Source organism: Pseudophryne corroboree, chromosome 6 (assembly GCF_028390025.1).
Source record: "Pseudophryne corroboree isolate aPseCor3 chromosome 6, aPseCor3.hap2, whole genome shotgun sequence".
In the NCBI taxonomy this organism is placed as follows: domain Eukaryota; kingdom Metazoa; phylum Chordata; class Amphibia; order Anura; family Myobatrachidae; genus Pseudophryne; species Pseudophryne corroboree.
In genome coordinates, this window is record NC_086449.1 from 728,977,641 (window position 1) to 729,254,560 (window position 276,920).

The 276,920-nt window shown below is 46.1% G+C and overlaps 1 protein-coding gene across 2 annotated transcripts; it reads right to left on the reverse strand.

Annotated features, from left to right (window-relative positions):
- Positions 1-8,203: 8,203 nt before the first annotated feature.
- On the reverse strand, positions 8,204-209,789 carry LOC134935625 (carbohydrate sulfotransferase 1-like). 2 transcript variants are annotated; one of them, XM_063930562.1, is made up of 3 exons: positions 209,740-209,789; positions 17,566-17,736; positions 8,204-9,780 (listed from the first exon to the last, which is right to left on the reverse strand). In XM_063930562.1, the coding sequence occupies exons 2-3, from the start codon at positions 17,708-17,710 to the stop codon at positions 8,693-8,695; spliced, it is 1,233 nt and encodes a 410-aa protein (XP_063786632.1). In that variant the 5' UTR covers positions 17,711-17,736; positions 209,740-209,789; the 3' UTR covers positions 8,204-8,692. The 2 variants fall into 2 exon arrangements, with proteins under 2 accessions (XP_063786632.1, XP_063786631.1); XM_063930561.1 differs by lacking the exon at positions 209,740-209,789 and adding an exon at positions 82,705-82,916.
- Positions 209,790-276,920: the final 67,131 nt, after the last annotated feature.

The window sequence follows — 276,920 nt, forward strand, 5'->3', positions numbered from 1 at the left end:
CCAGCACAGGATGGTCCTCAATTATATCACAGCAGTGACAAGCGGGTACTGTGTCACTTTGGCAACTCAGTATGGTGTGAAGTGCTGCACGTATATTACAAACAGCACTGATGACCCAACCGAGGTCATAGATCAAAAGATGGACGATATCTTACAGTTGAAGTGGGAGTTCCGAAGGAGACACAACCTTACCCTGACTGCTGTGAGTAATAAACTGACCGGCTGGGTCTCAAGGTTGAACCCACGAAATTGGTTCTCAGGTTTAGGAGAGTGGGCCCAAAATGTTATCATAAGTTTGGGAAAGTTTCTCCTTTGTATCCTGGGCGTTGTCATAATCATTGGCTTGATATTTAGGTGTGTTCGAATTTTAACGCGGCGCAAGCACAGTACAAAAGTGATGAGTTTAAGGAGCGGGGGCATTGTTACAGCAACTGATTTAATTTATGACCCATCAATAGAGACAATGTTGTGATAAGACGTGATTCCACGGTTCGTTTCTTTCACCCGTTTCTCCTTTGTTTTCCCTCAGCAAAAATACACCCACCCGGAAAAGACTTCAATCAACACCCAAGAATGATTACGCAAATGTTATGTGAATGTATTGTTGAGATGTTTCTTATCCTCATCTCTACAACCTTCAGGTAGTGACACACATAGTCGACAGGTGATATCCATATATTAGCATTTACATATGTTCCCCCTCCATGTATCATCAACTAAATGTGCACCCCATTTGTTGGAACAAGAAGCCGAAAAGAGCTCGGTAGTGTTTGTTGGCCCACTTACAGACCCTTAATACGGGATAAGAAGGATTTAATGTATACATCGCAATACCTCGAAGCTTATCTAGAACATATACGGCACGATGATACATGCCCCTCAGACATGGATTTCATACATACATGCTTTTACTATCCCACTAGGTCATACATTTCCCACCTACACCTCTCCTCCTACCATCCAATCATCTGTGGATATTGTATTGTATATTTTTTTCCAATCCTCTGTAGATATTGTATTGTATATTTTTCTATTTAATGTTTAGATAGTGGCAGTTATTGTTGACTGCCAAAGGGTGGACTGTCAAAGTCAAAAATATTGTAATGCATACACCATGTGCTAACCCCATACACATGCCCGCTGCGCGTGCACTTTTTCCGCCGTGCGTGCACATATCCGCAATTTGCGTATGATCGCTCCTGCGTTCCTGCGCGTGGTATGGGTAATTACGGCGGAGTTTGTGAGCGCATAGAGGGTTATTAGAACATTACATATTTAACCCAAATAGTGTACATTTTAGATATAGCTCTCTTGCACCACATCAGCGAGTATCAACAGTTTCAGGACTAAGGGATTCGCCTTTGCATGATAGGAAGGGTCAGACTAATGTTAGAAGGTGATGTCTAGTATCCAGCTGTAGGGTATTGTAAGGGTAACATTCCGGTATTGGTTAGAGAAAGATCGCATGTTCCAGCGTATAGTTATGTGCAGAGTAGAATATAGATATAAACTGTATTTACTGTATATTATGTATGCGGCGGGAATCCAGAGGATACCACCCCCAAGAGCAGTTGAGAAAGACATCGCCCACCTTTTCAAATCAACCTATGACCTCTCCTGTAATGTAAAGATGCACCTCTGTGTCCAATGGACAATGAGATTACAGTGACCATTGTATTATGTATGTAAGTTGTGTATAAAAAGCCCGTTGTTGCCTGGCCGGTCAGAAGACTCTAAACGCTTTCTCCCTGATAAGCGGAGGACTGGTCCAGGTTGCGCTTGCGAACATTCTCACGTATGTACATTTTCTGTAGCCATTATTCTGTTGTAGATTTATCTTGTTAGCCTGTAGTGTATAATTTGTACTGTTATCTCTTTTGAAATAACCCACTGTGGCCTTAGAACCCTGTGGTTCAACTACATATCGGTGTTGTGTCCTCATTTCCCTGCTAGGGTTTAAAGCGTATTTAACTGTATAATGTTTATAAGTATTGGTAAGGTCTACGCACTGCGGGTACTTTATACCATCAGCGCTACTTAAGGTTTAAGGTATTACATCATTGCAGTGCTTTGCTGCATAAAGGTTTAAAGTATAATCATATCACATTGTATTACTGATAAGGTTTAAAGGTTATCAATTGAGTGTGCGCGCGCTGTGTGTTCTTCGTACCCCCAGCGTGGCATTTGTACGCTAAGTCCGTACACCTTACGGGACTCTGTACGCAAATAGCGTACACAGTACGTAGCGTGTGTATTAAGTCTAGCGGCCGCAGCGGCCCATGGTAAAAGTGTGTTTAAAGGTATAGCTTTAATGGTTTAAGATAATATCGACATTATCAATCTCTGGAGGTGAGATCCAAGTGGAATGTTATGGGAGACATGGCTACACGATTAATATAATTATCTTTGCTCTGCTGCAGGCTTAATGTCCAAGTCACAGTTATCATGTATCTAGAGTCTGGACCACCCACTTCACTAGCTTACTCTTCTATGAGTTTAGGAGAACTTGACGAATTTCGGGAGAGAAGAGAAGTTTGGTATGTGCTGATACTGGCTTTTTTTGCTTTGCTGATCAGCTAATGACCCTACCTATCTGCATCCTATTAATTATCAATCAGGAAATATTTCTCTAACGTCCTAGTGGATGCTGGGGACTCCGTAAGGACCATGGGGAATAGCAGCTCCGCAGGAGACTGGGCACAGCTAAGAAAGAATTAGGACTACCTGGTGTGCACTGGCTCCTCCCACTATGACCCTCCTCCAGACTTCAGTTAGAATCCTGTGCCCAGCCGAGCTGGATGCACACTAGGGGCTCTCCTGAGCTCCTAGAAAGAAAGTATATGTTAGGTTTTTTATTTTACAATGAGATCTGCTGGCAACAGACTCACTGCAGCGAGGGACTAAGGGGAGAAGAAGCGAACCTACCTAACTGGTGGTAGCTTGGGCTTCTTAGGCTACTGGACACCATTAGCTCCAGAGGGATCGACCGCATGGAACCGGCCATTGGTGTTCGGTCCCGGAGCCGCGCCGCCGGCCCCCTTACAGAGCCAGAAGCAAGAAGAATCCGGAAAATCGGCGGCAGAAGACATCAGTCTTCACCAAGGTAGCGCACAGCACTGCAGCTGTGCGCCATTGCTCCTCATACACACTTCACACTCCGGTCACTGAGGGTGCAGGGCGCTGGGGGGGGGCACCCTGAGCAGTAATAAAAACACCTTGGCTGGCAAATATATCACAATATATAGCCCCAGAGGCTATATATGTGATAAATACCCCTGCCAGAATCCATAAAAAAGCGGGAGAAAAGTCAGCGAAAAAGGGGCGGAGCTATCTCCCTCAGCACACTGGCGTCATTTTCTCTTCACAGTGCAGCTGGAAGACAGCTCCCCAGGCTCTCCCCTGTAGTTTTCAGGCTCAAAGGGTTAAAAGGAGAGGGGGGGCACTAAATTTAGGCGCAATATTGTTTATACAAGCAGCTATTGGGGGAAAAATCACTCAGTTATAGTGTTAATCCCTGCATTATATAGCGCTCTGGTGTGTGCTGGCATACTCTCTCTCTGTCTCCCCAAAGGACTTTGTGGGGTCCTGTCCTCAGTCAGAGCATTCCCTGTGTGTGTGCTGTGTGTCGGTACGGCTGTGTCGACATGTGGGATGAGGAAGGTTACGTGGAGGTGGAGCAGAGGCCGATAAATGGGATGTCGTCCCCTGTGGGGCCGACACCAGAGTGGATGGATAGGTGGAAGGTATTAACCGACAATGTCAACTCCTTACAAAGCTGGATGACGTAAAACAGCTGTGGGACAGCCGGCTTCTCAGCCTGCGCCTGCCCAGGCGTCTCAAAGGCCATCAGGGGCTCAAAAAAGCGCCCGTTACCTCAGATGGCAGACACAGATGTCGACACGGAGTCTGACTCCAGTGTCGACGAGGTTGAGACATATACACAATCCACTAGGAACATCCGTTACATGATCTCGGCAATGAAAAATGTGTTACGCATTTCTGACATGAACCCAATTACCACATAAAAGGGGTTTTATTTTTGGGGAGAAAAAAGCAGCCAGCGTTTTGTTCCCCCATCAGATGAATGAATGAAGTGTGTAAAGTAGCGTGGGTTCCCCCAATAAGAAACTGGTAATTTCTAAAAAGTTACTGATGGCGTACCCTTTCCCGCCAGAGGATAGGTCACGTTGGGAGATATCCCTTAGGGTGGATAAGGCACTCACACGTTTGTCAAAAAAGGTGGCACTGCCGTCTTAGGATACGGCCACCTTGAAGGAGCCTGCTGATAAAAAGCAGGAGGCTATCCTGAAGTCTGTATATACACACTCAGGTTATATACTGAGACCTGCAATTGCCTCAGCATAAATAGTGCTGCTGCAGCGTGGTCTGATACCCTGTCAGATAATATTAATACTCTAAGACAGGGATAATAGTTTGCTAACATAGAGCATATTAAAGACGTCGTCTTAGATATAAAGGATGCACAGAGGGATATTTGCCGGCTGGCATCCAAAATTAATGCAATGTCCATTCTGCCAGGAGGGTATTAGAAACTCGGCAGTGGACAGGTGATGCTGCCTATAAAAGGCACATGGAGATTCTGCCTTATAAGGGTGAGAAATTGTTTGGGGATGGTCTCTGGGACCTCGTATCCACAGCAACAGCTGGGATAAAAAAATTTTACCTCAGGTTTCCTCACAGCCTAAGAAAGCACTGTATTTTCAGGTACAGTCCTTTCGGCTTCAGAAAAGCAAGCGGGTCAAAGGCGCTTCCTTTCTGCACAGAGACAAGGGAAGAAGGAAAAAGCTGCACCAGCAGCCAGTTCCCAGGATCAAAAATCTTCCCCCGCCTCCTCTGAGTCCACCGCATGACGTTGGGGCTCCACAGGTGGAGACAGGTGCGGCAGGGGCGCGTCTCGGGAACTTCAGGGACCAGTGGGCTTGCCCACTGGTGGATCCCTAGGTTCTGAAAATAGTATCACAGGGATACAGGCTGGAGTTCGAGGCGACTCCCCCTCGCCGTTACATCACATCAGCCTTGCCTGCTGCCCTCGGAGAAAGGTAGTACTGGCGGCAATTCACAAGCTGTACTTCCAGCAGGTGAAATCAAGGTACCCCTCCTTCAACAAGGCCGGGGTTACTATTCCAAAATGTTGTGGTACCGAAACCAGACGGTTCGGTGAGACCCATTCTAAAATTGAAAGCCTTGAACACTTATATACGAAGGTTCAAGTTCAAAATGGAATCGCTCAGGGCGATTATTGCAAGCCTGGAGAATTTCATGGTATCACTGGACATCAAGGATGCTTACCTGCATGTCCCTATTTACCCTCTTCACCAGGAGTACCTCAAAATTGTGGTACAGGATGGTCATTACCAATTCCAAACGTTGCCGTTGGTCTGTCCCCGGCACCGAGGTATTTACCAAGTTAATGGCCGAAATAATTATCCCGTATTTGGACGATCTCCTTATAAAGGCGAGGTCCAGGGAGCAGTTGTTCGGCGGAGTAGCACTATCTCGGGAAGTGCTACAACAGCACGGCTGGATTCTGAATATTCCAAAGTCGCAGCTGGTTCCTACGACGCGTCTACTGTTCCGGGGTATGGTTCTGGACACAGAACAGGATAAAAAGGGTTTCTCCCGGAGGAGAAGTCCAAGGAGTTGTCGTCTCTAGACAGAGACCTCCTAATACGTATACAGGTGTCGGTGCATCAATGCACGCGAGCCCTGGGAAGGATGGTAGCTTCTTACGAAGAAATTCCATTCGCCAGGTCCCATGCAAGGATTTTCCAGTGGGATCTGTTGGACAAGTGGTCCGGGTCGCATATTCAGATGCATCGGCGGATAACCCTGTCTCCAAGGGCCAGGGTGTCGCTGTTGTGGTGGCTGCAGAGTGCTCATCTTCTAGGGGGCCGCAGATTCGGCTTACAGGACTGGGTCCTGGTGACCACGGATGCCAGCCTTCGAGGCTGGGGGGCAGTCACACAGGGAAGAAACTTCCAAGGCTTTGGAAAAGTCAGGAGACTTCCCTACACATAAATATTCTGGAACTAAGGTCCATTTACAATGCCCTAAGTCAGGCTAGACCCTGCTTCAACACCGGCCGGTGCTGATCCAGTCAGACAACATCACGGCGGTCGCTCATGTAAACCGACAGGGCGGCACAAGAAGCAGGATGGCGATGGCAGACGCCACAAGGATTCTCCAATGGGCGGAAAATCATGTGTTAGCACTGTCAGCAGTGTTCATTCCCGGAGTGGACAACTGAGAAGCAGACTTTCTCAGAAGACACGACCTCCACCCGGGAGAGTGGGGACTTCATCCAGAAGTTTTCCAAATGATTGTACACCGTTGGGAAAGGCCACAGGTGGACATGATGGCGTCCCGCCTCAACAAAAATATTGCGCCAGGTCAAGGGACCCTCAGGCGATAGCTGTGGACGCTCTGGTAACACCGTGGGTGTACCAGTCGGTGTATGTGTTCCCTTCTCTGCCTCTCTTACCCAGGGTAATGAGAATAAAAAGCTAGAAAAGATGCAACAGTACAACATTATCACCGCATATGGCGAAAATATGTTGCGTGGTGTGAGGCCAGGAAGGCCCCAACGGAGGAATTCCAGCTAGGTCGATTTCTGCACTTCCTACAGTCAGGGGTGACTATGAGCCTAAAACTGGGTTCCATTAAGGTCCAGATTTCGGCTCTGTCGATTTTCTTCCAAAAAGAACTGGCTTCACTGCCTGAAGTTCAGACATTTGTCAAGGGTGTGCTGCATATTCAGCCTCCTTTTGTGCCTCCAGTGGCACCGTGGGACCTCAACGTGGTGTTGGGTTTCCTAAAGTCACATTGGTTTGAGCCACTCAAAACCGTGGATTTAAAATATCTCACGTGGAAAGTGGTCATGCTTTTGGCCTTGGCTTCGGCAAGGCGTGTGTCAGAATTGGCGGGCTTTGTCATGTAAAAGCCCCTATTTGATTTTCCATATGGATAGGGCAGAATTGAGCACTCGTCCCCAGTTTCTTCGTAAGGTGGTATCAGCTTTTCACTTGAACCAACCTATCGTGGTGCCTGCGGCTACTAGGGACTTGGAGGACTCCAAGTTACTGGACGTAGTCAGGGCCTTGAAAATTTATGTTTCCAGGACGGCTGGAGTCAGGAAGACTGACTCGCTATTTATCCTGTATGCACCAAACAAGATGGGTGCTCCTGCTTCAAAGCAGACTATTGCTCGCTGGATTTGTAGCTCAATTCAGCTTGCGCATTCTGTGGCTGGCCTGCCGCAGCCAAAATCTGTAAAAGCCCATTCCACGAGGAAAGTGAGCTCTTCTTGGGCGGCTGCCCGAGGGGTCTCGGCTTTACAACTTTGCCGAGCCGCTACTTGGTCAGGGGCAAACACGTTTGCAAAATTCTACAAATTTGATACCCTGGCTGAGGAGGACCTTGAGTTCTCTCATTCGGTGCTGCAGAGTCATCCGCACTCTCCCGCCCGTTTGGGAGCTTTGGTATAATCCCCATGGTCCTTACGGAGTCCCCAGCATCCACTAGGACGTTAGAGAAAATAAGATTTTACTCACCGGTAAATCTATTTCTCGTAGTCCGTAGTGGATGCTGGGCGCCCGTCCCAAGTGCGGACTGTCTGCAATACTTGTATATAGTTATTGTTAACTAAAAGGGTTATTGTTGAGCCATCTGTTGAGAGGCTCTGTTATGTTCATACTGTTAACTGGGTATAATATCACGAGTTATACGGTGTGATTGGTGTGGCTGGTATGAGTCTTACCCGGGATTCAAAATCCTTTCCTTATTGTGTCAGCTCTTCCGGGCACAGTATCCTTACTGAAGTCTGGAGGAGGGTCATAGTGGGAGGAGCCAGTGCACACCAGGTAGTCCTAATTCTTTCTTAGCTGTGCCCAGTCTCCTGCGGAGCCGCTATTCCCCATGGTCCTTACGGAGTCCCCAGCATCCACTACGGACTACGAGAAATAGATTTACCGGTGAGTAAAATCTTATTTTTTCCGATAAATAGTGCTGCATCAATTGTTCAATTGTATACCTCAGTTAACACAGCTAGGTTTTGTTTCTTTTGTTAAATAATTAATCCTTTTAAAACATGTTAAATTCCATCCACTGGTTTTATACAGCAAGCAACTTTAATTGAAGTCTTCAAAATAACCGTTAAGGCTGATTTTGCTAATGGATATCAAAGGATCACATATGTTATTGTAACAAAATAATAGTGTTAAGAAAATCTAAAATGCAATTTGATTGTCATTTTTTCCTAAGTGAAATATGTATTCACATTAATTTCCAGGACAATGAAAATCTGAACCTGAGTTACCCCACCCCACAGTTTCTGCAGCCTTGATTCATAGGCTCTATAACAATTTTTTTTATCAGGAAACGCATTTACACAGGAATGAGAAACTGAATTTAATTTAAAAAAAAAGAAAAGAAAAAGAAAATAAGAAATTTGTTATTTATACTGAAATGATTGAAACTTTTTGACTTGAAAAGAGCGGTGCAAGACGTAGAACCATCATTTTGAGAATTAATTTTCTTGAGACGCATTGGCTTTCTCATTTTACATCTTGTCACTTGCTGTTACAAGCCTGTTCAAACTTGCACTGTGATATTCCATTAATATCTCTTGGTTTTAAATTGTGACTGACACAAGGATTTTACTCTCCTTTCTTTCTTAAACAAACGGCAAAAATAGCCTTGGCTCAACAAGGCTCTGGGAGAGATTTTTCAGTTGCTGTATGGAGTCCACCACTTGATATCCAAGTTGGGATAAGGTTATATTGCATATTTCTTGAACCGCTTGGACAATATTGAAATGTAAATGCAATCTCCAACTTTCGGCAGTCTCGGATGAGTTTCTAATTGTTGTAAATTTGTTGAATTTAGTAGAAGAAGCTGCTTTTTTTGTATTCTCTTCGATCCACCTGGAGACTCTTTCTTTCCATTCTAGACCAACAAAACTGTATATTTCAGTAGCTTTCTTGACTGGATCCATGGCAATGTCTTCATATCGTACAAGCATATATTTACCTTTCAACCAAGTTGGCCTACTAAAACCAATCTCCACCGAATTACTGTAATCAATACATATGTTACTGATCAACTCAAGATTTACGTTGTGTGGCTTTTTGCCTATAGAGTTCCAAATTTTAAAGGGCCTATACTGGTCAACAAACGTGTTGATCCTTGATGTTAGCACTGCCCTGGGGTCCCTCACAAGGTGAATTATCCTAAGGTTAAGTCGAGGGTCCTCCACAAGAGTTCTCAAATGGTTGATCTCGGAAATTCGGATGATTTTTATGGCCAAATGTTTGTAGCGGCAGGCTAAGGAGGCTAAAGTTAAGTTTAGCGGTTTACACTTCTTTGTACACTGACTTTCTTCTATTCTCCCTGTTTGGTTACATACTGGTGGAGAGCATAAAGTGTTACTTGAACCACTTCGGAAAAATGAAGACGTAAGATGGTCTTTAGGTACTGGTTTGATATAATTTTCCAGGGAATAAAAATCACAGTCATACAGATTGTGTAGCAGATCTCTGTAGGCCCCAAGAAGAGATCTCCTGTCTATTGTTAGTTGATCATTTGAAGTGGTAAACATGTCCTGCACGTGGTAAAGAGGCTCAAATAGGTAGAAGATGTCAGTGTTTTGGTTAAATAATTGACCAAGGAATGAAGACCCACTTCTGGCTGTGGCAAATATCAGTATGTGCTTTCTGGCCTGTTGGCTGTTGACGTCTTCACACAAGGCTCTGGTAACATTATCTACAACAGAAAATATAGCATTGGAAAATACAAAGTTAGAACTGTGAAACATGAGAAAACATTTTTTATATAATGTACTATTTAAAAGCCTGTCAAAATAACAGACACAAGTGTCGGATTATAGGGAGTGGGGATGGGAGGGGGGACTCGCTACTCACACAGGAGCTGCCAGGATTCTGAAAGTCCTGTTGTTGGGAGCTGGGAGGACTAGGAACTTGAAAGTTGGACAGTAGCCTGCTTTTGTGTCATAGTCACCCACTAAGAAGAGATTTTTCAAAATTCCACCCACAAAGGGGTTAAAAGGGGTTAGATAATTCCACCCTCACAGAGGAGAGTTGAGACAGCCCACCCAGCCGGGGCTATAAAGAATGCATGGTGCCGGCGATACCAAGTCGCGGAGGGGGGAGGACACAATGCTCTATTCCTGGACTTCCTTGCAGTGGCAGTTGCAGAGCACTCCATTATTCAAACAAGGGAGCCACATCAACTGCCACACCTAAACACTGTCCAACATCTCTGAGTGTGGCTCCCCTATTTGAATAATGGACTGCTCTAAAACTGCCACTGACAAGGAAGTGCAGCCTTATGGTTCAGGAGATTTTGTGATGAGTTAGTGGTATTTGCCCTTTATAGATATAGATTTCAGATATAAGTACTTAACCAACCTATTTCCAGTCAAGAGAGGATAGTGTCTCAATTATCAGAGGTTAACCTGTCACTTGAACTAAACATTGCCGAACCTTTCAGAGAGCAATAAAAGGAAAGGATACAAAACAGCTCTCCCAGTCACCTTAAGCGTTGTGAGAAAATCGTTACCTTTTTACTTCAAAGGAGGAGACCTAAGGAGAGAGAGATGCTAAGCAAGGAGACCTAGGGCCCTTTGGAATAGAGTCAGCCTTTCCCTGCAAACCTTAAATATTTAGCATACAGCGGGCAGAGCTTGGACTGTCGTCCCAGCATTTACAGCACTGAGCAGGGCAGCATCAGAGACGGGACAGGGCAGAGAAGGAGGCGGATTATTCTCCTCAGTGCCAACCTTTTGACAGCATCAATCTGGGGAAGGCCCACACAGAGGTGCGGCCTGACAAAGATTGGCAGCAGCGGGCAGAGCATGTCCTGATGTAAGTCTAATTAGTTTACCAGGCAGTCCTTCAAAATGAAAGTTATACACACAGAAATATTTTAAACTCCGTAGCAAAGCATGGGTATTCAGCTGGTATGTATATATATATATATATATATATATATATACTGTAATTTATCAGCCAGTGTCAGGTGACGAGTGTACCTTTAAAAGCCATGGAGTTCATGGCAGATACACCTTAAACCAAGTAGGCATATTTGCAGTTATATTATATGTGTTACAGTTGCCAGGTTTTAATTTTTATGATTTTGTGATAGTGTAGGACCTGCATGAAGGTGGGGTACCTTGGAGAGCGGTGTGCAGGCTTCCGTGCATTGGCCAATTCACTAACTAAACCCCCATCATTTATTCATGTATTCCTAGATGTTGTGAGGATAAATGAGCTTATTTTGGTGAGTGCTGAACTTTCTGTTTCTATATTTTTGAGTAGGTGGCCATGGGCTACATGCACCCCACCCTATTAGTGGCGAGTGCGGACACTGCACCCCACTTCTGGGGTGGCGAGTGCTGTGGTTTTCTATTTGTTTGTATATATATATATATATATATATATATATATATATACTGTATATATACTGTATATCTGTAATGGCCAGGCTATAGTGATGCTGCACCGTATACACTAGTACTAGCACGTGTAAGCTCACCAGTCCCCGCACAGCTTCCGGCCAGTTTGGGAGTAGAGGATCTAATAGTCACCAGCAGCTGGCCGGAGGGTCTGTGTATGGCCAGTGCAGGGTGTGGGAGGAGCGAGAACAGGACCACGGCCCTCCGCCAACACAGTATACTGTATATAAAGCAGCTGGGCTGGTTATCTGCCTCCTCTTCACCCGCATCATCTGCACCCCAGCACCGACCCCTCCTCCTCCCGGTTACTGCACTGCTCACCCCACATTGGGTCTCACCCCTTCCTGCCGGACTGATTCACCTTCTCCCATAACCGTTAAGTGGCCACATGTGTTCCTGGTGTCTCTGCTCTGAGCGCTGTGGGACCGTCTGGTTGTCCCTGCATCCGCTTCCTGGTTACTGCTGCTACTTGTTGCCGTGTCCCAGGATGGCAAGTAACCTGGGGTTGCAGCATAGTATATGGAGGAGGGGGTGCAGAGTATGCGGGATATGGCGGGAGCAGTATATGAAGGAGAGTGGTACCCTGTTTATAAGGGCACTATATGGAGGGGTATGGGGGTGCTGTGTGCATATATATCTTTGTGTATCCCTAGACTGTAAGCTGCTTGGCGCAGGGCCCTCTTACCTCCTGTTCTCACAGCCCTCTTCTCCTGCACTTTCAGCTCTTTCCTACTCAGTGACTGTGTATACCTGCATGTCCTCCTGCTCGGGACTGTTCATCTCTCTTCCAACGGCTGCCTGCCCCCAGTAGTATGCCAGTTACTTCTTTGCTTCCTGTCATCTCAGCTGTATTGTGTACTGAGAACTGTGGTGCTAATTGTTACCTGTGCTCTGTTTTTATTTTTTTGTGATGTTAAGTTCGGTTTACCCTGTGTTGTTCTAATATGTGTTCATGTACGGCACTGTAAAATACTTGTGGCGCCTTATAAATAAATTATAATAATAATTAAAAAATAATAATAATAATAATAATAATAATAATAATAATATTAACCATAAGAAGAAGAAGAAGAAGAAGAAGAAGAATATAGGCGCAGTATTGGTGGGGGGTGCAGAATATGGAAGTGGATGGGGGTGCAGTGTATATAGGGGCAGTATATGGTGGGAGGTGCAGTGTACATAGGATGTGTGTGTGTGTGTGTGTGTGTGTGTGTGTGTGTGTCCCAAACTGAGCTCCGTCAGGCGCCCTCCAGTGGCCACCGGCAGCACCAGAGATTAAAAAAATCTGCATCTCTATCTCCACTGTCCCTATTTGTCCCTACCACTCCCCCCTCTCTCTCCCCCAGTCCCTATCTGCCCCTACCCCCTCTCTCTCTTCCCAGTCCCTGTCTGCCCCAACCTTCCAGCCCTCTCTGTATCTCCCTGAATCCCTATCTGCCCTTACTCCACTCTCCACCCTCCCCCTGTCCATATCTTCCCCTACTCCACTCTCTCTATCTCTCTCTCCAGCCCCCTCTCTCTGTATGTAGCACGTGTGAAACAATCATATCTGTATTATTAATATTAGCAGCAGCGGTTTAAGAGACATCTTCCGGCAGTATCACTTTCACTTTCAACTGTAAGTAATTTGGTCCATGTGGCAGCCTCTAGTGGCCGCCGGCATATATAACAGAGGTGAGAAGCAGTCTTACCTTTTATTTTATATGATGGGGATCAGGCAAAGCTTGATTTAACAATGTTGCTTTTGATATGTTAATATATGTGTCTGTTCTCATTATTTTTTATATATGCTTGATACTTTGTTTACTGTAACAATTACAATTTTGACTGAATTTTCAATATTTTTTCAAAAATATTGAAAAGATAAAAGATAAAACAAAAAACTTTATTTACACATTACCATATTGCACTGTAACGTTAGTAATTACATACACAACTGTATTATTGGGAGAGGAACAAAGGCTGCTATACTATTAAAGGCAAACACACTGTTGATTATGTTATCAGTGGGGAATGACACTGGTTGCTATACCATAATGGCATGCAATACCGATTACTATACTGTCAAGGGAAAGGGGGAAGTGCTGACTGCCTGTGTGTGTGTGTGTGTGTGTGTGTGTGTGTGTGTGTGTGTGTGGTGGTGGGGGGGGGGAGGGCACTGACTTCTATACTGTAAATGGGGGACAGTGGATGCTGTACTGCCAGGGAAATACAATGTGTATGATATAGTCAAGGATGCTATACTGTGTAGCAAAGGGAGCACTGTTTAGCTATACTGTGGGGATGGAATCCGGTCATGTGACCAGCACTCAGGATCCAGGCTGTCACCATGCCGACGCTGGGATCCCCTGAGCAATCACATTGCCAGCCCACAGAATGCCGACCCACAGGCACTATGGGAGCTAGATGTTGGGCATACCAGTAATTTCGTCTGTATACCCTGTTGCATTACAACTCTGCTCCGTCATTGGTGTACTTTACATGCAGCACATTTTTCCAATGTGCATAGTTAAAAGTATGCTGTCATGATTCTTGGTCTGAATTCACTATATCATCTGGGATTTGCTCTACCAAAAGCAGAGTCATGGGGTCTAACCTACTGATGGTTAGTTGATGGATACTCCTTAAAAAGAGGTTTGGGCTTTTCAGAGTTGGTTCATCCTAGTGTTATAGCTAAGACTAGACATCAAACTAGGTTTGGTCACAACTCTGGTATGCCAAAGCAAAAATTATAATGCAGAAGAGTGGGTAAGTCACAATCCGGTGTCAAAACCGATTGGACTGAACATTGCCACGGTTAATGCAGGAGGGAGAGTCAAGACAAGTCGGGTTATACACAGAGAGTATCGATGAATATCAATGGTCTGGAACACTTGAGACTAGCGATGTGTGCCTAATATTCTGGCATCCTCTCAGTGCCAGAAGCTGGAAATTTAAAGTTTCAGTGAGGGTCACTGTCTTATTTTGTTTGGCTCTGATACATTTACACTAGTCTCCACTTATGCTCCCAGTTATGGCCAGTGCTCCTTCTTTACTGTTCTACTCCACTACAGTGAGCAAGTTGCAAAGGGACATACCATCATAGATGGAAATTTTAGTCTCACTCTCAATCACTAATCTTAGCATCCTTCATTACAGTAAAATGTGTACGGTTCTTGACATCCCCCATCAGATAGACTCCCGCAATGACCTGCTCCATGCAGCTAGAGAGGCTACTATAGTGACTTTTTCCAGGACTGACCATGTGGGAGTGTTTATAACCCTTGATCTATTTTGTTCCCCTCATATCCCTCGCAGGTGGCACTTAGATAATTCCCTCTTTCTACATTCATCTGCCTTTTCCAAATCCAGAACTTTGGTTATAGAATGTTTTAGTGATTACTCTCCCCCTGATGTTCCTCCAAGTCTGATTTTGGATGCCCATAAAGCTACCATCAGAGGGAACTGATCAGCATGGCATCAGTGGCAAAAACAGCTGTAGTCCAAGAGATCCTTTCCCTAGAAAGCTGAATTTCTTCCCTCCTAGACCAATATAAAACATCTCCTCCTAAGCGTCTTCTCTCTTAAATGGAAACTCTCAAGTGTCAGCTCAACTTTATTATTTATCATAAGGTGGCTGATGTTCTTAAAAAATTACCACAATGCTTATATTTAATGAGGCCAACAAATCTAAGGCCAAAGATCAACAAATTCAAATTAAGAGAAAATGGATCCTTATTCTATTACCCCAAGAACATTTTTTTAAGAGTTTTGGAACTTCTACAGCTCCTTATACCACATATCTGGTTCCACCACACCATCTCATGTGAATACAACCACTTCCCTACGAATTTTGGAGTCTCAACTCCTCGTGTTAAATGCTGACATTATTCATGCAGCAATCCTTTCAGTCATCATATAACTCAAATTCCTATAAAAAGTTTTTTTGACAGTTCTTGCTCCTAACCTCAAACTTTTTGAATTTTCAGAAAACTTTTTTTTTTCTTTTTTCTTTTTACAATATCGTAGAGATCCGGAAAACTGAAGAGAGACCCTACACTGTTCAAGTTCCCACCAATATCTCAATTCAATGTCTACTTTTCAATAATAACCCATATAAAGTCTGATTTATTCTGAGTCTCCATCCACAAACATAAACTCCCTGCTGTTAAGGCATTTGACCGAATCTTGTGGCTGTTTGCTTTGAAGTTATTAGTTCGATCGACTTCTCTGGAAAGTTTGAAGATGGTATATTGGCCTTGTACCATTCACACTCCACAATGTTTTCCGTTAAGGGAATAGCTTTGTCCTGTTTGAGGATCACCAATGCCCATGAGAACACCTACCACTGAGAGACTTCAGGCATTAAAGAGGAATCCTCAGAGCACAAGGTGGCCCTACAGTATATGAGACAATGCCCTGTTGACTGCACCCTTCACGTTCCTCCCTAAAGTTTTTTGAAGAAATTGACTTTCATGGACAATACTTGGGCAATAAAAGTAATCCAATGGTGGCAAAGGTTTCCCTGGATCAGATATTTTCTTTTAATTACACCTACAAAACATAAAGTACCTCAGTGTATATGTAACCACAAGATATCACCAGCTTTTCCAGGCAAACTTTCCCTGCCTACTCACCCAAATCAAATCAGACTTTGACTCCTGGTCTAATCTTTTTATACCCTGGATACGCTGTATTAATGCGATACAGAGGAATATGCCTCCCCCATTCGTATACCTTTTCCAAACTCTCCCTATCCACATCCCTCCTCATGTCTTGAAATATATGCAACACTACAGCTTGCCATCATTTCCAAGGCAAAACCAACCAGTTTTGCCTTGTAAATAATGCCCCTTTATAAATACAGGCATTCTCACACAAACTCACGTACCTCTGGCTTCTCGCACCTTATTACATTTACCCCTTTGTCTGAGCAGGTAAACATCTTACATTTTGGGTTCTGCAGCAACCTTCTCAATTTAGAGGTCTTGATATCCCGGACATAAAATGTTACTATTTAGTTGAGCAACTCGCTCAGTGTATTTTTTTAGATGTACTAAAACTTGTCTGATGTAGGCTGAAGGCCTGAGATTGATATTTTTAAGACAAATAAAGGTTATACTAACAAAAAAAAAAAGAAAAAAAAAGAAAAAAGACCAAGTATTACTATCTGCTACAAAAGTTAAGGTTGTGAACACTTGTGGAAAGAAAAAAAAATAAATAAGGCACCCACTGAATGGCACTGTTTGGGTAGTGCACCAACACCCTAAAACACTGATATAATAGAAAAAGAACAACAGTGACAACGCTAAAATCTCCTAAAATTATGCAATATTAAGTATAAATGTTAAACACTATAAAACTCCAGTCCACAAATGTAAAAAAGTAAAACATGATTTATTAAACCTCAGATGAAGTACCTGTAATGATATACATAAAATGGTAACAGTGTGGCTGAATTAAAGATGTTTATGCATTGTGCGATTATCGACCACAATAAGTGGTTGACGATCAGGGACCGATTGGGAGCTGTTACGGGGAGTGGCGACAAAACCCAGGCGTGTTGTAGCCTGTGACTGCAATCCCATACACAGCTGCAATAGCACTCACTTCCTGCAGCCATGCTGCGCAACCACAGGGCTTCGCAGAAGTTCGATAATTGATGGATCTGCAAACACCCCAACATCTTTGTACGCAACCACTGGAATTCACAATGCCACCGGTGGGCATCTCAGTACAAATCCAGGTGGCTGCAGCAGTTGCATCTTTCCACACAGTATTTGCAGCTGCAGTGGCATTAGTGTCCAGCGCTGAATCAGGATCAGTATCTAGAACCTCCCCTGACTGACCACAATTGGTGCTCTGCTCCCTCACAGCGTACTGTCACGATACAGAGGTGCCATCTTAGATAGATAGATAGATAGATAACGCCAGATATTGCGTTTAATGACCGATAGTCATTATCGCAGTATCCAATTAGGGGCCATTTTCATCAGCCCAAAATTGGACCCGTGATCGCACAAAAACACATGAAGTGTTTCTTTAGTAACATTTTCCTTTCACTTAAGCAGGATAACATGGAAGTGATTTCTCACCTTTGATTTGTCCGCACCGATTCTCCACTGTCATGCTTGTACAAGAAGGTTTCAAGGTCATCCTGATAGACATAATGGCCGTGTACTGAATGCCCAGTGACGTACAGACTATCAGTACAAGCACTTTCCAGGAACACTCCATCATTTAGAATTTACATAGCTCCAGTACGCCTGTGCAAGACACATTCAAGAAGCTTTATGTTAGGGAAAAGTGTATAATAATAACAACAAGTGTAACATGGGGCTAAACTCAATCTTCAGCTGTATGACCTAATTTATAAAAAAAAAAAAACCACAATAGACCCTCCAATCACATAAGTTTATTCTGTAAATGATGTACAACACAAAACACAAGGGGCCGGATTCAAATGTGCTCTCTCCCCTCCCAGCCACTATCGCGGTATTCTAATGTTACTGCAGACGGGCGCAACAAGATAATTTCAGCTCGCTACCCCCGGAGATAGCGAGCTGAAATGCATGTAAAGAGACCCATTTGGGCAGCTTTTCACAACTGTGCCCATTAGTTTAGTTGGGTTTAGCTGCTTTGTGCGCCTAAACCCGACTGTACTGGGTGCGATAGTTGTGAAAACGGGGGACATTTGAATAGCGCCGCTCTCTCACCTGTCACTTTAGACAGGAGATAGGGGGGGCGTTAACATTTGAATCCGGCCCAAGGTGTCTCTAATAGGTGCAGTATGGTTTAAAATATACCTTTTATTTCATATCTTTGAAATTACATATCAAGTCCTGTCTGTGAAATATTAAAATATATAGAAAAGAAAGTCAGAAGGATAATTAATTAAATTATGTGCATTAAAATTATTTTCCAATGAACTGTGTGTCCCGATTCGTCCTCCTTGTGGTTATCTATTTAAAATAATTGTGTCGTACCAATTCTTTAATGTGGATATCAAATAAGGTTTTTTCGCCAAAAAATGAGCCACCCTCTCGGTGACACCCACTATCACCTAGTCCACACACACTACTAGTTCTAAATTGTGTGTTGAGTAGCCTATATATAAATGGGGGAAATCTCTGAATTCTAATTAACACACTGATTATTAAGAGACATAAATATATTATGCAGAAGGAAAAACTTCTGTAAATGTCAAGTTAAATTGTCTACAACCGCCTTACTTCTTTTCATTCCTCTCACTCACTGCTTGACCCATTCCAGTCTGGCTTCCATCCTCTCCACTCCACTGAAACTGCCCTCCCAAAAGTCTGCAATGACCTCCATGCTGCCAAATCTAAGGGCCACTACTCTCTGCTCATTCTTCTTGATCTCTCTGCTGCTTTTGACACTGTGGACCACCCTCTCCTTCTGCAAATCCTTCATGCCATTGGTCTGCCTGATACTGCCCTCTCTTGGCTGTCTTCCTACCTCTCTGTCGTTCATTCTCTGTCTCCTCTCTTGACTCCACCTCCCCCCCACTTCCACTAACTGTAGGTGTCTCCCAAGGTTCTGTTTTTGGTCCTCTCCTTTTCTCTCTCTATGGGGGTCATTCCGAGTTGATCGCACGGTAGCAGTTTTTTGCAGCCGTGCGATCAGATAGTCGCAGCCTATGGGGGAGTGTACTTTACCTTAGCAAGGGTGCGAAAGCTTTTGCATGGGAGCTGTGCACATACTGTTTGTGCAGTTTCTGAGTGGCTCGGAACTTAGTCACTGCGATCACTTCTGCCTGTCTGGTCCCGGAATTGACGTCAGACGCCCGCCCTGCAAACGCCACGACACGCCTGCGTTTGCCAGACCACTCTCAGAAAACGTCAGTTGCCTCCCAGATACGCCTTCCTGCTGTCAATCTTCTAGCGTTCACCGCTGCGAACGCTTCCATCGTAGCTGCCGTCGCTACCTGGTGACGACCGGTGCCGGGCAACGACGCGCCTGCGCATTGGCGGCCGCACACATGTGCAGTTTGGAATGCGAAAAAATGCAGCATGCGAACGGGTCGGAATGACGCCCAATACGTGCTCTTTAGGTGAACTCATTCATTCCTTTGACTTCCAAAATAATCTCTATGCTGATGTTACTCAAATATAACTTTCCTCCCTGGACCTCTCCCCTGTTCTCCTCACTCATATCTCCAACTGTCTCTCTGCTCTCTTCTCTGACCTTATCTCCCTTTATACTCCCTTTCTTGCTTACGGATTACTTTCTCCCACTCCTACCTTCAAGATTTTACACGTGCTGCTCCCATTCTCTGGAATTCCCTACCTCTCCCCCCTCAGACTTTCCACCTCTCTGCAAACTGTGTATTGGATCCCTCTCGGGATGTGGATAGATGCCCATAGGCTTCTATAAGGCAATACCACATATAGATGGTGTTACCTATTGAATACAAGCACTGGATAGTAATACTTTCCAGAGCTTGGTGCATATGAGAAATGCAGTGAAACCCTGAAAAGTGCAGTTTTTGGAGGTTTAACTGCATTTTATTTATTTATTTATTTATGCATTTTATTTTATTAGTACATCCCACTCTGTATGTCCTGCAGAATCATGATGATTTTAACTTTGTGACCTCCACTAGTCCTGAGTAGCATACCCCTGTATATTGATTTGAATCAGCATTTCAGTCTAGAGAATTCAAAATCTGGTTTCTTTAAGTCTGATGCACACCATAGGACTAAAGGTGGGTATACACTAGGCGATGTGCTTGGTGAGCAACATCGCTTAGTGTTCCCCCTCCCAGGCCAGGCCGCCCGACGGCGGGCATACACACGGTGTGATATCACTAATGATATCGCACAGTGACGTCATGCCGCAGCCGGCCAGAGCATGCAACTTTGGAAGAAGAGTCCAAATTGATCTGCATGCACGGCTAAGACCAAGAGCTGTTAACGACCCCTGGGGCCACGCATCACTAGGTGGCAGCGGCATACACACTGGGCGATATAGTAAACTATGTCGCTCAGGAGGGGGAAAATGAGCGATATTGGGGCAGATGTATTTAACCTGGAGAAGTGATAAAGCAGTGACAAGTGCAAGGTGATAATGCACCAGCCAATCAGCTCCTAACTGTCGATTTACATATTGGAGCTGATTGGCTGATGTGTTATCAGCTTGCACTTATCAATGCTTGATCGCCTCTCCTGGCTTAATACATCTGCCCCACAGTTCACTATATTGTTAAGTTTGTACCGACCATTAGACTTTCATTTCCTACCCTGGGCTCAATAAATTGCAACCAGGAACGTATTGCTGTTCATAAAAATTTCCTCACCTATTTTTGCAGCTACGCATGCACTAGTTTCATATAAATGTCTCCCATTCTGTTTCAAATGGTAGACGGCCCCTTTAAAACAAGCATTCCCCAGAATAATGTCTTTTTACCTATTCTGTGCACCCTCCATTAATCAGCAAGTACAATAGCAATTACCGTTTGTCAAATCAGAATAGAAGCACATCATTAAGGCTCACATAATTTTAATTAATAATCACGAAAATCTATTGTATTTGAATCATACCAGATGTCCTCAAGCAGGACATGTGTTATCATTGCTACAGCTATAAAATTGCTGAAGCCAGAACAGTGAAAGACTTTTGTTTGTAGAAAGCTGGCTGAGTGTCCTGGATATTATTACGAGCTACGATGAAAAGACTGCGCAGCCTAAAGAATAGGCGGCTCGGCTCGCCTGCCTTTCAGGAAAGTTCCTATTGTGCGTCTGCTGGTTCTGTAGTATAGTAACATATTCCATTTCTAAAATAAACTGTCAAGTTGCTGGTGATAAGATCTTTACAGGAACAATGTACTGATAGAATCCTGGCAAGGAGCGCAAAGGGTCTTTGTCTCTTGTCACTAGAAACCATAACAATAAAAGTGTTTTGAGTGTACGCTTCTCGAGGAACCAGAAGACCAAAAAAATGATTGACAGGATGTAACATTCTTTGGTATTTTATTGTGCTCTGTATCATTGTAATGAAATAAGTTCAATTACTGAGTTACAAAACTCTTCTGCATTGTCGGTTCAGGGAGAAAGCCGAGTTTAGTGTGTGCTGGGCTGTAAGACGTAAGCTGAAAGTTGTTTGAATACATTATGTCAAAGTCGAAAAATATCCTGATACATATGCCTTGTACTAACCCCTCATGCACATGCCCGCTGCACGTGCACACGCTCTGCCGTGCGTGCACATATCCGCAATTTGCGTAAGATCGCTCTGGCGATCACGCGCGGTGTATGCGCATTTATGGTAGAGTTTGTAAGCGTCTAGCGTGCGACTCGATCATAACATATTTTACCCATATAGTGTGTTTTATAGATAATATTCCCCTTAACAATGTCAGAAAGTATGTTTAGTTTAAACGGCTCTTGGACAGAGAAATTCCTCTTTGCATGATAGGAAGGGTCAGATAAAGGTTGAACGGTGGTGTCTAGTATCCAGCTGTAGAGTATTTTAATAGTAACATTTCGGTGTTGGTTAGGAAGAGAATGCTCGCTCCTGCGCATAGTTATGTACAAAAGTAGTTTATAGATATTTACTGTATTTGCTGTTCATTACCCATGCGGCGGGAATCCTAAGGATACCTCCCACCTGAGCAGTTGGAGAAAGGCACAGCCCACCTGTTCGAACCCACCTATGACCTTTTGTTATAATGCAGAGACACATTCCAGTGTCCAATGAACCATGAGATTATAGGCATCATTGTATTGTTACTGTATGTTGTGTATATAAAGACCACCATTGCCTGTCCAGTCACTCACTCTCTCTGCAAGGTTTTCACATTGAAGGCTGAGGGCTGGATTCAGGACGTGCTTGCGAATCATCCCCACGTGTGTAAGTTCTCTGTAGCCATTTTGTTATCCTCTGTGTTTGCCATTTGTTCTCATTGTGTACTCATTCTGTTTGCTTGTGTTTGCGATCGTTCGCTATTGTTCATATTATTCCTTGTTATTCTGTTTAGATTTTGATGTTAGTTCTGTAGTGTATAAGCTGTACAGTTTTTCCCCTTTTTACTCTAAAAGAATTATCCACGAGGGTGTTAGAGCCTAAGTGGTTTTTAAATCCAAACCAGGTCTTGTGTTTTCACTAGTTACTGTAAAAGGTTCTCTGAGCGTCTCAATCGCTCAAACAGCTTTACATATTATCAAGGTTAATAAGCATTACATCGTTATAGTATTTCATTGCCAAGGTTTAAAGTGTAAGCATACCCTTACGGTGTGTTGTTACTAAGGGTTACTGTGTAACATTCCGTGAGCGTACGTGTCGCTCGTGCGTCGTGCTCACGGCCTAGTGTCTGCTACGCAAACTGCGTACCCTTACTGTACTCAGTGCGCCAATAGCGTACTTAGTCCGTAATAGAATATAGCTTAATGTTTATAGGTAATAATTGACATTATCAATTACTTGTGCATTATTATTATTATTATTATTGTTATCATTATTACTAGCTGATGTGCCCGATTTCAACCGGGCAAAGGTTAGCAGGGCGGAACATTTTACCCTTTTTCACCCCTTAGGAGTCGAATTTGGAAAAATCCCTGCTTAGTGGTTGGCTGTAAATATCAGTCACAGTTTCCAGACCACCCAGAAGGTCACATGTTCCAGGTCAACCAGCAGGTGCATAGGGAAAGTTCATCAACTGTCACATTTTCCAGAGCACAATGGTGATGCATTGTAAATGCCAGGTGGACGTTTTGCCACATAACTCTGAAACTAAGTAACAATTATATTGCCAATATTTTTCTGCAAATCTATAGATGAATACCTTTAACTTGATATATAATGTGCCCTGCTCAGACAACGACATCATAGAAATATGTCACTTATGAAAGTCATCCTTCTGCTATTAATATATAGATTATTATATTAGGATGTTTAATCGGGATCAGTATAGTATCCCGCCTCATGGGATGCTGAAGGTCAGGATACCGACATCAGCAGCCCGAGCGGTGTAATGCCGGCAGGGGGGCAAGCGCAGCGAAGCCCCTTGCGGGTCCCCTCTATAGGTCTACACCCATAGAGGGGGAATCACCTACCTCGCTGGTATACCGGCGGTGGTGTGGTGCCTCAATCTTGATCTCGACGTTGGTATTGTGACAGCTGGGATACCGACGAGCGGTATGCTGACTGCATACCGCTTAATCATCTCTCTACTTGTACATTGGAATACACTGACGCTATATAAATAATAATTCATAATACGTTTACCATGATTTTGTTTTTTACCCCAGCAGCCATTAGGGATATGCAGTAGGGTTGGCCATCTACGACAGATATTAACTATTGATGATTTCTCCCTGATGGGTAATAGTTTTATAAGGTGTGGGCGAGTTCCGATGGCAACACCCCATTGCTCTTCAGTACTGTGCATGTGCGGCCCCAGTCCAGGCTCTTTTGCACATGCAAAGGCCTGAACCATTGAAGGTTTAACCATACATGATTTGACTTGATGGTTAAAGACCATCTATGGTTTACCGGTCGATTGCAATCGCTAAAGTGCAGTAACAGACTTTTAAAATGTGGTTGAGTGACACATAAGATAAATCTGTGATGACCATAGGCTCGCCACCTCTCAGGAATAAAACTGGGGACCATGGGCCTAATTCAGACCTGATCGCTGGTGTGCGTTTTCGCACAGCAGCCGATCAGCTATGAACTGCACATGCGCTGGAACCGCAGTGCACCAGCGCATGCCAGACAGCCGACGGCCATCTCAGCCCTGTGATCGCCTCTGCCTGATTGACAGGCAGAGGCGGTCGTTGGGCGGGAGGGGGCAACCCGGCTGGGCGGGAGGGGGCAGCCCGGCGGCGTTTGGCCGCCACTTTAGGGGCACAGTCCGGGCAATGCAGGCATGCCCGGACCATGCGGATGGTGGGCCACAGTGGCTGCGTGACGTCACACGCAGCCGCTGTGACCCAGACAGTGACAAGCAGCTCCCTGCCAGCGCGCAGGTGCTGCGCTGGTAGGGAGCTACTCATCAAGTACAAGAGCATCGCCGCTGTGCACTGCTTTGGTACTTGTGCAGCAGGGCAGAGACAGACATGCGGGGCCACTAGCCCTGTGCTGGGCGTCACCCCGCATGTCTGAGTAACTGATTGTAGCCGTGCAAAATTTTGTACGGCTACGACCAAGACTGAATTAGGCCCCATGAATGAGGCAGAAGCTGGACAGAGATAGTATGGACGATACATGTTTCCCGGTAAGGTGACAACCATACATACTTGCCTACTCTCCCGGAATGGCCGGGAGGCTCCCGAAAATCGGGTGACCCTTCCGGCCCCAGAAAGAGCAGGCAAGTCTCCCGGAACCAGGTGTCACCCTGCCCGTCCGCCCACTTACTGTGTAAAGTGGGCGGTCCGGGCAGTTGATGACGCGATTCTTGCTGAATCGCGTCATCATAGCCACGCCCCCTGCAGTGTAATGCCGGGGATCGCAGCATTACAGATGCGGGGGGCGTGGCTTAAAGGACGTGCCATGGTAACTCCACCCCCGTCCGCCCCTGATCCGCCCCTGTCCCGCCTCCGGTCCACCTCCTCCCCACGTCACAGCCTGCCCCTGCCCCCCTGCTGAGCCGACCTGGCTGCTCTCTCCCGCAGAGAGCAGCCAGAATGTCAGCAAGTATGCAACCATAGTAGGCTGCTGACTAGCAGAGCATGCTGGGAGTTGAAGGCCAATCCTAGTGACATTCCAGGTATAAACCAAGCACCTCTGCAAGGTCTTTCTCTTCCTCACTGACTTAACACTGCCATGTAATGGTCACAGTAAAATGTGCATGCATTTGCAGTTCTCCCATTTCTGGGCATAGGCATTACCTTGCCATGTAAATCAAAACTGTTTGTTACTTGCTAAATTGTGTTGAGCCACCATCCCTGTGAAGGGTGGTAGTCATGTGACCGCTGGTCGGCTGACCGACAGTCACATGACCTCCTCCGTGAGCCCGACGGCTCACTATCCCGATGGTCGGCATGCCGACCAACAGGGACTATTTCCACTCGTGGGTGTCCACGACACCCATAGAGTGGGAATAGAACCCGTGGCGACCGCAGGTCGCCACCGAGCCCGCAGCGTGGCGAGCGCAGCGAGCCCGCAAGGGGCTTGCTGCACTCGCCCCTCCCCGCCGGGATCCCGGCGTCAGTATGCTGCCGGGATCCCGGCGTCGGTAAGGTGACCGGCGGTCAGGAGACCGCCGGTCACCCGTACTACACCCCCTGTGAAGAGGACAGTAAGGGTACAAAATGGGTTAGTGTCAGACAAATTATTATTTCTGTGGTGTAAAACTTTTTTTAAAGTGAGAGAAGCTGGGAAAACTTTTCTGGACAAAATGCGCAAAAAATGTTTTTCTCAAATTCATAAATAGACCCCTTGGATGGTATGCCCTTATTGGCTGAGCTTGTTTTACTCATCTTTTATTTTTCTATCAATGAGCATTGTATTAATACTGTTCCAGAAATTTGTCCATGTACAATATGATTAAACTATTCTTTAGTCAGTCACCACTAGAGGGAGAGCTTGCATACAGAAATCCATTGGCTTAGTTTTTTGATTGTACCAGGTAAGCTAGTCTGTAAAAGAAAGCTCGTAGTCAGCAGGGAATGACAAGCCTACAGGCAGGTAGCCTCTGTGCTTACATTTTAACTGCTAGTACCCCCACTGAGGGATTATTTCTGTCACTATTAATGAGTGCATGTCTCTACTATGGCCAAAGGTGTTCCATAGATAAGACTTGAGGTCTCCTGACTTCTTACTAATACTGTACATAATTGTATGCACTATATCAGCAGTAAGCAGCATTTCTCTCATTGGGTACCAGATTCTCAACACTGCAAGCAAAAGAAAATTATGGAGTGCCATCATCATTACAACATATCCATTTATATACTGTATGTTGTATATTGTTTATTTTGTATCCCGGCGGACAGGATGCCAGCGGTCAGGTGACTGATGCCGGAATCCTGACACTGCTCAGAAGACGGGGGCGTCAGGACATCAACAGCCAACAACCCACTGGTAAGTATTTTGGTGGGTTTTAGGGTTAGGGTCGGGGCGATGGTTAGGGTTAGGCATTATAGAAGGGATAGAGTTAGGCACTAGGGGGGTGGTTAGCCGCAGCCGCCACCCCCCCAAATTTAGCCGTAGCCACCACCACCCTAGATTTAGCCCTAGCCGCCACCAAGGGATGGTTAGGGTGAGTGGATGGGGGGGCAGGGTTAGGGTAAAGCTATCAACATTCTACTATTTGGGATGCCAGGGTCGGTCATGTGATCACCAGGATCCCGTACGTTGGGTAAATGTATCACACCCATATATTTTTCCCATTTCCTCTACTCCAAAACCCCCCTCTCTCTCTCTCTCTATAATTTTTTATTGATTTGGTTATCTCATTTGGGTCGAAGTCAGGACTCTGACTGGACACCTCTAGAAGATGAATTTTCTTCTGTTGAAGCCATTCAGTTGTTGAATTAGTTTTGTGTTTTGGGTTGTTCTGTTGCATAGTCTTATGGTGGGTACTGTCTTTACTTAGTAGTATGCGGTGCTTTACCACATACTATTAAAATCAGCCTTTTTTGTGCCATATTATCTACAAAGCTAATTTTTGGTACTTCAGAGACATTGTGACCTGAACAAGTGGTTGTGGGATTCAAACAATTTCAGAGTGCTTATGTCAGTGCACCCTAGAAGAGAGCTAATGCACTCCATTTTCTGTAATGTCTTCTTGTTGCTAAAATGTGATTGACATCGTGCAGTATCATATCACAGACTGTAGATGGAGCTGCCATCCACAGAGTCTTATAGTTTTTATCTGAGCCTTGTAGTGGCTGTGAGTGGTACTCCGCCACATCAATTTCCTTTCAGCAAGCACGTTTCAGATATCTTTTAATTTAAGAAGAATTTCCACATTTTTGCAAGTTACAGTACCTGCACTCTAAGAAATTTATATATTCTCTTTTAACTACAAACTAATATGCACTCCCTTTGTTATTTCTCCTGTGTTCAAACATCCATTTGCAAATAAGGCTTTTGTTGTTATAATTACCTTGCTCCATCTAGATCTACAGCTATTATGGACAACTTGATTATATTATTTACATGCCTTCTTTCATTTACTTTACAAAATCCAATTACATTTTGGTTGCGGCAGGCACCAGATTTGCAGTCTGGACATCTTTTTTAGTAACCCCAGTGATTTGCTCAGTGTAAGATATTTGTTTCCTACTAGCTTTACGAATCATTTATCAAAATTATGTGCATGACAAAGGGGCTTCAGCGGGACTTGTGTCATCTGTAAACACCATTGAGGGCTTCATTACTACTACACAGCCATCTGTTTTCTTTCTAGGCTCGAAACAACAAACAAACTAAAAAAAAAAAAGGCAAAGAAAGAAAATGGTCAAATATATTTGTTCCTGAATAGACAGGTAAACTATTAACGAAGCTATTTATCTACTACAAGAACAATGAATTCATATAGTGTGTTATTAATTGTGCTGCTACTAATAAATGGGGATGATATTAAAATTTTTATGACTTAAGCGAAAACAGCTCCATCCGCTGCTGCGTCTAGATTCCCTTTGTGGAGAGGACCTTTCCCATAATGCACTGGGTCAACGTCACCAACTATTTGGAATAGTAACCTGTGACAAGCGAAGCGGAGCGAGACACCAGACCCGAAGCGCGGTGAGCGAATCGAGCCTGCGAGGGTACAATGCAGCATAAATAAAACTAAATACCCTGTGACAGAAGGAAATTGGAGAAAACATACACAAGTTGTAAGGGCAGAAGAGAACTTCCGCCCTCAACAATGTCACATCCGGGTCCTTTCCACGAAGGGAAAATAGACTCAGCCGTAACTGTGAGTGCTATAGACTCACCAAGTAAAAAGCAGAAATTAGTTTTGCAAACTCTATAACAGATACAGACTTATTAAATAAGAATCTATTTGCATTGTAGCTCTAATTGGGTAATGAGAGGGTCCCAGGAGAATTTAACTGTTGCTCCATTGCTAATTGCTTTTGAATTACAGAATAACCTGTTCCTTCTTTCCACTTTTATATGGTATGGTCATGATGTTTAATAACAAATTAATAGCATAGGGCAAGCCTTTCCAACCCGTGGCCCATCAGCTGTTCTGAAACTACAAGTCCCAGCATGCCCTGCCACAGTTTTGTTATTAGGGCATTCTAAAACCGTGGCATGGCAAGCTGGGATATGTAGTTTCACAACACACTGGAGAGCCACTGGTTGACCAGGCCTGGCACAGGGAAAGTAATCTTTGGGAGTTCAGGTTCTATAAAAGAAGGACAGCATCGTGTAGAGAATATACTGTAAATCAGGTTATAGATCATTCGCACATTTTAACGTAAGCTAAGTACACACTATGCAATAATCAGGCCATTCAGCCTATTATCAGCTGATCTGTCCCATAATCTCAGAGTGTGCAAACTGTACCCAGGGCCGATTATCGTTCTAACACCAGTCGGATTGGATGATTTGGTCTGGGCTGCTTTTTGCCATTTGTCAAAAATGATGAGCCAATATTGTGCAGAAAATGTAAAGTGTATGAATTTATGACCATCTGTCTGACATGTCTGCTGATGGTTCATTTACAAATATCACATCTTAGGACAGATAACAGTTCATATAGGAACAATTTATCACTAGTGTGTACACTCAGTGGGGGTAATTCAGAGTTCACCAAAGATAAGATGTGCTAATTTTAGCACAGCTACGATAAATTACTCTGACATGCGGGGGTATCGCCCAGCACAGGGCTAATCCACCCCGCATGTCAGGCCCCCCCCCCCCCCCAGGTACAAAAGCATCGCACGGTGGCGATGCTTTTGAACCTGGCGAGTAGCTCCCTGCCAGAGCAGCTCCACCGCGTTCTAGGTCGCCCCCCAACGGTCCAGACACGCCTCCGTTGTCTGCACCGCGCCCCGCCAACAGTGTTCTAATGCTGTTGGCACGCCCCCTCCCGCCCCGCGACTGCCTCTGCCTGTCAATCAGGCATAGGCGATCGCAGCCAGTGAGATGCTGATAACATCTCTCTGGGCTCCCAGGGTGTGCACGCGCAGTGCAGCTGCTGCGCGTGTGCACTCCACAAAGAAATTCAGACTACGATCGCTACCGCTGCAGCGATGCACTCTGAATTACCCCCAATGGGGGTAATTCAGACCTGATCGCTGGGCAGAGATTTTTGCAGCCCTGCGATCAGATAGTCGCCACCTACAGGGGGAGTGTATTTTCGTTGTGCAAGTGTGCGATCGCATGTGTAGCAGAGCTGCACAAACTGATTTTGTGCAGTCTCTGCGCAGCCCAGGGCTCACTCAGCTGCTGCAATCACATCAGCCTGTCCGGGACCGGATTTGACGTCAGACACCCGCCCTGCAAACGCTTGGTCCCGCCTGCGTTTTTCCGGACACTCCCTGCAAATGCTCAGTTACCACCCACAAATGCCCTCTTCCTGTCAATCTCTTTGCGATCGCCAGTGCAAACGGATCCTTCGTACAAACCCATCGCTGACCGGCGATGCCCTTTGTTGTTGTCTGATGCGTGTGCGCATTGCGGTGCATATGCATGCGCAGTACAGACCTGATCGCTTGCTGTGCGAAAACACACTGCAGCCATCAGGTCTGAATGACCCCCAATATCAGATGTTCTGGAGATGGTTTCTTTAATTGGAAAAGCATCTAGTCTGTATGATCATGAGTCATGTCTTTTTTGTATGTGTCCATAGCAATAGTCATGGAATTTGATTTTGAACAATATATTTACATGTGAGAATTGAGAGAATTTAGATTGGATGATTGGATGAGTTGCAAAATCTGACATAGAGACAATTGTTGTGTATTGTACAGTTCTTCAACGCAGTGAGTATGTTCTACCAAAGAAAACAGGAAAACATTTGCCTTTGTGGTGTGATCTTTTGGTATATGTTTGTTAAATGTAAGTTTATGTAATCAAATTTCCTTACACAGTCGATGGTATCTGAAGCATAAATTTGTATTCGGTTTGCAAACACATTTCGGTGAGGAGCTTTACTTTTATTTCAGCTGCAATACAATTACAATTGGTCTGAATCTATGTATCCCCAACGCACACTATAATGTAAGAAAAGACAAATTCATGCAACTACAGTACAGGGACCAAAGTAACCTTCTGCGCAGACTGGCAAACAATTCAAAGGACAAGCAAATTGTGAAAGATCTGATCACTCCACATTCACAATGTGAAACATTCGCTCCTCAGTGGGTCAGAATAATGTGGCAATCTTTAGATCTCGCTAAGTAAGACATTTTTGCAATATCCCACAAAGATTCATCAGGAATCACCTGGAACACATGGATTTTGGAAACTATTAGGCAGTGCCTGATTAATAAAATAATTGAGATGCAATTGCTCATAATCAGAATTTTATCAATGACCCAAAAGGCAGCAAAACACACATTCCTGTGATGTGGCAACTACCATGCTTGCTCTGTTAAGCTGGTCCCTCCTCCTTAGCTGGCGCCATATTCCTAGTGATATTTGGGAAGATGGCACATGTGCACTAGAGTGCAAAGACTCTGGCACAGAGCCTTTTCTTTCAGTGCGTAGCGCCATCTTTGTGAAAATGTCACCGGCCGTGGAGGAGGGACCCGCTTACCAGAGCAAGGTAAATATACACTGGAGGGGGGACAGCGAACCTGGGTCCCTTTAGCAAGCCCAGGCAACTACTACATGCACCCCCCCCCCCCCTTCCCCGCAGCACCACTGCTGCCATGTGCAGATCTTAGTCTGCAACATCGAAATTTGGGTGCCCTGGACCCCACAGCCTGAATGACAGACTGCAGCCCTTTGGAGGCGGGGCAGGAATTTTGTTGGAGAGTTTTTGTCTAAATGGGGCGTGTCAGTCCCGTTATGTAGGCATGCCGTGGCCAGGGTCATTTACTGGGCTCTGCAACATGATTATAACAGACATTCTGAGTAACCTGAGGATAAGGAGTACAAAGATGTCTGACGTTCACGCAGATATACGGCAATTTGCAAGGGCTGCATGGATAGCGCCAATCTCTGTATCAGGCCCATAGTCAGTACTTTACATTGGAATATAGGATCTACTCAAAGTCTATTCTTTTTATTTCCTGTGTACATCAATAAGACCATTAGCTGCATCATTTAAAACAAAAAAATGCCAATCAATAAACGGCAGAGCTTTTCTACTATGCAACATGTACTCGTTGTGACACACAGAACAGTAAAAGCTCGGGGCAGCTAGCCAGCAGCATGTTCTATCACTTAGAATATGGGAAGCGTCACAGGCTGTCACATCACTGTCTCAACACAGCACGGAGAAGAAAAAGCAAGACAACAGGGCCGTCACTGAAAATGACTTCAATAGGAATGAAACATACTGCACGCTTGGCTTTCACATGATCCTGAGGAGTGGCCAGCGAGCTGTGAGGGGTTTAGCAGGCATAGGGAAAAAGGACGAGCAGAGGAAAACTAGACGTGCTTCTCCTAGGGGAAATTAAAAATATATCATTAGTTCATTAATATGCTCATCAATTAATTATTAGCATAGCACCCAGCTGATATACCTGCTTTCTGTGAGTCTAGCTGGGAATTGCTCTGCGGTGCAAGAGCTGTTGTGACACCACGCAAACTTTATTCACAGACCTTTTCTATAAGTACATTGGGGGTGATTCTGAGTAAGCACAGAAGCAGGAGGATCCTTGTGTAAATCGGGTGCCTCCTGCCGGCTTCTGTGACCCTCTGCTGCTCTGCACGGGATCACTTGCAAAAACATTGGCCATCTGAGTAACACGAGGGTTACTCAGAATGGCCGCCTCACTCCCGCAGTTGAGGCCTAGAAAACGGAGGAGACGCTATTTTCAGGAACGTGCCCCAGCTCCGCCCCTAAATGGCTGCAGTCTGTCAATCAGGCTGCAGCTTAGGGGGTATGGCGTGCGACAACACAGCACCTACTCTGCACATGCACAGAATGGGTCATGCACATGTGAAGTCCCCGCATCATCAGAGTTGTATGCAGACCATTGAGTTTGTGTATAACTCTGAATCAGGCCCATCACATGTCCTTGAAAATATTGTTTATTGTTCCCGTGAGCAAATTTGGTCTGGAACAGGCCTGATGAGAGTGTTTCACAAGAAATGCAGTATTGGCATTCGTCAGTACTGGTGCCCCGCCCCCCCTCATCTGTAGCAACAACCCATATTTGCATTGCACCTCCACTTCCAGTGCTCTCCTTGGCAGTAACAATCAATAGTCAGATAGCAATGTTGACTAGTTTTGCCATCAATTGACGGACCAGCGATGATGTACATGCATTGTTAAGTCATCAATCGTGTTCCTGATGTTTCTGGGAGCCAGCAACAACAGGGCGCAAACCGGCACCAGATTTAACAAAGTTTTTGTTGCTAAAAAAAAAAAATGCTGCTGCGCAGGGGCCATGTAGCCTATTCTTCCTGGTGGTCCCTCCCAACATCATGGGATCGACATTCCTCTGACTGTGGGTAATGTATGTCCCAGTGCTGTGTGGCCAAAGTCCAGGGGTGGTGAGGGGGTGGGTGGTTGGTCTATGCACACAGCAGCCAGCAGTTTCACATCTTAGAATCTGTTGGTTGCACTTCTTTCATGTCAGAGAATAGCGCTCCATGGGTGGGCACCAATAGGGGCATTAAAAACACTTGTTGAGAGTAACATTATATCCATCATTCAGGGCCTAAGTCAGAGTCTTATATGCTTTATGCTAATGCCACCTGCAATTTCTACAAGACTTAGACAGCCTCTTGCAGCGGTTTGCATTGGTGCAAATCCGTCTTGGCGTGTCTTTAGATGCACCACTTAACCCGCCATCAAAACTTTCACCAGTCCTGTGGCAGGAGGGGTCTCACAGCGCCGTTAAAGGGGCGTTGACTCTGCATTGGGGGGCGCAGTCCGGACAACACATGCGTGTCAGGTCCATTTGCGTGGCGGGCCACGGCAGCTGCGTCACATCACATGCAGCCGCTTCGACCCAAAGCTAGGCTGCGTAGACAGAAGGCTACCCTAAACATACGAAAGCATCGCCGGCGTGAGATCCTTTTGCATGTTTGCGGGGGGGAGGGGGGGGTGGATCCTGCATGCAGGGCTGACTTGCCCTGTGCTGGGCGACCCCACGCATGTCAGGGTAATGGATTGAAGATGTGCATTTTTCGCACATCTACGATCCGTGCTCAGTTAGGCCCTATGTACTAATCTTTGGAGAGAGATGAAGTGAACAGAGATCAAGTACCAGCCAATCAGCTCCTAACTGCCATGGCTGTAGTTCTCCAAGGCTTAGTAAATAGACCCCTAGACCCTAAACTACCAACCAACCAGCTCCTAACTGTCATTTTTCAAACACAGCCCGTAACATGGCAGTTAGGAGCTGATTGACTGGTACTTTATCTCCATCCACTTTATCTTTCTCCAAAGCTTAGTAAATAGACCCTTCAGTGCTTTATTCACACCCTTACAATTTTAATAAAATATTTAAAACAAAGGCAGTCTCCAATGCGCCTGCTACTCATAAACAGGTGGATTATGTGTGATGCTACTGTACATCATACATGGCGCTGACGTTCTCACTTGTGCAAGCTATGCATGTTGAAGTCACACTATAAGGACCACAGTTAGCATACACATCACATACCCAGGTGGACCATGAAGTTGTTACACAAATGCTCTGCTGGTCAGAATTCACCCTCCAGTGTCTCATAGTGAAGGACTGGTCTCTAATCTCTAATTGTTCAGTTCATTCAACCAATAATTCTTGAATAACAGCTTCCAAAATTTGTATACATTTTATTAGTGCCCGCTAGTAAAATCATTATTTTGTTGAGCACTCAAGGCTGCGTTATACATACTATCCTCTGATGATAATATGCATACATTATACAACCATAAAATGTGTACTAAACACATCAAGCCAATACAGCTGCTTTCTGCTACCATACAGTACTCTGAACAACTTTTAATACGATTAGCTCTGTTTAAAGAGAAAAAAAATGACAGATATCTTGAAATAAGCCACTTTCATGTCTACAGCAGCTACGACTAAAGGGAAGGTTCACTTTGTACTATATGAAGTATCGGCTATAGGATTACGTAATCCAATTAGCTCTCAATACTTTAACTTTGATTGCATTACATTCATTACTCCGGAGAGTACAAGTGCTGGAAATAAAAAGAATCCTCCATCTGTGCTACTGAGTCATAAACAGAAAATGTCACTGTGCAGACCCCAAGTGGGAATTGTGGAGAGAGAGAGAGAGAGAGAGAGAGAGAGAGAGAGAGAGAGAGAGAGAGAGAGAGAGAGAGAGAGAGAGAGAGATGGGTTCAGAAATGTTGTATGCAATACATACAATATTCACTTGTGGCAACAGTGTTACCGTGTTCCGGCAAGAGGGTGCGTGACCTATAGAAATTTGGAATAAGCCTCTTTGATTTAGGAGTGTAGTCTTTTTGGCAGTGATAATTGCACAACATATTTTAGAGTTAATAGTTACCCACTAGGAAGTGGAGGTAGAGTTGATCACATCTGGTCAAAACTGTGGGTTTGATGTATCAAATAGGGAACACAGTGGAGAAGTGGACCTCTGGAGATGTTGCACCTAGAAAACCAATCAGCTTTGAGGTAGCATTGATGAAGTATATTCTATAAAATGATAGGTGGATGCTGATTGGTTGCTACGGGCAACTTCTCACTGGTACAATTCTCCTCCCTTTTCACTACCTGATACATCAGCTGCTGTGTTACGAGCACAGTAGGCATACCTCCTAACATTAGGGAGACTCGGGACTCCTGTGTGCGTGACTGAAAAGGGGGCGTGGCCTCAGCAAAAGCAGGCATGGCTTTGTGGGAATGACGCGATTGTGAGACACGTCTCCCATTTTCGTCATTGTGTGGGCATGCCTAGTTGCTATGCTTCCAGTGTCTATTCACAGAGCAGCGAGTTACAGAGGCCTCCTAACTGCTCCCCACATCGTGGGGAAAGTAATCCCCCAAAAATGGGACTGTCCCACGAAAATCAGGACAGTTAGGGGGTATGCAGTGGGGTTGCAGTTTGCTCTGCTACTCTCTTGTTTAGGGCCCGTGCACTGCTCTCATTTCCCCAGGAAAACCCCAATCCTATTCACGCTGCTCGCTCTCACCTCTTTAAAGGGAAGTGACCACCTATATAACTGCTTGTCCACACCCAATGACTAGGCCCGTGCCTTGGCTCCTTCTGGCAATGATTCTGACCTCCACCTGCTGTCACCAGGAAACGTGATCACAAGACATCAATGCTACTAAGGGGGTATTACAGGTATAATATAATAATATATTTCCCATTAGTCCATATTGACCAACCTTGTTAGAGACAAGGGCCAATATTTACAAAAAAATCGAGTTTGTCTGATTTGTGTTTTTTTTTCAAAGTCCCAATCCGGGAATTCACTAAGCACAAATCTCGGCAGTGTCTGGTCTATTCGTAATGGATTTAACGGCAAAGTTCTGAAATACGAATGAATAGACCATCGGTCAAACGCGGCTGTTATTTCATACAATACGGGTATTCACTATTCATTCGTATTTGGGTGTTAGTCTCTGAGTGCTCAAGTGCGGGTCTATTTTTTTGCGAATCGCTAAAAAAAGCAGCAAAAAAATAAACCTGCTTTTTCCAGTCGAGTTCGGATAACCATGCACGGATCAGTGAGATCTGTGCATGGTTATCTATGGGAAAGGGTGTGTTTAGTGTAAAAACAGAAAAAAAAATTGCGTGGGGTCCCCCCTCCTAAGCACAACCAGCCTCGGGCTCTTTGAGCCGGTCCTGGTTGACAAAATATGGGGGAAAAAATGACAGGGGTTCCCCCATATTTCATTAACCAGCACCGGGCTCTGCACCTGGTCCTGGATCAAAAAATACGGGGGACAAAAAGCGTAGGGGTCCCCCGTATTTCTTAAACCAGCACCGGGCTCCACTAGCCAGGTACATAATGCCACAGCCGGGGGACACTTTTATTGTGGTCCCGGCGGCCCTGGCATTACATACCCAACTAGTCACCCCTGGCCGGGGTACCCTGGAGGAGTGGGAACCCCTTAAATCAAGGGGTCCCCCCCCTCCAGCCACCAAAGGGCCAGGGGTGAAGCCCGAGGCTGTCCGCCCCATCCAAGGGCGGCGGATGGGGGCTGATAGCCTTGTGTAAAAAATTAGAATATTGTTTTTAGTAGCAGTACTATAAGTCCCAGCAAGCCTCCCCCGCAAGCTGGTACTTGAAGAACCACAAGTACCAGCATGCAGTGGAAAACCGGGCCCGCTGGTACCTGTAGTACTGCTACTAAAAAAATACCCAACAAAAAACAGGACACACACACCGTGACAGTATAAGTTTATTACATACATGCACACCTCCAAACATACATACTTACCTATGTTCACATGAGGCTCGGTCCTCTTCTCCATGTAGAATCCTCGGGGTACCTGTGAAAAAATTATACTCACATAATCCAGTGTTGCTTGTCTTCTTTGTATAATCCACGTACTTGGCAAAACAAAAAAACGGAAACCCGACCATGCACTGAAAGGGGTCCCATGTTTACACATGGGACTCCTTTCCCCGACTGCCAGGACCCCCCCTGACTCCTGTCAAAGAGGGTCACTTCAGCTAATCAGGGAGCGCCACGTCGTGGCACTCTCCTGATTGGCTGTGTGCTCCTGTAGTGTCTGTGAGGCTGCACACGGCAGAGATACAATGTAGCGCCTATGCGCTCCATTGTATCCAATGGTGGGAACTTTGCGGTCAGCGGTTGACCGAAAGTAACCTCACCGCTGACCGCAAAGTTCCCAGATTGAGACTAGAGATATGCAGTTCCGGTTTCCTGAAATACGAACACACTCAAACTTAGGGGTTCCGAGTCGAATCAAGTTCCAGTACAGAATCACTTTGGGTTCCAAGTGGAAGTGAGTCCTGGCTCAGGTCTGTTGACAGTTCGGAACTCATATTTAAAAACCGAGCTCGAGTTTTGGATTGCATGTAAACTTGTCCAAATTAAAGATGTGTGGGTTTGGATTTACTCTGTTCTAAACAAGAATTTAGCGCAAGTTCGTATTTATCCAGATTTTTCCAATTGGCTATCCAACCCACATAACAGATGGATAGCCAATAAGTTGCCTTTTTGAGATCCAACTAAAATCCGGGTAAATTAGAACACACACATATCTAGCCCAAATTACGTGATTTTAGCTGTTTTATCGATTTTTATTGATTTGTTTATTAATCAATGTTTGTTTATTGATTTTTATCAATTTTAAAAGAATCCAAAACCGAACCGAAAACCGAATCCGAACCATAACACCAAAGCCAGCAGAACAAAAACCAAAACACGGGGGCCGCGCACATCTCTAATTGGGACCGGATTTAGGTTGTGGGTGGAGCTTTCAACAATTGTGGGAGGAACATAATTTTTTACCATATTTGCCTTTTTAAATGTGGGAAGATATAGATCTATTGTGCCAGAGCTGGGGAGCATTTCACAAATAGGTCTGTAATGTACATGCACTGCATCCATAGGTGGGCAAATAAGAATACAGGTGCAATGTGCAGAGGTGTAGCGTGTAGCCACGGCGCCCGGGGCACATCCGTGCTATGGCGCCCCCCCAAGTGTACATGTGGAGTTAAACTAAAGGGGTGTCTTTCCATGGCTGCCTCCCCCCTGTATCTTTCCAAAGCTGCCTCCCCACTGTGTCTCCTCATGGCTGCCTCTCCCACCTGTGTCTCCCCATGGCTGCCTCTCCCCCTGTGTGTCCCCATTGCTTCCGCTCCCCCGTGTCTTTCCATGGCTGCTGACCCCCCTGTGTCTTGCCTCCGTATGTATGGCTGCTTGCACCCCCTTCCCGTGTCTCCCCATGGCTTCCTCCCCCCGTGTCTCTCCAGCAAATACACTTACCTCTCCTGTCCTCATCCTGAGCTCCTCGTCGCTGCGGCGGTGGGCGCCTCCTCCTGTTCTTCAGTCACAGCGCACGGACATCATGACATCGTGAGCTGTGCCCAAAAGAAAAAAAATCTTTATTGTACTGGTGACGTCGCCGCTGGTGAGAGCTGAGAGCATCCATTCCTCCTCCTCCCACAGCGCAGCAACAGAGTACTGATGCCACATGGCAGCGCAGTGTTAGCTGCTGGCGGGACTGCAGCACTCTTGCTAGAGGCAGGAGCCTGGAGCATGAGCTCCAACCGGCGCCACCCTCGCTACTCCTCTGGCAATGTGCATAATTAGGCTGTAACCTATAGCAACCAATAAGATACTATCTGACATATTTCAGGTACATTTAAGAAAACCAAGGATGTGTAGTACTCAAGGCAGCTGTAATGAACTCTGTGACTAAAGCAGTGGCGCTTTTGGGTAAACTGGTATGCAGAGTGGACTAGGGGAGCTTGAGATGCCAAACCACCACCGAAGGACTGTAACAATCACACTCAGTGATACAGAGACAGTTCTACTAATTTCTTGATATCACCTGTGCCTCCTTGACAGGCTTGAACCCAGGTACTATAATCCACGGGTGACAGAATTGCAGTGGTGCCAAGAGGCCTCTGCAATTCCTCCTGGTAGTTTCTTATTTTATGTAATTCTCTATTTCCTTGTTTTATATGTATGACCAGCTGTAGTACCCGGCATTGCCCAGACAAGTTCATGACCATACGCCATGAATGAAGTTAAAAGGGGATTTTGCATGCGGTGACGTTTAAAAGAATATTCTGAAGAACAAAAACAATAGTAGTGATGTACATCTTTTTGCTGTGAAGGTTTAAAGAAGTTGAAAGAGCTATGCCTATACTGGCGTGCGCCATCATTGCACGCTCGCGTGTGAATGGCCGCACAACTGTCAACACTACAGATGTTCTCATTATTTGCTCTACGTGGTGGGGTCTGAGCCACGCAAGTACATTGTAGTTGGTACGCCAGTGCCTCCAAGAATGAATGTGAAAAGCGAGCCTGGATGATAGAACAGTGGAAGTAATTTGCCAGTAGGCAGTGCTGAGGAGCGCAAAGTATCAGGACTGTTGGGGTAATTCAGACTTGATCGTAGATGTGCTAAATATAGCACAGCTACGATCACTTTCATAGACATGCGGGGGGACGCCCAGCACAGGGCTAGTCCGCCCCGCATGTCTGGCTCTGCCCCCCCCCCCCCCCCCCCCCGCACAGGCACAAGAGTATTGCACGCCGGCGATGTTTTTGTACCTTATGAGCAGCTCCCTACCAGCACAGCTCCTGGGAGCTGCCCATCGCTCTCCCGGACACAGCGGCTGCGTGTGTCACGCAGCCACCACGGCCTGCATTGCCCGGACCGCACCCCCAAATCGGCGGCCCAACGCCACCAGCCCGCCCCCTCCCGCCCAGCGAACGCCTCTGCCTGGCAATCAGGCAGAGACGATCGCTGGGCTGAGATGCCGATCGCATCTCTGGCATGCGCCGGTGCACTGTGGCACCTGCGCATGTGCAGTTCAGACGTGATCACCCACTGAGCGAAAACACACAGCAGCGATCAGGTCTGAATTAGCCCCTAAGTCAACAGTCTTTCTAAAATAAACCCCAACATCTCCTATGGATTTTCTTAAAGTGTGTAGCCACTTTCAAGTTATCTGAGGTCTTGTAGCTATTATGAATAGCTGTCTCGTACAGTATCTCAACAGTCCGTTATGGCTGCCGACTATCTATAATTAACAGCAATCAGTAGACATGACATGTTTATTGTATCCTACACATTGTGGCCGAAGACACGGATATACTATAAGCTATAAACATTGTGGATTTTACTATGTGCAGCTACTCCATTCCGAAGTTCTGGGGTAAGCAGTTTCAGACTTAATTACTGCTGTGCCGCACATAGCCTGAAACCTGTTAAATGTTTTGTATATATTTGTTTACTTTAGCTTATTATCTTACTGATGCTTTTACTTGACCTTATCTGATACAAACTGAATGCACTACAGATTTCCCTATTATGTGCTGTGCGTGTTGGGTTTCCGAGCAGGGCCGGCTCTACCATTAGGCAGCTGTAGGCGCTGCCTAGGGGCGCCAGCACCTGGAGGGCACAACTGAATTCATCTAGCAAAAACTGAAGCATGTCTCTGTATGCGGCCTACCAGTGGCGTAAGTTCGTCCCAGTTGCCCAGAGGCAAGATAAATATTGGTGCCCCCCCCCCCATATATTTAGATAAATATAAGTATGTATGTGTCCGTAAAAATTCAGAATTCTCCATACCACACACACGTGTGTGTGTACTGTTCTGAATTTTTTTAATACACTGTGGCCCTCATTCCGAGTTGTTCGCTCGCAAGCTGCTTTTAGCAGCTTTACACACGCTAAGCCACCGCCTACTGGGAGTGAATCTTAGCTTCTTAAAATTGCGAACGAAAGATTCTCAAAATTGCGATTACACACCTCTTAGCAGTTTCTGAGTAGCTCCAGACTTACTCGGCATCTGCGATCAGTTCAGTGCTTGTCTTTCCTGGTTTGACGTCACAAACACACCCAGCGCTCGCCCAGACACTCCTCCGTTTCTCCAGCCACTCCCGCGTTTTTCCCAGAAACTGTAGCGTTTTTTCCCACACGCCCATAAAACGGCCTGTTTCCGCCCAGAAACACCCACTTCCTGTCAATCACACTCCGATCGCCTGAACGAAGAAAAAGCCGTGAGTAAAATACCTAACTGTATAGCAAATTTACTTGGCGCAGTCGCAGTGCGAACATTGCGCATGCGCACTAAGCGGAAAATCGCTGCGATGCGAAGAAATTTACAGAGCGAACAACTCGGAATGACCACCTGTATATATACACTTCATTGTCTTTTATTTTAAATCACACATTTCTTAGCAGTCATACCCAGGATTAGAACCCATGACCTGTTACACTGACAGCAGAGACCTTACTGATGGAGCTATTTGCTCCTGTACAGTACACATGAGAATGTTAACTATATGAAGTTACGTGTAATTGTCAGAGAAGTAACTTTATAGTTAGAATTCTCATGCTTCCTATACAGGAACAAACCGTGCATCCAGTGTAATGGGTCATGGTTTCTAATCCTGGGTATGACACTTGTAAAATGTGTATCTACAGTATAATAAAGAGGGTGTGAAGGTGCAGGGGCCAGTGAGGAAGTTGGTCACTGAAGAGATAGTGGCAGATATCAATTAACTTAATTCAATGGTGTCACAGAATGGGAGAAGAGGTGCCCCCCTTCAGATCAGGAGCCCGGCGGCAGATGACTCCGTTGCCTCCCAGAGTTACGCCTCTGCGGCCTACTCCTTTTACACTGCGCTGGCTGCTGTTGCAGTTCTAATCAGGTGCAGCCACCGCCATCAGGCTGTACCACATAGTGCCTCAGTGTTTCCTCCATGCTGACACATGAAACATCAAGTCTTGTGAAGACACATAGGAGGCAGATGTAACTATGGCTCCCGAGGAGCGCCCCTACGGCCGCTCCTCATATCCCTGCTGCACCTCCTCTGCGGGACCACAGACAGTACAGATCTTACAGCCCGATAGGTGGTTTACAAACAGCATAATAGGGAAACACAGGCACTGGGGCACAATACAGTACAAATGGAGGGGGGGGGGGGGGGAGTCAGTAGTGAACTTACAGATGGAGGATAGAACATAATTAGGAGCATGCAAATATATTTATGTCTGTGTGTATATAAATTATATATGTATACACATACAACTAGAGGGATGTAGTTGGCATCCCTGCAGGCGGGATGGCGGCATTCAGAATACCGGCACCAGAATCCCGACACCTATCAGAATTCTGATACCAGAATCCTAACAGCTGGCATCCTGAATGTTAGTGTGCCAGGGAGGGTTAGGCTTAGGCTGTGGGAGAGAGGGTTAGGGTAAGGGGTAGGGTTGTCAGGATTATGGTGGTTGGGATGCTGCTGTCAGTATTCGGACCGCCGGTATCCCACACCCAACCCCAAATAAATATCCCAACCACCCATTTAGAGTATATAGATAAAAAAGTGAAATTGGCCTCAGTGTCCTATATGATTCCTAACGTGCCAGCTAGCGTGTATACATAAAGAATAGACGTCACTCAAGGACATTAAAGTATATTGGCCATCATTCTGAGTTGTTCGTTCGCTAGCTGCTTTTAGCAGCATTGCACACGCTAAGCCGCCGCCCTCTGGGAGTGTATCTTAGCTTAGCAGAAGTGCGAACGAAAGATTAGCAGAATTGCGAATAGAAATTTCTTAGCAGTTTCTGAGTAGCTCCAGACTTACTCCTACATTGCGATCAGTTCAGTCAGTTTCGTTCCTGGTTTGACGTCACAAACACACCCAGCGTTCGCCCAGACACTCCCCCGTTTCTCCAGACACTCCCCCGTTTTTCCCAGAAACGCCAGCGTTTTTTCGCACATTCCCAGAAAACGGCCAGTTTCCGCCCAGAAACACCCACTTCCTGTCAATCACAGTACGATCACCAGAACGATGAAAAATCCTCGTAATTCCGTGAGTAAAATACCTAACTTTTGTGTAAAATAACTAAGCGCATGCGCTCTGCGAACCTTGCACATGCGCAGTAAGCGACTAATCGCAATATAGAGAAAATCGGCAACGAGCGAACAACTCGGAATGACCCCCATTGTGAGCAAAGTCACAACATTTTGTGACGTTGTTTACAATATACATTATCACTTTAAAAATCCTTGAGTGTTGTCCCTTTTCTCTGTATATGTATAATGATGCAATTCATCCCAGCCCACCAGTGGCCCCCTGCATATCCCCTCTGAGAGGTGGTGGTGGTGGGGATTACAGGGTAGCGGGCACTAGGCTGAAGCTTTGCCAAGGGTGCAGAGAGATTTTGTACCGGCCCTGTTTCCGAGCCACGCATGCATGTTAGAGTTGGTACCTAACAATGGGAATGTGAGTGGGAGCTATGGGAAAACACACAGTTTATGTTCTAACCCAGCTTCTAAACTACTCTTATGCTAATTGTCAAGTCAATGAATTCAACAGTTTGACCATGATTGTGTAACAAATGTTTCATATTTGTATATTAGTAGGGATTACTTCTGAAAGGTGGAATATATTAGTATATATAAGCTACGAGCATGAACATACCATGACTGTTTTTAATTGCAGGTGTAATATTTTCTATCAATTGTTAAAATGTCTCACTTAAGTGAACAACTTCAGTGTCAATTAATACCTTTAATTGACTACAATGAAAAGCAGTAATTCTAAATGTCTGCATTCTGATTATGTCATTTATGGTGAACTAGAACAAAAAGCATAATGGAGAGGTTAAAACAGAAAATGTACAAAATAATGAGAGATGTATTATAAAAATAACTCAGTAATATTGAACACGGTTCATTTCCTCTAGAAGCCATTTTGAAATGGTGAATAAAATGATACCACTTAAGGTGTTACTATGACTTTAAATTCATGCCTCTACCAGAAGACAGCAAAACAAAACAGTAATTGCCGAATTGTCAGTTTCAAGATATGAATTAAAAGTATGGTACCTATACTGGCAGCCAGTCAATTCACTTTAATAATTTATTTTACACAACTCTTGGTATTGTTTAGCCTCACCGTATGATACAGCAGCTTGTCACTTCATTCTCCTTGTCTAGACATTAGATGAAATCTCATATTTTTTTCTTTCTGTGTTTCATTTAATTTGTTTCTAGAAAGTTGTGACATCTTTGCCCTTTCTATTGTACTGGAGCTCAGCCACATTTTATGTTAGTAACTTGTTTTTCAGTTTTTTACTTGTGGATTGCCCCCCCCCCCCCCACACTTTTTTCCCCTCACCTCCATATTATTCCATCCCTGACCTCTTCAAATTGTAAAATTGAGTTATCTCTTTGTTGTATTGTGCAAGTAATTTCATATAGTGTGTGTCCCCTATACAATATAGGAGTTACCTCATTTTTGGTTGCTGACATTATATACTTATCATCTTTTTTGGCATTTTTTTATGCTCAGTCTAACCTCAGTTATTCACTTTGATGTACCAGTTCTTTACAACCATTCATTCTTTTTATACTATCAAGTGTTATTTTTGGGCTGTCTGTGTAATGTGACTATATTGTATTTGCATACTTTTATATTCTTGTTTATAGTGCTCAAAAAAAAAACAACTAAAAAAAAAGTGCTGCGTTCCCCTGAGACGGAAATATCAAACATTTCTCTAAACTGTGATCTGAAAACCAGAACTTATGCGTAAAATTTTATTGAAACGGAAAATGTGTAAAAATATAATTTTTGTGGGGTTTATATGTATGAAAATTACCCGCATACAGTAGAGGTGCCGGAAATTGTAAGACATAGACTATGTGACTTCATATCATAAGGAAGTCTGATAATGTCTCAAGTTTATTGTTCTAAAATATAAAGGCAGCCTCATAAGTTTTTTTTACCGCCCTTTTCCTGAGCCTTCTTTATAAAATAAATTAAAATTGATTTGCATGAAATACATTACTGTGTATGTAATGTAACTTTCATGGTAGTGGAATACTGTTGGCAGAACTCACGCTACAGTAAAATCTTGATGGTAGACGTTGTTTTGTTCATATGTTTGTAAATCCAGTCATCAGGACACTGCTGTGCCTTTTATTCCATCACCAACTCCAGATACACTGCCCACTGGACCACCCACTTCCCAGCATCCCCCATGTCCTAGGGACCATCACTGAAGATTCAGGCTTACACATGTTAGTAAGGGAGTGTCTACAAATATTAAGCATTCCAATACACTAACATCACATCCTCTTTTCTTTAAAGATAAGCCCTATACGCTTCAATGCAACAATTAACAACGTCATATTAAGAACATCATCTAACACGTTTCAATGAGTCTCTCAGGTCTGCGTATTTCCCTTTTGGGTCTTTCATACACAGTCTGTGTTTCATCGACCATGTTGGTCCTTTCTAGAATCGTGGTTTGTTCACCATTATCAGGATCATCATACATGTCAGATGAAGGGTATTCTTCAGTCATGTTGTCTTCATTATGGTTAGGTTGAGATCTAAAATCCACCCGATTTCTTCTTACTTCCGTTCCACACTCTGTACGTATAGTATAAGATCTTGGTGCTATTTGTGCTTGCACAATACCTTTCTGCCCCCAAATACCTTTCTCGTGATCTCTGAGACGGACTTGATCACCCGATTTTAGATCAGATAAGCTTTTTGCTCGCCTGTCATGGAAAAGTTTCTGTTTCGCCTGTTGACGTTCCTTACTCAGTCTGACCAACGCTGAGTTATGTGTATTAAGCAGTTCATCATGTATCGGGAGATTTGCTCTAATCCTCCTTCCCATCAGCATCTGTGCAGGAGAAAGTCCATTCTGTAAAGGTGTACTGCGGTAGATTAAAAGACTTTTGTAGAAATCTTCTTTACCTTCTTGAGCTTTTTTCATGAGACTCTTTACAGTTTTTACTGAACTTTCCACCAACCCATTTGAGCGTGGATAGTGGGGACTTGACGTAGTATGGACAAATTCCCACTCATCAGCAAATTGTTTAAATTCAGCACTGGAAAACTGAGGACCATTGTCAGTGAACACTTCCATAGGAACACCATGCCTTGCAAAGATTGACTTCATGCAATTGATTACGGCTATACTAGTAGTTGTATGTAGTGTCTTCACCTCAGGGTAGTTAGAGTAATAAATCAGTCACGACAATGTACGTTTTCCCATTACAATCAAACAAATCTGCGCCAACTTTCTGATACAGTCTCTCTGGCACTACTTGAGGACTCAGTGGCTTGACTTGTTGTTTCAGTCTATACGTAAGACATAATTCACATGTAGCTGTAGTCTGTGCTATGTCTTGTTTCATTCTTGGCCAATACATAACTTCACGCGCTCTCCGCTTACATTTTTCTTCTCCTAAGTGGCCTTCATGTATCTTGCACAGCATAGTTTTTCTTAGTCGTGCAGGTATGACAAACCTATTGCCTTTGTAAATAATACCATCGGCAACCGTAAGGTCACTGCGGTACACCCAATAATCATGGATAGACAGCGGGCACGCATGTTTTTCTGCTGGCCAACCTTTCAGAATGATATCTTTCAACACTTTCATTGTGTCATCTGTCTCAGTTTCTTTCCTAATCTGTTCTTGTCTTGCAAGAGACACTGGTAGAGAAGCTACGATAAATTTAACATAGGCTTCTATCTCTTCATCCATCAGACTTTTGGAACCTTCACTTTTGTCCACAGCACGAGAAAGTGTATCAGCAATGTACATGTATTTGCCAGGACAGTACAGCAAGTGTACATCATATTTCTGTAGTCTGATAAGCATTCGTTGAATTCTCATGGGACAGTCATGTAATGACTTGTGGTCAGTTCCACTGTAAAACAATGGCTTGTGGTCAGTTTCCACTGTAAATGTTTGACCATACACAAACTGATGAAATCGCTCAGATGCATATGTGATCGCTAGAAGTTCTTTTTCTATCTGAGCATACCTTGTTTCAGCACTTGTCAGTGCTCTTGATGCACAGATTACTGGTTGCCATGTATCCTCATGTTCTTGTAACAGCACTGAGCCTAGGCCAAATTGCGAAGCATCTGCTGAAATTCTTATTCTTTTCGCAGGATCAAAGAATTTTAGCACTGGTTGCTCTGTAATGATCTGTTTCAAGTTTTACCAACTTTCTTCTTGTTCATGTGACCACATCCACTCGTTATCTTTGTCCAACAACCATCTAAGAGAGGCTGTTCGTTCAGAGAGTTGAGAAATAAACTTTCCTAAGTAAGTAATCATTCCTAGGAATCTTCTGACGTCGTCTTTGTTGTTAGGACGTTCCATGTTCACTATGGCTGATATTTTCCTTGGGTCTGGTTTTACACCTTGATCCGAGACTACGTCGCCCATAAAGGTAAGTGTATTCATGCCAAATTCACATTTGTCCTTGTTTAGCTTTAGATTCACTTTCTTGATAAGTTCCATTACTTGTCTCAATCTAGAATCGTGTTCTTCCTTTGTAGATCCCCAGACAATAATGTCATCCATCATTGTTTCAACACCTGGAATATGTTCAATAATCATGTGTATCTTTTTGTGATATACTTCTGGAGCAGACAATATTCCATATGGTAGTCGAAGAAATCTGTATCGACCTTCTGATGTATTAAATGTACAAAGCTTTGAGCTGGCCTCATCTAGCTTCATTTGCCAGAATCCTGAAGATGCGTCCAATTTACTGAACCATTTTGCTCCCCCAAATTGCGACATGATTACATCTCTGGTTGGTAGTTTGAAATGTTCTCATTTAATAGCTTTGTTTAAATCTCTGGGGTCTAGACATATTCTGAGTTGTCCATTTTTCTTTTCAACAATTACTAAGGAGCTTACCCATTCAGTAGGCTCATCAACTTTCTGTATCACACCCAAGGCTTCCATGCGATTTAACTCTTGTTTCAGTTTTTCTCTCAGTGCAAATGGCACTTTTCTATAGGGGTGTATCACTGAAGAAACTTGTGTGTCTATATCTATTTTATGCTCTCCAGGCAAACAACCTAGACCTTCAAACAAGTCTCTGTATTCTGTAAACATCGATTTGCAGTCATCTTCTACTTGTGATGTCACCATAAAAACTTTCTTTAGCAAGCTTAGTTTCTCACAGGAATTTAATCCTAGAATCGGTTGCACATATTTATCCACAATCAGTAGAGATGTTTTAAACTGTTGTCCCTTATATTTCAGTGTCACTAAGCATGTACCTTTCACAGGAATTTCCTCCCCAGTGTACCCTGTAACTTTCACTTTGGCTGGATGAATTTTAGGTTTTACTCTAAAAGTCTTATAGTCTTGAAACTATATTATATTCACCTGCGCGCCAGTATCAAGCTTAAAGGGAATGACAATCTCGTTCACAGTTAAAGGACAATCCATTCTTTCTTATCTGCACTGCAAAGTTCAATGCAATCCACAAAGAATTTCTCTATTTGTTTAACAGCATGCACATTGGTTGTTTCCCTTTTCATTTTACAGCATTTGGCAAAGTGATTAAGTCTACCACATTTCATGCAGGTTTTACCATAAGCAGGGCACATTTTAGGATTGTGAGCATTTCCACATCTACTACACATTTCCTTCTTAGACTGTGGCTTAGACTGCTTCATTCTTGAGAATGGAGGTTTGCTTGGCTCTGTGTTCTGCACTACATGGACAGCAGCATCAACTTCCTTGTGTAACTTTTTGGCTTGAAATCTAGTTATTTCTGCAGATCTGCACATAGTCACTGCCTTTTCTAGTGTTAGGTCTTGCTCTCTCAGCAATCTCTCTCTGAGTCCATTATAAGGTATTCCACAGACAATACGATCTCTAATCAGTGAATCCTTTAAATCACCAAACTCACAGGTTTTACAGAGTGATTGCAGCTCTGTAACATACTGATCAAATCCATCTACAGACTTCTGATCACATGTGAAAAACTTATATCTTTCATATGTCACATTTTTCCTTGGCACAAAGTAATCTTCAAACTTTTGCATTATAGAAGATAGCACCATATTCTGCCCCTCATCAAACTGAAAACTATTATAAATGGCCAGCACATCCTCTCCTATCACATGGAGGAAAATGGATGCCTTCGTTTTGTCAGCCTCTGTATCAGCTCCACATGCAGCAAGATATATATTAAACCTTTGCTTAAATCTTTTCCAGTTTTCAGACAAGTTACCAGACATCAGCATGCCGGTTGGAGGAGCTAGTTTATCCATGGTTACTCACTGTTTGAAGAGAGGAGCACACGGCAGGCTTTGCAGACACTGAGTATCACAGCCTTATAGACTGCTGCAAGATTCTTTCACACTCTGAGAGCACTAGCAGTCCAAGTTAAAATTCTTCTGACACCATGTTTTGTTCATATGTTTGTAAATCCAGTCATCAGGACACAGAGACATGTGAGTTCACTGCTGTGCCTTTTATTCCATCACCAACTCCAGACACACTGCCCACTGGACTACCCACTACCCAGCATCCCCCTGGTCCTAGGGACCATCACTGAAGATTCAGGCTTACACATGTTAGTAAGGGAGTGTCTACAAATATTAAGCATTCTAATGCACTAACATCACAGACGTCACACTTTCCTAGAATGTAAGTCATAAAGTAAGAACACAAAGGATATTATTAGAATTCCTATGTCCATCTAATGTGCTCTTACACATATAATAAGGCTGTTTTGGACAAGTGGCAAGCGCTTCCCCTAACATAAATGTTGGCCCATTTTGTGCCTTCTTAGGAGTTGTGGCAGCTTACATCAAGAGTCTACTTGGGAAGCACTCACCAAGATTCCTTCCCCTCTTTGATGCCCAATGTGTTGACCCTGGATCTCTGGTGTCACAAAGTGTAAATAACCTCTTCTGTGGTATCTGGAGAAAAACCTTTAAATCCTGAAGCTCTGGAAACTCACCCTTCTTGCAGCAAGGCCTCCTGACAGATGTTTCTGAAGATCTGGGCATACATAGTAGACCTCTATTCTTGAGGTCAGTAATGGATTTCCTGGCCTAATAATTCAAATTCACACCATTTATAAATTCAGCTCCCAAGATTTGATGCTAAGTGAATAGACCAGCTGTAATAATGGCTTTTAAGAGAATATATTTAGAGACTATAAAAATGGGTATACCTATAACTAAGTGTTATACTCATTCTTCGCACGGGAGTTTCTAATTTTCGCGGGTGTAAATATAAATGAGTATTAAAAATTTGGGAAATCTATAGAGATGTAAATTTGAGACGTCTTAATGTAAGTAAATATCAATACATGGTCCATGGCATTACTCGAGGAGAACCCGTAGCAGAGACGGTAGAAAGTGACAGGACCATTTTTGTAGTTTATTAAATTCTACCCACTGGAGATGCAATCCAAATTTTGATCCAATTGTCCATTTGGGCGTTATTGTTCACGCAACGCAAGCCACTCATCAGTAATGATGTCATTATATCAACCCCCTTTTTATCCCCTTAGGGGAGGTTTATAAAAATTCTAATTATGTAGTCTTCCCATTTCCCACCTATGTTACATTTCATCTTCCTAACATATCGGGAAGTAAGAGAATTAGTGATGAGTCAGTGAGTGAGGGCTTTCGCATTTATATATACAGGTTGAGTATCCCATATCCAAATATTCCGAAATACAGAATTTTTTGAGCGAGACTGAGATAGTGAAAGCTTTGTTTTCTGATGGCTCAATGTACACAAACTGTTTAATACACAAATTAAAAATATTGTATTAAATGACCTTCAGGCTGTGTGTTGTATAAGGTGTATGTGAAACATAAATGAATTGTGTGTATGTACACAAACTTTGTTTAATGCACAAAGTTATTAAACATATTGGCTACAATTACCATCAGGCTGTGTATATAAGGTGTATATGTAACATAAATGCATTCTGTGCTTAGACTTGGGTCCCATCGCCATGATATCTCACTATGGTATACAATTATTCCAAAATACGGAAATACCGATATCCAAAATACTTCTGGTCCCAAGCATTTTGGATAAGGGATAGTCAAACTGTATATAGATTGGTGCAAGGAGTGCTATGCACACTGGCCCTTTGGTTCAGGGGGGTCACACCAAACACATTGTACCTACAGACTATACTTACAGTACCTCTCCGCCAGCACCATTTCTATAGAGATCTGGGTATACACAGTAGAGACATCATTGGGAAAATCAGTGGTGCTGATTTGTGCATTGCGCTATAGACTCCAACACAGTCCACTCAGTGCATGTGCCAGCAATAGAGAGGGGGGTGCACGGAGACTATACACAGGGCCCCTTCTGTCTTAAACCACTACTGGCTAGAAGTGACTCCTGGGAGATTCTCCTTCCTTTTCCAAGACAAAACAGCAAAGGATCGGCTGCATCTGTTATGTTGAGCGTTTTATCTGTGGAGTAACTACACATACACCCGGTCAGCTACTCAGCTACTAAGGCAGTCAGAGCAGGATCTATGTCAGGTGCAAGGCATAACAGGTACATCTTTATCCATTGGTGTCAGTCGCTTACTGACTGAACTTAGACAACACTAGAAACTAATTATTTATTTGTTTTCCAACAAGGTAATAAATGACAAGCCCAGTCAGTGTCTGTATTGTGTACTTTGGGCTTTCTTTGTCTTTTATTTTAAATTGCTAAAAACTCTGATCTAAGTATGTCTGACAACATGGGCACCACAAGAGTTTTCGGTTGGGGGGGGGGGGGGGGGGGAAGTAAGATTTCATTTCATTTTTGTGGTGCTTTTTTCCCCCTATGGGGCAGCTGGACTTACCCACCACTCCACTTACAGAGATAGATATACTGTCACAGCAGAAAGTCCCAGAAAGTCCCTCTGGACCACCCAAATACAGTATATATCCCATGTCCCCTGAGAGCAGCTACACTGTCCTGTATTGATCCTGTCTCAATTTCAAGCAGGGTAGTAGCCAGCAGCTACCAGCAGCTCCAGGGATTGCCTAGCAGACAGGTTCTCAGCTGATTTCAGAGCTATCCAAGGACTTTGGTATTAACATTTGGTCCAATACGTCAATTTGGAAATGCTTGGAGTCAGATCACTGTGGCAGAAAAGCCATGTAGGGAGCAGCAATGCATTTCACCCCTGTCTGTGTCTGCTGAGCGATCCCTGGAGCAAAAATTGTAAAACCTTTTAATTGACTGCGATGAAGAGCTGGATGTGTAAGAGCAATATTGAGAAACCTTCAAGCTTAAAGGAAGTGTACAAGATCATTTCTGACAAAAATATAATTGGAGACCGGACTAATGTAACCTGAAACTGTTCTGCTACCGGGATTTTACAAGTCCAGCCAATTGGAGAGCCATGGGATACTTACATATAGGGGGTAATTCCAAGTTGATCGCAGCAGGAATTTTTTTTAGCAGTTGGGCAAAACCATATGCACTGCAGGGGAGGCAGATATAACATGTGCAGAGAGAGTTAGATTTGGGTGTGGTGTGTTCAATCTGCAATCTAATTTGCAGTGTAAAAATAAAGCAGCCAGTATTTACCCTGCACAGAAACAAAATAACCCACCCAAATCTAACTCTTTCCGCACATGTTATATCTGCACCCCCTGCAGTGCACATGGCTTTGCCCAATTGTTAACAAACTTGCTGCTGCGATCAACTCAGAATTACCCCCATAGTGCAGACTTTTGTGCAACATTGCATGATCATAAAGTATACTGTAGCTTTCTTACAGCTGTTCTAAACCAAAATGAAAGTGTACTATATGTATATAGACAGTGGCGTAAGTTTGTCTCAGTTGCCCGGAGGCAAGAAAAATATTGGTCCCCCCCCCCCTCATGTATGTAATTTGCTCCTGCATAGTAAGCCTGCAGATTCTAACTATATGAAGCTACTACAAAACCATTGCAACTAGGCAGATCTATGTAGGGGTCCAGCCACACACTACATAGATCTGCTCAGTCCCTCCCAATGCTGATTATTTCTGGGACAATTAATTTGCAAGTGTCATATCCAGGATTAGAACCCACAACCTATTACACTGGAAGCATGCCCCTTACTGATGGAGATATCTGCTCTTGCATAGGAAGTATGAGAATTCTAACTATATGAAGTTACTTGTAATTGTCTGAGAAATAACTTCATATAGTTAGAATTCTCATGCTTCCTTTATAGGAGCAAATAGCTTCATCAATAAGGTGTCAGCTTCTAGTATATCTATAAAAAAGAACGTGTGATTTGTAAGGTGTAGTGGCTAGTGGGGAAGTTGGCTGCGGAAGAGTTACCGGCTGTTGTCAATTAACTTAATTAATGTTGCTGAACACACAGAACAGGAGGAGAGGTGCCCCCCTTCAAAGCAGGAGCCCGGCGGCAGCTGAATCTGTTGCCTCCCAGAGTTCTGCCTCTGTATATAGAAAGCAACAACAATCCCAACAATAGCCGCTCACTACACAATATAACATGTAATACAAGTCCAATTTCAAGTCTTTTCAGATGCAGCTGCTGCAACTCCTGGTTAAGACTCCATGCCAGTTATGTTCTGAAAATAGATCACAAACTTACACACACCAAGAGGATGCCGATAGTGCAGTATTTTTTTTTTTAGAAAACTCTAATAATCAATAAAAATATATATATTCTGCATACATAATAACTTGTATAATTGCTTATCTAAAGTATCCTTAATGTTGGTGCCATACTGAAATTACTCCCATGCACCAATTCGAGGCCACCAGGCTACTGATTATGTAGTAAGGCCACTGATTATGTAGTAAATATATATTTAATGATGATAAAACAATAGATGATAAATTCTTACAATAACACTCCAGAGGACTGAAATAAAGACTCTGGGTCCCCATTGGTGACTGAATGTTTCAGTACAGTTTACTTACGTACTTTCATCAAGTCACGTGTGTGTGTGTGTGTGTGTGTGTGTGTGTGTATATATATATATTATATTGAGAACCCAGCACTCACCTTAGTAAGCTCACTCACCTCAATACATCAGTACATACATAACAGTCTAGGTGATAGAGTAGGACCTGCAGTGAGATGGGGTCCCTTGATGTTGGGCTGCAAGCTGAAATGCATTGTACAATTCATGAACTAAAACCACATTATTTATTTATGTACTGATGTATTGAGGTGAGTGAGCTTACTAAGGTGAGCGCTGGGCTCTCAATATAATATTGTTGAAGCAATAAGGTCACAGGTGCAGGTTTGCATCCCATTCCTGGGTATGGTGAGGCCTGTGGTTTCCTGTATATCTGTAGTTATCTATCTATCTATCTATCTATCTATCTATCTATCTATCTATCTATCTAATTCTGAAATTCCTGTTGAATTAGACTATATTACAAAATTCTTGACAGCTATGATAATGCTTTCAATCGGCTATTATAATAATTTCCGGAATTTTTAAGATAACAAAAAAAATAAAATATATGCAATATTGAAAAAGGTAGCAGTTCATGAAATGTAAAATAATATATATTGATTATTGCATTGTACTTTTATTTTATTCTTTTGCTAATCCATCTGGATAAATATGGCCTTAACAGGTAATATTGTGTCAGAAAGACACTCAAATCAGATTTATTTAGTCATTTAAATGTGAAAGAAAACCAAAGTAATATGTTCATTAACGCTTTCAATCGAGCGGCTTCTTCCTATTTTCCTCCAGAGACCATCTGCTGTGAAACATATAACTTGATTAAAAACTTGCTTGTTTCAAATTTACTGTAATTCACAGGTTCTCGGAGAAATAACTGGCTTGATGTGTATGGGAGTTAATTAAGAATACCATGGTATAGCCAGTTAATCTTCCACAATCCGTCCTATGGGTGTTCCAGGAGCTAAATACCTACAGAATTTATGACCGAGAGAGAAAGCTTAACCCATTGATCTGGGCATTGATTTACATTCACATATTGAGTCTAATTAACAATGGAATACAAATTCAAAGTCGTTTACTTTGTGTTGAGAACAATCCGTCTCTTATGCATTCATAAGACTTGCCTGACAAATGGAATCTTATCAGATGTCTCAGTAGTACTGTAGCTCTTGATATTTTCTCTTAAAGTAGTACTCCCAGAAGCACCCTCATATAAACAGAAAGTGACCACCATATAATACACCATATACAACAGAGACCATCACTGACCGCCGTATAATACTGATAGCATCAGTGACAATCATACAATACAGAAAGTGGACATTAACCACCTACTTACCTTCCTCCATCTAATAAAAAGCCCTTCACCTTAAACCCATTAACCTCTTACTCCCCATAAGTTATACCCTTTCCTCCCTATACCATAACATCAACATCATCTTATACAGTATGTTCCGCCTGTTGATTTAGGAAGCAGCAGCCAGGCTGTGCAGGTCCCACCAAGTCTGTTGTGAGGGAAAAGGAAGGGTTAATATTGCAGCCAACTGCTACCTGCTCTCCACTAATTGTAAAATACTGGATCCAGTCTCACTCAGCAAATCGGTTGTGGCTCCTCTACTGGATTCTCCCCTTTCCATTACACGGGACATGTGCCCTACCTGCACCCCTACATATGTTAAGATCTCTATGTAGGCTGCACTCTATAAGAGTGGATTCATGGACCTGCAGGGTCCTTAAAGGAACATTCAGATGACCTCTGATCTCAGATAAGTGCCTATTTTGAAACTGGTCAGCCTATTTAAAGCAGAAAAGAGCATAGATATGTGCCAGAGTATTAGGCTCACCAGCATTCTTGGTTTCCACTTCTTCTGTGTCCACTATCCCGCATCCAGTTTGTCTCCAGTGTGTTTCACCTAGCTTGTTTCTGCAGTCTCTCGTCTTCTGATAGGGCTCAGATTCTGTCCAATTGGTTTTTGATCTGCCTCCAGCGGCGTTTCTAGAGAGGAGGGGACCTGTGTGCAGACTCCGTGTGTGGGCCCCCTCCTCTCCTGTTGCCGTCACCGCTGCTGTCAGCGCTGAGACTCTGGCACAGTGCCAGAGTCTACAGCGCATGCGCAGGACTCCGAAAAATGGCCACCGCACCATTATTCCGGAGTCCTGTGCATGCGCTGTGGTCTCTGGCACTGTGCCAGAGTCTCTAGCGCTCAGTGCGCTAGCAGCGGCGGTGACGGCTACGGTAGAGGAGGGGGGCCCACACACAGTCACCGATGGATGCCGGAAAGGTAAGTATAGAAGAAATGGGTGCAGTGTGTGCGGTGTGGGCCCCCTCTGGACTCAGGGGCCCGTGTGCACTGCACACACTGCACCCATTATAGATACGTCAGTGCCTGCCTCATCTTCAGCCATTTCTTCTAGTGATCTTTTTGCCATATCTGCCGTTTGCTTGTGTTGCAGACACGGCTTGACAGACGATTTTTCTACCTTAGACCAGATTGCCATATCTGGGGTCACAACGGAAGGCTGCGACCTGAGGGCCTTCCAACATTAAAGCCCAAGGGCTAGATGCATCATCGCTTGGAGAGTGATAAAATAGACAGTGATAAAGTTCCAGACAACCAGCTCCTAACTGTCATTTTTCAAGCCTGTGACATGGCAGTTAGCAGCTGATTGGCTGGCACTTTTTCTCTCTCCATTTTAACATTCTCTAAGTGATGATGCATCTAGCCCCAAATCTCTTTGGGGTGGCCACTGGGGAAGACTGGAGGCTTATCAGACTTTGCGCCCCTGCTACTGCCAGCACCATTCCCGATTGGCATACAGTACGTAAATCAACTTAACAAGTTAGACAATTTTTCTGGGTAATTTTTAGCTCACTGTGATGCAAAATGGTGAATTATTTTACTTATATTAAGATACACTTGTCATCTGTAGAACTGTGTCTATGCTATAATTCCAGTGAATAAGGAGGACATGTACTAAGCAGTGATAAAAGTGGAGAAGTGAGCCAGTGGAGAAGTTGCCCATGGCAACCAATCAGCTGCTCTGTATATGTTTATAGTATGCAAATTATAAATGTTACGTCAATGCTGATTGGTTGCCATGGGCAACTTCTCCACTGGCTCACTTCTCCACTTTTATCACTGCTTAGTACATGTCCCCCTTAGTGCAATAAGGAAGGGTGGAGGAATATAATAATTTCACATACTACAAGCTTAAAGCAATATTCAATCCTGGGTGCCCTATATGTTCTAAGCTACAGATTGCCTTGTGTATAATGCAAACATAGGGGTCTATGTACTAAGCCTTGGAGAGAGATAAAGTGGATGGAGATAAAGTTTCACCCAATCAGCTCCCAACTGCTGTGTTTAAAAAATGACAGTTAGGAGCTGGTTGGCTGGTACTTTATCTCCGTCCACTTTAAATTAGAGATGAGCGGGTTCGGATTTAACACCAGAATTAATGCCAGTTCGGTTTTATCCGGATTTTTCTTATTAGCTATCCAAAACACATGACATCCGTGAGCCAATAAGGTGCCGTTTTGAGAACCGAGTAAATCCGAGTAAAACCGAACCCGCTCATCTCTACTTTAAATGTCTCCAAGGCTTAGTACATAGACACCATGGCCTGTAGATGTAATGACACACATATATACCAAAAGACAGTCCATAGTTTGTGGTGACAACTGAGGGACAGACTGACAGGAAAGGAACATATGGGGGAGAGGCAGCAAACCTACTAAAGAGGACAAATGTAGAAATTGCTGATAGCAACTATTCAACTTCAAACTACGATTAATCAAGTACATTTTATAAAATCATAGCTAGAGGCTGGTTGCTACGGGCAACTTCATCTATCCTCTTAGAAGGTTTGATACACCTCCATATTCTTTATTGGTGATGGACTGAGGCTTTGCATATTTTGGGGCAGATGTATTAAGACTGGAGACGTGATAAAGAAGTGATAAGTGGAAGGTGATAATGCACCAGCCAATCATTATGGGTTTGAAAAATGACATGAGCTGATTGGCTGGTGCATTATTACCTTCCACTTATCACTTCTCCAGGCTTAATACATCTGCTCCTTTGTCCCATATCTCCAATCAGAAATGTTGGTAAATATTCTTTAACCAAAAGATATAAAATACTTACTGGGGCTTGGTTATTAATACAATGCAACGATACACTGTACCTCAAAGCTACCAATCAGACTTCAAATTTATCAGTCATTTAGTTCCACTAATGAAGGTTAATATCTGATTGGCTGATACAATATAGTATATAATTTGGTTTTGCACCTTGCACCACCCATTAGTGGTCTTGTTGTAAACAACTGACCACTAACAAGAAAGCCGCAGCGAACATGTGTCAGTCACAACTCATTCTGGATTTTCCTTTCCACAGTCAACTCCATTACACGTGAGAGGCCAAGCATAAAATTACACGATATAGTCGAAGTAATCTCAAATAGTTATGACCAAAGCATAAAAATAGTTCAGCATGATTTAAGTCTGCTTATTGCCCATAAACTCGAGAGGTCAAATATATAAAATACTTGCGTCATTAATCTGAAAGCAGGGCTATTAAAGATACACGGGAGACTATTTACTACCATCTCATGGCTTTTAAACTGGGACGAAATCTATAGAAAACCTGTGTACAACATTAATCACACAGAGAAGTGCTACTGTGTCTAATGGGATTCATTATTTTTAATAGATATAGTTTTGTTTTCAGAATGGTTTTCTAACAACGAGACCATTCGTAATCTGAGGATCTGGGGGATTGTGTTTCACAGGATCTGAGCTAAATATATCAAACACAGGAACTGTTAGGACAACGATGTACAACAGAACTGGTGGTCTCCAGGGACATAATCCATGAATGTTCTTTTCTTGTTTGGCCCCCGACCTACCTGGTAACTCAACAGACTCTGTTATAGATCATTAATTGACTACAGCCATCCTGTATGCAGACACTGTGCACCATACAAGTCTACATTTCTTGTACCCATAGAAAAGTTGAACTTTATAATTTTTCTCCAGATTTAGGTGCTAAGTAACGCTTGGCATGAGACTATCAATGGTGCAATTAACATAGTAATCCTTAATAAGATGGAATCTATGCCAAGGTTCATATTCAAATATTTATTTTTTATATGTCATAACAGGATATTTAAATTAAAACTGAAACACTCATATAGTGCCACTTATGCTAAGCAAAGTAAAAACATCCTGTACTGATGAGGCCGCAGAAGTGTAAAACAGGCTGTCTGTTGTGGCTGGGAATCTTATATCAGTACCAGTCCATGCCATGCTCAGTAATGATGGGCTAGAACACAGACTCAAAGAGCTACTATGTAAATGTTCTTGCGAATAGGTGTGCTATATTTGCCTTGTGTTCCTAATAGTGATGAGCGGGTTCGGTTTCCGAGAAACCGAACCCCCCCGAGCTTTACCTTTTTTACACGGGTCCGAGCCATACTCGGATTCTCCAGTATGGCTCGGTTAACCCGAGCGCGCCCGAACGTCATCATCCCGCTGTCGGATTCTCGCGAGATTCGGATTCTATAAGCAGCCGCGCGTCGCCGCCATTTTCACACGTGCATTGGAGATGATAGGGAGAGGACGTGGCTGGCGTCCTCTCCATTTAGTAGAAGACAGTTGATTTGATTGCTTGTGCTTGTTTATGACTATAATTGTGGGGAGGATTGGGAAGCAGCTGTTAGGAGGAGTACAGTGCAGAGTTTAGTTTTTATCCGTTCTCTGCCTGAAAAAAACGCTCCATACCATATATCTGTGCTCAGTATGCTGCAAGATATATCTGTGCTGAGTGCTCACACTGCTTAATTGTGGGGACTGGGGAGCAGCTATAGCAGGAGTACAGTGCAGAGTTTTGCTGACAGTGACCACCAGTATACGTTTGTCTGCCTGAAAAACACTCCATATCTGTGCTCACAGTGTGCTGCTTTATTGTGGGGACTGGAGACCACCAGTATAATTAATATTATATAGGAGGAGTACAGTGCAGAGTGCACTGCTGTACCTACCTCTGTGTCGTCATCCATTAAGTATACTATCCATCTACATTCCTATACCTGTGGTGCATTTTAGTTTAGCAGTTTGCTGACAGTGTCCACCAGGTCCAGTATACTGTATATAGCAGTACGTAGGCCACTGCTGTACCTACCTCTGTGTCGTCACTCGTCATCCATTAAGTATACTATCCATCCATCTACATTGTATACCTGTGGTGCCTTTTTTTTAGACTAGTTTAGCAGTTTGCTGACAGTGTCCACCAGGTCCAGTATACTGTATATAGCAGACCGGTAGGCCATTGCTGTACCTACCTCTGTGTCGTCACTCGTCATCCATTACGTATACTATCCATCCATCTACATTGTATACCTGTGGTGCCTTTTTCTTATACTAGTTTAGCAGTTTGCTGACAGTGTCCACCAGGTCCAGTATACTGTATATAGCAGACCGGTAGGCCACTGCTGTACCTACCTCTGTGTCGTCACTCGTCATCCATTAAGTATACTATCCATCCATCTACATTGTATACCTGTGGTGCCTTTTTCTTAGACTAGTTTAGCAGTTTGCTGACAGTGTCCACCAGGTCCAGTATACTGTATATAGCAGTACGGTAGGCCACTGCTGTGTACCTACCTCTGTGTCGTCACTCGTCATCCATTAAGTATACTATCCATCCATCTACATTGTATACCTGTGGTGCCTTTTTTTAAGACTAGTTTAGCAGTTTGCTGACAGTGTCCACCAGGTCCAGTATACTGTATATAGCAGTACGGTAGGCCACTGCTGTGTACCTACCTCTGTGTCGTCACTCGTCATCCATTAAGTATACTATCCATCCATCCATCTACATTGTATACCTGTGGTGCCTTTTTCTTAGACTAGTTTAGCAGTTTGCTGACAGTGTCCACCAGGTCCAGTATACTGTATATAGCAGTACGGTAGGCCACTGCTGTGTACCTACCTCTGTGTCGTCACTCGTCATCCATTAAGTATACTATCCATCCATCTACATTGTATACCTGTGGTGCCTTTTTTTTAGACTAGTTTAGCAGTTTGCTAACAGTGTCCACCAGGTCCAGTATACTGTATATAGCAGTACGGTAGGCCACTGCTGTGTACCTACCTCTGTGTCGTCACTCGTCATCCATTAAGTATACTATCCATCCATCTACATTGTATACCTGTGGTGCCTTTTTCTTAGACTAGTTTAGCAGTTTGCTGACAGTGTCCACCAGGTCCAGTATACTGTATATAGCAGTACGGTAGGCTACTGCTATGTACCTACCTCTGTGTCGTCACTCGTCATCCATTAAGTATACTATCCATCCATCTACATTGTATACCTGTGGTGCCTTTTTCTTAGACTAGTTTAGCAGTTTGCTGACAGTGTCCACCAGGTCCAGTATACTGTATATAGCAGTACGTAGGCCACTGCTGTACCTACCTCTGTGTCGTCACTCGTCATCCATTAAGTATACTATCCATCCATCTACATTGTATACCTGTGGTGCCTTTTTCTTAGACTAGTTTAGCAGTTTGCTGACAGTGTCCACCAGGTCCAATATACTGTATATAGCAGTACGGTAGGCCACTGCTGTGTACCTACCTCTGTGTCGTCACTCGTCATCCATTAAGTATACTATCCATCCATCTACATTGTATACCTGTGGTGCCTTTTTTTTAGACTAGTTTAACAGTTTGCTGACAGTGTCCACCAGGTCCAGTATACTGTATATAGCAGTACGGTAGGCCACTGCTGTGTACCTACCTCTGTTTCATCACTCGTCATCCATTAAGTATACTATCCATCCATCTACATTGTATACTTGTGGTGCCTTTTTCTTAGACTAGTTTAGCAGTTTGCTGACAGTGTCCACCAGGTCCAGTATACTGTATATAGCAGTACGGTAGGCTACTGCTATGTACCTACCTCTGTGTCGTCACTCGTCATCCAGTAAGTATACTATCCATCCATCTACATTGTATACCTGTGGTGCCTTTTTTTTAGACTAGTTTAGCAGTTTGCTGACAGTGTCCACCAGGTCCAGTATACTGTATATAGCAGTACGGTAGGCCACTGCTGTGTACCTACCTCTGGGTCGTCACTCATCATCCATTAAGTATACTATCCATCCATCTACATTGTATACCTGTGGTGCCTTTTTTTTGACTAGTTTAGCAGTTTGCTGACAGTGTCCACCAGGTCCAGTATACTGTATATAGCAGTACGGTAGGCCACTGCTGTGTACCTACCTCTGTGTCGTCACTCGTCATCCATTAAGTATACTATCCATCCATCTACATTGTATACCTGTGGTGCCTTTTTCTTAGACTAGTTTAGCAGTTTGCTGACAGTATCCACCAGGTCCAGTATACTGTATATAGCAGTACGGTAGGCCACTGCTGTGTACCTACCTCTGTGTCGTCACTCGTCATCCATTAAGTATACTATCCATCCATCTACATTGTACACCTGTGGTGCCTTATAGTTGTGCACTGTAAATATAGTAGTAGGCCATTGCTATTGATACTGGCATATAATTCCACACATTAAAAATGGATAACAAAAATGTGGAGGTTAAAGGGAAAGATCAAGATCCACTTCCACCTCGTGCTGAAGCTGCTGCCACTAGTCATGGCCGAGACGATGAAATGCCATCAACGTCGTCTGCCAAAGCCGATGCCCAATGTCATAGTAGAGAGCATGTAAAATCCAAAACACAAAAGTTCAGTAAAATGACCCAAAAATCAAAATTAAAAGCGTCTGAGGAGAAGCGTAAACTTGCCAATATGCCATTTACGACACGGAGTGGCAAGGAACGGCTGAGGCCCTGGCCTATGTTCATGGCTAGTGGTTCAGCTTCAAATGAGGATGGAAGCACTCATCCTCTCGCTAGAAAAAAAAAAGACTTAAGCTGGCAAAAGCACAGCAAAGAACTGTGCGTTCTTCAAAATCACAAATCCCCAAGGAGAGTCCAATTGTGTCGGTTGCGATGCCTGACCTTCCCAACACTGGACGGGAAGAGCTTGCGCCTTCCACCATTTGCACGCCCCCTGCAAGTGCTGGAAGGAGCACCCGCAGTCCAGTTCCTGATAGTCAAATTGAAGATGTCACTGTTGAAGTACACCAGGATGAGGATATGGGTGTTGCTGGCGCTGGGGAGGAAATTGACAAGGAGGATTCTGATGGTGAGGTGGTTTGTTTAAGTCAGGCACCCGGGGAGACACCTGTTGTCCGTGGGAGGAATATGGCCATTGACATGCCTGGTCAAAATACTAAAAAATCAGCTCTTCGGTGTGGAATTATTTCAACACAAATGCGGACAACAGGTGTCAAGCCGTGTGTTGCCTTTGTCAAGCTGTAATAAGTAGGGGTAAGGACGTTAACCACCTCGGAACATCCTCCCTTATACGTCACCTGCAGTGCATTCATCATAAGTCAGTGACAAGTTCAAAAATTTTGGCTGACAGCGGAAGCAGTCCACTGACCACTAAATCCCTTCCTCTTGTAACCAAGCTCCTGCAAACCACACCACCAACTCCCTCAGTGTCAATTTCCTCCTTACCCAGGAAAGCCAGGAATAGTCCTGCAGGCCATGTCACTGTCAAGTCTGACGAGTCCTCTCCTGCCTGGGATTCCTCCGATGCATCCTTGAGTGTAACGCCTACTGCTGCTGGCGCTGCTGTTGTTGCTGCTGGGAGTCGATCGTCATCCCAGAAGGGAAGTCGGAAGACCACTTGTACTACTTCCAGTAAGCAATTGACTGTCCAACAGTCCTTTGCGAGGAAAATGAAATATCACGGCAGTCATCCTGCTGCAAAGCGGATAACTGAGGCCTTGGCAGCCTGGGCGGTGAGAAACGTGGTTCCAGTATCCATCGTTAATTCAGAGCCGACTAGAGACTTGATTGAGGTACTGTGTCCCCGGTACCAAATACCATCTAGGTTCCATTTCTCTAGGCAGGCGATACCGAAAATGTACACAGACCTCAGAAAAAGACTCACCAGTGTCCTAAAAAATGCAGTTGTACCCAATGTCCACTTAACCACGGACATGTGGACAAGTGGAGCAGGGCAGACTCAGGACTATATGACTGTGACAGCCCACTGGGTAGATGTATTGCCTCCCGCAGCAAGAACAGCAGCGGCGGCACCAGTAGCAGCATCTCGCAAACACCAACTCGTTCCTAGGCAGGCTACGCTTTGTATCACCGCTTTCCAGAATAGCCACACAGCTGAAAACCTCTTACGGCAACTGAGGAAGATCATCGCAGAATGGCTTACCCCAATTGGACTCTCCTGGGGATTTGTGACATCGGACAACGCCAGCAATATTGTGCGTGCATTACATCTGGACAAACTATAAATATAGGCAAAGGAGGGGGAATGCACCTGACTCAAGCGCAGTGGAGAATGATTTCAACGTTGTGCAAGGTTCTGCAACCCTTTGAACTTGCCACACGTGAAGTCAGTTCAGATACTGCCAGCCTGAGTCAGGTCATTCCCCTCATCAGGCTTTTGCAGAAGAAGCTGGAGACATTGAAGGAGGAGCTAAAACAGAGCGATTCCGCTAGGCATGTGGGACTTGTGGATGGAGCCCTTAATTCGCTTAACCAGGATTCACGGGTGGTCAATCTGTTGAAATCAGAGCACTACATTTTGGCCACCGTGCTCGATCCTAGATTTAAAACCTACGTTGTATCTCTCTTTCCGGCAGACACAAGTCTGCAGAGGTTCAAAGAACTGCTGGTGAGAAAATTGTCAAGTCAAGCGGAACGTGACCCGTCAACAGCTCCTCCTTCACATTTTCCCGCAACTGGGGGTGCGAGGAAAAGGCTAAGAATTCCGAGCCCACCCGCTGGCGGTGATGCAGGGCAGTCTGGAGCGAGTGCTGACATCTGGTCCGGACTGAAGGACCTGCCAACGATTACTGACATGTCGTCTACTGTCACTGCATATGATTCTCTCACCATTGAAAGAATGGTGGAGGATTATATGAGTGACCGCATCCAAGTAGGCACGTCAGACAGTCCGTACGTATACTGGCAGGAAAAAGAGGCAATTTGGAGGCCCTTGCAGAAACTGGCTTTATTCTACCTAAGTTGCCCTCCCTCCAGTGTGTACTCCGAAAGAGTGTTTAGTGCAGCCGCTCACCTTGTCAGCAATCGGCGTACGAGGTTACTTCCAGAAAATGTGGAGAAGATGATGTTCATTAAAATGAATTATAATCAATTCCTCCGTGGAGACATTCACCAGCAGCAATTGCCTCCAGAAAGTACACGGGGACCTGAGATGGTGGATTCCAGTGGGGACGAATTAATAATCTGTGAGGAGGGGGATGTACACAGTGAAAGGGGTGAGGAATCGGAGGATGATGATGAGGTGGACATCTTGCCTCTGTAGAGCCAGTTTTTAGTAAGGAGAGATTGATTGCTTCTTTTTTGGTGGGGGCCCAAACCAACCAGTCATTTCAGTCACAGTCGTGTGGCAGACCCTGTCGCTGAAATGATGGGTTCGTTAAAGTGTGCATGTCCTGTTTATACAACATAAGGGTGGGTGGGAGGGCCCAAGGACAATTCCATCTTGCACCTCTTTTTTCTTTCATTTTTCTTTGCATCATGTGCTGTTTGGGGACAATTTTTTTGAAGGGCCATCCTGCCTGACACTGCAGTGCCACTCCTAGATAGGCCAGGTGTTTGTGTCGGCCACTTGTGTCGCTTAGCTTAGTCACACAGCGACCTTGGTGCGCCTCTTTTTTTCTTTGCATCATGTGCTGTTTGGGGACAATTTTTTGGAAGGGCCATCCTGTCTTGATTGACACTGCAGTGCCACTCCTAGATGGGCCAGGTGTTTGTGTCGGCCACTTGTGTCGCTTAGCTTAGTCACACAGCCACCTTGGTGCGCCTCTTTTTTTCTTTGCATCATGTGCTGTTTGGGGAGTATTTTTTTGAAGGGCCATCCTGCCTGACACTGCAGTGCCACTCCTATATGGGCCAGGTGTTTGTGTCGGCCACTTGTGTCGCTTAGCTTAGTCACACAGCCACCTTGGTGCGCCTCTTTTTTTCTTTGCATCATGTGCTGTTTGGGGACAATTTTTTGGAAGGGCCATCCTGTCTTGATTGACACTGCAGTGCCACTCCTAGATGGGCCACGTGTTTGTGTCGGCCACTTGTGTCGCTTAGCTTAGTCACACAGCCACCTTGGTGCGCCTCTTTTTTTCTTTGCATCATGTGCTGTTTGGGGACAATTTTTTGGAAGGGCCATCCTGTCTTGATTGACACTGCAGTGCCACTCCTAGATGGGCCAGGTGTTTGTGTCGGCCACTTGTGTCGCTTAGCTTAGTCACACGGCCACCTTGGTGCGCCTCTTTTTTTCTTTGCATCATGTGCTGTTTGGGGACTATTTTTTGGAAGGGCCATCCTGTCTTGATTGACACTGCAGTGCCACTCCTAGATGGGCCAGGTGTTTGTGTCGGCCACTTGTGTCGCTTAGCTTAGTCACACAGCCACCTTGGTGCGCCTCTTTTTTTCTTTGCATCATGTGCTGTTTGGGGACTATTTTTTTAAGTGCCATCCTGTCTGACACTGCAGTGCCACTCCTAGATGGGCCAGGTGTTTGTGTCGGCCACTTGTGTCGCTTAGCTTAGTCACACAGCCACCTTGGTGCGCCTCTTTTTTTCTTTGCATCATGTGCTGTTTGGGGACTATTTTTTTGAAGTGCCATCCTGTCTGACACTGCAGTGCCACTCCTAGATGGGCCAGGTGTTTGTGTTGGCCACTTGTGTCGCTTAGCTTAGTCACACAGCCACCTTGGTGCGCCTCTTTTTTTCTTTGCATCATGTGCTGTTTGGGGACTATTTTTTTGAAGTGCCATCCTGTCTGACACTGCAGTGCCACTCCTAGATGGGCCAGGTGTTTGTGTCGGCCACTTGGGTCGCTTAGCTTAGTCACACAGCGACCTTGGAGCGCCTCTTTTTTTCTTTGCATCATGTGCTGTTTGGGGAGTATTTTTTGGAAGGGCCATCCTGTCTTGATTGACACTGCAGTGCCACTCCTAGATGGGCCAGGTGTTTGTGTCGGCCACTTGTGTCGCTTAGCTTAGCCATCCAGCGACCTTGGGGCAAATTTTAGGACTAAAAATAATATTGTGAGGTGTGAGGTGTTCAGAATAGACTGGAAATGAGTGGAAATTATGGTTATTGAGGTTAATAATACTATGGGATCAAAATGACCCCCAAATTCTATGATTTAAGCTGTTTTTGAGGGTTTTTTGAAAAAAACACCCGAATCCAAAACACACCCGAATTCGACAAAAAATTTTCGGTAAGGTTTTGCCAAAACGCGTCCGAATCCAAAACACGGGCGCGGAACCGAACCCAAAACCAAAACACAAAACCCGAAAAATTTCCGGTGCACATCACTAGTTCCTAACCCTTTCCATTGGTTCAGTGAAACTAAAGGTGCATACACACTGGACGTATTTGCCCAGTGTGTAATGCAGAGTGATGGTGTGAATATTGCTGGGTGGAAAATTGCACAGTGCATACACACTGAGCGATTTTCACCCGACCCAGCAATGTTCACGGGGGTGAACCACTTTCCACAGTAGGAGACTGTGGAAAGTGGTTCACTCGGCCGGTAAAACAGGTCGACGGACAGCGGCGGGCAGTGATGATGCGGGAGCGCACATCAGCGATCACCACTCATCGCCCAGCCATACACACTAGGAGATTTTGAGCTCAAAGTAGCTCAAAACTCCAAAAGTGAGCTACTTTGAGCTCCAAATTACCTAGTGTGTGTATGGGCCTTAAGAAATTAATATAATACTGTATGAGTGTACTCTCTGTTCTTCATGATTTGACAACACAAGTTTAGTTTTAGTGTGATGAGAACTCATCTCTGCCCTAGAACCCTATGCAATGGAGTCTTTCCAGACAAGTTCATTTTTCAAAGATGGCTCAGCTTCAATGAAACAGTGGTTTATTAGGGACATTATAGTCAAACATGACTTAATGGGAAAACAATATGTGCCTTGTAGTGATCCTCTTAGAGTCTATGCAATGCTTTATTTAACGCTTAATGAATGGAAAATCCAGGCTAATTTTATTATAATCATATCAAATACGCATATAGGGCCTTATTCAGAGATGGACGCAGCCGCTGCATTCGCACGCAGTGGCCGCATCTATCTGAGTGCGCGCACTGGCATTAGTCCCCCATACTCTTTAATTGCACTGTTCATTTTACAGACAGTGACAATATCTTTGCTTCTAATTAGGGTACAATGTATCTTTAAAGTGTAACTAAAATAAAATGTATTCATACTGTACACATGAAAGTAATGAAAACTTTTCTTTTACTAACATATGTAAAGTACAAAAGTTCTACAGAACTTTTGTTGATGGAGTTGACGTGGTCATACCTACAAATAGTCCTGGTTCTTGGACCCTAAAGGGAATGTTGACCATCAGAAAGTAGGTGTAATAAGGCTAAGTTGGTGTAGTTTGGGTGAATCATTGGTGGAACTTATCTGGTCTCAATTCTGCTTTTTAAAACGTAAGGATCCATGCATGATCTATCTCAATTTGAATGCTACTGTCCTACTTATATGGAGAGAAAATCCAGTTCCATCAAGGATGTAGCTACCATAGGTGCAGGCAGTGCAGCTGCTATGGGGCCCACCTTCCTTTCAGAGTTACATGTGTTATATACATTTTTCACCATTGGGTGGTACATAGGGGTCCTTTCAAACTTTTTCCTTGAGGCCTGCAATATATCTAGGTATGCCTCTGGACCTGCTCATTGTAGTGTGGTATACAATGAACTGGAGGGCATTTTAATGTTATATAATATGAACCAGGGCACTGTAATTTGGCATAATATGAACGGGGAGCACTATATATCATAATGTGAATTGAGGGTACTGTGCGGCATAATGTGTACTGGCAGCTCTGAAATATGACATAGGGTGAACTTAAGCACTAATACGATTCGGGCACTAATATGGGGCATAACATTAAATAAGGCTCTACTATGGATCAGAAAATTAACTAGGGCACTATTATAGGGCATAAAATAAACAACTGGGGCAGAGAAGTGTCTCTCTAGAAGCATTGGGATGAGGGCCCCTTCAAAATGTTGCTATGGGGCCCACAAAGTTCTGGCTACGTCCCTGAGTTCCATCATAGTGGAAATCAGAAGGTGAACTTTGCATACCATTAACCGAATAAGACATGACCAAATCTCTACTAAGAATGGTGAAGAAATCAGTTTGGAGTGGAAATGTAGGAATTATCATACTCAAGAAAAGTATCTTCTCACCAAACCTTAACATAATTTCAATAATCTCTCTGCAAACTAACATTTTTCTTTTTCTGTTCTTTAAAACTAGGCTCACAAGTTTCTCTGCTACGTTCGTAGCAAAAAACATACATGCTCCACCCAAACCGTCCCATCAGCCAGAGCAAACTCCTGTTCCCCCCACAAACATCCCAATCATGCTTTGCAGACTAATGTAGCAGACTGTGCAGACTAATGTAGACATACCTTTGTATCTAAATACTTGGTCTGATGGCCACACAAGCACAGTAGACGAGTGTGATTCAAACCCAGAAGTAAATTAATAGTGTTAGATATCATTTTACGCTTTACCCTTTACCAGGATGGGCTCTGACCGATGCCTATGTCCCAGCATGAACCCTTCATAAAAATACTCCAAATCGCCACTATACCTGTATGCTGCAATAGGAATGGTAATTCTCAGGGACCACACTGCAAGCAATAATAAATACATGACCACCATCCTCTGTGATATTTTAACTTGTATTCTGGAAACCCCTATTTGGCACTTTGAAAGGTTTGTGGGGAGGCACTGAAAACCATCATATTGGGGGGCAAGGGAAGGGGCCCCCACAAGAATTTATCTTGCTCTTGAGCACAGTCAGTGTTGGACTGGCCCACTGGGGGACTGGTGAAATTCCTGGTGGGCCCCGATGCACCATACTGCACTAAGTCCTCACTTATTCTGAGTGGCCCCTGTTTGGGGCTGTAGGGGGAGTTAGACATGTGGGGTGGGATGTAATGATGTCCGAATTCGGCGGCTATGCAGGATGCTGGCCAAACTCTGACTTTTTATTTAAAGGGGCGATCATGTAGAAGGCATGGTTTAGTCTTGTACATGATTGCCCCTTTAAAAAAAAGTCACAGTTCGGCCGACATAGCGCATGGCCGATGACTATTGAGTTCATTACATCCCGCCCGAGACCAGTCACAAAAGAACAGAATTCCTTTCTTGGTCCGACCCTGCCGTCCTGTTTTCCGACTCCCTTCTGTTCTCCAACCCTCTCCCCCCCCCCCTTCTCTCATCCCTGCTTTTAGTTCCAATGTAGTATTTATATACTGTATATAAATGTGACACAGTATAACTAAAAGTCAGGCAGTAACCCAACAACAACCTCCAATTATAGGAATTACCCTGTTCTTCATACTTTGCATAACTAGCATCACCGTCAGTTGGTTTTATTTTACAATTGTGACCCACAGTAAAATCACACTTGCGAAGTGACATTTACTATAAACTTTACAATATATCACTTTATGTTTTAAGTGTTGTTTATAGTTGATCTATCCCCATCACCAATATAAATATTGCTTAAGTCACGTACATTACAGGTTATTACTGAATTTGGAAAGAGCGACTTATGTTAGGGTTTACTCCTTCTGAGGAGATGCAGTTTCTCTCACAGAACAGGAATGGCGGTGGCTTCCTAGCCCCTCAGGATCTGCTGCAGATAAAAGATGGCTGCCTGTCTGTGTCACTGTCACTCTTCCTGTCAGTACTTGTAGATCTCTTCTGACATGCAGTCCCCTTTCTCTCATTGACATTTCACTCATTGGGGCATATTTACCAACAACAGCATATAAAATGTAGTCGTGCTAGAAAACAGGTAGGTGTAGGTTTCACCAGCAGTTGTCTGAAACAATTCTTATGATACATAGTGGGGGCACTCTTAAATAAAGCTTAGTTTTTAATATAAAATTTGCTACCAACATCATCTTTAGATGGCGTTAACTACCAGGGCCAAGCTAAGAAGATAACATTTAATTATTATTGATACAGTAACACTTTAAAACAACAAAACATTTCTGAAAACAGGAAAGAAGGTATAATATATTGTTTGTGTACCACTTCATTTCATTTGATTTTAAGTCAAAGCTTAAATTTAAGGATGTTTAATTGACCACCTTCATTTCCTACCACTCTTATCTACCATTATCTTCACCACCACCTCTTTCCACATACCCCTCTCTCTCTCATTTCCCATTCTCTTTTCATATTGGACTGTCTCTCTCCCACCCTCTTTTTCTACCATTCACTTTCTCTTTCTGGGGCATATGTACTAAGCCTAGCTGAGTGATAATGTGGACAGAGATAAAGTACCAACCAATCAGCTCCTGTCATTTTTCAAACAGAGCCTGTAACATGGCAGCTAGGAGCTGATTGGCTGGTACTTTATCTCCCTCGACTTAATTACTCTCCAAGGGGTCTATTCATGAGTGAAAAGAGTGGAGAAGTTGCCCACGGCAACCAATCAGTGTTGAGTTAACATTTATAAAGTGCATTCTATAAAATTATACGTAGCAGCTGATGGGTTGCCATGGGCAACTTCTCCACGGGCTCACTTTTCCACACTTTTCACTGCTTCATGAATAGACCCCCAAGGCTTAGAACAACTCCCACTAGAGTATCCCTATTTATTTATTTTTAGCTCGCTCTCTTTTTCCATTAGTAGGTTTTCTAGTCTACTACATATTATTAATGTTGGTTTTTATTATTATTATTATTATTATTCTTCTTTGTGCCATTATACAACACATGACAGTCTATCGTGGCAACGTGTATGTGAATATCCTCTGTTATACAGGTACAGTAGCTATAAAATTAAAGGAAGTCCCTGGTTAAATGAGGCAAAGAATTTTAAAAGCTTTAACACTAATGTGGTTCCTGAGTTAATTAAGTAATTAACATGTAATCATATTTTATGTCTAAATTGCTGGGAAGCCGCAGCTGCCTAATACTGTATATGCCTGCTACATTGGGGATTTTGTGGAGTAATTGCTGGAGTAAGATTGATTTTAGCTACAGCGATGAAGACTTCTCAGTGTAGTGATGTCTCATGAGGAACAGTAGCTGCATTGGTCCTGACATGGAATCTGAGGGAGAGATGAAAGCAATTAGGGACAGAGAGGCCAAAAAATTCTGGAGTGGGACCAGCGAAAGCATTTGCTTCCACAATTAACAAGATGTCATCTAATAGAGCTTCGTCAGATGTTTCTAGTGAAGTTGTAGGTCTCTTAAGAGATAAGATTGCGTGCCCTGCGCCCTGGGAGTTGGACTTACTGAGAGGCAGACAGCAAGAGTCACCCAACCTTGTAGGAATATCAGTAGTAATAGATGATCATGCTCAAGCCCTATTGTAGATGTATGTGAATAATGAAAGATGTATTTGGGTGTATTAAAGCATTACTCTTAGCTTCAGGGTACACATGTATGTTGTGAAAATCCTGTACATACACATACATATGCTGAAATAGATAAACCAGAAGACAAGCATTATCTACGTTTGCAGCAATAGCAGATGGATAGTAAATGGAGACAAATAAAATACAGAATATTGCAGTACAATTAGTGGCATTTGGATACAGTTGAATAAATAGTTAACGCACAACAGTGGGATATTGATGCAATACAATAGGAATGGTGTTCAGTATTGATTAGGGCAACCTTATAGTCTATAGAGGTCATGTCAGGCAAGTGGTGTGACAGCCACTGTTAGAGGTTTTCACACCACTTGCCTCAGTGTGATCTTCTCCTACTATGGTGGCTTAACACCATTTGGTGGTTCATGTTGACAAATAGATTGGAGCCTATTTATGTCAAAACCATGGACCCCAAATTCAGTAGCTCTCTACATGATCTACTGACATTGCTGCTTGTGTTAACCAAAGGACATGGTCTGCTGGAAAACGGACATGATGTCATCAGAAAATGGGTGCAGACAGCACCTGGTTTGGCCAGGCCAGAGGGGTGGAGTTCCACAAATAACCTATTGGGAATGTTTTCTCATATCATGTTTCTAGGTCAGAAATACTATAATCTATCTTAGATATATGTCACATACACCTCATGGATCTTACTTTTAGAGGCTGAATGGGAGCAATCGATGGCTAGGGCCCAGTGACATCACTGAGCCATGAGGCACAGATTTTCGACAATTACTTTCTTTGAGGCACCTATTGTTTCCAACAAGGAACATAGCACTTACTGAGACAGGAGGGGGTTGTTGAGATAAAAGTTGCAGCTTAGATGCAAGGAGAAATACCTTACAAGTCGTAAAAATATCATCATTTGGGGCTTATTCAGACACGGTCATGGCTGCATCTTTTGGTGCAGTTGACTCTTATGCTAATGTTGCGGCTTATGTTTGTAATACAGAGACGTCCGCTCGCAGCGCCTTGATACGGCGCACATTTCCGTCTCAGTGCGTCTTTAGACTCATTAATGGTCCACCATCAGACACACAATCATTACACCAGCCCAATAGCAGGTGCAGCTTCACTGTCTGGCCACAGTGAATGGTTGTGCGTCTTTGGATGCAGCTGCTTATAGTAACATGCCCGTATCTGCTCAGCCACCCACCTTACCTCCCGGGAATGCCACTGAATCTCACAGACCGAGCCCCCAGTTCTTAAATTTACAGTATCTTACAACCATAATCATTTACTAAAGGTGTATAACTTATACTGTATATACTTATGTACGTTTAACTGAGGATAAGATTTGCAGGCTTAAAAAACAAAGGTCTACTGTGGCCGGAGAGACTAGCCAGCCACACGTGTAATGGCGTCTGCGGCACTGAAGGGGTAAACCCTCGTGCCCAGCGCCATGTTGCGGACTGTTTAAAAGTTTGTTGAATCATGTGTTTTACTTTTAACATGTCATATGTAGTGCTCTGTGCACCATTGCAGGAAGGCATGTTTAACTGTATCTATTTTATATTCAAGACAGGCTTGGTGTATATTTAAAGGAAAAATGCAGTTACTATAGATGTCTGAATACGCATCTCTTATCCTCTGGAAATAGGAAGTGGCATGCTAATGGCCCTGTTCTATCAGAGAGGTGTGAAGGACAATACCTTTTGATGTGTAAGTTCCTTAGAGAGAGATGCTAATCATTGGGTTTATGGGCTTGGATTTGATATACGATCCCTGAATGGAAGATAAAGGAAGGAAGACTGTTTGTTTGTATTGTAGCCATTCCTGTTGTAATCTTAAACACTGGGATTGCCTGGAGATGTGAATGACCAGAAACATCTGTATTTTGAAGATATGTGATAAATTTATCAATAGTGAATGTTAATCTGATACCAAACGTTGTCTGGGTGACAGGAAGGAGGATATTGTTTTATTGCACTTATATCCTTGTAAAATGTAATTTATTGGTATTTTGTAAAATAACCTGATTGGTTGGAGAAGACAGGGAGGGCTTACCCCCCTGTGGTACTGTGTGGAAAACTGACATAAAAAGGAGACCTGCGTGCCTCCAGAGTTGTAATTGTAACATCTTCTTCTGCTGAAAACATCTTGATTGTATGCTGTTGCCCCTAGCAATAGGGAGGAGCCTTTTTAAAGGTTATTTGAGCAATAAACACCTTTGCCTCAAGAAGACTGCTTCATCTTGTGACCTACAGGGTTAGGCCAAACCTAGCCCCGTTCTCCGGCTGTCCAGGGAAGCACCTGACGTCTCCAAGCTCCGCCTTCCGCCAGCTACCGGTAGAGGCCTAGCAAGTGGCTAGAGGGGATTCGTCAACACCACACAGGTGTGGTAAGGCAGTGCGTCGGCACATACAGTGCAGAACCGTGGTTCCAAACGCCACGGCAGGTTAGGAGTTTGGTGGTGGCAGCGAGAACCCGCCCACAACGCAGTGGGTGGAGTCAGTAACAGGCGGTTACTGACGGTAAGCGGGAATCCCCTATGTGGTCAGGCCTCGTGCGGCTTGACCTTCCAATCTGTGCGCAGTCGACGGGACGCGAAAGCGGCGAGTGCTTTCGTACGGTACCGTCCTGTCACAGAAATTGGTGGCATAGTGGTGGGATATTCCCAGGCGGCTTTTCATCACCCGATTGGAGAAGCCGAGTTACTCAGGAGAGGAGTAACTGCAGCGCAGGAGAACGCACAAGATGGCGGAATTCAGCGGAATGTCCAAGGAGGATCTGGAGATCGTATGCCAGGGGAAGGGTGTGGATATCCCTTCCAACGCGTCCAGAAGCGTCATGAAGGCGGCGCTCAGGAGCATGGAGGAGTCTCATCGGGCGGAGGTGGAAAGCACTGACGGCGTCAGCATCGCAGAGGACGGCCCAACAGTGGACCTTCGTAAGGAACCGGTGAGAACCACAAGCCCCGCCCTCTCTCACAGCAGCAATGTTTCCCAGCAATCCCTAGCAGGGCCAGGATCCCAATGTCCCAGGGGGGGCAGTACGGATAGCCTAGCAGATCGGCTAGCGGAATTGGGGGAAAGGGCAACGGAGCAAGAGCGCTTGATCATCATCCAGATGTGGCGTGATGAGCGGGCACCACAGGCCGTGGTACCCCGGGAGCCGTTGTCAGCTGTTGTACACAGATCAGGACGTATTCAGTTTGCCAAGTTTGCAGACAGTGATGGGGACATTGATGGACATTTACAAGTTTTTGAAAGGACTTGCAAACTACACGATCTACCCAAGTCGGAGTGGGTGAGACACCTTGTGCCCACTCTGCATGGAGAGGCCTTGGAGGCCTATCGAGGAGTGGCGACGGAGGACTGTGGGAACTACGACGAAGTCGAGAAGGCCCTCCTCCAGCGATTCTTCATCACTCCCGAGTCTTACAGGAAGAAATTCAGAGACTTGCCTAAGAATCCTAGCAGCACCCATGAGCAGTTCGCCACCCAGCTGCGGCAATACGTGGTGAAGTGGGTGAAGGATTCGGAAGCCACTACATGGGACACACTGATCGACCTGATCTGCAGGGAGCAGTTCTACCGCAGGTGCGCCCAAGAAGTGAAGGAGTGGGTGCTAAATCGGGAGCCACCCAGCTTAAAAATGGCTGCCCAATTAGCCGACAAATATGTGGCAATTCGGCCACGGGGCCAGAAGCGCCCAGCGAGCAGTCAGCTCCAAAAGACTGCACCACCAAGGGGACCCCCCTCTTCAACTCATCACCCCCAAAGACAAGCATCTTCCAACCCGGGTGCTCTTGGCCAGCAACCGCACCGCAGCGTCCCTGCAACTGATCAGAGATCATCGGTGCCACGACTGGAGAAGAAGTGCTACGGCTGTGGGAAAATCGGACATCTGAGGATGAACTGTCCTGCATCCCAAGCACCCCAGACTCGTGCCCCAAATCCGAGTGCTGGAGCCCGGATCGCTTGTTTGACGAGAGATGAGCCTGCAGAGACTGTTCCCCCTCCAGTCAGTCCGATGGAGTGTGGCGAGAGACAGGTGCACTCTGCGGAGAGAGTCACCTGCATGGCCAAACAGCCCCTACACAACATGTGGAGGCACCTGCAGCCAGTCCACGTGGGACCCCTGCAGGGAGAAGGCCTAAGAGACTCTGGGGCCTCAATCACTGTGGTGAGCCCCCACCTTATAGATCCTGCTGCAGTATTGCAGGGTCGCACTGCCACGGTCACCCTGGCAGAAGGAACAGAAAAAGCGGTTCCCATGGCAAGAGTCTACCTGGACTGGGGAGCTGGACCAGAGTTGCGAGAAGTTGCCGTCATGGATGGTCTCCCAACTGATGTGGTCCTAGGAAATGATCTGGGTGGTGGGATCGTCACTATGTTTGTTGGCGCCATTCCCCGGAGTCAAGTTCCAAAACCACCATTGACATCAGCTGCTCCAGCACAGCCCAGCCCAGAGGAAAAGACTACAGCTGCTAGACAACTGCCAGCACAGCCAACCACAGCATCAACCAGCCCAGAGGAAAAGATTACAGCGGCTAGATCAGTACATCGACCCCGCATGCCTTTTGCCTCTGGTATGCCCACGTCCACTAGCAACGCAGAGGATGTCGGTTCCAGCTCGTTTGATCCTGTGGGGGTGCCCAATGATGCTCCTGGCCCAAGTGGTTTGCCAACTCCGGCGGTGAGTATGAGAAACCACACTGACTTTTCCATGACTGACCCCTACCAGACTGACCCTAGTAGTCCCCACCTAGATCCCCCTGTAGAGTGTCCCAATTTAGGAGAGATTGAGGGCCACAGGCAGGAGTTTAGGGAGGCTCAACTCTCTGACCCATCCCCGAAAGGCATGAGGCGCCACTCTGGCAGCGGCCTTGACAGGGTTGGGGCAGGAAGTTTGACCGGGCGTGAAGGGTTAAGGTACAGGGTAGACAGAAAAGTGGGAGGGGATAGACCAGATAGGGAATGTGTCCAACTGGTCCCCTCAGGGAACGTTCCTGCGCAACCGGTGTCGGTTGCCAGCGAAACCCCTTTGGACAGCAACCCGGAGACAGACCGTACCCTGAAGTGCCTGACACAGAGCTTACCCTGGTCTGGAATGTCGGATGACGCCCAGACCAACTGTAAGGCTGGTGCCATGCGTTGGCAGCTGGGGCACTCCAGCGTTTGTGTTGTCTCTGGGCCTCTGCCCATAGGAGAACCCTCGCAGCAAGTTGCTGTGGACATAGCAGGTCCCCTGCCTGTGCACAGTAGATTGGGGAAGACACGCAGCCTCCCTGTAGTGAATGCCACACAGGATCCAGAGGCTGGTGGTCTGGCCGCCATCACTGTGGCACAGGTAACGGACGAGGAGGAAGGAGTAGGCCTAGGTGACAGGGTAGGTTTCCCGAGTCATAGGTCGACGGAGGAGGATTGGAGGGCAGGTCTGACAGTTAGGGCAGACAGTTGCCAGATAGGTATGACGGAGGTGCAGTGCCTGGGGCACCATGTGGGAGGAGACAGGGGTAGGCCCAACCCAGAGGGGGTGGAGGCAACCAGAGGCTGTCCCCGACCCACATCACCCAGACCGATACTGACCTTAGAACCTGTAAGGCCCTACGGACATGTTGTCATTGACTTTAGTCCTGTAGTGAACCCCTTGACAGAGATGGCTAGGAAGGGCATTCCCAAGTCAGTGGAATTTTGCACCCGCTTGCGAGTTGGCATTCCAGTCATTGAAAGAGGCTCGGGTACCCGCTCCAGTGCTGATGGCGCACATTCTTGACCAGGACTGTGTGTTACGAACTATTGCGCCACTGCACGGACTGGGAGCAGTACCGAGCCAGAAAGAGCCATATGGGCAGGAGCACCCTGTGGCCTGGTTGAGCAGGATACTGCTATTGTGGGAGGTGGGGTATGCCACAGTTGAGACACCTTGGGTGGCACTTGTTTGTAACCGGCCCCCCACCGTGGTGACTTACCACCTACCTGTTAGGTGGCTGCAACCTACCTTGGGGGAATTGGACAGACTTTTGTGGTGGAGCCTTGAACTTGGACTTCAGGTGGACTATTTGAACATTGTGCACCCACGAAGAGAGGCCCACTGCACTATGGATGAACTGTCTAGGCCGGAGCCTACACACCCTAGGTAGCGTCCCCTTCAACACAAGGGACTGCGGGACCAGGACCCAAATCGTTGGGACATGGGTCCCTGGTTGACCCGCTTGAATGGGGGGGATGAATGTGGCCGGAGAGACTAGCCAGCCACACGTGTAATGGCGTCTGCGGCACTGAAGGGGTTAACCCTCGTGCCCAGCGCCATGTTGCGGACTGTTTAAAAGTTTGTTGAATCATGTGTTTTACTTTTAACATGTCATATGTAGTGCTCTGTGCACCATTGCAGGAAGGCATGTTTAACTGTATCTATTTTATATTCAAGACAGGCTTGGTGTATATTTAAAGGAAAAATGCAGTTACTATAGATGTCTGAATACGCATCTCTTATCCTCTGGAAATAGGAAGTGGCATGCTAATGGCCCTGTTCTATCAGAGAGGTGTGAAGGATAATACCTTTTGATGTGTAAGTTCCTTAGAGAGAGATGCTAATCATTGGGTTTATGGGCTTGGATTTGATATACGATCCCTGAATGGAAGATAAAGGAAGGAAGACTGTTTGTTTGTATTGGAGCCATTCCTGTTGTAATCTTAAACACTGGGATTGCCTGGAGATGTGAATGACCAGAAACATCTGTATTTTGAAGATATGTGATAAATTTATCAATAGTGAATGTTAATCTGATACCAAACGTTGTCTGGGTGACAGGAAGGAGGATATTGTTTTATTGCACTTATATCCTTGTAAAATGTAATTTATTGGTATTTTGTAAAATAACCTGATTGGTTGGAGAAGACAGGGAGGGCTTACCCCCCTGTGGTACTGTGTGGAAAACTGACATAAAAAGGACACCTGCGTGCCTCCAGAGTTGTAATTGTAACATCTTCTTCTGCTGAAAACATCTTGATTGTATGCTGTTGCCCCTAGCAATAGGGAGGAGCCTTTTTAAAGGTTATTTGAGCAATAAACACCTTTGCCTCAAGAAGACTGCTTCATCTTGTGACCTACAGGGTTAGGCCAAACCTAGCCCCGTTCTCCGGCTGTCCAGGGAAGCACCTGACGTCTCCAAGCTCCGCCTTCCGCCAGCTACCGGTAGAGGCCTAGCAAGTGGCTAGAGGGGATTCGTCAACACCACACAGGTGTGGTAAGGCAGTGCGTCGGCACATACAGAGCAGAACCGTGGTTCCAAACGCCACGGCAGGTTAGGAGTTTGGTGGTGGCAGCGAGAACCCGCCCACAATGCAGTGGGTGGAGTCAGTAACAGGCGGTTACTGACGGTAAGCGGGAATCCCCTATGTGGTCAGGCCTCGTGCGGCTTGACCTTCCAATCTGTGCGCAGTCGACGGGACGCGAAAGCGGCGAGTGCTTTCGTACGGTACCGTCCTGTCACATCTACAAAATATTGTACTGTATAACTGTACCTACAAGTGTTCCTTTTCTGCAGTGAAAAACTTTAGGACTGCACAAAGGGTTGTAGCCTATACATATGAGAAGGTTTTTATATATTATAAGCCTTCACAATACCCCATAACTGGAACTGGGTTATTACACACTGAGGCGTAATCCGGGTTATTGCGGTAGTATGAAAGGGATATAAGTTAAACTTAATCAGTTTGTGAACGAGGCAGCTACCTAGGGTGAAAAGATTGTCTGAGTCTCCAACAAACCTTCTGTGCAAAGTCCCAAAAACCTGTAACTACAAATCAGCCATTCACTTCCTATATCAGGCATTCCCAACCACGGTCCTCAAGGCACACCAACAGTGCAGGTTTTAGTGATATCCAGTCTTCAGCACAGATGGTTAAATCAAAATAACTAAGGTACTAATTAAGTCACCTGTGTTCAAGCCTGGATATCACTAAAACCAGGACTGTTGGTGTGCCTTGAGGGCCGTGGTTGGGAAACACTGTCCTATATAATAAAAGGCTAACACTGCCCCTCACCTCTATGGGGGCCATTCAAGTGTTTTGCATGCCGGCGGACACTAGGTGGCAATTGTTGCTTAGTTCACACAAAGCCGCCGGCGCTGACAATATTGTTATGTCGTTCGGTAATTTTGTCGGGCTTGTAACTAGTTTATTGCATAAATTGCACAACATCATTGAGATTCGTTAGTAAATAACCTTTCTGTATAAAAACAAACAAACTATTTATTTGAATATTTCTAAAACAGCTGAAGTTTCAAAAGCGATGGCAAATACTGTATCTATTGCAATTCTAAATCCTTACACAGGGGGCAGTGTGTCTGCATAATCATCACTGTGTTTAACTGTTTTGAGACCTGTTTGCACAAAAGAATAGAAGTGTACTAGAAACTAGCAACTAAGATATATTTTAGCAGAATGAAACCTCAATAAAAAGGGTTGTAAATTACAATTACCATTTGCCAGACTCTTACAATTCTGCTTCAATCAGTGATTGTCAACTGACATCTATCACTCTCTAATGACAATATATTTTTATGGTGTTATACTACAGAAATAAAACCATTACAATCAGACTCTATATATCAATGCATACTATAACGACACCTGCTGTTAATGATTGACAGCAAACTACATTATACAGTATTGAATGCTACAATCTAGTATGAAGTTAAATAACAATAAAAAGTAATTGCAAGTACACTGATTGTCTTTTTTGTTTATTTCTTTTTTTTTAGATAATATAATGTTTTTATAATATATTGAAGAGTGAACATGTATAATTTGATGGCTGATGTACAGTATAACTAACATTTATGCAAAATACCTAATTCAATAGAGTGAATTTTAACTGAGCATATTATTTTGCCTGCAGGAAATGTAAAGGTCTCTGCTGACCAAAAACTTCTGTGAATGTATGCGAAAGATTTCTTATCTGGTTCTCCAGAACTGCCAAGGACTGTCAGCCTTTAAACCCGTGGCATTTAAATGCTTTGATATTCTGTGCAGCTAAATATCAGCGCTTATTAATATGTAACTGCTTATGAAATAAAACTATTACAGGTTGAGTCTCCCTTATCCAAAATGCTTGGGACCAGAGGTACTTTGGATATCGGATTTTTCTGTATTTTGGAATAATTGCATGTCATAATGAGATATCATGGTGATGGGACCTAAATCTAAGCACAGAATGCATTTATGTTACATATACACCTTATACACACAGCCTGAAGGTCATTTTAGCCAATATTTTTTATAACTTTGTGCATTAAACAAAGTGTGTCTACATTCACACAATTCATTTATGTTTCATATACACCTTATACACACAGCCTGAAGGTCATTTAATACAATATTTTTAATAACTTTGTGTATTAAACAAAGTTTGTGTACATTGAGACATCAAAAAACAAAGGTTTCACTATCTCACTCTCACTCAAAAAAGTCCGTATTTCGGAATATTCCGTATTTCGGAATATATGGATATGGGATACTCAACCTGTATTTAAAAAAAAATAATAATAATAATACTATTTTCAGCAAAAATAAGGGAATTAAACATTTGTGTACAAATATAAAAGAAAACAGACATAATTTAGTATAAGGCTATATAATTATTAATGATATAAAAAAACAGCACTTTTCAAATGAAGAGAACACATAATAGGTACAAAATCATTGCCTTGGTTAAAAATCATGTTTATTGGGGATGTAGTTATGTGACCGATGGTCTAAAGCATACCCAACCTGTTCATTGTTTGGTTTTTGTTAAATTACTTCTGATTCCAATACTTTAACATCAACATAACAACCAAATTAGTAAAGCAACAAACATCAGTTGGAATACTAATATAATACATGTATAAAATGTATAATAAACAGCATTCTTCAGGATGAAGTTATCCAATAAATCACAGTAATTAATAATAACCAATAAATCACAGTAATTAATAATAAAATTGTTACATCAGTGACGTGCCTAATGTTACAATGTTTTCTGATTGAATTGAAATAAATATAGCTTTCACAACATGAAAGAATCATGCAATTATTTTATTGCGGAACTTGGCAGTTATGCATATATTTGCTAGTTATTTTTTATTAACACTTATTTATATAGTGTCAGCATATTCCATTGTGCTTTAATATTGGGCTGCAAATGATAATCTCTGTGTTACTATGACAGAAGTCACAGTGTAGTAGTGTAGCCTGGATACGGGTATGATGTACCACTTACCTTATAACCAGCATTTGGAAATCCCTAAGATCGTTCTCGGAGTCTCTTGGTGACAGAGCTGCATCCTCTTTGCAGTGAAAGTACTGTTATTTAAATAGTGTTCTGTTCCAGCAATCTCTGATTGCCAGCCAATCACAGCTTGTCACACTTGATCTAATACAGGAAAAAAAAATCTAGGCGGAGAGACCAGACCGATCACTGATATAGGCTCCACTCTAGCAAATGATCAGCATCCCTCAGCCTGGGAAATAGGCAGTGTCAGCTCTGTGTGAGGGAGGCGGATACTGGAGTGGATGGTGCTTTGTATGATGTGTTATAAGGAATTCTGTCTGTGGCTTCAAAGATTACAATCATCTGTCACATGAGATATTTGGTTTGAATAATGCACTATGGATCCTGTTGTGCTCACTAATGATGGGAGATTATACATTAATAAACAATATGAGATGGGCGTCTTTCAGTGAAGTACAATGACATAGGGTAGGGAGTCGGGGAAATTAGATTTTTTGTAGCAGGCATTGTGTAAATGAAATAATCATATTGCATTTGTTATGTATTTAATTATTAACTCTGCCTTGTCCTCAACAAAACATTTTGTGGGACTAACACTGTTAATGAAATACATGGAATAAAAGAGCTGAATGCACAGTGTAAGAGGAGTTGGGAAAAGAGGCATTTTATTTCAATGTAGTTTTTTTTTGCTTTGTAATAACTTGTACAGAATATATATCCTCTGCATATTCCCACCTAGTTTATTTCAGCTCTCTGCTCAGGTAAAATAGAACTCATTAACATGATTAGAGATGAACGGGTTCAGTTCTCAGAGAACCGAACCCTACCGGATTTCACGCTCTGAGCCCAGATCCGAGTCAGGTTCGGATTTTCCCGCCTGACTTGGAAAGCAGAACGAGGCAAAACGAACGTCATCATCCCGCTGTCTGATTCTCGTGGGGTTTGGATCCCATATAAGGAGCCGCGCGTCACCGCCATTTTCACTCCGGCATTGGAGAGTGTCTCCATTCTCTCAGTGTCCTCAGTGTCCGTGTCTTGTGCTGCATCTGTCCAGTCACAGTGGTTGTGTCCTCTGCTGCCATATGTCCAGTGCTGCTGTATAGGGGGGATGCGGTCAAGATCCCGCCGGACAAAATCCCGGCGGTCGAAATACTGACACCGGGATCCCGACCGGCACAACCTCGACATATTCTCCCTCTGTGTGTGTCCACGACACCCATAGAGGGAGATTAATTTAGTGTGCCGACAGTGGCAAGCGCAGTGAGCCCGCAAGAGGCTGCGTTGCGCTCAGCCCCCTGTCGGGATTGTGCCAGTCAGGATCCCGGTGTCGATTTCCCAGCGGGAAGGGGCTGCGTTGCGCTCGCCCCCGTGTTGGGACTGTGCCAGTCGGAATCCCGCCGGGATTTCGTACTGATCCCGTATAGGGTGCTGTGTTGTGCTGCATCAGTTCAGTGGTAGTGTATTTGTGCTGCATCAGTCCAGTCACAGTGGTATCCTCTGCTACCATATGTCCAGTGCTGCTGTATAGGGTGCTGTGTTGTGCTGCATCAGTTCAGTGGATGTGTATTGTGCTGCATCAGTCCAGTCACAGTTGTGTCCTCTGCTGCCATATGTCTAGTGCTGCTGTATAGGGTGCTGTGTTGTGCTGCATCAGTTCAGTGGATGTGTATTGTGCTGCATCAGTCCAGTCACAGTTGTGTCCTCTGCTGCCATATGTCTAGTGCTGCTGTATAGGGTGCTGTGTTGTGCTGCATCAGTTCAGTGGATGTGTATTGTGCTGCATCAGTCCAGTCACAGTGGTATCCTCTGCTGCCATATGTCCAGTGCTGCTGTATAGGGTGCTGTGTTGTGCTGCACCAGTTCAGTGGATGTGTATTGTGCTGCATCAGTCCAGTCACAGTGGTATCCTCTGCTGCCATATGTCCAGTGCTGCTGTATAGGGTGCTGTGTTGTGCTGCATCAGTTCAGTGGATGTGTATTGTGCTGCATCAGTCCAGTCACAGTTGTGTCCTCTGCTACCATATGTCTAGTGCTGCTGTATAGGGTGCTGTGTTGTGCTGCATCAGTTCAGTGGATGTGTATTGTGCTGCATCAGTCCAGTCACAGTGGTATCCTCTGCTGCCATATGTCCAGTGCTGCTGTATAGGGTGCTGTGTTGTGCTGCACCAGTTCAGTGGATGTGTATTGTGCTGCATCAGTCCAGTCACAGTGGTATCCTCTGCTGCCATATGTCCAGTGCTGCTGTATAGGGTGCTGTGTTGTGCTGCATCAGTTCAGTGGATGTGTATTGTGCTGCATCAGTCCAGTCACAGTGGTATCCTCTGCTGCCATATGTCCAGTGCTGCTGTATAATAACAAGTCCCTTACAGTGTTGCTGTGTTGTCCTGCATCAGACCAGTGGTAGTGTCCTGTGCATCAGTCAGTCCAGTGACCAGTCACCGTGGTATCCTCTGCTGCCATATGTCCAGTGCTGCTTGTATAATAATAACAACAAGTCCCTTACAGTGTTGCTGTGTTGTCCTGCATCAGACCAGTGGTAATGTCCTGTGCATCAGTCAGTCCAGTGACCAGTCACAGTGGTAACCTCTGCTGCCATATGTCCAGTGCTCCTGTGCCGCATATTGTGTTATATAACTCCAGAAAAATAATGGAGAACAAAAATTTGGAGGATAAAATAGGGAAAGATCAAGAACCACTTCCTCCCAGTGCTGAAGCTGCTGCCACTAGTCATGACATAGACGATGAAATGCCATCATAGTTGTCTACCAAGGCCGATGCCCAAAGTTCAGTAAAAAGACCCCAAAAAAGAAATTTTAATGGTCGGAGGAGAAACGTAAACTTGCCAATATGCCATTTACGACACGGAGTGGCAAGGAATGGCTAAGGCCCTGGCCTATGTTCATGACTAGTGGTTCAGCTTCACATGACGATGGAAGCCCTCATCCTCCTGCTAGAAAAATGAAAAGAGTTAAGCTGGAAAAAGCACAGAAAACAACTGTGCATTCTAAGATGCTATCACAAATCCAAGTGTGTCGGCGGTTGCAATGCCTGACCTTCCCAACACTGGTCGGGAAGAGGTGGCTCTTTCCACCATTTGCACGCCCCCTGCAAGTTCTGGAAGGAGCGCCCACAGTCCAGTTTCTGATATTCAAATTGAAGATGTCACTGTTGAAGTACACCAGGATGAGGATATGGGTGTTGCTGGCGCTGAGGAGGAAGTTGACGATGAGGATTCTGATGGTGATGTGGTTTGTTTAAATGAGGCACCGGGGGAGACACCTGTTGTCCGTGGGGATGAAGAAGCCCATTGTAATGCCTGGGCAAAATACCAAAAAAGCCACCTCTTCGGTGTGGAATTATTTCTCCACAAATCCGGACAACAGGTGTCAAGTCATCTGTTGCCTCTGTCAATCTTAATAAGTAGAGGTAAGGATGTTAACCACCTAGGAACATCCTCCCTTATACGGCACCTGCAGCACATTCAACAGAAGTCAGTGTCAAGTTGTGAAACTTTGGGTAAGAGTGTAAGCAGCCCACTGACACCTAAATCCCATCTTCCTCTTGTACCGAAGCTCCTACAATGCACACCACCAGCTCCCTCAACGTCAACTTCCTACTCAGCCATGAACGTCAGTAGTCCTGCAGGCCATGTCCCTGGCAAGACTGACGAGTCCTCTCCTAACCGGGATTCCTTGGGAGGATCCTTGAGTGGTACGCCTACTGCTGCTGTTGCTGCCACCGCTGCTGTTGTTGCTGCTGGGAGTCGATTGTCATCCCAGAGGGGAAGTCGGAAGACCACTTGTACTACTTCAAATAAACAACTGACTGTCCAACAGTCCTTTGTGAGGAAGATGAGATATGACAGCAGTCATCCTGTTGCAAAGCGGATAACTGAGACCTTGACACTTATGTTGGTGTTAGACGTGCGTCCGGTATCCGCCATTAGTGCAGTGGAATTTAGACAATTGATGGAGGTATTGTGTCCTCGGTACCAAATCCCATCTACAATAGATTCCACTTCACTAGGCAGGCGATACCGAGAATGTTCAGAGACGTCAGAAAAAGTGTCGCCAGTGTCCAAAAAAATGCGGTTGTATCCAGTGTCCACTTAACCACGGACATGTGGACAAGTGGAGCAGGGCAGACTAAGGACTATATGACTGTGACAGCCCACTGGGTAGATATATTGCCTCCCGCAGCAACATCAGCAGCAGCAGCAGCACCAGTAGCAGCATCTCACAAATCCAAACTCGTTTCTAGGCAGGCTACTCTGTGTATCACCGCTTTCTGTAAGAGGCACAACGCTGACAACCTCTTATAGAAACTGAGGGACATCATCGCGCATTGGCTTACCCCAATTAGACTCTCTTGGGGATTTGTGATATCGGACAATGCCACCAATATTGGGCAAATTCCAGCACGTCCCATGTTTTGCACATACAATTAATTTGGTGGTGCAGATTTTTTTTTTTAAATGACAGGGGTGTGCAGGAGATGCTGTAAAATTGCGGGCCACTTTCGACATTCTTCCACTGCATGCCGAAGACTGGAGCACCAGCAAACACTCCTGAACCTGCCCTGCCATCAACTGAAGCAAGAGGTGGTAACGAGGTGGAATTCAACACTCTATATAGTTCAGAGGATGGAGGAGCAGCAAAAGGCCATTCAAGCCTATATATCCACCTACGATATAGGCAAAGGAGGGGGAATGCACCTGACTCAAGCACAGTGGAGAATGATTTCCGTCTTGTGCAAGGTTCTCCAACCATTTGAACTTGCCACACGTGAAGTCAGTTCAGACACTGCCAGCTTAAGACATTCCCCTCATCAGGCTTTTGCAGAAGCAGCTGGAGAAATTAAAGGAGGAGCTAAGACGGAGCGATTCCGCTAAGTATGTGGAACTTGTGGATGGAGCCCTTCATTCGCTTTGCCAGGATTCAAGGGTGGTCAATCTGTTGCAATCAGAGCACTACATTTTGGCCACCGTGCTCGATCCTAGGTTTAAAGCCTACGTTGTATCTCTCTTTCCAGCAGACACAAGTGTGCAGAGGTGCAAAGACCTGATGGTGAGTAAATTGTCAACTCAAGTGGAATGTGACCCGTCAACAGTTCCTTCTTCAATTTCTCCCACCACTGGGGCTGCAAGGGAAAGGATACGATTTTATAGCGCACCCACTGGTGGAGATGCAGGCCAGTCAGGAGCGAAAGCTGACATCTGGTCCGTACTGAAGGACCTCCCAACAATTACTGACATTTCTGCTGTCACTGCATATGATTCTGTCACCATTGAAAGAATGGTGGAGGATTACTCTGAAAGAGTGTTTAGTGCAGCCGGTAACCTTGTCAGCGATTGGAGTAGGAGGTTACTTCCAGAAAATGTGGAGAAGATGATGTTCATCAAAATTAATTATAAAGTCTTCCGGGAAGACCTTTACCAGCAATTGCCTCCAGAACGTACACAGGAACCTGTGATGGTGGATGCCAGTGGGGACGAATTAATACTCAGTGAGGAGGATGTACACGGTGAAAGGGGTGAGGAATCGGAGGATGATGATGAGGTGGACATCTTGCCTCTGTAGAGCCAGTTTGTGCAAGGAGAGATTGATTGCTTCTTTTTTGGTGGGGGCCCAAACAAACCAGTCATTTCAGCTACAGTCGTGTGGCAGACCCTGTCGCTGAAATGATTGGTTTGTTAAAGTGTGCATGTCCTGTTTATACAACATAAGGGTAGGTGGGAGGGTCCAAGGACAATTCCATCTTGCACCTCTTTTTCTTCTTTGCATCATGTGCTGTTTGGGGACTAGTTTTTTTTGTGACATCCTGTCTGACACTGCAGTGCCACTCCTAGATGGGCCAGGTGTTTGTGCCACACACTTGTGTCGCTTAGATTGGCAATCGAGCTACCTCATTGCACCTCTTTTTCTTCTTTGCATCATGTGTTGTTAGGGGACTAGTTTTTTTTGTGCCATCCTGTCTGTAACTGCAGTGCCACTCCTAGATGGGCCAGGTGTTTGTGCCGCACACTTGTGTCGTTTAGCTTGGCCATCCAGCTACCTAATTGCACCTCTTTTTCTTCTTTGTATCATGTGCTGTTTGGGGCCTTTTTTTTTTTTTATATCTACCCTCCCATCTGCCACTGCAGTGCCACGTCTAGATGGGCCTAATTGTTTGTGTCGCTTGGCTTAGTCATACAACTACCTCATTGCAATTCTTTTTCTTCTTTGCATTATGTGCTGTTTGGGGACTAGTTTTTGAATAGTGCCATCCTGTCTGTAACTGCAGTGCCACTCCTAGATGGGCCAGGTGTTTTTGCTGCACACTTGTGTCGCTTAGCTTAGTCATACAGCCACCTCTGTGCAACTTTTAGGCCCAAAAACAATATTGTGAGGTGTGAGGTGTTCAGAATAGACTGGATAAGAGTGGAAATGATTGTTATTGAGGTTAATAATACTGTAGGAGCAAAATTACCCCCAAATTCTATGATTTTACCTGTTTTTATGTTTCCCCCCCAAAAAATCATCCAGATCCAAAACCAAAACCAAAACATGAAAGGGTGGTTTTGGCAAAACCAAGCCAAAACCAAAACAGGAAAATGGAATTAGAACCAAAACCAAAACACAAAACACGAAAAGTGCCAACCGCACATCTCTACTTCTTGGTCACCTCCCTGACTAGGGCTCTTCTCCTTCGATCGCTCCGTTTAGACGGCCGGCCAGCTCTAGGAAGAGTCCTGGTGGTTCCGAACTTCTTCCATTCATGGATGATGACGGCCACTGTGCTCATTGGGACTTTCAAAGCAGCAGATATATTTCTGTACCCTTCCCCAGATTTGTGCCTCGGAGTCGGGACAATCCTGTCTCGGAGGGCTACAGAGAATTTCTTTGACTTCATGCTTGGTTTGTGCTCAGACATGCACTATCAAGTGTGGGACCCAGAGCCGGTTCTACACCTTGCGGCGCCCAGTGCGAAAGTTTCCACTGGCGCCCACAGTATGTGCCCTCTGTAGCTGTGCCCCCTGTAGTAGTGCCCCCAGTAGCTGTTCCCCCAGTAGCAGTGCCCCCAGTAGTAGCGACGCTTTCAAAGCCTAAAAGAAAAAAGAAAATACTTACCAGCCTCGCTCCTGTTTCCGGACCGCTGTTGCCGCTGCTGCTGTCTCCGGGCGCCAGCTCCGCTCTATGGGAGAGACGTAATGATGTCTCTCCCATAGCAGCGCCGCACTGACACTAGGGGTCAATTTTGACCTCTAGCGTCAGTCAGTGATGCCGGCTGTAGCGGGCGCACACAGCGCTCGCTGCAGACGGGGAGTGAAGGAGTAGCAGTAGCAGCTCTTGCCACGGCGGCGCCCTCAGGGTAGCGGCGCCCCGGGCAAAAAGCCTGCTGGTGGGACCTTATATAGACAGGTGTGTGCCTTTCCAAATCATGTCCAATCAACTGAATTTACCACAGGTAGACTCCAATAAAGCTGTAGGAGCATCTCAAGGATGATCAGTGGAAACAGGATGCCCCTGAGGTCAATTTTGGGCTTCATGGCAAAGGCTGTGAATACTTATATACATGTGGTTTCTTAGTTTTTTATTTTTAATAAGTTTGCAAAAATCTAAGAAAAACTTTTTTCACATTGTCATTATGGGGTATTGTGTGGAGAATTTTGAGGACAAAAATTAATTTATTCCATTTTGGAATAAGGCTGTAAAATAACAAAATGTGGAAAAGTGAAGCGCTGTGAATATTTTCTGGATGCACTGTACACTATAAGATTATCTGTCCAATCTGGCTTTTTGAAACAAAAATCTGTTAATGTCTGGGAGCAATTTGCTCCCAAAATCCGGAAAATGGATAATGGTTGTTTGGATAAATTTGTTAAATCAAAAAGATTTAACTAATTTGTCTGAATGCCTATTTTTGTCTGTTTTCCAGTGTTTGAGAGTAAATGATCAGTTGTTATTTGCTCCCATATTTTGACAGATTTTCGTTCCAACCAGAAAGACTGGACAATCTTATAACGTGTATCCATCTTAAGTTGAGATGTGTGCCTGGAAATTTTTTGGGTTTTGGTTTTGGGGTTTTTCTTTGTGTTTTAGTTATGGATTGGTTTTGCCAAAACCACCCTTGTGTGTTTTGGTTTTGGTTCTAATTTGTTTTGGAAAAAAAAATGTAAAAACAGCTAAAATCACAGAATTTGGGAGTGTTTTTGTTCCTACATTATTATTAACGTCAATAACATTCATTTCCAGTCTATTTTGAACACCTCACAGCTCACAATATTGTTTTTATCCAGTTTAGCTGGATGACTAAGCTAAGCGACAGAAGTGGGTGGCACAAACATCTGGCACATCTAGTAGTGGTACTGCAGTGGCAGACAATATGGCAGTTTTATAAACTATGCCCTAAAAATGCTCCAAAGAGCACATAATGCAAAGAAATAAGGTGCAAGGTGGAATTATCCTTGGGCCCTCCCACCCCCTTATGTTGTATATATTAAACAGGACATGCACAGTTTAACAAACCAATCATTTAAGCGACAGGGACCGTCACTTGTGGGTGAAATGATTGGTTTGTTTGGGTCCCCACAAAACATTTTTTTGGAAGGACTTCCTCCATTAAGTAATTACTCGAGGATGTTGATGAGGAGGTGTTAATTACATTATAATCTTGTACAATAAATTTCACGTCTTCGCCGCAAAATACGTAATTTGGAGGAGTTGCCTAGATGGCTAACGTTCCTACCTCTACTAAATTTGGCCTCACAAATGGAGCAGATGCTTTCATAAACATGGTCAGGATTGGGGTAAAAATAAGCCCACACCCAAGACGTGACTTTTTTGGTGATATGCCCAGGCATCGCAATGGCTTTCTTTTTATCATGGTTAACAACTACAGCCACCGGTGGCTGACTTACACAAACAACATCATCATTATAAACATCCTCACTGTCAGATAGTACACACATATCCCCCTCATCCTGTCTCACTTCCACACACGAATCCTCAATTTGTATTATGTCCTCCTCATCAGATTCATCACCCCCTCATCAGATTCATCACCATCTTTACTTGTACTGCTCCCCACATGTGCAGATGGTTCAGAAATGGTAGAAGGAGGTAAACAAAAGAGGCTTCTCTATGAGTATAGTGTGAGAAATGTCAGACTCACACATAGCTGACATGGACACCCCAAGAATATCCTCAAGAATGTCTGATGGTTCTGATTCTGAATGCGCAGTTTGTCTTACTGCCTCTGCAGCTAACATTCCTTTTGATTCTTTTTTCTTTACTACTCTAAAATTAAATGATTTTACATACCCTGACTTAAGCCCTCTTTGCCTCTGGGCATCTGCCTTAGCAGACAATGTTGATGGAATTGCATTGTCAATGTCATGACTAGTGGCAGCAGCTTCCACACTAGTAGTAGCCTCCATTTTTATCAACACAAAGTGGGGTTGACCTTCACTGACAGCGTCGCACAAATGAGTCAGAAATGTATATTATAATTACACACTGCTGTTGACTTCACTGTCAGGGTTGAACAAATGAGTCAGAAATGTAAATAATAATTACACACTGCCGTTGACTTCACCGACAGAGTTGCACAATATGTGTATGAGTAGGAAATAATATACTGCGGTCTGACCAGCAATGTCACAGTACTTATGAAAATAAAATAAAAATTGTATAGTACACTGGGGTACAGCACAAACAAAAAAATACAGAATATATAGATTTATAATTTTAGGCTTTTTGTTTTTAGCTTTAATTATTTTAATTTTACACTGGGGCAGAGTCCCCGGATGGACGGACAGATTGCCCCTTTCAGATACAGCAGACAGAGAGAGCACCCCTTTTTCAGATACAGCAGACCGAGAGAGCACCCCTTTTTCAGATGCAGCTGATATAGAGAGCACCCGTTTTTCAGATACAGCAGGCAAAAAGCACCCCTTTTTCAGATACAGCACACAGGGCACCCCCACCTGCTGCACACCACGCCACGCCACCCAGTACTGAGACGGGCACTTACACTCTCCAATGCCAGAGTGAAGATGGCTTCGATACACGGGGACTTATATGAGAATACGACAGTGGGATGATGAAGTTTTGCCTCGTTTTGGGACAAGAGTAAGGTGGGAAGTCCCGAGCCGGACTCGGATTCTGCCTCAGCTCGCAAAGTTCGGGTGGTTCGGTTCCCGGGGAACCGAACCCGCTGCTCTCTATAGAGATTAGGATAGAGAAGGTATGGACAGCTAATCATACAATTTCCATTCTGGGAAGATAAGGGACCTAATTCAGAGGTAGACGCTGAGGCTGCTTCAGCTATTGGTAGTTGCTCATCTGCGGCTTTTTGCAAAAGACACTACAAAGCCCCTCCATTAAGTACATCTGTGCGTATGAATATGTAAAGCCTGAGACGCTCACTGTCAGCGCTTGTAGAAGTTGAAATACCGTTTTGAGAGTCTGTAGATGCACAATTGGTCACAACATCAAAACTTACAGTATCTCCGTCCCAATATGACCTCCTATGTGAGCAGCGACTTTGTACGCAGCCACTTTCACCAACATGCACATGACCCTTCCATAGCACGTCCATAAGACACCTCACAGTCACTGCCCATGAATACCCACTACTTTTACAATACACCTCTCCATGCATGTGTCTCATATCACAACTACGACTCAATACAGACACAATCGCATTTTGACTTAGGGGGTCATTCCGACCCGTTCGCACGCAGTGGTTCTTCGATGCGGTGCAAACGAGTCGGGACTGCCGCTGCACGGTGCCCGCAATGTGCACGCGTGTCGTTGCCTGGTGACAGTCGTCGCCGGGCAGCGATACTGCCAGCACTGAAAGTGATCGCAGCGGCGATCGCAAGAAGATTGATGGCGGGGAGGCATTCCAGGCATCTACTCACTGTTTTCCGGCCATGGAGATCCAAACGCAGGCGTGTCCAGGCGTTTGGATAGCGGATGTCTGACGTCATTCCCGGGACCTTCGTCGCTGGATCCGTTGCACAGGGTAAGTAGGTCTGACCCTGGTCTTGTTTTACACAAAACTTTTTTAGCATAGCAGGGCTGCACAAGCGATCGCAGCTCTGCTATGCTAAAATACACTCCTCTATAGGCGGCATCTAGTTGATCGCACGAGCAGCAAAAAGTTGCTACGTGCGATCAACTCGGAATGACCACCTAAGTCGCATGTGCTGTAGCAAAAAATTGCTCCCCTATGTCCGACATTGCATAGGCAAATGCAGGGTGGTTTCTAGTTGCCCAAAAAAAACCCTTCCCCACAGTCTGGCCCAGAGGCATCACTAATAATGGTGACACCTGGTGCAGGAGATACCTAGTGCGCGCCAAAAAGGGATTGTGGCTTTGCGGGTAATACATAGTTATTGATGTTGAAAAAAGATGTGGCCTCACAGGTTGGGGGCATGGGTTTGTGGCCCGAACCCCGTTTCATAACTCTGGGGATCCCGGGGAAGCGGGCTGCCCCTGGAGACAAGTGTGAGTGCACTGTTGGCTCAGTGTCGGGCTGGGGCATGAATTACCCACTGGGGAGATGCAGTGGTAGGGGCCCATGTTATGGGGGTGGCCAGTCTCCAGAGGGGGTGTGGCCAGCCCCCACAAAGGCTTGGCTAACTATTAGAGCTTGGCTAACTATTAGAGAGTGCATAGTCTGGGCCCCTTGATAAATATATACTTTACAGTTTAATTATAAGTATATAGTATAAGTATTATACATATGTTATGTATAATGTATAATTCAAGTGCACAGTCTGGAACTAGTGATGAGCACCGGAAATTTTTCGGGTTTTGTGTTTTGGTTTTGGGTTCGGTTCCGCGGCCGTGTTTTGGGTTCGAACGCGTTTTGGCAAAACCTCACCGAATTTTTTTTGTCGGATTCGGGTGTGTTTTGGATTCGGGTGTTTTTTTCAAAAAACCCTAAAAAACAGCTTAAATCATAGAATTTGGGGGTCATTTTGATCCCAAAGTATTATTAACCTCAAAAACCATAATTTCCACTCATTTTCAGTCTATTCTGAATACCTCACACCTCACAATATTATTTTTAGTCCTAAAATTTGCACCGAGGTCGCTGGATGACTAAGCTAAGCGACCCTAGTGGCCGACACAAACACCTGGCCCATCTAGGAGTGGCACTGCAGTGTCACGCAGGATGGCCCTTCCAAAAAACCCTCCCCAAACAGCACATGACGCAAAGAAAAAAAGAGGCGCAATGAGGTAGCTGTGTGAGTAAGCTAAGCGACCCTAGTGGCCGACACAAACACCTGGCCCATCTAGGAGTGACACTGCAGTGTCACGCAGGATGTCCCTTCCAAAAAACCCTCCCCAAACAGCACATGACGCAAAGAAAAAAAGAGGCGCAATGAGGTAGCTGTGTGAGTAAGATAAGCGACCCTAGTGGCCGACACAAACACCGGGCCCATCTAGGAGTGGCACTGCAGTGGCACGCAGGATGGCCCTTCCAAAAAACCCTCCCCAAACAGCACATGACGCAAAGAAAAAAAGAGGCGCAATGAGGTAGCTGTGTGAGTAAGATAAGCGACCCTAGTGGCCGACACAAACACCGGGCCCATCTAGGAGTGGCACTGCAGTGTCACGCAGGATGTCCCTTCCAAAAAACCCTCCCCAAACAGCACATGACGCAAAGAAAAAAAGAGGCGCAATGAGGTAGCTGTGTGAGTAAGATAAGCGACCCTAGTGGCCGACACAAACACCGGGCCCATCTAGGAGTGGCACTGCAGTGTCACGCAGGATGTCCCTTCCAAAAAACCCTCCCCAAACAGCACATGACGCAAAGAAAAAAAGAGGCGCAATGAGGTAGCTGTGTGAGTAAGATAAGCGACCCTAGTGGCCGACACAAACACCGGGCCCATCTAGGAGTGGCACTGCAGTGGCACGCAGGATGGCCCTTCCAAAAAACCCTCCCCAAACAGCACATGACGCAAAGAAAAAAAGAGGCGCAATGAGGTAGCTGTGTGAGTAAGATAAGCGACCCTAGTGGCCGACACAAACACCGGGCCCATCTAGGAGTGGCACTGCAGTGTCACGCAGGATGTCCCTTCCAAAAAACCCTCCCCAAACAGCACATGACGCAAAGAAAAAAAGAGGCACAATGAGGTAGCTGTGTGAGTAAGCTAAGCGACCCTAGTGGCCGACACAAACACCGGGCCCATCTAGGAGTAGCACTGCAGTGTCACGCAGGATGGCCCTTCCAAAAAACCCTCCCCAAACAGCACATGACGCAAAGAAAAAAAGAGGCGCAATGAGGTAGCTGTGTGAGTAAGATAAGCGACCCTAGTGGCCGACACAAACACCGGGCCCATCTAGGAGTGGCACTGCAGTGTCACGCAGGATGGCCCTTCCAAAAAACACTCCCCAAACAGCACATGACGCAAATAAAAATGAAAGAAAAAAGAGGTGCAAGATGGAATTGTCCTTGGGCCCTCCCACCCACCCTTATGTTGTATAAACAGGACATGCACACTTTAACCAACCCATCATTTCAGTGACAGGGTCTGCCACACGACTGTGACTGAAATGACGGGTTGGTTTGGACCCCCACCTAAAAAGAAGCAATTAATCTCTCCTTGCACAAACTGGCTCTACAGAGGCAAGATGTCCACCTCATCATCATCCTCCGATATATCACCGTGTACATCCCCCTCCTCACAGATTATCAATTCGTCCCCACTGGAATCCACCATCTCAGCTCCCTGTGTACTTTGTGGAGGCAATTGCTGCTGGTCAATGTCTCCACGGAGGAATTGATTATAATTCATTTTAATGAACATCATCTTCTCCACATTTTCTGGATGTAACCTCGTACGCCGATTGCTGACAAGGTGAGCGGCGGCACTAAACACTCTTTCGGAGTACACACTTGTGGGAGGGCAACTTAGGTAGAATAAAGCCAGTTTGTGCAAGGGCCTCCAAATTGCCTCTTTTTCCTGCCAGTATAAGTACGGACTGTGTGACGTGCCTACTTGGATGCGGTCACTCATATAATCCTCCACCATTCTTTCAATGGTGAGAGAATCATATGCAGTGACAGTAGACGACATGTCCGTAATCGTTGTCAGGTCCTTCAGTCCGGACCAGATGTCAGCATCAGCAGTCGCTCCAGACTGCCCTGCATCACCGCCAGCGGGTGGGCTCGGAATTCTGAGCCTTTTCCTCGCACCCCCAGTTGCGGGAGAATGTGAAGGAGGAGATGTTGACAGGTCGCGTTCCGCTTGACTTGACAATTTTGTCACCAGCAGGTCTTTGAACCCCAGCAGACTTGTGTCTGCCGGAAAGAGAGATCCAAGGTAGGCTTTAAATCTAGGATCGAGCACGGTGGCCAAAATGTAGTGCTCTGATTTCAACAGATTGACCACCCGTGAATCCTTGTTAAGCGAATTAAGGGCTCCATCCACAAGTCCCACATACCTAGCGGAATCGCTCCGTGTTAGCTCCTCCTTCAATGTCTCCAGCTTCTTCTGCAAAAGCCTGATGAGGGGAATGACCTGACTCAGGCTGGCAGTGTCTGAACTGACTTCACGTGTGGCAAGTTCAAAGGGCATCAGAACCTTGCACAATGTTGAAATCATTCTCCACTGCGCTTGAGACAGGTGCATTCCACCTCCTATATCTTGCTCAATTGCATAGGCTTGAATGGCCTTTTGCTGCTCCTCCAACCTCTGAAGCATATAGAGGGTTGAATTCCACCTCGTTACCACTTCTTGCTTCAGATGATGGCAGGGCAGGTTCAGTTGTTTTTGGTGGTGCTCCAGTCTTCTGTACGTGGTGCCTGTACGCCGAAAGTGTCCCGCAATTCTTCTGGCCACCGACAGCATCTCTTGCACGCCCCTGTCGTTTTTTTTAAAATTCTGCACCACCAAATTCAAGGTATGTGCAAAACATGGGACGTGCTGGAATTTGCCCAGATTTAATGCACACACAATATTGCTGGCGTTGTCCGATGCCACAAATCCACAGGAGAGTCCAATTGGGGTAAGCCATTCCGCGATGATCTTCCTCAGTTGCCGTAAGAGGTTTTCAGCTGTGTGCGTATTCTGGAAAGCGGTGATACAAAGCGTAGCCTGCCTAGGAAAGAGTTGGCGTTTGCGAGATGCTGCTACTGGTGCCGCCGCTGCTGTTCTTGCGGCGGGAGTCCATACATCTACCCAGTGGGCTGTCACAGTCATATAGTCCTGACCCTGCCCTGCTCCACTTGTCCACATGTCCGTGGTTAAGTGGACATTGGGTACAACTGCATTTTTTAGGACACTGGTGAGTCTTTTTCTGACGTCCGTGTACATTATCGGTATCGCCTGCCTAGAGAAGTGGAACCTAGATGGTATTTGGTAACGGGGGCACACTACCTCAAGAAATTGTCTAGTTCCCTGTGAACTAACGGAGGATACCGGACGCACGTCTAACACCAACATAGTTGTCAAGGCCTCAGTTATCCGCTTTGCAGCAGGATGACTGCTGTGATATTTCATCTTCCTCGCAAAGGACTGTTGGACAGTCAATTGCTTACTGGAAGTAGTACAAGTGGGCTTACGACTTCCCCTCTGGGATGACCATCGACTCCCAGCAGCAACAACAGCAGCGCCAGCAGCAGTAGGCGTTACACGCAAGGATGCATCGGAGGAATCCCAGGCAGGAGAGGAATCGTCAGAATTGCCAGTGACATGGCCTGCAGGACTATTGGCATTCCTGGGGAAGGAGGAAATTGACACTGAGGGAGTAGGTGGGGTGGTTTGCGTGAGCTTGGTTACAAGAGGAAGGGATTTACTGGTCAGTGGACTGCTTCCGCTGTCACCCAAAGTTTTTGAACTTGTCACTGACTTATTATGAATGCGCTGCAGGTGACGTATAAGGGAGGATGTTCCGAGGTGGTTAACGTCCTTACCCCTACTTATTACAGCTTGACAAAGGCAACACACGGCTTGACAAATGTTGTCCGCATTTCTGGTGAAATACTTCCACACCGAAGAGCTGATTTTTTTGGTATTTTGACCAGGCATGTCAATGGCCCTATTCCTCCCACGGACAACAGGTGTCTCCCCGGGTGCCTGACTTAAACAAACCACCTCACCATCAGAATCCTCCTGGTCAATTTCCTCCCCAGCGCCAGCAACACCCATATCCTCCTCATCCTGGTGTACTTCAACACTGACATCTTCAATCTGACTATCAGGAACTGGACTGCGGGTGCTCCTTCCAGCACTTGCAGGGGGCGTGCAAATGGTGGAAGGCGCATGCTCTTCACGTCCAGTGTTGGGAAGGTCAGGCATCGCAACCGACACAATTGGAGTCGGACTCTCCTTGTGGATTTGGGATTTCGAAGAACGCACAGTTCTTTGCGGTGCTTTTGCCAGCTTGAGTCTTTTCATTTTTCTAGCGAGAGGCTGAGTGCTTCCATCCTCATGTGAAGCTGAACCACTAGCCATGAACATAGGCCAGGGCCTCAGCCGTTCCTTGCCACTCCGTGTGGTAAATGGCATATTGGCAAGTTTACGCTTCTCCTCCGACAATTTGATTTTAGATTTTGGAGTCCTTTTTTTACTGATATTTGGTGTTTTGGATTTTACATGCTCTGTACTATGACATTGGGCATCGGCCTTGGCAGACGACGTTGCTGGCATTTCATCGTCTCGGCCATGACTAGTGGCAGCAGCTTCAGCACGAGGTGGAAGTGGATCTTGATCTTTCCCTAATTTTGGAACCTCAACATTTTTGTTCTCCATATTTTAATAGGCACAACTAAAAGGCACCTCAGGTAAACAATGGAGATGGATGGATACTAGTATACTTATGGATGGACTGCCGAGTGCCGACACAGAGGTAGCTACAGCCGTGGACTACCGTACTGTGTCTGCTGCTAATATAGACTGGATGATAATGAGATGAAATCAATATATATGTATATATAATATCACTAGTACTGCAGCCGGACAGGTATATATATTTATTATGTAATGACTGATGACGGACCTGCTGGACACTGTCAGCTCAGCAGCACCGCAGACTGCTACAGTAAGCTACTATACTATAGTAGTATGTACAAAGAAGAAAGAAAGAAAAAAAACCACGGGGAGGTGGTATACAATTATGGATGGACTGCCGAGTGCCGACACAGAGGTAGCTACAGCCGTGGACTAACGTACTGTGTCTGCTGCTAATATAGACTGGATGATAATGAGATGAAATCAATATATATGTATATATAGTATCACTAGTACTGCAGCCGGACAGGTATATATATATTTATTATGTAATGACTGATGACGGACCTGCTGGACACTGTCAGCTCAGCAGCACCGCAGACTGCTACAGTAAGCTACTATACTATAGTAGTATGTACAAAGAAGAAAGAAAAAAAAAAACCACGGGGAGGTGGTATACAATTATGGATGGACTGCCGAGTGCCGACACAGAGGTAGCTACAGCCGTGGACTAACGTACCGTGTCTGCTGCTAATATAGACTGGATGATAATGAGATGAAATCAATATATATGTATATATAGTATCACTAGTACTGCAGCCGGACAGGTATATATATATTTATTATGTAATGACTGATGACGGACCTGCTGGACACTGTCAGCTCAGCAGCACCGCAGACTGCTACAGTAAGCTACTATACTATAGTAGTATGTACAAAGAAGAAAGAAAAAAAAAAAACCACGGGGAGGTGGTATACAATTATGGATGGACTGCCGAGTGCCGACACAGAGGTAGCTACAGCCGTGGACTACCGTACTGTGTCTGCTGCTAATATAGACTGGATGATAATGAGATGAAATCAATATATATGTATATATAATATCACTAGTACTGCAGCCGGACAGGTATATATATTTATTATGTAATGACTGATGACGGACCTGCTGGACACTGTCAGCTCAGCAGCACCGCAGACTGCTACAGTAAGCTACTATACTATAGTAGTATGTACAAAGAAGAAAGAAAAAAAAAAAACACGGGGAGGTGGTATACAATTATGGATGGACTGCCGAGTGCCGACACAGAGGTAGCTACAGCCGTGGACTAACGTACTGTGTCTGCTGCTAATATAGACTGGATGATAATGAGATGAAATCAATATATATGTATATATAGTATCACTAGTACTGCAGCCGGACAGGTATATATATATTTATTATGTAATGACTGATGACGGACCTGCTGGACACTGTCAGCTCAGCAGCACCGCAGACTGCTACAGTAAGCTACTATACTATAGTAGTATGTACAAAGAAGAAAGAAAAAAAAAACCACGGGGAGGTGGTATACAATTATGGATGGACTGCCGAGTGCCGACACAGAGGTAGCTACAGCCGTGGACTAACGTACTGTGTCTGCTGCTAATATAGACTGGATGATAATGAGATAAAATCAATATATATGTATATATAGTATCACTAGTACTGCAGCCGGACAGGTATATATATATTTATTATGTAATGACTGATGACGGACCTGCTGGACACTGTCAGCTCAGCAGCACCACAGACTGCTACAGTAAGCTACTATACTATAGTAGTATGTACAAAGAAGAAAAAAAAAAAAAACCACGGGGAGGTGGTATACAATTATGGATGGACTGCCGAGTTCCGACACAGAGGTAGCTACAGCCGTGGACTACCGTACTGTGTCTGCTGCTAATATAGACTGGATGATAATGAGATGAAATCAATATATATGTATATATAATATCACTAGTACTGCAGCCGGACAGGTATATATATTTATTATGTAATGACTGATGACGGACCTGCTGGACACTGTCAGCTCAGCAGCACCGCAGACTGCTACAGTAAGCTACTATACTATAGTAGTATGTACAAAGAAGAAAGAAAAAAAAAAACCACGGGAGGTGGTATACAATTATGGATGGACTGCCGAGTGCCGACACAGAGGTAGCTACAGCCGTGGACTAACGTACTGTGTCTGCTGCTAATATAGACTGGATGATAATGAGATGAAATCAATATATATGTATATATAGTATCACTAGTACTGCAGCCGGACAGGTATATATATATATTTATTATGTAATGACTGATGACGGACCTGCTGGACACTGTCAGCTCAGCAGCACCGCAGACTGCTACAGTAAGCTACTATACTATAGTAGTATGTACAAAGAAGAAAGAAAAAAAAAACCACGGGGAGGTGGTATACAATTATGGATGGACTGCCGAGTGCCGACACAGAGGTAGCTACAGCCGTGGACTAACGTACTGTGTCTGCTGCTAATATAGACTGGATGATAATGAGATGAAATCAATATATATGTATATATAGTATCACTAGTACTGCAGCCGGACAGGTATATATATATTTATTATGTAACGACTGATGACGGACCTGCTGGACACTGTCAGCTCAGCAGCACCGCAGACTGCTACAGTAAGCTACTATACTATAGTAGTATGTACAAAGAAGAAAGAAAAAAAAAAACCACGGGGAGGTGGTATACAATTATGGATGGACTGCCGAGTGCCGACACAGAGGTAGCTACATAGCTACAGCCGTGGACTAACGTACTGTGTCTGCTGCTAATATAGACTGGATGATAATGAGATGAAATCAATATATATGTATATATAGTATCACTAGTACTGCAGCCGGACAGGTATATATATATTTATTATGTAATGACTGATGACGGACCTGCTGGACACTGTCAGCTCAGCAGCACCGCAGACTGCTACAGTAAGCTACTATACTATAGTAGTATGTACAAAGAAGAAAGAAAAAAAAAAAACCACGGGTAGGTGGTATACAATTATGGATGGACTGCCGAGTGCAGACACAGAGGTAGCTACAGCCGTGGACTAACGTACTGTGTCTGCTGCTAATATAGACTGGATGATAATGAGATGAAATCAATATATATGTATATATAGTATCACTAGTACTGCAGCCGGACAGGTATATATATATTTATTATGTAATGACTGATGACGGACCTGCTGGACACTGTCAGCTCAGCAGCACCGCAGACTGCTACAGTAAGCTACTATACTATAGTAGTATGTACAAAGAAGAAAGAAAAAAAAAAAACCACGGGGAGGTGGTATACAATTATGGATGGACTGCCGAGTTCCGACACAGAGGTAGCTACAGCCGTGGACTACCGTACTGTGTCTGCTGCTAATATAGACTGGATGATAATGAGATGAAATCAATATATATGTATATATAATATCACTAGTACTGCAGCCGGACAGGTATATATATTTATTATGTAATGACTGATGACGGACCTGCTGGACACTGTCAGCTCAGCAGCACCGCAGACTGCTACAGTAAGCTACTATACTATAGTAGTATGTACAAAGAAGAAAGAAAAAAAAAAAAACACGGGGAGGTGGTATACAATTATGGATGGACTGCCGAGTGCCGACACAGAGGTAGCTACAGTCGTGGACTAACGTACTGTGTCTGCTGCTAATATAGACTGGATGATAATGAGATGAAATCAATATATATGTATATATAGTATCACTAGTACTGCAGCCGGACAGGTATATATATATTTATTATGTAATGACTGATGACGGACCTGCTGGACACTGTCAGCTCAGCAGCACCGCAGACTGCTACAGTAAGCTACTATACTATAGTAGTATGTACAAAGAAGAAAGAAAAAAAAAAAACCACGGGGAGGTGGTATACAATTATGGACGGACTGCCGAGTGCCGACACAGAGGTAGCTACAGCCGTGGACTAACGTACTGTGTCTGCTGCTAATATAGACTGGATGATAATGAGATGAAATCAATATATATGTATATATAGTATCACTAGTACTGCAGCCGGACAGGTATATATATATTTATTATGTAATGACTGATGACGGACCTGCTGGACACTGTCAGCTCAGCAGCACCGCAGACTGCTACAGTAAGCTACTATACTATAGTAGTATGTACAAAGAAGAAAGAAAAAAAAAAAACCACGGGGAGGTGGTATACAATTATGGATGGACTGCCGAGTGCCGACACAGAGGTAGCTACAGCCGTGGACTAACGTACTGTGTCTGCTGCTAATATAGACTGGATGATAATGAGATGAAATCAATATATATGTATATATAATATCACTAGTACTGCAGCCGGACAGGTATATATATTTATTATGTAATGACTGATGACGGACCTGCTGGACACTGTCAGCTCAGCAGCACCGCAGACTGCTACAGTAAGCTACTATAGTAGTATGTATAAAGAAGAATGAAAAAAAAATAAACCACGGGTAGGTGGTATACAATATTATATATATATATATTATATACAATTATATATATATATATATATATATATATATATATTAAACTGGTGGTGGTGATTGATTATTAAACTGGTGGTCAGGTCACTGGTCACACTATCAGCAACTTGCATGTAGTACTCCTAGCAGACAATCACAAAATATATTATACTGGTCTGGTGGTCAGTGTGGTCACAATGGCAGTGTGGCACTGACTCTGGCAGCAAAAGTGTGCACTGTACGTTATATGTACTCCTGAGTCCTGCTCTCAGACTCTAACTGCTCCCCACTGTCAGTGTCTCCCCCACAAGTCAGATAATTAATACAGTCACACTATCTAATCTATATCACTTCAGCAAGTAGTAGTAGTATAGTAGTACTCCTCCTAATAATGCTCCCCAAAATTACTACTACTGTGTCTCTCTCTACTGTCTCACTCTCTTCTCTAAACGGAGAGGACGCCAGCCACGTCCTCTCCCTATGAATCTCAATGCACGTGTGAAAATGGCGGCGACGCGCGGCTCCTTATATAGAATCCGAGTCTCGCGAGAATCCGACAGCGGGATGATGACGTTCGGGCGCGCTCGGGTTAACCGAGCAAGGCGGGAAGATCCGAGTCGCTCGGACCCGTGTAAAAAAACATGAAGTTCGGGCGGGTTCGGTTTCCGAGGAACCGAACCCGCTCATCTCTATCTGGAACTTGATCCCTAGAGGAGGAGGTGAGGCCCCAGGCAGTGGGGCCCACCGGTGGTTTCCCCTGTGCCCCTATGGGCCAGTCCCACCCTGTGTTGGATCATGACAGGAGCCTTGTGCTGCATTACGTGTCACTCAGGAGGAGTCGGCACTTTGGTGTCACACCTTGGCGGGTGATATCTGAGTGCAGGCCAAACCCCAGTACTCCCGTTGTAACGCCACTGGCCAGGCCAGTGGCATCTACATGTAGTATAAAGGGCAGAATAGCGCTGATATCATTGGGATTGCATATGTCTGTAGTACTGTATTACATAAACTGCACTTTGTTTGAGGCAGACTATAGCTGGCGACAATCGCTCTAAAATCAAACATTTGGAATCACCCCCTCTTCAGAAATCCTGCATTTGCCCCTGCATTGGCAATTCATAGACTGCCGAATCAGCCCTAATACATCCCAATTACAATTTTTATTTCCAGGCTTAGATAATAATAATCATAATAATTAATTTTAATTATAACTGATTGCTTACCCTTTGCAATCTAATTATATAAAGCATACATCAATTGTTAGTATTGAAACAAACTGGAAGGAGAAGATACGTACGATTTGCCATGGTCCCAACAGCGGGATCCCATCCGCCAGAAAGCCCCTTGCAGGCTAGCTGCGCTGGCCACGTTGCGGGCACAGTGGTTTGCTGCGCTCGCCACAGGTTATATTCTCCCTCTATGGGTGTCAGGGACACCCACAGAGGGAGAATAGTTTGTGTCGCCGGTATTCCGGCTGCGGCATTTCACCACCTGTTGGAATTCCAGTGTTGGTATTGTGACTGCCGGGATCCCGACTGGCGGTATTTTAACCGCTTCCCGGAAGGAGTGTTGAAGCACTAGCTGATGAGATGATTAATTGTATGATAGCATAATTTTACAACTTTATAAAGCAGGAAAAATTTCTTGATTAAAGATATCCCATACGTAGGAATTTTCCAGTAGATCCATTTTAGTTCCAAAGTGTAATCATTTAGTATCTAGAGGCTGCAGGCATATTCTCCTTGGTTGCACTCTGAATAAATGTCTCACTGGGGACACTGGCAACTACCTGTTGCTCATCTAGTACCCTGAGTAATTGGATGTGTATCACTTCTAATGAGAACATTTACAGTTGTGCCTAATTTGAATATACAAAACTTTGTAGGAATAGTTGCACTTAACTCTTCATTTCAAATAAGAAACTGTACTGCTTAATCCAAGCTAGTGATTTAGTCATTACTGAAATAGCATGCAAAGTATATTGTAGTACATGAATGATTTCTAAAATTCAGCATTTTAAAGAATTTTATATATTTGTAAGTATAAATGTCTTATTATTAAGGAACATTTTCTTCACATAAATGAGTGTGGTCCTTCTTGAATATGCCATTTATCAGCACTATGCTTTACTAGCCCGACTGGCATAAGTATAGGAGGGGTGACACACATTGTGGGGTCCCCATATCATAGGAAGCAATAATATAAATGTGGGTAGTCCACAACTGCGCACCCCGAAGCTGACAGAAAAGAGAAAACTACAAGGATGATACTCACAACCTGTGTAAATATATTGGAAAAAAGAAGGTGAGTGATCCCTTTACTGATGCTCCAAATGAAAATAAATATATAATACGTCCCTTATTGCAATAATGCTTCATTCCTTTAGTATCCCAATCTTATGGTCCAGCAGAATACGTTCATTTAATAAATCTCGTTATTCTCCAATATTTCCATATCCTGTTTCCATGAAAGACTTCACAGCAATATCTTAGCTCTCCCCAATACTCATAACATGACAAGAGAGAAAGAAAATGCATAGTATAATACATTTTAATAACACATGTACACACCAAAAACAAACACTACAAAAATAGACCTATTATAAAAGTTCCATGGGTTACATGAGTTTAAGCACTCAAAATATGGGACCAATCCAATAGGTAGCTATAAATGTAATCAATTACCAGATTCAAAAGAACTGGCAATAGTCAGTTCTTAAGTAGCATAGAGGGTATATCACAGAAGACATCCTGGGTAGGCTCCCTGGTACTCCACTCCAACTGGCAAAAGTCCTTCTTACGCCAACACTGTGGATCCACACCAATGCGTTTCAACCCTTTCTGGGTTTTTTATTGTTGAAACAATGAGTGCTCCATTACTGTCCGGGCCCACATTATAAACAGGATCGGTATGTGATCCCGACACATGGGATGTCGAATGCCAGTACACTGACATCGGCATCCTGGGCGCTAGAATGCCGGCAGGGGGGTGAGCACAATGAAGCTCCTTGCGGGCTCGGTGGTGAGCTTAGCTCACCACAGGTTCTATGTTCCCTGTATGGGTGTCGTGGACACCCATAGAGGGGGAATCACCTACCTCGCCGGTATTCCGGCGGCGGTATAGTACCCCCATTGGGATCCTGGCATTGGTATTGAGACAGCCAGGACCCCGGCAAGCTGTATGTTAACCACATACCTTAATTGATTTAAACATGACTTTCACCTTTCCCCTCCCTTTAACCAATCACAGGGTTTATAGGCTATCACATGTCCATCCAAAGTTATCTGTTGTAGCAGGAACATTATTAGTATGGCTCATCACATGTCCCCATCATGTGATGCCTTCCAACAACATCCATTAGGCTTAGTGCATCTCCATCACTGAACTTCCGGTCTTACTTTAGCGATACATAATTTACGGTGTTTGCACAGTTGCTACGGCGATCCAGGAAGCATCAGAACTCTCTCTCATGGATTATGCTCTCGGCTCCCTGTCAGGCTAATGCATAAACAAGGACCATTTCCCAGTGATTTGCGCATGCACAGTAGAGATGTACCCAGACCTGCACATGCGCAGTAGACTCTGGCACAATACCAAAGTCTACTGCACCCAGTGCACCGGCGGAGTAGAGGGAGCCAAATCGGAGCCTGCACATGCCCCCCCTGTCTTAAATGTAATTGCGATCGCATTGCTGATTTAGCCCACTGCCTGCGCAGCCTGGCCCCCGCCATTTCCCCCGGCACAGTGGGTGTGTGTGACGTCACGTGGCTGCTCAGAAAATTGCCTGCCCCTGTTTTCAACCCCATGCTCCTGCAATTCCACGTTGCTACCCCACGAACGCCTCTGCCTGTCAATCACATTGCCGGGCCCGCGCACGTGCAGAATGGGACCTGCCGTGCGCAATGGCCCAGAGGATAGGAGAATGCGATCACATTGTGGATGCGATGTGACCTGAATAAGGCCCTAACTTTGTGTTTTGGTTTTGCCAAAATCACTCTCACATATTTTGGTTTTAGATCTGTTTTTTGTTCAAAAATGTATAACAATTGCTTAAATCACATAATTTGGGCATTTTTTGTTCCTACAGTACTGTATTAGAGATGAGCGCCTGAAATTTTTCGGGTTTTGTGTTTTGGTTTTGGGTTCGGTTCCGCGGCCGTGTTTTGGGTTCGAACGCGTTTTGGCAAAACCTCACCGAATTTTTTTTGTCGGATTCGGGTGTGTTTTGGATTCGGGTGTTTTTTTCAAAAACACTAAAAAACAGCTTAAATCATAGAATTTGGGGGTCATTTTGATCCCAAAGTATTATTAACCTCAAAAACCATAATTTACACTCATTTTCAGTCTATTCTGAATGCCTCACACCTCACAATATTATTTTTAGTCCTAAAATTTGCACCGAGGTCGCTGTGTGAGTAAGATAAGCGACCCTAGTGGCCGACACAAACACCGGGCCCATCTAGGAGTGGCACTGCAGTGTCACGCAGGATGTCCCTTCCAAAAAACCCTCCCCAAACAGCACATGACGCAAAGAAAAAAAGAGGCGCAATGAGGTAGCTGTGTGAGTAAGATTAGCGACCCTAGTGGCCGACACAAACACCGGGCCCATCTAGGAGTGGCACTGCAGTGTCACGCAGGATGGCCCTTCCAAAAAACCCTCCCCAAACAGCACATGACGCAAAGAAAAAAAGAGGCGCAATGAGGTAGCTGTGTGAGTAAGATTAGCGACCCTAGTGGCCGACACAAACACCGGGCCCATCTAGGAGTGGCACTGCAGTGTCACGCAGGATGTCCCTTCCAAAAAACCCTCCCCAAACAGCACATGACGCAAAGAAAAAAAGAGGCGCAATGAGGTAGCTGTGTGAGTAAGATTAGCGACCCTAGTGGCCGACACAAACACCGGGCCCATCTAGGAGTGGCACTGCAGTGTCACGCAGGATGTCCCTTCCAAAAAACCCTCCCCAAACAGCACATGACGCAAAGAAAAAAAGAGGCGCAATGAGGTAGCTGTCTGTGTGAGTAAGATTAGCGACCCTAGTGGCCGACACAAACACCGGGCCCATTTAGGAGTGGCACTGCAGTGTCACGCAGGATGTCCCTTCCAAAAAACCCTCCCCAATCAGCACATGATGCAAAGAAAAAGAAAAGAAAAAAGAGGTGCAAGATGGAATTGTCCTTGGGCCCTCCCACCCACCCTTATGTTGTATAAACAAAACAGGACATGCACACTTTAACCAACCCATCATTTCAGTGACAGGGTCTGCCACACGACTGTGACTGATATGACGGGTTGGTTTGGACCCCCCCCCCAAAAAAGAAGCAATTAATCTCTCCTTGCACAAACTGGCTCTACAGAGGCAAGATGTCCACCTCATCATCACCCTCCGATATATCACCGTGTACATCCCCCTCCTCACAGATTATCAATTCGTCCCCACTGGAATCCACCATCTCAGCTCCCTGTGTACTTTGTGGAGGCAATTGCTGCTGGTCAATGTCTCCGCGGAGGAATTGATTATAATTCATTTTAATGAACATCATCTTCTCCACATTTTCTGGATGTAACCTCGTACGCCGATTGCTGACAAGGTGAGCGGCGGCACTAAACACTCTTTCGGAGTACACACTTGTGGGAGGGCAACTTAGGTAGAATAAAGCCAGTTTGTGCAAGGGCCTCCAAATTGCCTCTTTTTCCTGCCAGTATAAGTACGGACTGTGTGACGTGCCTACTTGGATGCGGTCACTCATATAATCCTCCACCATTCTATCAATGTTGAGAGAATCATATGCAGTGACAGTAGACGACGTGTCCGTAATCGTTGTCAGGTCCTTCAGTCCGGACCAGATGTCAGCATCAGCAGTCGCTCCAGACTGCCCTGCATCACCGCCAGCGGGTGGGCTCGGAATTCTGAGCCTTTTCCTCGCACCCCCAGTTGCGGGAGAATGTGAAGGAGGAGATGTTGACAGGTCGCGTTCCGCTTGACTTGACAATTTTGTCACCAGCAGGTCTTTCAACCCCAGCAGACTTGTGTCTGCCGGAAAGAGAGATCCAAGGTAGGCTTTAAATCTAGGATCGAGCACGGTGGCCAAAATGTAGTGCTCTGATTTCAACAGATTGACCACCCGTGAATCCTTGTTAAGCGAATTAAGGGCTCCATCCACAAGTCCCACATGCCTAGCGGAATCGCTCCGTGTTAGCTCCTCCTTCAATGTCTCCAGCTTCTTCTGCAAAAGCCTGATGAGGGGAATGACCTGACTCAGGCTGGCAGTGTCTGAACTGACTTCACGTGTGGCAAGTTCAAAGGGCATCAGAACCTTGCACAACGTTGAAATCATTCTCCACTGCGCTTGAGACAGGTGCATTCCACCTACTATATCGTGCTCAATTGTATAGGCTTGAATGGCCTTTTGCTGCTCCTCCAACCTCTGAAGCATATAGAGGGTTGAATTCCACCTCGTTACCACTTCTTGCTTCAGATGATGGCAGGGCAGGTTCAGTAGTTTTTGGTGGTGCTCCAGTCTTCTGTACGTGGTGCCTGTACGCCGAAAGTGTCCCGCAATTCTTCTGGCCACCGACAGCATCTCTTGCACGCCCCTGTCGTTTTTTAAAAAATTCTGCACCACCAAATTCAAGGTATGTGCAAAACATGGGACGTGCTGGAATTTGCCCAGATTTAATGCACACACAATATTGCTGGCGTTGTCCGATGCCACAAATCCACAGGAGAGTCCAATTGGGGTAAGCCATTCCGCGATGATCTTCCTCAGTTGCCGTAAGAGGTTTTCAGCTGTGTGCGTATTCTGGAAACCGGTGATACAAAGCGTAGCCTGCCTAGGAAAGAGTTGGCGTTTGCGAGATGCTGCTACTGGTGCCGCCGCTGCTGTTCTTGCGGCGGGAGTCCATACATCTACCCAGTGGGCTGTCACAGTCATATAGTCCTGACCCTGCCCTGCTCCACTTGTCCACATGTCCGTGGTTAAGTGGACATTGGGTACAGCTGCATTTTTTAGGACACTGGTGACTCTTTTTCTGAGGTCTGTGTACATTTTCGGTATCGCCTGCCTAGAGAAATGGAACCTAGATGGTATTTGGTACCGGGGACACAGTACCTCCAACAAGTCTCTAGTTGGCTCTGCAGTAATGATGGATACCGGAACCACGTTTCTCACCACCCAGGATGCCAAGGCCTCAGTTATCCACTTTGCAGTAGGATAACTGCTGTGATATTTCATCTTCCTCGCAAAGGACTGTTGAACAGTCAATTGCTTACTGGAAGTAGTACAAGTGGGCTTACGACTTCCCCTCTGGGATGACCATCGACTCCCAGCGGCAACAACAGCAGCGCCAGCAGCAGTAGGCGTTACACGCAAGGATGCATCGGAGGAATCCCAGGCAGGAGAGGACTCGTCAGAATTGCCAGTGACATGGCCTGCAGGACTATTGGCATTCCTGGGGAAGGAGGAAATTGACACTGAGGGAGTTGGTGGGGTGGTTTGCGTGAGCTTGGTTACAAGAGGAAGGGATTTACTGGTCAGTGGACTGCTTCCGCTGTCACCCAAAGTTTTTGAACTTGTCACTGACTTATTATGAATGCGCTGCAGGTGACGTATAAGGGAGGATGTTCCGAGGTGGTTAACGTCCTAACCCCTACTTATTACAGCTTGACAAAGGGAACACACGGCTTGACACCTGTTGTCCGCATTTCTGGTGAAATACCTCCACACCGAAGAGCTGATTTTTTTGGTATTTTCACCTGGCATGTCAACGGCCATATTCCTCCCACGGACAACAGGTGTCTCCCCGGGTGCCTGACTTAAACAAACCACCTCACCATCAGAATCCTCCTGGTCAATTTCCTCCCCAGCGCCAGCAACACCCATATCCTCCTCATCCTGGTGTACTTCAACACTGACATCTTCAATCTGACTATCAGGAACTGGACTGCGGGTGCTCCTTCCAGCACTTGCAGGGGGCGTGCAAATGGTGGAAGGCGCATGCTCTTCACGTCCAGTGTTGGGAAGGTCAGGCATCGCAACCGACACAATTGGACTCTCCTTGTGGATTTGGGATTTCGAAGAATGCACAGTTCTTTGCTGTGCTGCTTTTGCCAGCTTGAGTCTTTTCATTTTTCTAGCGAGAGGCTGAGTGCTTCCATCCTCATGTGAAGCTGAACCACTAGCCATGAACATAGGCCAGGGCCTCAGCCGTTCCTTGCCACTCCGTGTCGTAAATGGCATATTGGCAAGTTTACGCTTCTCCTCCGACAATTTTATTTTAGGTTTTGGAGTCCTTTTTTTTCTGATATTTGGTGTTTTGGATTTGACATGCTCTGTACTATGACATTGGACATCGGCCTTGGCAGACGACGTTGCTGGCATTTCATCGTCTCGGCCATGACTAGTGGCAGCAGCTTCAGCACGAGGTGGAAGTGGATCTTGATCTTTCCCTAATTTTGGAACCTCAACATTTTTGTTCTCCATATTTTAATAGGCACAACTAAAAGGCACCTCAGGTAAACAATGGAGATGGATACTAGTATACAATTATGGACTGCCTGCCGAGTGCAGACACAGAGGTAGCCACAGCCGTGAACTACCGTACTGTACTGTGTCTGCTGCTAATATAGACTGGTTGATAAAGAGATGTCTATGTAACTATGTATGTATAAAGAAGAAAGAAAAAAAAACCACGGTTAGGTGGTATACAATTATGGACGGACTGCCTGCCGAGTGCCGACACAGAGGTAGCCACAGCCGTGAACTACCGCACTGTACTGTGTCTACTGCTAATATATAGACTGGTTGATAAAGAGATAGTATACTCGTAACTAGTATGTATGTATAAAGAAAGAAAAAAAAACCACGGTTAGGTGGTATATACAATTATGGACGGGCTGCCGAGTGCCGACACAGAGGTAGCCACAGCCGTGAACTACCGCACTGTACTGTGTCTGCTGCTAATATAGACTGGTTGATAAAGAGATAGTATACTCGTAACTAGTATGACTATAAAGAAAGAAAAAAAAACCACGGTTAGGTGGTATATACAATTATGGACGGGCTGCCGAGTGCCGACACAGAGGTAGCCACAGCCGTGAACTACCGCACTGTACTGTGTCTGCTGCTAATATAGACTGGTTGATAAAGAGATAGTATACTCGTAACTAGTATGACTATAAAGAAAGAAAAAAAAACCACGGTTAGGTGGTATATACAATTATGGACGGGCTGCCGAGTGCCGACACAGAGGTAGCCACAGCCGTGAACTACCGCACTGTACTGTGTCTGCTGCTAATATATAGACTGGTTGATAAAGAGATAGTATACTCGTAACTAGTATGTATGTATAAGAAAGAAAAAAAAACCACGGTTAGGTGGTATATACAATTATGGACGGGCTGCCGAGTGCCGACACAGAGGTAGCCACAGCCGTGAACTACCGCACTGTACTGTGTCTGCTGCTAATATATAGACTGGTTGATAAAGAGATAGTATACTCGTAACTAGTATGTATGTATAAAGAAATAAAAAAAAACCACGGTTAGGTGGTATATACAATTATGGACGGGCTGCCGAGTGCCGACACAGGAGGTAGCCACAGCCGTGAACTACCGCACTGTACTGTGTCTGCTGCTAATATATAGACTGGTTGATAAAGAGATAGTATACTCGTAACTAGTATGTATGTATAAAGAAAGAAAAAAAAACCACGGTTAGGTGGTATATACAATTATGGACGGGCTGCCGAGTGCCGACACAGAGGTAGCCACAGCCGTGAACTACCGCACTGTACTGTGTCTGCTGCTAATATAGACTGGTTGATAAAGAGATAGTATACTCGTAACTAGTATGTATGTATAAAAAAAGAAAAAAAAACCACGGTTAGGTGGTATATACAATTATGGACGGGCTGCCGAGTGCCGACACAGAGGTAGCCACAGCCGTGAACTACCGCACTGTACTGTGTCTGCTGCTAATATATAGACTGGTTGATAAAGAGATAGTATACTCGTAACTAGTATGTATGTATAAAGAAAGAAAAAAAAACCACGGTTAGGTGGTATATACAATTATGGACGGGCTGCCGAGTGCCGACACAGAGGTAGCCACAGCCGTGAACTACCGCACTGTACTGTGTCTGCTGCTAATATATAGACTGGTTGATAAAGAGATAGTATACTCGTAACTAGTATGTATGTATAAAGAAAGAAAAAAAAACCACGGTTAGGTGGTATATACAATTATGGACGGGCTGCCGAGTGCCGACACAGAGGTAGCCACAGCCGTGAACTACCGCACTGTACTGTGTCTGCTGCTAATATAGACTGGTTGATAAAGAGATAGTATACTACTAATATTATATATACTGGTGGTCAGGTCACTGGTCACTAGTCACACTGGCAGTGGCACTCCTGCAGCAAAAGTGTGCACTGTTTAATTTTAATATAATATTATGTACTCCTGGCTCCTGCTATAACCTATAACTGGCACTGCAGTGCTCCCCAGTCTCCCCCACAATTATAAGCTGTGTGAGCTGAGCACAGTCAGATATATATATACATTGATGCAGCACACTGGGCTGAGCAGTGCACACAGATATGGTATGTGACTGAGTCACTGTGTGTATCGTTTTTTTCAGGCAGAGAACGGATATATTAAATAAAACAAACAACTGCACTGTCTGGTGGTCACTGTGGTCGTCAGTCACTAAACTCTGCACTCTCTTCTACAGTATCACAGCCTCAGGTCAATCTCTCTCTCTCTCTCTCAACCCTAATCTAAATGGAGAGGACGCCAGCCACGTCCTCTCCCTATCAATCTCAATGCACGTGTGAAAATGGCGGCGACGCGCGGCTCCTTATATAGAATCCGAGTCTCGCGATAGAATCCGAGCCTCGCGAGAATCCGACAGCGTCATGATGACGTTCGGGCGCGCTCGGGTTAACCGAGCAAGGCGGGAAGATCCGAGTCGCTCGGACCCGTGAAAAAAAACATGAAGTTCGGGCGGGTTCGGATTCAGAGAAACCGAACCCGCTCATCTCTACTGTACATTAGTATCAATAATATTAAATTCCAGTCATTTTCCATCAATTTTGACCACCTTACCACTCACAATATTGTTTTCATCCAGTTTATGCCAAAGGCTGAAGCGAGCTGGCTGGTTACTAAGCGTCAGAGCAGCGGAACAAACATACAGCAATTTATATGACATCTATGAAACATTGCCACACAGCAGTGACAGAAATGAAAAGTGGTGCAGGATGGGCCTTCCCACCCATCCTTATGTTGGATATTAAAAAGGACATGCACAGTTAAACAAACCAAGAACTTCAGTGACAGGGACTGACATTTTTGTGGCTGAAGTGCTTGGTTTGTTTGTTCCCCCACAAAACAAACTATTAATGGGCTTAAGGCAGCTAAGCTAACAGTTGTCAATGATCTATATAGTTGCAAGAAGTCCTGATTCTCATCCTCACCCTCATCAGTGTGTACATCATCCTCACACAATATTAATTTTTATCTCTGCTGGAATCCACCATTACCGATGTCTCTATACTTTTATGTAATTGCCAATAAAGGTCTTTCTCATTTCGGGGAACATAATTTTTTCCACATTTTGAGGAAGTAACCTCCTACACTGGTTGATGTCAAGGTTCCCGGCTGTGCTGAAAACTCTTTCTGAGTGTACACTGTAGGGTGGACAGCTCAAGTAATGCAAAGCCTGCCTGTACAAGGGACTCCAAATTGCCTTTTTTCTCTAACGTCCTAGAGGATGCTGGGACTCCGTAAGGACCATGGGGAATAGACGGGCTCCTCAGGAGACATGGGCACTTTAAGAAAGACTTTAGACTTTGGGTGTGCACTGGCTCCTCCCTCTATGCCCCTCCTCCAGACCTCAGTTTTAGACTGTGCCCAGAGGAAGATGGGTGCACTGCAGGGAGCTCTCCTGAGTTTCCTGCTAAGAAAGCATTTTGTTAGGTTTTTTCTTATTTTCAGGGAGCTCTGCTGGCAACAGACTCCCTGCATCGAGGGACTGAGTATAGAGGAGCAGACCTACTTAAATGATAGGCTCTGCTTCTCGGCTACTGGACACCATTAGCTCCAGAGGGAGTGGAACACAGGTTCGTCCTGGGCGTTCATCCCAGAGCCGCGCTGCTGTTCTCCTCACAGAGCCGGAAGAAACGAAGAAAGAAGACTACTGAGGCGGCAGAAGCCCTCGGGTGCTTCACTGAGGTAAAGCACAGCACTGCAGCTGTGCGTCATTGCTCCCATACACCTCACACACTCCGGTCACTGTAAGGGTGCAGGGTGCAGGGGGGGCGCCCTGGGCAGCAATAGAATACCTCTCCTATGGCAAATGACTATATACATGTACAGGTGGGCACTGGACATGTATATAAAAGAGCCCCCGCCATATTTTATTAAGTTCGAGCAGGACAGAAGCCCACCGCCGAGGGGGCGGGGCTTCTTCCTCAGCACTCACCAGCGCCATTTTCTCTCCACAGCACCGCTGAGAGGAAGTTCCCCGGACTTTCCCATGCTTGACACACGGTGAAAGAGAGTTTTAAAGTAGAGGGGGGGCACATAATTGGCGATTATACATAAACCTCACACGTCAGATGCATCCACGCGCCACTCAAGCACACTTATCTTATAAAATAAAAACAGACTTCCCTCTCTAACTAAGGTGGCGGGGAGAAGAACAGTTAAACATGATAAACGTAACATGGGTGATCAACATCATAATACAGAAAAAGCTAGCGATAAAAACATATGTGTGAGGGTGCCTTCTGCCCCAGATGTTCCGGGATCGGCCTCCTGCCTCCATCCCGGACATTGAAAATCAAAAAATCCAAGGACAGGGGTCGACCTTCTGCCACTACCCCTGCCCACCAACAGTTGTAGGGACGGAGGTACGCTCCGCCCCTACGGGGTAAAAAATTGGGCCACCGGCCCCGCCATCCACATATGTTTATATCAATTATATGGACCCCACTTGGTAAAGTGATGCCCGTAAACTAATTCAAAACTATGAAATTTACCTAAAAGTACACCCAAACTTCTAACCTTGAACTCATAATTAAAATTAAGTAACCGTTCAGAAACCGGCCAACTGCCAGGTTACCAACCTGCCACCGCCACCGAACTCCAAAACCCAAAAGGCAGAAAAACTAACTAAAGGGACCTAAAAAGCAGAACAAAACTAACTAAAGAGACCTAAAAAGTAGAACACAAACTAACGCAATGCAACCCAAAAAGACAATCAAAAGAGAAAAACTACCTAAGGGGACCGAAGAACGTGAATAATGTCCTCCAAGAAGATCAGCATGCCAGCTGGCGACAAATGCACCCCATCAGACCAGTACAGTGACGGATCCCGGAAGGAGATACCACCGTGCGGCACGACCAGCCCGCCATGCTGGAGGACAGCACGACCGACAACCGAATTGACCCGCCTGCGGACTAGGTCAATCACCCCGGGGTTAAAGGCTCCACGCCAAGACCGCCGAGGGACGATGTCTGACCAGAGGATCAGGCAAAACGGCCAGTCAGCCATAAGTTCCAACAGCTGACAGCTGATCTCGAGGCGAATGTCATGCCCCGTGCGGCGCACCAGATCATTGCCACCCAGATGCAAGACCAAAAACAGTGGATACCCAAATCGGCCAACTGCCGCCCGAAGCCAGTCCCGCAGGCCGTCCCAGAGGAGGCCTCTACGCCCCAACCAGCGCACAGCCTGCAGCTCCGGAAACCGGGTTGTGTCACAGGCCAGAGCCGACACGGACAGCCAATAGATGTATGAATGGCCGACAAACCATATAAAGTGCGGATCTAACCGCCGTCCTGTAAAAGAAGGGTGTGACGAAGCTTAATAAATGAAATAAAAGATAGCATTTTTAAATGGGCAACCTAACTGCGTCCCTAATGGGGATTGGAAAGGGGGGTGGGGGTGGTTGGGCCACCCAATTTGACTTGAGGCAAAAACAAAACTTCGTTAGCCGGCAAAAGCCGTAGGTAAAACCAACGATAAAACAAAAATTCCTCAAGGCCCCCGCAATTGTAAAGTGCAACTGCGACGAGCGGCTAGTCCTCAAATGGGCGCACTGGGAGGAAAGGCCTGATATAGCGACTGACTGCACCAGACCTCCACCTACCCAGTGCCCGGACTTCGACTTCGGACCAACCCGCCGCAGCGGCTGCTGAAGCAGCACCGATGCAGAAAGAGTGAGTCCCATAGTCGGCCGGAGAGAGACCCAGGTACAAAAGACAACGCCCCAAAACCGACCGGAATTGATATCTGGTCAATGGTGAACCGTCACTATGGACGAGCCACCCGGGGGGCGTTGGAGGCCGAAGGGACGAATAAGCTTGGGCCGCAGCAACTGGACAAATGCCCCGCGCACGAGCCCGACCCATTCGAACCCACTGCCCCCTGCCGGCTACGTCAGTCTTGGAGCGCTGAATCCTGCACCACAAACCATCGGGCCATACGACGACGTGGGCTGCCAGCATGGGCGAGGCAGAAATCCGAGAGACGGACACCAGCTCACCCACCCTGAATGCACCGTGGAAGGCCATCGTAAAGGCCGCCATGAAGAGGCGAACTTCGTATCTCGAGGAGCAAATACTCCTAAGGGATCCCAAAATCCGCCTCAGCAAAGCACCCGTGATCGGCAGGCGAGTATCCGGGAGGGGCGGGATCGCCCGAGCCCAACCTTTCAACACCCGCCGGAGGAAAAAGGACTTTGTAAAATCCGCTTCCCCCCGAAGCTGCAGAAAGTATGATATACCCGCCTGCTAACAGACGCCCGCGAAATCCCGTCGGAGTACAACATCCAGATGTATTCTAAGAGTAAATCGTGAAAGGTCTTACCACTCGGGCCTCTCTCCAGGAGGAAGCGACTCCACCGCTCCCAGGCGGCCCGATAGGCCGTAAAAGTGGCAGGGGCCAACGACCTGTGGGCTAACTCCTCCAATCCGGGTGGATGACCTGCCACACATAAGCAGGACAGGATTCCCCTTGGATTTAGCGCTGCAGGAGCCAAGCGCCTAAACCGCTGCCAATCGCCGCGAGACAGGGCATCCGCAAGTTCATTACGCACGCCAGGGACATGCTTGGCTCGCAACGTAATGTTGTTCACCAAGCATAGCAAGACTATCTGCGCAAGGACCCGCAGGACCGGCAAGGACGTGGATTTTTGGCGGTTTATGGCAAAAACCACGCCCAAATTGTCGCACCAGAAGATAACATGTTTGTTACGCAGTGCATCGCACCACAATTCCAGAGCGACCAGAATGGGAAACATTTCCAGCAACAGCATGTTCGTCGTGAGGCCCTTGCTAAGCCAGGCCCGAGGCCAAGGACACGCGCACCAACGGCCCGCGAAATAAGCTTCGAACCCGTAAGCGCCAGAGGCGTCCGTGAAAAGCTCTAGGGATGGGCTAGACATGGCTGCCTCCTGCCAAATACAGATGCCGTTGAAACGAACAAGAAATTCGTCCCAAATACGCAAATCTCTTCGGATTTCGAGGGACAACCTAAGAAAATTATGCGGGCGTCTAACCCCCACGGTGGCCCGTTCCAATTTTCTACAGAAAACCCTGCCCTTGGGGATCACCATGCAAGCAAAGTTAAACAGACCCAATAAGGATTGAGCCTGTTTGAGAGTGAGCTTGCCCGCAGCCAGCGCATATAGGATGCCGTCGTGTAAGCGCAACACCTTGTCCGCAGGGAGACTACACAGACCACCGACGGTATCGATCTGAATGCCGAGGTAAACCAAGGAGGCGGAGGGCCCCTCCGTCTTTTCAGGTGCCACCGGAACCCCGAAGTGTGCGAAGAGGGCCAAAGCCCCCTGCAGCAAGTTGACGCAGCGATCCGAGTCTGATGGGCCGATAAAAAGAAAATCATCCAAGTAGTGCGAAATTCCCCGTTCGCCCGTCGATTGCTCGAGACACCAGTGGAGGAAAGAACTGAATCTTTCGAAGTAGGCGCAAGAAACAGAACAGCCCATAGGGAGGCACCGATCGATGTAGTAGCCATCATCTAGCTTAAAACCCATAAACCGAAAGGCAGACGGGTGCAGCGGAAGGAGACGGAACGCTGACTGGATGTCCAATTTACACATCACTGCCCCAGGCCCAAAAGACCGGATGGTGTCTATGGCCGAATCAAAGGATAGGTAAACAACCCTACACTGCTCATAAGGGATGGCATCGTTAACCGATGACCCCAGAGGACAGGAAAGATGTTGGATCAGTCGAAATTTTCCCACGGTCTTTTTGGGCACTATGCCTATGGGGGACAAAACCAAATCTGGCAAGGGAGGTTCCCGGAAAGGGCCTATCATTCTTCCTAACGCCACTTCAGCCTCCACCTTCTGGCGGAGCACGTCCGGAAACTCCAGAGCCGAGCGCAGGTTCGTACCCGCCCCCAGAGCCACCCGTCCATATATCGGCAAGGGGAAGCCCGACGCAAACCAGAGTGTAAGAATTGGGCGTCCGCCGGCCGCGGGTACCGTCGCAGCCATGGAATGAGCGCCCGAAGTCTAATTGGGGTGGAAGCTGTGGCCAACGCCAGAGGCCGCGGGAGCACAACTCTGCCGGGTCTGTGGTCTGGAAGCCCCTCCGGTCGCTGGACTGGGACAGTCCTTAATCCCGTGGCCCCTGCCACATCTGATACAGGAGTGACGAAAACGACACCGGCCGCCTAAGTCACATTGGGCATTATTAAAAGCGAAGCATTTGCCATGCCCCGTGCGCCCTGAACCGCCGCGAAATCCGGCCAAACGAGAGGCAGGTTGGTTTGCCCAACGCTTTGCCGTGCCGACTTCCTCAGTGCCGGCCGAACCCTGGGTCAGTTCCGAGCACAATTCCACATCTTTCTTACCGAAGTTATAGATCTGCCGCCCGTGTTGTTTGCGCCGAAAATCCTCATCATAACTACGCCAGGCCGACCCTTTGTACTTATGGTACAGCACGTGTATGAGGAATTGATACCGCACAACGTTCATATGTTCGTCCGGGCGGGTCTCCAGGTAACAAGCAGCAAAGATCAACATACATCGCACCCAATTCGGGTAGGACCCGCTGGCCTGCCCTTTTTTCTTAGCTGAAAGTAAGGCTTTACGATCGTCACTAGTAAGAGCGAAAATATTTACATATTGGCCCTTACGGATACGGTCCCGGACCCGGGGCCTGAGTCCGCGTTGCACGGCCGTATTAGCGCAGTGCACGGTGTCCGATTCCACCGAGACTTGGGAGGCGGACGGGGTTGAATACCGACGCTCGTGCCGTCTGCGACGCTTAACCCTGTGCAAGCCGCCGTCGGAGGAGGACAGACCCTCCGAGGACGTGAAAGCAAGGGAAGAGTCCGTGTCCCTGCGCCTGCTGCGCTTGCTGGAAACCCTACGCGCACTGCTGCCTACGCTAGAGGAGCTGGAGTGAGTACCCGCTCCCAAGCCGCTATGGGGTGTAACCGCGCTCCCCCTGGACCAGTCGGGGTCCGATGAAGACTCACCTGCACGAGAAGGAACACCGTCCATCCCAACGGCCACCGAACGACTCGAGGATGCACCGACAGACTCCATTCCAAAAACGACTTCCGTGGCTGGGGAGACAAAAGAGACATCGTTCCCCAGCTCCCCCACCGGACCCGCAGGTAGTCAGGTAGTCAGACCATGCCTGTCCCAGTAGCACCGGGACCTTCTGGGTCTCAGAAACGCACATTATCCCAGATCACTGACACAGATACCGACACGGATTCAGATTCTAGTGTCCACTATGAGGATGCAAAATTACAGCCCAAAGTGGCTAAAGGTATTCGTTACATGATCATTGCTATTAAAGAGGTTTTGCATATTACTGAGGAAACCCCTGTCCCTGACACGAGGGTACACATGTATAAAGAGAAAAAGCCTGAGATCTCCTTTCCGTCCTCATTTGAGCTAAGCGAATTGTGCGAAAAGGCTTGGGAATCTCCAGACAGGAGACTACAAGTTCCCAAAAGGATTCTTATGGCGTATCCCTTCCCACAAAAGGACAGGATACGATGGGAATCTTCGCCTAAAGTAGACAAGGCGTTGACACGCTTATCCAAGAAGGTGGCACTGCCTTCCCAGGATACTGCTACCCTCAAGGATCCTGCGGATCGTAAGCAGGAAGTTACCATGAAGTACATTTACACACATTCTGGTTCTATTGTTAGGCCGGCTATGGCATCGGCCTGGGTTTGTAGTGCTGTCGCAGCATGGACAGATTCCTTGTTTACGGAGATTGAGACCCTAGATAAGGATACCATTCTAATGACCCTAGAGCATATCAAGGATGCCAGTGGCGGAACTAGCGAGCGGTGGGCCCAGGTGCGACAAAATGCTTTGGGCCCCCCATCCCATCCAAGTCCACCCCCTCCCCCCTGGAGAGGATCTGGTGAGGGGGACCTGCTCAGGGCCAGAGAAATGGATACCTAGCAAAAGTGCCGTAACTAGACATTTTAGCACTGTGTGAAAGAAACGGCATCGGAGCCCCACACCTGAATGCAAAACAGGGGCAGTGCGCGCCGTAGGCGCGCGCAAAAATACATAGTGGCGTGGCTTCGTGGGGAAGGAGTGTGGCCACAAAATAATACCAATTCATAAAACGGTGCACAGTAGTCTCCATTATTCAATTTACGCCGCACAGTAGCACCACTACACCAGGTAGAGACTCTTTTACACCTTACGGCGGACAGATTCCTCTTTTTACACATTACGGCAGACAGCGTCCCCTTTTTACACATTACGGCAGACAGCGTCCCCCTTTTTACACATAACGGCAGACAGCGTGCCCTTTTTACACATAGCGGCAGACAGCGTGCACTTTTTACACATACCGGCAGACAGCGTGCCATTTTTACACATAACGGCAGACAGCGTGCCCTTGTTACACATAGCCGCATACAGTGTACACTTTTTACAAATAACGGCAGACAGCGGGGTATATTTACTAAGGTCCCGATTTTGACCGAGATGCCATTTTTTCTTCAAAGTGTCATGTCGGGAATTTACTAAGCAAAAATCTCGGCAGTGATGAGGGCATTCGTAATATTTTGGAAGTCCTAGGAAAAAATCACGAATCAATACACCATCGGTCAAATACGCCTGCAATTTGGTAGAAATCGGTAATTTACTAAAAAGTACAAAACACAAACACTGCCGACAATAGCCAAACACTGCCGTGCTGAAATACAATTCGTGAAAAAGTGCTAAAAAAAACCAGACCTGCTTTTTTATCCCGTGTTTCGATAGGCATACAGGGATCCATGAGATCTGTGCATGTTTATCAGTGGGAAGGGGATGGGAAAGTGTTTATTTTTCGGAAAAAAATTGCGTGTGGTCCCCCCTCCTAAGCAAAACCAGCCTCGGGCTCTTTGAGCCGGTCCTGGTTGAAAAAATATGGGGGAAAAAATTATAGAGGTTCCCCCATATTTAAACAACCAGCACCGGGCTCTGCGCCTGGTCCTGGTTCCAAAAATATGGGGGACAAAAAGCGTAGGGGTCCCCCGTATTTCTGAAACCAGCACCGGGCTCCACTAGCCAGATACATAATGCCACAGCCGGGGGACACTTTTATATAGGTCCCGGCGGCCCTGGCATTACATAACCAACTAGTCACCCCTGGCCGGGGTACCCTGGAGGAGTGGGGACCCCTTCAATCAAGGGGTCCCCCCCTCCAGCCACCCAAGGACCAGGGGTGAAGCCCGAGGCTGTCCCCCCCCATCCAAGGGCTGCGGATGGGAAGCTGATAGCCGTTTTGTAAAAAAATTAATATTGTTTTAAGTAGCAGTACTACAAGTCCCAGCAAGCCTCCCCCGCAAGCTGGTACTTGGAGAACCACAAGTACCAGCATGCGGAGAAAAAACGGGCCCGCTGGTACCTGTAGTACTACTACTAAAAAAATACCCCAATAACATAAGACACACACCTTGAAAGTATAACTTTAATGCATACATCCACACCTCCATATACACATACTTACCTATGTTCACACAAGGGTCGGTCCTTTTCTCCATGTAGAATCCATGGGGTACCTGTTGAAAAAATTATACTCACAAAATCCAGTCTAGAAGGCTCTTCTTGTAATCCATTTGTAATCCAGGTACTTGTCAAAATAAAAAAACGGACACCCGACCTCGCACTGAAAGGGGCCCCATGTTTTCACATGGGACCCCTTTCCCCGAATGCCAGGAACCCCCTCTGACTTATGTCTAAGAGGGTTCCATCAGCCAATCAGGGAGCGCCACATTGTGGCACCCTCCTGATTGGCTGTGTGCTCCTGTACTGTATGACAGGCAGCACACGGCAGTGTTACAATGTAGCGCCTATGCGCTCCATTGTAACCAATGGTAGGAACTTTGTGGTCAGCGGTGAGGTTACTTTCGGTCAACCGCTGACCACAGAGTTCCCACCATTGGTTACAATGGAGCGCATAGGCGCTACATTGTAACACTGCCGTGTGCTGCCTGTCATACACTACAGGAGCACACAGCCAATCAGGAGGGTGCCACAACGTGGCGCTCCCTGATTGGCTGATGGAACCGTCTTAGACATAAGTCAGAGTGTGTTCCTGGCATTCGGGGAAAGGGGTCCCATGTGAAAACATGGGGCCCCTTTCAGTGCGAGGTCGGGTGTTCGTTTTTTATTTTGACAAGTACCTGGATTACAAATGGATTACAAGAAGAGCCTTCTACACTGGATTTTGTGAGTATAATTTTTTCAACAGGTACCCCATGGATTCTACATGGAGAAGAGGACCGACCCTCGTGTGAACATAGGTAAGTATGTGTATATGGAGGTGTGGATGTATGCATTAAAGTTATACTTTCAAGGTGTGTGTCTTATGTTTTTATTGGGGTATTTTTTTAGTAGTAGTACTACAGGTACCAGCGGGCCCGGTTTTCCTCTGCATGCTGGTACTTGTGGTTCTCCAAGAACCAGCTTGCGGGGGAGGCTTGCTGGGACTTGTAGTACTGCTACTAAAAACAATATTCATTTTTTTACAAAACGGCTATCAGCCTCCCATCCGCAGCCCTTGGATGGGGGGGACAGCCTCGGGCTTCACCCCTGGTCCTTGGGTGGCTGGAGGGGGGGACCCCTTGATTGAAGGGGTCCCCACTCCTCCAGGGTACCCCGGCCAGGGGTGACTAGTTGGTTATGTAATGCCAGGGCCGCCGGGACCTATATAAAAATGTCCCCCGGCTGTGGCATTATGTATCTGGCTAGTGGAGCCCGGTGCTGGTTTCAGAAATATGGGGGACCCCTACGCTTTTTGTCCCCCGTATTTTTGGAACCAGGACCAGGCGCAGAGCCCGGTGCTGGTTGTTTAAATATGGGGGAACCTCTATCATTTTCCCCCCCATATTTTTGCAACCAGGACCGGCTCAAAGAGCCCGAGGCTGGTTTGGCTTAGGAGGGGGGACCCCACGCAATTTTTTATTTATTTTGACACTGATTTTCTTTACAAGGTGCACAATGAAGCCCAGCACGGATCTCTCAGATCCGGCCGAGATTCATTGTATTAAAGTCGGCAGTGTTTTACAAGTCACTCACGTAAAACACTGCCAAAAAAACCGAATGACATCGACATCGGTAAAACCGAAAATGCAGAATATGGCAGCTTAGTAAATTAGTCGTACTTAATTCAAAAAGTTGCAAATTTACACTTTCGATGTCATTCGTGATTGAACTTTGACCTCAAACGGGAAAATACGAATTTTAGTAAATATACCCCAGCGTGCCCTTGTTAAACATAGCGGCAGACAGCGTACACTTTTTACACATAGCGGCAGACAGTGTGCCCTTGTTACACATAGCGGCAGACAGCGTGCCCTTTTTACACATAACGGCAGACCGCGTGCCCTTTTTACACATAACGGCAGACAGTGTCCCCATTTTACACATTACGGCAGACAGCGTGCCCTTGTTACACATTACGGCAGACAGCGTGCCCTTGTTACACATTACGGCAGACAGCGTGCCCTTGTTACACATTACGGCAGACAGCATCCCCCTTTTTACAAATTGCGGCAGGCAGATTCCCCCTTTTTACACATTGCGGCAGGCAGATTCCCCCTTTTTACACATTGCGGCAAGCAGATTCCCCCTTTTTACACATTACGGCAGGCAGATTCCCCCTTTTTACACATTGCGGCAGGCAGATTCCCCCTTTTTACACATTGCGGCAAGCAGATTCTTCCTTTTTACACATTGCGGCAGGCAGATTCCCCCTTTTTACACATTGCGGCAGGCAGATTCCCCCTTTTTACACATTGCAGCAAGCAGATTCCCCCTTTTTACACATTGCGGCAAGCAGATTCCCCTTTTTTACACATTGTGGCAGACAGTCCCCCTTTTTGTAGAAAGAAAGAAAGAAAGATAAGAAAGAAAAGAAAAGAAAGAAAGAAAGAATGAATTATACTTACCCTCTCCGCTGGTTTAGGCTCCTCGGTGCAGCTTCTGGTCACTCACGATTCCCGGGCAGGAGAGAAGGAGGAGGAGGGAGGTGGAGGAGGGAGCCGCAGCAGCGCTGTGTTATTGGTGGAGGCGCTGCTGCTGCTGCCCCTCTGCTTCACTATAGGCTGTTCTTGGAAGACAGCCTATAGTGAAGCAGAGGGCCAGCAGCAGCAGCGCCTCAACCAGTAGTAAAGCGCTGCTGCGGCTCCCTCCTCCACCTCCCTCCTCCTGCTTCTCCCCCGTACCGCTGCTCCTCTCCTCTCCTGTCCAGACGGCTGTGCGCTGCGGGCAGCGGTTGCCCGCAGCACACAGCGGCATGTAATGAGTCAGTTTGACTCATTACATGCTTTGGGCCCCTGGACAGAGGCGGGCCCCAGTGCAATGCACTGGTTGCACTGGCGGTAGTTCCGCCTCTGAAGGATGCTGCGTTATATATGAGGGATGCTCAAAGAGACATTGGTTTACTAAGCTCCAGAATAAATGCTATGTCTATTTCTGCTAGGCGACTCTTGTGGACCCGACAGTGGACGGGGGATGCCGACTGAAAGTGGCAATGGAGTCGTTGCCTTACAAGGGGGAGGAGTTGTTTGGAGAAGGCCTCTCGGACCTTGTCTCTACTGCTACGGCTGGTAAATCGAATTTTTTACCTTATGTTCCCCCACAACATACTAAGAAGGCACCTCATTACCAAATGCAGTCCTTTCGTTCAAATAAAAGCAAAAAGGTACGGGAATCGTCCTTTCTTGCCAGAGGTAAAGGCAAGGGAAAAAAGCTGCACACAGCTAGTTCCCAGGAGCAGAAGTCCCCCCCTACGTCTGCAAAATCCACTGCATGACGCTGGGACTTCCCTGGGGGGGCCAGATCAAGTGGGGGCACGTCTTTGATTTTTCAGCCACGTCTGGGTTCACTCATAGGTGGATCCCTGGGCAATAGAGATTGTTTCTCAGGGATACAGGCTGGAATTCGAAGAGATGCCTCCTCGCCGGTTTTTCAAATTGGCTCTGCCAGCTTCTCCGTCAGAAAGGGAGTTAGTGTTAACTGCAATTCAAGAATTGTACCTGCAACAGGTGATAGTCAAGGTTCCTCTTCTCCAGCAAGGAAAGGGGTATTACTCAAACCTGTTTGTGGTTCCGAAACCGGACGGTTCGGGCAGACCCATTTTGAATCTGAAATCCCTGAACCTGTACTTGAAAAAGTTCAAGTTCAAGATGGAATCGCTCTGAGCGGTCATCGCCAGCCTGGAGGGGGGGATTGGATGGTTTCCCTGGACATAAAGGATGCTTACCTTCATGTTCCAATTTTTCTTCCTCACCAGGCGTTCCTGAGATTTGCGGTTCAGGACTGTCATTACCAATTTCAGACGTTGCCGTTTGGGTTTTCCACGGCCCCGAGAATTTTCACCAAGGTAATAGCGGAAATGATGGTGCTCCTGCGCAAACAGGGTGTCACAATTATCCCATACTTGGACGATCTCCTCATAAAGGCGAGATCTCGAGAGAAGTTACTGGACAGCGTGTCACTGTCAGTGAGGACGTTGCAATAGCACGGCTGGATTCTCAATATTCCAAAGTCCCAGCTGGTTCCTACAACGTGTCTGACCTTTTTGTGCCTGATTCTGGACACAGAACAGAAAAAGGGTTTTCTTCCGATGGAAAAGGCTCAGGAGCTCATAGCTCTGGTCAGGAACCTATTAAAGCCAAAAAAGGTTTCAGTGCTTCACTGCACCCGTGTCCTGGGGAAGATGGTGGCATCGTACGAGGCCATCCCCTTCGGCAGGTTCCATGCGAGGACTTTTCAATGGGACCTACTGGACAAATGGTCCGGGTCTCATTTACAAATGCATAAAAGGATCACCCTGTCTCCCAGAGCCAGGATATCTCTCCTGTGGTGGCTGCACAGTGCTCACCTCCTGGAAGGCCGCAGGTTCGGCATTCAGGACTGGATCCTGGTGACCACGGACGCGAGCCTCCGAGGTTGGGGAGCAGTCACACAGGGAAGAAATTTCCAAGGACTTTGGTCAAGTCAAGAGACTTGTCTTCACATCAACATCCTGGAACTAAGGGCCGTATACAACACCTACGTCAAGCGTAGATCTTACTTCGCAATCGACCAGTTCTGATCCAGTCAGACAACATCACCGCAGTAGCTCATGTAAACCGCTAAGGCGGCACAAGGAGCAGAGTGGCAATGGCGGAAGCCACCAGAATTATTCGCTGGGCGGAGAATCATGTAAGCGCTCTGTCAGCAGTGTTCATTCCGGGAGTGGACAACTGGGAAGCAGACTTCCTCAGCAGACACGATCTGCATCCGGGAGAGTGGGGACTTCATCAGGAAGTCTTCGCGCACATTGCAAGTCGGTGGGGACTACCCCAAATAGACATGATGGCATCCCGTCTCAACAAAGAGCTACAAAGGTATTGCGCCAAGTCAAGAGACCCTCAGGCGGTAGCTGTGGACGCCGTAGTGACACCGTGGGTGTTCCAGTCGGTATATGTGTTTCCTCCTCTTCCTCTCATACCCAAGGTGTTGAGGATAATAAGAAAAAGAGGAGTGAGAACAATTCTCATTGTTCCAGATTGGCCACGAAGGACATGGTATCCGGACCTGCAAGAAATGCTCACAGAAGATCCGTGGCCTCTTCCTTTAAGGCAGGACCTGTTACAACAAGGTCCCTGTCTGTTCCAAGACTTACCGTGGCTGCGTTTGACGGCATCTCGGTTGAACGCCGGATCCTAGCGGAAAAAGGTATTCTGGATGAGGTCATTCCTACGCTAATAAAGGCTAGGAAGGACGTGACGTCTAAACATTATCACCGAATATGGCGAAAATATGTTTCTTGGTGTGAGGCCAGGAATGCTCCTACGGAAGAATTCCATCTGGGCCGTTTTCTTCACTTCCTACAAACTGGAGTGAATTTGGGCCTAAAATTAGGCTCCATTTAAGTTCAGATTTCGGCCTTATCCATTTTCTTTCAAAAGGAATTGGCCTCGTTACCTGAAGTACAGACTTTTGTGAAGGGAGAACTGCATATTCAGCCTCCTTTTGTACCTCCGGTGGCGCCTTGGGACCTTAACGTGGTGTTAAGTTTCCTTAAGTCACATAGGTTTGAACCACTTAAAACAGTGGAGTTGAAATTTCTCACTTGGAAGGTGGTCATGTTGTTAGCCTTGGCTTCGGCTAGGCGAGTTTCGGAATTGCCGGCTTTATCACATAAAAGCCCCTATCTGGTTTTCCATATGGATAGAGCAGAGTTGCGGACCCGTCCTCAATTCTTACCTAAGGTAGTCTCATCTGTTCATATGAACCAACCTATTGTCGTGCCTGTGGCTACACGTGACTTAGAGGATTCCAAGTCCCTTGATGTGGTCAGGGCTTTGAAAATTTACGTGGCCAGAATGGCTAGGATCAGAAAAACAGAAGCACTGTTTGTCCTGTATGCAGCCAACAAGGTTGGCGGACCTGCTTCAAAGCAGACTATTGCTCGCTGGATCTGTAACACGATTCAGCAGGCGCATTCTACGGCAGGATTGCTGTTACCGAAATCGGTTAAGGCCCATTCCACTAGGAAGGTGGGCTCGTCTTGGGCGGCTGCCCGAGGGGTCTCGGCACTACAGCTGTGCCGAGCTGCTACTTGGTCGGGTTCAAACACTTTTGAAAAGTTCTATAAGTTTGATACCCTGGCTGAGGAGGACCTCTGTTTGCTCAATCGGTGCTGCAGAGTCATCCGCACTCTCCCACCCGTTTGGGAGCTTTGGTATAATCCCCATGGTCCTTACGGAGTCCCAGCATCCTCTAGGACGTTAGAGAAAATAAGATTTTACACTTACCGGTAAATCTATTTCTCGTAGTCCGTAGAGGATGCTGGGCGCCCGTCCCAAGTGCGGACTTCTTCTGCAAGACTTGTATATAGTTATTGCTTACATAAGGGTTATATTATAGTTCATCGGTTTGGACCGAGACTATGTTGTTTGTTCATACTGTTAACTGGGTAGTTTATCACAGGTTATACGGTGTGATTGGTGTGGCTGCTATGAATCTTGCCCTTGGATTAACAAAAATCCTTTCCTCGTACTGTCCATCTCCTCTGGGCACAGTTTCTCTAACTGAGGTCTGGAAGAGGGGCATAGAGGGAGGAGCCAGTGCACACCCAGAGTCTAAAGTCTTTCTTAAAGTGCCCATGTCTCCTGCGGAGCCCGTCTATTCCCCATGGTCCTTACGGAGTCCCAGCATCCTCTACGGACTACGAGAAATAGATTTACCGGTAAGTGTAAAATCTTATTTTTCCCTTCCAGTACTCAAAGGGACTCTGGGACATGACTGTTTGTACTTTCATTTAAACAATCATCCACCATTCTTTGGATGTTAACCATATCAGATGGAGTTACAGTAGAGGTGTCACTAATTTTGGGAAATTCTTTTATACCAGACCAGATGTCATATGTTATGTTGACTCCTCTGCATCACCACTAGGTCTCTTGGGAAAGCTGAGAATTTCCTGGCCCAGCAGTTGCCCGAGAAACTGATGGGGGAGATGTCATCATGTATCACATGAGCTGCCAACTTGCTCACCAGGAGCTCTTTGCATTGCTAAAGATCTGAGTCATTTGCAAAGAAAAACACGATGTATGACTTAAACCTAGGATCACGCGCAGTCACCAAAATGTAGTGATCTGATTTCAAGATATTGACAACCCTTGGATCCTGGTGAAGAAAATAAAGGAATCACTTTGTTTCAGCTCCTCCTTCAGTTTCTTGAGCTGCTTTTCTAAAAGTCTTTTTAAGAGAATCACCTGATTGTCTGAACCCACTTTACAGGTCAATATTTCAAATGGTTTCAGCAACTTGCACAACATGGATGTTTTCTCCAATGTGCCTGACTAAGGTACAACCCACCCCGACCCCTCTTTAAACGTCATGGGTTGTTGTGTAGGTTTGGGAAACTGTTTGTTGTTCCTCATCTGCTGAAGCATGTAAAGGATGGAATTTCACCTTGTTACTACATGTTGCTTTAGTTGGTGGTAGGGCAAATTGAACTGTTCCTGCAGGGACTGCAGTCTGCATGCAGTTGTTGAGTACCGAAAGTGTGCTGAAATTTTTTCAGGCCACAGACAGCATCTCCTACATGCCCCTGTCATTTAAAAAAAACCCTGTACCACCAAGTTGATTGTCTAAGCAAAACATGGTATGTGTTGGAATTCACCCAGCTGTAATGCTTTCACAATATTTGTGGCGTTACAAGAAATCACCAATCCTGAGAGTCCAAGTGGGGTAAGCCATTTTGCTATGACATCCCTTAGTTTTTCTAACAGGTTATCAGTGCTATGCCTCTTAGTGAACCCGGTGATACACAGAGTAGCCTGCCTCTGTATGAACTCGTGTTTTTTTGTGAGATGGTGCTGCTGTTACTGCTGCTGAAGGTGATTCACCCACCCAGTAGGTTGTCACAGTCATGTAATCTTTAGTTTGCCCAGCTCTGCTTGTCCACATTATCTGTGGTTAAGTGGACAGTGGGTACAATTGCATATTGAAGGCCAATAGTTTTCTTTTTTAATGTCCCTGGTACATCCAAGGAATTGCTTGTCTAGTAAAATGGAACCGAGATGGAATTTGGTAGCAGGGACACAGGGCCTATATTAACTGTCTAAAAACTGCTGCATAAATGGCAGATATTAGCCGCAGATCTAATACTAGCATAGTCGTCTTAGCATCAGTGATCCACTGGGTGATAGCTGTCATACTTGGTTCCTATTGCAAAAGATTGTTTTAGGATCAATTGTTTTTTTAAATTACTAGTATTCTTTTTTCTTTACCACTGTAAAACATTGTTTTTTTTTTATTTCAAAGGCCCTGACTTAAACTCTCTATGTCCTAGGGCATTGGCTTTAGTCGACATTGAAGGACTAGTATTATCGTGACTGGTGGCAGCAGCTGCAGCTCTAGTATTTGATTGTTGCTCCTGCAATTTTCTCAACTGATCATTATCCATATTGATGAATTCAACACACACAAGTTGTATAATAACAAATTACAACTCACACAGCGGGGAGTCACACTGCTTATATTTATTATGTCAATAAATGCAGTGGCGTACGGCGCACCCAGTTTGTATAAAAAAAGACCAATTATTTTTTACTTTATTTGAAAATGACAACTCACAGCAGTGAATCACACTGCTTATATTTATTATTATATCAACAAAGGTGCAGTGGGGTACAGAGCACACAGCTTGTATAAAAAAAGAGCAATTATTATTATTTTTTAATGTGACAACACAAAGCAGTGAGTCAAACAACTTATATTTATTAGTATGTCAACAAAGGCACAGTGGGATACAGCGCACAACAGCAATTTTTTTAAATGACAACACAAAGTTGTGAGTCAAATGGTTTATATTTTTTTGTCAACAAAGACGCAGTGGGGTACAGTGCACTTGTATAAAAAAAGAGCATTTTTTTTACATTGAGAATTCAAAGTGCTGAGTTAAGCTGCTTATATTTATTATGTCAGCAAATGTGCAGTGGGGTATGGCATGTGGAGTCACATTGCAGCACCAGTGTGACACACCTACACAATAGATGTAATTAAATTTCTGCACTATAAAAAAATAATAAATGGTTACTTGCGAACTGCCTGTACTGTAATTTAGCTTGGGCAGTATTAAAAACACTGAGCAGCACTAGAGTGTATGGACACAGTGGACACAGATAGATGGTCAGCTCAGACACTGGAGTGGATGGACACAGGTAGGTGAGCTCAGCTACTGGAGTGGATGCACACAGTGGACACACAAATAGGTCAGCTCAGCCACTGGAATGGATGCACACAGTGGTCACACAGATAGGTCAGCTCAGCTTCTGGAGTGGATGCACACAGTGGACACACATATAGATCAGCACAGCCACTGGAGTGAATGGACACAGATAGGTCAGCTCAGCTACTGGAGTAAGCACAGACTGTCAGAGAACACCGCTTGCTTATTGGTTTGCGGTGAAATGGCGCCAAATCACTGCTGCTGTCACTTATACGGAATCCAAAACCTGCAACAATCCGATGCCGGGATGATGACGTTTTGCCTCGATTTAGAATTTGAGCAAGGCGGGAAAATCTGAGCCACTGCTCAGAGTCACTCAGATCCCGGAAGTTAGGGTGTGCTAGGTTTTAAAAAAAACTGAGCCGCTCATCTCTAACTAAAAGCATTACACTTAGTACATAACATACAAGGCTTGATACACCTCCCCCTTAAGTGAGACAGAAGAAAAGTCAGGAAAAAACCTAATACACTGTACTAATCCAAGTTAGAAGACGAGGAGGACATCCGTAAATATGCAGTGTGATTCGCAGTGGTCTGGAATGTAAACAAATAGGAATGGAGTGAAGCCTTTTACTCTGGGACTGTCCTAGTGCAGGAGGCTCATTTTCAATGCATACACATATATATATATATATATATATATATATATATGCTCTGATAGGAGCCCAAACTTGTCATCTATAATGTAAAAGTAAAGTGATTGCATCAATGAACTCTTTACTATACGCTGTGGACCTACTGTACATGCGCATGTGCGAGTGGCTGTTATTGGGGAGGGATCAGGAGGATCCACTCATAGCTTCCACCCTGCCTGAAGATATGCATGGAGAATAATGAGACTTGTCTCTTCCCTCTTACAGGGTCAGGGTACATTTTTAGCTAGGGAGATGGCCATCGGAGGGTTATCCATTGATGGTCACCATCAATGGTACCATTGATGGCTTACATCAATGCTATAAAACTATCTGCTAGGGAACCATCAATGGTTTCACAAACCGATGGTCATCCCTGTTTTACTATGGATTGGGCCAATCAGTGTCTAGGGGTGGGAGAGGGGAGGAAGGGACATATGAAGTGGGAGTTGAGAAGGGCACAGGGCTGATCCATCAATAGGGGCCAGCCCAGAGTAACTAGGCACACACTATAGGGGTTGGATCTAGGTGCAGGGAGGAGGAGATCCAAGAGGCAGGCATAAAAGGGCTTTGGGGAGGGAGGAATTGCATCAGTCGAAAGGGGATTATTTCCATCCTGAGACTACAGACACATTGCCCATAGTAACCCTAGGTGGTGCCCCGCGACCCAGTACATTGACTGGTGCCTCTCAAATGACTGGGGGGTGCCCCCTTGATCTACCTTCGTTCCGGTTTATATAAATACACTAGATTGAATTAGGTGACTCTTGTGATGTCAGCGGTCACATGACACCAACCTTAAAATTCCAGAAGTGCTACAAGCCTGCCCCTTTGGCAATGAGCAGGATATCAGCCATGAGAGGACACCAGTAACAAAAAGAAAAAAGAGACAGATGGGAACAAGGAGTGCTAGAAGGCCAATGAGACATGTAGCAGCAGCGCCGGGCACCTGCCAAGTACCGTCGCTGCCTGACAGATATATACTGCCAATCTTGTGAACAGGCATTAGGATCAATGAGCCCTAGAGCTCCACTCTGTCCATGGTGGTATGCTCATGTCATGCTTCATCTGTTTTGTGACCAAATTCTGGTACAAAAGCCCTACACATAAAGGACATATAGAATGGGAACAGCTGCACAGGCAGACATAGGACTTTAGAAAATGAAAGCCAATATCTCACTGGTTAATATGGATTACCACAATGGAGTAATAAATAAACTGAAAAACAATAAATCTATATTGTTAGGCATAACATGTGATAAATGGCTTGCACCCTAGGCAACACTTGGCCTTTCTAGGTTCTAACGGGAAAAGTCAAGAAAATCATTTCAATACTACTAGTAATAACAGGTGAGTTAATTCTGTCCTAAGAATATTGCCATTTCAAAACTAACATATTAACCAATTAAATCGGAATTTAAACAAAGTTTAGCAACAACCACATCCAGATCATTAAAAATTGACAGCGAACTGGTGTTAAAAAATTTAATAAAAATGATCACAATTATCCCAAACCAGTTTAGATTCTAACAAGGTTTGCTGCAAACAGACCCGATGCAATTGCTTTTTGCGTCTAGATGAAGAATACTGTGTATTATTACTCTCAGTTTTATAAATAAATGTGTATTGCCTAAATGTTAATTCCCAGTAGCAAGAGCCCACTATGGTGTGAAATATCAACTGGTATTGCTTTCTTGCTTCAGGGCATGATAGACTGAGGGAATCTAGTACTTATAATTCACTGTATTCTGCACACTCACAGGGAATTAACAAAATGAGGAAAGAGTTCAATTAGCTTAGGAACACGCATACTGTTAGCTTTCTCTGTTTTTAAAAATACATACATTTTATTGTAAGTCACTTCTGTGATCTAACTACTGTCTGTTAATTATTAATGCAGAGCAAGCTTAACAAAAGTGAATGTTTATATCTGCCTCTGTATAATGTATAGTGTATCTGCCTTGGTGTTTTTAAGTTGATCCTAGCAAGTCTTTATTAAGGGGACTATTTGCCATCGGTAGGTAAGTAGTTGCAGTAACTATCATTCTGCATAGCTGCATCGCAGCAATACAGCATAACATACCTGAACCAGGGGAGGTTTCCAAGTACCTAGAACCCCCCCCCCCCCCCCGGACGCTGATCCATCAGTACTGCTGACCGATTTTATGCAAGCTGCACCTGCAATGCAGCTGCGCCAGTTCCCTCCCCTTGGGGCATATTCATCATTAAAGAATTGTGCAATGAGAATTTTTAGTTTTCAATTCGCACTGAATTCTCTGACAATTTTTCATGATTCATCATGCTCCAGTGAGAAAATTATCACTTTCGAAAAATTGGCCTTTTTGAGAAAACAGTTTTTCGAAATATGATAGTTTTGCCCTCTGCATACCTCCCAACTGTCCCGATTTTCGCGGGACAGTCCCGTTTTTTGGGGTCTGTCCCGCTGTCCCACCCGCGGGCCGTAGTGTCCCGCGGTGGGGGGGAGCAGTTGGGAGGCTCAGTCTCTCGCTGCCCTGCTTAGCAGAGCAGCGGTGAATAGACGCTGTGCGCATGCGCACAGCGTCTATTCATTGTAGACAGAGGGAGAGGGGGCATGCCAGCGGCTCACGGAGCGCTGGGCATGCCCCCTCAGTGACGAAATTGGGGGCGTGGCTCGCGATCACGGGTCTTCCCGCGAAGCCACGCCCCCTTTTCATAGGCCACGCCCCTGTAAAATGGGGACGCTCTCTGCCATAATGTGTAAAAAAGGGGACGCTGTCTGCCATAATGTGTAAAAAGGGGATGCTGTCTGCCTTAATGTGTAAAAAGGGGATGCTGTCTGCCGTAATGTGTAAAAAAGGGGACGCTGTCTGCCGTAATGTCTAAAAATGGGGACTCTGTCTACCGTAATGTGTAAAAAGGGGAATCTGTCTGCCGTAATGTGTAAAAAGGGTACGCTGTCTGCCGTAATGTGTAAAAAAGGGCTCTACCTGGTGTAGTGGTGCTACTGTGCGGCGTAATTTGAATAATGGAGACTACTGTGAATTGGTATTATTTTGTGGCCACACTCCTTCCCCATGAAGCCATGCCTCTATATTTTTAGCGCGCGCCTTTGGCACGCACTTCCCCTGTTTTACATATAGGGGGGGCTCCTATGCCGTTTCTTGCACACAGCGCTAAAATGTCTAGTTACGGCACTGTTTCTAGGTATCCATTTCTCTGGCCCTGAGCAGGTCCCCCACACCAGATCTTCTCCGGGGGTGAGGGGGTGGACTTGGATGGGATGAGGGAGGAGGGGGGCCCAAAGCATTTAGTCCCACCTGGGCCCACCGCTTTCTAGTTCCGCCACTGCTGCCATATATATCCAGTGATACTGGCATATATGTCCAGCGGTACTGCCGTATTAATCCAGTGATACTGCCTTATATGTCCAGTGGTACTGCCGTATAAATCCAGTGATACTGCAGTATATGTCCAGTGGTACTGCCATATAATTCCAGTGATACTACTGTATAAATACAGTGGTACTGGCATATAAATCCAGTCCAGTGGTACTGCCATATAAATCCAGTGAAACTGCCGTATATGTCCAGTGGTGCTGCTGTATAAATCCAGTCCAGTGATACTGCCGTATATGTCCAGTGGTACTGCCGTAAATGTACAGTGGTACTGCCGTATAAATCCAGTCCAGTGGTACTGCCGTATATGTCCAGTGGTACTGCTATATAATTCCAGTGATACTGCCGTATATGTTCAGTGGTACTGCTGTATAAATCCAGTCCAGTGATACTGCCGTATATGTCCAGTGGTAATGCCGTAAATGTACAGTGGTACTGCCGTATAAATCCAGTCAAGTGGTACTGCCGTATATGTCCAGTGGTACTGCCATATAATTCCAGTGGTACTGCCGTATATGTCCAGTGATACTGCCGTATAAATCCAGTCCAGTGTTACTGTCGTATAAGTCCTGTGAAAATGCCGTATAAATCCAGTCTAGTGGTACTGTCGTATAAATCCAGTGGTAATGGCATATAATTCCAGTGATACTGCCATATAATTCCAGTGGTACTGTGTATAAGTCCAGTGATACTGTCGTATAAATCCAGTCCAGTGGTACTGCCATATAAGTTCAGTGATACTGCCGTATAATTCTAGTGATACTGCAATATATGTGCAGTGGTACTGCCATATAATTCCAGTGATACTGCCGTATATGTCCAGTGGTACTGCCGTATAAATCCAGTCCAGTGGTACTGCCGTGTAAGTCCAGTGGTAATGCCGTATAATTCCAGTGATACTGCCGTATAATTCCAGTGGTACTGTGTATAAGTCCAGTGATACTGCCATATAAATCCAGTCCAGTGGTACTGCCGTATAAATCCAGTGGTACTGCTGTATAATTCCAGTGATACTTCTGTATAATTCCAGTGATACAGCCATATAATTCCAGTGGTACTGCCGTATAAATCCAGTCCAGTGGTACTGCAATATAAATCAAATGGAACTGCCATATAATTCCAGTGCAACTGCCGTATAATACCAGTAGTACTGGCGTATAAATCCAGTGATACTGCCGTATAAATCCAGTCCAGTGGTACTGCCATATAAATCCAGTGATAATGGCGTATAATACCAGTGATACTGCCATATAAATCCAGTCCAGTGATACTGCCGTATAGGTCCAGTGGTATGGCCATATAATTCCAGTGATACTGCCGTATAATTCCAGTGGTACTGCCGTGTAAATCCAGTGGTACTACCGTATAAATCCAGTGATACTGCCATATAATTCCAGTGATACTGCCGTATAATTCCAATGGTACTGGCATATAAATCCAGTGATACTGTCGTATAAATCCAGTCCAGTGGTACTGCCGTATAATTCCAGTGATACTGCTGTATAATTCCAGTGGTACTGGCATATAAATCCAGTGATACTGCTGTAAAATTCCAGTGGTACTGCCGTATAAATCCAGTTGTACTGTCCTGTGCTGTATATTATTTACTCCATTTAAAGGGGTTATTAATATTTAATCCAAATGATTTTTACAGGGTTTGCCCTGTGTGGTGTAGGGATATGCAGTCCTGTGCCGCATATTGCTTTATATTACTCCAGAAAAATAATGGAGAACAAAAATTTGGAGGATAAAATAGGGAAATATCAAGAACCACTTTCTACTAGTGCTGGAGCTGCTGCCACTAGTGATGACATAGACAATGAAATGCCATCAATGTCGTATGCCAAGGCAGATGCCCAATGTGATAGTAGAGGGCATGTAAAATCCAAAAAGCCAAAGTTCAGTAAAAGACCCAAAAAAAGAAATTGAAATGGTCTGAGGAGAAACGTAAACTTGCCAATATGCCATTTACGACACAGAGTGGCAAGAAACGGCTAAGGCCCTGGCCTATGTTCATGACTAGTGGTTCAGCTTCACATGACGATGAAAGCCCTCATCCTTCCGCTAGAAAAATTATGAGTTAAGCTGGCAAAAGCACAGCAAAGAACTGTGCGTTCTAAGATGGTATCACAAATTCCCAAGGAGAGTCCAAGTGTGTCGGCGGTAGTGATGCCTGACCTTCCCAACACTGGATGGGAAGAGGTGGCTCCTTCCACCATTTGCACGCCCTCTGCAAGTGCTGGACGTATCACCCACAGTCCAGTTTCTGATATTCAAATTGAAGATGTCACTGTTGAAGTACACCAGGATGAGGATATGGGTGTTGCTGGCGATGAGGAGGAAGTTGATGATGAGGATTCTGATGGTGATGTGGTTTGTTTAAATCAGGCATCGGGGGAGACAGTTGTTGTCCGTGGGATGAGTAAGCCCATTGCGATGCCTGGGTAAAATACCAAAAAAGCCACCTCTTCGGTGTGGATATATTTCTCCACAAATGCGGACAACAGGTGTCAAGCCGTGTGTTGCCACTGTCAATCCGTAATAAGTAGGGGTCACGATGTCAACCACCTAGGAACATCCTCCCTTATACGTCACTTGCTGCGCATTCATCAGAAGTCATTGTCAAGTTCAGAAACTGTGGGTAAGAGCATAAGCAGTCCACTGACACCTAAATCCCTTCTTCCTCTTGTACCCAAGCTCATGCAAGCCACACCACCAACTCCCTCAACGTCAACTTCCTCTTCAGTCAGGAACATCAGTAGTCCTGCAGGCCATGTCACTGGCAAGATTGAGGAGTCCTCTCCTAACCGGGATTCCTCCAGAGGATCCTTGGGTGGTACGTTTACTGCTGCTGTTGCTGCCGCTGCTGTTGTAGCTGCTGGGAGTCAATCATCATCCCAGAGGGGAAGTCGGAAGACCACTTGTACTACTTCAACAACGGACATGTGGACAAGTGGAACAGGTCCGACTATATGACTGTGACAGCCCACTGGGTAGATGTATTACCTCCCGCAGCAACAACAGCAGGGGCAGCAGTAGCATCATTTCACAAACGCCAACTCGTTCCTAGGCAGGCTACGCTATGTATCACTATGTACGCTATGTATCACCACTTTCCATAAGAGGCACACCACTGACAACGTCTTACGGAAACTGAGGGAGATCATCGCACAATGGCTTACCCCAATAAGACTCTCCTGGGAATTTGTGATATCAGACAACGGCACCGATATTGTGCGTGTATTACATCTGGGCAAATTCCAGCACATCCCATGTTTTGCACATACAATTAATTTGGTGGTGTAGAATTTTTTGAAAAATGACAGGGGTGTGCAGGAGATGCTGTCGGTGGCCCAAAAAATTGCGGGCCACTTTCGACATTCAGCCACTGCGTGCCAAAGACTGGAGCGTCAGCAAACACTCCTGAACCTGCCCTGCCATCACCTGAAGTAAGAGGTGATAACGAGGTAGAATTCAACACTCTATATGGTTCAGAGGATGGAGGAGCAGCAAAAGGCCATTCAAGCCTATACATCCACATACGATACAGGCAAAGGAGGGGGAATGCACGTGACTCAAGCATGTCACAATCCTGACTGTAGGTTTCATATTTGGTGACTTACCCCTGCCATCTGTCCCGGATCCTGTGTCTTTTTACTCACTGAGTTAAACAGCTTGTCAGCACTATGAGTTTTCCTGAGTTCTCTGCCTGAAAGGTAATAGTTAATTAGCTCCACCTGTGGTGAGCTCCTGTGTGAGGCTGAATTCAGTAATCTGAAGTTTAGGCCTAAAAGCCAGCATCCTATGTTTTGCAGAAGTTCAGGCTTCAGTGTTCTCTCGGCCTGCTAGGCCTCATTCTACATCACAGCCTAGTCTAGAGTAGTCACATGACAGTGACTGTTTACCTGACCCAGAGTTGTCCAATCCTCTGCCAGCCTGAGACTCTCTGCATCACCTAATCCTGCTCACCAATCACCAAGGACCAGGAAGTATAAGTTGGGAGGCTGAGTTAGAAACTGTGCCAGTTCCTCGTGTCACACACAGCTCTGTGTGAGCTTTGAAGCTGAGCTCCCTAAAGGTAACCCTTGTACTTTAGTGCCTGTAAAAACTCTGTTTCTTTGTTACCCAGTTTGGATTACTTTTGTGTTGCCATTGATATCCAGTATTTCCACAAGTCTCAACTTAAAGGCACAGTACAGTATTCCACCATCTCCACTTAAAGGCACAGTTGCAGTGTTTCATCTTAAAGGTACAGTACAGTGTTCCACAGTCTCCACTTAAAGGCACAGTTGCAGTGTTTCATCTTAAAGGCACAGTACAGTGTTCCACAGTCTCCACTTAAAGGCACGGAGCAGTGTTCCACAGTCTCAACTGAAAACCACAGCTGCAGTATTCTACCGTCACAGCCGCAGGGTTCTTCAGCCTCGTACTAGAGTTATAGCCACAGTCATCGTTCTACTTTCAGTTGTGTTTCCAGTTATATCCGGTACCAGCACGCATTACAGTTGCATCCCAGTGTCACCAGTAACCAGTCCGTCTTACTATCTTGCCAGTAACCTCGAGTACATAAGCACCTACTCCTGTGACACTATATGCAGTACAGTCTCACCTATACATTCATCCTGCTATCAAAGTCCCTGGTGATCCAGTGGTCAGGATACGGCTTCCTCTGCCGAGGCCCGGGTTCGATCCCCGGTCAGGGATTGCTCTTTCTTCTCACTGATTCCTACAGACCAGCCTAATATTCACATAGTCCTCCAGTTGCCCGCACAGACTTCACTAACACCGGGTTCACAAAACCACAGTCATGACAGTAGGAACTGGCCACATGGACCCGGCCGAAAGTGTTTGTCTGACGCAGGACCTCCTAAGCAATATTGCAGGACGCTTGGAGGGTTTGGAGTCGACTCAGCATCAATTGGCACAGTGTCTGCAGCGGAATTCATTATCCAGAGATTCTCTGACTTTCTGCACTAAGACTCCTGACCAACTGCAGTTTTTCTACCAGATGTTATTACAGTTACAAGAACTTTTGTCTGGTATTCTTTCTATGATGCCTGATCTCTTCAGGAATACTACAAACGTTGTTGATCCTGTTTTGTCCCATCCAGTTATTAAAGTCTTCCTCTGTGCAAGGAAAAGTTGTTCATCAGAGCTATCCACGGCCCAAGCTCTCTGAAGCTGAACGTCAGCGGCGTAGGGAGCTACACCTCTGTCTTTACTGTGGAAATTCCGGGCATTTTGTTAAAGACTGCATTCTTCGCAAGCCAGGGAATGGTGACAAATATCAGTATCATAGTGCTCATGTCTACAAGTCATCCACAGTAGCCAATCCTGCTACTGCTGACGGGGGTATCAAGAAGGCTACTCTGAAAGAGACTCAAATTTATGACTGGGGTCCGGTGATTAAAAGACCTTATCCCAAGTTGGGTGTCCAGAGAAGAATGTTCAAGCCATTTAGAGTCACAGAAGAGTCCGTGTCTACAGCCCAAGGAGGGGCGTCCGTGTCTACAGCCCAAGGAGGGGCGTCCGTGTCTACAGCCCAAGGAGGGGCGTCCGTGTCTACAGCCCAAGGAAGGGCGTCCGTGTCTACAGCCCAAGGAGGGGCGTCCGTGTCTTCAGCCCCAGTGAGGGGTTCAGAGCCTCCAGCCCCAGTGAGGGGTTCAGAGGGTCCAGCCCCAGGGAGTCTTCAGAGTGCTGCCCAGCCAGCGCTGCCCAGCCAGAGAGTCTTCAGAGCACAGCTCAGCCCCGTGAAGAGGGGGCTCTTGCCTCAGCCCAGCCCCGTGAAGAGGGGGCTCTTGCCTCAGCCCAGCCCCGTGAAGAGGGGGCTCTTGCCTCAGCCCAGCCCCGTGAAGAGGGGGCTCCTGCCTCAGCCCAGCCCTGTGAAGAGGGGGCTCCTGCCTCAGCTCAGCCCCGTGAAGAGGGGGCTCCTGCCTTAGCCCAGCCCCGTGAAGAGGGGGCTCCTGCCTTAGTTCAGCCCCGTGAAGAGGGGGCTCCTGCTGGTCCAGCAATACTCCAGGCTCCACCTGGCCAGTCCGTCCCGGTTCCAGCCGGTCTAGCAATACTCCAGGCTCCACCTGGCCAGTCCGTCCCGGTTCCAGCCGGTCCAGCAATACTCCAGGCTCCGCCTGGCCAGTCCGCCCCGGTTCCAGCCGGTCCAGCAATACTCCAGGCCCTGCCTGGTCAGTCCGTCCCGGTTCCAGCCGGTCCAGCAATACTCCAGGCCCTGCCTGGTCAGTCCGTCCCGGTTCCAGCCGGTCCAGCGATACTCCAGGACCAGCCTGGTCAGTCCGTTCCGGTTCCATCCGGTCCAGCGATACTCCAGGACCAGCCTGGTCAGTCTCCGTTGGCTCCAGCCAATTCAAGTATCCTCGGATCCAGTCCAGTCCTACTCGTCCAGCCAAAGATTTCTCCAGTTTCAGCCTCTAAGCTTTCGTCTGATGGTTTACCACCTATTTACTTTGATGGAGATTTATTGCAATATGCCGCTCTGGTTGAACAATTTCTCTCTCTGATGGAGTCTGATCCTTCAGGTGCAGTAACTCCTTCCAACGTTACTCGATATCTGTTCCTGGCATTCAGAGGAAGAGCTTTGGAGTGGGCCAACATGCTTTTTGAGAGTAATGATCCTGTGTTCCATGATTTACAGACTATTAGTAATGCAGTCTTTAAAGAATTTACTCCAAAGCCCTCGGAATCTGACTCAGTTAAAAGATCATGCTCCAAAAAGAATCTCAGTTCGTCTTCATTCAAACTACCACAGTCTGATACAAAAGTAAGTTTGTGCATTCCTGCCAAAGATAATCCAAGTATCTCCTTCCGTAAGAATCCGACCATTAAGGTTGGTCATGTAGGAGTCTCTCCTAGCCCAATACTAAGTTCTCCGCCAAAAAATTCAAAGCTACAGTGCACTTCTTGGTCATTTTCAAACTGTGTATCTAAAGGAGATTCGTATTTTCTGTTAGACTTGGACTCAGTCTCTGAATTTGATCCAGTTCATGATGCTACTTCTTTCAGGGGAGGTCCCATGTTTTCTAAGGAAGTTTTTTCTTTACAGGAGATTCCGCTCTCCCTGGTCAAACTAAATGTTCTGGTAAGAAGAAGAGGCATCAACGAAGGTCCTAAGTTCTTCTATATGAATTTCTCAAGTTCCTCTAAGATTCAAGATGGGTGTCCGGAGTCCACCCTTGAAGAGGGGGATACTGTCACAATCCTGACTGTAGGTTTCATATTTGGTGACTTACCCCTGCCATCTGTCCCGGATCCTGTGTCTTTTTACTCACTGAGTTAAACAGCTTGTCAGCACTATGAGTTTTCCTGAGTTCTCTGCCTGAAAGGTAATAGTTAATTAGCTCCACCTGTGGTGAGCTCCTGTGTGAGGCTGAATTCAGTAATCTGAAGTTTAGGCCTAAAAGCCAGCATCCTATGTTTTGCAGAAGTTCAGGCTTCAGTGTTCTCTCGGCCTGCTAGGCCTCATTCTACATCACAGCCTAGTCTAGAGTAGTCACATGACAGTGACTGTTTACCTGACCCAGAGTTGTCCAATCCTCTGCCAGCCTGAGAATCTCTGCATCACCTAATCCTGCTCACCAATCACCAAGGACCAGGAAGTATAAGTTGGGAGGCTGAGTTAGAAACTGTGCCAGTTCCTCGTGTCACACACAGCTCTGTGTGAGCTTTGAAGCTGAGCTCCCTAAAGGTAACCCTTGTACTTTAGTGCCTGTAAAAACTCTGTTTCTTTGTTACCCAGTTTGGATTACTTTTGTGTTGCCATTGATATCCAGTATTTCCACAAGTCTCAACTTAAAGGCACAGTACAGTATTCCACCATCTCCACTTAAAGGCACAGTTGCAGTGTTTCATCTTAAAGGCACAGTACAGTGTTCCACAGTCTCCACTTAAAGGCACAGTTGCAGTGTTTCATCTTAAAGGCACAGTACAGTGTTCCACAGTCTCCACTTAAAGGCACGGTGCAGTGTTCCACAGTCTCAACTGAAAACCACAGCTGCAGTATTCTACCGTCACAGCCGCAGGGTTCTTCAGCCTCGTACTAGAGTTATAGCCACAGTCATCGTTCTACTTTCAGTTGTGTTTCCAGTTATATCCGATACCAGCACGCATTACAGTTGCATCCCAGTGTCACCAGTAACCAGTCCGTCTTACTATCTTGCCAGTAACCTCGAGTACATAAGCACCTACTCCTGTGACACTATATGCAGTACAGTCTCACCTATACATTCATCCTGCTATCAAAGTCCCTGGTGATCCAGTGGTCAGGATACGGCTTCCTCTGCCGAGGCCCGGGTTCGATCCCCGGTCAGGGATTGCTCTTTCTTCTCACTGATTCCTACAGACCAGCCTAATATTCACATAGTCCTCCAGTTGCCCGCACAGACTTCACTAACACCGGGTTCACAAAACCACAGTCATGACAAAGCACAGTGGAGAATGATTTCCGTCTTGTGCAAGGTTCTCCAACCCTTCGAACTTGCCACATGGGAAGTCAGTTCAGACACTGCCAGCTTGAGTCAGGTCATTCCCCTCATCATTTTTTTGCAGAAGCAGCTGGAGAAGTTTAAATAGGAGCTAAGACTGAGGGATTCTGCTAAGTATGTGGGACTTGTGGATGGAGCCCTTCATTTGCTTTGCCAGGATTCAAGGGTGGTCAATCTGTTGAAATCAGAGCACTACATTTTGACCACCTTGCTCGATCCTAGGTTTAAAGCCCACGTTGTATCTCTCTTTCCAGCAGACACAAGTCTGCAGAGGTTCAAAGACCTGCTGGTGAGAAAATTGTCAACTCAGGCATAACATGACCCGTCAACAGCTCCTCCTTCTTTTTTCCCCTCAACTGGGGCTGCGAGGAAAATGATAAGATTTCCAAGCCCACCCGCTGGCGGTGATGCAGGGCAGTCAGGAGCAAGTTCTGACATCTGGTCTGGATTGAAGGACCTGCCAACAATTACTGACATGTCTACTGTCACTGCATATGATTCTGTCACCATTGAAAGAATGGTGGAGGATTATATGAGTGACCGCATCCAAGTAGGCACGTCAGACAGTCCGTACGTATACTGGCAGGAAAAAGAGGCAATTTGGATGCCCTTGCACAAACTGGCTTTATTTTACCTAAGTTGCCCCTCCAGTGTGTACTCTAAAAGAGTGTTTATTGCAGCCGGTAACCTTGTCAGCGATCGGCGTAGGACGTTATTTCCACAAAATGTAGAGAAGATGATGTTCATCAAAATGAATTATAAATTCCTCCAGGAAGGCCTTTACCGCAATTGCCTCCAGAAAGTACACAGGAACCTGTGATGGTATATTCCAGTGGGGACGAATTAATACTCTGTGAGGAGGAGGATGTACACACTTGAAAGGGATGAGGAATTGGAGGATGAGGTCGACATCTTGCTTCTGTAGAGCCAGTTTGTGCAAGGAGTTATTGATTGCTTCTTTTGGTGGGGGCCCAAACAAACCAGTCATTTCAGTCACAGTCGTGTGGCAGACCCTGTCGCTGAAATGATTGGTTTGTTAAAGTGTGCATGTCCTGTTTATACAACATAAGGGTGGGTGGGAGGGCCCAAGGACAATTCCATCTTGCACCTCTTTTTCTTCTTTGCATCATGTGCTGTTTGGGGACTAGTTTTTTTAAAATGCCATCCTGTCTGACACTGCCGTACAACTCCAGGGGTACTGCCGTATAAGTCCAGTCCAGTGGTGCTGTCTTGTGCTGCATCAGTCCAGTGGTGGTGTCTTGTGCTGCCACAAGTCCAGTGGTGGTGTCCTGTGCTGTATATTATTTATTCCAAATAAAAGGGTTATATACATTACTTGTATTATTATCCAAATAATTTTTACAGGGTTTGCCCTGTCTGGTGTAGGGGTACACTCACCTGTGCTGCATATTATTATAATAGCTCAAAATAAAAGGGTTATTATTATCCAAATTAATTTTACAGGCTTTGCTGTGTGTGTGTGTGTGTGTGTGTGTGTGTGGTTTAGGGGTACGCTCTCCTGTGCCACCAATATTGTGCGTGTATTACATCTGGGCAAATTCCAGCACGTCCCATGTTGTTTGTGCGGTACACTTGTGTCGCTTAGCTTAGTCATGCAGCTACCTCATTGCACCTCTTTTTCTTCTTTGCAGGATGTGCTATTTTGGACCTAGTTTTTTTAAGTGCCATCCTGTCTGCAACTGCAGTGCCACTCCTAGATGGGCCAGGTGTTTGTGCCGCACACTTGTGTCTTTTAGCTTGGTCATACAGCTACCTCATTGCACCTCTTTATCTTCTTTGCATGATGTGCTGTTTGGGGCCTATTTTTTAAATCTGCCATCCTGTCTGTCACTGCAGTTCCACTCCTAGATGGTCCAGGTGTTTGTGCTGCACACTTATGTCGCTTTGCTTAGTCATACTGTACATCCACCTCGGTGCAACCTTTTGGCTTAAAAACAATATTATGAGGTGTGAGGTGTACAGAATAGACTGGAAATGAATGGAAATGAGTGTATTGAGGTTAATAATAACGTAGGATCAAAATTACCCCCCGAATTCTGTGATTTTAGCTGTTTTTGTGTTTTTTTCAAAAATTATACAGATCCAAAACCAAAACCAAAACACGAAAGGGTGGTTTTGGCAAAACCAATCCAGATCCAAAACACGAGCATGGAACCAGAACCAAAACCAAAACACAAAATACGAAAAGTGCCAGACGCACATCTCTACTTATTAGAAGTGAAAATAGACCTTTATACTTACTTTCATTCATTACCCTGGTTATGCAGGAGAGATCAATGATATGTCCTGCTTACCCTTCATTCTTGATCTGAGCAGACATAGTATGAGGACATATCAAATTTGAAATTCAACAAGCTCCGAAACTACATTTTTCTCCAAACTTGTTGGTAATTGTAACTGTATACCATCTTAGGATGGCATACTGGCCCTGAATGCCTTGTAAACCTGCTGTTTACATAGCAAATTGTGCAGCAGCAGGACCTTTTGAGATCCCTCCCTGCTGGTGAAGGAAGCCACTCCTATCCCTCCTCCCCTCCACAGCAACCACCTGAAGCGGAATCAGCTTGAAATTTCTTGTCCCTGAACTAAGTTGAAATAAAATAAACTTGGTCCTTACCTACTGTGTTAAAGATATAGGTGGGTGGTAGTGAGGGATCGATGTCTGAACAAAAGGTTCACTCTATCCCTCCTCTCCTCTCAGCGCCTTGGTAGAGCTCACACACGGCGCATGCACAGACTGAAGACTGAATGGGGTGCACATGCATCTCAGAACTGCACGAGGTACATTCAGGCCTAGATGTAGCCACGATGAGTGTGGTTACATATATATATATATATATATATATATATATACTGTGCGATGCTTTTGTACGTGTGTGTATGGGGAATGGGGGGGGGGAGGTAGGGCCTGACATGCGGGGCAGACTAACCCCATGTGGGCGTCCCCCCGCATGTCAGAGTAAATGATCGTAGATGTGCTAAGTTTATCAAATCTACGATTAACTCTGAATTACCCCCATGGTTTTGATCAGCTGCTAACAAATTTGCTGCTGCGATCAGATCTGAATTAGGCCCAATGTCAATAATAATCTGTTAGTAAATGTGTGATTTAGACCCTAAAACACAAAATCTATAAAAAATCGACTGAACATCAACAAAAATTGATCAAGATTGACCCAAATCGACTTTTAGTAAATATACCCCTGAATCTCTAACATTGGAGGCCATACTCAATGATCTGCACCTAGCATAGGGCTGGTGATAGTTTCAATGTTGCGACTGTTGGTGGCATCTAAAGAAGCACAAAGCATGATTATAGGTTCTGTAAACAGTGAAACTGGTCATCTCAGTCCTTGCATATACAGGCGCACAGATGTACACCAGGAAAGGAGCATTGTAGCGCTATTAGTATAAAGTTGCAAATGCAGCTGCAGCAAAAGACGCTAGGAAGGCAGCAACTGCGCACAACTCAGAATCGGGCCCTATGAGAAGGGATCTCGCCCACCCTTGATAGACCCGTCCCAATTAAGGTTGCTTCCATCCCAATACGCCCCTGGTGGTGCACTGTGAAGTATGCAAACTGGCTTGCAGCCAAATAGTATATATACCTGAAGATGGCTGATGCTGTCTTATAATTTATATTGGCTGTGCATTTTATAGTAATCCTTGAAGAATGTTTTTAAAGAAGGTCCGTTTATCTTTTTATAGGAATATTTGTATTTACTGTTAATATAACTTACAGTGAATGCCGGAGGTTGCATTCAATGTTCTTGATTATACTGTCAAAGTCAAAAAATATTGCAGTACACACATCAAGTACAAACTACACAAAGATGGCCTCCGTGCGCGTACTTATTCTGCCGTGCGTGCACATATCCGCAATTTCCCGCGGTCCTACGCATTAGCGCGTGGTATGGGTGTTTACGGTAGAGTTTGTGAATGCATGGAAAGCTATCAAAACACATTTCATATTTAAATCCAAATAGTGCACAATGTAAACATAGTCTCCCTGCACCACATCAGTAAGTTACAGCAGTTTAAATGGTATCAGAACAAAGGGATTCACCTTTACAGGATAGGAGGGGACAGAACAAGGTTATAAGGTAGTGTTTGGTATCCAGCTGTAGGGTATTTTAAGGGTAATATTCCGGTGTTAGTTTGAATAAGATCGCATGTTCCTGCGAATAGTTATGTGCAGGAGCAGAATAGAGAAATAAACTGTATTTACTGTACATTATGTATGCGGCGGGAATCCAGAGGAGACCACCCACAAGAGCAGTTGGAACAGACATCGCCCACCTATTCAAACCGACCTTTGATCTCTCCTGTACTGTAAATGACCATCCCTGTGTCCAATGGACAAAGAGATTACAGTATCCATTGTGTTAGGTTTTGGAAGAATTGTATAAAGAGAGCCTGCTGCAGGCCTGGTCAGACACAAGACTCACAAAGTTATCTATCAGATGACTGAGGACCAGACTGGGTAGCACGGCGAATCCAATCACGTATGTACCATTGACTGTAGCCATTATTCTGTTATATTGTATTGTATATATTGTAACCCCCTTTCAGTAATAATATGCTGTGGTGTCGGAACCCAGCAGTTTAATTACAATCTAGTGTCGTGTCTTCCTTTCCCTGCTAAGGTTTAAAGTGTATTATTATCGCATTGCATAGCTGTTAAGGGTTTGCGGTGTATCTCTGGCTGTGTATGCGCTGTGTGTACTTTGTACCGTCAGCGCGGCGTTTGTACGCAAAGTCCGTACACAGTACGGGACTCTTTAAGCTAATAGCGTAAAGAGTACGTAGAGTGTGTATTAAGTATAGCGGCCGCAGCGGCTCCATGGTAAAGTGTATTTAAAGTGTGTTTAAGGTATAGCTTTCATCCCTGTATATAAATCAGCATTATCAATTGGGGGCTCCGTCAGGGATTCCACATACTCACAGCCTAACAGGTCACAGCAGACTTAATCTATCAGCAAAAGGGTGGACAGAAAGTATCCTACGTAACCTTTTCTTGGTCGGTGGATACACTAAAAACCCTACTTGTGTGCTGATTAGATGATGTCTGCTCTGTATGGTTTGTAGAGATGCTGGTAGAACCCGTAAAGTAAACAGCAAAAAAGCTATTTAAAAATCTGTGAATTTTTTTGGGCGCCAAAAGCGTACACAACAAAAGGCACCCATACCCTTTGTATACCCTCTCACATTTTTGCCATAAGACCCAAATTGTTAGATTCATTTAGATCTGTGTGAAACCGGTTACATTTTGTTGCTATATAGTTAATACTAAAATAAATGTTTAAGGAAGTAAGTGTAAAGCACAAACGCACTCTGGCCTGGTTGTAAAGGTTTATACAGAAAGAAACTGTGTTGTGTTAAGTGAGCGATTGTAGTTAGTATTGCATACATTTATAGAAGTTGTGGTATTTGTTTTATTGCGGACGTACGATTTTGTACACGTGTCTCGGACAAAGTACAGGACTGCGCACGCAGCGTAAGAGACACGCACGGTCGCATGTTTACGCAAAGTGCGTAAGAGTACGGGCGCTAAGTACAAATTACACAATAGTTCGTTTAGTTTAAAGGTGGGACAGTAGCCACGCTACAATAGCACAAAACTGCCCGGTTTCTAAAGCAGATTAATATTAAAAAAAAAAAAAATTTAGTATAAAAACATTTTTTTTTAAATTGCCTCTGTGGTAAAGCTGCCAACCTGAATGAATCAAAATTTTCTGTACAGAAAAACAAAGTGTATTTGAGTGAGCGAACGTAGGAGTGAGTGGATATTTGAACCCAGGGAATTCGGGATCCCGTCGTGTGGTACATCAAGTAAGAGGAGGCTTGGTGGCGTGAAGTGGCTGACTCACATTAGTATAAGGTTTAATACGCAAATCGTGAGGTGATTTGCAAAGGAGCGTGATAGTGCATAAGTATTGCGAAGTATTGAAGTAAAAAGGTTTTTGTATTACGCTCCGGGCTGAGGGTCACAGTTTGTACATTGACCCGTGGTTGTACGGCAGATAGGTAACAAGTACCTATACGCTGTGCAATTGGACCGCGCGTTTGTGGGTGCGATATATACAGCGCAACTTGATACCCCTTTATGAACTTTTGCGTAAAATCGCGGTATCATTAGTGCTGTGTAGAGCATACGCAAGCGTGATTTGTGTATAAGTGTATGGAGAGTTTTCGCTGGTCTCTCTCAGAAAAATCTCCAGTGGTGTATATTCACTGGAATAGGTAAGTCACTCCTAAACACTTCCAGTGAATAGAAACCAGATAGGGGCCTCACTGGGTTCGCGGTGGTCACTATTGGAGTGAGTCGCGGTACTCAGCGGAGAAGGAGTGGGTGAAAGCGCTCTAAGAACTTTCACCGTCTATTCGTATTGTGCATTGGGGATTGCGTAAAAAGGAAAAAGTCAGCGATGGGATCCAATTGCACAAGCGGTGGACATTTTGTAGCCAGGGTTCAGGTTGAAGAGCCACGGCCCAAGGGGTCAGCGAGGTTTGTTATGTGTGGTAAATATGGATCACACACGGAAGACTTTTTGTCTGAATGGGTACGTATGACTGACAAAGATAGGGTACCATTCCCTAGGGTAGGCAGCTTTGAACCAGAGGTATTACAGAACTTAAGGATAAGGATATGTCTGATAAAATCCAAGAAACAAAGGATTAGACATACAGATTGTTTAAATTTATGGCAACATGAGGGGGATGTGCAAAGGAAATTAGCTCGCGCAGCAGGTTCCAAACCTAGCGGGAAAACAATGGCGACCGCACCACCACCATATATTGTGGGGGAGAAAGTGGCTACAGACAATGGTACATTGGTACAGGATAGGAGAGTAATTGATAAATGTACTAACGCTAACCCTTGCCAGTTGTATCCCATTTTAAATTTTCCCCAGGACTGCGAGCAGGAAGATGAGCCCAGCACGATATCGGCACTCTCTCTAGCAGCCACCATACAGGACACTCAGGTGGGCACGGCCCAACCAACAAGAGCAGTAGTCAGGCCCCCTAGCGGAGGGATAAGTGAGGTCGTGTCCACAGGTAAGTACGGTACCATACATTATGCAGAGACAATAGCTCCCCACATTGTAGAATCAAACCAGAATGATGTAATTGAATTAAATCCTGTCAGGGTGATTAGAGTCCCCAATGGGAAGACTGACGCTCAGGGAGTCACTCCCATCAGGAACATTGCCATGCACTGTCCCTGGTCCCGAGCAGAGTTAAGGTCAATTATGTCAGAATTTCCCGATCCCAGAAAAGATCTAGTCGCATGCCAGAGGTTCATTAAAGAGCTAGGTAACGCCAACGAACCCACGAACAAAGATTGGCGAACAGTGCTACGGGTATGTTTACCCTCAAATATTGACCCCGCAAAATTCATAACTGATTGTAAGTTAGACGCAGAAGTACCTCTCACTGATTAATACAATCAGGAGAATGTACGGCAAATCAATCTGCAATTAGGAGTATATTTCCCTACCGTTGTCAAATGGAATAAAATCTTTTCCATAAGACAAAAGGAAGGTGAAATGGCATCCAAATATTTCCATCGAGCACTGCAGGAAATGTCTAGATACACTGGGATCGAGGACATAAAAGGTAATGCGCATCACAGGGAGGTAGCTGTTACTGTATTAATGGAAGGGTTAAAAGAGGCATTAAGAGCAAGGGTACAGACCTCTCTACCAAACTGAAGAGGTATCTCGGTGGCTGCATTGAGAGAGTCCGCTATCGAGCACGACAGGAACATCAGTGAGTATAGACGCACTTACCAAAAAGCCATATCAGCCGAAACCCCAGACCCCTGATGGTAAGTCACGTATAGTAACATGCTATGCTTGTCATCAGGTAGGACATTACTCGAGGGAATGTAAGAATAAAGGTACACATAATGTATACCGACCCCCTAGACCAGGATATGAACCACACTACAATGCACATAATTGGGATCAGGGACCACTTAGGAGAAATTACGAGCCACATGCAGGGGAAACAAGGAGGTACCCCCCAAGGAGAGACTGGCAGGCCTCCAAAAATTCTCAGCTACCCCCCTCACATATTGTAGCTGCCAATGCGCTGCGAGAGGGTCTCAACACACAATAGGGGTTGGGCCACACCTGTAGTCTGCAGCCAGTGAAGTTGATTGCTAGCCTTGGTAGTGAACCTGAGGTAACGGTTGATGTAGCTGGTGTACCATTACCTTTTCTCGTAGATACAGGGGCGGCCAGGTCAGTGTTAAAATCAACGATAGGTATAAAAACCACGGGTACAACAATTTCGGCAATGGGAGTAACAAGAACTGTGCAACAATACCCTTTGAGTAGACCGGCAGAGATTACGATAGGGCCTTTGCAAACCAAACATTCTTTTCTGATGGCTGCACCGGCTCCGACTAATCTACTCGGCAGAGATTTATTGTGTAAAATGCGGTGTGTCATATACTGTACTCCTGAGGGTGTCTTCTTGGATATACCTGGGAACCACGCTCAAGAAGTACAAGATATATTAGACACCCCTCAAAGGCTAATGTCTCATTCTACTGTTATAGACAAGTGTCCATCAAAAGTAGAGGAAATGATCTCACAAATACCGGGTTCCCTTTGGACAAAAGATGGACAAGACACTGGATTGATGGCAAATGTAGCTCCAGTAGTAGTACAAGTAAAAGATGGTAGGATAGCTCCAAAAATCCCTCAGTATCCTCTGAAGCCAGAGGTAGAATTAGGAGTGTACCCTGTCATAGAGCGGCTGCTACAGCAGGGCATCTTAGTCAGGACGTCCAGCACCACCAATAGTCCCATCTTCCCTGTGAAAAAGAGTGGGGGGAGGGGTTATAGGCTAGTGCAGGATCTAAGGGGGATAAACAAGATAGTTGAGAGCCAATTCCCCGTAGTGCCCAATCCAGCAGTCATCCTCATGCAAATTCCCTCTACGGCAAAATTTTTCACTGTCATTGACCTCTGTTCTGCTATCTTTTCTGTCCCTCTTCACCCTGACAGCCAATACCTTTTTGCTTTTACATACAGGGGAGTACAGTACACCTGGACTCGGCTTCCCCAAGGTTTCATTGACAGCCCGAGTATTTTCTCTCAAGCCTTGCATGACTGTTTACAATCCTTTCAACCTGAGAGTGGATCAGTGCTAATAAAGTATGTCGATGACTTATTGTTATGTTCTGACTCACTCGAATCGTCCTTGAAAGACACAAAACAGCTTCTGTTTCATCTTTCCCAAATGGGACACAAGGTTTCAAAGGATAAGTTGCAGTTGTGCCAGACCAGGGTAAAATATTTGGGACATTGCTTGACCCAAGGACTTAGACACCTCACCGCTGATAGAATACAGGCGATTCGTGACATGACTCTGCCACAAACGCAACAACAGATCCGCACTTTCCTTGGAATGTTTGGGTACTGTCGAAACTGGATTCCAGGGTTCTCTATACTGGCTTTACCTTTGCAAGAAATGGTCTCCTCAAACAAACCAGAACGGGTCTCGCACACAGATGAGTCCGAACTGGCATTTGAGAGACTCATAAAGTGCCTATCACAGGCACCTGCATTAGGTATGCCAGATTATGAGAAGCCCTTTGAATTGTACGGTACAGAAAGTGCAGGGTGCGCGGCAGGCGTTTTAACTCAGAGACATTGTGATGCCAGCAGACCGGTAGCATACTACAGTGCACAGTTGGACACGGTAGCGCGATCTCTCCCCACTTGCTTGCGAAGTGTTGCAGTGATAGCTTTGCTGGTAAGTAAAAGCGAGGACGTAGTGTTAGGACATGACCTGACCATTCATACACCTCATGCAGTATCAGCCTTACTGAACTCAACCCAAACCAGACATGTCTCATCTGCTCGGTTTACAAAGTGGGAATTATCACTGATGGCCCCGGTAAACATCACCATTAAGAGATGCAGCTCACTAAATCCTGCAATTTACTTGCCAAGTGTGCCTGGACAGGCACAAAGGGTGGAGGATGAGAATAATGGTCAAGGAGGATTTAGTTCAGATACTGATACGCATGATTGTATGGAATACCTGAATCAGACTTTCACAGCGAGACCTGACATCAGTGACAACCCACTGGAAGGAGTAGACTTTACCTTCTACACTGACGGTAGTTGCCACAGACAGACAGAATCGGGAGACTTGTGTACTGGATATGCAGTTGTAGACGACAGAGGTATCATAGAAGCTGAACCCCTGGGCCCACCGCACTCAGCACAAGGTGCTGAGTTGGTTGCCCTAACCAGAGCGTGTGAATTGGCCAAGGGTAAGTCAGCTAATATATACACAGATTCTAGGTACGCTTTTGGAGTAATGCATGATTTCGGGGCCCTATGGCGCCTCAGAAATTTCATGACGGCAGCTGGCACCATGCGTCCCACATAAAAAGGCTTCTAACAGTGATGCAGGAACCAGACAGAGTGGCTGTTATCAAGTGCAAAGCACATACTTACAACCAAGACCCAATTTCACTTGGTAACAGCCGGGCAGATGAAGCTGCTAAATCAGCAGCCATACAAACGAACATCACATCACTGATGACATTTAACACGATCAACACACAACAATTAATTGAAATGCAAGATTTGTGTTCTTTACAGGAAAAGGCAGTCTGGAGGTCAAAGGGGTATGGCCAGGAATCCTCAGGACTGTGGACAGGTGGACAAGGTAAGCTGGTGGCCCCCAGAGCATATCTTCCAAGTTTAGCTGAGGCGGCACACGGTCTGACTCATCTGGGCAAAGAGGGTATGTGCAAGCTGGTAAGAGCCTACTGGTGTGCGCCAGGATTCTCTTCTCATGCAGGTAAGAGAGCAATGACATGTTTTACTTGCTTGAGGAAGAATATTGGAAAGTCAATACCAACAGAGCCATCCCATATCCCTCCGACAGACGGACCTTTTCAGGTAATACAAATCGATTTCATACAGTTACTACCCTGTAGGAATTTAAAATGTGTTAGTTTGTATTGATGTATTTTCCAACTGGGTAGAAGCGTTCCCTGCTGCCACAAATACTGCTACGTTCACTGCAAAGAAAATTGTGCAGGAATTTGTGTGTAGATATGGTATCCCTAGAATAATTGAAAGTGACAGGGGTACCCATTTTACAGGTGAAGTCTTTCAGGTCATGTGCAAACTGATGGGAATTAATAACAAGCTGCATACTTCGTACCGTCCACAGGCGAGTGCAAAGGTGGAGAGAGTGAACAGCACTATTAAGAACAAGCTGAGCAAATTAATGGCTGAAACTGGATTGTTGTGGCCAGAAGCTTTGCCACTAGTGTTGTACAGCATCAGAACCACTCCCAGGTCTCCCCTTAACCTATCACCCTTTGAAATTCTTTTTGGTCGACAACCTCATGTAATGATAGACCCCCAGGATGATTTGAAATGTAATAATGAAGTGACTGTGAAATATTTGGTTGGGATGAGCCAGCAGCTGAGAAATCAACAAAGACATTTAAAGCTGGTGATTCCTGACCTACCGAACAGTAATTGTCATGACATTGAGCCTGGGGATTATGTGATGATTTGAAATTTCTTACGCTCAGGTTGCCTCATAGACAGGTGGGAAGGACCATATCAAGTCTTGTTAACCAGCACGACAGCATTGAAGGTCGCCGAAAGAGAGACTTGGATCCACTCGTCCCACTGCAAGAAGGTCGCTGACCCGGAGAGAACTCGTGACAAAGAGCAGAGTGTAGAGAATCTCATATCACTGGAGTGTCTGTTCCGGGAAAGTTGAGAGGCAGGACTGTTGAAGGGCATCTGAGCACAGAGAGTAACAAGATCTAGAACAGTTGTCGTACTATTTTCTTTTTTCACCTCCCCCTGCATTTTCCTTTCTTTCCTCCTTCTTATTTTCTTCCTTTCCCCTAACGAAATGGTCGATCACAAGAGACTGCGTTTCGGGTTCTGTTAGTAATTCTGGTTTTGATAAGGACAGTTTGTTTTGGTGAGGGTCCCAGAGAGGTCGAGCAGGGATCTGGAATGGGTTCTGATGGCAAGTATGAAATTGTAGGATCTCAGGATCAGCGCATCACTTTAGTAAAGGCTGGCATCAGTAAGCGCTCTGGTAGTCAGGGAGCTCGGAGGCACTGTGAGGGGTTATTGTCTGATGAATATTGTATTTGTAGGAATTGTGAGAATATAGTTGAGGATGGGTGCACCCAGAGATGTCAGTCCAACCTTAATATCGACATGGACTGTCATCCGTTGAGTGATTACCACTCACTAGTGGGTAAGGTCTTAAACCAGACAGAATGCTGGGTGTGCTCACAGGTACCTCAAGGTCAGAGCAAGTCAGGATTAGTACCGTACCCTTTAGCAATAGATGAGGTACTCGAATTACGGGGTGGGAGACCGGTGGACAAGAAATTCAATATCTCTAGGCCCCCTAGCTTGAAGCTCCACCATGTAGACAGGTCCTTATTGTGTTTTAATATTTCCAATTACCGAAAACCGGGGAAATTGGGAAGTGACGTGGAATAACCAGACAATGACCTTTTCACACAGAGCTGATAGCATACCCATAGACTCTGAACTTGTACGCCAAATAGCCAACAGTGGGAGGTATTTCCGGTATAGGTATACTCGTGGAAGCAAGACCATGTGGGTTGGAAAAGTATCGCCAGGGTATTGTGCTCATATCATCCAGCCCGATACTTGTACTGAGCAGATGGGAGAACTAGGGACTGGTTTCTTTACTTGGAAAATTTGTAATATGGTGATGTTATATTTTGTCCCCTATGTTCTCCCAGATGATGCCTATTTCATATGTGGGAGGAAGGCGTACAAGTGGCTTTCCCCGAGTTCAGAGGGATTGTGTTATATTGGGAGAGTACTGCCAGAGGTCATGACCATAACCCATGATAAGATGAAAGACGTTCACCGCAGTGCTCAGGCTCCTTATACTCATACTCACTATGAACACATCATCAAGAGACATCTCATAGATAGGGCAGAGCACGCAGCCTCTGATTTGATCCACGAATCCACCGGGATTCAATTCCTTCTCGCATTAGACATCACCCGTACTGCCAGAGGAATTATAAATTATAGGTATATCCATGCGCTAGCGAACTTGATAGATAATATCACTGAGATGTATGGTGACACCTTCAGGTATTAGGGAAGGGAGTTACAAGCTTACAAGAAGGAACTGATTCAGCACAGAATGTTCCTTAATTATGTCACAGCCGTGACAGGTGGGTACTGTGTTACTCTGGCAACTCAATATGGTGTGAAGTGCTGTACATATATTACGAACAGCACTGACGACCCCACGGAGATTATCGATCGAAAAATGGACGATATCTTGCAGTTGAAGTGGGAGTTCAGGAGGAAGCACAACCTTACCTTAGCGACTGTGAGTAGTGAACTGACCGGCTGGGTCTCATGGTTGAACCCACGCAAATGGTTTTCAGGTTTAGGAGAGTGGGCTCAGAATGTTATTATGGGTGTTGGGAAGTTTCTCCTTTGTATCCTGGGAGTCGTCATAATTATTGGTTCGATATTTAGGTGTGTTCGAATTCTAATGCGGCGCAAGCACGGCACAAATCTGATGAGTCTAAGGAGCGAGGGCGCTGTTATAGCAGCAGATTTAATTTTTGACCCATCCATAGAGACAGTGTTATGATAAGGATTGCAAATGAATTTCATGGCCTGTTTCTTTCACCCGTTTTTCTTTTGTTTCCCCCTCTGCCCAGATACATCCATCCGGAAAAGACATCAGCCCTACCCAAAATGTTTATGTGAATGTATTTTATATATGTGTCTTATCTTCATCTCTGCAACCTCCAGTTAATGGCACACATAGTCGACAGGTGATATCCACATATACTAGCACTCACATATGTTTCCCCCTCCATGTATCATCAACTAAATGTGCACCACATTTGTTGAAACAAGAAGCCGAAAAGAGCTCGGTAGTGTTTGTTAACCCATTTACAGACCCTTAATACAGGATGAGAAGGATTTAATGTATACTTCGCAATACCTCGAAGCTTATTACATATAAGGCACGATGATACATGCCCCTCAGACATGGATTCATACATACATGCTTTTTACTATCCCACTAGGTCATATATTTCCCACCTACAACTCTTCCCCGACCATCTAAACTTCTGTAGATATTGTGTAGATATTTTTCTGTTTATTGATTAGATAGTGGCAGTTATTGGTGACTGCCAAATGGTGGACTGTCAAAGTCGAAAAATATTGCAGTACACACATCAAGTACAAACTACACACAGATGGCCTCCGTGCGCGTACTTATTCTGCCGTGCGTGCACATATCCGCAATTTGCGTATGGTCGCTCCCGAGGTCCTGTGCATTAGCGCGTGGTATGGGTATTTACGGTAGAGTTTGTGAACGCATGGAAAGCTATCAAAACATATTACATATTTAAATCCAAATAGTGCACAATGTACACATAGTCTCCCTGCACCACATCAGTAAGTTACAGCAGTTTAAATGGTAACAGAACAAAGGGATTCACCTTTACAGGATAGGAGGGGACAGAACAAGGTTATAAGGTGGTGTTTGGTATCCAGCTGTAGGGTATTTTAAGGGTAATATTCCGGTGTTAGTTTGAATAAGATCGCATGTTCCTGCGAATAGTTATGTGCAGAAGCAGAATAGAGAAATAAACTGTATTTACTGTACATTATGTATGCGGCGGGAATCCAGAGGAGACCACCCACAAGAGCAGTTGGAACAGACATCGGCCACCTATTCAAACTGACCTATGACCTCTCCTGTACTGTAAATGACCATCCCTGTGTCCAATGGACAAAGAGATTACAGTATCCATTGTGTTAGGTTTTGGAAGAATTGTATAAAGAGAGCCTGCTGCAGGCCTGGTCAGACACAAGACTCACAAAGTTATCTATCAGATGACTGAGGACCAGACTGGGTAGCGCGGCGAATCCAATCACGTATGTACCATTGACTGTAGCCATTATTCTGTTATATTGTATTGTATTGTATATATTGTAACCCCCTTTCAGTAATAATATGCTGTGGTGTCGGAACCCAGCAGTTTAATTACAATCTGGTGTCGTGTCTTCTTTTCCCTGCTAAGGTTTAAATTGTATTATTATTTCATTGCATAGCTGTTAAGGGTTTGCGGTGTATCTCTGGGTGTGTACGCGCTGTGTGTACTTTGTACCGTCAGCGCGGCGTTTGTACGCAAGGGTAATATATATATTGTAACCCCCTTTCAGTAATAATATGCTGTGGTGTCAGAACCCAGCAGTTTAATTACAATCTGGTGTCGTGTCTTCTTTTCCCTGCTAAGGTTTAAATTGTATTATTATTTTATTGCATAGCTGTTGGGTGTGTACGCGCTGTGTGTACTTTGTACCGTCAGCGCGGCATTTGTACGCAAAGTCCGTACACAGTACGGGACTCTTTACGCTAATAGTGTAAAGAGTACGTAGAGTGTGTAATAAGTATAACGGCCGCAGCGGCTCCATGGTAAAGTGTATTTAAAGTGTGTTTAAGGTATAGCTTTCATCCCTGTATATAAATCAGCATTATCAATACCTAGGAGAAAGACAGGAATTATACTAGCAAGATGATAAAGTGGCTCATTTAAGAAAATTTCTTAGGCATCTTTATATTCCCCCTTCTGTGTTAACCTCTTCCCAGTTACTATAGAGTTATGCATTTTATCTCCCAGCCTAGGTGACTATCATATCCTCCAATGAGCTTCTTCTTGTGCTTTTTTCTGTGATTCATCTTTAGTAAAATCAGGGAACGGTACTTCCTTTCCCGGGGGTAATAAATGTGGGCAATGGTATGTTAGTGTAGGAACCTGTACCTGTATGCTGGGTGCGGGAAGTGTAGCCCGCACCCAGGTGTCACCCTTGGAAGGGATGACACCAAAGTGCTGGCTGTTCTGTACTGACAGGAGCTGGGTGCTGCAGTGTGATACTCACCTGCAGCACTCGTCTCCTGTCACACATGACGAGCCGGCCTTGCACTCAGCCTCCAGGGGGCAGCCAGCATCTCCGGGGATGCTGGACACGCCCCCGAGTGAAGAAATGGAGACCCTGGAAGGCCACGGCCCCTTTTGTTAGGTCATACCCCTATTTGGAGGCACGGGGGGAGAAGTGTATAGTGTGCACCAGTTGTCATCACACCTGGGCCCTCATTCCGAGTTGTTCGCTCGCAAGGCGATTTTAGCAGAGTTACACACGCTAAGCCGCCGCCTACTGGGAGTGAATCTTAGCTTCTTAAAATTGCGAACGATGTATTCGCAATATTCCGATTACAAACTACTTAGCAGTTTCAGAGTAGCTTCAGACTTACTCGGCATCTGCGATCAGTTCAGTGCTTGTCGTTCCTGGTTTGACGTCACAAACACACCCAGCGTTCACCCAGACACTCCTCCGTTTCTCCAGCCACTCCCGCGTTTTTTCCGGAAACGGTAGCGTTTTTATCCACACGCCCATAAAACGCCGTGTTTCCGCCCAGTAACACCCATTTCCTGTCAATCACACTACGATCGCCTGAGCGAAGAAAAAGCCGTGAGTAAAAATACTATCTTCAAAGCAAATTTACTTGGCGCAGTCGCAGTGCGAACATTGCGCATGCGTACTAAGCAGAAAAACGCTGCGATGCGAAGAAAATTACCGAGCGAACGACTCGGAATGAGGGCCCTGGTGACACCACTGACCTGTACAATGTTCTAACTGAAACCAGGGCCAGCTCCAGACCTACTAGCACCCTGAGCGAGAAATTTTGAAGCGCCCCCTACCCCTCTAATGCGCACGCCTTAGGCACGTGCGCTCCTGAGGAAGTGGGCATGGCCTTGCAACTTTAGATTATCAATCTCTAAATATATATTTATTTTCACCCCCCCTCTACACACACAATTAGCAGCCTTACATATAAATCCCACAGTAGTGTTCCTTACATATAATGTCCCTAGTATAGTGTCAGATACACAAAACATTCCAGTAGAGTGCCAGATATACATACGCCCCCAATAGTGCAGTGCCAGATACACATTATATGCCCCCAGCAGTGCCATGCCATATACACATTATATGCCCCCCAGCAGTGCTGCCAGATACACATTATATGCTCCCAGCAGTGCTGCCAGGTACACATTATATGTCCCCAGCAGTGCTTCCAGATACACATTATATGCCCCCAGCAGTGCTGCCAGATACACATTATATGCCCCCACAGTGCTGCCAGATACACATTATATGCCCCCAGCAGTGCTGCCAGATACACATTATATGCCCCCAGCAGTGCTGCCAGATATATCCTATATAATAGCCCTGTGACTCTGTGCCTGGCCCTCTAACGCTGGGCGGAGTCACAGATTCCATCACATGTGCAGCAAGTGTCTGTGCAGAGTCCTTCCTCCTGCTGCCTGTCCATCAAACCCTCCCCCATCAGCACACTCCCACTCCACGGCCGCGGCACCGGGGGAACAACAACAACTGCCGCCTGTCCATCACCCACTCCGCCATCAGCACACTCCCACTCCCCGGCCGCGGCACCGAAGGAACAACAACATCTGCTGCCTGTCCATCACCCCCTCCGCCATCAGCACACTCCCACTCCCCGGCCGCGGCGCCTAGCTGGCGCACAACAACAACTGCTACCGCCGCCGCCATACACGAGGGACGGATGTTCATAGCCCTCCCTGCGCCGTGTACAGAGACCCGCCGCCTCCTCCGCACACGTGACGCTGCCTCCCACCATCGCCAGAGCCTCACTGCACACACAAGGGCCTGCCCTGCCGCCCGAAAGCCCTGAGATGGGGACACGGACAGCGTGCGTCCGGCTGAGATGTATGTGGGGTCACGCTGTCAGCACTTCCACCACTGCCCACATCCACTAGACCTCCCCCATGCTTTCCCTGTATCACCCCCTCCCTGCCGCCCTGCCTCTCCGCGTCCCCTCCCCGCCTCTCTGCATTCCCTCCCGCTCCGCATCCCCTCCCTGCTGCCCCGCCTCTCCGCGTCCCCTCCTTGCCGCCCCTCCTCTCCACGTCCCCTCCCTGCCGCCCCACCTCTCGGCGTCCTTTCCCTGCCGCCCGCCTCTCGGCACCCACTCCCTGCCGCCCCGCCTCCCCTCCCTGCCGCCCTGCGTCCCCTCCCTGCCGCCCCGCGTCTCCACGCCCCCTCCCTGCCGGCCCGCGTCTCCACGTCCCCTCCCTGCCGGCCCGCCTCTCCGCGTCCCCTCCCTGCCGCCCACCTCTCTGCGTCCCCTCCCTGCCGCCTCGCCTCTCCGCGTCCCCTCCCTGCCGGCTCGCGTCCCCTCCCTGCCGCCCCGCCTCTCCGCGTCCCCTCCCTGCCGCCCCATCTCTCCGCATCCCCTCCCTGCCGCCCCGCCTCTCGGCGTCCCCTCCCTGCCTCTTGGCGTCACCTCCCTGCCGTCCCGCCTCCCCTCCCTACCGCCCCGCGTCTCCGCCTCCCCACCCTGCCGCCCGCCTCTCCACCTCCCCTCCCTGCCGCCCCGCGTCCCCTCCCTGCCGGCCCGCTTCCCCTCCCTGCCGCTCCATGTACCTTCCCTGCTGCCCGCCTCTCCGCGTCCCCTTCCTGCTGCCCCATCTCTCCGCATCCCCTCCATGCCCCCCGCCTCTCTTCGTCCCCTCCCTGCCGCCCCGCCTCTCCGCATCCCCTCCCTGCCGCCCCGCCTCTCCGCATCCCCTCCCTGCCGCCCCGCGTCTCTATATCCCCTCCCTGCCGCCCGCGTCTCTCTATCCCCTCCCTGCGTCTCCGCGTCCCCTCCCTGTCTCCCCGCCTCTCCGTATCCCCTCCCTGCCTGCTTTCCCGTGTCTCTGTATCCCCTACCTACCGCCTTGCGTCTCTGTATCCCCGGCCTGCGTCGGTGTGTCCCCTTACTACCGCCCTGCCTCTCTGTATCCCCTCCCTACCGCCCCGCCTCGCTGTATCCCTTCCCTGCCACCCCGCCTCTCTGTATCCCCTCCCTGCCGCCCGCGTCTCTGTATCCCCTCCCTACCGCCCTGCGTCTCTGTATCCCCGCCCTGCATCTCTGTATCCCCTTCCTACCGTCCTGCGTCTCTGTATCCCCTCCCTACCGCCTGCCTCATTGTATCCCCTCCCTACCGCCCCGCTTCTCTGTATCCCCTCCCTATCGCCCCGCCTCTCTGTATCCCCTCCCTGCATCTCTGTATCCCCTCCCTACCGCCCTGCATCTCTGTATCCCCTCCCTAATGCCCCGCCTCTCTGAATCCCCGCCCTGCATCTCTGTATCCCCTCCCTACCACCCTGCGTCCCTGTATCCCCTCCCTATAGCCCTGCGTCTTTGTATCCCCTCCCTACCGCCCTGCGTCTCTCTAACCCCTCCACTACTTCCCCTCCTTTCTCCATCAGCTTCCTCACTGGGCACTCCCCTCCCTACCGCCCTGCGTCTCTGTGTCCCCTCCATACCGCCCTGCGTCTGTGTCCCCGCCCTGCCTCTGTTGGTCCCCACCCTGTGTCTGTGTCCCCTTCCTACCGCCCTACGTCTCTGCGTCCCCTTCCTACCGCCCTGCATCCCCTTCCTACCGCCCTGCGTCTCTGTGTCCCCTTCCTACCGCCCTGCGTCTCTGTGTCCCCTTCCTACCGCCCTGTGTCTGTGTCCCCTTCCTACCGCCCTGCGTCTCTGTATCCCCTCCCTACCGCCCCCCCTTCCCCTGCATCTGCCCTCCCTCCACCCGCAGCATCTACAGACTCCCTGCCTCATTCGCGGTCCCCCCCGCACCCGCTACATTCTGCACATTGTGCCCTGCAGGCGCTGGTCACACCGTCGCAAGGGGCTATGCCCCCTTCACCATCGGACGCCCTTTCCTCCTCCAATATTTAACCACTACCAAAACTAGCAACGCAGGTAATACTCCATATAATACAAATATTGAACCCCAAAAAGGCGTGCAGGGGTTAAGGGGCGTAGCCCCTTCCGACGGTGTGAAGAGCGCCCGTAGGGCGCGATGAAGCACCTAGTACATTATATGCCCCCAGCAGTGCTGCTAGATACACAGTGCTGCCAGATACACATTATATGCCCCAGCAGTGCTGCCAGATACACAAATGCCCCGACAGTGCTGCCAGATACACATTATATGCCCCCAGCAGTGCTGCCAGATACACAAATGCCCCCACAGTGCTGTCAGATACATAAATGCCCCCACAGTGCTGCCAGATACACAGATGCCCCCACAGTGCTGCCAGATACACATTATATGCCCCCAGTAGTGCTGCCAGATACATAAATGCCCCCACAGTGCTGTCAGATACATAAATGCCCCCACAGTGCTTCCACATACACAGATGCCCCCACAGTGCTGCCAGATACACATTATATGCCCCAGCAGTGCTGCCAGATACATAAATGCCCCCACAGTGCTGCCAGATACACATTAAATGTCCACAGCAGTGCTGCCAGATACATAAATGCCCCCACAGTACTCCCAGATACATAAATGCCCCCACAGTGCAGCCACATACACATTATATGCCCCCAGCAGTGCTGCCAGATATACAAATGCTCCCACAGTGCTGCCAGATACATAAATGCCCCCAGCAGTGCTGTCAGATACATACATGCCCCCACAGTGCTGCCAGATACATAAATGCCCCCACAGTGCTGCCAGATATACATTATATGCACCCCAGCAGTGCTGCCAGATACACAAATGCAACCACAGTGCTGCCAGATACACATTATATGCCCCCAGCAGTGCTACCAAATACACATTATATGCCACCAGCAGTGCTGCCAGATACACAAATGCCCCCACAGTGCTGCCAGATACACAAATGCCCCCACAGTGCTGGCAGATACATAAATGCCCCCACATTGCTGCCAGATACATAAATGCCCCCACATTGCTGCCAAATACACAAATGCCCCCACAGTGCTGCCAGATACATAAATGCCCCCACATTGCTGCCATATACACAAATGCCCCCAGTGCCAGATAACTGGATCCAAGTTCGGCAGGGATGGGCGGTGTGTAGTGTGCTGAATGCTGAGGTCTGGGAGATTCGCTCCCGGGACCTCAGCTACATGCAGGCAGCAGGGACAAGAGCTACGGTAGCAGGGACAAGCGTCCCAGGCTGCTGTATTACACCCATCCCGCCCTCAATCCCGGACCGGACTCACCCACCGTGATGTCTGTGGCGCTGCTCTCTCTCCGGCGCCAGTCATCTCAAATATGCTGCCGGTCCTTGAGCCAATCAGAGCTTGCGGCCCGGCAGCCAATCAGGAGCCGCTGCTGCCGGTCCACGAGCTCTGATTGGCTGATGGCCGGCAGCATATTTGAAATGGCCGGCAGCCCTTAAATAGCCCGCGCCCTGAGCAGCCGCTCCAGTTGAACGTGCCTGGAGCCGGCCCTGACTGAAACCTATACACAGAAAGATTGAGTACCCGGTAGATTAATTTTTGGTGCAATAATAGAAGGTAGCAGTTGGCCCAGGTGCCTACTCCATTTATACTTGAGGCATAGATCTAAAGTGCCGATAATATTTAGTGATGTTCGGTTGAAGCGTTCTGGCATCGGATGCCCTTGGGGGTAATAAGGAGTAATATATGATTTTGTTATTCCTCAGTATTCACATATTTCTTTTATCAATCGACTTCCAAAGTCTCTTCCTTGATCCATATGTAAATGGCCAAGAAAAACCATAATGTACAAAAAAACTTGTCCGAAAGTGTTCTAGCAACAGTGGCAGCCTTTTGATCTCTAGTAACACATGTTTGGATATATTAGGTAAAATGCTAAAGTAATAACCATTATGTTATTATCTCTCCCTGAGGGACCTTCCAGTGATAAAAAAAAAAAAAATCTAGATAGAGTAGATCCAGAGGCCCATTGCTTATGATCAGTGTCGGACTGGGGCATGAAGGGCCCACCGGGGGGATACTGTTGTAAGGGCCCATGCTTAGGGGTGTGGCCAGGCTCCACTGGGGCGTGGCCAGCCACCACAGACGTTTGGCTGACCATTACAGTGTACATGTTCTGTTCCCCTTGGTAAATAATAAACCATATTCTTGTGAAGTATAATGCAACATAAGTATAATGCATAATTCAAGTGCACTAGGATAGAGTCTGAAACCTGATCCCTAGAGGAGGAGGAGGGCCCACAGGCAGAGGGGCCCATCGGCGGTTTCCCCAGCCAGTCCGACCCTGCTTATGGTGTTTAGTTTATTAGCGGAGCACTGTGTTGAGAGTAGTGATATCCATAGTACACAGTTTCCACATGTTCTGCAATAATGTTCTATTTTGTATGTGGGGACAAAAGATAGTAGTCCACAAGTTTATTCAATTCCTAAATACCCTTGTTAATCATGAAGAGCAGTCATCAGCAGACGTATATATTTTCAGGGTAATACTAATTGGTGTCACCATTTTCCTCCTACTTTACAGGTTTTCTGATATTACATTTTCTTACTATTAAATGCTTTTGTTGTCAGGCTAGCCACTTCTGAGCTGGCATCAGGACTTAAAGGCCTAATTCAGACCTGGACGCTGCTACAACAGCGGTCGTAGGCTGAAGCCCTGTCCTTTGATTGCACGTGCAGCAGCAGCACTGCGCGTGCGCACTCGCTGGTTCGATCGCCTCTGCCTGATTGACAGGCAGAGGTGGTCGCGTGGCTTGTCGACGGCGTTGTGGCTGCATTTTGGGGGGGCAGTCCAGACAACGCAGGCATGTCCGGACCATTTGCGGGGCGGGCTGTGGCGTCAGCGTGTGACATCACACACAGCCACTGTGGCCAAAAACATGGCGGGTAGCTACCTGCCTTCGCAGTTAGGCATTTCCATAAGTCCCACTGTCCCCACTGTTTTGCTTATAAATGTTTATATACTGTATGCACAGTGATGCCCCATATATATCACTGCAAGTGGTTACTCCAATAGGGTATCACATATATAATAGGGTCCGAGTCTGCTGGAAGTGCGGGATGGAGGCAGAGAATGGCCGCATTTTTAAATCAGCAAACATTTACAAGGCAAACCAGGTTAATTTTGCCTTATAAATGATTTAAAAATACTTTCATACATTCTCGTCCGACATCCTGCACCTTCGGCAGACGCAGACCCTATAACATTTACCCCCAGGAGTGTACATCATTCCCAATAATGGGCTCCATTTTATATAGTCCAATCCCAGCAGTGCCTCTAGATGTAACCTGGATGTGATGATGGTAGGTTGCTTAAAGATATGTTCCTCCACCCAAGCAAGTAAATAAGGAAATGAAGGTGCCAGCCTGGGACAACCCCTATCAGGCCCAAAGTTATGTATCAATAGAGTTTAGCAGTTATAGTCAGTTTAACAATGTAATCTGAAGACTTTAACAATAGGTTACAGAAAGTTATACAGTTGTATGATAGAACAACTCAAGTTTTTTTCTATTTTATTATTCAGGAACACTTCCTTCTTTGAAGAGGTCTCAGCTTAGGATCAACTTGTAACAGTAAGAAGATTATCTTCTGTAACAAAATTGCTAGGGTAACAATACAAATACAGATGTGTCTTCATACCTCTAGCAGCGGGAGATGCCTGTCCTGAATGAGCTGACGGGTCTGTGCAATTGTGCTAGCAACAGGAGTCTATTTTTTTTGTTGAAAATGCGTCTTAGACGCAACACAGTGTGGCTAGGACCAGTGGCGGATTTAGGGGGGGGGCACCAAGGCACGTGCCCCCCCTGTCATTTTTAGTTGATTTGTGTATTTTTATTTTATTTTGTGCGCACGCTGCAGCCCGCAGCCCTCGCGGTGGCTTGGGGGCGAGGGGCTGCGGGGGCGCCACTGATTTAGTGCAGACTGACATGCGGACGAGCGTCCGCATGTCAGTCTGCAGTCTCGTTTCCTCCCCTGCTGTTAGGAGGGACACGGAGGGCACAGTGCACGCCTCCCTGTGTCCCTCCTGGGTCTCCGGCGGCCGCGGGTCTCATAAAGGAAGTGCCGTTCGTGAGCACTTCCTTTATTAGAGTGACTCGCGGCCGCCGGAGACACAGGAGGGACACAGGGAGGCGTGCACTGTGCCCTCCGTGTCCCTCCTAACAGCAGGGGAGCGGGGGGAGCAGCGGCGGCGGAGGAAGCGGGGGGGGAGGTACGGGGGGGGGGACGCACTGAGGGGGCATATCTGGCACTGGGGGGGAATATCTGGCACTGGGGGCATATTTGGCAGGGAGGGGGGGGGGAGAATATCTGGCACTGGGGGCATATATGGCACTGGGGGGGGATATCTGGCACTGGGGGGGGGATATCTGGCACTGGGGGCATATGTGGCACTGGGGGGGAAATATCTGGCACTGGGGCATATGTGGCACTGGGGGGGGAATATCTGGCACTGGGGGCATATGTGGCACTGGGGGGGGGAATATCTGGCACTGGGGGCATATGTGGCACTGGGGGGGAATATCTGGCACTTGGGCATATGTGGCACTGGGGGCATATATAGCACTGGGGGGGGATATCTGGCACTGGGGGCATGTGTGGCACTGTCGGGGAATATCTGGCACTGGGGGCATATGTGGCACTGGGGGGGTATATGTGTACCTGGCACATGGGGGGGGGGCTATATTTGGCACTGGGGGCATGTGAGTACCTGGCACCGTGGGGGAATATCTGGCACTGGGGACATATGTGGCACTGGGAGCACAGCCCTAGCAACAAGGACTACCTCCTAGCAACGAGCATGACACCCAGTGCATGAAACCCCTGGCAACGAGCAATGACACCCAGTGCATGAAACCCCTGGCAACGAGCATGACACCCAGTGCATGAAACCCCTGGCAACGAGCATGACACCCTGAGCATGAAAACCCCTGGCACCATGCATGGAACCAAGAGCATGAAACCCCTGGCAACGAGCATGACACCCAGTGCATGAAACCCCTGACAACGAGCAGGTATTTGAAAAGTAATTAGAAGCCTTACTGTAGGACTTAATGTGTAATGGGCATTACGGTGTGTGGCATAATGTATCACGGACATTGCGGTGTGTGTCATAATGTGTCACAGGCATTACGGTGTATGGTATACTATATCGCTGGCATTGTGATATGTGGTATAATGTCTCAGGGTCATTGCAGTGTGTGGCATAATGTATCACGGACATTGCGGTGTGTGTCATAATGTGTCAGGCATTACGGTGTGTGGTATACTATATCACGGGCATTGTGGTATGTGGTATAATGTCTCAGGGTCATTGCAGTGTGGCATAATATATAACGGGCATTGCGGTGTGTGGCATAGGGTATAACGGGCATTGCGGTATGTGTCACAGGCATTACGGTGTATGGTATACTATATCACGGGCATTGTGGTATAATGTCTCAAGGTCATTGCAGTGTGTGGCATAATGTGTCATAGACATTGTATGTGCTATAATGTATCAAGGGCAGTGCAGTGTGTAGCATAATGTATAACGGGCATTGCAATTCCTGTCATAATGTGTCACAGGCATTATAGTGTGTGGCATAATGTGTCGGGGGCATTACGGTGTGTGGCATAATGTGTCGGGGGCATTACGGTGTGTGCATACTGTGTCATGTGCATTATTGTGTGTGGCATAATGTCTAAGGGCCATTGCAGTATGTGGCATAATGTATACTGGGCATTACTATAAGGAGGAAAAATGACAAATAATGTAAGGGGCATGAATCAGGATTATTTTTCTTTCCTGTGGTGGCCAACGTATGGGCGTGCAGGTTGCAAAACTGGGGTATATGGTAGTCGTTTCCTGCAATACCACGCCCATTCAAACGAAGCCACGCCCATTCCAATGAAGCCACGCCCCTTATGGTGCCCCCCCCCCCCCCTGTAATTTTTTTCTGGATCCGCCCCTGGCTAGGACACACCAGGAGACTGTGCTGATAAATTTGATATGACACACTTGTATATCTGTGTGCAACTGAGCCTGTATATGCAGCTCTACAGAACTTGGCATGGAAAAAAGCCACAGCTGCTGCATTGTAGCACTTGTAGCATAAATTACCACCAATGCTATAAAAATCACAAGGGACCTGGTGTTCCAAGAGGGGATGTTTGGGACGACTACAGCAAAGATGTATGTGCAGTGGTGCAGAGAGAGGGTACATATTACCTAGGCTGATGGAGGGGCCCAGTGGGGGCCCTGGGCCCACTCCCCCTTACCTGGCAGCAACAGCTGCAGCTCTTTTACTCTGCCCAGCACATGCTGCTGTGTACTGGGCTGCAGTGTGGCCATGGAGGCACTTAAAATACCATTTGTTTTTCAGCATTGACCACTCCTCCTGTGATTAGGCCATTGCCCCCTGAAAAATACCTGGTCCCACAGTCAGGCTCTCTACTGCCCTGTGTATGAGGAAACACACATATACATACCTCCCAACTTTTGGGCACCTGGAAGAGGGACAGCATCGCGCGTGCCCGATTTTGGGGGGCGTGTCCTAGCGGTAAGGGGGCGTGACCTCGCAGCAAGCGCCGCAATCGTTAACCATGCTCCCCGTTTTGTCACTATGGGGGCATGGACAGCGCTCAGTTAGCTGCTGGCCATGCCCCCTGTCCCTCTCTTGTCGGGGAATAGATTCTGTGCACATGTGCACAGCATCTATTTACCGCTGCTCTGATCAGAGCAGGGAGTGACAGAGGGGAATCTCCCAACTGCCCCCCCACCCATGGGACACTGCAACCCGCCGGTGGGACAACGGGACAGACCGTAAAAAACTTATATATATATATATGTGTGGAAGTGGAACAGTACAATAACATCAACCTTGGACAAATTGGTATTCTCTAAATTGTTTACTTCATACACATGACACAAGATATCACTCTTACTGGCTTAGTAGACATTATGTGCTAGTAATGTCTCTCATAATGTCTATAAATAGATACAGTACAATAGTCATTTACAAGGCCACATGGTTATATTTCTGTCGGTGGTGCACTTTGAAGTATTTATAAGAAAGGGAAACTGACTTGCAGCCAATTTATATACAGTCAGGCCCATAAATATTGGGACAATGACACAATTCTCATATTTTGGGCTCTATACACAACCATAATGGATTTGAAATTAAACAAACAAGATGTGCTTTAACTGCAGACTTTCCACTTTAATTTGAGGGTATTTACATCCAAATCAGGTGAACGGTGTAGGAATTACAACGGTTTCTATATGTGCCTCCCACTTTTTAAGGGACCAAAAGTAAGGGGACAAACTAAACAATCCTAAATCAAACTTTCACTTTTTAATACTTTGTTGCAAATCCTTTGCAGTCAATTACAGCCTGAAGTCTGGAACGCAAAGACATCACCAGACGCTGGGTTTCATCCCTGGTGATGCTCTGCGAGGCCTCTACTGCAAATTTCTACAGTTCCTGCTTGTTCTTGGGGCATTTTCACGTCAGTTTTGTCTTCATCAAGTGAAATGCATGCTCAATCGGATTCAGGTCAGGTGATTGACTTGGCCATTGCATAACATTCACTTATTTGCCTTAAAAAACTCTTTGGTTGCTTTCGCAGTATGCTTCGGGCCATTGTCCATCTGCACTGTGAAGCGCCGTCCAATTAGTTCTGAAACATTTGACTGATTATGAGCAGATAATATTGCCCGAAACACTTCAGAATTCATCCTGCTGCTTTTGTCAGCAGTCACATTATCATTAAATACAAGGGAACCAGTTCCATTGGCAGCTATACATGCCCACGCCATGACACTACCACCACCATGCTTCACTGATGAGGTGGTATGTTTTGGATCATGAGCAGTTCCTTTCCTTCTTCATATTCTTCTCTACCCATCACTCTGTTACAAGTTGATCTTTGTCTCATCTATCCATAGGATGTTGTTCCAGAACTGTAAAGGCTTTTTTAGATGTTGTTTGGCACACTCTAATCTGGTCTTACTGTTTTTGTGGGTCACCAATGGTTTACTTCTTGTGGGGAACCCTCTATATTCACTCTTGTGAAGTATTCTCTTGATTGTTGACTTTGACAATATACACCTACCTCATGAAGAGTGTTCTTGATCTGAGCAACTGTTGTGATGGGGTTTTTCTTCACTAGTAAAATAATTCTTCTGTCATCCACCACAGTTGTTTTCCATGGTCTTCCGGGTCTTTTGGTGTTGCTGAGCTCTCCGGTGCGTTCTTTCTTTTTAAGAATTTTCCAAACAGTTGATTTGGCCACACCTAATGTTTTTGCTATCTCTCTGATGGGTTTGTTTTGATTTTTCAGCCTAATGATGGCTTGCTTCACTGATTATGGCAGTACTTTGGATCTCATATTGAGAGTCGACAGCAACAGATTCCAAAATGTCAAACCTGGAATCTACTCCATACCTTTTACCTGCTTAATTGATGGTGAAATAATGAGGGAATAGCCCACTCCTGTCCATGAAATAGCTTTTGAGTCGATTGTCCCATTACTTTTGGTCCCTTAAAGGTGGGAGGCACATATAGAAACTGTTGTTATTCCTACATCGTTCACCTGATTTGGATGTAAATATCCTCAAATTAAAGTGGAAAGTCCGCAGTTAAAGCACATCTTGTTTGTTTTATTTCAAATCCATCATGGTGGTGTATAGAGTCCAAAATATGAGAATTGTGTCGATGTCCCAATATTTATGGCCCTGACTGTATTTCCATGAAGATGGCTGATACTGTCATATATATTGTCTCGGCATTTTAGAGTAATCCTTGAAGAATGTTTAATAAGAAGGTCCTTTATAGTATAATTGCATTAACAGTAAATATAACTTATTGTGAATGCTGGTGTCTATAAGTGATGTTAAATGATGAATCCCTGTTTGATAGCCCCATAGTGAGAGAAACGTCATTGCAAGATGGCAGTGTGGCTAGAGGGGAGTCCTAAAGAAAAGTCCTAAATTACCATATGCCTAAGTACAAGAGCCCTGTAAAAGGGCTAAAGGTACAGATTTGCACTGGACAATTTTTGCTGGTTTTGGGTCTAATTCATCGTCCAGTTTTGATTTTGGACTTCGTCTGTGACTGGTACTGGTTTGGATTTTTTCAAAAAATTTACAAAAAAAAGCTACTATCACATAGTTGGCCTATTTTGTTCCTGGGGTGTTATTAACTTCAGTAACATTCATTTCTCTAACGTCCTAGTGGATGCTGGGAACTCCGTAAGGACCATGGGGATTAGACGGGCTCCGCAGGAGACTGGGCACACTACAAGAAAGATTTGGTACTACCTGGTGTGCACTGGCTCCTCCCTCTATGCCCCTCCTCCAGACCTCAGTTAGATTTCTGTGCCCGGCCGAGCTGGATGCACACTAGGGGCTCTCCTGAGCTCCTAGAAAGAAAGTATATGTTAGGTTTTTTATTTTACAGTGAGATCTGCTGGCAACAGACTCACTGCAGCGAGGGACTAAGGGGAGAAGAAGCGAACCTACCTGCTTGCAGCTAGCTTGGGCTTCTTAGGCTACTGGACACCATTAGCTCCAGAGGGATCGACCGCAGGACCCGTCCTTGGTGTTCGTTCCCGGAGCCGCGCCGCCGTCCCCCTTACAGAGCCAGAAGCAAGAAGATGGTCCGGAAAATCGGCGGCAGAAGACTTCAGTCTTCACCAAGGTAGCGCACAGCACTGCAGCTGTGCGCCATTGCTCCTCATACACACTTCACACTCCGGTCACTGAGGGTGCAGGGCGCTGGGGGGGGCGCCCTGAGCAGCAATAAAATCACCTTGGCTGGCAAAATAACCACAATATATAGCCCTAGAGGTTATATATGTGGTAATTACCCCTGCCAGAATACAGAAAAAAGCAGGAGAAAAGTCCGCCGAAAAGGGGCGGAGCCATCTCCCTCAGCACACTGGCGCCATTTCTCCCTCACAGTTCCGCTGGAAGGAAGCTCCCTGACTCTCCCCTGCAGTCTACACTACAGAAAAGGGTAAAAAAGAGAGGGGGGGCACAAATTTGAGGCGCAGTAAATATTATAGCAGCTATAGGGGACATAATTCAGTTAGTCCCTGCATTATATAGCGCTCTGGTGTGTGCTGGCATACTCTCTCTCTGTCTCCCCAAAGGGCTTTTGTGGGGTCCTGTCTCCTTTAAGAGCATTCCCTGTGTGTGTGTGCGGTGTGTCGGTACGGCTGTGTCGACATGTTTGATGAGGAGGCTTATGTGGAGGCGGAGCAGGTGCCGATAAATGTGATGTCACCCCCTGCGGGGCAGACACCTGAGTGGATGGACTTATGGAAGGAATTACATGCAAGTGTCGACTCCTTACATAAAAAATTTGACGACATGCCAAATGCGGGACAGCCGGCTTCTCAGCTCGTGCCTGCCCAGGCAATTCAAAGGCCATCAGGGGCTCTAAAACACCCACTACCTCAGATGGCAGACACAGATGTCGACACGGATACTGATACCAGTGTCGACGACGAGGAGTCAAATTTAATGTCCACTAGGGCCATTCGTTGCATGATTGAGGCAATGAAAGAGGTTTTACACATTTCTGATATAAACCCAGGCACCTCAAAAAAGGGTATTATGTTTGGGGAGAAAAAACTACCAATAGTTTTTCCCTCATCTGAAGAATTAAATGAAGTGTGTGAAGAAGCGTGGGCTTTCCCTGATAAAAAATTGGTGATTTCAAAAAAATTACTAATGGCGTTCCCTTTCTCGCCAGAGGATAGGTCACGTTGGGAAACTCCCCCTAGGGTGGATAAAGCGCTCACACGTTTGTCTAAAAAGGTGGCACTACCGTCTCCGGATACGGCCGCCCTAAAGGAACCTGCTGATAGAAAGCAGGAGGCTATCCTAAAGTCTATATATACACACACTGGTGTTATACTGAGACCAGCTATTGCTTCAGCGTGGATGTGCAGTGCTGCTGCTGCTGCTTGGTCAGATTCCCTGTCAGAAAATATTGACACCCTGGACAGGGACACTATATTGCTAACCGTAGAGCATATAAAAGACTCAGTCTTGTACATGAGAGATGCACAGAGGGAGATCTGCCGGCTGGCATCTAGAATAAGTGCATTGTCCATTTCTGCTAGGAGAGGCTTATGGACTCGGCAGTGGACAGGGGATGCAGATTCTAAAAGGCACATGGAAGTTTTGCCTTATAAGGGTGAGGAGTTATTCTGGGATGGTCTCTCAGACCTTGTTTCCACAGCAACAGCTGGGAAGTCAGCATTTTTGCCCCATGTCCCCTCACAGCCTAAGAAAGCGCCGTATTATCAGGTACAGTCCTTTCGACCCCAGAAAAACAGGCGGGGAAAAGGCGGGTCCTTTCTGTCTAGAGGCAGAGGAAGGGGAAAAAAGCTGCACCACGCAGCAGGTTCACAGGAACAAAAGTCCTCCCCCGCTTCTTCTGCCAAGTCCGCCGCATGACGGTGGGGCTCCACAGGCGGAGCCAGGTACGGTGGGGGGCCGCCTCAAAAATTTCAGCGATCAGTGGGTTCGCTCACGGGTGGATCCCTGGATCCTTCAAGTAGTATCTCAGGGGTACAAGCTGGAATTCGAGGCGCCTCCCCCCCGCCGTTTCCTCAAATCGGCCTTACCGACAACTCCCTCGGGCAGGGAGGCTGTACTAGAGGCAATTCACAAGCTGTATTCCCAGCAGGTGATAGTCAAAGTACCCCTACTTCAACAAAGACGGGGTTACTATTCCACACTGTTTGTGGCACCGAAACCGGACGGTTTGGTGAGACCCATTTTAAATTTGAAATCCTTGAACACATACATAAAAAGATTCAAGTTCAAGATGGAATCGCTCAGGGCGGTTATTGCAAGCCTGGACGAGGGGGATTACATGGTATCCCTGGACATCAAGGATGCTTACCTGCATGTCCCAATTTACCTTCCTCACCAGGAGTACCTCAGATTTGTGGTACAGGATTGCCATTACCAATTCCAGACACTACCGTTTGGACTGTCCATGGCACCGAGGGTGTTTACCAAGGTAATGGCAGAAATGATGTTACTCCTTCGAAAAAAGGGAGTTTTAATTATCCCGTACTTGGACGATCTCCTAATAAAGGCGAGGTCCAGGGAGCAGTTACTGGTCGGAGTAGCACTATCTCGGGAAGTGCTACAACAGCATGGCTGGATTCTAAACATTCCAAAGTCACAACTGGTTCCTTCCACACGCTTACTGTTCCTGGGGATGATTCTGGACACAGAACAGAAAAAAGTGTTTCTCCCGCAGGAGAAAGCCAAGGAGCTGTCATCTCTAGTCAGAGACCTCCTAAAACCAAAACGGGTATCGGTGCATCACTGCACACGAGTCCTGGGAAAAATGGTGGCTTCGTACGAAGCAATTCCATTCGGCAGGTTCCATGCAAGGACCTTCCAGTGGGACCTCTTGGACAAGTGGTCGGGATCGCATCTTCAGATGCATCAACTGATAACCCTGTCTCCAAGGACCAGGGTGTCTCTACTGTGGTGGCTGCAGAGTGCTCATCTTCTAGAGGGCCGCAGATTCGGCATACAGGACTGGGTCCTGGTGACCACGGATGCCAGCCTTCGGGGCTGGGGCGCAGTCACACAGGGAAGAAATTTCCAGGGACTTTGGTCAAGTCAGGAGTCGTCCCTACACATAAACATTCTGGAACTGAGGGCCATTTACAATGCCCTAAGTCAGGCAAGGCCCCTGCTTCAAAACCAGCCGGTTCTGATCCAATCAGACAACATCACGGCAGTCGCCCATGTAAACCGACAGGGCGGCACAAGAAGCAGGGTGGCGATGGCAGAAGCCACAAGGATTCTCCGATGGGCGGAAAATCACGTACTAGCACTGTCAGCAGTGTTCATTCCGGGAGTGGACAACTGGGAAGCAGACTTCCTCAGCAGACACGACCTACACCCGGGAGAGTGGGGACTTCATCCAGAAGTCTTCCTACTGTTGGTAAACCGTTGGGAAAGGCCACAGGTGGACATGATGGCGTCCCGCCTCAACAAAAAGCTAAAGAGATATTGCGCCAGGTCAAGGGACCCTCAGGCGATAGCTGTGGACGCTCTAGTGACACCGTGGGTGTACCAGTCGGTTTATGTGTTCCCTCCTCTGCCTCTCATACCAAAGGTACTGAGAATAATAAGAAGGCGAGGAGTAAGAACGATACTCGTGGTTCCGGATTGGCCAAGAAGAGCTTGGTACCCGGAACTTCAAGAAATGTTATCAGAGGACCCATGGCCTCTACCGCTCAGACAGGATCTGCTACAGCAGGGGCCCTGTCTGTTCCAAGACTTACCGCGGCTGCGTTTGACGGCATGGCGGTTGAATTCCGGATCCTAAAGGAAAAGGGCATTCCGGAGGAAGTCATTCCTACGCTGATAAAAGCCAGGAAAGAAGTAACCGCAAACCATTATCACCGCATTTGGCGGGAATATGTTGCGTGGTGTGAGGCCAGGAAGGCCCCTACAGAGGAATTTCAGCTGGGTCGTTTTCTGCACTTCCTACAGTCAGGAGTGACTATGGGCCTAAAATTGGGTTCCATTAAGGTCCAGATTTCGGCTCTGTCGATTTTCTTCCAGAAAGAACTGGCTTCACTGCCTGAAGTTCAGACTTTTGTAAAGGGAGTGCTTCATATTCAGCCCCCTTTTGTGCCTCCTGTGGCACCTTGGGATCTCAATGTGGTGTTGAGTTTCCTAAAATCACATTGGTTTGAACCACTTAAAACCGTGGATCTGAAATATCTCACGTGGAAAGTGGTCATGTTATTGGCCTTGGCTTCGGCCAGGCGTGTGTCAGAGTTGGCGGCTTTGTCATGTAAAAGCCCTTATCTGATTTTCCATATGGATAGGGCAGAATTGAGGACTCGTCCCCAGTTTCTCCCTAAGGTGGTATCAGCTTTTCACTTGAACCAACCTATTGTGGTGCCTGCGGCTACTAGGGACTTGGAGGATTCCAAGTTACTGGACGTAGTCAGGGCCTTGAAAATTTATGTTTCCAGGACGGCTGGAGTCAGGAAAACTGACTCGCTTTTTATCCTGTATGCACCCAACAAAATAGGTGCTCCTGCTTCTAAGCAGACTATTGCTCGCTGGATTTGTAGCACAATTCAGCTGGCGCATTCTGCGGCTGGATTGCCGCATCCTAAATCAGTGAAAGCCCATTCCACGAGGAAGGTGGGCTCATCTTGGGCGGCTGCCCGAGGGGTCTCGGCTTTACAACTTTGCCGAGCTGCAACTTGGTCAGGGGCAAACACGTTTGCTAAATTCTACAAATTTGATACCCTGGCTGAGGAGGACCTTGAGTTCTCTCATTCGGTGCTGCAGAGTCATCCGCACTCTCCCGCCCGTTTGGGAGCTTTGGTATAATCCCCATGGTCCTTACGGAGTTCCCAGCATCCACTAGGACGTTAGAGAAAATAAGATTTTACTCACCGGTAAATCTATTTCTCGTAGTCCGTAGTGGATGCTGGGCGCCCATCCCAAGTGCGGACTTTCTGCAATACGTGTATATAGTTATTGCTTACTAAAGGGTTATGTTATGTGGCATCAGTTGAGTGATGCTTGTTTGTTGTTCATACTGTTAACTGGGTAAGTTTATCACGAGTTATACGGTGTGATTGGTGTGGCTGGTATGAGTCTTACCCTGGATTCCAAAATCCTTTCCTTGTAATGTCAGCTCTTCCGGGCACAGTTTCCTTAACTGAGGTCTGGAGGAGGGGCATAGAGGGAGGAGCCAGTGCACACCAGGTAGTACTAAATCTTTCTTTAGAGTGCCCAGTCTCCTGCGGAGCCCGTCTATTCCCCCATGGTCCTTACGGAGTCCCCAGCATCCACTGCGGACTACGAGAAATAGATTTACCGGTGAGTAAAATCTTATTATTTGTATAAAAAGCTATGGTACAGCCTTCAAATACTGCTGTGGTCAATTTGGTTTCATTTATTGAGGTCATGGAACTATACATTTGGAATAGTCAATTAATGCTGTTCATACAGTATCTTGTTTTTCACAATATTATATCATGCACTTTTGGGAACCTACAGTAAATAAGGTTGATCACCCAGTGGCATTACACAAATGCCAGTGAGACTGAAGGAGAGATGTATCAACCCTTGGAGAGAAATAAAGTGGTTAAGTTGCACAAAGCAAATAATCAGCACCCGTTAAATAAAATACTGTGCTAGATAAATTACAGTTAGATGCCGATATGTTACTTTGGACAACTTCTAAACTTTATACCTCTCCAATGCTTGAAGCATTCCCCCTTGGTTTTAGACAACATAAATGTACAAGTTGGCCAAATAGATGTGATGACCTTTAGCCAGCCCATCCCTGCATATTACTCTTGTAATTGCTGCTCATTCTTAACATATCAAGAGATAAAGTCAAAGAAATTGCACATAAGGTTGTACAATACAGTGCTCCAAACCTTAGGTATGGATGTAGGACAGTGGCAAGTCGGCTTCCCTTGAAAAAGACCGGTAACCTGTCGAAGTGGGTGTGGATCATAGGGATGACCACACTTAGGTCGACCACTGTCGACAGTAACTAAGTCAACACCTGAAATTGGTCGACACAAGCATTAGGTCGGCATGAACAAGGTCGACGTGACAAAAGGTCAACATGAGGTTTTTTTGGTGTCGTTTTTTTTGTAGAATGATCGGGAACCCCAATTAGTGCACCCTGTCCCCTCACATGGTTCACTTCGCTCGCCATGCTTCAGGCAAGGTTACCGTTCCCTATTGTAGTCCACGTGGATCGTCAAGTATGAAAAAAGTAAAAAAACTGAAAAAAATTTGTGAAAAACACAGGTCGACCTTTTGTCATGTCGACCTAGAACATGTCAACCTAGTAACCATGTCGACCTAGAAACCATGTCGGCCTAATGCATGTTGACCAATAGAGGTCAACCTAATGCATTTCGACCTACGTGTGGTTGACCTAGAGACCAGATACCGTTGAAACCCGTTGGCTCACTGCTTCCTACAGATTAACATTGACTTTTACATGGACTTCTTCTTTTCTGGCGATGAGAACAGCACATCCAGTCTGCGGGATCAGGGCAAATATGGATAAGCTGTGATACTTGGAGGCATAAAAGACAGCATTGACAAAACATACTGTAATTAGGTAAGTACTGTACGAGCAAACTCTACTGAGCACAGAGAAGGTGGTAAGTTAGCTTGAAAAGACACAACATCCGGTCCGAATGGTTAAATCTGCAATAAAAATTCATTTCTTTAAATTCCTTGCCATGAAAATAGAAATACATGATGTGCACTTCATTTTAATTTTGCCTTTGACAATAAAAAAAAAAAGTTTGATTTTTAAATATTTGGTGTTTGAGATCTGTCTACCGCATTGGCTTCTTCATTCATTCTTTTTTTTTTTATATCATCTTATTTCTTTTCCTGCTTTAAATATTAATGTTCTCTTCATCTTCAGAATACATTCCTTCAGTGTATTATCTTTCCATCCATGCTGAGTTCTCACAAAGAAAGTGGATTTAGAAAATGCAACAAAACAAATGTTTGCAGATAACCACAATATTATACAGTAATATAAGGGAATGGAGCCAGCTTTGAATTCACTTACGCCTCTCGGTACATTAATTTATTACACATTTATGGTTTTTGCACAAGAACAGAAAGCCATTTAGATAAATATATTAAAGCCACTTGCTACATTTTGAAACAGATTTAGGAGATATACAAAAAAATCCAACGCAAAGCAAGTTCTAGGCACGAAGAGGAGTAATAATAAAATGGTGAGTGGGCTACACATAAAAACATATTAGCCTGCGAACAACCAGGGAAAATCTGTTATACCAATCTTCCCAAACAAGGTTAGTATTGTCTAACTTGTAAAGGTATGATATCAGCTCATATATATATATATATGGTGTATCAGTTCTAAAAGGAAGATGATTATAAACAAGTCTGATAGTACAATGAATAAAGGATTGTGAAGGTAAAATAAAGTAGTAGTATAGGCAGGGCAGCCATCAGGGGGGGACTGTGGGCACTGGTGTCCCGGGCCCTTACAGAGATGGGGGCCCACCTCTGGATCCTACTGCCAATATTAGGAGAGCTGCACCAGGCTGTGAAACAACAGTGTGCTGATACACAGGGAGGACTTCTTAAAGCAATCTTTCTCTGCGTATCAGCTATCTGTGAACCCTTCCTGTAGGTCCGCAATGCTCCACCTATATATAACGTCACAATGTATGACATCACATAGGGGTGGAGTGGTGTGGCAGAATCTTTTTTTTTTTTTTTTGGGGGGGGGGGGAGGGCCCTGTCTATTTTGTCAGGACCCGGGCACCACAATTTCTGATGACAGCCCTGAGTATAAGAATCTTAAGAATACTACAAGACACACACAGAAAAATATATAATGAAATGGTAAAGTTATAGCTCTTTCGGAGAAAGGTTGTGGCGAGGAAGGAAGCAGACGAATGGTGTATAGTAGAATTGCCTTACCTTGCTCTTTCTGTGGTCCTTAGTTTCTCTACTTGTGGAACTCTTGTTGTGGCCATCCTTCTCAGCTGTTCTCTGCTCCTTGTGCAACTGGCATCGGTGTAACGCAAGTCATGTTAGTGTCAGTACAGAGGGCAATTGGAGTAGTGAAATGATTAGTGTCTTAAACCAACGCGTTTCATCCATGCAATGAATGTGTCCATATGTATATTTTCTCTGGCAGGGTCCACAGGTTATCCACAGGATAACATTGGGATATGATGAAGCGACAGCGGATTTGCACTAATTGGTCAAAGCTTTTTTCGGCCTCCCAGCATGCAACGGGCCCGTCCATATATCCCCCGCCTCCTGGCTCAGGCAAATCAGTCTTTTGTTTGGAGCAGCAGGAGCCGGACCATGGTCAGAGGGCTGCTGGTTTTTAGCAGCCCTAAGCTTTCTTATTTTATTTTTATAGTCTTACTATTTTTTCTTGAGTGATCTTTCTAAAAAGCATCTTATATGTACCTTAGAGTCGCTCCAACAACTCTCCGCTGGGTCGCGACAACGCTTACCCACAAGTACAGTGCTGTTTCAGCGGGCGTCTGTGTCGGATATACTAGCAGGTACAGCAGACGTTACCAGGCTGTGGCCAGGGCACAGGGAAAAGGTAAGGCATCTGTTCCACTTAGAAGGGGAATACGGACACAGCCGCACTGTTTTGGGAGGAGACTACTAAAAAGTCGCTGACGCGGCTGCCACCTCTGGTGCACAAGCGCTAGGCCTTAGGGATCAGAGGCTCCGGGAATAGTATGAGGCCGCAATCCCTAGGGCTGATGTCAGCAGTGGGGAGTCAGATGCTCTCCTAGTCGCCCCTCCCACCGGTTCATGACCAGTTTCCTCCGAGTCTCCCGCCATGAACTGTTTCCTGCATCCATCTCAGACGCTGTACACGAAGGGGACCCAGTCGCAGCATAGGCGGCTGTGTGACTGGTGCGTCAGTGTTCACTGAGCGTCTGTGTTCACTATAGGTACATGGAGCAGCAGTGTACAATAGTGGCATATGGATCCACTCAGCGTTCGCAACCGTATTGATCGGTCCTGGAAGCGAAGTGAGTCTCCCTGTATCCCACTCTACTGAGTACGGGTAATACAGCACTAAGTCTCTATCTAACTTTTTGAGTACGAATAGTTAGATAAGTGCCTATTGCATATGAGTCTGTATACTATTACTGTTGTTCCTTTCGTTATGCGTCTGAATACGATAGATCTGTTTAATCATGATTCAGTAATAGGTGCTCCTACATACTTGAAATGTAGTTGTAGTTGATGTGCTCATATTGCTTATTATACTAATGTATAACATGTGACTGACTGCTAATGTGATTGCTGACTTTACTATATATTCTGTCAGTTTTTTACTATTCCGATCCTCATTGCTGGTGCATGGGTAGGGTCGGATTGTAGGTCACTTTAAAAAGCTCAAAGTGATAAGAGTCACAAATTGTGTAGTACACTGTGGAAGTGTTAATTATTTATCATGTCTAAGAGCAGCAAAGGTGAGGAAGATACACTCACAGCAACACCAACACTCATATCATGTTTGTCTTGCAAAGCTGTGTTAACCTCTCAGGATCAGGTTCAGGGTGGTTTGTGTGCAAATTGTTTTAGCTTTCACTAGGGTCTCTTGAAAAATACAAGGCAGATTCAGGTGCAGGTTGATCCACCTTGGGCTATGTTTGCACAGACATTATCTAGTATAGCTGAATGGATAATTCCTCCAACTCCTATACCAGGGATAAGTTACACTTACATGCAGCTCCCCACCTGCGGTTTATCACTTCCAGCAGTAGTCTCTCAAAAGAAACAGGCTGATAAACCAGTGGTAAGTAAATCTTCATCCTCACAGGCTACACATGTTTCAGATGAGGATTCATTGGAGGATGAAAGTTCAATAAATTCTACTTCGGCAACAAAGAGGAGGAGGAAGGTCTCAGCTCAGTGGATATAGCTGAGTTAATTAAAGCAATGAAAGCCATTCTATCCTTAGAGGATTCAGCAGAGCCTGTGTTAAAAACCAAGGCACCTGTGTTTAAATATCACAAAACAGTTAAGACTAAGTTTCCAGGGTCAGATCAGCTGACGGAAATCATGGGAGAGGCTTGGGCTATGCCCTATAAGAAGTTTAGAATTCCTAAGAAATGGAATTCCAATTATCCTCTTCCAGCTAGGGATTGTTTAAAAAGGGAGGTGGCTCCTAAAGTAGATATGCATGTGATTCGATTAGTGCGAAAATCTACATTACCTTTGCCATCAAAATCATTAAATTATATCACGGATAGGAGAGTGGATGGTTTTTTAAAAAACATTTTTTCCCTGTCTGAGGCAGTCATAAGGCCAGCCATGGCTTCAGCTTGGATGGCAAAGGCAGTGGCTGTCTGGGCTGATGCATTGAAGGGGGATTTTTCAAAAGCATCTAGAGAGCAAAAATCCCATATAGCACATTTAAAACAGGCTGCAATGTTCTTGGAAGAAGCAGCATTGGATATGGGTACTATTGCCTCCAGGGCATCAGCTTCAACAATAGCTGCTCGCAGAGCAGTTTGGCTACGTACGTAGAAAGCTGATTCATAATCTAAGAAGGTTTTGGAATCTTTGCCTTTTTCTATAGATATTCTTTTTAGTAAAGAATTGGCAGATATTTTGGTGTCAGAAGCAGACTCCAAGAAGGTAAAGTTTACTTCCACATACAATGTCAAACCTAAGGTTCTGGCTTTTCGGGCCCATTCGCTCTCAAGGAAAAGCTAAAGGAAAAAGTGATGGCAGGCAGTCCCAATACAACAAGTCTGGTAAGACTAAAAAGCATTGGGCTACCAGAGGACCGGTTGGTAAAACTGGGAAGCAGATTTTCACAGTCGACATGCCTTTCAGGCAAGTGAATGGGCTCTACACCCGGAGGTATTCCGGACCCTAGTAGATAAGTGGGGGTTGCCAGAGATAGATCTCATGGCATCCCGTCAGAACAACAAAGTTCTCGCATATGGGTCAAGAACAAAGGATCCCAGAGCGATCTTTGTGGATGCCCTGTCAGTGATATGGGACTTTCATCTGGCTTATGTGTTTCCTCCAATCACCCTATTACCCAGGGTGGTGAAAAAGATAAAGCAAGGAAAGGGTGCCGTGATACTAATAGCTCCGGCTTGGCCCAGAATGCATTGGTACACAGATCTGCAGAGAATGTTGATTGATGCTCCACACTCCTGCTCCCTCAATGTCCAGATCTACTGATGCAGGGTTCTTGTTACCACAGACATATGGATCGACTGTCTTTGACGGCGTCGCTCTCGAAACCTCTATCCTGAAGTCAAGAGGATTCTCACAACAGGTAATTCAAACAATGCTCAGAGCAAGGAAACCTTCCTCAGCTCGCATTTATCATCGAATATGGCAACCCTATATTCATTGGTGCAATGAACGGAAAATGGACCCTAAGGCTTTTAGAGTTTCCAGGGTCTTAGCATTCCTTCAGGCAGGATGGATAAAGGTTTGAAGGTGGCTTCCTTGAGAGTGCAAGTTTCAGCATTGACTGTATGGTTCCAAAAGAAAATTGCCAACTTACAGGATGTGCATACTTTTTTCCAGGGAATGCTGCGCATTCAACCTCATTTTGTTCCTCCTACAGTGCCTTGGGACTTAAATTTAGTCCTAAAGGCCCTTCAAGTTGCCCCATTTGAACCACTTAATAAAGTGGATCTTCAATGGTTGACAGCTAAAGTTCTCTTTCTACTGGCCATGACATCAACTGGAAGAGTGTCAGATTTAGGGGCATTGTCATGTCGTTTCCCATTTCTGATTTTTTATCCAGATAAAGCAGTTCTCAGAACTAGATCTGGGTATCTTCCCAAGGTGGTGTCTAAATTACACCTTTACGAAGAAATTGTAGTCCCGGCTTTCCAGGTACCGGGCCTTTCTGCGGGAGATACATCGCTGGATGTGGTCCGTGCTTTAAGATCTACATGGATCGTACCAGTGCTATCAGAAAGACAGATTCTTCCCCACTACATATCTGGTGGGATTGTCACTTACTTCGCCACTTTTGGAATAAAGTAATTTTAATTTCTAAGCTGATTGTGGGACCTGAGGTTTCTTCTGGGCCCGCTTTCTGGCTTCTTAACTTAGTTGCCAGGTCGCTGGCAACATATAAAAAATCGGTTTTGAAATTTTTTAATAGTGATGTGCACCGGACATTTTTTCGGGTTTTGTGTTTTGGTTTTGGGTTCGGTTCCGCCGCCGTGTTTTGGGTTCGAACGCGTTTTGCCAAAACCTCACCAAATTTTTTTTGTCGGATTCGGGTGTGTTTTGGATTTGGGTGTTTTTTTCAAAAAACCCTAAAAAACAGCTTAAATCATTGAATTTGGGGGTCATTTTGATCCCATAGTATTATTAACCTCAATAACCATAATTTATACTCATTTTCAGTCTATTCTGAACACCTCACACCTCACAATATTATTTTTAGTCCTAAAATTTGCACTGAGGTCGCTGGATGGCTAAGCTAAGCGACCCTAGTGGCCGACACAAACACCTGGCCCATCTAGGAGTGGCACTGCAGTGTCAGGCAGGATGGCCCTTCCAAAAAATACTCCCCAAACAGCACATGACGCAAAGAAGAAAAAAAAGAGGCGCAATGAGGTAGCTGTGTGAGTAAGCTAAGCGACCCTAGTGGCCGACACAAACACCTGGCCCATCTAGGAGTGGCACTGCAGTGTCAGGCAGGATGGCCCTTCCAAAAAATACTCCCCAAACAGCACATGACGCAAAGAAGAAAAAAAAGAGGCGCAATGAGGTAGCTGTGTGAGTAAGCTAAGCGACCCTAGTGGCCGACACAAACACCTGGCCCATCTAGGAGTGGCACTGCAGTGTCAGGCAGGATGGCCCTTCCAAAAAATACTCCTCAAACAGCACATGACGCAAAGAAGAAAAAAAAGAGGCGCAATGAGGTAGCTGTGTGAGTAAGCTAAGCGACCCTAGTGGCCGACACAAACACCTGGCCCATCTAGGAGTGGCACTGCAGTGTCAGGCAGGATGGCCCTTCCAAAAAATACTCCCCAAACAGCACATGATGCAAAGAAGAAAAAAAAGAGGCGCAATGAGGTAGCTGTGTGAGTAAGCTAAGCGACCCTAGTGGCCGACACAAACACCTGGCCCATCTAGGAGTGGCACTGCAGTGTCACGCAGGATGGCCCTTCCAAAAAATACTCCCCAAACAGCACATGACGCAAAGAAAAATGAAAGAAAAAAGAGGTGCAAGATGGAATTGTCCTTGGGCCCTCCCACCCACCCTTATGTTGTATAAACAGGACATGCACACTTTAACCAACCCATCATTTCAGCGACAGGGTCTGCCACACGACTGTGACTGAAATGACTGGTTGGTTTGGGCCCCCACCAAAAAAGAAGCAATCAATCTCTCCTTGCACAAACTGGCTCTACAGAGGCAAGATGTCCACCTCATCATCATCGTCCGATTCATCACCCCTTTCACTGTGTACATCCCCCTCCTCACAGATTATTAATTCGTCCCCACTGGAATCCACCATCTCAGATCCCCGTGTACATTCTGGAGGCAATTGCTGCTGGTGAATGTCTCCATGGAGGAATTGATTATAATTCATTTTAATGAACATCATCTTCTCCACATTTTCTGGAAGTAACCTCGTACGCCGATTGCTGACAAGGTGAGCGGCGGCACTAAACACTCTTTCGGAGTACACACTGGAGGGAGGGCAACTTAGGTAGAATAAAGCCAGTTTGTGCAAGGGCCTCCAAATTGCCTCTTTTCCCTGCCAGTATACGTACGGACTGTCTGACGTGCCTACTTGGATGCGGTCACTCATATAATCCTCCACCATTCTTTCAATGGTGAGAGAATCATATGCAGTGACAGTAGACGACATGTCAGTAATCGTTGGCAGGTCCTTCAGTCCGGACCAGATGTCAGCATCAGCAGTCGCTCCAGACTGCCCTGCATCACCACCAACGGGTGGGCTCGGAATTCGTAGCCTTTTCCTCGCACCCCCAGTTGCGGGAGAATGTGAAGGAGGAGATGTTGACAGGTCGCGTTCCGCTTGACTTGACAATTTTCTCACCAGCAGTTCTTTGAACCCCTGCAGACTTGTGTCTGCCGGAAAGAGAGATCCAACGTAGGTTTTAAATCTAGGATCGAGCACGGTGGCCAAAATGTAGTGCTCTGATTTCAACAGATTGACCACACGTGAATCCTGGTTAAGCGAATGAAGGGCTCCATCCACAAGTCCCACATGCCTAGCGGAATCGCTCTGTTTTAGCTCCTCCTTCAATACCTCCAGCTTCTTCTGCAAAAGCCCGATGAGGGGAATGACCTGTCTCAGGCTGGCAGTGTCTGAACTGACTTCACGTGTGGCAAGTTCAAAGGGCAGCAGAACCTTGCACAACGTTGAAATCATTCTCCACTGCGCTTGAGACAGGTGCATTCCACCTCCTTTGCCTATATCGTGGCCAGATGTATAGGCTTGAATGGCCTTTTGCTGCTCCTCCATCCTCTGAAGCATATAGAGGGTTGAATTCCACCTCGTTACCATCTCTTGCTTCAGATGATGGCAGGGCAGGTTCAGGTTTTTTTGGTGGTGCTCCAGTCTTCTGTACGCGGTGCCTGTACGCCGAAAGTGGCCCGCAATTCGTCTGGCCACCGACAGCATCTCTTGCACGCCCCTGTCGTTTTTTAAATAATTCTGCACCACCAAATTCAAGGTATGTGCAAAACATGGGACGTGCTGGAATTTGCCCAGATGTAATGCACGCACAATATTGCTGGCGTTGTCCGATGCCACAAATCCCCAGGAGAGTCCAATTGGGATAAGCCATTCTGCGATGATCTTCCTCAGTTGCCGTAAGAGGTTTTCAGCTGTGTGCGTATTCTGGAAAGCGGTGATACAAAGCGTAGCCTGCCTAGGAACGAGTTGGCGTTTGCGAGATGCCGCTACTGGTGCCGCCGCTGCTGTTCTTGCAGCGGGAGGCAATACATCTACCCAGTGGGCTGTCACAGTCATGTAGTCCTGAGTCTGCCCTGCTCCACTTGTCCACATGTCCGTGGTTAAGTGGACATTGGGTACAACTGCATTTTTTAGGACACTGGTGAGTCTTTTTCTGACGTCCGTGTACATTCTCGGTATCGCCTGCCTAGAGAAGTGGAACCTAGATGGTATTTGGTAACGGGGGCACACTACCTCAAGAAATTGTCTAGTTCCCTGTGAACTAACAGCGGATACCGGACGCACGTCTAACACCAACATAGTTGTCAAGGCCTCAGTTATCCGCTTTGCAACAGGATGACTGCTGTGATATTTCATCTTCCTCGCAAAGGACTGTTGGACAGTCAATTGCTTACTGGAAGTAGTACAAGTGGTCTTCCGACTTCCCCTCTGGGATGACGATCGACTCCCAGCAGCAACAACAGCAGCGCCAGCAGCAGTAGGCATTACACTCAAGGATGCATCGGAGGAATCCCAGGCAGGAGAGGACTCGTCAGACTTGCCAGTGACATGGCCTGCAGGACTATTGGCTTTCCTGGGTAAGGAGGAAATTGACACTGAAGGAGTTGGTGGTGTGGTTTGCGCGAGCTTGGTTACAAGAGGAAGGTATTTACTGGTCAGTGGACTGCTTCCGCTGTCGCCCAAAGTTTTTGAACTTGTCACTGACTTATTATGAATACGCTGCAGGTGACGTATAAGGGAGGATGTTCCGAGGTGGTTAACGTCCTTACCCCTACTTATTACAGCTTGACAAAGGCAACACACGGCTTGACACCTGTTGTCCGCATTTCTGTTGAAATACTTCCACACCGAAGAGCTGATTTTTTTGGTATTTTCACCTGGCATGTCAATGGCCATATTCCTCCCATGGACAACAGGTGTCTCCCCGGGTGCCTGACTTAAACAAACCACCTCACCATCAGAATCCTCCTTGTCAATTTCCTCCCCAGCGCCAGCAACACCCATATCCTCATCCTGGTGTACTTCAACACTGACATCTTCAATTTCACTATCAGGAACTGGACTGTGGGTGCTCCTTTCAACACTTGCAGGGGGCGTGCAAATGGTGGAAGGCGCAAGCTCTTCCCGTCCAGTGTTGGGAAGGTCAGGCATCGCAACCGACACAATTGGACTCTCCTTTGGGATTTGGGATTTAGAAGAACGCACAGTTCTTTGCTGTGCTTTTGCCGCAAGTCTTTTCTTTTTTCTAGCGAGAGGATGAGTGTTTCCATCCTCATGTGAAGCTGAACCACTAGCCATGAACATAGGCCAGGGCCTCAGCCGTTCCTTGCCACTCCGTGTCGTAAATGGCATATTGGCAAGTTTACGCTTCTCCTCAGACGCTTTTAATTTTGATTTTTGGGTAATTTTTTTACTGATCTTTTGTGTTTTGGATTTTACATGTTCTGTACTATGACATTGGGCATCGGCCTTGGCAGACGACGTTGATGGCATTTCATCGTCTCGGCCATGACTAGTGGCAGTAGCTTCAGCACGAGGTGGAAGTGGATCTTGATCTTTCCCTATTTTTTTAACCTCCACATTTTTGTTCTCCATATTTTGCGCACAACTAAAAGCCACCACAGGTATACAATGTAGATGGATGGATAGTATACTATTATTACTTATACTTCTGGACGACGAGTGACGACACAGAGGTAGGTACAGCCGTGGCCTACCGTACTGCTGCTTATTGTTAGGGTCTCCTGCCCTGTGCTGCCACGTCGTCGTGGCAACCGGGAGACAAGTGCTAGTGGAGTAACCTGAGTGCAGCTGATACTCCGGTTCGGGTCTTTTGCTGTGCAGTGGTTATAGGCTCTGTGCACGGCAGGGGATCCGGTGCTGGTTTTTGTGCTCACAGTCTGTGAGGTCTGAGTGGGGCGTGGACAGCACCTGCTTTATAAGGCCTCTTTTCAGGGTAAGCAGATGCTGCTGAATCTTTGTTGGTTAGTCAGTTCATGAAAGTTAGCCAGTACTGTGTAGCTTTGTATTTGTTTGTTGCTTACTGCAAATAGGCCTGGGGATTTGGTATTACACTCTGCCAATCCAGACCTAGCAGTAAGACTGGAGTCAGTCGTTTAGCTTGCTGGGGTTCTGTTACTACTCTGTGAACTTAGCAAGTTTGCGGCTGTATTCTAAGACTTGCCTGTCTAATCCTGTCTCACTGTGCTAGGTGTCAGGGGCCAGTTTAGTGGCAGTAAGCTAAAACCTGTGCACTGCAAGTGAGAATTAGGATTGTGGAGATTCTCCTTGTGTCTATCATTCCATCTCTGACCAAGGAGTTTACTGCCACACCCGTTGGTAACCCTTTAGGGTTTTGCTGTTGCCCTTAGCAACAGCATTTCGGGTTCTCTAAGTATTAAAACACAACATCTTGCTTTTCCATCTGAGCAGTTCTCATACAAGGGAGATACCCAGTTCCTTAGCCTCTGGGCTTCTCTGTTCACTTTGTGTGTATTTTGTTACCCTATCACCTTCTGTGTACATTATGTCATATTCCCCAGTTTGTCTGTGAGTCCATCTGTTTTGCATAACAGTTCAAACACCAGTACATTCCTGCAGACACTGGAGTGCATAACAGTTCTGACACCAGTACTTTCCTGCAGGCACTGGTGTGCATAACATATTCAGCAGCCTAATACTCCTGTTGAAATTTTGTGGGAATATGGAGCATACCCCTCAAAATACGTTGCAACAGGTGGTCGATCAGGTGCAGGTCCTGACTCGACAATTTAATGATTTGTCCATTAAAATGCACACCTCCCAGGCTGCTGGCGGAGCTCCCGCAGCAGCAGCACCTGCAGGGGTTAAGGAGCCGAAAGTAAATCTCCCAGATCGTTTTTCTGGAGATCGCTCGCAGTTCTTTTGTTTCAAGGAGAGCTGCAAGCTATACTTCCGGCTTAGGCCTCAGTCTTCTGGGTCGGAGATTCAGCGGGTGGGCATAGTGATTTCCTTGCTACAAGGAGACCCACAGGTCTGGGCATATGGGTTGCAGCCTGACTGTCCGTCGCTTAAAAGTGTTGATGCTTTTTTTACGGCACTGGGCATGTTGTATGATGACCCTGACAAGACGGCCTCAGCCGAGGCTCAGATTTCGATCCTTAAGCAAGGGCGAAGGCCAGTTGAGGTTTACTGTACGGAGTTTCGGAGGTTGGCCCATGATACCCAGTGGAATGACCCAGCCCTGAGACACCAGTACCGAAGAGGTCTTTCTAACCAGATAAAGGACCAACTGGTACAATATCCCTTGCCTGATAGCTTGGATCAGCTCATGCAGTTATCCATCCGGGTGGATAGACGGCTGAGAGAGCGTAGGCTTGAAAGGGAGACCGAGGTTTCCTTCTTTCCCAAGGGAACCTCAGACTCTGAGGAATTTTCCGAGGAGCCTATGCAGATTGGGGCTACCCGCCTCTCCTCGCGTGAGAAGACGCGGAGGAGACAGCAGGGGTTGTGTTTGTACTGTGGGAATAAAGGTCATGTGGTAGTATCATGCCCAGAAAAGCCGGAAAACTTCAGGGCCTGAGGGTGATGGGAAATATCCTGTCAGGCCAGAAGTCAGAATTTCCCAAGAAGACTTTTATCATTCCGGTGACCTTGAAGATCCTCGGTCAAACTGTCAAGACTGAGGCCTTTGTGGACAGTGGGGCCGACAGGGTTTTTATGGACCGCCAATTCGCCCTGAAACACTCTGTTCCCTTAGTACCCTTGGCATCGGAAATTGAGATTTGTGGGTTAAATGGGGAACCATTATCCCAAGGTAAAATTACCTCTTGCACTAGCCAGATTTCTTTGTTTATTGGAGCCACACACTCTGAAAAATTGTCCTTTTATGTGACTGTCTGTACTTTTGCCCCATTGGTGTTGGGGTTACCCTGGTTAAGGGCCCACAATCCTCAATTTGACTGGGTCTCTGGGGAGATTCTTAGTTGGGGTACTGATTGTTTCAGGAGTTGCTTGAGCCTTCCAGTCAGGCTCTCGCAGCTAAGTTTGCCAGGATTGCCAGGGTGTTATGCAGATTTTGCGGACGTGTTCTCCAAAAAAGTTGCAGAGGTACTACCTCCCCATCGCCCCTATGACTGTGCCATTGATTTGTTGCCAAATGCTAAGCTTCCCAAGAGCAGGTTGTACTCCCTGTCACGTCCTGAGACTCAGGCTATGGCAGAGTACATTCAGGAGAACTTGGCTAAGGGATTTATCAGACCTTCACAGTCTCCAGTTGGGTCGGGGTTCTTCTTCGTGGGTAAAAAGGACGGTTCGTTGCGACCCTGCATCGACTTCAGGGAATTGAACCGTATCACGATTAAAAACTCATACCCACTGCCTCTCATTTCGGTCTTGTTTGACCAGCTTCGTACTGCCACCATTTTTTCTAAGATTGACCTACGCGGTGCGTACAATCTAATCCGAATAAGAGAGGGGGATGAATGGAAGACTGCCTTTAATACCCACTCAGGGCATTATGAATATTTGGTGATGCCTTTTGGGCTCTGTAATGCCCCGGCAGTCTTCCAGGATTTCATGAATGATGTGCTCAGGGAATATTTGGATAGATTCTTAGTTGTATACTTAGATGACATCCTAATCTTCTCCCATTCCCTGGAGGAACATCGGAAGCATGTACGCTTAGTCCTCCAGAAACTCAGAGACCACCGGCTTGGGGCGAAGCTGGAGAAGTGCGAATTTGAAGTTCAGCAAATCGCATTTCTAGGATATATTATCTCCCCAGAAGGTTTCCAAATGGAGGGTTCCAAGGTACAGGCAGTCCTGGATTGGGTGCAGCCCACTAGTTTGAAGGCGCTTCAGCGTTTCCTGGGCTTTGCGAATTTTTATAGACGATTTATCGCTGGATTTTCGTCTATAGTGGCGCCCTTGGTGGCACTCACTAAGAAAGGGGCGGATGTTGCTCACTGGTCTTGTGAGGCTAAAGCGGCTTTTGCCCGTCTCAAAAGGGCATTTGTTTCGGCCAAGGTGCTGCGACACCCAGATCCAGAGCGTCCTTTTGTGGTGGAGGTGGATGCCTCTGAGATGGGTATTGGGGCAGTGCTTTCTCAGATGGGAGTGTCTGATAATCGCCTTCATCCCTGTGCTTACTTTTCCCGTAAATTTTCGCCTGCCGAGATGAATTATGACGTGGGTAACCGGGAATTGTTGGCTATTAAGGATGCACTCGAGGAGTGGAGACACTGGCTTGAGGGGGCTAAGTTTGTGGTCTCAATTCTCACTGACCATAAGAATCTGGCATATTTAGAGTCAGCGAAGCGTCTCAATGCCAGGCAGGCACGATGGGCTTTGTTTTTTGCTCGCTTTAATTTTTTGATAACATATCGCCCTGGGTCAAAAAACATCAAGGCTGATGCGCTCTCGCGGAGTTTTGCTCCAATCCAGGAGACCACCGAGGAGCCGTTGCCCATTGTTTCCCCATCATGTATTAAAGTGGGCATTACCCAGGACCTCTTATCATTAGTCCTTAGAGCACAGGAGCAGGCTCCTCCAGACCTTCCGGTAGGTCTTTTGTTTGTGCCTCCTAGGTTAAGACAGCGAGTGTTCCTGGAATTCCATGCCAAGAAGTCGGCAGGTCACCCGGGTATTGCCAGAACTCGGGAGTTGCTATCTAGGGCGGTGTGGTGGCCCTCGGTGGGTAAGGATGTGGATCAGTGGGTTCGGGCATGTGACATCTGTGCCCGAAATAAGACTCCTAGAGGGGTTCCTGTTGGCCCATTACATCCACTCTCTATCCCATCTAAGCCATGGACCCACATTTCAATGGATTTTGTGGTGGACTTGCCCAAATCCTCGGGGATGACAGCCATCTGGGTTGTCGTTGACAGGTTTTCGAAGATGGCGCACTTCGTTCCACTGGTTGGGCTGCCATCAGCCAGACGCCTGTCTGAATTATTTATGCTGCATGTTGTGCGTCTCCACGGGTTGCCACTTGATGTGGTCTCTGACCGCGGATCCCAGTTTGTGGCCAAATTCTGGAGGGCATTTTGTTCCGATCTCCAGATTTCTGTCAGCTTGTCGTCAGGCTACCATCCGCAGTCTAATGGGCAGACTGAAAGGGTGAACCAGTCCTTGGAGCAGTTCCTCAGGTGTTATGTCTCCAAGTGTCAGACTGACTGGGTTGCTCATCTGTCCATGGCGGAGTTTGCCTATAACAACGCGGCTCACTCTGCTACAGGGATCTCTCCCTTCCTTTGTGTGTATGGGCATCATCCTAAGGCCAATTCTTTTGACCCCCTGGACTCCACGCCTGGTGGTTCCTCTGTGGTTTCGGTCCTTAGAGGTATTTGGCGGAAAGTGAAGAAAGCCCTTGTGTCTGTGTCATTAGTGACCAAAAGGGTTTTTGATAAGCGGAAAAGACCCTGCAGCTTCAAATTAGGAGACTTCGTCTGGTTGTCTACCAAGAATTTGAAGTTGAGACAGCCATCTCATAAGTTAGGGCCCCGGTTCATCGGCCCTTATAAGATCACCAGGGTTATCAATCCGGTGGCATTTCAGTTAGATCTGCCCCGTTCTTTGGGTATCAATAAAACATTTCATTGTTCCCTTTTAAAACGGGCGATTAGTAATCCTTCTTCCAGTGGAAGACCTTCCCCTCTTCTGATACGTGGCCAGAGGGAGTTTGTTGTTGAAAGGATTCTTGACTCCAAGGTGGTTCGGGGTCGGCTGTCATTTTTGGTGCACTGGAAGGGGTATGGCCCGGAGGAGCGGTCGTGGGTGCGCAGTTGTGATCTTCATGCCCCCAGACTGATACGCTCTTTCTTCTCGCAGTTCCCCGATAAACCCGGTGGTAGGGGTTCTTTGACCCCTCGTCAGAGGGGGGGTACTGTTAGGGTCTCCTGCCCTGTGCTGCCACGTCGTCGTGGCAACCGGGAGACAAGTGCTAGTGGAGTAACCTGAGTGCAGCTGATACTCCGGTTCGGGTCTTTTGCTGTGCAGTGGTTATAGGCTCTGTGCACGGCAGGGGATCCGGTGCTGGTTTTTGTGCTCACAGTCTGTGAGGTCTGAGTGGGGCGTGGACAGCACCTGCTTTATAAGGCCTCTTTTCAGGGTAAGCAGATGCTGCTGAATCTTTGTTGGTTAGTCAGTTCATGAAAGTTAGCCAGTACTGTGTAGCTTTGTATTTGTTTGTTGCTTACTGCAAATAGGCCTGGGGATTTGGTATTACACTCTGCCAATCCAGACCTAGCAGTAAGACTGGAGTCAGTCGTTTAGCTTGCTGGGGTTCTGTTACTACTCTGTGAACTTAGCAAGTTTGCGGCTGTATTCTAAGACTTGCCTGTCTAATCCTGTCTCACTGTGCTAGGTGTCAGGGGCCAGTTTAGTGGCAGTAAGCTAAAACCTGTGCACTGCAAGTGAGAATTAGGATTGTGGAGATTCTCCTTGTGTCTATCATTCCATCTCTGACCAAGGAGTTTACTGCCACACCCGTTGGTAACCCTTTAGGGTTTTGCTGTTGCCCTTAGCAACAGCATTTCGGGTTCTCTAAGTATTAAAACACAACATCTTGCTTTTCCATCTGAGCAGTTCTCATACAAGGGAGATACCCAGTTCCTTAGCCTCTGGGCTTCTCTGTTCACTTTGTGTGTATTTTGTTACCCTATCACCTTCTGTGTACATTATGTCATATTCCCCAGTTTGTCTGTGAGTCCATCTGTTTTGCATAACAGTTCAAACACCAGTACATTCCTGCAGACACTGGAGTGCATAACAGTTCTGACACCAGTACTTTCCTGCAGGCACTGGTGTGCATAACACTTATATATATATAATATACTGTATAACGGACCTGGTGGACACTGTCAGCAGACTGCTAAACTAGTATGAAGAAAGAAAAAAAAAAACACCACAGGTATACAATGTAGATGGATGGATGTATAGTATTACTTATACTTATGGACGACGAGTGCACTGACGACACAGAGGTAGGTACAGCCGTGGCCTACCGTACTGCTGCTTATATATATATATATATATATATATATATATAATATACTGTATAACGGACCTGGTGGACACTGTCAGCAGACTGCTAAACTAGTATGAAGAAAGAAAAAAAAAAACACCACAGGTATACAATGTAGATGGATGGATAGTATAGTATTACTTATACTTATGGACGACGAGTGCACTGACGACACAGAGGTAGGTACAGCCGTGGCCTACCGTACTGCTGCTTATATATATATATAATATACTGTATAACGGACCTGGTGGACACTGTCAGCAGACTGCTAAACTAGTATGAAGAAAGAAAAAAAAAACACCACAGGTATACAATGTAGATGGATGGATAGTATAGTATTACTTATACTTATGGACGACGAGTGACGACACAGAGGTAGGTACAGCCGTGGCCTACCGTACTGCTGCTTATATATATATAATATACTGTATAACGGACCTGGTGGACACTGTCAGCAGACTGCTAAACTAGTATTAAGAAAGAAAAAAAACACACCACAGGTATACAATGTAGATGGATGGATAGTATAGTATTACTTATACTTATGGACGACGAGTGACGACACAGAGGTAGGTATAGCCGTGGCCTACCATACTGCTGCTTATATATATATAATATACTGTATAACGGACCTGGTGGACACTGTCAGCAGACTGCTAAACAAACTAGTATGAAGAAAGAAAAAAAAAAACACCACAGGTATACAATGTAGATGGATGGATAGTATAGTATTACTTATACTTATGGACGACGAGTGCACTGACGACACAGAGGTAGGTACAGCCGTGGCCTACCGTACTGCTGCTTATATATATATAATATACTGTATAACGGACCTGGTGGACACTGTCAGCAGACTGCTAAACAAACTAGTATGAAGAAAGAAAAAAAAAACACCACAGGTATACAATGTAGATGGATGGATAGTGTAGTATTACTTATACTTATGGACGACGAGTGCACTGACGACACAGAGGTAGGTACAGCCGTGGCCTACCGTACTGCTGCTTATATATATATATATATATATATATATATAATATACTGTATAACGGACCTGGTGGACACTGTCAGCAGACTGCTAAACTAGTATGAAGAAAGAAAAAAAAAACACCACAGGTATACAATGTAGATGGATGGATAGTATAGTATTACTTATACTTATGGACGACGAGTGCACTGACGACACAGAGGTAGGTACAGCCGTGGCCTACCGTACTGCTGCTTATATATATATAATATACTGTATAACGGACCTGGTGGACACTGTCAGCAGACTGCTAAACAAACTAGCATGAAGAAAGAAAAAAAAAACACCACAGTGTTTTTCAGGCAGACAAACGTATACTGGACTGGTGGTCACTGTCAGCAAAACTGTGCACTGTACTCCTGCTATAACTGCTCCCCAGTCCCCACAATTAGGCAGTGTGAGCAGAGCAGTGCACTCAGCACAGATATATCATGCAGCAGTGCAGCACACTGAGTGAGCACAGCCACAGATATGGTGGAGCGTTTTTTTCCGGCAGAGAAACAAAGGATTAAAATCACTGGTGGTATAATCAAAACCCTGCACTGTACTCCCTAACAGCTGCTCCCCGTCCCCAATCCTCCCCACAATTATAACAATGTCACTCTTAGACTTAGTCTTTTCTATTACGGAGAGGACGCCAGCCACGTCCTCTCCCTATCAATCTCAATGCACGTGTGAAAATGGCGGCGACGCGCGGCTCCTTATATAGAATCCGAGTCTCGCGAGAATCCGACAGCGGGATGATGACGTTCGGGCGCGCTCGGGTTAACCGAGCAAGGCGGGAGGATCCGAGTCGCTCGGACCCGTGTAAAAAAATGGTGAAGTTCGGGCGGGTTCGGATTCCGAGGAACCGAACCCGCTCATCACTATTTTTTAATAGTGCTGCTAAGGCTGTGATAACTGTTCGTTGGTGTAACACTGCCCCTCCCACAATGAAGGAGTGGTTTTATAGGATAGACATGTACATGTCAATGGAGGAATTACAGGTGACACCAGAAAGCCAACAGATGTTTATGGCTACCTGGTTTCCCTGGCTTGACTTCAAGTCCTCACAGACGTACTTATTGCAAATGCACTGAGACCTGGCCTCGAATGCTGGGTCCTACCTTTATAATTTATTGGTTTTCTGATGTTAGGAGAATCTTTTCCCTGTTAGTTTAACTAGAAAATTGATTTTCCACACAACACTTTCCCCTCCCATTTCCTTCTTGTCCCCCTTTTCTGTTCCTTTACATTTTTATTTTTGCTTTTTCTTACTCTTTTTTTGTTTGTATGTTGTATATTAATGTTCAGGCAGGTTATGTTGTGTGATTCACAGGTTGATTGTTTTAGGGGGGACATTGCCTTTAGTTACTGCATATTAATGTGTGTTGACTTATCTTTGTCCAGCATTTGTTGATTTTTCTTATGTGCATTGTATCCCCCTAGAATGCCTGCTCATATGTCAACATGTCTATGATGTTTAATATGTAAAATTTCAATAAACACTTATTACAAAAAAAAAAGAAAGACAGATTCTCTCTTCAGTCTCTACGGATTTCACAAGAGAGGATGGCCTGCTTATAAGCAGACACTCGCAAGGGGGCTTCGGATGACGATTTCAGAAGCATAGTCTCAAGCTGACCTCCCTGTTCCGGCTAATGTCTCTGCTCAATCTACTCGTAAGGTAGGTCCATAATGGGCAGCACAATGTGGTGCTTCAGCAGAACAGATATATAAGGCAGCCACATGGTCTTCCATTAACACATTCATTAGACATTATGTCATGGATACCTTTGCCTCTCATGACGCTGAACTCGGGCGAAGGATTCTCCTGTCCAATCAGGAGCGTCCCCACCATTAAATTGCTTTGGAAAATCCCAGTGTTATCCTGTGGATAACCTGTGGACATATATAGTGGCAGATGCTTGATTAGCTTAGTGATATCATTCAGGTGCTTGAAAGGGAGGGGTATTTCTAAGCAAGAAAAAAAGGCATTTTGTTTCCCCCAGCACCCTGAGTGATAACAGTAACCAGATTTAAATCCCACACAATATTAGAATTCAGAGATCTCGTTACATATATTTGCGCAAATGTATGAATAAGTCCCAAAGCCGCATCAAGGCGTCTCTGTATATTTGGGGTCCCTAGCGCTATGTCTAGGTGCAGGGTGTGGCACCCCAAAGCACCATCATAAGCCAGAAAGCCCAGGGCAGCATACCAGTGACAAAACTATAGTGTTAATAAATTAGTGTTAGGAAGCCGAAGCTATAAATGTGGTACAAAAATGAGATGTCATTAAAATGGAGAAATAGAGTTAAACAAATTAGTATGTGAAAAGTGTTAATAGAATGTAAAGGTATGCCACACTAAAGCCATCCAGCTCAGCCAGTCCAGAGGCACCACACCCAACACCTTCATTACCCCAATCTGGGTCTATGAATTACCAGCAAGGAGCCACATGATAATGGCTCCTTACTTAAATATATCTAAGATAAGAGCGACCTACATTGGAGCAACCCCATAATGCTCCATATGGCATGTCAGGGCCTGCACCTCCTCCTAATGCAGGAACCTCTCTGCCTCTCACAACAGACCAGCACCCTGAATGATAACAGTAACCAGATTTAAATCCCACACAATATTAGAATTCAGAGATCTCAGTTACATTTATTTGCACAAATGTATGAATAAGCCCCAGACGCACCAAGGCGTCTCTGTATATTTGTAACTGAGATTTTGAATTCTAATATTGTGTGTAATGGAGGTGTTGGCTGTGTTGCCTCTGGACTGGCTGAGCTGGATGGGTTTAGTGTGGTTTACAGTGCCAGATTAAGGTCCTCATGGGCCTGGAGCTGTAATTTATGAAGGGCCTATTGTGCGCCGCTGCAGGCGGTGTGGCCAGCGTGGTGGGGGTGTGACTACCGATATGGGGGTGTGGTGTGGCTAGCACCATGGAGGGCATAGCTACCCACCTACCTAACTATGGTTTATTTTTATGCTGCGAGCTAACGTACCGGTATATACGGTATTTGGATTGTGGGAGGAAACCCACGCCAGTATGGTGAGAATATACAAACTCCACGCAGTTAGGGACATGGTGGGAATCAAACCCATGACTTTAGTGCTGTAAGGCAGCAAAGCTAACCATCACACCATCCGTAGACCTGTTAGTGGTGGCAGTCCAATCCACATGGAAATTTTTTCCCCAGAACATTTACAAAATACTACCCTATGACTAAACTCAGTAATGAGCATGTACTGCTATGGTTTTTTCTAATATGCGTTTTCAGTTTCTATTAACATGCCACTACCATGTAAAAAAAAAATATATGCATTAACGAATATGGTAAAAACCAGGATACAAAAAACAAAACAAAAACAGACAGAATATAATTTGAAGTTTCCAATTAGCTTCATTAGTCATACCCACTCCCCGCACACACTACACTACCCCTAACCCTGCACCCGCTCCCCGTACACACTATACTACCCCTAACCCTGCATCCGCTCCCCGTATACACTACACTACCCCTAATCCTGCACCCGCTCCCCGTACACACTACACTACCCCTAATCCTGCACCCGCTCCCCGTACACACTATACTACCCCTAACCCTGCATCCGCTCCCCGTACACACTACACTACCCCTAATCCTGCACCCGCTCCCCGTACACACTATACTACCCCTAACCCTGCACCCGCTCCCCGTACACGCTACACTACCCCTAATCCTGCACCCGCTCCCCGTACACACTATACTACCCCTAACCCTGCACCCGCTCCCCGTACACACTACACTACCCCTAATCCTGCACCCGCTACCCGTACACACTACATTACCTCTAACCATGCACCCGCTCCCCGTACACAGTACACTACCCCTAACCCTACACCCGCTCCCCGTACACACTACACTACCCCTAATCCTGCACCTGCTCCCCATACACACTACACTACCGCTAACCCTATCCCTGCACCCCGCGCACACTATACTACCGCTAACCTAGCACCCGCTCCCCGTACACACTACACTACCACTAACCCTGCACCCACTCCCCACACACACACTACACTACCTCTAACCCTGCACCAGCTCCCCGTACACACTACCGCTAACCCTACACCTGCACCCCGCGCACATTACACTACCGCTAACCCAGCACTCACTCCCCGTACACACACTACCGCTAACCCAGCACCCGCTCCCCGTACACACTACATTACACTACCGCTAACCCTGCACCCGCTCACCACACACACTACACTACCCCTAATCCTGCACCCGCTCCCCGTACACACTACATTACCCCGAAACCTGCACCCGCTCCCCGTACACACTACACTACCGCTAAACCTGCACCCGCTCCCCGTACACACTACACTACTTCTAGCACCCGCTCCCCGCACACTATACTACCGCTAAACCTGCACCCACTACCTGCACACACTACACTACCCCAATCCTACACCCGCTCCCCGTACACACTACACTACCCTTAACCCTACACACTCTCCCCGCACACACTATACTACCGCTAACCCTGCACCCGCTCCCCGTACACACTATACTACCCCTAACCCTGCACCCGCTCCCCGCACACAATACACTACCCCTAATCCGCTCCCCACACACACTACACTACCCCTAATCCTGCACCCGCTCCCCGCACACACTATACTACCGCAAACCCTACACCCGCTCCCCGTACATACTACACTAACGCTAACCCTACACCTGCTCCCCGCACACACTACACTACCGCTAACCCTGCACCCGCTCCCCACACACACTATACTACCGCTAACCCTGCACCTGCTCCCCGTACACATTACACTACCCCTAACTCTGCATCCGCTCCCCGTACACACTACACTACCCATAATCCTGCTCCCGCTCCCCATACACACTACACAACCCCTAACCCTGCACCCGCTCCCCGTACACACTACACTACCCCTAATCCTGCACCAGCTCCCCGTACACACTACACTACCACTAACCCTGCACTCACTCCCCACACACACACTACACTACCTCTAACCCTGCACCAGCTCCCCGTACACACTACCGCTAACCCTACACCTGCACCCCGCGCACATTATACTACCGCTAACCCAGCACTCACTCCCCGTACACACACTACCGCTAACCCGGCACCCGCTCCCCGTACACACTACATTACACTACCGCTAACCCTGCACCCGCTCACCGCACACACTACACTACCCCTAATCCTGCACCCGCTCCCCGTACACACTACATTACCCCGAAACCTGCACCCGCTCCCCGTACACACTACACTACCGCTAAACCTGCACCCGCTCCCCGTACACACTACACTACTTCTAGCACCCGCTCCCCGCACACTATACTACCGCTAAACCTGCACCCACTACCTGCACACACTACACTACCCCAATCCTACACCCGCTCCCCGTACACACTACACTACCCTTAACCCTACACACTCTCCCCGCACACACTATACTACCGCTAACCCTGCACCCGCTCCCCGTACACACTATACTACCCCTAACCCTGCACCCGCTCCCCGCACACAATACACTACCCCTAATCCGCTCCCCGCACACACTACACTACCCCTAATCCTGCACCCGCTCCCCGCACACACTATACTACCGCAAACCCTACACCCGCTCCCCGTACATACTACACTAACGCTAACCCTGCACCTGCTCCCCGTACACATTACACTACCCCTAACTCTGCATCCACTCCCCGTACACACTACACTACCCATAATCCTGCTCCCGCTCCCCATACACACTACACAACCCCTAACCCTGCACCCGCTCCCCGTACACACTACACTACCCCTAATCCTGCACCAGCTCCCCGTACACACTACACTACCCCTAATCCTGCACCAGCTCCCCGTACACTCTACCCCTAACTCTGCACCCGCTCCCCGCACACACTACACTACCCCTAACCCTGCACTCGCGCCCCGTGCACACTACACCACTCCCTACCCTGCACCTGCTCCCCACACACACTACCCCTAACCCTGCTGGGGGCGTATTAATGAGCAATGGTGGCATGGTCATCTATGTAATCTGTGAAGGGTGGATCAGGGTGACAAGGCCGCTAGCAAGATGGTGGCTGTGTCACTAATATACTGAGCACAGTCAGTACCTCACTCCTGCTGCCGCCGCCCCCCGCCACTTGCTGTACAGTGCACAGAGCCATAGCAAACAGTCCCCTCCTGTGATATGGCCGCCTATGCACAGCAGCGTACAGCCGTATCACAGATTGCGTATCTTTTAATTGTGTCCTACAGGGCTTCCGTAGCCCTGTAGGACACACAGTAAGAGAACCCACATGGCTGCCGCCGCGCACACTGGACCACCTGTGCCCTTTTGCAATGGAGTAGGCTGCGTCCCGTGGCGATAGCACAGCCCAGAGGGCACCTGGCACTCTGCCCCCCTGGCCAGCCCGCCACTGGACTGGACTGAGGGTTCTAGGTGGGAGGGTACTAGGATGGGTGCAGTGGGCTGTTTGGGGAGGGAAGGCAGGGAGACACTGGGGGGTAAATTTACTAAGATTCGTATTTTCCCGTTTCAGGTCAAAGTTCAATCACGAATGACATCGAAAGTGTAAAACTGCAACTTTTTGAATTGATTACGACTAATTTACTAAGCTGTCGTATTCGGGTTTTTCTTTTGTTCCGATGTCGATGTCATTCGTGGGTTTTTTTCTATTTTTACGGCAGTGATTAGCAAAACACTGCCGACTTTTTTTACAATCAATCTCGGCCGGATCTGTGTGATCCGTGCTGGGGTTTATTTTTTTAATTTTTTTTTTTAATTAAACAATGTAAAATAATAAAAAAAAATGCGTGGGGTCCCCCCTCCTAAGCATAACCAGCCTCGGGCTCTTTGAGCCGATCCTGGTTGCAAAAATATGGGGAAAAAAATGACAGGGGTTCCCCCATATTTAAGCAACCAGCATCGGGCTCTGCGCCTGGTCCTGGTCCCAAAAATACGGGGGACAAAAAGAGTAGGGGTCCCCCGTATTTTTAAAACCAGCACCGGGCTCCACTAGCTGGACAGATAATGCCACAGCCGGGGGTCACTTTTATATAGTGCCCTGCGGCCGTGGCATCAAAAATCCAACTAGTCACCCCTGGCCGGGGTACCCTGGGGGAGTGGGGACCCCTTCAATCAAGGGGTCCCCCCCCCAGCCACCCAAGGGCCAGGGGTGAAGCCCGAGGCTGTCCCCCCCATCCAATGGGCTGCGGATGGGGGGGCTGATAGCCTTTGTTGTAAAAGAAAAGATATTGTTTTTAGTAGCAGTACTACAAGTCCCAGCAAGCCTCCCCCGCATGCTGGTACTTGGAGAACCACAAGTACCAGCATGCGGCGGAAAAACTGGCCCGCTGGTACCTGTAGTACTACTACTAAAAAAATACCCAAAAAAAGACAAGACTCACACACCGTGAAAGTATAATTTTATTACATACATACACACATACATACATACTTACCTTAAGTTCCCACGCAGGTCGGTCCTCTTCTCCAGTAGAATCCAAGGGGTACCTGTTGAAGAAATTATACTCACGAGATCCAGGGGTCCAGGCTCCTCGGGAAATCCAGGGGTAATCCACGTACTTGAAAAACAAAACAAAACGGTGTCCCGACCACGAACTGAAAGGGGACCCATGTTTGCACATGGGTCACCTTTCCACGAATGCCAGAAACCCACTCTGACTTCTGTCTAAGTGGGTTTCTTCAGCCAATCAGGGAGCGCCACGTTGTAGCACTCTCCTGATCAGCTGTGTGGTCCTGTCCTCACTGACAGGCAGCACACGGCAGTGTTACAATGTAGCGCCTATGCGCTACATTGTAACCAATGATGGGAACTTTCTGCCCTGCGGTTGACCTAAAGTGACGTCACCGCTGAGCAGAAAGTTCCCAGCATTGGTTACAATGTAGCGCATAGGCGCTACATTGTAACACTGCCGTGTGCCGCCTGTCACTCAGTACAGGAGCACACAGCCGATCAGGAGAGTGCTACAACGTGGCACTCCCTGATTGGCTGAAGAAACCCACTTAGACATCAGTCAGAGTGGGTTTCTGGCATTCGTGGAAAGGAGTCCCATGTGAAAACATGGGGCCCCTTTCAGTTCGTGGCTCGGCTTTCCGTTTTCTTATTTTATGCAAGTACGTGGATTACCCCTGGATTTCCCGAGGAGCCTGGACCCCTGGATCTCGTGAGTATAATTTCTTCAACAGGTACCCCTTGGATTCTACTGGAGAAGAGGACCGACCTGCGTGGGAACTTAAGGTAAGTATGTATGTATGTGTGTATGTATGTAATAAAATTATACTTTCACGGTGTGTGTGTCTTGTCTTTTTTTGGGTATTTTTTTAGTAGTAGTACTACAGGTACCAGCGGGCCAGTTTTTCCGCCGCATGCTGGTACTTGTGGTTCTCCAAGTACCAGCATGCGGGGGAGGCTTGCTGGGACTTGTAGTACTGCTACTAAAAACAATATCTTTTCTTTTACAACAAAGGCTATCAGCCCCCCCATCCGCAGCCCATTGGATGGGGGGGGACAGCCTCGGGCTTCACCCCTGGCCCTTGGGTGGCTGGGGGGGGGGGACCCCTTGATTGAAGGGGTCCCCACTCCCCCAGGGTACCCCGGCCAGGGGTGACTAGTTGGATTTTTGATGCCACGGCCGCAGGGCACTATATAAAAGTGACCCCCGGCTGTGGCATTATCTGTCCAGCTAGTGGAGCCCGGTGCTGGTTTTAAAAATACGGGGGACCCCTACTCTTTTTGTCCCCCGTATTTTTGGGACCAGGACCAGGCGCAGAGCCCGATGCTGGTTGCTTAAATATGGGGGAACCCCTGTCATTTTTTTCCCCATATTTCTGCAACCAGGATCGGCTCAAAGAGCCCGAGGCTGGTTATGCTTAGGAGGGGGGACCCCACGCAATTTTTTTTGAAAAAATAAGCACTTTCCCACCCCTTCCCACTGATATACATGCACGGATCTCATGGATCCGTGCATGCCTATCCAATCACGAATTAAAAAAAAAGGTCTGTTTTTTTTTAGCACTTTTTTACGAGTTGTAATTTTTCACGGCAGTGTTTGTTTGTTTTTTGCTTTGCACTTCTTAGTAAATGACCGAGATTCATACTTAAACAGCCGCGTTTTGACCGATGGTGTATTCATTCGTAATTTTTTACTTGGACTTGCAAAAAATTACGAATGCCCTCATCTCTGCCGTGATTAGTGTTTAGTAAATTACCGAGATGACACTTTGATGAAAAAACGGCATCTCGGTCAAAATCGGGAGCTTAGTAAATTTCCCCCTGGGATGGGGATCAGTAATGGTGGGGACGCTGAGCTGGAGAAGGGGCAGACACTGGATGGGTACACTGACCTGCTGCACCTGCGCATTCACGTTCACAATAGCATCTTAAGCAGCTCTTCCTGCATCATCTGCCATACAGAGTGGGACGGATACAGTGTGGGACCGATACAGTGTGGGACGGATACAGTGCGGGTGGGATACAGTGTGGGACGGATACAGTGTGGGAGGGATACAGTACGGGTGGGATACAATGTGGGATGGATACAGTGTGGGACGGATACAGTGCGGGTGGGATACAGTGTGGGACGGATACAGTGCGGGAGGGATACAGTGCGGGTGGGATACAATGTGGGATGGATACAGTGTGGGACGGATACAGTGCGGGTGGGATACAGTGTGGGACGGATATAGTGCGGGTGGGATACAGTGCGGGTGGGATACAGTGTGGGATGGATACAGTGTGGGACGGATACAGTGCGGGTGGGATACAGTGTGGGATGGATACAGTGCGGGAGGGATACAGTGCAGGTGGGATACAGTGCAGGTGGGATACAGTGCGGGAGGGATACAGTGCGGGAGGGATACAGTGCAGGTGGGATACAGTGCAGGTGGGATACAGTGCAGGTGGGATACAGTGTGGGTGGGATACAGTGCGAGTGGGATACAGTGCGGGTAGGACACAGTGTGGGTGGGATACAGTGTGGGTGGGATACAGTGCGGGATGGATACAGTGCGGATCAGATACAGATGCTGTATGGGACAAAGGGAAGCTAGCTCTCCCCCGACGCACACCTGATTTACATTGTAGAGCGTTATACTGTGCGTTGGTGGGCAGAGAGGGGAGGACGTTGGTCTCAGGCAGCGATTGGATAAGATCGCTGCCAGCGGTGAGAGACTGACTGCACAGCACGTCCTGCAGGGCCCACTCATTTTTAAAACAGGGTCAAAAACTGCCTCTCTCTGAATCTCTGATATCACATGCTTGTCTTCTTTTCTAATCTCTCACAGTATCTTTCTTTACTTTTCTAACATAACTTAATCACCTACCTGTCTATCTCAGGTGCATTACTGTTCCTCAACTGCACTCATTCCTTACATTCCCCCTTTCACTTTCCCTCCCATGTTACTTCTCTCTCTCTTACCTTTTCCTGCCTCTGCTCAGTATAGTAGTGTGTGTGACATGGATGGCTGGCAGCAGTGTCGAGTCCTGACCCCGCCCCCTACACAATGTCATGTAGTGGGCGGAGCTTGCAGTATCAGGAAGTGCTGCCCAGCCACCGAGCAACAGCACAGGCTGCAGTATCAGAGATACTGGCTGCACGGGGTGCTGTTACCATACGCTGCCTGATCGGGGTTGAGCTCTGATCACGGCAGCCGGACCAGTGGAGGGGTAAGTGCAGGCCTCTGTGAGGACAACGCTATGCAGCCAGTGTTTTTTTTACTGTTAACACTGGCTGCATTGCAGGAGATCCTGTGGGCCTATTTTCAATGGGGGGCCTGCTCCATCTGCCCCATTGTTAATCCGGCCCTGGTGGCATACCTTTACATTCTATTAACATTTCTCTAACGTCCTAAGTGGATGCTGGGGACTCCGTAAGGACCATGGGGAATAGCGGCTCCGCAGGAGACTGGGCACATCTAAAGAAAGCTTTAGGACTATCTGGTGTGCACTGGCTCCTCCCCCTATGACCCTCCTCCAAGCCTCAGTTAGATCTCTGTGCCCGAACGAGAAGGGTGCACACTAGGGGCTCTCCTGAGCTTCTTAGTGAAAGTTTTAGTTTAGGTTTTTTTATTTTCAGTGAGACCTGCTGGCAACAGGCTCACTGCATCGAGGGACTAAGGGGAGAAGAAGCGAACTCACCTGCGTGCAGAGTGGATTGGGCTTCTTAGGCTACTGGACATTAGCTCCAGAGGGACGATCACAGGCCCAGCTTGGATGGGTCCCAGAGCCGTGCCGCCGGCCCCCTTACAGAGCCAGAAGGCAGAAGAGGTCCGGAAAATCGGCGGCAGAAGACGTCCTGTCTTCAACAAGGTAGCGCACAGCACTGCAGCTGTGCGCCATTGCTCTCAGCACACTTCACACTCCGGTCACTGAGGGTGCAGGGCGCTGGGGGGGGGGCGCCCTGAGACGCAATAAAAACACCTTGGATGGCAAAAAAATGCATCACATATAGCTCCTGGGCTATATGGATGCATTTAACCCCTGCCAGAATACATAGAATAACGGGAGATAAGGCTGCCGATAAGGGGGCGGAGCCTATCTCCTCAGCACACTGGCGCCATTTTCCCTCACAGCTCCGTTGGAGGGAAGCTCCCTGGCTCTCCCCTGCAGTCACTACACTACAGAAAGGGTTAAAAAAGAGAGGGGGGCACTAATTAGGCGCAGTATTAACTATACAGCAGCTATAAGGGGAAAAACACTTATATAAGGTTATCCCTGTATATATATAGCGCTCTGGTGTGTGCTGGCAAACCCTCCCTCTGTCTCCCCAAAGGGCTAGTGGGGTCCTGTCCTCTATCAGAGCATTCCCTGTGTGTGTGCTGTATGTCGGTACTTTTGTGTCGACATGTATGAGGAGAAAAATGATGTGGAGACGGAGCAGATTGCCTGTAATAGTGATGTCACCCCCTAGGGCAGGCATGTCCAAACTGCGGCCCTCCAGCTGTTGTGAAACTACATATCCCAGCATGCCCTGACACAGCTTTAGCATTCTCTGACAACAAAACTGTGTCAGGGCTTGCTGGGATATGTAGTTTCACAACAGCTGGAGGGCCGCAGTTTGGACATGCCTGCCCTAGGGGGTCGACACCTGAGTGGATGAACTGTTGGAAGGAATTACGTGACAGTGTCAGCTCTGTATAAAAGACAGTGGTTGACATGAGACAGCCGGCTACTCAGATTGTGCCTGTCCAGACGTCTCATAGGCCGTCAGGGGCTCTAAAGCGCCCGTTACCTCAGATGGCAGATATAGACGCCGACACGGATACTGACTCCAGTGTCGACGGTGAAGAGACAAATGTGACTTCCAGTAGGGCCACACGTTACATGATTGAGGCAATGAAAAATGTTTTACACATTTCTGATAATACGAGTACCACCAAAAAGGGGTATTATGTTCGGTGAGGAAAAACTACCTGTAGTTTTCCTGAATCTGAGAAATTAAATGAGGTGTGTGATGATGCGTGGTTTTCCCCCGATAACAACTGATAATTTCTGAAATGTTATTGGCATTATATCCTTTCCCGCCAGAGGTTAGGGTGCGTTGGGAAACACCCCCTAGGGTGGATAAAGCGCTCACACGCTTGTAAGGGCTCTACCCACTCCTGAGATGGCCGCCCTTAAGGATCCTGCTGATAGAAAGCAGGAGGGTATCCTAAAATGTATTTACACACATACTGGTGTTATACTGCGACCAGCAATCGCCTCAGCCTGGATGTGCAGTGCTGGGTTGGCGTGGTCGGATTCCCTGACTGAAAATATTGATACCCTAGATAGGGACAGTATATTTTTGCCTATAGAGCATTTAAAAGATGCATTTCTATATATGCGTGATGCACAGCGGAATATTTGCCGACTGGCATCAAGTCTAAGTGCGTTGTCCATTTCTACCAGTAGAGGGTTATGGACACGTCAGTGGTCAGGTGATGCGTATTCCAAACGGCATTTGGAAGTATTGCCTTATTAAGGGGAGGAGTTATTTGGGGTCGGTCTTTCAGACCTGGTGGCCACGGCAACAGCTGGGAAATCCACGTTTGTACCCCAGGTCGCCTCTCAACATGAGAAGACCCCGTATTATCAGGCGCAGTCTTTTCGTGGACAAGCGGGCAAAAGGTTCCTCATTTCTGCCCCGTGACAGAGGGAGAGGAAAAAGGCTGCAGAAATCAGCCAGTTCCCAGGAACAGAAACCCTCTCCCGCCTCTGCCAAGCCCTCAGTATACGCTGGGGCTTTACAAGCAGAATCAGGCACGGTGGGGGGCCCGTCTCAATGAATTTCAGCGCGCAGTGGACTAACTCGCAAGTAGACCCCTGGATCCTTCAGGTGATATCTCAGGGGTACAAATTAGAATTCGAGACGTCTCCCCCTCGCCGTTTCCTAAAGTCGGCTTTACCGATGTCTCCTTCTGACAGGGAGACAGTTTTGGAAGCCATTCACAAGCTGTATTCCCAGCAGGTGATAATCAAGATACCCCTCCTGCAACAGGGAACGGGGTATTATTCCACACTGTTGTGGTACCGAAGCCGGACGGCTCGGTGAGACCGATTCTAAATCTAAAATCTTTGAACACTTACATGCAGAGGTTCAAATTCAAGATTGAGTCACTCAGAGCAGTGATTGCGAACCTGGAAGAAGGGGACTACATGATGTCTCGGGACATCAAGGATGCTTACCTTCATGTCAAAATATACCCTTCTCACCAAGGGTACCTCAGGTTTATGGTACAGAACTGTCACTATCAGTTCAGACGCTGCCGTATGGATGGTCCACGGCACCCCGGGTCTTTACCAAGGTAATGGCCGAAATGATGATATTCCTTCGAAGGAAGGGAATTTTCGTTATCCCTTACTTGGACAATTCCCTGATAAGGGTAAGATCCAGGGAACAGTTGGAGGTCGGTGTAGCACTATCTCAGGTAGTGTTGCGGCAGCACGATTGGATTCTCAATATTCCAAAATCGCAGCTGGTTCCGACGACTTGTCTTCTGTTCCTAGGGATGATCCTGGACACAGTCCAGAAAAAGGTGTTTCTCCCGGAGGAGAAAGCCAGGGAGTTATCCGAGCTAGTCAGGAACCTCCTAAAACCGAGCCAAGTCTCAGTGCATCAATGCACAAGGGTTCTGGGTAAAATGGTGGCTTCCTACGAAGCAATCACATTCGGCAGATTCCACGCAAGAACTTTTCAGTGGGACCTGCTGGACAAATGGTCCGGGTCGCATTTTCAGATGCATCAGCGGATAACCCTGTCACCAAGGACAAGGGTGTCCCTCCTGTGGTGGTTGCAGAGTGCTCATTTTCTAGAGGGCCGCAGATTCGGCATTCAGGACTGGGTCCTGGTGACCACGGATGCCAGCCTGCGAGGCTGGGGAGCAGTCACACAGGGAAGGAATATCCAGGGCTTATGGTCAAGCCTGGAGACATCACTTCACATAAATATCCTGAAGCTAAGGGACATTTACAATGCTCTAAGCTTAGCAAGACCTCTGCTTCAAGGTCAGCCGGTGTTGTTCCAGTCGGACAACATCACGGCAGTCACCCACGTAAACAGACAGGGTGGCACAAGAAGCAGGAGGGCAATGGCAGAAGCTGCAAGGATTCTTCGCTGGGCGGAAAATCATGTGATAGCACTGTCGGCAGTATTCATTCCGGGAGTGGACAACTGGGAAGCAGACTTCCTCAGCACGACCTCCACCCGGGAGAGTGGGGACTTCATCCAGAAGTCTTCCACATGATTATAAACCGTTGGGAAAAACTCGACAGGTATTGCGCCAGGTCCAGGGACCCTCAGGCAATAGCTGTAGACGCTCTGGTAACACCGTGGGTGTACCAGTCAGGGTATGTGTTCCCTCCTCTGCCTCTCATACCCAAGGTACTGAGATTGATAAGATGGAGAGGAGTAAGCACTATATTCGTGGCTCCGGATTGGCCAAGAAGGACTTGGTAACCGGAACTTCAAGAGATGCTCACGGAGGATCCGTGGCCTCTACCTCTAAGAAGGGACCTGCTCCAGCAAGGACCCTGTCTGTTCCAAGACTTACCGCGGCTGCGTTTGACGGCATGGCGGTTGAACGCCGGATCCTGAAGGAAAAAAGGCATTCCGGATGAAGTCATCCCTATCCTGATCAAAGCCAGGAAGGATGTAACCGCAAAAACATTATCACCGCAATTGGCGAAAATATGTTGCGTGGTGCGAGGCCAGTAAGGCCCGACGGAGGAAATTCAACTGGGTCGATTCCTACATTTCCTGCAAACAGGAGTGTCTATGGGCCTGAAATTGGGGTCCATTAAGGTTCAAATTTCGGCCCTGTCAATTTTCTTCCAAAAAGAACTAGCTTCAGTCCCTGAAGTTCAGACGTTTGTAAAAGGGGTACTGCTTATACAGCCTCCTTTTGTGCCTCCAGTGGCACTTTGGGATCTCAATGTAGTTTTGGGTTCCAAAAGTCACATTGGTTTGAACCACTTAAAGCTGTGGAGTTAAAATATCTCACATGGAAAGTGGTCATGCTGTTGGCCCTGGCCTGGGCCAGGCGCGTGTCAGAATTGGCGGCTTTATCCTGAAAAAGCCCTTATCTGATTTTCCATTCGGACAGGGCGGAATTGAGGACTCGTCCTCAGTTTTCTCCCTAAGGTGGTTTCAGCGTTCACCTGAACCAACCTATTTGTGGTGCCTGCGGCTACTAGGGACTTGGAGGACTCCAAGTTGCTAGACGTTGTCAGGGCCCTGAAAATATATGTTTCCAGGACGGCTGGAGTCAGGAAATCTGACTCGCTGTTTATCCTGTATGCACCCAACAAGCTGGGTGCTCCTGCTTCTAAGCAGACTATTGCTCGTTGGATTTGTAGTACAATTCAGCTTGCACATTCTGTGGCAGGCCTGCCACAGCCAAAAATCTGTAAATGCCCACTCCACAAGGAAGGTGGGCTCATCTTGGGCGGCTGCCCGAGGGGTCTCGGCTTTACAACTTTGCCGAGCAGCTACTTGGTCAGGAGCAAATACGTTTGTAAAATTCTACAAAATTGATATCCTGGCTGAGGAGGACCTGGAGTTCTCTCATTTGGTGCTGCAGAGTCATCCGCACTCTCCCGCCCGTTTGGGAGCTTTGGTATAATCCCCATGGTCCTTACGGAGTCCCCAGCATCCACTTAGGACGTTAGAGAAAATAAGAATTTACTTACCGATAATTCTATTTCTCATAGTCCGTAGTGGATGCTGGGCGCCCATCCCAAGTGCGGATTGTCTGCAATACTGGTACATAGTTATTGTTACCAAAAAAAAGAAGAAAAAAAAAATCGGGTTATTGCTGTAGTGAGCCATCTTTTCTAGAGGCTCCTCTGTTATCATGCTGTTAACTGGGTTCAGATCACAAGTTGTACGGTGTGATTGGTGTGTCTGGTATGAGTCTTACCCGGGATTCAAAATCCTTCCTTATTGTGTACGCTCGTCCGGGCACAGTATCCTAACTGAGGCTTGGAGGAGGGTCATAGGGGGAGGAGCCAGTGCACACCAGATAGTCCTAAAGCTTTCTTTAGATGTGCCCAGTCTCCTGTGGAGCCGCTATTCCCCATGGTCCTTACGGAGTCCCCAGCATCCACTACGGACTATGAGAAATAGAATTATCGGTAAGTAAATTCTTATTTTTTCACATACTAATTTTTTTAACACTATTTATCCATTTTAATTACATCTCATTTTTGTATCACCTTTATAGCTTCGGCTTCCTAACACTAATTTATTAACACTATAGTTTTTTCACTGGTATGCTGCTCTGGGCTTTCTGGCTTATGCTGGTGCTTTTGGGTGCCACACCCTGCACCTAGATATAGCGCTAGGGACCCCAAATATACAGAGATGCCTTGATGCTGCTTTGGGGCTTATTCATACATTTGCACAAATATATGTAACAGATCTCTGAATTCTAATATTGTGTGGGATTTAAATCTGGTTACAGTATTATCATTCAGGGTGCTGGGGGAAACAGGATAACATGTGGACCCTGCTGGAGAAATATACGTTATGGTAAGAACATACCGCTGATAACAGTATTTCTCCTACGTCCACAGGGATCCCACCCTGACACACCTGATTTGAGGATCCTTTTACTCACTAACCTCTTCCTTCTTGTACGGAAGGGTGTGTATGTGTGTTCTTCTCGCCTGATTAGGGCTATCTATGATGCTCCTGCCTTGAGCTTTGGGAATACAACAGACTTGCCTGAGCCAGGAGGTGGGAATATATGGATGTGCCCGTTGCATGCTGGGAGGCCGAAAAGCTTTGACCGATTGGTGCAAATTCGCTGTTGCTTCATCATATCCCAATGTTATCCTGTGGAACCTGTGGACTTAGGAGAAATATCGTTATCAACGGTAAGTTCTTACCATAACGTATATTTTACATATCATATACTTATGTCTGTTTACCTTGAAGAGATGGAATGAGGGATGGCTTGGGGTGGGCAAACCTTACAAGGTGTGTCTCTTCTTGGTACTGGAGGGCTGGTGCAAAGAAACGGAAGGATATAGCCACTTCTGATTGGCTGCTTACATGGTGACCACTCAAGCTAGCAGTACTAAATGCATTTGTTTGATAAATATACTTTATCAAGCTGTGGCTGTTTTAAGATTCATTATTTGTCCTTTCCATTTGGATTACGATTGGACCTTTTATATCATGTACTTATAAATATGTTTTTATGCATGTCTTTTCTGCTTATGTTCAGTGCACATACTGTACAGTATCTTTCTCATTCTTACCATTTTTTATGTCATTGTGAATTATTGTGTATATCATTCTACAGAGCCTCATGACATTTCTGTACCTTATAAATAAAAGATAATAATAATTCTTAATGAGGCTCTTATTGAAGTTCAAGTAAAAAGTTAAACCTTATCTAAATCTAAATGAGATCCTCACTGTTTGCCAAAGCTGTATTTCTCTAAATGATGTATGTGGTGACCAGTAGGGCTTATTTACTAACTTTGTATTTTAGAGCAATATATGACTGAATCAATGCAACCAATCTGCAATTAGATATTAGCTGCCAGATGCAAGTTATACAAACCCTGTGAGCTCCTGCGGCTGAATGATAAGTATCACGAATCATCAGGTATCGCTGTCTTACACAATAAGGTGATAGCGTATCATTTCTGCAGGGCGGCTGATATCTTCTCCAGCAGGCTCCATCTTTGCTGTTCCCACTGGCTCCACTCTACAGGATGGGCTCTAAGGGTTTGGCACCAGGCTCCAGCATAGATTTAAAGGGGCAGGTGCCAAGTAGTGATGTTAACCTGGTGTTAAATTCAAATAAGCTCCTATTTAAGATCATGCTGATTGCAGAGTATTTGGTTGTTTCTTGTAGTTCCTGCATGTCTTTAATATTGCTGCTCTTTCTGTGTGTACCAGACCATACTTTTTTATTGAACCCTAAACCTGTGTCAGTGCCACTGACCTTGTGCCAATTCACCAAATAGGAACCAGTGCCTGTGACATTGACTTTTGGCTAAATTGATTATTCTCTCAGATCAAGATTCTGTACTGCATTTACTATACTCCCCCATAACTCATCAAGTTACCTGTGGGCTGCTGGCAGTGACGCCCATACCAATTTATGGTGGTTCTTGGTAGGTCTGTTTGACTCCACGCCTTGATCCTATCAGTGTTTGTTTTGTTCATATGTTTGTAAATCCAGTCATCAGGACACAGAGACATGTGAGTTCACTGTTGTGCTGTTTATTCCATCACCAACTCCAGACACACTGCACACTGGACCACCCACTTCCCAGCATACCCCTGGTCCTAGGGACCATCACTGAAGATTCAGGCTTACACATTTTAGTAAGGGAGTGTCTACAAATATTAAGCATTCTAATACACTAACATCACATCCTCTTTTCTTTAAAGATAAGCCCTATACTCTTTGTCAAAGTCAGAAAAATATCACGCTGCACATTGCCATATATGCACCTCATGCGTGTGCCTGCTGCACGTGCATGAGCCCTCCCGTGCGTGCGTATACTCGCGGTCGCGTGCACTCGCGGACGCGCGGTATGCGCATTTACGGTAGAGTTTGTGTTCGTCTAGCGGGCGACTCAATCATAACATATTTTAGTCATATAATGTATTTTGTAGATGTATCCCTTTGATAGAATCTGAAAGTTTAGTTAATATAGCATGTTCGGGGACAGAGAGATTCCTCTTTGTTTGATACGAAGGGTCAGACAGGGGTTACACAGTGGTGTTTAGTATCCATCGGAAGAGAATATAATTAGCAATATTCCGGTGTTGGTTTGAAGCTGATTACTCGCTCGTGCGTATAGTTATGGACATAAGAAGTTTATGGACATTTACTATATTTGCACTTTATTATCCATGCGGCGGGAAACCCAGTTTCCCTCCCACCTGAGCAGTTTGAAATAGTCACAGCCCACCTGTATGAACCAACCTATGACCTTTTGTTATAATACAGAGACGGATTCCTGTGTCCAATGAACAATAAGAATGTAGGGACCATTGTACTGTACTGTGTGTAAGTGTATATAAAGACAAGCCGACCTGGGCCAGCTCTCTACTCTCTTCTCAACGGTTCTCATCACTGATAATCGGGAGCTGGATATCCAGGAAGGCGCATGCGATTGTTCCCCTTGTGCGTAAGTTCTCTGCAACCATATTTATCTCCTATTTTGTTGTAAGCCATTCTCTCTCTCCTTCCCCCTTTTAAATGTAATTGTGTCTTTGTTGTATTTTAACGTGTAGTAACTCGGTTAGGTATTTTATGTTATTTTGGTAGTGTATAACTTGTATTGTGTATTCTTTTGCGATTGAACGTTCATTCATTTCCTTAAAAGGTGTTAGACCCTTAGACCGGTATTTGAGTGTTTATTATATTGCTGAAGGGTTCTCAGAGCGTAAGAATCGCTCATACAGCTTTTAAACTAACAAGGTTACACTGTGTTGCATTTACACTTTTATCACTGCACAAAGGTTTAACTCTGTGAGCGTCAGCGCCGCTCGTGATCTCCTCGTGGTCTCGAGCGTCCGCTACGCAGCTAGCGTATCATTACGTTAGTCGGCAGCCTATAGCGTGCTTGCCTTTACGTTTTAAGCCGCGAGCGAACGTGCCGCTCGTGCGTCTCGTCCACGGCTACGCGTTTGTACGCTACGTGTGTACTCTTACGGTATTCCATACGCCAATTGCGTACTGTGTTCATTAACCTTTTAGCGTGTTTAATATAGGATATATAATAGGCATTTACAATTGGGGACTTGCCCGCTCTTCACATATCTGCACTAGGTAATTTCAGCAGACATTATCGATCAGCAAAAGGCGGGAGGTAATATTCCTCGTAGTGCTGACCAGATAAGCGTCTGCTTCGCTTAGTAAGGAGTGCTGAAGGAATCCGGAACCAAAAGGTAGGAACAGTACGTTATTGTCTTTTAAAACCTGTTTAGTTTCTGTTTTGCGAACGTAAGCAATAAGCATACACATCTGTATTTCTTGTTTAGTATTGTTTTTGTGCCTCATTCTCCTGATTGCCATATACTAGTGATAAACGTGCTGAGACATCTGTTGTTATTAATAGTTAAAAGATAAAAAGTAATATTTAAGGAAAAAATTGTAAAAGGCACGCACACAATCTCGCCTAGAATACAAGGGAGATTTGAGTGGTGGTCAGTGAAGGATTACTGTTAAAGATCATTCACATTGATAAACGTGTAGTGTGTAACTGTGGACGTACTTGGTCTGCGTACACGTGTCCTTACAAGGGCAGGGCGTACGCAACGCAAGGGTCGACGCACGGAGCGTATATCACGCAACGAAGCGTACGGATACGCCCACATAATACAAACCGCACGATAGTATTGTTTTAATAAGCGATAAGGAAATAACGCGATAATAACACAGATCTATCTCAAATCCAAAAGTTTAAAAGTTAAAAGAAATAACCTTCTCTGTTGCAATTCTTCTGGGTTAGGCTAATACCGAATGAAAGGATTTCTGCGCAGAAATAAAAATTAAAGTGAACAAGTGGTAAGAGTGTGTGTATATATAAGATTTCTCTTTTATTACGGAAGTGGGAACCATAGGCCAGTAGAAAGAGGTACACCAGCGAGAGTGATAGTGTGGGGTGGCTTGGGAGGCGTCCCTTGTTAGTCTCGACACATTTATGAGCAGTAGAGTCTGCTGTACATAACAGACCAGGAGGTCACAGAACAGGAGGTTCAGGTACAGCAGACTAGAAGTAGAGAAGCACAACCGAAGAGGGTTGGTGCTAGACCCATATAGGCCAAAGAAGCTCATTGCTGAAGGAATTCGCAGCCGAAATTTTCGATTCCACTGATTGTTCCGCACATAAGATTAGTTGCTTGTGTGCAGATACGATTGTACCGCATGTGATTGTGTGCATTAGCGTGTCTTGAATTCAAAAGAACGCTACTTGCACATTGTTAACGTGATTTGTGTAATTTTTTTTATTTTAAGGGAAGTAGCCAGATCACTCAGGGACATTCCAGCGACTGATACTTGCTGGGGAGGGTAAGACACTCCCACACGCCCGAGCAAGTAGACGTACTTAGGTGCCCTAGGTTGGGTACGGAACCTCTGGGAACTTTGGTCGCCGTATTGACCAGCGTGGGCGGAGTTAAGTGGGCGGACCTCGTTGCAAAACCCCCACCGCAGCTTTACCCCGAGCATCTTGGTTTTTGTAAGGGTTGCCGAAGACCCTGATTTGAAGTCAGAGGTAGTGAAAGCAGCACCTGCAGAGATGGGGGCCAGTTGTTCAGGTAAGGGGCGATCAACCGAGGTTCAGGTTGATTTGGTAAACCGACCAATCGGGTCGGCAAGGTATATCATGTGTGAGAAATATGGTCATCACACAGGAATGTTGTGCAATGAATGGGAAAGGATGACTGTGCATGACGGGGAAAAGTTTCCCCGGGTAGGTAGTTTTAACCCAGAAGTGTTACAGAATTTAAGGAGAAGAGTTTGCCTGATTAAATCTTCAAAAAGGCGTATTAGACATTATGATTATTTAACATTGTGGCAACAGGAAGGTGAAATACAAAGGGGGTTGGCGCAAGCCACTGGATCTAACCCTATCAGGAAACTGATAGCCACTGCACCCCCACCACCATACATACCTGGAGAGAAATTGGTTGCAGAGAATGGCACTCAGGGTCATGTTAAATGTGTAGAAGTTAAGGATAATGTAACCAAAGTAATTAATGCTAACACTAATCCGTGCAAGTTGTACCCTGTTTTGAACTTTCCCCAGGATTGTGACCAAGAGGATGAGCCCACAACAATATCAGCACTCTCCCTAGCAGCCACCATATCAGAAACAGCAGTAGGCACGACTCAACCCGTAAGATTAGTAGCAAAGGCCCCTAGCGGAGGGACAGGTGAGGTCGTATCGACTGGTAAGTACGGCACCATACACTATGCTGAAACCATTTCACCACATGTTGTAGAATCTACTCAGAATGATGTTGTTGGACTTAATCCTGTTAGGGTAATAGCAGTGCCAAATGGGAAAACTGACACTTCAGGGGCAACTCCTGTCAGGAACATCGGCATGCACTGTCCCTTTTCCCGAGCAGAATTAAGATCAATGATGTCTGAATTCCCTGATCCTAGGAAAGACTTAGTAGCATGTCAAAAGTATATTAGGGAGCTAGGAAATTCTGCAGAGCCAAATAACAAAGATTGGAGGACAGTTTTAAGGGCATGTTTACCCCCCAGTGTTGATCCGTTAAAGTTTATCGCTGATTGCAAGTTAGATGAGGAGGTACCACTAACAGACGAGTATAATCAGGATAATGTAAAGAGAATCAACTTACAGTTAGGGGTATATTTTCCTGCAGTAGTAAAATGGAATAAAATCTTTACAATAAAACAAAAAGAAGGTGAATCCACACCAGAGTATTTTCACCGGGCTCTGCAGGATATGGCTAGGTACACTGGTATAGATGACATTAAAACTAATGTACACCACAGGGAAGTAGCTGTTTCAGTATTAATGGACGGGCTAACAGAGGTTTTAAGGAATAGAATACAAACCACTAGGCCTGATTGGAGAGGTATGTCGGTGGATGCATTGGGAGAGGCTGCTGCTGGGCATGATCGAAATATCATCAGACACAGGGAGTCACAGAGCGATAAGTTAATGGCTGTGAGCATACAGGCCCTCACTACCCGGCCACCTCAGCCCAGAACTGTGACCCCTGTGGGTAAGTCGACAGGTATAAAATGTTATTGTTGCCACAGAGAGGGACACATAGCACGTGATTGTAAAACAAAACAAAGGCAAAATTCATATCAATCCCCTAGACAACGACCTGATACGAGACATTGGGATCAAGGACCGAAAGGGCGGAGCTATGAGCCACATGCAGGGGAAACAAAAAGGTATCCCCCAAGAAGAGACTGGCAAATCTCTGATAGTTCCCATCTACCCCCACCACAAGTAATTGCTGCCAGCGCGATTCAGGGAGGTCACCATACCCAATAGGGGTGTGGCCACACCTGTAATCTGCAGCCAGTGAAATTGATTGCAAGTCTTGGAAGTGAACCCGAGATCACAATTGATGTAGCTGGTAAATCATTAAATTTCCTTGTAGATACGGGGGCGGCCAAATCAGTGATAAATTCGACAGTGGGCATGAGAACCACTGGTAAAACAATTCCAGCCATGGGAGTAACGGGAGTAGTACAGCACTACCCTGTTAGCAAACCAGCAGAGATTACAATAGGGCCTTTGCATACCAAGCATTCCTTTTTGCTGGCTGCATCGTCACCGACTAATCTCCTGGGAAGAGATTTATTGTGTAAAATGGGGTGTGTCATTTATTGTACTCCTGAAGGTGTATTCTTAGACATAACTGAGAATCACGCTCAGGAAGTACGAGACATGCTAGACTCCCCATCAAAATGAATGTCACAAACCGTTATGATAAATAGGAGTTCATCCCAGGTAGAAGAAATGACATCCCAAATACCAGAGTCACTTTGGACTAAAGATGGACAAGACACTGGATTAATGGCAAACGTAGCTCCAGTAGTTGTGCAAGTAAAAGATGGTAGGATAGCTCCAAAAATCCCACAATACCCTCTGAAGCCAGAGGTGGAGTTAGGAGTATACCCCGTAATAGAGCGCTTGCTACAACAGGGCATTCTGGTAAGAACATCCAGCACTGCCAATAGTCCCATCTTCCCTGTGAAAAAGAGTGGGGGGAGGGGTTACAGGCTAGTGCAGGATCTAAGGGGGATTAACAAAATAGTTGAGAGTCAGTTCCCCGTAGTGCCAAATCCAGCTGTCATCCTAATCCAAATCCCTCCCACTGCGAAATTTTTCACTGTTATTGACCTCTGCTCCGCCTTCTTCTCGGTACCTCTGCACCCTGACAGCCAATATTTGTTTGCATTCACATACAGAGGAGTCCAATACACATGGACTCGATTACCACAAGGTTTCATAGACAGCCCAAGTATATTTTCACAGGCTTTGCATGATTGTTTACAGTCTTTCCAACCAGAGAGTGGATCAGTATTGATCCAATATGTGGATGATTTACTACTATGTTCAGATTCACTGGAAGCGTCCCTGAAAGATACGAAACAGCTTCTGTTTCATCTTTCAGACACAGGACACAAGGTTTCCAAAGACAAGTTGCAATTATGCCAGACTAAAGTAAAATATCTGGGACACTGTCTGACACAAGGACTGAGACACCTGGCCGCTGATAGAATTCAAGCAATTCGAGACATGACTCTGCCACAAACCCAGCAACAGATCAGAACATTTCTAGGAATGTGTGGGTATTGCCGTAACTGGATCCCAGGTTTTTCCATTCTAGCATTACCTTTGCAGGAGATGGTCTCATCAAACAAACCTGATCGGATTTCGCATACAGACGAATCCGAGATGGCATTTGAGAGACTTAAACAGTGCCTAACACAGGCACCAGCATTAGGTATGCCAGACTATGGGAAACCCTTTGAGCTGTATGGAACAGAAAGTGCTGGTTGCGCGGCAGGCGTCCTAACCCAAAAGCACGGTGATGCCAGCAGGCCGGTAGCATACTACAGCGCTCAGCTAGATACGGTAGCGCGATCCCTCCCCACATGCTTGCGAAGTGTCGCTGCGATAGCATTGCTAGTAACGAAAAGCGAAGATGTAGTGCTAGGACACAACCTCACAATCCATACACCTCATGCAGTGTCAGCCTTACTAAATTCTGCCCAAACCAGACATGTCTCATCCGCACGGTTTACAAGGTGGGAATTAGCACTAATGGCCCCTGTAAACATCACCATAAAGAGATGCAGTGCACTAAATCCAGCAACGTATCTCCCAGGTGTGCCTGGACAGGCACAAAGGGTGGGGGATGAGAGTGATGGAGGAGTATTTAGTACAGACACTGACTCACATGATTGTATGGAATATTTGACCCAAAATTTCACGGCAAGGCCTGACATCAGTGACAACCCATTGGAAGATGTAGATCTTACTTTCTACACTGACGGTAGTTGTCACAGACAGACGGACTCGGGAGACTTGTGTACTGGATACGCAGTCGTAGATGACCAAGGCACCATAGAAGCAGAACCGCTAGGCCCACCTCACTCAGCCCAGGTTGCTGAACTGGTTGCCCTAACCAGAGCATGTGAATTGGCTAAGGGCAAAACAGCCAATATCTATACCGACTCTAGATACGCCTTCGGGGTAGTCCATGATTTCGGAGCCCTATGGCGCCTCAGAAATTTCATGACGGCAGCTGGTACACCGGTAGCGCATGCAGCTCACATCAAAAGGCTTCTAACAGCGATACAGGAACCTGACAGAGTGGCTGTTATCAAGTGTAAAGCACATACATATAGCCAAGACCCGGTATCACTTGGTAACAGCCGAGCAGACGAAGCTGCTAAGTTAGCAGCTGGTACCCCCAGACAGACAGACACCACACAACTGATGGTATTTAATACCGTCAACACACAGAAATTGTGTGAAATGCAAAATTTGTGTTCCACACAGGAAAAGGCAGTTTGGAGGGCAAAAGGATATGGCCAGGAGTCCTCAGGACTCTGGACAGATGGACAGGGTAAACCAGTGGCACCCAGAGCATACCTTCCAAGTTTAGCGGAAGCAGCACATGGGCTGACTCATCTAGGCAAGGAAGGGATGTGCAAGTTGGTAAGAGCATATTGGTGCGCCCCAGGATTTTCTTCCCATGCGGGAAAGAGGGCAATGACTTGCCTCACCTGCTTGAGGAAGAATATCGGAAAGGCAATACCAACAGAACCATCTCATATCCCACCTACAGGCGGCCCTTTTCAGGTAATACAGATTGATTTCATACAATTACCCCCTTGTCGAAATTTGAAGTATGTACTAGTTTGTATAGATGTGTTTTCAAATTGGGTCGAAGCATTTCCTGCGGCCACAAATACCGCAATGTTTACTGCTAAGAAAATTGTACAGGAATTTGTGTGTAGATATGGTATCCCTAGAATAATTGAAAGTGATAGGGGTACCCATTTTACAGGTGATGTCTTTCAAGGAATGTGTAAGTTGATGGGAATTGATAGTAAGCTGCACACTCCGTACCGCCCCCAGGCGAGTGCGAAGGTAGAAAGAGTGAACAGCACTATTAAAAATAAATTGAGCAAAGTTATGGCAGAAACAGGATTGACATGGCCAGAAGCTTTGCCCATTGTATTATACAGCATCAGAACCACTCCCAGGTCCCCTCTTAATCTGTCCCCTTTTGAAATCCTGTTTCGTCGACAACCGCATGTTATGATTAACCATCAGGATGATTTGAAGTGTAACAATGAAGTGACTGTAAAGTATTTGGTTAAGATGAGTAAACAGCTAAGGAATCAGAATGATAATTTGAAGTTAGTGATTCCTGATCTGCCAGATAGTAATTGTCATGACATTGAACCTGGGGATTATGTAATGATACGGAATTTTCTACGCTCAGGTTGCCTTATTGACAGATGGGAAGGACCATACCAAGTCTTATTGATTAGCACGACAGCATTGCAGGTTGCAGAGAGAGAGACTTGGGTTCATTCGTCCCATTGTAAGAAGGTTGCTGATCCAGAGAGGTCCCGTGATAAAGAACAGACGGTAGAGGAAGTTGTATCACTGGAGTGTCTGTTTCAGGAGGACTGAGACGGCACCTGAGCATTGAGAATAATAAGATCGGAGGCAGTTGTCGATTCCCTGTTCCCTTTTATTGTTTTTCTCCACTTCCCATCCCATCCCCCTCAATTACTTCTTTCCCCATTCTCATTCTTCTCCATTTCCTCCCATAAGATGGACTTGCCCCAAGAGACTGTAATCCGGATTTTCCTGTTGACCATGATGTTGACCAGAGCAGTCTGTTCCGGCGAGAGTACCATGGAGGTCGAGAGAGGTTCTGGAATGGGTTCTGATGACAGAGATGGAGGCGTAGATTTCCAAGAACAACATAATCACCGAGTAAAGGCGAGTATCAGAAAACGATCTGGTAGCATTGACAATAGAAGGAATTGTGAAGGATTGTTAGCTGAAGAGAACTGTATCTGTAGACTCTGTGACAGTGTAGTTGAGGATGGGTGTATCAAGAAATGCCAATCCAGTTTTAATATCCACATGGACCGGCATCCATTGAGTGACTATCATTCCTTAGTGGGTAAAGTGTTAAATCAGACAGATTGTTGGGTATGCTCTCAAGTACCTCAAGGCCATAGCAAATCAGGGTTAGTACCATTCCCTTTAACTATAGGGGAGGTACTTAAGCTAAGTGGTGGGAGGCCGGTGGACAGGAGGTTTAATATCTCCAGTCCTCCTAGTTTGAAGCTCCACCAATATCATGTGGATAGATCCCTAGTATGTTTTAACATTTCCAATCCCCGAAAGCCGGGAAATTGGGAAGTGTCATGGAGTAACCCAACCATGACCTTTTCATATAGAGCCGATAGAATGCCTACAGATACAGAACTTATACGCCACATAGCCGGTAGTGGGAAATATTTCCGATATAGGTATACCCTAGGAAGTAGGATCATGAGAGTTGGAGAAGTATCACCAGGATACTGTGCACATATCGTACAAACTGATACGTGTACTAAACAGATGGGAGAATTAGGGTTAGGAGATTTCATGTAGAAAATGTGTAATATGGTAATGTCCTACTCCGTCCCATATGTTCTCCCCGATGATGCATACTTCATATGCGGGAGGAAGGCGTATAAGTGGCTTGCCCCAAACTCAGAAGGGTTATGTTATATTGGAAAAGTATTGCCTGAGGTAATGACCGTATCCCACACTAAAATTAAGGATATTCACCGCAGTGCCCAAGCTCCTTATACTCACACTCATTACGAACACATCGTTAAACGGCACCTAATAGAAAGAACAGAGCATCCGGCCTCTGACCTGATCCATGAATCCACCGGGATTCAATTCCTAATCGCGTTAGATATCACTCGTACCGCCAGAGGAGTGATAAATTATAAATATATATCTGCGCTTGCAAATTTATTAGACAATATCACTGAAATGTATGATGACACATTCAGGTATACCGGAAGGGAGCTCCAAGCTTATAAAACAGAACTGGTTCAGCATAGGATGATTCTCCATTATCTCACAGCTGTGACAGGCGGGTATTGTGTTACCCTAGCGACTCAGTATGGAATAAAGTGCTGCACGTATATTACAAACAGCACCGAGGACCCGGCCGAGGTTATAGACCAAAAGATGGATGACATTTTGCAATTAAAATGGGAGTTCCGAAGGAAACACAATCTCACCCTTGCCGCTGTGGGTAATGAGCTGACCGGTTGGGTGTCATGGTTGAACCCACGAAATTGGTTCTCTGGTTTAGGAGAATGGACCCAAGGTATTATCATGGATGTAGGGAAATTTCTTTTGTGTATTCTGGGTATCATCATATTGGTCGGTCTGATATTTAGATGCGTTCGGGTTTTAACAAAGTGTAAACGTAGCGCCCGAGTGATGAGTTTAAGAAATGAAGATACTGTAATAACAACGACTGATTTGGTTTATGACCCAACGATAGAGACAATGGCCCTCATTCCGAGTTGTTCGCTCGGTATTTTTCATCGCATCGCAGTGAAAATCCGCCTAGTACGCATGCGCAATGTTCGCACTGCGACTGCGCCAAGTAACTTTACTATGAAGAAAGTATTTTTACTCACGGCTTTTTCTTCGCTCCGGCGATCGTAATGTGATTGACAGGAAATGGGTGTTACTGGGCGGAAACACGGCGTTTCAGGGGCGTGTGGCTGAAAACGCTACCGTTTCTGGGAAAAACGCAGGAGTGGCCGGAGAAACGGTGGGAGTGCCTGGGCGAACGCTGGGTGTGTTTGTGACGTCAACCAGGAACGACAAGCACTGAAATGATCGCACAGGCAGAGTAAGTCTGGAGCTACTCTGAAACTGCTAAGTAGTTAGTAATCGCATTATTGCGAATACATCGGTCGCAATTTTAAGAAGCAAAGATTCACTCCCAGTAGGCGGCGGCTTAGCGTGTGTAACTCTGCTAAATTCGCCTTGCGACCGATCAACTCGGAATGAGGGCCAATGTTGTGATGAAAATGTGATTCCACGGTCCGTTTCTTTCACCCGTTTCTCCTTTGTTTTCCTCCAAGGTATAATGACATCCGCTTGGAAGAAGAATTTGACAACCTTTTACACAGACAACTGATGGACTATGCCATAGACTCCCATATCCCTAGTACCTTTAATTTTACGCTAGCCCAACAATGTCTATGGACATTGAAAAAGCTTTTTGCACACCGTTTATAGCAAAAGCATCGGGAGACTACAGTCAACATGTACATCGAGACAAGACAAGACACAAGACAAGACCTCAATCGGCAAATGTATATTAAACTCACATAGTTTATGACTGCATTTACCATAATTGCTCCTTATCTTCATCTCTACAACCTTCAGGTAATAACACACATAGTCGATAGGGAATATAGGCACAGATACCAGCACTCACATATCCCCCTATTCATGTATCATCAACTAAAATGTGCTCCCCCATTTTGTTGCAACCAAAAGCCGAAAAGAGCTCGGTAAAGTTTGACAGCCCATCCACAGACCCGTACCACGGGATAAGAAGGAATTCAAATGTATACTTCGCAATACCTCGAAGCTTGATTTAAAACACGTACGGCATGATGATACATGACCCCCCAAACATGGATTCATACACACATGCTTCTGCTATCTCACTAGGTCATACCCTTTTCCTACCCTCTCCTCCCCTACCCAATCATAGAAATGTATTATACATGACATATATTTTTCTCTTTTTGAACTGTTTTAGGAAGTGGCAGTTATTGGTGACTGCTAAAGGGTGGACTGTCAAAGTCAGAAAAATATCACGCTGCACATTGCCATATATGCACCTCATGCGTGTGCCCGCTGCACGTGCATGAGCCCTCCCGTGCGTGCGTATACTCGCGGTCGCGTGCACTCGCGGACGCGCGGTATGCGCATTTACGGTAGAGTTTGTGTTCGTCTAGCGGGCGACTCAATCATAACATATTTTAGTCATATAATGTATTTTGTAGATTATGGTCCCTTTGATAGAATCTGAAAGTTTAGTTAATATAGCATGTTCGGGGACAGAGAGATTCCTCTTTGTTTGATACGAAGTGTCAGACAGGGGTTACACAGTGGTGTTTAGTATCCATCGGAAGAGAATATAATTAGCAATATTCCGGTGTTGGTTTGAAGCGGATTACTCGCTCGTGCGTATAGTTATGGACATAAGAAGTTTATGGACATTTACTATATTTGCACTTTATTATCCATGCGGCGGGAAACCCAGTTTCCCTCCTACCTGAGCAGTTTGAAATAGTCACAGCCCACCTGTATGAACCAACCTATGACCTTTTGTTATAATACAGAGACGGATTCCTGTGTCCAATGAACAATAAGAATGTAGGGACCATTGTACTGTACTGTGTGTAAGTGTATATAAAGACAAGCCGACCTGGGCCAGCTCTCTACTCTCTTCTCAACGGTTCTCATCACTGATAATCGGGAGCTGGATATCCAGGAAGTCGCATGCGATTGTTCCCCTTGTGCGTAAGTTCTCTGCAACCATATTTATCTCCTATTTTGTTGTAAGCCATTCTCTCTCTCCTTCCCCCTTTTAAATGTAATTGTGTCTTTGTTGTATTTTAACGTGTAGTAACTCGGTTAGGTATTTTATGTTATTTTGGTAGTGTATAACTTGTATTGTGTATTCTTTTGCGATTGAACGTTCATTCATTTCCTTAAAAGGTGTTAGACCCTTAGACCGGTATTTGAGTGTTTATTATATTGCTGAAGGGTTCTCAGAGCGTAAGAATCGCTCATACAGCTTTTAAACTAACAAGGTTACACTGTGTTGCATTTACACCTTATCACTACACAAAGGTTTAACTCTGTGAGTGTCAGCGCCGCTCGTGATCTCCTCGTGGTCTCGAGCGTCCGCTACGCAGCTAGCGTATCATTACGTTAGTCGGCAGCCTATAGCGTGCTTGCCTTTACGCTTTAAGCCGTGAGCGAACGTGCCGCTCGTACGTCTCGTCCACGGCTACGCGTTTGTACGCTACGTGCGTACTCTTACGGTATTCCATACGCCAATTGCGTACTGTGTTCATTAACCTTTTAGCGTGTTTAATATAGGATATATAATAGGCATTTACATCTTCAATGCAACAATTAACAACGTCATATTAAGAACATCATCTAACATGTTTCAATGAGTCTCTCAGGTCTGCGTATTTCCCTTTTGGGTCTTTCATACACAGTCTGTGTTTCATCGACCATGTTGGACCTTTCTAGAATCGTGGTTTGTTCACCATTATCAGGATCATCATACATGTCAGATAAAGGGTATTCTTCAGTCATGTTGTCTTCATTATGGTTAGGTTGAGATCTTAAATCCACCCGATTTCTTCTTACTTCCGTTCCACGCTCTGTACGTATAGTATAAGATCTTGGTGCTACTTGTGCTTGCACAATACCTTTCTGCACCCAAATACCTTTCTCGTGATCTCTGAGATGGACTTGGTCACCCGATTTTAGATCAGATAAGCTTTTTGCTCGCCTGTCATGGAACAGTTTCTGTTTCGCCTGTTGACGTTCCTTACTCAGTCTGATCAACGCTGAGTTATGTGTATTAAGCAGTTCATCATGTATCGGGAGATTTGCTCTAATCCTCCTTCCCATCAGCATTTGTGCAGGAGAAAGTCCATTCTGTAAAGGTAGATTAAAAGACTTTTGTAGAAATCTTCTTTACCTTCTTGAGCTTTTTTCATGAGACTCTTTACAGTTTTTACTGAACTTTCCACCAACTCATTTGAGCGTGGATAGTGGGGACTTGACGTAGTATGGACAAATTCCCACTCATCAGCAAATTGTCTAAATTCAGCACTGGAAAACTGAGGACCATTGTCAGTGAACACTTCCATAGGAACACCATGCCTTGCAAAGATTGACTTCATGCAATTGATTACGGCTATACTAGTAGTTGTATGTAGTGTCTTCACCTCAGGGTAGTTAGAGTAATAATCAGTCACGACAATGTACGTTTTCCCATTACAATCAAACAAATCTGCGCCAACTTTCTGGTAAGGTTCTCTGGCACTGCGTGAGGACTCAGTGGCTCGACTTGTTGTTTCGGTCTATACGTAAGACATAATTCACATGTAGCTGTAGTCTGTGCTATGTCTTGGTTCATTCTTGGCCAATACATAACTTCACGCGCTCTCCGCTTACATTTTTCTTCTCCTAAGTGGCCTTCATGTATCTTGCACAGCATCGTTTTTCTTAGTCGTGCAGGTATGACAAACCTATTGCCTTTGTAAATAATACCATCGACAACTGTAAGGTCACTGCGGTACATCCAATAATCATGGATAGACCATGGATAATTAAAATCACATAGAAAGGACCCAATGGCACACAGGAACACAGCACAGAAGCTCACGGACATCCACAGATGACTTCCAAGTGGTAACGACGGCCTCAATACCGGAATTTGAAGTCGCCAAGTCCTCGAGATGTTATGCAACGTCTCCCAGTGTCCACAAGAATGGGTAGTCCACAACCACACTTAACGCGTTTCGGATCACATAGGATCCTTCATCAGATCTGTGGATGTCCGTGAGCTTCTGTGCTGTGTTCCTGTGTGCCATTGGGTCCTTTCTATGTGATTTTAATTATTTGTTACTGTAAGTGCGATTTGTATTAAAACATCAGCTCTGTTTTTACCACTGCACTATTATCGTTTCCCTTTTTGTGGCTCCTCCACCTCTGCTATCAAGCACTGGTATGGAACACATTTATTTTTACAGATCCATTGTTATTTGGATTTGAATGAACTTTCAAGCCTATCTTTGTGAACAACCCGGGAAAAAGGAGTCGGATTGCTATACCAAGCTCAGTATACATTTCTGTGACTCTGTTTTACTACGGTGAAGGGTGTATATGTCTCAAGCAGTTGTGCGCGGGTCTTGAACACACTATCTTTCCATTGTCTGTACCTTTTGAGTATTGGGTGATTACTCTTTTTGTGTTCTTCTGCTGCAGAATATTGTTTGTTAACAGCGCACTATTATAACAACAAAATACTTTATATTGGTTACCATTGATATCAAAGAAAACAATTAACATGGTATTGAATTTGGATTTGCTTTGACGTGCTTTCTTCATTCTTGGTGAGGATGGAGTTTTCCAGTGTATGTAGTCTCAGGATCATACTGGAAGATCCATGTTTCATCACAGATAATAATCTAAAAAATCAGAATCCAGTTGATTTTGTTCCAAAATGTCTGTACAAATTCACCTTCTGTGACGCTTGGGGTAAGTATCACGTGGAAAGTTACAATTTACAGGTAAGAATTAGGGAGTAAGTTTCCCTGGCAATTCACAATATAGTTCAAATTACAATTGGCACAGACATTAATTACACAGTTGTTCCTCAGTAGTTTTTATTTATCTGGAACGCTTCTGGGTAACCTTTTCTCTACTGTAAAGCTTAGAAGTAGTTATCACAATTTATAATAACACTTTGTGCATGCAATACCACAAAACATTACAGAATGTATTCTCCACCACCAACAATCTTAACAAACTAATAAAAGCAACAAAAGTAATAACATAGATTTCTCATACGTCCTAGAGGATGCTGGGGTCCATTTCATGACCATGGGGGGTATAGATGGTTCCGCAAGAGCCATGAGCACTTTAAGACTTTTCAAGGATGTGAACTGGCTCCTCCCTCTATGCCCCTCCTCCAGACCTCAGTTTTAGAAATATGCCCAGGCAGACTGGATGCACTCCAGTGGAGCTCTATTGAGTTTCTCTGAAAAGACTTATGTTAGGTTTTTTTATTTTCAGGGAGAACTGCTGGCAACAGTCTCCCTGCTTCGTGGGACTGAGGGGGCAGAAGTAGGAACCAACTTCCTAAAGAGTTTCATGGCTCTGCTTCTGGCTGACAGGACACCATTAGCTCCTGAAGGGAACTGAACGCTAGCCGTGCCTAGATGCTCACTCCCACAGCACCGCGTCACCCCCCTCACAGAGCCAGAAGTCGTAGGAACCAACTTCCTAAAGAGTTTCATGGCTCTGCTTCTGGCTGACAGGACACCATTAGCTCCTGAAGGGAACTGAACGCTAGGCGTGCCTAGATGCTCACTCCCACAGCACCCCGTCACCCCCCTCACAGAGCCAGAAGTCAGAAGACAGGTGAGTGTTAGAGGACAGATCTTCAATCAAGAAAGTGACGGCTAAAGGTACCGCGCGGCTGGCGGGAGCGCAGCGCGCCATGTTGCCCACACATACACAGGCACTGCAGGGTGCAGGGCGTGGGGGTGGGGGGTGCCCTGGGCAGCATGAAAACTATGGAAACTGGCATAATTAAGGGGCATAAGTTACTGAGGCACAGTCCTATCCCCGCCAGTATAAAAAATTACCTCATAAAAGCTGAGGAGAAACACGCCATTGAATAGTGGAGCTTCCTCCTCAGTCAGCCAGCACACTGCTCAGCGCCATTTTCTCTCTCTCCTCAGGCTGCAGAGACAACGCTGGTCCTCCTGCATTACTGAACAAGTATCAGGGTGCAAAACAGGGGGGGCCACAGTGAATTTTGTGCTATATAATTGTGTGATTAGCATTATAAAAGCGCTGCATGTCAGTGGGCATTTTGTGTTAACAGACATTGTGTTACTGGCGCTGGGTTGTGAACTGGCAAATCCTATCTGTGTCCCTCTGACAGATATTACTGTGGGTCTGTCCCCTATAAGTCCCGGAGTGTCTGTGGTGTGGTTGTGCAGGTGTGTGACATGTCTGTGGCAGGGAATCTCTTCCTCTGTGGAAGACATGTTAGAGACACAGAGGTGTAATATGACACCAAGAGCTTGATTGGGTGAAAGGTTACATGATAGTGTGAATCACTACTGAATCTCATACAAAAAACTGAATATAATCTGTTGAAGATGTGATTTTTAATAGTTCTGCCTTTCATCCACAGGGACCCCTCTGGGTCACATACAGATTTGCACAAGTAGTACAAACTGATACCGACACGGACTCTGATTCCTGTGTCGACACTAGTGATTCCAGTGGAATAGGTTCTAAGTTAGCAAAAAGCATTCAAAACATGTTTTAGCTATAAAGGAGGTGTTAGAAGTTACGAAGCCCCCTCTTTAACCACAAGGAGAGGGTTTACTTTAGTAAAGAAGTAATGTAATTTTCCCTCCACCTCAGGAGTTGAACAGTCTCTTGGAGGGAGTCTGATTTAACCTGAAAAGAAATTCAGGCAGCTTACCTTTTTCCAAAAGGTGGGAGTCACTCCGCATTTTAGACAGGGCCCTGTCATAAAAGAGAAAAGGTGTTTCTCCCTGCGCCTGGAATAGCTTCACTTAAGGAGCCGACAGACCGCAAGTGAGTGAGGTGATCTATTGATGTGGCCAATGGGACACTACTCAGGCCTACCATTGTCTGTGCATGGGTGAGTAGTGCTATTGAAAAGTGGTCAGAAAACTTGTCATTAGACATTGACACAATAGATGGAGACGAGATACTCCTAACGTTAGGTCATATCAAAGATGCTGCTGCGTACCTACTAGAAACCATGAAATATATTGGTCTCTTGGGATAAAGAACCGCTACCATGGCAGTATCGGCTCGGAGGGCGTTGTGGATTCGCCAGTGGAATGCTGATGCAGATTCAAAAAGAAATATGGCGGCTCTACCGTATAAAGGTGAGGCCTTGTTTGGTGATGGGCTGGATGCGTTAGTCCCGGCGGCTACCGCAGGTAAGTCGACATTCTAGCCTTCCGCTCCTGCACCAGCAAAAAAAAAAAAAAAGACACATCACTCTCACATGCAGTCCTTTCGGCCCAACAAATACAAAAAGGCCAAAGGTTCCCCCTTCTTTGCAGGTAGGGGAAGGGGAAAAGGAAAGAAGTCCACAGCGTCTCCAGGATCCCAGGAGCAGAAGTCAACCCCTGCTCCTGCCAAGTCCGCTCGGGTGGGAGCACGTCTGAATCTTTTCAGCCGAATCTGGATTCAATCTGGCCTGGACCCATGGGTCTCACAAATAGTGTCCCATGGGTACAAACTAGAGTTTCAAGACGTCCCCCCATGCCGATTTTTAAAATCGACCTTGCCACCTTCTCTTCCAGGAAGAGAGGCATTAACAACGGCAATTCAAAAATGATGTCAGGATCAGGTCATTGTTCTGGTACCCTTGTCACAGCAAGGAGAAGGTTTTTATTCAAGCCTCTTCGTAGTTCCGAAGCCGGACGGCTCGGTCAGACCGATTTTAAACCTGAAAAATCTGAATCTCTACCTGAAAAGGTTCAAGTTCAAGATTAAATCCCTAAGGGTAGTGATTTCCAGTCTGGAGGAGGGGGACTTCATTGTGTCAGTAGACATAAAGGATGCTTACTTGCATGTTCCCATTTATCCTCCTCACCAAGCTTATCTGAGATTCGCAGTACAGGATTGCCATTACCAGTTACAGACGTTGCCGTTCGGACTCTCCACGGTACCAAGGGTATTCACCAAGGTGATGGTGGAGATGATGGTCCTCCTTTGTCAAATAGGAGTCAGTATAATTCCTTATCTGGATGATCTGATAAAAGCGAGATTCAGGGAACAGTTGGTGCAGAACATCGCACTCTCCCTGTCAATGCTCCAACAACACAGTTGGATCATGAATTTTCCAAAGTCGCAGTTGGAACCGACTACAAGATTGTCCTTTTTAGGGATGATTCTGGACACAGAAGTACGGAGAGTATTTCTTCCAGTGGAAAAGGCTCTGGAAATCCAGAAAATGGTCAAACAAATATTGAAACCAACAAGCGTGTCGATCCATCAATGCATTCGGTTGTTGGGGAAAATGGTAGCGGCCTACGAGGCCATAGAGTTTGGCCAATTTCATGCCAGAGTATTCCAGTGGGACCTGTTGGACAAGTGGTCCGGATCCCACCTACACATGCACCGGAAAATAATCCTGTCCCCCAAAGCCAAGATTTCGTTCCTGTGGTGGCTACACAGTTCTCACCTACTAGAGGGACGCAGGTTTGGGATTCACGACTGGGTCCTAATAACCACGGATGCAAGTCTCCGAGGCTGGGGAGCTGTCACACAGGGGGAAAGCTTCCAAGGAAAATGGTCAAGTCAGGAAGCCTACCTTCACATAAACGTTCTGGAATTGAGAGCCATTTACAACGGCCTTCTACAAGCGGTACATCTTCTTCAAGATCATCCCGTGCAGATCCAGTCGGAAAATGTAACAGCAGTCGCATACATAAACAGGCAAGGCGGAACGAAAAGCAGAGCGGCAATGGCAGAGGTGACAAGGATTCTCCTCTGGGCAGAAAGACATGTTAGAGCTCTGTCAGCAATTTTCATTCCAGGAGTGGACAACTGGGAAGCAGTCGAGAGACCCTCAAGCAATAGCAGTGGATGCACTGGTGACCCAGTGGGTGTTTCGGTCGGTATATGTTTTCCCTCCACTTCCACTGATTCCAAAAGTTCTCAAAATAATAAGAAGAACAAGAGTTTGAGCAATCGTCATTGCCCCAGACTGGCCAAGGAGGGCTTGGTATCCAGATCTTCAGGAGTTACTCATAGGAGATCCTCGGCCTCTTCCTCTTTGGGAGGACCTACTACAGCAGGGGCCGTGTGGGTATCAAGACTTATCGCGGCTACGTTTGACGGCATGGCTGTTGAGAGTCAGATCCTAGCCCTAAAGGGTATTCCCAAGGAAGTCATCCCCACTCTTATTCAGGCCAGGAAATGAGTAACGTCTAAACATTACCACCGTATTTGGAGAAAATATGTGTCTTGGTGTGAATCCAAAAAGGCTCCTACGGAAGAGTTTGAGTTTGGACGTTTTCTCCATTTTCTGCAAGCTGGTGTGGATACGGGCCTTAGATTGGGGTCAATCAAGGTCCAGATTTTGGCCTTATCAGTTTTCTTTCAAAAACGATTGGCTTCTCTTCCAGAAGTTCAGACCTTCGTGAAAGGGGTTTTACACATCCAGCCTCCATTTGTGCCTCCAGTGGCACCATGGGACCTTTAATGTGATGTTGCAGTTCCTTCAATTGAGTTGGTTTGAACCTCTACAGGAGATAGAGTTGAAGTTTCTCACTTGGAAAGTGGTGATGCTTTAAGCCTTGGCATCCGCAAGGCGGGTGTCTGAGTTGGGGGCCTTGTCTCACAAGAGCCCTTACCTGATCATCCATGAAGATAGGGCTGAGTTGAGAACTTGCCAACATTTTCTTCCGAAGGTGGTGTCATCTTTCCACATAAACCAACCTATTGTGGTGCCAGTGTCTCCTGACCCGTTCACTGAGTCAAAGTCTCTAGATGTGGTTAGGGCTTTGAAGATTTATGTCGCTAGAACAGCTCGGATACGGAAAACAGAGGCTCTGTTTGTCCTGTATGCTCCCAACAATATTGGGTGTCCTGCTTCCAAGGAGACCATTGCTCGCTGAATCAGAGGTATGATTCTGCACGCTCATTCTTCGGCTGGTTTGCCATTGCTGTAGTCGGTGAAGGCCCATTCTACTAGGAAGGTGGGCTCGTCCTGGGCAGCTGCCCGGGGGGGTCTCGGCATTACAACTTTGCCGAGCAGCTACTTGGTCAGGGTCAAACACTTTTGCTAAATTTTATAAGTTTGACACTTTGGCCGATGAGGACCTCAAGTTTGGTCAATCAGTGCTGCAGGGTCATCCGCACTCTCCCGCCCGTACTGGAGCTTTGGTATAAACTCCATGGTCATGAAATGGACCCCAGCATCCTCTAGGACGCATGAGAAAACAGGATTTTAATACCTACCGGTAAATCCTTTTCTCCTAGTCCGTAGAGGATGCTGGGCCCCCGACCCAGCGCGTAATTTACCTGCAGTTTTGTTCAGTTAGTTACACAAGTTGTGTTACATTTGTGTTCAGCATGTTGCTGTAAATGGTTCATACCTGTTGGCATGTGTTATGTTGAATGCCATGTTGTGCGGCATGGTTGAGGTGTGAGCTGGTATGATTCTCACCGTTAGTATAAATGTAAATCCTTTCCTCGAAATGTCCGTCTCCCTGGGCACCGTTCCTATGACTGAGGTCTGGAGGAGGGTCATAGAGGGAGGAGCCAGTCACACCCTTGAAAAGTCTTAAAGTGCCCATGGCTCCTGCGGAACCGTCTATACCCCCGATGGTCATGAAATGGACCCCAGAATCCTCTACGGACTAGGAGAAAAGGATTTACCGGTAGGTATTAAAATCCTGTTATTGCGTTACTAGTGGGGCCCCATGTACTTGTTTATGTCCATTAATAGCAGAACTCAGTCATAATAGCTATAGCCCCTTATTCAGTGATCACAGTTTTGAAAGTTCACAGTCTTATATAAAATATGTAGCTCTTGCAGGACTAAACTGACTGAAATACAAAGAGCAAGGCCACAGTCAGACAACCTTGCTACCCTGTAACTACCTCCGTATAACTTCTGTGACAAAACTATCTGTCCTTAGCTGACAGTTTACCTGTATAGCTGTGTGACAGTGACATCTATAAATTGCGTGTCGAGAGAGAGGAAGTACTGTATCACTATGCTCCCTGCAATGCTGGTGCTCCTTTAACTGCAGATTAACAACTGTAGTCAATCAGACTGATGAGACCCTCTCCCAGGCAAGATGCAACGAGTTTGCAAACTTCTTTGCAGATAAAATATCCACCATCCGGGCTGGAATCTCCACAGTGCCATCAAAGTAGTGCCAAACTACAAAGCCCGCCAATATAAGCTACCTGCCTTCATGGACCAGCTTTGATCCAGTGGATGTAAAGGACACTGCTGAAATTGCTCGGATTTTGCGTCCCACCACCTGTGATCTGGACCCAGCCTCAACCAAGCTTCTAATAGGTTGTATGGATATAATTGGTCCTGTCTTTACAAAAATTGTTCAATGCTCTTTGCAGACAGGCATTTTTCCTGGACCCCTAAAGGAAGCAATTGTTAGACCGCTTCTTAAAAAACCTAATTTAGATCCCGACTGCATGACCAACTACAGACCGGTATCAAACCTTCCTTTCCTAGGAAAGGTTATTGAGAAAGTCGTTGCAAATCAACTGGAAACCCGCCTGACAACCCATGATATTTATGATCCATTTCAATCAGGATTCAGGAGAAGACATAGCACTGAAACAGCCCTGGTGTGTGTGTTAAATGATCTTCTGATGGCAAAAGACAGAGGTGACTGTTCAATATTAATCCTTCTGGATCTCTCGGCAGCATTTGATACCGTGGACCATGGGCTTCTGATTGAGCGACTGATACATTTCTGTGGTCTGGATGGCACAGTCCTAAGATGGTTCAAATCATTTCTCACAGGCAGGTCACAGAGAGTATCATCTGGATTATACTCATCACCACCAGTGTCATTGCCATGTGGTGTCCCACAAGGTTCTATACTATCCCCCATGCTTTTTGCAGTATACATGCTCCCATTGGGCGAAATAATCAGGCGCCATGGCCTGGTCTATCACTGCTATGCAGATGATACACAACTGTACTTGTCCTTTGCTCCGGGCACTGATAACCCAATAGCAACCCTTAATGGCTGTCTAGCTGAACTACAGGAGTGGATGAGCGCCAGCTGGCTGCGACTGAACCCGGATAAAACAGAGGTCCTTATGATACGACCGCAACATCAAAGGACAAGACTGCAGCATAGCCAACCAACTGGACTTACACTCGGGGATTCAGAATTACAGACCAGTGATCGTGTGCGGAATCTTGGCGTTGTCCTGGATGGTGGCTTGACACTTAAACATCAGATATCAGCCACAATCAAATCCTCATTCTTTCACCCGAGGAACATAGCCAGAATCAAGCACTTAATTCCCTCAGATGATATGCCAAAAGTCATACATGCATTTGTATCATCTCGTTTAGACTACTGTAATGCCCTCTACCTTGGTCTCCCAGCAAAAGAATTGCAGCGCTTACAGCTGGTGCAAAACACAGCTGCCAGGCTATTAACCAACCAGCCCCGTTCTAGCCACATAACACCCATCCTCTACTCCCTTCACTGGCTGCCTGTACGATGGCGAATCATCTTCAAGATTGGCTTACTGAGTTTCAAAGCATTACATGACCAAGGCCCAAGGTACCTCAAACAGCTTCTGACCCCATACTGCCCCACTCGATTACTGCGATCTGTAGATGAAGGACTTTTAGCAGTACCTAGAATCTACCGTAATTCATCTGGGGGTCGAGCTTTTAGTCATGCGGCTCCGACTCTATGGAACTCACTTCCCCGCACAGTGCGAGAGGCCCCAACTATAGAATCCTTCAAAAGTAGACTCAAGACTTTCCTGTTTACTCAAGCATTCCCATAATTGTCCCTTTTAGTATCTTCATGCTTCTGTATTTTATGAAAATGTACTTCATTATTTTCTGTACTATATTATGCTATGTATCTGTTAAGCGCCTTGAGTCCTATGGGAGAAAGAGCGCTATATAAATAAAATTATTATTATTATTATTATTATTATTAATTAAAGGTGTCCTTGAATAAAACTAGCTGCTGATTGGAATTGCATTTATAAATTACTTATGCAGCTTTATGTTCCAAAACTATGCTTGCCTGTAGCATTTGAGCTAAGATACAATGTAAACAGCTAAACTGTCTTTCTCTTACGTCCTAGAGGATGCTGGGGACTCCGTAAGGACCATGGGGTATTGACGGGCTCCGCAGGAGATAGGGCACCTAAAAAGAACTTTGACTATGGGTGTGCACTGGCTCCTCCCTCTATGCCCCTCCTCCAGACCTCAGTTAGATTCTGTGCCCAGAGGAGAAAGGGTACAATGCAGAGAGCTCTCAAGAGTTTTCTGTTTTGAAGAATTTGTTAGGTTTTTTTTTTCAGGGAGTCCTGTTGGAGAGAGAAGCAGAGCTGGCTTGTCAAGTTGGGCATTGTTTCTAAGGCTACTGGACACCATTAGCTCCAGAGGGAGTCGGAACACAGGTCTCACCTGGGGTTCGTCCCGGAGCCGCGCCGCCGTCCTCCTCACAGATGCCGAAGATAGAAGCCAGGTGAGTATGAGAAGGCAAAGAAGACATCAGGCGGCAGAAGACATCAGATCTTCATTGCTCCCAGTACACACACACAAGCAGGCACTAAAGGGCGCAGGGGGGGGGAGGCGCCCTGGGCAGCAAGTTTCCTCATTTTTTGACAATATAAAGCAGGATTAGGCTGTGGGACAGTAAATCCTAAAATCCCCCGCCATTTTTTATATAGAATTACTGGGACCGAAGCCCGTCGTCGGGTGGGCGGGGCTTGATCCTCAGCACTAACCAGCGCCATTTTCTCCACAGAAACTGCATGAGATACGCTGGCTTCCTGATCTCTCCCCTGCTGAACTTCACAGGCTGGAAAAAAGAGGAGGGGGGCACTTTGGCGACGCAGTGAGTGGGAATTAAGATTATATATATATAAAAAGCGCTATCTGGTCATATATATTCCAGTGTTTTTAAGCGCTGGGTGTGTGCTGGCATACTCTCTCTCTGTCTCTCCTAAGGGCCTGGTTGGGGTTTTGTCCCCTTATAGGTTAATCCCTGTGTGTGTGGGGTATCGGTACGTGTGTGTCGACATGTCTGAGGCGGAAGGCTTCTCCAAGGAGGAGGTGGAGCAAATGAGTGGTGTGTCCCCGTCGGTTGTGCCGACTCAGGATTGGATGGACTTGTGGCATATGTTGAATGCAAGTGTGGCATCTTTACATAAAAGGCTTGATAAGGCTGATTTATGGGGGGACATCAGGGGGTCAATCCTCGGATTGGACCGACTCACAGGGCCCGTCGGGGTCTCAAAAGCGTCCCTTAACACAAGACACTACTACCGACACGGATTCTGATTCCAGTGTCGACTATGACGAAGTAAAATTGCACCCTAGGGTGACTAAAACCATTCAGTGTATGATTGTGGCAATAAGGGATGTGTTGCATATTGAGGATGAACCCTCGGTTCCCGACACAAGGGTACACATGTTTAAGGGAAAGAAACAGATTATTAATTTTCCCACATCTCATGAATTAAATGATTTCTTTGGAAAAGCTTGGGAGACTCCAGAAAAGAGACCGCAGATCCCCAAAAGAATTTATATGGCATACCCCTTCCCTAAACAGGACAGGGAGATTTGGGAATCACCCCCCACTGTGGACAAGGCCCTGACGCGCTTGTCCAAGAAAGTGGCGCTACTGTCTCCTGACACAGCGATCCTTAAGGACCCTGCAGATCGAGGGAAGAAACTACCTTAAAGTGTATTTATTCTCATATGGGTGCTGTGCTAAGACCGACAATTTCGTCGGCATGGGTGTGTAGCGCAATTGCAGCTTGGACAGATGAGCTGACAGATCACTTTGATAATATGGATAAGGATACTATATTCTTAACTCTAGCCCATATAAAAGACGCAGTCTTATTTATGAGGGATGCTCAAAGGGACATTGGATTGCTAGCTTCTAGGGCCAATGCCATGTCTATCTCGGTGAGAAGATCCTTATGGACTCGCCAATGGACGGGTGAAGTGGATTCCAAAAAACATATGGAAGTACTACCCTATAAGGGAGATGTATTGTTTGGGGATGGGCTGACGGACCTGGTTTCCACAGCTACAGCAGGTAAATCAAATTTTTTACCATATATTCCCCAACAGCAAAAGAAAGTACCACCCTATCAGATGCAGTCCTTTCGGTCGCACAAGTCCAGAAGAGGTCGGGGATCCTCTTTCCTTGCCAGAGGTAAGGGCAGAGGCAAAAGAGCAACCGCTTCGGCAGGTGCCCAGGAACAAAAGTCCTCCCCGGCTGCTCCAAAACCCACAGCATGACGCTGGGGCTCCCCTGAGTGAGTCCGCACCGGTGGGGGCACGTCTTCAACTTTTCAGTCAGGCCTGGGTCAGATCAGACCTGAATCCCTGGGTGTTGGAAATAGTTTCCCAGGGTTACAAACTGGAATTCGAGGAGGTGCCCCCGCGACGATTTTTCTAATCGGCCCTACCAGCTTCCACATCGGAAAGGGATGTAGTGTTAGCTGCAATTCAAACGCTGTGTATACAGCAAGTGATAATCAAGGTTCCCCTGCACCAGCAGGGAAGAGGTTACTGCTCAACCCTATTTGTGGTCCCGAAACCGGACGGTTCGGTCAGACCTATTTTGAATCTGAAATCCCTAAACCTGTACATAAAAAGATTCAAATTCAAAATGGAATCACTCAGGGCGATAATAGCCAACATGGGGGAGGGGGAGTTTATGGTGTCTCTGGACATAAAGGATGCGTACCTTCATGTCCCCATATAAGCCCCCATCAGGAATACCTGAGATTCGCTGTACAGGATTGTCATTACCAATTTCAGACGTTGCCGTTTGGACTTTCCACGGCCCCGAGGATTTTCACCAAGATAATGGCGGAAATGATGGTGGTCCTGCGCAAGCATGGAGTCACAATTATCCCATACTTGGACGATCTCCTGATAAAAGCGAGATCAAGAGAGAAATTGCTGACCAGTGTGGCGCTCTCTCTGAGAGTGCTCCAGCAACACGGTTGGATTCTAAATCTACCGAAGTCACAGTTGATTCCGACAACTCGACTACCGTTCCTAGGTATGATACTGGATACGGAACAAATGAAGGTCTTCCTCCCAATAGAGAAAGCCCAGGACATCCAGAACATGGTCAGAGACCTGCTAAAACCGAAAAGGGTGTCAGTTCACCAATGCACTCGAGTTCTGGGAAAAATGGTGGCAGCCTACGAGGCCATTCCCTTCGGAAGGTTCCATGCAAGGACTTTTCAATGGGACCTTCTGGACAAGTGGTCCGGGTCCCATCTGCACTTACATCGGAAAATAACTCTGTCCCCAGGAGCCAGAGTGTCTCTCCTGTGGTGGTTGCAAAGTGCTCTCCTGCTGAAGGGTCGCAGGTTCGGAATTCAGGATTGGATCCTGGTTACCACGGACGCGAGCCTCCGAGGATGGGGTGCGGTCACACAAGGAAAAAAAATTCAGGGACTTTGGTCAGACCAGGAGTCCTGTCTACACATCAATGTGTTGGAACTCAGGGCCATTTACAACGGCCTTCGACAAGCGGAGAGTCTTCTTCGAAACCTACCGGTTCTGATTCAATCAGACAATGTCACAGCAGTGGCTCATGTGAACCGCCAAGGCGGGACAAGAAGCAGAGTCGCGATGGCGGAAGCCACCAGGATTCTTCGCTGGGCGGAAAATCATGTAAACGCTCTATCGGCTGTCTTCATTCCGGGAGTGGACAACTGGGAAGCAGACTTCCTCAGCAGACACGATCTCCATCCAGGAGAGTGGGGACTTCATCAAGAAGTCTTTGCAGACATAACACGTCTTTGGGGAACTCCTCAAATAGACATGATGGCGTCACGCCTCAACAAGAAACTTCAGAGGTATTGTGCCAGGTCTAGGGACCCTCAGGCAGTGGCTGTAGACGCTCTAATAACACCGTGGGTGTTCAAATTGGTCTACGTGTTTCCTCCTCTTCCTCTCATCACAAAAGTGTTGAGGATCATAAGGCAAAGAAGAGTACAGACGATACTCGTTGTCCCAGACTGGCCTCGAAGGGCCTGGTACTCAGATCTACAAGAGATGCTCACAGGAGATCCCTGGCCTCTTCCTCTGAGGAAAGACCTGTTGCAACAGGGGCCCTGTGTATTTCAAGACTTACCGCAGTTACGTTTGACGGCATGGCGGTTGAACGCCGAATCCTAGCGAAAAAGGGGATTCCGGAAGAGGTCATCCCTACTTTAATAAAGGCTAGGAAGGAGGTGACGGTTAAGCATTATCACCGTATCTGGCAAAAGTATGTGTCTTGGTGTGAAACCAAGAATGCACCTACGGAAGATTTTCATCTGGGTCGTTTTCTCCACTTCCTACAGACAGGAGTGGAGATGGGCCTGAAATTAGGTTCTGTTAAGGTACAGATTTCGGCCCTCTCGATTTTCTTTCAGAAGGAATTGGCTTCTCTTCCAGAAGTCCAGACGTTTGTAAAGGGAGTGCTGCATATCCAGCCCCCTTTTGTGCCTCCAGTGGCTCCATGGGACCTGAACGTGGTGTTGCAGTTCCTAAAATCACACTGGTTTGAACCGCTTAACAAGGTTGAGTTGAAATTTCTTACCTGGAAGGTGGTCATGCTGTTGGCCTTGGCATCAGCAAGGCGAGTGTCTGAATTGGCGGCTTTGTCACACAAGAGCCCCTATTTGATTTTTCATGTGGATCGAGCTGAATTGAGGACACGTCCGCAATTTTTGCCTAAGGTGGTTTCTTCATTCCATGTGAATCAACCTATTGTGGTGCCTGTGGCTACAAGTGACCTGGAGGGTTCCAGATCCCTGGACGTAGTCAGGGCCTTAAAGATTTATGTAGCCAGGACGGCTAGAATTAGGAAAACAGAGGCTCTGTTTGTCTTGTATGCTGCCAATAAGATTGGCGCACCTGCTTCGAAGCAGACTATTGCTCGCTGGATCTGTAATACGATTCAGCAGGCTCATTCTACGGCTGGATTGCCGGTACCAAATTCGGTTAAGGCCCATTCCACTAGGAAGGTGGGCTCTTCTTGGGCGGCTGCCCGAGGCGTCTCGGCATTACAACTTTGCCGAGCGGCGACTTGGTCAGGATCAAACACTTTTGCTAAATTCTACAAGTTTGATACCCTGGCTGATGAGGACCTAGCGTTTGCTCAGTCGGTGCTGCAGAGTCATACGCACTCTCCCGCCCGATTGGATGCTTTGGTATAAACCCCATGGTCCTTACGGAGTCCCCAGCATCTTCTAGGACGTAAGAGAAAATAAGATTTTAAACCTACCGGTAAATCTATTTCTCCTAGTCCGTAGAGGATGCTGGGCGCCCGTCCCAGTGCGGAACCTCTGCAAGACTTGTATATAGTTGTTGCTTAAATAAGGGTTATGTTACAGTTGACATCGGTCTTGGACCGTTGCTGTTATTGTTCATACGGTTAACTGGTTTTGTATGATCCAGGTTACGTGGTATGCTTGGTGTGGGCTGGTATGAATCTTGCCCTTGGATTTCTAAATCCTGCCTTGTAGTGTCCATCTCCTCTGGGCACAGTTCTCTAACCGAGGTCTGGAGGAGGGGCACAGAGGGAGGAGCCAGTGCACACCCATAGTCAAAGTTCTTTTTAGGTGCCCTATCTCTTGTGGAGCCCGTCTATACCCCATGGTCCTTACGGGGTCCCCAGCATCCTCTACGGACTAGGAGAAATAGATTTACCGGTAGGTTTAAAATCTTATTTTTGTCCCTGAGGAAGCTTGTGATGTTTGGCTAGTGCAGCAGTGTTACCGACCTGTGTTACAAGAGTTAGGTTGGCCTCAATTAACCATCATAAGCTGACCTCTGTCTGCAGATGCAGCAAGACACTGTCTCTGCTCCTCCCACCGTCTGTTACTCCAAAGCAGGACTACCTCCAGGGCTGTCCTTAAAAAGGGAGGGTTGGCTCCATGGGCTAGTTTCCAGCTACACAGTCAGTAGAGCCCATCACTGTTCTGCTCTGTCAGATGTCTGTCAGCCAGCACCATTGGAAGCAGTGGGATCCCCACAGGAGGCTGGTATTACTGATTGACTGCTACAATGAAGATCTCCGGTCACCGGGAATAGAATCTGGCTTTTCATAAGCTGTACAGCACTCCTGTCGCACACCAGCAGCTGCCTCTTCTCCAAGTTGCTGCTCTGAGTCCTCCTTAGATGGCTGCTGCTCAACTGCCAACTGTCTCTGAAGACGGCTGCAACTGCCACTGCACAAGTTGTCTCTCTCTCTCTCTCTCTCTCTCTCTCTTGGATCAATATGCCTGTTGCTTATTGGTCATTGTCCCCATGCCAGACGCAGCACTCAAGGCACAGGTAACCCTATCCCTGACTGTAATGCATTCAGCAGAGGAAGGAGCACAAAAGTCACACTACAGTTCGTGGCAGCTATGATGGGGTGCCACATTCTCTACACATGCTGGCTTCACTGGGTGTTTAGTCCCTGATTATACACTGCCACCAATGCATGTTGTGGCCACAGGATGGCTGACGACATACCCACTGTCACCAATGTATAAGGGGCATAACATACAGGGCATCTTACACGTTTATATCTATATATACTATTACAATAGAGCAGGTGCATATATATATATATATATATATATATATATATATATATACATACAGTATAAATATAAATAAGGCACTCCACAGTAAATGTACAAGGGGAGAAGGTTCCTTTGCTGGGATTCCACACCTCGATTTTCTTTCTGCTGGGCAGTGAGATGCTTTGGAACCTTCTGGCTCAGTGCTAGAGACTACTAACAATCCACTGTCACCAATGTATAAGGGGCATAACATACAGGGCATCTTACGCGTGTGTGTGTATATATATATATATATATATATATATATACACTGCTCAAAAAAATAAAGGGAACACTTAAACAACACAATGCAACTCCAAGTCAATCACACTTCTGTGAAATCAAACTGTCCACTTAGGAAGCAACACTGATTGACAATCAATTTCACATGCTGTTGTGCAAATGGAATAGACAACAGGTGGAAATTATAGGCAATTAGCAAGACACCCCCAATAAAGGAGTTGTTCTGCACGTGTTGACCACAGACCACTTCTCAGCTCCTAGGCTTTCTGGCTGATGTTTTGGTCACTTTTGAAAGCTGGCGGTGCTTTCACTCTAGTGGTAGCATGAGACGGAGTCTACAACCCACACAAGTGGCTCAGATAGTACAGCTCATCCAGGATGGCACATCAATGCGAGCTGTGGCAGGAAGGTTTGCTGTGTTTGTCAGCGTAGTGTCCAGAGCATGGAGGCGCTACCAGGAGACAGGCCAGTACATCAGGAGACGTGGAGGAGGCCGTAGGAGGGCAACAACCCAGCAGCATGACCGCTACCTCCGCCTTTGTGCAAGGAGGAACAGGAAGAGCACTGCCAGAGCCCTGCAAAATGACCTCCAGCAAGCCACAAATGTGCATGTGTCTACTCAAACGATCAGAAACAGACTCCATGAGGGTGGTATGAGGGCCCGACGTCCACAGGTGGGGGTTGTGCTTACAGCCCAACACTGTGCAGGACGTTTGGCATTTGTAAGAGAATACCAAGACTGGCAAATTCACCACTGGCACCCTGTGCTCTTCACAGATGAAAGCAGGTTCTCACTGAGCACATGTGCCAGACGTGACAGAGTCTGGAGACGCCAAGGAGAACGTTCTGCTACCTGCAACATCCTCCAGCATGACCGGTTTGGCAGTGGGTCAGTAATGGTGTGGGGTGGCATTTCTTTGGGGGGGCCGCACAGCCCTCCATGTGCTCACCAGAGGTAGCTTGACTGCCATTAGGTACAGAGATGAGATCCTCAGACCCCTTGTGAGACCATATGCTGGTGCGGTTGGCCCTGGGTTCCTCCTAATGCAAGACAATGCTAGACCTCATGTGGCTGGAGTGTGTCAGCAGTTCCTGCAAGACGTAGGCATTGATGCTATGGACTGGCCCGCCCATTCCCCAGACCTGAATCCAATTAAGCACATCTGGGACATCATGTCATGCTCCATCCACCAACGCCACTTTGCACCACAGACTGTCCAGGAGTTGGCGGATGCTTTAGTCCAGGTCTGGGAGGAGATCCCTCAGGAGACCATCCGCCATCTCATCAGGAGCATGCCCAGGCATTGTAGGGAGGTCATACAGGCACGTGGAGGCCACACACACTACTGAGCCTCATTTTGACTTGTTTTAAGGACATGACATCAAAGTTGGATCAGCCTGTAGTGAGTTTTTCCACTTTAATTTTGAGTGCAACTCCAAATCCAGACCTCCATGGGCTAATAAATTTGATTTCCATTGATAATTTTTGTGTGATTTTGTTGTTAGCACATTCAACTATGTAAAGAACAAAGTATCAGATCTAGGATGTGTTGTTTAATTGTTCCCTTTATTTTTTTGAGCAGTATATATATATATATATATATATATATATATATATATATATATACTGAAAATATTACAATAGATCAAGTGCATATATATATATATATATATATATACACACAATATAAATATAAATAAGGCACTCCACAGTAAATTTACAAGGGGAGAAGGTTCTTTTGTTGGGGTGCCACATGCCCTACTACTAGAATTATGCGTGTGTCACAACTGAGGGTTTAGGCTGACAGGAGGAAGCCTCAGTTGTAGGGGGTGAAATGAAATTAAACTTGGGAGGTTTAATCAGACCCCTGGACATGTAAGTGTAGAAGGATTACCTGAAGGTGTGACCATGACAACCAGGTTAAAAGTCAATAAAAGTTTTATTAACAGACTCTGTGTAGAAACAACAGTATTCACAGTTGATAAAAGCAAATGGCAAATAATACAGTTCCTGGATCACTTATAACCATGGGAGGTATCACAGAGCACTGGTAAGTTAAGGAATAGATGTTAAAGTCCTTTGATGGAATAACCTTACCAGGCCTGGCTGTAGTAGTGAAGATAGCCAAGGAACACGCCAGTAGAAGTGTAGATGTAGTTGGTAACTTGAACAGACTGTTGTAGATACTGGATGGAACCAACCAGGTGGTAAAGACACGGAGTGGATGCTGAATGGAATCAGCCAGGTGGTGAAGACACGGAGTGGATGCTGGATGGAACCAGTCAGGTGATGAAGACACGGAGTGAATACTGTGTGATGCTAGGGAGCGTGGAAACAGAACAGTTGAAAAGAAGTTACCGGTGGTAGTGGATACTGCTGGTAAGTAGGGATCCGCTCGAATAACACCGGCACTTTAAAGAAACTGGATACTGCTGGAAGCTGACCGCTGGAAGCAGATGGATTAATAGCTGAAAGCTGGAATAGTCACAGAGGGCTGCAGAGTCAGGCTGCACCGCAGGATGGAAGGCAGGTGCGGGTCTCGTAGTGGATGCTGGAGACAGGAGCTGGAACCTGGAGAAACAACCACAGGAGAGAGAGACTGGAACAAGGTTTGACATTCAAAGCACTGACCATTTCCTGGTTCAGGCACAGGATACTTATACCTGCTGAAGGGCAGGCATTGGCTGGCCAATCATGCAGATTCACAGTGCAGCAGATTGGTGGAGATTGAACATGTGACTGGAGCAAACATGGCTGCGCCCATGTTAGTACTGGAGGGAAAGTTGGTTTGGAAAACCATGTGGAAACACAGCACCAATGGCGGCGGCGGCCGCGGAGGACAGGAGACGCCACACTGACAACTGCACACTGAGACACATGGATGACAGCGGAGGCCGCGGCAGACATGGGGCACCACTCTGACAACCTGCATACTGGAACACAGGAGCGGAGGCCGCGGAGGACGGGAGACGCCACACTAGGTTCAAACATGGCGCCGCTGTGACAGCGTCTCAGAGTGACAGGAGGGATATGCAGAGTGTAGACATCAGTAACACAGATGAGATCCGGCCCTGGAACGCTGAGCCAGCTTCAGAAGGCATCTAAAAGGCAAGTAATGGCGTCCAGATACCCGGATCGTGACAGCACCCCCCCCTTTAGGAGTGGCCCCAGGACACTTCTTGTACCTGAACGAGGCTTTGAGCAAGGCCGCTCGCACACTCTTCCAGTTGTTAGAAAACTGATGCAAGGTGATATCCACTGCTGGAACAGAAGTTGCTGGAAGCAGTTGGAATTCTGGAACTTTAGGGTGGAATCCATAGTTGATGAAGAATGGTGTTGAAGATGATGAGGAATGGTATTGATTGTTGTGGCTGAACTCGGCCCAAGTAAGGAGTTGAACCCAGTCATCTTGAGAGGAAGACACATAAATGCGGAGGAAGGCCTCCAAGTCCTGATTCACCCTCTCGGTTTGACCATTGGTCCGAGGATGATAAGCTGTAGAAAACTTTAACTTGACTTGGAGGGCTTGACATAAACTTTGCCAAAACTTGGCTACAAATTGTACACCGTGATCAGAGATGATCTCTTCAGGAAGACCGTGGAGTCGGAAGATCTCTTGAATAAACACTTGAGCCAGCTTGGAAGCTGACTGAAGACCGGTGAGAGGTATGAAATGTGCCATCTTGGTGAACCGGTCAACTACCACCCAGATGGTATTAAACTTGTTGCACATAGGCAGATCTGTAACGAAGTCCATCGACAAATGGCTCCACGGTCGACGGGGAACAGATAATGGAACCAGTTGCCCAGCAGGCGACTGGCGGGAGACTTTGTGTTGGGCACACTTTGGGCAAGAGGCAATAAACTCCATGACGTCCTTCTTCAGAGTTGGCCACCAATAGGACCTAGAGATAAACTCAAGGGTTTTCTGGATGCCTGTATGTCCGGCAAAACGGGAAGCGTGGGCCCAATGCATGAGCTTCTTCCTTAACACCGGCTTCACAAAACTTTTCCCTGGTGGAGGCGTAGAGTCCATCCCTACCGTGGAGAATGCCAACGGATTAATAATAGGATGCTTGTCCGAAGACTTTGACTCATTTTCTTGCTCCCATGAGCGGGAAAGGGCATCGGCCTTGCGATTCTGAGAACCCAGACAGAACTGGAGTTTAAAGTCGAACCTGGAAAAGAAAAGTGCCCATCTAGCTTGACATTGTGCGCTTTTCAGATATAAAAGATTCTTGTGGTCGGTAAGTATAGTGACTGAATGGGAAGCTCACTCCAACAGATATCTCCACTCTTCTAGAGCGAGCTTGATGGCTAGCAACTCCTGGTCACCAATGGCATAGTTGCGCTCAGCTGGGGAGAACTTCCGGTAGAAGAAACTGCAAGGATGTAGATGACCATCTTTAGCCCTCTGGGATAACACCGCTCCTACTCCAACGGAGAAGGCATCCACCTCAAGGATGAAAGGAGAGTCGATGTCGGGCTGTTTCAGAACTGCTGCAGAGATGAACTGTTGCTTTAATAGATGAAAAGCTTGCATAGCTTCTTCAGACCACTTGGACGGGTTAGCACCCTTCTTGGTAAATGCAGTGATAGGCGCCACAATGGTGGAAAAGTCTTGTATAAACTTTCTGTAGTAATTGGCGAACCCTAAGAACCTCTGGACCCCTTTGAGGGTTAGGGGAATCGGCCAATTCTGGATTGCTTGTAGTTTCTCAGGATCCATCTCTAGTCCGGAACCAGACACAATGTAACCTAGAAAAGGAATGGATTTGACTTCAAAAACACATTTCTCTAATTTGCAATAGAGATGATTGACACGGAGACGGGACAGAACCTCCTTTACCCAGAAGCGATGTTCCTCTAGATTATTGGCAAAGATAAGGATATCATCTAGATAAACCACGACATGGCGGTACAGGATGTCTCTGAAGATTTAATTTACGAAATGCTGGAAAACAGCTGGAGCGTTGCTCAATCCGAAGGGCATGACGAGGTACTCATAGTGTCCATCCCGGGTGTTAAAGGCGGTCTTCCACTCGTCACCCTCACGGATCCGGATGAGATTGTAGGCACTCCTCAAATCCAACTTTGTAAAGATGGTAGCTCCGCTAACTCTATCGAAGAGCTCTGTAATCAAGGGTAAAGGATAACGGTTCTTAACGGTAATGTCGTTCAAACCTCTGTAGTCGATGCACGGCCGCAGGCCACCGTCTTTCTTTTTAACGAAAAAGAAACCTGCGCCAGCTGGAGAAGAGGAAGGTCGAATAAAACCCTTCACCAGGTTCTCTTTGATGTACTCCTCCATGGAATGCGTCTCTGGAAGGGACAATGGATAAGTTCGGCCTCGAGGTGGAAACTACCCTGGGATGAGATCAATTGGACAGTCCCATTCTCTATGAGGAGGAAGGATATCAGCGGAGGCTTTACTGAACACATCTGTGTAGTCTTGATATGGAGGAGGTGGAACATCAGATGACCTGGGGGAGGAAGAACAAACAGGAAGGACTTTGGACAAACAGGTCTCAGCACAGGAGGGACCCCATGCTAGTATCTGCGTAGTCGTCCAGTCAATCGATGGATTGTGAAGACGGAGCCATGGAAGGCCCAAAACCACTGGATGTGTGGCTCTTGGAATCACTAGAAAGGAAATAAATTCTGAATGAAGAACTCCTACTCTCAGACGAACTGGTAGAGTCCTTAAAGAAATAACTGCGTCAAAAATCTTACTGACATCCACGGCAGTCAAGGAAATAGACGTAGGAAGTCTCTCGGTGGGTAGGGACCACCGTTTAACATAAGCTTCGGTTATGAAATTCCCAGCTGCTCCGGCAATGACGTTACTATAGCGTTGAGCAACTTGAAGCGAGACTGGGAGATTACAATCATGAGGAGATGGAGAGGAGATCATTACTCCTAGCCGGCCCTCTCCTTGGCGAGCTAGGATTTGGAGTTTCCCGGACGTTTGGGACAAGCATTGATAGCGTGAGACGGAGCTGCACAGTAGAGACAGAGAGACTCAGAGAGACGTCTTCGGCGCTCAGCGGGAGATAGACGGGAACGGCCAATTTGCATGGGCTCATCCTTGGATGGAGACGGTTGACGAGGAGGAGGAGCAGAAGACTTTGGAATAGATGATCTTCCTCGCTCAGTTGCTCTTTCTCTAAAACGAAGATCAACCTTTGTGCATAGTGAAATTAGCTCATCCAACTTAGAAGGCAAGTCTCTGGTAGCTAATTCATCTTTGATGCGTTCTGATAAGCCATGCCAGAATGCAGCACACAGGGCCTCGTCGTTCCATGTCAGTTCGGATGCCAGGATTTTGAACTGTATAAGATACTGTCCCACAGTACGTGTTCCCTGGCGTAAACGGAGAATCTCAGATGAAGCAGAGGTTACCTGGCCTGGCTTGTCGAAGATGCGCCTGAATGTAGCTATAAAATCAGTATAGGAAGACAGCAGGGTATCAGACTTCTCCCATAAAGGTGATGCCCAGTCAAGGGCTGAGCCACTGAGAAGGGAAATAATATAGGCAATTTTAATACGGTCACTGGGGAAATTGCCAGGTTGTAGCTCAAAATGGATTTCACATTGGTTGAGAAATCCCCTGCAGAATCTTGGAGATCCGTCAAATTTTGCTGGCGTTGGAAGATGAAGACGTGGAGTAGAAATGGGTAAGGTGGGTGGGGTTACAGCTGGTGTCACTGTGGTGGACGGTGCGGACGTGCCAGGTCCACGGAGGGTCATTTGAATCCCATCCAGTCGGGTAGAGAGATCCTGGAGACAGTGGATGATGTGGCCTTGTGCAGCCTCCTGATGTTCAAGTCTGGCTGCCAGTTCTTGCATCGGCCTGGCCGCTTGATCCTGGTCTCCGACTGGATTCATATGGTCAGTGCTTACTGTCACAACTGAGGGTTTAGGCTGACAGGAGGAAGCCTCAGTTGTAGGGGGTGAAATGAAATTAAACTTGGGAGGTTTAATCAGACCCCTGGACATGTAAGTGTAGAAGGATTACCCGAAGGTGTGACCATGACAACCAGGTTAAAAGTCAATAAAAGTTTTATTAACAGACTCCGTGTAGAAACAACAGTATTCACAGTTGATAAAAGCAAATGGCAAATAATACAGTTCCTGGATCACTTATAACCATGGGAGGTATCACAGAGCACTGGTAAGTTAAGGAATAGATGTTAAAGTCCTTTGATGGAATAACCTTACCAGGCCTGGCTGTAGTAGTGAAGATAGCCAAGGAACACGCCAGTAGAAGTGTAGATGTAGTTGGTAACTTGAACAGACTGTTGTCGATACTGGATGGAACCAGCCAGGTGGTAAAGACACGGAGTGGATGCTGAATGGAATCAGCCAGGTGGTGAAGACACGGAGTGGATGCTGAATGGAATCAGCCAGGTGATGAAGACACCGAGTGGATGCTGGATGGAACCAGTCAGGTGATGAAGACACGGAGTGAATACTGTAAGATGCTAGGGAGCGTGGAAACAGAACAGTTGAAAAGAAGTTACCGGTGGTAGTGGATACTGCTGGTAAGTAGGGATCCGCTGGAATAACACCGGCACTTTAAAGAAACTGGATACTGCTGGAAGCTGACCGCTGGAAGCAAATGGGTTAATAGCTGGAATAGCCACGGAGGGCTGCAGAGTCAGGCTGCACCGCAGGATGGAAGGCAGGTGCGGGTCTCGTAGTGGATGCTGGAGACAGGAGCTGGATCCTGGAGAAACAGCCACAGGAGAGAGAGACTGGAACAAGGTTTGACATTCAAAGCACTGACCATTTCCTGGTTCAGGCACAGGATACTTATACCTGCTGCAGGGCAGGCATTGGCTGGCCAATCATGAAGATTCACAGTGCAGCAGATTGGTGGAGATTGAACATGTGACTGGAGCAAACATGGCTGCGTCCATGTTAGTACTGGAGGGAAAGTTGGTTTGGAAAACCATGTGGAAACACAGCAGCAATGGCGCGCCGGCCGCGGAGGACAGGAGACGCCACACTGACAACTGCACACAGACACATGGATGACAGCGGAGGCCGCGGCAGACATGGGGCACCACTCTGACAACCTGCATACTGGAACACAGGAGCAGCAGCGGAGGACGGGAGACGCCACACTAGGTTCAAACATGGCGCCGCTGTGACAGCGTCTCAGAGTGACAGGAGGGATATGCAGAGTGTACACATCAGTAACACAGATGAGATCCGGCCCTGGAACGCTGAGCCAGCTTCAGAAGGCATCTAAAAGGCAAGTAATGGCGTCCAGATACCCGGATCGTGACAGCACCATCCCCTTTAGGAGTGGCCCCAGGACACTTCTTCGGCTTTTGAGGAAACTTAGAGTGGAAATTCCGGACCAAGGCAGGAGCATGGACATCTAACGCATTGGTCCAAGAGCGTTCTTCAGGACCATAGCCCTTCCAGTCAATAAGATACTGTAATTGACCGTAACGGAAACGTGAGTCCAGAATCTTGGCCACTTCATACTCAACTCCCCGTTGAGTTTGGACTTTCGGAGCTGGAGGAAGTGCAGAATGAAACCGATTCAGGATCAGCGGTGTCAACAGGGAAACATGGATTGTCCTGGGTATCTTCAGGAAGGGAGGTAACTGGAGTTTGTAGGCAACAGGATTGATGACTTGTTCAATTTTGAAAGGACCGATGTAACGAGGTGCAAACTTCATGCTGGGAACTCTCAACCTCAAATTCTTCGTGGACAACCACACACGATCACCCACCTTGAGAGCAGGAACTGCTCTACGCTTTCTATCAGCAAACTTCTTGTACCTGAACGAGGCTTTGAGCAAGGCCGCTCGCACACTCTTCCAGTTGTTAGAAAACTGATGCAAGGTGATATCCACTGCTGAAACAGAAGTTGCTGGAAGCAGTTGGAATTCTGGAACTTTAGGGTGGAATCCATAGTTGATGAAGAATGGTGTTGAAGAAGATGAGGAATGGTATTGATTGTTGTGGCTGAACTCGGCCCAAGGAAGGAGTTGAACCCAGTCATCTTGAGAGGAAGACACATAAATGCGGAGGAAGGCCTCCAAGTCCTGATTCACCTTCTCGGTTTGACCATTGGTCTGAGGATGATAAGCTGTAGAAAACTTTAACTTGACTTGGAGGGCTTGACATAAACTTCGCCAAAACTTGGCTACAAATTGTACACCACGATCAGAGATGATCTCTTCAGGAAGACCGTGGAGTCGGAAGATCTCTTGAATAAACACTTGAGCCAGCTTGGAAGCTGACGGAAGACCGGTGAGAGGTATGAAATGTACCATCTTGGTGAACCGGTCAACTACCACCCAGATGGTATTAAACTTGTTGCACATAGGCAGATCTGTAACGAAGTCCATCGACAAATGGGTCCACGGTCGACGTTGGGAAGCTCCCTCCAACAGATATCTCCACTCTTCTAGAGCGAGCTTGATGGCTAGCAACTCCTGGTCGCCAATGGCATAGTTGCGCTCAGCTGGGGAGAACTTCCGGTAGAAGAAACTGCAAGGATGTAGATGACCATCTTTAGCCCTCTGGGATAACACCGCTCCTACTCCAACGGAGGAGGCATCCACCTCAAGGATGAAAGGAGAGTCGATGTTGGGCTGTTTCAGAACTGGTGCAGAGATGAGCTGTTGCTTTAATAGATGAAAAGCTTGCGTAGCTTCTTCAGACCACTTGGACGGGTTAGCACCCTTCTTGGTAAATGCAGTGATAGGTGCCACAATGGTGGAAAAGTCTCGTATAAACTTTCTGTAGTCTTTGGCGAACCCTAAGAACCTCTGGACCCCTTTGAGGGTTAGGGGAATCGGCCAATTCTGGATTGCTTGTAGTTTCTCAGGATCCATCTCTAGTCCGGAACCGGACACAATGTAACCTAGAAACAGAATGGATTTGACTTCAAAAACACATTTCTCTAATTTGCAATAGAGATGATTGACACGGAGACGGGACAGAACCTCCTTTACCCAGAAGCGATGTTCCTCTAGATTATTGGCAAAGATAAGGATATCATCTAGATAAACCACGACATGGCGGTACAGGATGTCTCTGAAGATTTAATTTACGAAATGCTGGAAAACAGCTGGAGCGTTGCTCAATCCGAAGGGCATGACGAGGTACTCATAGTGTCCATCCCGGGTGTTAAAGGCGGTCTTCCACTCGTCACCCTCACGGATCCGGATGAGATTGTAGGCACCCCTCAAATCCAACTTTGTAAAGATGGTAGCTCTGCTAACTCTATCGAAGAGCTCTGTAATCAAGGGTAAAGGATAACGGTTCTTAACGGTAATGTCGTTCAAACCTCTGTAGTCGATGCACGGCCGCAGGCCACCGTCTTTCTTTTTAACGAAAAAGAAACCTGCGCCAGCTGGAGAAGAGGAAGGTCGAATAAAACCCTTCACCAGGTTCTCTTTGATGTACTCCTCCATGGAATGCGTCTCTGGAAGGGACAATGGATAAGTTCGGCCTCGAGGTGGAACCTTCCCTGGGATGAGATCAATTGGACAGTCCCATTCTCTATGAGGAGGAAGGATATCAGCGGAGGCTTTACTGAACACATCTGTGTAGTCTTGATATGGAGGAGGTGGAACATCAGATGACCTGGGGGAGGAAGAACAAACAGGAAGGACTTTGGACAAACAGGTCTCAGCACAGGAGGGACCCCATGCTAGTATCTGCGTAGTCGTCCAGTCAATCGATGGATTGTGAAGACGGAGCCATGGAAGGCCCAAAACCACTGGATGTATGGCTCTTGGAATCACTAGAAAGGAAATAAATTCTGAATGAAGAACTCCTACTCTCAGACGAACTGGTAGAGTCCTTAAAGAAATAACTGCGTCAAAAATCTTACTGCAATCCACGGCAGTCAAGGAAATAGACGTAGGAAGTCTCTCGGTGGGTAGGGACCACCGTTTAACATAAGCTTCGGTTATGAAATTCCCAGCTGCTCCGGAATCAAGGAAGGCAATGACGTTCCTATAACGTTGAGCAACTTGAAGCGAGACTGGGAGATTACAATCATGAGGAGATGGAGAGGAGATCATTACTCCTAGCCGGCCCTCTCCTTGGCGAGCTAGGATTTGGAGTTTCCCGGACGTTTGGGACAAGCATTGATAGCGTGAGACGGAGCTGCACAGTAGAGACAGAGAGACTCAGAGAGACGTCTTCGGCGCTCAGCGGGAGATAGACGGGAACGGCCAATTTGCATGGGCTCATCCTTGGATGGAGACGGTTGACGAGGAGGAGGAGGAGCAGAAGACTTTGGAATAGATGATCTTCCTCGCTCAGTTGCTCTTTCTCTAAAACGAAGATCAACCTTTGTGCATAGTGAAATTAGCTCATCCAACTTAGAAGGCAAGTCTCTGGTAGCTAATTCATCTTCTGATAAGCCATGCCAGAATGCAGCATACAGGGCCTCGTCGTTCCATGCCAGTTCGGATGCCAGGATTTTGAACTGTATAAGATACTGTCCCACAGTACGTGTTCCCTGGCGTAAACGGAGAATCTCAGATGAAGCAGAGGTTACCCGGCCTGGCTCGTCGAAGATACGCCTGAATGTAGCTATAAAATCAGTATAGGAAGACAGCAGGGTATTAGACTTCTCCCATAAAGGTGATGCCCAGTCAAGGGCTGAGCCACTGAGAGGGGAAATAATATAGGCAATTTTAATACGGTCACTGGGGAAATTGCCAGGTTGTAGCTCAAAATGGATTTCACATTGGTTGAGAAATCCCCTGCAGAATCTTGGAGATCTGTCAAATTTTGCTGGCGTTGAAAGATGAAGACGTGGAGTAGAAATGGGTAAGGTGGGTGGGGTTACAGCTGGTGTCACTGTGGTGGACGGTGCGGACGTGCCAGGTCCACGGAGGGTCATTTGAATCCCATCCAGTCGGGTAGAGAGATCCTGGAGACAGCGGATGATGTGGCCTTGTGCAGCCTCCTGATGTTCGAGTCTGGCTGCCAGTTCTTGCATCGGCCTGGCCGCTTGATCCTGGTCTCCGACTGGATTCATATGGTCAGTGCTTACTGTCACAACTGAGGGTTTAGGCTGACAGGAGGAAGCCTCAGTTGTAGGGGGTGAAATGAAATTAAACTTGGGAGGTTTAATCAGACCCCTGGACATGTAAGTGTAGAAGGATTACCCGAAGGTGTGACCATGACAACCAGATTAAAAGTCAATAAAAGTTTTATTAACAGACTCCGTGTAGAAACAACAGTATTCACAGTTGATAAAAGCAAATGGCAAATAATACAGTTCCTGGATCACTTATAACCATGGGAGGTATCACAGAGCACTGGTAAGTTAAGGAATAGATGTTAAAGTCCTTTGATGGAATAACCTTACCAGGCCTGGCTGTAGTAGTGAAGATAGCCAAGGAACACGCCAGTAGAAGTGTAGATGTAGTTGGTAACTTGAATAGACTGTTGTAGATACTGGATGGAACCAGCCAGGTGGTAAAGACACGGAGTGGATGCTGAATGGAATCAGCCAGGTGGTGAAGACACAGAGTGGATGCTGAATGGAATCAGCCAGGTGATGAAGACACGGAGTGAATACTGTAAGATGCTAGGGAGCGTGGAAACAGAACAGTTGAAAAGAAGTTACCGGTGGTAGTGGATACTGCTGGAATAACACCGGCACTTTAAAGAAACTGGATACTGCTGGAAGCTGACCGCTGGAAGCAGATGGGTTAATAGCTGGAAGCTGGAATAGCCACGGAGGGCTGCAGAGTCAGGCTGCACCGCAGGATGGAATGCAGGTGCTGGTCTCGTAGTGGATGCTGGAGACAGGAGCTGGAACCTGGAGAAACAACCACAGGAGAGAGAGACTGGAACAAGGTTTGACATTCAAAGCACTGACCATTTCCTGGTTCAGGCACAGGATACTTATACCTGCTGCAGGGCAGGCATTGGCTGGCCAATCATGCAGATTCAGAGTGCAGCAGATTGGTGGAGATTGATCATGTGACTGGAGCAAACATGGCTGCGCCCATGTTAGTACTGGAGGGAAAGTTGGTTTGGAAAACCATGTGGAAACACAGCAGCAATGGCGGCGCCGGCCGCGGAGGACAGGAGACGCCACACTGACAACTGCACACTGAGACACATGGATGACAGCGGAGGCCGCGGCAGACATGGGGCACCACTCTGACAACCTGCATACTGGAACACAGGAGCGGCGGCGGAGGCCGCGGAGGACGGGAGATGCCACACTAGGTTCAAACATGGCGCCGCTGTGACAGCGTCTCAGAGAGACAGGAGGGATATGCAGAGTGTAGACATCAGTAACACAGATGAGATCCGGCCCTGGAACGCTGAGCCAGCTTCAGAAGGCATCTAAAAGGCAAGTAATGGCGTCCAGATACCCGGATCGTGACAGCGTGTCCCCATGCATCTGACATTTCCCAAATAATTGGCCTTTAACATTTCATTAACAGTTTTCATAGATCAAAAAGTGGTAATATAATGCAGTCTCTATTCGACACACCTACTGGACTCTCTCTATATCTATGGAACAATTCGGGCCTCTTCACTTGAATCGATCACTATAGTACATATACCAATCTGACTGATTCAATCTCTGTACCTTAGAGGTAATGTGCCTCTAGTACTGCGTTTCGACCTTCTGATGACCGGGGTAGATACCTCCCCCCTAACCTGGGAATGCTCAATACAAAGCTGATCAACATGTTGCCAAGGATATCTCTTCAACGGGTTCTGGGTCTGACTATTGTACTGAGTTCAGCGGAACTGCACCTCTCATGTCAGAAGTTCTTTCAATGGAACATCCTCCGGGGTTTCCTGCCCTTCTGTCACAGACAAGTCCTGTTCTTCCTCAGGAATTTTTGTAGTACAGCACTTGAGTTGATCACGAGATACGGCACTGATCGGTCCCCCTGAGTCTCGATGAACTTCATAAGTGTATCGCCCACCTTCCGGTACACTAATCACGATGTAAGGGAAAGGTTCCCACATGGTATCCAGTTTGCTATAGCGATGTTTCCACTTCTTTCAGACAATATCTCCCACTTTTAGAGGCGCTAGCCGGCTATGTGTATTGTAGTACCTCTCTTGATGCTGGTGAACAATTTCTACTATCTTTTCTACGATGACTCAATCTATTTTGATCCTTCGTTGATGCTACCGGACCCAGTCAGTTTGAAGCTTTTCAGGATGGGTCACTGGGGAATTCAACTCCAACTCTTGGGGTAGTTTGCCCTGTTGGCCGAACATGAAATAATAAGGTGTAAATCTCGCGGAACAGTGTTCAGTATTATTATACAGGTAAGTGAGCTCGGGCAATAGGGTCGGCAACTTAGCTCGATCTTCCCGTGATAGACTTCTTAACATTCCAATAATAGTTTGATTAGCTCGCTCACACACTCCATTCTCCTGTGGATGGTAAGCCATGGTTCTAGTTTTGTGGCAGCCATAGTAAGAGCAAAGTTCATAGAACAGTTGTGACTCGAAGGCAGGGCCTTTGTCGGTGAGAATACAGTCTGGATACCCAAATGGTCTGACAAAGTGTTTGAGAAACAGTTTGGCAGTGGACTTCGTGGTGAGATCTTTGGCTGGAACCACCACCAGGAACTTACTGTAATGATCGGTCATAGTCAGAGCATATTGATAACCGCTGGTACTGGGCTCAAGTTTGACATGGTCCATAGCGATGATCTGCAATGGATATTGACTCTTGATCAGGTGTAGAGGGTCCTTCTGATTAAGATTAGGATGTCTCTTAAGGTTGCATGGCACACAGTCACGGCACCATTCCTTGATGTCATCCCTCATGCCGATCCAGAAATATCTTCTCCTTAATACTGCTTTTATCTTTTGGGTGCCAAAGTTCCACGATTTTTCATGATAGGCTTCAAGCAGGACAGTGGCCCTATCTCTTGGAACTATAACTTGAGTAATTGTCTGATGAGTTCCGGGGTCTATGCTAATGCGCACTAGAATGCCATAGCTCAGTTGAATGCAGTCACAATGCCTCAACAATTTCACTAGCTCTGGATCCGTTTCGGCTCACTGGCTTTTGTTCAACTGGCGCTGTCGTCGTAGTAAGGCCATAAGTTCTTTCAACACTGGACTTTGCTGCTGGATTCCTGCTCAGTCAATAGTGGAGGCGTCACACTGAAGGCCCTTAGAATGCATATTGGTTGACACAGACAAGGGGTCTGAAGTAACAGTCCTCTCCATTCTCGAGGGTTTGAACATTGGAATCTCAACATCTTCGTTTATGTCCCTACTTTCTTCAGTCACATCTGTAGTGGGTAGCCGGGACAGTGTGTCAGCATTACCTTTTGACTTTCCACTTCTATAGGACACAGTGTAACTGAAATTGGCCAGACGGGATACCCATCTCTGTTCAAGGGCTCCTAATTGTGCAGTATCTAGGTGAGCCAAAGGATTAATATCTGTCAAGATGATAAACAACGTGGCAGCTAGATAGTCTTTAAACTTTTCAGTCATGGCCCAGACGAGAGCAAACAATTCCAGCTTAAAGGTGCTGTAATTTTCACTGTTCTGCTCAGTCCTGCGCAGGCCCCTACTGGCGTATGCAATAACTCTCTCATGCCCGTGCTGTCACTGAGACAGCACAGCCCCCCTGTCCACAGTGACTGGCATCAGTATACACCTGAAAGCGTTTGTCATAATTGGGGTAGGCAAGTAAAGGAGCTTTGGTCACTGAAGTCTTCAGCTTGTCAAAAGCCTGTTGTTGTTCTTTGCCCCAATTAGCAAAAGATAACCCTTTCCTTTCAAGGCCAGATCTGCCCCTTAAGAGTTCATGTAATGGGGCAGCCACTTCTGCAAAGTGTTCTATTAAGCGTCAGTAGTAGCCAACAAATCCCAGAAAGCTTTGAACGTCTTGGACTGTTCTGGGTACCGGCCAACCCTGAACAACTTGGATTTTTTCCAGATCAGGCATCACTCCTTCGGCGCTGACAACATGACCCAAGATACCGTACTTGTGGCTTTTGTAGATGACATTTTGCCGGCTTCAGTTTCAGCCCGGATTTGGCTTATAATCTAAACACTTCCTCCAAGTGCTGTGAGTGCTCTTCATAATTTTTTTAAAAGATGATTACATCATCGAGATACAGCAATACCATTTAGAAATTGTGGTGCCCAAGGCAGTGTTCCATAACAGGTTGGAACGTAGCTGGTGCATTACAGAGCCCGAAGGGCATCCTCTCGAATTCAAATAAGCCCATTGGGCTCATGAAAGCTGTTTTCTCCCTGTCCTCAGGGGCCATTTGAATCTGCCAGTATCCACTGGTAAGATCTAGCATGGAGAAGAATGCCGCCGTCTTCAGGGCTGTCAGGGACTCCTCAATTCGAGGGAGCGGATAGGCGTCTTTGTGTGTCACAGCATTTAATTTGCGATAGTCTACGCAAAAACGAAGACTAACATCTTTTTTTTTCACAATCACCATCGGGGCCGCCCAGGGGCTGTGGCTTTCATGAATAACTCCAGCTTCCTACATCTCTGCAATCATGGTTCATATAGGCTGATACAGTGCTGGTGGTAAAGGCTGGTGTCACTCTTTAATTGGAGTTGTTGCTGTAGGGATATGGTGATACACTTTCTCTGCCTTCCCGAAGTCGTCACGATACTGACTAAAAGCTGCAGCGTTCCTGCGTACCACCTGCAGCACACCTTCTCTCTTGTCATCAGGAGTATCTGCATCACGAATTTGTATCTCGGCCCACCATGAAGTCTCTTCAATTATCTCTGGCGGTTCTCCCGCTGCGTCCCCATTTTGGGCCATAATCACACCTTGTCCCATGATGTCCTGAAAGTCTACTTGGCTTTCTTTCACCACTGGGTAATGCTTGTACAGTCGTATGGGGTAATTATGCGAATTCAGTAGGCGCACAGGCACTCTTCCATGTTTTACGGTTGCCAATGTTCTCGCCACAGCAAAGGGTTGTTGTCCATCATAGTCGCAGGGTTCTATCAAGGCCTCATAGTCACGTCCAAGGTTGCCAATCACATGCTTGGAGTTGTGGTTTAACAGGACAGGCTGCCGATCTGTGATTCTAGCCTTCCCGATCTCCCCCTGGCCATTAGTAAATCTCTCTGCTTCTCTAGCAATCGTACCGTCTGTTGTAACACCTTTCGTTCTCTAGGAGTAGCGGTCCTCATTTTACCATGCAGAGCTTCCACCAACTCATCGGGGCAGTTCCTCAGGACATTCATGCCCAAGATCACAGGAGGTAGATGTATGTTAGATGTAGTGGTAACTAGACACCCCTGTCTATACAACTTGGCTTTACCAATCACAAGATCCGGTTCCCAATAACCTTGATATGCAATCGGCTGTCCGTTGCTGGCCAGTAGATGGAGCCAGGTAACTGGTGGAGTAACAATAGCAGTTTCTTCCCAGTGCTGGAGATACTCTGTGAGTCGAATGGTCAACACTTGAGAGCCAGTGTCCAGAAGCGCTGTAATTTCCACTCCATTGACCCGAATCTTCAGATGTGGACATTCACCAACGTACCTGGGCCACCACTCCTGCGACCATGGACCTATTAATGAGCATCCCCCAAGGGTCGGTCCCTTGCCTCGGGGTCTTTCAGTATAAATTAACATGAGGACAATTTCGCTCAATATGTCCACTCTGATGACAATCTCAGCAAATCGGCCTCCCCTGAGAGTCAAATTGATCGGTCGTCAGTTGCCTGATTCCCTGGGCACATCCCGGTGTGGGCAACTCCTTTCACTGTGCCCTTGGCGCCATTCCCGGCTTCGGCCTTGATCTTGTCCTCAGCCGAGCTCTTCCAACCTCTGATCCATTCGAGCCAGAAGAAGGTTCTTTTGGTGGGGTGCCACACTTCGATTTTCTTTCTGCTGGGCAGTGAGAAGCTTTGGAACCATCTGGCTCAGTGCTAGAGACTACTAACAATCACAAATACACTAATGGCTAGAGAGGAGGGGGCCCGGGTGGAGACTGAGCATGGACACCCTGCTCTCTTAATATGCCACAGGTGTGAGCAGTATTGAAAGACGCTTTCAGGGAAGGGGAATAGGATTAGGATAGCTGCATAACATATCCCCAGATGGGCCTGTAATGCCCAAGTGGACGTGGCATTGCCCTGAGTAGAGTGACCAGCTCATACACTATCCAAATGAAAAATTGCAAAAGTTGGGCAGTATGTCTGAATGTTCATAGTCACCCTATATTCCTTGCTTGACCTGCTGTCTCCTGAGTCCAGATACAACCCAGTGATTTAGTGCAAGGCAATAGAATAACTGCATAGTGCAGCTAAGTATTCTCAACAATATGTGCATTGTATGTGCTTGGAAGCTGCTTATTCACAGACACTAGGAGGAAAATAGCTGGCCTTTTAACTGTCTTTAAAACATTTCTAAAAATTATTTAATGCCAAACATGCTAGAATTTCTATCTATAAAATACTGCAAATGAAGACTTTTATTGTGTTCAGTATTGCTCAAAAGGAACTATTTTAACGTTTGCACCTTTTAAACTGTAAGTGGCTGACCCACAGCAGCTCTAGCATTCATTCATTCATTGACTCCACATAACTACTGCTCCGGTTTCTCTATATCAGGTCAAACCAGAAAAAAAACGAAAGGTAGGTATGACAAAGCCTGACCCTGTGAGTAGGCCTTACTCCACTCCCCACTCTCTGAAAGCAGAGTTTAATGCGTTGTGTGCTGTGCACGGTTGGAGTTATAAACGGTGCCCATTTATTGCTCTGCAATAAAGCGAATGGCTCTGTTGGTATAATGCTGTTGCAAAATTATGAAGGCGTTTTGGGCTGTTTAATATTTAAAACGTTCTCAATAGTATGGTGGTCATTGTTAGGCAAAATGTACTATGGGGGGGTCATTCCGAGTTGATCGCTCGCTGCTGATTTTTGCAGCGCAGCGATCAGGTGAAAAAATGGCATTTCTGTGCATGCATATGCCCTCAATGCGCACACGCGTCGTACGGGTACAAAGCTCTTTGTGGTTGTGCTCAGGTTCTAGCAAAGTTTTTCTTCGCACTGGTGGCCACAAGAAGATTGACAGGAAGGGGGCGTTATTGGGTGTCAACTGACCGTTTTCAGGGTGCAAACGCAGGCGTGGCTGGGCGTTCGCTGGGCGGGTGTATGACATCAAATCCGGACACGAATAGGCTGAAGTGATCGCAAGTGCTGAGTAGGTTCAGAGATACTCTGAAACTGCACAAACTGTTTTTGTAGAGCTCGGCTGCACATGCGTTCGCACTTTTGCTAAGCTAAAATACACTCTCCAGTGGGAGGCGGCATAGCGTTTGCATGGCTGCTAAAACTAGCTAGCGAGCGATCAACTCGGAATGACCCCCTATATTATTATCTCAAACATGTAAAACAAAAAAAAAAGTTGCAGATTTTTCAGGACAAATTGCTGGCTTTATGGTGTATACTAGTGATGAGCGGGTTCGGTTCCTCGGGATCCGAACCCCCCCGAACTTCACACATTTTTGCACGGTTCCGAGCAGACTCGGATCCTCCCGCCTTGCTCGGTTAACCCGAGCGCGCCCGAACGTCATCATCCCGCTGTCGGATTCTCGCAAGATTCGTATTCTATATAAGGAGCCGCGCGTCGCCGCCATTTTTCACTCGTGCATTGGAGATGATAGTAAGAGGACGTGGCTGGCGTTCTCTCAGTTTCTGTGTTCAGTGTGCTGCGAATATCTGTGCTCAGTGTGCTGCAAATATCTGTGCTCAGTGTGCTGCAAATATCTGTGCTCAGTGTACTGCAAATATCTACGTTCTCTGCCTGAAAAACGCTCCATATCTGTGCTCAGTGGGCTGCAAATATCTGTGCTCAGTGTGCTTTATTGTGGGGACTGGGGACCACCAGTATTATATAGTAGGAGGACAGTGCAAGTTTTGCTGACCAGTGACCACCAGTATTATACGTTCTCTGCCTGAAAAACGCTCCATATCTGTGCTGCATTGTAGTATATAGTAGGAGGACAGTGCAGAATTTTGCTTACCAGTGACCACCAGAATTATATCAGTACAGTACAGTAGTCCACTGCTCTACCTACCTCTGTCGTCAAGTATACTATTCATCCATACCTGTGGTGCATTTTAGTTGTGCGCAGTATATATATAGTAGTAGGACAGTGCATAATTTTGCTGACCACCAGTATATAATATATAGCAGTACGTTACTGTAGGCCACTGCTCTACCTACCTCTGTGTCGTCAAGTATACTATCCATCCATACCTGTGGTTCATTTTAGTTGTTGTGCGCAGTATATATATAGTAGTAGGACAGTGCATAATTTTGCTGACCACCAGTATATAATATATAGCAGTACGGTACAGTAGGCCACTGCTCTACCTACCTCTGTGTCGTCAAGTATACTTTCCATCCATACCTGTGGTGCATTTAAGTTTTTGTGCACAGTATATATATAGTAGTAGGACAGTGCATAATTTTGCTGACCGCCAGTATATAATATATAGCAGTACGGTACAGTAGGCCACTGCTCTACCTACCTCTGTGTCGTCAAGTATACTATCCATCCATACCTGTGGTGCATTTAAGTTTTGCGCAGTATATATAGTAGGAGGACAGTGCATAATTTTGCTGACCATCAGTATATAATATATAGCAGTACATTACTGTAGGCCACTGCTCTACCTACCTCTGTGTCGTCAAGTATACTATCCATCCATACCTGTGGTTCATTTTAGTTGTTGTGCGCAGTATATATATAGTAGTAGGACAGTGCATAATGTTGCTGACCACCAGTATATAATATATAGCAGTACGGTATAGTAGGCCACTGCTCTACCTACCTCTGTGTCGTCAAGTATACTATCCATCCATACCTGTGGTGCATTTAAGTTTTTGTGCGCAGTATATATAGTAGTAGGACAGTGCATAATTTTGCTGACCACCAGTATATAATATATAGCAGTACGGTACAGTAGGCCACTGCTCTACCTACCTCTGTGTCGTCAAGTATACTATCCATCCATACCTGTGGTGCATTTAAGTTTTGCGCAGTATATATAGTAGTAGAACAGTGCATAATTTTGCTGACCTCCAGTATATAATATATAACAGTACGGTACAGTAGGCCACTGCTCTACCTACCTCTGTGTCGTCAAGTATACTATCCATCCATACCTGTGGTGCATTTAAGTTTTTGTGCACAGTATCTATATAGTAGTAGGACAGTGCATAATTTTGCTGACCACCAGTATATAATATATAGCAGTACGGTACAGTAGTCCACTGCTCTACCTACCTCTGTGTCGTCAAGTATACTATCCATCCATACCTGTGGTGCATTTAAGTTTTTGTGCGCAGTACATATATAGTACAGGTTGAGTATCCCTTATCCAAAATGCTTGGGACCAGAGGTATTTTGGATATGGGATTTTTCCGTATTTTGGAATAATTGCATACCATAGTGAGATATCATGGTGATTGGACCTAAATCTAAGCACAGAATGCATTTATGTTACATATACACCTTATACACACAGCCTGAAGGTAATTTTAGCCAATATTTTTTATAACTTTGTGCATTAAACAAAGTGTGTCTACATTCACACAATTCATTTATGTTTCATATACACCTTATACACACAGCCTGAAGGTCATTTAATACAATATTTTTAATAACTTTGTGTATTAAACAAAGATTGTGTACATTGAGCCATCAAAAAACAAAGGTTTCACTATCTAACTCTCACACAAAAAAGTCTGTATTTCGGAATATTCCGTATTTCGGAATATTTGGATATGGGATACTCAACCTGTAGTAGGACAGTGCATAATTTTGCTGACCACTAGTATATAATATATAGCAGTACAGTACAGTAGGCCACTGCTCTACCTACCTCTGTGCCGTCAAGTATACTATCCATCCATACCTGTGGTGCATTTAAGTTTTTGTGCGCAGTATATATATAAAGTAGTAGGACAGTGCATAATTTTGCTGACCACCAGTATATAATATATAGCAGTATGGTACAGTAGGCCACTGCTCTACCTACATCTGTGTTGTCAAGTATACTATCCATCCATACCTGTGGTGCATTTAAGTTTTTGTGCGCAGTATCTATATAGTAGTAGGACAGTGCATAATTTTGCTGACCACCAGTATATAATATATAGCAGTACGGTACAGTAGTCCACTGCTCTACCTACCTCTGTGTCGTCAAGTATACTATCCATCCATACCTGTGGTGCATTTAAGTTTTTGTGCACAGTATATATATATAGTAGTAGGACAGTGCATAATTTTGCTGACCACCAGTATATAATATATAGCAGTACGGTACAGTAGGCCACTGCTCTACCTACCTCTGTGTTGTCAAGTATACTATCCATCCATACCTGTGGTGCATTTAAGTTTTGCGCAGTATATATAGTAGGAGGACAGTGCATAATTTTGCTGACCACCAGTATATAATATATAGCAGTACGGTACAGTAGGCCACTGCTCTACATACCTCTGTGTCGTTAAGTATACTATCCATCCATACCTGTGGTGCATTTAAGTTTTTGTGCGCAGTATATATATAGTAGTAGGACAGTGCATAATTTTGCTGACCACCAGTATATAATATATAGCAGTACGGTACAGTAGGCCACTGCTCTACCTACCTCTGTGTCGTCAAGTATACTATCCATCAATAACTGTGGTGCATTTAAGTTTTTGTGCGCAGTATATATATAGTAGTAGGACAGTGCATAATTTTGCTGACCACCAGTATATAATATATAGCAGTACGGTACAGTAGTCCACTTCTCTACCTACCTCTGTGTCGTCAAGTATACTATCCATCCATACCTGTGGTGCATTTTAGTTGTTGTGCGCAGTATATATATAGTAGTAGGACAGTGCATAATTTTGCAGACCACCAGTATATAATATATAGCAGTACGGTACAGTAGGCCACTGCTCTACCTACCTCTGTGTCATCAAGTATACTATCCATCCATACCTGTGGTGCATTTAAGTTTTTGTGCGCAGTATATATATAGTAGTAGGACAGTGCATAATTTTGCTGACCTCCAGTATATAATATATAGCAGTACGGTACAGTAGGCCACTGCTCTACCTACCTCTGTGTCATCAAGTATACTATACATCCATACCTGTGGTGCATTTAAGTTTTTGTGCGCAGTATATATATATATATAGTAGTAGGGCAGTGCATAATTTTGCTGACCACCAGTATATAATATATAGCAGTACGGTACAGTAGTCCACTTCTCTATCTACCTCTGTGTCGTCAAGTATACTATCCATCCATACCTGTGGTGCATTTTAGTTGTTGTGCGCAGTATATATATAGTAGTAGGACAGTGCATAATTTTGCTGACCACCAGTATATAATATATAGCAGTACGGTACAGTAGGCCACTGCTCTACCTACCTCTGTGTCATCAAGTATACTATCCATCCATACCTGTGGTGCATTTAAGTTTTTGTGCGCAGTATATATATAGTAGTAGGACAGTGCATAATTTTGCTGACCTCCAGTATATAATATATAGCAGTACGGTACAGTAGGCCACTGCTCTACCTACCTCTGTGTCATCAAGTATACTATACATCCATACCTGTGGTGCATTTAAGTTTTTGTGCGCAGTATATATATATAGTAGTAGGGCAGTGCATAATTTTGCTGACCACCAGTATATAATATATAGCAGTACGGTACAGTAGGCCACTGCTCTACCTACCTCTGTGTCGTCAAGTATACTATCCATCCATAACTGTGGTGCATTTAAGTTTTTGTGCGCAGTATATATATAGTAGTAGGACAGTGCATAATTTTGCTGACCACCAGTATATAATACATAGCAGTATGGTACAGTAGTCCACTGCTCTACCTACCTCTGTGTCGTCAAGTATACTATCCATCCATACCTGTGGTGCATTTAAGTTTTGTGCAGTATTTATAGTAAGAGGACAGTGCATAATTTTGCTGACCACCAGTATATAATATATAGCAGTACGGTACAGTAGTCCACTGCTCTACCTACCTCTGTGTCATCAAGTATACTATCCATCCATACCTGTGGTGCATTTTAATTGTTGTGCGCAGTAGTAGGAGGACAGTGCATAATTTTGCTGACCACCAGTATATAATATATAGCAGTACGGTACAGTAGGCCATTGCTATTGATATATTACTGGCATATAATTCCACACATTAAAAAATGGAGAACAAAAATGTGGAGGGTAAAATAGGGAAAGATCGAGATCCACTTCCACCTCGTGCTGAAGCTGCTGCCACTAGTCATGGCCGAGACGATGAAATGCCATCGTCGTCTGCCAAGGCCGATGCCCAATGTCATAGTAGAGAGCATGTAAAATCCCCCCCAAAAAAAATCAAAATTAAAAGCGTCTGAGGAGAAGCGTAAACTTGCCAATATGCCACTTACGACACGGAGTGGCAAGGAACGGCTGAGGCCCTGGCCTATGTTCATGGCTAGTGGTTCAGATTCACATGAGGATGGAAGCACTCAACCTCTCGCTAGAAAACTGCAGTGCCACTCCTAGATGGGCCAGGTGTTTGTGTCGGCCACTTGGGTCGCTTAGCTTAGTCACACAGCTACCTCATTGCACCTCTTTTTTTCTTTGCATCATGTGCTGTTTGGGGACTATTTTTTAAATCTGCCATCCTGTCTGACATTGCAGTGCCACTCCTAGATGGGCCAGGTGTTTGTGTCGGCCACTTGGGTCGCTTAGCTTAGTCACACAGCTACCTCATTGCACCTCTTTTTGTCTTTGCATCATGTGCTGTTTGGGGACTATTTTTTAAATATGCCATCCTGTCTGACACTGCAGTGCCACTCCTAGATGGGCCAGGTGTTTGTGTCGGCCACTTGGGTCGCTTAGCTTAGTCACACAGCGACCTTGGTGCACCTCTTTTTTTCTTTGCATCATGTGCTGTTTGGGGACTATTTTTTGAAGTGCCATCCTGTCTGACACTGCAGTGCCACTCCTAGATGGGCCAGGTGTTTGTGTCGGCCACTTGGGTCGCTTAGCTTAGTCACACAGCTACCTCATTGCACCTCTTTTTTTCTTTGCATCATGTGCTGTTTGGGGACTATTTTTAAATCTGCCATCCTGTCTGACACTGCAGTGCCACTCCTAGATGGGCCAGGTGTTTGTGTCAGCCACTTGGGTCGCTTAGCTTAGTCATCCAGCGACCTCGGTGCAAATTTTAGGACTAAAAATAATATTGTGAGGTGTGAGGTGTTCAGAATAGACTGGAAATTAGTGGAAATTATGGTTATTGAGGTTAATAATACTATGGGATCAAAATGACCCCCAAATTCTATGATTTAAGCTGTTTTTGAAGGTTTTTTTGTAAAAAAAACACCCGAATCCAAAAAACACCCGAATCCAAAACACACCCGAATCCAAAACACACCCGAATCCGACAAAAAATTTTCAGGGAGGTTTTGCCAAAACGCGTCCGAATCCAAAACACGGCCGCGGAACCGAATCCAAAACCAAAACACAAAACCCGAAAAATGTCCGGTGCACATCACTAGTGTATACACACTAGAAGATATAGCTTCAGATCTATGGAATTGCAGATATATCTGTAGCAGGATTGGGCAGTGTGTTTACATTTTGTTTCTTAGGTGGTAATTCAGATCCGATCGTAGATGTGCTACGATCAGTTACTCAGACATGTGGGGGGATTCCCATCACAGGGCTAGTCTGCCCCGCATGTAAGGCCTTACCCCCCCCCCCCCCCACCCTCCACATGGGTGCAACAGCATTGCACAGTGGTGGTGCTTTTGCACCCTCCGAGTAGCTCCCTGCCACGTCCCGGGTCATGTCACGTCACGCAGCCACCACGGCCCTTCCCTGCAACTGTACGGACATGCCTGCGTTGTCCAGACCTCGCCCCAGCAACGGCGTTCTAATGCCATTGGCATGCCCCCTCTGCCCCACGACCACCTCTGCCTGTCAAGCAAGGGCGATCGCAGCCCTGAGATGCTTTTAGCATCTAACAGGGCTTCCCACACATCTCTCCCCCCACTCAGCACACAGTGCAATGTGTGCTGAGTGAGAGGGGGGGGGGATGGAGGGACGGGGGGGCGCTCTCTTCACACAGCACTGACGTGAGCAACCCGCTAGATCGAGCCTGCCTGCTCAAACGGGGGGAGGGGGAGTAGATCATACTGTAATGTGGCATTAGGGGAAGTCCCAGACTGACACCTCCATTTTGGCATCTGTGCACAGCTATGTGTCCTCTGTTGTTCAGCTGTTCTGATTAACTATACATGTTTATCCCCTTGCAAGAAATCCATTCACCTGCTGTAGAGTGATACTTAAAATATAGTGCAGCTTGTTTAAACTTTGCAGACCTATGTGAGCAGATTGGTCAGAAGCATACACATATGGTAGACGATACAAATCTAGTTTACAATTTACATCACTCAGCAGCAAGAGTTACTGTAACTGATAATAATAGCAAAACATAGCAGAGATATGTATAGAAATTGGACAGATGTTACATTCAGATATTAGAATGCGGAAGATGACAGAGGGAATGATGGCAGAGAGACAGACATTTGGATGAAACAAAAGGAATGCAATTACAAGGAGGCAGATGAGCAATATATAATTTTTATATATAAAAATACTCTTGCCTGTGCAAGGCTTCAGAAAAATAGTTTCCCATTAAATATGGGCTCAGACATAATCTCTGCAGTCTTCGAGAATGTGTAAATAACAGTGCCGTAACTAGGCATTTTAGCGCTGTGTGCAAGAAACGGCATTGGCGCCCCCCATATGCAATACAGGGGCAGTGCGCGCCGCAGGCGCGCAAAAACATATAGGGGCGTGGCTTCATGGGGAAGAGGCATGGCCACAAATAATACCAATTCATATTACGGAGCACAGTAGTCTTCATTATTCAAATTACAGTGCACAGTAGCGCCACTACACCAGGTAGAGCCCCTTTTACACATTACGGCAGACAGCGTCCCCTTTTTTACACACTACGGCAGACAGCGTCCCATTTTTACACATTACGGCAGCCAGTCCCAATTTTTACACATTACGGCAGACAGCGTCCCCCTTTTTACACATTACGGCAGACAGCGTCCCCCTTTTTACACATTACGGCAGACAGCGTCCCCCTTTTTACATATTACGGCAGCCAGTCCCCCTTTTTACACATTACGGTAGACAGTCCCCCTTTTAACACATAACGACATATCTATCTATCTATCTATCTATCTATACATATATATATATCTATACACATATATATATATATCTATACATATATATCTATATCTATATATATATATATATATATATATATATAACACTTTTTACACATGAGGCAGCAGAGAGAGGTGTGTGTGTTTGTGGTGTACGTGTGTGAGTGTGTCTGTCCCCCGTCCACTTGTTACTGTGATGCGGCATCGAGGAGCAGCAGCAGCAGACACTCACACAAAGTCCAGGCGCTCACGATCCCCCTACAGCGCCAAGGTGCCGGGTCTCCCTCGCAGCAGCAGCAGCTCATATGCGGCAGCAGGCACCTGACCCAGAGCTCCCGCTCCCTCTCCTTGTCAGAGATGGCGGCGGGGCTGACAGGCGGAATTACCGCCCGGCGGCATGTAGTAACACTTGGCGCCTGCGCCACGGCTCCAGTCCCTGGCAGAGGCGGCGGCTGAACACAGGCGCCAGTGGACAGCATTACATACAACGGCCGTATGTGCGGGGGGGTGCACCTTCAGTGCAGTTGCCAGTTGACAGTTTTGTGTCCCACATAATTTAGCAGTCTCCATCCCCTAGATCTCATAAATATCTTATGGCTGATTTTGAGTTGGAAACAAAGGAAAAAACTAAGTAACCTGGACAAACTGTGTTGCAATGCAATGGGTGCAAATATTTTTTCTTTTTTTTAATGCAGGGCGAATACTGGCTGCTTTTGCATGTAGCCCACAAATGTTAGACAGCCTCACTTTTAGAACTAAATTTAGATTTGAGTTTGGACACACCCCTGCCAAATCTAATGAGTCTATGGGGGTCATTCAGACCCGATCGCACGCTGCCTTTTTTAGCAGCCGTGCAATTGGGTCTGAACAGCGCATGCATATGGTCCGCATTGCGCAGGCGCATAGGCCGCTGGCGATGGCTGTCGCCGGGCAGAGACGGATTGAATGAAGAAAGCGTTTGCAGTGACGAACGCAAGAAGATTGACAGGAAGAAGGCATTCGTGGGCGGCAACTCACCGTTTTCAGGGAGTGTACAGGAAAATGCAGGCGTGCCCGGCTGTTTCCAGGGAGGGTTCCTGACGTCAGCTCCGTCTAGGATCATCGCAGCGGCTGAGTAAGTCCTGGGCTGTGCAGAAACTGCAAGCAGAATATGTGTGCGCTATATAAATAGCTGGTAATAAAAAATAATAATACTAATACTAATAATAATAATAATAATAATAATGATGATACATTTAGAAGTATAAATGAACTGGTGATTAATTAGACTTTTAAATTTTAAGATAGAAATCACTTTTTATGTCTTCTTTCTAGTATCTATAATAATTAGATTTTTACAATTGGCTAGTCCAGAGGTTCTCAAACACGGTCCATGGATCAGCACAGATGGTTA

Coding starts and splice junctions, on each gene's coding strand:
- LOC134935625 (XM_063930562.1), bottom strand. CDS start 17,710: ATGATGGAGTGTTCCTGGAAAGTGCTTGTACTGATAGTCTGTACGTCA. Junction 9,781..17,565: donor TCGGTGCGGACAAATCAAAG/GTGAGAAATCAC, acceptor TTTCTGTTGTAG/ATAATGTTACCAGAGCCTTG.